This window comes from Nicotiana tabacum, chromosome 12, assembly GCF_000715075.1.
Source record: "Nicotiana tabacum cultivar K326 chromosome 12, ASM71507v2, whole genome shotgun sequence".
In the NCBI taxonomy this organism is placed as follows: Eukaryota; Viridiplantae; Streptophyta; class Magnoliopsida; order Solanales; family Solanaceae; genus Nicotiana; species Nicotiana tabacum.
Genome location: NC_134091.1, coordinates 50,196,433 through 50,484,790, shown reverse-complemented (window position 1 = coordinate 50,484,790; position 288,358 = coordinate 50,196,433). Strand labels below are relative to the sequence as shown.

Sequence of the window (288,358 nt, the reverse complement as noted above, 5' to 3'; positions counted from 1 at the left end):
GTGCTGAGATTCACCTGAGTCCCTAGACCTCTCTGAAATGACCTCCAAAAATGTGCTGTAAACTGAGCCCCACGGTCAGATATAATAGAAACTGGTACTCCGTGTAGCCGCACTATCTCCTTAATATATAACTTTGCATAATCTTCTGCTGTATATGTAGATCTAACCGGTAGGAAGTGAGCTGATTTCGTGAGCCTATCGACTATCACCCATATGGAATCGAACTTACGATTAGAACGAGGTAAACCCATGATAAAGTCCATGTTTATCGCCTCCCATTTCCATGTCGGGATCTCTATAGTCTGCATTAGCCCTCCGGGCTTCTGGTGTTCTACCTTCACTTGCTGGCAACTAGTACATTGGGCGACAAACTCAGCAATGTTCTTCTTCATATCATTCCACCAGTACATATCCTTAATGTCATGATACATCTTCGTCGATCCAGGGTGGATGGAATACCATGAATAATGTGCCTCTGACATAATCCTGTCTCGTAGCCCTGCTACATCTGGAACACACAAACGACCCTTGTATCTGAGAACCCCATCTCCTTTGAGCTCTAACAATGGCTTCTTCTGCTGCGGAACTCGCTCTCTCAACTCGACCAACTCTGGGTCCTCGTACTGCCTTTCCTTGACTTCAGCTATGAGGGATGATTTTGCAGTGTTTTGGATTACAACTCCACCATCCTCAGAATCTACTAACCGAACCCCCAACGAAGCCAATTGATGAATATCTCTAGCTAATTGTCTTTTCTCGGGCTCTACATGTGCTAAGCTACCCATAGATCGGCGACTTAAGGCATCTGCTACAACATTAGCTTTCCCTGGATGGTAGAGAATGTTAACATTGTAATCTTTCAATAACTCAAGCCATCGCCTCTGTCGCAAATTCAACTCTTTCTGCTTGAAAATATATTGTAGGCTTTTATGATCAGTAAATATATCAACATGAACACCATATAAATAATGCCGCCATATCTTAAGTGCATAGACAACCGCAGCTAACTCGAGGTCGTGGGTCGGATAATTCCTCTCGTGCTTCCTCAACTGCCTTGAAGCATATGCAATTACCTTCCCATGTTGCATCAGGACACATCCTAACCCGACACCCGATGCATCACAATACACGGCATAACCCTCTAGACCCTCTGGAAGTGTTAGAACTGGAGCTGAGGTCAACTTGTTCTTAAGCTCTTGGAAACTCCGCTCACAAGCCTCTGTCCATTGAAACTTAGTTTCTTTCTGTGTCAACTTCGTCAATGGTGCCGAAAGGGAAGAAAAACCCTCTACGAACCTCCGATAGTATCCTGCTAAGCCTAGAAAGCTACGAACCTCTGTCGGAGTGGTAGGTCTAGGCCAAGATTTCACGGCCTCAATCTTCTGAGTGTCCACCTTTATCCCTTCATCTGATACAATATGCCCCAAGAATGCTACAGACTTCAACCAGAACTCACATTTAGAAAACTTAGCATACAACTTACGATCACGGAGGGTTTGGAGTACCGCTCGCAGGTGGTCCGCATGCTCATCCTCTGAACGGGAATAAACCAGAATATCATCAATAAATACTATCACGAACAGATCTAAAAATGGCCGGAATAGGCTATTCATCAAGTCCATAAATACAGCGGGTGCATTAGTCAACCCGAAGGACATGACAAGGAACTCGAAGTGGCCATATCGGGTCCTGAAGGCTGTCTTCGGAATATCTTTTTCCCGAACTCTGACCTGGTGGTACCCCAAGGTGAGGTACTGGGCCTAATGTAACCTTTCTCCAGCAAATCTTTTAACTGCTCCTTCAACTCCTTCAATTCGGCAGGTGCCATTCTATACGGAGGGACGGATATTGGTTGAGTTCCTGGAAGCAAATCGATGCTAAAATCAATCTCTCGCTCTGGAGGAATACCTGGAAGCTCATCTGGAAACACATCTGCATACTCTTTGACTATGGGAATAGACTGAAGTGTAGGTATCTCAGCATCTGCATTTCTAACTCGCACAATATGATAAATGCACCCTTTTGCGATCATTTTCCTCGCCTTCAGATAGGAAATAAACCTACCTCTGGGTGTTGGTGTATTACCTACCCATTCAAGGACTGGCTCACCCGGAAAATGAAATTTGGCTACCTTTGCTCGGCAATCAACTGTGGCATAGCAAGCTGCCAACCAGTCCATGCCCATGATAGCATCAAAGTCCATCATCTCTAGCTCAACTAGGTCAGCTGAGGTCTGACGACTACAAATTGTCACCGTACAACCTCGGTAAACCCGTCTAGCAATAATCAATTCTCCGACCGGTGTAGATACCGCAAAAGGATCACTTAGTATTTCAGGCACTATACCAAACTTCCTCGCGACAAATGGGGTAATATACGATAAAGTAGATCCTGGGTCTATCAAAGCATAAGCATCGTGAGAGCAAATGGTTAATATACCTGTCACAACGTCTGGTGAAGACTCCTGGTCCTGTCGACCCGCTAAAGCATAGATACGGTTCTGATTACCACTTGAACTGGAACCTCTACCTCTGCCTCGACCTCTACCAGCCAAAGACTGAGACTCACGCCTTGAAGGATGCACGGACATAGACGATCCTGTTGCTGAACTCGCTGGTTGTGCCATTCCCCCAGAATCTCTATTTGGGCAATCTCGCATCATATGCCCCGGACGCCCACATGTATAACAAGCATCAGAACCTGCTCGGCATTGACCCAAGTGTCCTCTACCACAGATATCACACCGCGGAGGAAATGACCATGTCTGCGCAGAACCTCGTTGTCGCTGCAAACCCGATGCCCGTGAGCTCTCACCTGGTCCTGACTGAGTATAGCGGTCATACCCGTAACCCTGTAACTGAGGTGGCGGAGGCCTAGGTGGCCGTCCGAAGTACTGGGTCCTATAACTACCCTGAGATTGCTCCTGAGACCTGGGAAATCTCATCCTCTTACGTTGCCCTTGCTCAGCCCTCTCTGTACCCTGCTGCCGACGCCTACCCCTTTCTATATTCTGGGCGAATGCCTGAATCCGGGAGATATCCATACTATCCTGCAATGCAGCGGTGGCACATGCCTCGGTTAACTCTGGGGCTAACCCTGCTATAAACCTGTGAATCCTGTCCCGCATAGTAGAAACTATGGATGGTGCATATCTGGCCAATGAGTCAAAACGGAGACTATACTCTCGAACACTCATATTACCCTGCTTGAGGGCTAGAAACTGATCGACTCGAGCCTGTCGGATCTCCCGCGGTAAGTACTGGTCAAGGAAAGCATCTGAAAAATTCTCCCAAATAGCTGGAGGTGTATCACGTCCCCTGGACCTCTCCCATCCCTCATACCAAAGGATGGCTATATCTCGGAGTCGAAAAGCTGCTAGCTCAACTGCCTCTTTCTCCGTGGCATGCATAACACGAAAGATCCTGTGAAGCTGATCTATGAAATCCTGCGGGTCCTCCCTCTGATCTGTCCCCGTGAACTCTGGGGGACTCAAAGCAATAAACTCTCGGACCCTTGAACTCCCAGACCCCTCAGAAGTTCCTGCACTAGCTGATGCCCTAGCATGTTGCTGGGTAGCTACCAACTGTGTCAACAAATGCACCGCACTCCTTAAGTCCTGATCTGATGGAAGTGGAGGGGGAACTGGATGTGCGGTTTCCCTAGGAATCTCCGTAGTTGGTGGAGGAGCCGGTAATGGCTGAGTAGGGGTCTCCCCTTGAGCCTCAGACTGGGCCCCATCTACTGGGGGTACCCTGTTGGTCCCCTCACCTACTACTGTATCTCTCCTCTGGCTAGCCGTAGTCTTCCTAGTCACCGTCATCTGTGCATGCAAACACCAACACATAAGTTTAATTCAAATTTCCTATAACTCAGTTCTATAGCACGATTTAGATTTCAAAGAAGTGTAACCAACTCCTAAATGCCCTGTAGTTCCTTGCTTATATAATGTGGTGCACAACACATCTATAAACAAGACCCTACTAGACACGGCTTGTAGACTCCCTAGGACAGAACTGCTCTGATACCAAGTTTGTCACGCCCCGAACCTAGGAGCGAGACAAGCACCCCGTGCCTCACCTAACCTGGCGTACCAAATTGCGACTAAGGGACTCTGAACACATAATGTCATACTTTGGCCATGGGGCCACCTTGCAAGACAATTTGTGAAGCAAAATATAAAATTGAATGGAAACTAGCACTAACTAAATATCAATATAAAGCTAGGCCGACAAGGCCGTCATAGCTACTACAGCTGACAAACCACCAATTTATACAAACCCAACATACTGCACTAACCAACAGGATATGCCTACAAGCCTCTACTGATAGATGTACTGTGATCGGAACAGGGCCCCGACCTACCCATAACATATATACAGATATACATAAGATGTACACAAAACTCTAGTTCTGGCAACTCCGAAAGACGTGGAGCTTACCGATCCGGCGAAACTCGGGAAACACCTACTGAGGAGGTCTACCCGTCTGTCTGTCTGAACCTGCACGCATGAAATGCAGCGCCCCCAAAAAAGGGACGTCAGTACGAAATAATGTACCGAGTATGTAAGGCAATAAAATAACTGAAATCTGAAACTGAACTGATAATATGATAACTGAAATTAACTGGGAGTCAAAGATGATCTGGAGATACACTTACCTGCTGATACTGACTCAACTCCTTCAATATAGTAAGTAAAATAATTGTACGGCCTTATAAGGCTCGGTATATATAACTGCTGTGCCATAGTAGGCTCGCTCATAGGCGCTCGGCCATACTAGGCTATGTATCTCGACCATGCTGGGCTCGCTCATAGGCGCTCGGCCACAGTAGGCTCGGTATATAACTTTCCATCTGATCAGAGGTTGCCCAATAGGGGCCTGCCCATCGATTATAGCTCGATGGTAATGAAAATACTGTAATACTGTATATATAGGCTTGCTGCTCTCTTGACTGAAAGAAGACAATACTAAAATTGAATATAGAGTCTCGATAAGGAATAATATTGTAACTTATGAGACTAGAATAGTGTGAATAAATTCATGAATATGAACTTCTCTTTTTGTCTCATTACTAACACATGTAGCTACGAGATCATGCCAAAATGAAGGAAGGCTTAGCCTTAACATACCTTATCACAATCTTTTCAATCACCAAGTTGAACTCACCTCTTCGCACCTTAATCTACAAGAATGATAATAATACTATCGTTAAGTTACGAAAGGTACAACTATCGCACAACGAACGACAAACCTATTTTGTATTAAAACGGGCAGCATCTCCCCTATAATATGCCCTTCCTCCAACTTCAAGATAACACCAATAATACAAGGACAGAACAATAACAACATATATACATCATTTTCCAGCCCTATATACACCATCAAATACTACAAAACAGCCCAACACACCCCAATCTCTTCATACACAAAACGACCACCGTAGTAGTGTCAAACGACCCGAAAATGTTATGACGAACGACCAGCCAACCACCCTACATTTATATGGTGTTTATAAACCCCCTTCCTCCTCCAAAACTCCACAAAATAGTAATAAAACACGCAGCCCAACAGCAACACAAAACAGTCCACAAAACAGTCCGCTACAAGTGAATAACTCGAACTCACGGCTTCCGATCACCATCCCGTGAGTTCTTACAAGTATAGAACGACTTACCATGAATTTACAGCAGAAAAAATGGATGAAAGAGAGCAGTAAACTCACCTTATTTGTTTGATAACTCAGCTCCTATCTTGGTTCTTCAAACTCTAAGTTTTACCTCCAATTGGAACTTGAAAGGGAGAGAAAATCAATTAGGGTTTGTGGGAAATTTTTGGGAGGATTCTTTGCAGAGCTTATGTCTGGTTATTATGCTCTATTTTAAGTCTAATATATGAAGAAAATAGGCCCTTAAAAGGCCTCTTTGGACGACCCGAAATGGCCCATTTTTGGGCTTTCATTTAAGCAAGTAGGTGACACACCTACTTGTCACCTAGCAGCTTGCGCAGTATCGCAAAAATGCACATATCTCTCTACTCCGATGTCGTATTGACAAATGGTTTAATGCGTTGGAAAATAGACTCATAGATCTTTAATTTGATGGGTGGAACACACCATAAATCTAAGTACATTGGGAGAAAATCGCAGTTACATTTGACCCAAAGTTTCAGTAAAACTTATGAATGTAATTTGTGATGACTTTCATCGACTTTTGTTCCACAACTCGCTTGACTTAAAAACATAACACACGGATGTAATACGACTAATATAAATCATAACATAATCTCTTTATCATGTTAATCACCCTAGTCTCACCCCAAAGGTACATGTTATAACATTCCCAACTTGTCGACTTTCGATGAAACATTGTTTTATTTAATTGCTTTAGCTTCTGAACTGTCCAACCCTCTTTGTACTTGTTGTTCATGATCTTCAATATTTGTAACCTCAGAGGTAACATGATTAACTTACTTTATATACTTTTAAATATTATCTCATTTTTTTGTCCTACATTAGTTTGCTTACGACGCATTTTTACATACGAAAATATAGGGTGTAACAATGAATGATGATAGCCAACTCCAAGTCATCAACAAGGTCGTTCTTCTCATGGGGCTTCAATTGACGTGAAGCATAAGCAATCACTCTACCCTCCTGCATCAAGACACACCCAATACCAATCCGAGAAGCATCCCAATTCACTGTATAAGAGCCTGAAGTTGAAGGCAAAACTAGAATTGGAGCTGTGGTCAAGGCATTCTTGAGCTTCTGAAAGCTCTTCTCACACTCATCCGACCACCTGAAAGTAGCACCCTTTTGGGTTAATTTGGTCAAGGGCGATGCTATAGACGAGATACCCTCCACGAAGCGACGATAATAACCAGCCAAGCCGAAAATGTTTCGAATCTCCGTAGCTGAGGATGGTCTGGGCCAACTCTGAACTGACTCAATCCTCTTCGGATCCACCTGAATCCCCTTACTGGACACCACGTGCCCCAAGAACGCCACCAAACTAAGCCAAAACTCACACTTAGAGAACTTGGAATAAAGATTCTCCTCCCTCAACCGCTGCAACACAACTCTCAAATGCTGGGTATGCTCCTCCTGGCTACGAGAGTACACCAGGATATCATCAATGAACACTATGACAAACGAGTCGAGATAAGGCTGAAATACACTGTTCATCAGATGCATGAATGTTGTTGGGGCGTTGGTCAGCCCAAAAGACATCACAAGGAACTCATAATGACCATAACGGGTCGTGAATGCTGTCTTTAGAATATCCAAGTCCCGAATCTTCAACTTGTGATACTCAGACCTCAAGTCAATCTTAGAGAACACCCTCGCTCCCTAAAGCTGGTCAAATAGATCATCAATGCGCGGTAAAGGATACTTGTTCTTGATTGTAACTTTGTTCAACTACATAATCGATGCACATCCGCATAGTACCATTCTTCTTCTTCACAAACAGGATCGGTGCACCCCAAGGTGACACACTTGGTCTAATAAATCCCTTATCAAGAAGTTCCTGAAGCTGCTCCTTTAATTTCGTCAACTCAGCTGGTTCCATATGATACAGTGGAAAAAAATGGGCTGAGTGCCCGACACCAAGTCAATACCAAAGTCAATATCGATGTCGGATGGCATGCCCGGAAGGTCTATAGGAAACACATCCAGAAAGTCTCGCACCTCCGGAACATAGTCAATAGTATGAGTATCAGCACCAACATCCCTCACAAAGACAAAATATGACAGACATCCCTTCCCAACCATCCGTTGGGCCTTTAAATATGAAATCACTCTGCTAGGGAAAGAACATAATCTAAAGAACCTCTCCACTCGATCCTTGGCAAACCCTGCATCGCCAACGTCACGGTCTTAGCGTGACACGGAGACAACCAATCCATACCCAAGATCACGTCGAAATCAACCATACTAAGTAGCAAAAGATCAACTCTAGTCTCCAATCCCCCAATAGTCACTACACATGACCGATATACACGGTATACAATAATAGTATCGCCCACTGGCATAGATACATGAACATATGAAACTAAGGACTCACGGGGCATATCTAGATAATGAGCAAATTACGATAATACATACGAATAAGTGGAACCAGGGTCAAATAATACAGAAGCGTCCCTGTGGCATACTGAGACAATACTTATGATCACTGTGTTTGAAGCAACTGCATCTGACCTGGCAGAAATAACATAGAATCGGGCCTAACCTCCACCTGATTGGCCTCCCCCTCTAGGGCGACCCCTAACTGCCTAAGCCCCACCCCGAGCTGGTTGGGCGGGTGGTGATATAACTGGTGCTGAAGTCATAGTCTGGCTCCTCTGCTGAACTGGGCCTCCCAAGAGGTGGGGACACTGCCTCCTGATATGACCAAGATACCCACACTGTAGCAACTCTGACCTGGCAATGGTGGCGAGGACTCGATCGGGCTCCAATAACTAGAATACCCGCTAAAAGAACCCGATGTATATGAACCCTGAACCGAAGGAGCATGGGACGAACTTTGAGCTAGTAGAGCACTGAGAGATGACTGGCCCGGATGTGCACTGTATGAACCATGGCTAGATGATGCACTACGGTGAACTGGACGAGCCATTTGAGCAGTCCTATAAGGACGACCCCTGTTGTGGTAAGATTGTCCCCAGAATGAACACCACTGGGACCACCCGAACATTGAGGCCTATTGTCCTCCCTCTGCTCACGCTCCTGACTACGAACCATCTCTATCTGCCGAGCAATATCAACCACCTCATCAAAAGCAGCACTAGATACCCTTTCCCGAGTCATAAGCAACCACAACTGATATGTGAGGCCATCAATGAACCTCCAAATCCTTTCCCTATCCGTGGGAACCAACCAAACTGCGTGATGGGCAAACTCGGAAAACTTTATCTCATACTGGGTCTCAGACATACCATCCTGACGTAGCTGCTCAAACTGTCTGCACAGCTCCTCCCAGCGAGACTATGACACAAACTTCTCCAATAAGAGAACGGAGAACTCACGCCATGAAAGTGGTGCTGCACCGACTGGCCTGCGCCTCTCAGAAGACTCCCACCATCTGAAGTCAGCCCCAGTAAACTGAAAAGTAGTGAATGAGACCCCACTGGTGTCTCGAATATCTGCCGTGCGAAAAATCTGTTGACACTTGTCCAAAAAGTATTAGGCATCCTCAGACTCAGCCCACTAAATGTTGGTGACTAGAGTCTCCCAAACCTCTCTAGTCTCCTCTGCTCGTCATCAATCATAACGGGACCCACCTGGGCCTGAGCAAATGAAACTGTCTGGGCTGGTAGTACCCCCGGTGTTTGAAGTCCCTGCATCACCTGCTCTGGAGTACCTCTCCCGGCCTAAGAGGTGGCTGTCGTGGCCAGAACAAAAACCACCTGAGCAAGGTTGGTGCACACCATCAAAATATGAGCCAAAGCCTCCTGAATGTCTATAATCAGAATCCGACCCCGATATCAAAAATTCCACTACCGGTCAAACTTTCCAAAAATCATCCAATTTTCCAACTTTTGCCAATTAACGCCGAAATGACCTACGGACCTCCCAATCAACATCCGGACACACTCCCCAGACCAAAATCACCCTATAGAGCTATTGGAAACGTCGAAACTCCATTCCAGAGTCGTCTCCATAAAATTTAAATTACGGTCAATTCCTAGAACTTAAACCTCCAATTTAGGGACTATGGGTCCCATTCCACTGCAAAACTCTCCCGAATCCAACACCACGCACCCTGGAAAGTCACAAAACCACAAAATGAAATAGAGGGTGCAATAAATAGTGGTTTGGGGCTAATACTCTCAAAACAACTGGCCGGGTTGTTACATCCTCCCCCTCATAAAACAATTATTCGTCCTCGAACGAGTATAGAGACATACCTGAAATGGTGAAAGGATGAGGATAACGGCTGCGCATATCATGCTCGGTCTCCCAAGTCGCCTCCTCGATGGGATAACCCCTCCACTGAACCTTCACGGAAGGAATGTTCTTCGACCTCAACCTTCAAACCTGCCTATCCAGAATGGACACCGACTCCTCGATATAAGATAGATCCTTGTCCTACTGGACTGATCTGAAGTATAGCATATGAGACAGATCTCCTTGATACTTCCGGAGCATGAAAACATGGAACACTAGATGAACTTTAGAGAGACTAGGTGGTAGTGCAAGTTAGTAAGCCACCTTTCCAACCATCTCAAGAATCTCAAAAGGCCCGATATTCCTAGGGCTCATCTTGCCCTTCCTCCCGAACCTCATAACACCCTTCATGGGCGAAAACCCAGAGCAAGACCCACTCCCCAACCATGAATGCAACATCGTTAAAATTCTGATCTGCATAACTCTTCTGCCTGGATTGGGTTGTACCCAGTCGATCTTAATCAATTTAACCTTTTCCAAAGCATCCTGAACCAAGTTTGTACTGCATAGCTTCGCCTAACTCGAACCAACCCACTAGAGACCGACATCGCCTACCATACAAAGCCTCATACATGGCCATCTGAATGCTTGACTGATAACTGTTGTTGTAGGGAAACTCCGCAAGTGGCAAGAACTGATGCCAAGTACCCCCAAAATCTATCACACACGCACGAAGCATATCCTCCAATATCTGAATAGTGATCTTGGACTATCTGACCGTCTGAGGGTGAAATGTTGTACTCAACTCCACCTGAGTACCCAACTCATGCTATATGCCTCTCCAGAACCGTGATGTAAACTGCATGCCCCGGTCATAGATGATAGATACCGGCATGCCATGAAGCCTAATAATCTCGTGAATGTAAACCTGAGCCAGCTACTCTGAAGAGTAAGTAGTAACCATAGGAATGAAATGAGCTAACTTGGTCACCCAAACTGCATCGAACTTCCTCTGAGTCCGTGGGATCCTAACAACAAAATCCATAGTTATCCGCTTCCATTTCCACTCCGGAATCTCTAGCTTTTGTACTAATCCACCTGGCCGCTGAAGCTCATACTTCACCTGCTAACAATTTAGGCACCAAGCTACATACTCCACTATGTCCTTCTTTATTCTCCTCCACCAATAATGCTACCTCAGGTCCTGAGACATCTTCGCAGAACCTGGGTGAATGTAGTACCGCAAACTGTGAGCCTCCTAGAGAATCAACTCACGCAAGCCATCTACATTAGGCATGCATAGCCTGCCCTGCATCCGTAATACACCGTCATCTCCAATAGTGACTTCTTTGGCATCATCGTGCTGAAACATATCCTTAAGGACAAGCATATGGGGTCATCATACTGACGCTCTCTGATATGATCATAAAGAGAAGACTGAGAAACCACACAAGACAAAACCCTGCTCGGCTTGGAAACATCCAATCTCACAAACTGGTTAGCCAAGGCCTGAACATCCAAGGCTAAAATCCTCTCTGCTACTGGTAGATATGCTAAACTGCCCAAACTCTCCGCCTTGTGACTCAAGGCATTGGCCACCACATTAGCCTTCCTAGGACGATAGAGAATGGTGATGTCATAATCCTTATACAGCTCCAACTATCTTCGTTGTGGCAAGTTAAGATCCTTCTGTTTAAATATATGTTATAGACTCTGGTGATCGGTGTAGAACTCACAAGGGACACCATACAAATAGTGTCGCCAGATCTTCAAGGCATGAATAATAGATGCTAACTCGAGGTCGTGGACAAGATAGTTCTTCTCATGCACCTTCAGCTGTCTAGATGCGTAGGCAATCACCCTACTATCCTGCATCAACACCGTGCCGAGACCAATGCGCGACAAATCATAATACACCATATAGGACCCCGAACCAGTATGCAACACTAACACTAGGATGTAGTCAAAGCAATCTTGAGCTTTTGAAAGAACTCATCACACTCCTCGGTCCACCTAAACGGAGCACCCTTCTGGGTCAATCTAGTCATAGTTGCTGCAATAGACAAGAAACCCTCTACAAATCGGCGATAATACCTCGCCAAGCCAAGAAAACTCCGGATCTCCATAGCCGAGGAGGGTCTGGGCCAACTCTGCACTACTTCAAACTTCTTTGGGTCTGCCTTGATCCCTTCATTTGATACTACATGACCCAGAAATGCCACTGAATCTAGCTAGAATTCACACTTGTGAAAATTTTGCGTATAACTTCTTCTCTCAAGGTCTGAAGCACAGTCCTCAGGTGCTGCTCATGATCCTCCCGACTCCCGGAGTATACCAGAATGTCATCAATAAACACAATGACGAACGAGCCAAGATAGGACTGAAATACACTATTCATCAAGTACATGAATGCTGTTGGGGTATTGGTCAGCCCAAAAGACATCACAAGGGACTCGTAATGACCATACCGAGTCCTAAAAGCAGTCTTTGGGATATCTGGCTCCCGAATCTTCAAGTGATGATAGCTTGAACGCAAGTCAATCTTAGAGAACACTTTGGCACCCTGAAGCTGATCAATTAGGTCATCAATACGTGGTAATGGATACATGTTCTTCGCTATAACCTTGTTCAACTGGTGATAATCAATACACATTCGCATAGAACCATCCTTCTTCTTTACAAACAAGAGAGAAGCACCCTAAGGTGACACACTGGGCCGAATGAATCCCTTATCAAGCTACTATTGCAACTGTTCATTTAACTCTTTCAACTCTGCTATGGCCATAAGATAGGGTGGAATAGAAATGGGCTGAGTGCCTGGTAACAAATAAATGCCAAAGTTGATATCTCTATCGGGCGGCATGCCCGGAAGATCCACCCAAAATACGTCTGGATAATCTCTCACTACCGAAACTGACTCGACGGTAGGAGTATCAACACTAACATCCCTCACATATGCCAGATACGTATCACACCCCTTATCAACCATCCACCGAGCCTTTATAAATGAGACAACCATGCTATGAACATAATCCAAGGTAGTCTCCACTCTAGCCACGGTAGACCTAGCATAACCAACGTCACTGTCTTGGCATGACAATCAAGGATAGAGTGATAGGGCGATAACCAGTCCATGCCCAAAATAACATCAAAATCCACCATACTGAGCAATAATAAATTAGCTCTGGTCTTAAAACCACTAAGAACAACCAAACACGACTAGTACACAGAATCACCCACGGATGTAGACACATAGACAATAGAACTCAAAGAATCATGAGATACCCCTAAAAACGAAGCAAAAGAAGATGACATGTAGGAATACGTGGAGACAGGATCAAATAAGACTGATGCATCTCTATGACAAACTGGAACAATACCTTAGATGACAGAATCGGATGCAACTGCCTTCGTCATAGCAGGAAGGGCATAATATCTGGTCTGTCTTACCCCTCTTTGGCGACCTCTACCTGTCCGACCTCTACCTCAAGTTGGCTGTGCAGGTGGTATGGTAGCTGGTGCTGCAAACCATAGCCTGAGTAGCACACGGTGCGTAAGTGGTCTGTGAAGGTTCGCCCCTCCTGAGTCTTGGGAAATTCCTCACCACATGATGCGTGTCACCATACTCAAAACAAGCTCTCGAAGGACATGGCTGTTGTGACTGGCTCGGGCCTGATCAGTTGGATTGACCACTAAAAGCACCCCGTGCAGGAGGTACACTAGATAATGGGGCCTAGGAGTGGCCGGAGTACCGCTGGCAGCTGGAAGTGTTGAATGAATAGGGCGACCCACATTGCCCCTACCCTGACGAGCTGCAGCTGGGGCATGAGTACCTCTATATATGCCAGACTCTCAAGACCTCTTGGCCTGCCTCTCCTCTCTCTCCCGAGTCAACATACCCTCCAATCTCCTAGCGATCCCTACCACTTACTGGTATGTGATATCCATCTCTAACTCTTCGGCTATGCTAAATCTGATACGGGGGTTGAGCCCCTCCATAAATCGAAAAAACCGCTCTCAAATAGTAGCAACCAAGGCTGGTGCATGCCTAGCCAAATCACTAAACCAGACCGCATACTCTGACACGGTCATAGAACCCTGGCGCAACTGCTCAAACTCTGCGCGCCATGCATCTATAAGACTCTAGGGAGCATACTCTCTCAAGAACATATTTGAGAACTATGTCTAAGTTAGTGAAGCTGCCTTGGCAGGACTACCCAACTCGTATGCTCACCACCACTGATAGACCGCTCCTCTAAGCTAGAACGTAGTGATAAAAACCCCACTAGACTCCGCAACATCCATAGTACGGATGTAACGACCCGATCGGTCATTTTAGGCTGTAGCGTGTTGTACGGCAGTTTGAGGCCTTGAGTTGCTTTACTTCAGGTATTATGACTTGTACAAGTGGTTGGAATTGTATTTTGAGAAGTTCGGAATTGATTTGGAAAGAAACTTCTAATTTCGGAAGCTTTAAGTTTGAAGAATTGATTAAGGTTTGACTTTTGAGTAAACGGCCTCAGAATCTGGAATTGAAGGCCACAATAGGTTCGTATGGTAATTTCAGACTTGGGTGTATGTTTGGGTTGACTATCGGGTAGTCCGAAAGTATTTCGGCGCTTATTGTAGAAAGTTGGCATTTATGGAATTTTAGAATTTCAAAAGTGTGGTTTGAAGTGGATTTTGATGTTATCGATGTCTGTTTGGGGTTCCGAGCCTGAAAATAGGTTCGTATCATGATTTGGGACTTGCGTGCAAAATTTTGCATCATTCTGAAATGTTTTGATACGGTTCGGATGCGTTCGTCGCTGTTTAAAGGTTTGAAAGTTTAAAGAAGGGTTTTGATCATCGATTCATAGTTTTGATGTTGTTTGGTGTGGTTTGAGACTTTGACTAAGTCCGTGTCATGTCTTGGGATGTGTTAGTGTGTTTGGATGGGGTCCTGGGGGCCTCGGGATTGCTTCGGATTGAATCAGAGTGAGAATTTGGCCTTATGCAATTTTTTGGTGGCAGCACATCTGGTGTAACCGCACCTGCGAGGTTTTGGCCACAGGCGCAAAGCCTCAAAAGCGGCCAAGAGGGTCACAGAAGCGGTTCTGGGTGAGTTGGGCAGTGGCCGCAGGTGCGAGACAATTTTCGTATTTGCGATGGCACAGATGCGGCGTCCTTAAGCGCAGAAGCAGATTTCCTAAGGAAGGCTGGGACCGCATATGTGGTGGAGTTTCACAGAAGCGCAACCGCATCTGTGCATGAGGTGTCATAGATGTGGTAGGCGACCTGGACTGGGTTCTCACAGGTGTGATATTGAAGCCACAGAAGCGGCTGTTGCAGAAGCGACCTGGGGACCGCATGTGCGAAAGTTCGCTCGGCAGCGTTGTTTTAAGAACGGGATTTGTCCCATTTTCTTTAATTCTCTCTTGGTTTTGGGTAATTTTTGGAGAGCTTCAAATGAAGGTTTTCGTCATCTATGCCGACGTAAGTAATTCCCACGTAATGTGAGTTAAATACATGATTTATATGTGGATTAGGACATGGAAATTAGTAGGAATTGTGGGGGTTTTTGGTAGAAAACCTAGAATTTGATACTTTTGGAATTTCACCACGAAATTGGACATGAAATTTGGAAAAAATTATATATTTGAGTTCGTGGTGTTATGGGTAAAGTTTATCTTTGAAACTTTTTGAAATCCGGGTGCATGGGCCTGAGTGTTGACTTTGTTGGCTTTTGAGCGAAGCTAGGAAACATTATTAATTGTTAAATTATACGTATTGGAGTATATTTTGATTGGTTTTCACGTTGTTTGACTATTTTTTAAGATACGTGCATCGGGTTTAGGTGTTTGAGTAGCGTTGGAGCCGGTTATGGAACTTCAGAGCAAGGTAAGTCTCCTGTCTAACTTTGTGAGGGGGAAACTACCCCTAGGTGATTTATTTGATATATGCTACTTGTTGCGGGGGCTACGTACGCACGAGGTGACGAGAGTCCGTACGTAGCTAAATTCATGTTACTGTCCGGGTAGACCTACGTTCACACCATGCTATAACTGTACTATTTGAGTTGTCCCTTGCCTATTAAATTCCTTTGTTTTACATTACGACTTGAGACTATACTTGCGTAGAGTGATAGACTTGCTATGGTAGAGATTCGACGGGCTTCATGATTAGCCGCGAAATAGTATTCTTCTTACGAATTTCTTCTGCGTTATACGTATTCATCGAAAGGTTTTCCTTAAAATATATAACTCACACGTCTATTCGTGAGTAGAGTAAAGGACCCGTTAAAACTTCTTACTCTAATGGGATCGGGCCGTTCGCCTCGGCAGTATAATAGATACATCTATGGTTCGTGTCGTTCGACCCTCAGCAGTGCGCATATTATGATGGGATCGGGCCGTTCACCTCAGCAAGATTATATATCTCACTCTCATGGGAGCGGGCCGTTCGCCTCAGCAATATAGTAAATGTATTTATGATTCGTGTCGTTCGAGCCACGACAGTGCACATATTTTGATGGGATCGGGCAGTACGCCTCAACATTTTTATAAAATACTATTATGAAATCGTGCGTAATAATTGACTAGAAGCTAGTATATCTGCGAGTTTTCCTGATTTGAACTGTAACGACCTATCTGTGAGGTCCATTATATACACTATGACTGAGGAGGTAACTACTAGCTGAGAGCTTGAGTTATTACTGAGAGGAGAATTGTACCACGTATTTATACTTGTTATTTTATTTATATACTCTGACTCACATCTGTTTACCTACTGTATCTGTCTTGTTGGACCACTAGTAAGTGTCGATGTTGACCCCTCATCACTACTTCTCTAGGGTTAGGCTAGATACTTACTGGGTACACGTTGATTTACGTACTCATGCTACACTTATTGTGCAGGTACATATATGTCTGGTGGTCTTTTGGCGCAGAGGCGCGGCTATTGCAGGGACCTTACCATGAGCTGCATTTCATGTTATGATCCGCAGTCTGCAGAGTCTCCATCAGAGTTATTTATATTCTCCTGTCTAATTTGTAATCTAGACAGATATTGTATTTTATTATATATCCTAGTTGATGTTCATGCACTTGTGACACTGGGTTTTGAGGGGCTCCTACAGGTTGTTTATCATTGTAATTCGTGTAAATAATATCATTCACCCTGTAAATTCTATTTAATTAATAAACATTATAATTTCAAATTACTAAAATAAGTAAGTAAGTTGATAGATTACCGTTGGCTTGCCTGACGGTGGTGTTAGGCGTCATCACGACCTTTAGCAAATTTTGGGTCGTGACGACGGAGGATACGGTGGCACTCCTCAAGAAAACCATGGGCATCCTCTGAAGCCAAGCCATTGAAAGTAGGAGGGTGGTACTTCTTGTATCTCTCGAGCCTGAGTTGCTCCTCCTCAGAAACTGTTGCCCTAATCTCGGGCTGAACTGGGGCTACCGACTGCATTGGTATGTCCTCCAGAACCTGATCGACCTGGACCCGCTGCTCTAGGGTACGGGCTATGGGAGTCTATGCTCCTCCAACGGCCTGAGATGTGGCAAGAGCAAGTGGTATCAATCCTGCCTGAGCCAAGGTGTTGAACATGCTCAAATATTGGGCGAGAGTCTCCTGGAGGGCTGGTGCAGTAAGAGGCGTCTCAGGTGTCTGCCTTCCAACTGGAGCTACTGGTGGCTCCTCAGTAGCAGCTCGTGCGGGTGCTTTGGCTACACCACGTGGACGTCCTCAGCCTCTACCCCGGCCCCAGCCTCTCGCGGCTCTAGTAGGGGGCGCGGGTGTCTAGTCATCTGATCCAGCTGTATGTGTCCTCACCATCTGTGAGAGAATAGAAAGACAGAAATTTAGAATCAGTAGTCAAAAATTTTGCACGATAAGGAATCAAAGAAGCGAAGCTTTTCCTAACAGTTCCATAGCCTCTTAAAGATAAGCACATGCGTCTCCGCACCGATCCGCAAGAATCTACTAAACCTATTTGTGACTTATAACATCTATGAACCTAGTGCTCTGATATCAACTTGTCACGACCCCAATTTTCCTCCATAGGATGTCGTGACGTCACCTAGTCTCTAAGACTAGGTAAGCCTGACAATTTACAAAATAATTGAATATAAGCTGAAACTCAACCTCATCATCAGTAATGAATAAAAACTGCAATTCAAAATAGTTACAACTTCCAAAACCCGATAGAAATAAGTCACAACCTCTAAAGAGAAAATGCTAAGTATCTCTATACATCAAATTCTAATGAAAATAAACAAAACAACATAATAAAGGTAGAGGGGGACTTCGAGGTCTGCGGACGCTGGCAGATATACCTTGAAGTCTCCACGCACGGGCTAGCTCACTGATACCTGATCTGGTAGGAAGAACCTAGATCTGGACAAAATGATGTACAGAAGATTAGTATAAGTATACCACAACGGTACCCAGTAAGTGCCAAGCCTAACCTTAGTAGAATAGTGACGAGGTCAGGTTAAGGCCCTACTTGCAATAATAGGAAAAACAAGGAAGGAGATATAGTATTGTAATTAGAATGACAGAGAGGTGTAACAATAGAATTTCACAGAAGATAACAACTCGGAATTCAAGAAGACAACTACAACCCGTAAGGAAACAAGAATCTTACAAGTTAAAAAAAAATAACAACAACAACATTACAACAATTTGAGGTAAACAACAGGGGCGCTCCCGAGGTACCGCCTCATAGTACAAAAAGTAAATATGCAACAGGGGTGCTCCAGAGGTACCACATACCGCCTCGTAGTACCAAAATTAAATATGCAACAGGGGCGCTCCCGAGGTACTACATCGTAGTGCCAAAAGTAAATATGCAATAGGGGCGCTCCCGAGGTACCAATTTGTAGTCCCAAAAATAAATATGCAACAGGGGTACTCTCGAGGTACCACCTCGTAATCCCAAAAGTAAATTTACAACACATAACAAATGGGACAATGAAATTACAGCAAGGAATCCTACAGTTAATAACTGAACACAAAATTAAGGAAACAGGTAATTCAACAAAGCATGTTGCATATATTGCAAATAAGCGATAAGACACATAGACATGTGACACTAGGCTAAACATGATGACTACACGTGCTAGAGTAACTGAATTAAGGAAATAAAAGGAACTTTTTAGCAAAAAACTAGATTTTCAACATTTAGCCTTAGTACGCACTCATCACCTCACGTACACGGCCTTCACGTATTGCAAATACCATAACAGTACCAAATCCTAAGGGGCGTTTCCCCCACAGAAGGTTAGACAAGTCACTTACCTCAAATCTCGCTCAATCAATCAATAAGAATGCCTTTCCCTCAACTTTACGACTCCGAACGGCCATAATCTAGATAAAAGCAATTACATACAATAAATATAACTATAACAAACTAATCTAAATACTGAAATTATGACTTTAGCAAAGAATTGAAAAATTGCTCCAAAAAGTCAACCAGTGCCCACATCTCAGAACCCGACCAAAATTACAAAATTCGAACACCCATTCGATAACAAGTCCAACCATAAAAGAATTACTCAAATCCGACCTCATTTGGCCTTTCAAAACACAAAAATTCGGTCTAAGAACTTTCACCATTTTCTCCCAAATTTCTCAACCCAAATCCTTAAAAAAATAAAGAAATTAATGATAGTTTAGTGGAGATTAATAAAAAATGAGTGTAGAACCCTTACCCAAATATTTTCTCTGAAAATCTCTCGAAACATCACCACAAACCAAGCTCTCTAGGTCCAAAAATCAAACTGAGATCAAACCCTCGAAATTAGGCCTTTGCTGCCCAGGACTTCCGCATCTGCGATAAAGTTGGCTGCATCTGCGGTCTTGCAGATGCGAGGCCTGCTCATGCTTCTGTGGCTCGTCATGCTTCTGCGAGAATCTGTCCGCTTCTGCGAAGCAGCTCCCCTTCTCCTATTTTCACATCTGCGGTTGGCCTGCCGCTGATGCGACTCCGCTTCTGTATCATTCATGCGCACATGCGGCCACTGCCACACTCAGCCCCTTTCTGCTTCTACGCTGCCATGCTCGCTTCTGCGAGCTCGCACCTGAATCCGACACCAAGCACCCTGACAAGTCACAAAACTATAAAATGAAATAGAGGGATCAATAAATAGGGGTTTGGGGCTAATACTCTCAAAATTGGTCGAGTCATTACAGTTTGTTGAATTTCAATTGCTCTGTATGGAGTAACATCTGTAACATTGTAAAAACCCATCCACCTATATTTTAATTTTTCTGTAAATAGCCTGAGTCTACTATTGTACAGAAGTACCTAATCTCCAATTTTGAAACTTTTTTGTCGGATTAAATAGTCATGCCATTTTTTTGTTTTTTCTTTAAATATTTTGGCATTTTCATAAGCTTCTATTCTAAATTCTTCCAACTCATTCACTGGAGAAAATCTATTTTTACCAGCAGAGGTTAATTCAAAGTTAAATGCTTTCAACTCCCAAAAAGCTTTGTGCTCTAATTCAACTAGAAGATGACAAGTTTTTCCAAAGACTAATCATTCTAATTAAACGCCATTCGATATGCCCATAGTGTGTCATCTAATTTTGAAGCCCAGTAATTTCTGGAGATTCCAACTATTGTTTCAAGTATTTTTTTTAATTTGCGGTTAGAAACCTCAAATTGCCCTTGCGTTTGAACATGGTATGGTGTTCCTGTTTTGTGAGTCACGTCATATTTTGACAATAATGCTGAAAATTATCTATTCATGAAATGAGACCCTTGGTCGCTAATGATGACTCATGGTGTACCAAACCTAGTAAAATATTTTTTAAAGAAAATTGCACATAGTTTGAGCATCATTTTTCCTTATTGGGATGGCTTCAACCCATTCTGAAACATAATCCACAGCCACGAGGATATATTCAAAAGAATGAAATGAAGTAAAAGGACCCATAAAATCTATTCCCCATACATCAAATATTTCACACACCTGTATTGATTGCAATGACATCTCATCTTTCTTAGTGATATTACTTGTTCTTTGACACCTGTCACACTGTGCAACATAGGCACGAGCATCCTTAAAACATGTAGGCTACAAATATCCAATCCCCAGAACATTAAAGGCAATTTAATTTGCTGCAAAATATCCTCCAACTGCTCCATCGTGGCAATGATACAATATTTTGGTCATTTCTTCTTCTGGTACACACCTTCTGATAATATTATCTAGACTAATTTTAAACAAGTAAGAGTCATTCACAAATAATATTTAGCATCAAATATCAACTTTTTCCTCTGTTGGTAAGTGAGATTTTGGGGTGTCCATTTTCCCAACCAAGTAATTTGCAATGTCTGCAAATCAGGGTGGTTGAGTCACAACTGAGTTGATAGAAAAAATATGTTCATCGGGACACTCTTCTTTTATATCATACAATTCAAGTGGAGGGTTCTCTAATCTAGATAAATGGTCAGCTACCTAATTCTCTTTTCCTTTTTTATCTTTTAACTCGAGCTCAAATTCTTGGAGAAGTAAAATCCATCTAAACAATCTAGGACGGGCATTATTTTTTGCTAAGAGGTATTTTAGAGCCGCATCATCAGTAAAAATAGTGACTTTTGTTCCTATCATATAAGAGCAAAACTTATCAAATGCAAATACCACTGCCAATAATTCTTTTTCAGTGGTGGCATAATTTAGTTGAGCCTCATTCATTGTCCTGCTGGCATAGTAAATTGAACGAAAAATCTTATATTTTCTCTGTCCTAAAATAGCTCCAACTGCTGTATCACTAGCATCACACATGACCTCAAAAAGTTGGTTCCAATCAGGGGACAGAACTATAGGAATAGTTGATAATTTTTCCTTAAGTGTGTCAAAGGCTTTCATACAATCACGTGAAAATTCAAACGTAACATATTTCATCAAAAGGTTAGTCAGAGGTATTGAAATCTTTGAAAAATCCTTTATGAACCGTCTGTAAAAACCTGCATGACCTAGAAAGCTTCTAATGCCTTTAATAGTTGTGGGAGGGGGTAATCCTGCTATAAGATCAATTTTAGCCTTATCAACTTCTATCCCTTTAGCAATGATTTTAATGTCCTAAAATAATTCCCTCAGTAACCATAAAATAATATTTTTTCCAATTAAGAATTAAGTTTGTCTCTTCACATCTCTTAAGAACTAAGGTTAAGTGGTGAAGTCAATCCTCAAAACCTTTGCAGAAGAGTGTAAAATCATCCATAAAAATTTCAAGAAAATTTTCAGTCCTGTCAGATAAAATTGCTGACATGCAACGCTGAAATGTAGCAGGGGCGTTGCACAAACCGAATGGCATTCTCCTATAGGCATATATTCCATGAGGACATGTGAAAGTTTTCTTATCTTGATCTTCTGGTGCGATTTATATTTGGTTATACCCTGAATAGCCATCAAGAAAACAATAAAAACTATATCCTACAATTCTTTCCAACATTTGATCAATAAATGGCAAAGGAAAGTGATCTTTTCTAGTGGCATCATTGAGACGTCTATAATCTATACAGACTCTCTATCATGTGACGGTCCTGGTAGGTATTAGTTCATTGTTTTTATTTTTTATCACGGTCATACCTCCCTTTTTTTGGTACTAACTGAACAGGATTTACCTAAGGGCTGTCGGAAATAGGGTAAATAATACCTGCCTCCAAAAGCTTTACAATCTTGTTTTTTACCACTTACTGCATTGCTGGATTCAATCTCCTTTGGGGTTGAACTATCGATTTGTAGCTATCCTCCATGAGGATTCTGTGCGGACAAATTGCTTGATTAATCCCTTTGATATCTTCTACAGTCTATCCCAAGGCTCCTTTGTGTGCTTTCATTACATCAATCAATCTTTCTTTCTGTTCTGTAGTTAGAGAATATGAAATAATTACTGGAAATAACTCATGCTCAAGATAGATGTATTTCAAATGAGAAGGGAGAGTTTTGAGTTCAATTTTTTTGTTGAACTTCTTCTAATTACATGCCTCCTTCCCTATAATCATTTTCTAATAATTTTGCTTCACTTTCGATAGTCAGATCTTCATCTTGTGTGATGCCAGATTTCGCCAAACATCTTTCCATTGAGTCATAAATTAATTAATCATCTTTGAATTCATCTACAACATTATTAATCATGTTAATTGAAAAGAATGAATATGGTGTATCATCTTCTGAGAATCTTAGTATCTTTTGCATATTAAGAATAACTCTTTCTTCGTCAACTCTTAAAATTAGTTGTCCTTGTGTCACGACCCCAAATTCACTAGTCGTGGTGACACCTAACCCAACCCGCTAGGTAAGCCAACTAATAACTATCCAATTCCAATAATATAAATAGGACAATTAAGCAAAAGGAATTATCTGAATCTTATACATTTCTCAATGACTGGTAGTACAAATCATGAGCTTCTAAGAATAGAGTTTACAAAGCTGAAATGAAGTAAATACATCATCTGTTTCAATAGTACATAAACAGAGTTTTATAGATCTAAGGCTACCATGAACAAGAGGCATCTACAACCGGAACGCAGGTACATCTTCAATATTGGCTCCCATCGATCACAACAACGTCAGCAGTCAATATCAGCACACAAGGTGCAGAAGTGTAGTATGAGTACAACCGACCCCAATTACTCAATCAGTAACAAACCTAACCTTAGGTTGAAAGTAGTGACGAGCTAGAACAAAGGTCGGGTCCAATACCAATATCTCACAACAATTCATAACAACATAGTACAAGTAATAAAAGGAGTATCTCAAAAATAAAATGCTCAGCTCGTTCACAGTTCCAAAAAAATAGGCATGCTTTTCAAGTATCTCAGTGAAAATCCAATTCTTTTACCAAAATTGCCAAAAATATGAGTAAGTTTGAAAACTATGATTTTTCCCAAAAATCCTTTCAACAATCAATAAGATGTTTCATTTTCCTTTCAGATAGCAAGTGTAATATGTCTCTCTATGCCCATATGTCAAAATGTATGAGAAGCCATAAATGACATAATACTATACAGCATGAGAAAAAATGCATCTCTATGCCTGTCTGTCAAATGTGCATGCCAAATGCGATGCAAATCAGTGATAAAGACCATATGCATACTCTTAGAGTATCAATTCACTCAGTCTTCCCGGTCACTCAGTCCTCCCAATTACTCAGTCCTCACAGTCATTCAATCCTCCCAATCACTCGGCACTCACACTCAGTAGGTACCTGCGCTCATTGGGGGAGTGTACAGACTCCGGAGGGGCTCCTACAGCCCAAGCGCTATAATCTACATGGACAACTCATGTTTTGCATGGACAACTCGCTGCTATAGTATCAATATCTGGATCTGCACTGACAACTCATGTGCTATAGTATAATATATAGACCCGCACAGACAACTCACGTGCTATAATATAATATCTCATAATTAGGCCCTCGGCCTCACTCAGTCATCAATCTCTCCAGTCTCTCGGGCTCTCAATGTATGAAATATCAGCCCAAAATAATGATGTGATATATCAATATGTAGCAACAAAGACCGAGGTATGATATGAAATAAATGAACATGACTGAGTATGAAATTACAATATAAGCAAATAACTCAACATTAGTAACAACCTAAATATATCCCAACAGAGTAAGCACGTAGCCTAGACATGGTTTCTAACATGAATCACAGCTAAATAGCTCTAGTACTTAGATTTCATGGTTTCAGATATGATGAGGTAGCTACACAGTGCCACAAAAATAATAAAATTACAACTTACACGGCGCAAGCCCACACGCCCGTCACCTAGTATGTGTGTTACCTCAACACCAATCACATAACAGGTAATTCAGTGTTTCATACCCTCAGCACAAAGTTTAGAACTGTTACTTACCTCGAACAAGACGAATCCAAATACCGAGCAAGCCAAGCGATGCTCCAAAAATGCCATCTCGTGTGTTACGACCTCTGAACGGCTCAAAACTAACCACTAATAACTCAAGTACATCAAAACAATACTAAAGGAACCAATCTCGATCGAAAAAGATCAAATCTTGAATCAAAAGCCCAAAATCGGCCAAAATCCCAACCCATGCCAGCACTTCGGAACCCAACCAAATTTACAAAATCCAACAACCCATTCAATTACGAGTCCAACCATACTAGTTTCACTCAAATTTGACTCCAAATCGATGTTCAAAACTCAAAAATTCATATTATGAAACTTTAGGCCAAAACCCCCAATTTCCTTTTTGAAAATCATCAACCAAAAGCTAGAATCGAAGATAGAAAATGAAATACGATCAAAACCAAGTGTAGAACACTTACCCCAATCCTTGTGATTAAGATTGCTCCAAAAATCGCCTCAATCTGAGTCCCACATCTCAAAATATGATAAAAGAACCAAAGCCTCGATTTATAGCATTCTGCCCAGCATTCTCGCATCTGCGGCACGTTAGCCGTTTCTACGGCGTCGCTTTTGTGACCAAAAGCACGCTTCTGCAGAGAAGAACTGGAGGTCTGCCTTTACACCTGCGGTAGAAACTCCGCTGCTGCGCACACACAGGTGCGAGTCCAAATTGCGCTCCTGCGCTGACGTTCGCTTCTGCTCCCTTTCACACTGCATATGTGCCTTTGCGGATGCGAATGAACATCCACTTCTGCGGACTCTTACTCCCAGCAAAACCTCCACTCCTGTGACTTTTTTGTCGCTTCTAAGACCATTGCACTTGCGTAAACCAACCGCAGGTGCGGTCACACCAGACCTAGCAGCAACCAACAATGAAAACATGAAGAAAATGATCTGAAATCAATCCTAAACACGTCCGAGCCCCTCGGGACCCCGACCAAGTATATCAACAAGTCCCATAACATAACACGGACCTACTCGAGGACTCTAAACACACATAACAACATCGAAATGATGAATCGTACCTAAATTCAAACTTGATGAACTTTGAACTTTTCAACTTCAATAACTCGTGCCGAAACATAACAAATCAACCCGGAATGAACCCAAATTTTGCACACAAGTCCCAAATGAAAAAGTGAAGCTATTCTAATTCTCGAAATCACAATCCAAATTTGATATAAAAAAGTTCACTCCCGGTCAAACTTTTCAAAAAATCCAACTTCCGCTATTTCAAGCCAAATTCCATTACGGACCTCCAAATCACAAAATCGACGTGTTCCTACGTCCAAAATTACACAACGGACCTACCAGAACCATCAAAACTCCGCTCCAGGTTCAAATTCACAAAAAGTCAAACTTGGTCTACTCTCCCAATTTAAAGCTTCAACAATGAAATCCATTCTTCCAATTCGATTCCGAATAACCTAAACACCAAAAATAATGATTCACATAAGTCATAATACATTATACGGAGTTACTCATGCCTGTAAACTACCGAGTGAAGTGCAAATGATCAAAATGACCGGTTGGGTCGTTACACCTTGATGGACATCTATGATCGCCCTGCCTGTTGCAAGAAATGGTCTACCCAAAATAATTGGTTCATCAGGACACTCCTTCATTTCAATTACTATAAAATCTACAGGAAAAACAAATTTATCTATTCTTACAAGCACATTTTCAATTATTCCTTTTGGTCTCTTAGTGTAACGACCCGACCGGCCGTTTTGAGCTCTAACATATCGTTCGTCAGTTTGAGGCCATGATCAACTTCACTTCGGATATTATGAATTATACGCATTATTGGAAGTGAATTTCGGGAAGTTCGAAGTTGATTTGGAAAGAGAATTCTAATTTCGGAAGCCTTAAGTTGGAGGAATTGACTAAAGTGTTATTTTGAGTAAACAACCTCAGAACCGGGATTTGAAGGTTTCACAGGTTCATATGATTAAATTGGACTTGGATGCATGTTCAGATCGGGTTTTGGATGACCCGGGAGCGTTTCAGCGCCTATTGTAGAAGTTGGCATTTTGGAAAAATTTAATAAATTTGGGTTGACGTGTATTTCAATGTTATCGATTTCCGTTTGGGATTACGAGTCTGGGAATAACTTTGTATGGTGATTCTGGTATTGGAAGCGTGTCCGGAAGTGGATTCATAGGTCAGTAGGTCATTTTGGGGTCATTTGGCGGAAGTTAGAAATTTGAAAGTTTATGAGAAGTTTGACCATGAGTGGACTTTTTGATATCGGGGTCGGAATCCGATTCTGGGAGTTGGAGCAGGTCCGTAATGTTGAATGTGACTTGTGTGTAAAATTTGAGGTTAATCGGACGTGATCTGTTGGGTTTCGACATCGAATGTAGAAATTTGAAGTTCTAAAGTTCATTAAGTTTGAATTGGGTGCGATTCATGATTTTGATATTGTTTGATGTGATTTGAGACCGCAAGCAGGTCCATGTTATGTTATGGGACTTATTTGTGCGTTTTGGATTGGGTCCCGGGGGCCTCGGGTGTATTTCAGGATGGTTTCGGGCTGTTTTGGACTGCTACTGCTGGTGTCCTTCTTTGTGAACGCGAAGGAAGTCCCGTGTTTGCGTAGAGGAAATTGTGAGGCTGCTGGGTTGGGCTTCGTGAACGCGAGCAAGTGGACGCGAACATGAGGCAAGAGCAGGGCAAGCCTTCGCGAACGTGGCCAAGGCGACGCGAATGCGAAGAAGAAAGGAGAAGATGGGCCTAAGGCCATTTGGCCTATGCGAAGGCGTAGAAGGGAACGCGAACGCGAGGGGTCTGGGCAGTTGGCCTTCGCGAACGCGATCAGAGTGCCACGAACGCGAAGAGAGATTTTTGGGCATGAGGTTGTTGAGCCTCACGAATGCGAGGGATGTGCCGCGTTTGAGAAGAAGGGCCGCCTGGGCAGTGAGCTTTTTAAAAGACGGGATTTGGCCATTTTCCTCTATTTTTTCATTTTTTTGGGCGATTTTTGGAGCTCTTGGAAGGGAGATTTTCGTCATCTATGTCAAGATAAGTGATTCCCACCTAATGCAAGTTAAATACTTGGATTATATATGGATTTAAACTTGAAAATTTGTGAGAATGTGGGATTTTGAAGAAAAACCTAGAAATTGATATTTTTAGATTTTGACCACGGAATTGGACATGGAATTTGGAATAAATTATATATTTGAGTTTGTGGTGTTATGGGTAAAGTTTATCTTCAAAAATTTTTGGAATCCGGGCACGTGGGCCCGAGTATTGCTTTATCAATTTTTTGAGCGGAATTGGAAATTGTTATAAATTGATTAGTTATGAGTATTAGAGTATATTTTGATTGGGTTGCATCTTATTCGACTAGTTTTGGATTGGCGGACACTGGTTTGAGGTGTTAGGGCGATGTTGGAGCCGGTTTTGGAATGTCAGAGTGAGGTAAGTCTACTGTCTAACTCTGCGAGGGGTAAATTACCCCTAGGTGTTGTATATTGATGTGTGCTACTTGTTGTAGGGGCTATGTACGCGCGAGGTAACGAGAGCCCGTGCGTAGCTACATTCATGTTATTGTCCAGGTAGGCTTAGGTTTACATCATGTTGTAGCTGCACTATTTGAGCATTTTTTCGCCTATTAAATTCCTCTATTTTACATTCCTACTTGAGACTAGACATGTTATTGTAGAGACTTCACGAGTTCACAATTAGTCACCGAATAAATTTACTCCTCCTACGGTATGTTTCCGTGATACATATATATATATATATATATATATATACACACACACACACACACACTTCATTGAAAGGTTTTTACTAAAGAAATTGCAACTCACACGTTTATTCGTGAGTGGGGTCAAGGACCCGTCCAAGCTTCTTATTCTAATGGGATCGGGTCATTCGCCCCGGCAGGATTATGTATTTCACTCTTACGGGATCGGGCCGATCGCCTCGGCAGGATTTATGTACAACACTCTCATGGGAGTAGGCCGTTTACCGCGGCAGTTTAATGGATGTATCTATGGTTCATGCCGTTCGACCCTCGGTAGAGAATAATTTAAATCTTTATGTTGGATCGGTTTGTACGCCTCGGCATTTCCTATATCATATCCTCATGGAATCGTGCATAATATTTGGCAAGAAGTCAGTGTATCTGCGAGCGATTTGAGTTATGACAATCCATCTGATGAGATCCACTATATCTATATATATGCTCCGGTTAAGGAGAGAATTTATAATGGAGAGCTTGAGCTCCTTGTAAAGAGGGGGGGATCTGTACCACGTGATTTACACTTGTTCATCTCATTTATTTACTCTGTCTCATATTTATTTACCTCTTTACTGTGCTTGATATTATTGGGCCACTAGTGAGTGTCGATGTCGACCCCTCGTCGCTGCTCTTCCGGGGTTAGGCTAGATACTTATTGGGTATACGTTGATGACATACTCATACTACACTTGCTGCACATTTTTGTGCAGGTACATATGTGACTAGTGGCCTTGTGAGATCAGAGGTGTGTATGCATGCGGGGACTTATGTGAGCTGCATTCCATATTACGACCCGCAGCCGGCAGAGTCTCCTTCAGAGTATTTATATTTCTCTTGTCCAAATTTGTATTCCGGACAAATACTGTATTTTATTTTACATTCCTAGTTGATGCTCATGCACTTGTGACACCGAGTTTTGGGGTGATTATGGGTTGTTCTATATTGAAATTGTTAAGAATATTATTATTTACACTGTGAATTCCATCTTTTACTATTTAATTGAAGGAAAATATGACTTCAAAAATATTAAAATGAGAACCAAATGAAGTATTTATTTTTGGCTTGCCTGACAGCGGTGTCTGTCGCCATCATAAACTTTAATTGATTTTGGGTCATGACAACATGGTATCAGAGCGCTAGGTTCACTTATGTCTCACGAGTCATGAGCGAGTCTAGTAGAGTCTTGCGGATCGTTACGGAGATGTCTGTACTTATCTTTGAGAGGCTATAAGGCTGTTAGGAGCATTTCCCTTCTTGATTCCTCATCGTGCGAATTGATTCTTTTGAGGCTTGTACGTTTATTTCTTTCCTATTCAATCTTATGCGACGTGAAGCGCTTGTTATAGATTAGGAATCGAGGAATTGTCATGGTACTACATAGGTGGTACAGGATGTCCATGCCTGCGTATTTGATTGGGCTATTACCGTCACCTTGCAAAAGTTTGTCCCGTCATTTTAGCTCAGCATCAGTATTTCCTATGTTTTTGAGATTTGGCATTGATTGTTATGATGATTCGTGTATTGTTATCGCACCGTGTTTGTGTAATTGTATGATGCTTGTCTATGCGTCGAGGCAGTGAATGACTTGAAGGAAGGTTTTACTCAGTGCATAATTTAGAGGCTCAGTGTTTTATTTCCAGCAGATGAAAGGCAATCAGACTATAAGTGTTTGGGTTGATGGAGTAACGAGACTTGGTATTTTGAGCATGGTGGAGTTCTTAATTATGATGTGGTGTCATCGCCCTTGTTAAACGCGTTAAGGTTCGTCGGTGTTATGGTCTTCTTCAATTCGCCTTTGGGGTAGGGTATTGTGGAATAGTGCCGGGGAAATGGCTGTTAGAGATCACAGTGTGCAGTGGTTTAGGATTGAATCATTGTTCCCAGTGTTGATGGTTCGAGAAGGATGATCTTTAAAGAGGCTTTAAAGTTGGTAGCGATCTATTGGTTCAAGTGCTACAGAGACGGATTTTGATTTAAGGCAATAACTGGGCAGCGTAAGATGGGGAAGGACATGTGGAAGGTGTCTTGTGGTGGTTAAATTTCTGGGAGGCCAAGTGTGAGAAGAGGAGTCGAGTAGTTGCTTAAAGGAGAGGGGTTTACCAAATTAAAGAGTGGCAGAGTATCAAATGGGTTCTGTGGTAGGATAGCTACACATCGTGGGGAAAGTTTATAGTGATTTGGGATTTATGGTGGATAGTGACTGGGTCTACGGACTAATTTGGAATATTGGTTGCTATACTGAGGAAGGTTGGATACGACAGAAAGGAATTGCTTGATATGAAGAGGGATGCAACATGACTTCGGATTTGAAATGTGTTATCGCACCTTTAGTTGATGTCAATGGGGAGTGAGCAGACTTGTACAGCTGGTGAATAAGCACGGGATCAGGATGGTTTACTGATTTCGTGGTGTTGACGAAGCTTCTACGAAGAATTCTACTTTCTATCAAGTAAGAGGTCAAATATGTGAATGTGGCTAGTGATTCAGAATGTTCACGAAATGTTTAACAAGAGGATATCGTGAAATTTGGCTGGTCGATTGTGCATGCTCGTGTCTATGAGGAAGGAGGAATATTGGTGGGTCCCAGGGTTATGTAATTGTAGCTTCAAGCTAAGTGGGAGAGCCCCATCTATGATTGGATTGCGTGGTTGTCTACTTGTTCGATTTCTGGTTATCGGTGTATTGGTGGGTTATTACGACTAAGGAAAGAAAACATCAGTGCTAATTTGAGCAAAGGATTTGGGGGAATGTGTGCTATATCTGGCCTTGTCGATTAGTGTTCAGGCTTTGGGAAGACTCAGAATTTATGCTTCGTATAGATGTGATGTACAAGGAAAGCAATTTAACCAGTTGCTTCTTTGAGAAACTGTTCATATGCTAGCAGGTCCTTGGAGTTTGATCATAATTGGGAACAAGTCAGAGTGGGTGACTCTCAACAATGGTCCTAGTGGGTTCAAAAATGTAAAGTGTGGTGCCTAAGGATTTTGAGTCCGTAGTATGGTTAAGTATCGAGCTTTTGCAATGGTTTATGAAAGGGCCTTGGAGTGTTCTACGTTATCTTCGGTCTGCTGTGTGGCATTGGAGGAATGGGAGAAAATAACTTCGGATTCATAGAGTGATTTTCAGAATGGGTGTACCAGTTGAAGATGCGAATATGCGCATAAGAAGGGTATGAGATGGTTCGTGGGTTTTGGAGACAATGTGGTCTCGTGGATTGGGTCACTCGGGAAAAGTGTTGTTGGGTTTCGTTACATTAATGAATGGAACTATTGTTATTTCTAAGGAAAGTTGAGAATAAATTAGAAGTTGAGGATCAAGGTTGCAGTTGATGTCGACAAGAATGTCAAGATCTCGGAGGAGCAGAGAAGAATTCAAATGTTTAGAGTAAGCTGGCATTGTCTTTAGCATCACCTCAGATCGGTGTCATGTGGAAGAGGCTTGGTGTATTGACTTACAAATTTTTGACTCACTCTACAAAATTAGAATGACTGGTGGTATAGATGTGCGGACCTTGCTACCTGAGCAGAATGGCCGTGGGAGCATGCCTCACAGGGAGATTTGTATAAGTGTGACATGTCACTCACTTGATTGTTAAAGATTGAGACCGAATGTAGAGGTCATGGTAATATCGCAAGTGCGAGAGTTTATGCCTGAGAGGCATTCTATTCCTTGGGTTGTGGACCATGTGAGGTCGTTTCGGATTTGACGGTTGTTCTTATGAGTCATGAATAGGTCATTGTGGGTCCTTGAAGGGTTATTAGCCCAGTGCGGTACGATCAGAATTGGCTTGAGGTCCGTGGATGGATCTAAATGTGAATGTGAGCTTTATATCAGGCCTGATGTGTTATTTTCAGCATATCATTGTTTTCGGAGGGGTCTTCGGGCCTTGGATGATATTTCTGTTATTGGCCCTTTCGTGTATTCTATATTATGCTAGGTGGGTTGTGAGGTGCTTTAATTATTCTCACTTGTATTGAGATCCCGTGTAATTGGTGGTGGTGTGAGATCAAGATGGCTCTCGAAATACATGTCATTTATTGCATCGTAGTGGTCCTTGAGTTTCGTAGCCTATGGCACTATCCGTCCCCCCAGGATTTGTATTATGCACTTCGCGTGTTTGTGGTCGATATTCGAGTATTTTGTAGTTATGGGCATTTTGTCTGGGTAAGTATTTTCTTATAGATTATTATGTGTGGATCGGGTGGCACGCCGCCACGGGTATCATGGTTGGATCGAGTTGCACACTACAACGATATCATGGTTGGATCGGGTTGCATGCCACAATGGTATCATGGTTGGATCGGGTTGCACGCCGCAACAGTGTGATTTTAAGTACAGTATCCCATATTTTCTATTGTGTGTTTTGCTTCTCATTTTTCTGAGGAAGGTCCATAATATCTTTTTGGTTTTTTAAATTCGTTATGTGGGTTGAGAAATTCTTTTCCAGAGTTCGTTTCCTTATGTATCACATTCGAGTTTGTAGCTTGTTGGCACATTGTGGCATCATATGAGACTTTTGGAAACGTCTGAGGTGGCTTATTGCCTGAGTAGCTTGTACTGGGTGAGACGAGATCGGGTTTATATGAGGCACATTAAAGAGTAAATATCGATATTCAGTCCAGAATGAGGTAAGGGTTCTTGTCGGGAGGAGAGACTCCATGAGTTGTGATTCGGAATGTAGTTATCAGTTTCTACACATAATTTCTATCATGGCAGTGTTGCAAGAGCTGGAACGAGACTTATATCCTTCACGAGGTGCATTGCAGGCATCAGATTTGTGGGATTTTGGGTATTGTTGTCAGGGGATTTCATTATGGACATGTGAATAATGTGGTGCATGTGTGAATTCGGTAAGGGTATACAATCATGTATGGGTACATCGTGTAGTGATAGGTACGGTGTTCGTATGTTGGAAGTAGACCTGGTAAAGAATTTCAGATGTTGGAATTTGGCTCTAAGGCTTATTTGACTAGATAAAAGAGTGGATTTCCAGGTTTGCTCTAGCGGATGAGCTCAACAGGGTCGTGGAGGCACGGGTAGGTGCACGAGGTGTTAAACAGTGATTTTAGACAACTCCAGAGCAGTTCTTAGCACATTCGAGGACGAACGTATGTTTAAGTGGGAGAGAATGTAACGACCCGACCAGTCATTTTAAGCTCTAACGCATTGTTCAACGGTTTAAGGTAATAAACAGCTTCACTTCGGGTATTATGACTTGTACGAGTGGTCGGAATTGAATTTTGGGAAGTTCGGAGTTGATTTGGAAAGAGAATTCTAATTTCGGAAGCCTTAAGTTGGAGAAATTGACTAGTGTGATTTTGAGTAAATGACCTCGGAACTGGGGTTTGAAGGTCCCAACAGGTTCGTATGATGATACTGGACTTGGGCGTATGTCCGGATCGGGTTTTGGATGACCCAGGAGCGTTTCGGTGCCTATTGTAGAAGTTGGCATTTTGGAAGAATTTCATAATTTGGGTTGAAGTGTATTTTAATGGTATCGATGTTCGTTTGGGATTCCGAGTCTGGGAATAGCTCTATATGGTGATTCTAGTATTGAGCGCGTCCGGAAGTGGATTCGGAGGTCCGTAGGTCATTTTAGGGTCATTTGGCGGAAGATAGAAATCTGAAGATTTATGAGAAATTTGACAAGGAGTGGACTTTTTGCTGTGTGTCCTTCTTCGTGAACGCGAAAGGAAGTCCCATGTTCGGGTAGAGGAAATTATGAGGCTTCTGGGTTGGCCTTCACGAACACGAGCAAGTGGACGCGAATGCGAGGCAAGAGCTGGGCAAGCCTTAGCGAATGCGGCCAAGGCGACGCGAACGCGAAGAAGAAAGGGGGAGATGGGCCTAAGGCCATTTGGCCTACGTAAACGCACAGAAGGGAACGCGAACGCTGGGGGTCTGGGCAGCTGGCCTACGCGAACACGATCAGAGTGCCGCGAACGCAAAGAGAGGTTTCTTGGCATGAGGTTATTGAGCCTCGCGAACACGAGGGATGTGCCGCGTTCGCGAAGAAGTGTCGCCTGGGCAGTGAGGTTTTTTAAATATGAGATTTGGCCATTTTCCTCCATTTTTCATTTGGTTGGGCGATTTTTGGAGCTCTTGGAAGGGAGATTTTCGTCATCTATGTCAAGGTAAGTGATTCCCACCTATTGCAAGTAAAATACTTAGATTATATATTGATTTAGACTTGAAATTATGAAAATTTGGGATTTTGAAGAGAAACCTAAAAATTGGTATTTTTGGATTTTGACCACGAAATTGGACATGGAATTTGGAATAAATTATATATTTGAGTTCGTGGTGTTATGGGTAAAGTTTAACTTCGAACATTTTTGGAATCCGGGCACGTGGATCCAAGGATTGCTTTATCGATGTTTCGAGTGGAGTTGGAAATTGTTATAAATTGACTAATTATGAGTATTAGAGTATATTTTGATTGGGTTGCATCTTATTTGACTAATTTTGGATCGACAGACACCGGTTTGAGGTGTTAGGGCGGTGTTGGAGCCGGTTTTGGAACATCGGAGTGAGGTAAGTCTCTTGTCTAACTCTGTGAGGGGGAAATTACCCCTAGGTGTTGTATATTGGTGTGTGCTACTTGTTGTGGGAGCTACGTACGCGCGAGTTGACGAGAGCCCGTGCGTAGCTACATTCATGTTATTGTCCAGGTAGGCTTAGGTTCACATCATGTTGTAGCTGCACTATTTGAGCATTTTCTCGCCTATTAAATTCCTCTGTTTTACATTCCTACTTGAGACTGGACTTGCTATTGTAGAGACTTCATGAGTTCAATATTAATCACCAAATAACTTTACTCCTCCTACGGCATGTTTTCGTGATATATATATATATATATATATATATATATATATATATACTTCATTGAAAGGTTTTTGTTAAAGAAATTACAACTCACACGTATATTTGTGATTGGGGTCAAGGACTCGTCCAGGCTTCTTATTCTAATGGGATCGGGCCATTCGCCTCGGCAGGATTATGTATTTCACTCTTATGGGATCGGTCCGATCGCCTCGGCATGATTTATGTACCACACTCTCATGGGAGCGGGCCGTTCGCCGCGGCAGTTTAATGGATGTATCTATGGTTCGTGTCGTTCGACCCTCGGTAGTGCACAGTTTAAATATTTATGTTGGGTCGGGTTGTACGCCTAGGCATTTCCTATATCATATCCATATGGAATCGTGCGTAATATTTGGCAAGAAGTCAGTGTATCTACGAGCGATTTGAGTTATGACAATCCATCTGATGAGATCCACTATATCTATATATATGCTCCGGTTAAGAAGGGAATTTCTAATGGACAGCTTGAGTTCCTCGTAAAGAGGGGGATCTTTACCACGTAATTTGTACTTGTTCATCTCATTTATTTTCCCTGCCTCATATTTACTTACCTCTTTACTGTAGTTGATGTTATTGGACAACTAGTGAGTCTCGATGTCGACCCCTCATCACTACTCCTCCGGGATTAGGCTAGATACTTATTGGATACACATTGATTACATACTCATACTACACTTGCTGCACATTCTTGTGCAAGTACATATGTGACTAGCGGCCTTGTGAGAGCAGAGGTGTGTATGCATGCGGGGACTTACGTGAGCTGCATTCCATATTACGATCCGCAGCCGGCAAATTCTCCTTCAGATACTGTATTTTATTTTACATTCCTAGTCAATGCTCATACACTTGTGATACCGGATTTTGGGTTGATTATGGGTTGTTCTATATTGAAATTGTTAAGAATATTATTATTTACACTGTGAATTCCATCTTTTATTATTTAATTGAAGGAAAATATGACTTCAAAAATATTAAAATAAAAAATAAATTAAGTATTTATTTTTGGCTTGCCTGACAGCGATGTCTGATGCCATCACGACCTATTATGTATTTTGGGTCGTGACAAGTACTTTGATTGTCAAATTGAAGTGCAACGCATGTGTCTTTCATTTCACCAAGATCTAATTTTTTAAAAATAAAAAATGACATCAATTTTATTGAAGCTCCAGAATCACAAAGTGCTTTTTCAATGTATACTCCTCCCAGAGTACATGGAATGGTGAAACTACCTGGGTCACCAACTTTTTGTGGTAGCTTATTTTGAAGTATAATACTGCAATTTTCAGTAAGCATTACCACACAAAATTCTTCCAATTTCCTTTTGCTTGATAAAATTTCTTTTAGAAATTTGGCATATGAAGGCATTTGCAATAAAGTATCAGTAAAAGGAATGTTAATGTGAATTTATTTTAAAATCTCCAAAAAATTTGCAAATTGATTCTCAAGCTTTTCTCTTTGTATCTTTTGTGGAAAAGGAATTGTAACAGGGAAAGGAGTCAAATTTTTAGTATTTTCTTCTTCTTTTTTATTGGCTTCTTTCTTTTCAGATGGTTGAGAAGGTGTCTCAACATTCTCACCCTTGTCTACCTGTTGTTCTAATTGATTCTTTTCTTGTTTGTTTGCATAGGGTTCATCAAGAGTCGTACCTGACTGTAAGGCAATGGACTTAAGGTGTTCATTTGGATTTTTCTCTATATTGCTTGGTAAAGGACCTTGAATCTTTTCAGACACAAGATTTGCCAATTGGCTTAACTGAATTTCAAGATTTTTTTGGGCTGAATTTTGAATTTTCATTTTTTCATGAGTAACCTTAATGTACTTTTACAAAAGGTCATCAAGACTTGGATGGCCTTGTTGAGGCCTTTGCTGATATGGAGTTGCTTGCTGATAAGGCCTGAAATTTTGTTGTCCACAATTTTGATTTTGATATTCGGGTGGACTTTGTGCCTGTTGCTTTTGGTAGTTTTGAGAGTTTTTAGTACTATTTGTATTGCTCCATTGAAACCCTGGATGTGTTTGTGCTAATGGAATTCCAAAAGGATATGGCTTGTATCCGATGCCATTGACATATTCATCATTTTGATTGGTTGCTTGATATTCGTGGTTTAGATATTTTCTCCACACATGTCACAAGCGTCGGACTGACTTGGTTGTTGTGTATTTACCTGAAAAGATTCAAACTTTTGTGCCAAAGAAATAATCTGTTGTGTTAGTGTGTTTAAAGCATCCACCTGATTTACTGTAGCAGCCTTCTTGATGATTACACGCTCAGATGGCCCACCGGATGGCATTTTCAGAAATTTCATTAAGCAATTGCAATGCTTCTTCTATGGTCTTTCCCATTATGGAACCTCCTGCAGTTGCATCTATTACATTTTTAGAAGAAGGTTTTAACTCATGATAGAAAATGTACAACTGCATATGCTCAGGAATGTCATGGTGTGGATATTTCCTTAATATTGCTTTTAATCTTTCCCAATCTTGATAAACTGACTCAGTATCAGTCTACAAGAAGTTAGATATATCTTGTCTTAACTTTGTTGTTTTAGTAGGGAAAATATATTTATTTAAGAATTTCTGAGTCATTTGGTCTCATGTGGTAATAGACCCTTGCGGCAAACTTCGTAACCAAGTCTTGGCCTCTCCTTTTAAAGAAAAAGGAAATAGCCCTAACTTAATTGTTTCAGGAGGTAATCCATTATACTTAGCAGTTTCAACCAATTCTAAAAAGTCAATTAAATGACTATGTGGATCTTTACTTAGATCACCAGCGAAGATGCAAGATTTTTGAATTGTTTGAATCAGGCCTGTCCTGATTTTAATGTTGTTGGCTGCCACTGGGGATTTCCTGAAACTAGATTCACAGTTTAAGTGATCAGGTCTAGCATAATCCCTTAAGATTCTGTTTGCTGGTCTTGGCGCCTCTTCAAAAAATTGCTCCTCTGCATGAGCTGGTGGTAGAATTTCTAGTGGATTGTTTTTATCTTCTAATTGGTGCTCCATTTTGTCGTAAGTTATGCTTTGAGACAATATTTGTCCTTTCCTGCACAATCGCAAAGTTTTTTCAATTTCAGGATCGAGGCCAACTTTTTTGTAGAAGAGCGGGTCATAAACTATCTGAAATTAAAGTAAAATAAAAATAGTTCCTAAAGTAGAAATAGATAATTTTTAAAAAAATAGTACGATAATATTATAATTAACTAAGACAAGTAAGTTGTAACTAACCGTCAAAAGATATAATATAATCTAATTATATTATATGGAAAAAAGAACTAATAAATAATAGTGATTAGAAAAAAAGTACAATGATTCATAAGTAAAAGTATAATAGTAATTTAACAAATTTATAAAATATAAAAAAGGCTTCAATAATAAATCAAGCACGCTGAAGGATTGAAGTACTGTCAATTAAAAAGATTGAAACAATAAAATATTATTCTATAAAAATATAGTACAAGTAATAGTAATATGAATAGTACAAAGGATACTTTTAGCACTAGAATAGTAAAAACAAGTACTTACAATTATAATACTAACAAAAATAATAAAATATACTAAAGAAAAATGACGACACAAAAATAGTGAGATGTGAATCACAAAACTATTATATTATACTATTACGTAGATGTTAGTACTAACAACGATAATATAATAATAAAATATAAAATAAAGGAGGTTGAAGTACTAATTATGAGGGATTGTTTTTTTAACAATATTATATAAAAATGCTTCTAATAATAGTAACAATTATGATATTAGTATTTAGGAGATAAAATTTTGAAAGAAAATTAACAATAATAAAAATAAAGTCTCAAATTAGTAATAAAATATTTAATCAGAATAAATGTGTGCCAATCCCCGGTAACGGCGCCCAAAATTTGGCGAAGCTAATGTGTATAGGTTTTTCTGCTCGTACTCTGTCAAATTCTAGTATAGTTTATAATATCGTCCCACAGAGATTGGAGAATCTAAGCTACAAACTTGTAATATTTTGACTACTATTTGAGAGAATCAAATTGATGAAAGGTGTGTTTGGAATTATAAATCAAGACAAATTTCTTCCGAAAGGTTTATATATTTAAAAAGAGTTGGGAATCACTGAATTCACTTGATATATCATTACAATAAAATCTCAGTTTTATACGTATATCTCTAAAGAATAATTTTTTTAGCAAATATACTACTAGGTTATTACCCTAGTAGCTATTATATATAAAAAATCCCCAACTGGGTAAAAATTACAAAATGTTTAAATAACCTATCAACAAAGCAAAGCAGAAGTAACGTAATAACGATGGAAACTACAAGGCTAGTAATTTGAAACATCCAAGTATTGCTGACGATTGTGAATATACACATCAGTTGCCAACAATTTGTTGTAGCACCTACAAAACTCTCACCAGGCGCCATTTGTTGCAATCCAAGGAGTAGGTATGTTTAAATCCAGTAGTTGTCTAGCAAAGCATTTTGGACATTGTGTTCTTGGGGCTGAAAATTCCAACATCATTGTTGATACATTGAGCATGAATTTGAGATGAATACTTACTAGAGACAGAGCTGCCCGTTTGATACATGAAGACAATATAGTGTCTTTTTATCTCCAGATTGAGCATGCATGCACACTAATACCACTGGATAATGATATGATACTATACTGTCAATACCAAAAAACAGATGGAAGCAGCAGTTTTCCTTGTATTTCATGTGAGTAGGTATCCTTAGTTTGATATACCAGTACTAATAAATAATACACAAAGAGGCTGTTCATGTACAGCCATATAGTGTGTATAAATGATATCACATTTAGTATAATCTGTATCTATGAGATGGCTGCTTGACTCCATGGTTCTGTATGGTGTTACACCACCCCCAGACTGAGCATGATAACATGCTAATACCACTGAGAGACGGTCTAACATCACATAAGTAATACACAGTAGTCAAGCTTAGGCCATGTGATAACTGTCTGTGTATATGCATCTGATTGATGTCCAAGACAAATTGCTTATGATGTATAGCAGGATAACTTTCATTTTTCTGATCCTGACTTTTACTGATATCTGTGTTATTTTTGTGTATGTACAGCAAATTGTTGACCACTTCAGTCGGATTGAAATGATCTGTGTAGCATGATTGGGAGTTGATGCTAGCACCAACAGGTATTAAAAGTTTTCAGAGGAGAAGCAAACATATGTTGTGTTGAACCAGTATTCTACTGATTATTTGTACTATCAACACCCCTCTGTATACTTGCCAAAGCAGTCTTATCCTGTCTATGAACTCTGCAAGATAAAGCAAACAAGTTAGGATGTAGTGTTGTGCTCCCAGGTTCCTGTGTGTTGAAAACTTTGAAGATGACTGGGTGGTGAATGGTGAAGAAAGGTAGTTATTGGTGATTGTTTGTGATTCTCTTGTTGGTTATATTTAAATCATTCCCACATAGCAAATTGTAACAGCAGTACTGATTCTGCTGAAGAGCAACCAATTTTGTGATAGACTTCTGTCCACAAGTAGTGCAGGTTGAGCCTCTATTTTTTGCCTCAGTTTTCTAATCCTGTTATTGATACTTGCAACATGAAACAATCAAGTTAGGATGCAAAATTATGTTCCCCGAATCTGTGTATGTTGATAGCTTTGATTGATGAGGGATGTTGTTAGTGTTGGATTGTGATTCTCTTGTTGGTTATCTTCAAGTCATTCCCACATAGCGCTAAGTATTGGCAACTCCAACTGGCATAGTAATTGGTTGAGCATTCTGCTGTAGCCAGGCATGTTATAGTCACCATTACTCAGGTATCTACACCCTTCAAGCATTGTGTATGTAAGCCCAGTAGACTGAGAGAAGACATCTATAACTAAACAAATATGGCACAGTTTTCTGATCTTGTCATCCTTTGGGAAGCAACAAATATTTTAAATCATTCCCACATAGCACAAGGCAGTGGCAACTTCAACTAGCAGCTAGACATTGAAGACCAATCAATTTTGTGATTGTTCTCTGTGCAAAAGCAGTGCAAGCTGAGCCTCTATTCTTTGCCTCAGTTTTCTGATCCTGTTATTGATACCTGCAACATGAAACAACCAAGTTAGGGTGTAACATTTTGCTCCCAGATTTGTGTGTGTGATAACTTTGATGATACTGAGGGATGTTATTGGTGCTGAATTGTGACTCTCTTGTTGGTTATCTTCAAGTCATTCTCACATAGCACTAAGTATTGGCAACTCCAACTGGCATAGTAATACTGGTTCTGCTGAAGGCTAATCAGTTCTTGATTGTCTTCTGTGCGGAAGCAGTGCTGGTTGAGCATTATGGTGTAGCCAGGCATATTACAGTCACCACTACTCAGGTACCTACACCCTTCAAGCATTGTGTATGTAATCCTAGTAGAGTGAGATAAAATAGTTATAACCAAGAAAATATGGCATCCTTTGGTATCTGTATGAGACTTGTCTTTGCCTCAGTTTTCTAATCTCGTTATCCTGCAAAACGTAGCAAACAGGTTTATGAAAAGTGTCTATGCTCCCAGATTATTGCATCTACACCCTTCAGTTGTCATGTATTCGACTTGCAGGTTCAACATTTGTTATAACCTCATGCCAACATATTATTGAGAGCAAAATGGTCACAACAGAAACATGTTTAAAACCCTGGAAAGTACAGAAACAATTTGACCATGCTATTGCCTCAGTTAGCTTACATAATTCAAGAATCTACACTCTTCAACTGGTGTATAGCCCAGTAGAGTAAGAGAGACAAAATAATAATCAAACCACTATGATTTTGTAGAGGCAGTGTAGGTCTTTGGTATCTGCAGCCAAGCATTTACAGGAGATTGCAACAGATCCCCTATAGTCTGGTGTTGTGCAATGCTAGCTAAAATTATAACCAACCAAGTATGTACATCATACAAGTGAGAACAACTGCATGATTAGGAATGCTAGTTGGTGGAGTTTTACTAGCCTACTTTTCTTTGAGATCTTGCATGTATTGTTGAGACACCATAATTTCTAAGAAACAAGGCAAGGTTTTATATGTTGATCTCATTAATCAGGTTCTCTTCTCTTCACAATCCTAATCCGAAGGTTAGGAATTTGTTATTTGTCCATGTTGATCAGTTTTTTTCCTGCACTTGGCAATTCATTAAATGACTGAAATATGTGTGTACCTGTAAAAGTGAAAGCTAGGTTAGCAAAAAAGTCAACAACAATGTTCCCTTCCTTTAGTACATGTTGAAAGACAACATTGTAGTTGTTCTTTATATGCTTGATCTTCCTTACTTCAGCACCTATACACCAAGGAGTTGCCCATTTGCCATCAATTATCTTCATCATTACTAAGGAATCAGTCTCCATAATCAGTGGGTGTAGCTGCCTTTCCACATAGTATGCCAACCCCTCCATAATTGCCTTTGCTTCTGTCACTAAGTTAGTTGTCTCTCCTATCTCCTGTGATTTTGCAAACACCAAATCACCAGCATGATCTCGAACACAAAACCTATATGATCTTGGTCCAGGACTGCCTCTTGATGCACTATCAGTATTGCATTTGAACCACCCTTCATAAGGAAGCTGCCATGTAACTGTCTTAGTCCCCACATATGGCTTGTAGCCTTCAAAGAAGCTGATCATATCTGACCATAGAGGAACAATTCTGGACAGCCATGGGTACCTCATCCTTGCTAGATAATGTAAAGTCTTTATACACTTCATGAATCACCCTATTGCAAGAAATTGCACCACCATACTTCATCGTATTTCTCCTCTTCCAAAGTTCCCATGTGATTACAGCTGGAGCTGCCTCATATAATGGCATTAGTTTAGGACAACACTTTGCATTCCACCATTTTCTTATTACTTGATGTACCTGTACCAGATTGACCACTAAACCTGCTGCTTGAAGGAAGTTTCTCCATACTCTAGTTGCAGTTTCACTAGTTAGGAACAAGTGTTGAAAAGTCTCTTCTTGCGGTTGCGAACAACACCAACACTTAGATACTACCAAATACCCACTTCTTCTCCACAAATCATCAGTAGGAATCTTCCCCTTCCACAATCTCCATAAGAAGTATGAGATTTTAAAAGGTAGACCTTTAGTCCATATCTTATTATAGTCAGGATTTACGTGATCTCTATGCCTCAAAATATTCCAAGCACTACTAATAGAGAAGCTTCCTGAGGGTGAAGGTATCCATATAGGAACATTTCAGGAATCGTCAGTAGTGCCAAATATGACTTCTTGCCTGATATGTTGAGCAATGTCCGCAGGGAAAGATTGCGCTAGAAGTTGCTCATCCCAGGTATCATCCACTCTCAATTCAGCTACTTCCTTCATATCTTCATTGATTGTATAGTCATTTGGAACAATATAGTACAGAGCTCCTAGACCAGTCCAATTCTCATGCCAAACATTAGTAGAACCCCTATTCATTTCCCATAGTATTTCGTGCTCCACCTCTTCCCTAGCCTCTAACATTTTCCTCCAAACATGAGATCCTTGTCTAAATTGGACAGTTGTCGGGATTTCCTTTTTACAATACTTGTTCCACATAAAGTTAGACCATAAGGATGTGTATGTCCTAAACTTTCACCACAATTTGGCAAATGAAGCTTTTGATACATCATGCAGTGATCTAAAACCTACACCCCCTTCTTCCTTTGGTAGGCATAGATTTTTCCATTTTGTCCAATGTCTACTCCTACCTTCTTCCTTGATACTCCAGAAGATTCTCGCAAAGTTTTTATGAAGGTGTTCAATTACATTTTTAGGAGGGTCAATGACAGAAAGGATGTGCGTTGGCATGCTCTGTAGGACACTAGAGATTAATGTAGATTTTCCCCTATAGGATAGTAGCTTCCCTTTCCAAGAGCGCAGTTTTGCCTTTACATTTTTTATCAAGACATTGTAATAATCCTTACTTTTTCTTGTGTAGAATATTGGGCAACTAAGATAGGTGAATGGAAATTCACTCTTTGAAAATCCAGTGATAGTACCTATCGAACTGGACACTGTTGAGGACACACTATAATGCATATAAAAGGAACTCTTTGTCTTATTGATCATTTGACATGAGGTGTGCTCATACTTGAACAAAACTTCTACAATTTTCCTTAAAGAGTATGGGTCAGTAGAGAAAAAGATTATAGTATCGTCTGCATAGGCTAAATGATGTAATGGATTAGTCCATTTAGGCATCCCAAAGCCCTTGAATCTCGTGTCTTCAAATAATTTATTTAACGATCTAGATAGAACCTCTGAAGAGAGAATGAACAGGGCTGGAGAGAGAGGATCTCCTTGCTTCACCGCTCTTGTTGAGTGAAAGAAACTTGATGCTTGACTATTAATCAAAACAGAATACCAGTTGTTGGAAATTAAATTCCATATCATGTTGATGAAGCATTCTACAAATCCCATTTTCCTCAAGACATGCATTAGATACTTCTATGAGACCCTATCATAAGCCTTTACCATGTCAAGTTTGATAACTACATTTGCGGATTTTCCTCTTAATCTTATGTCAGTAACAATCTCCTGTGTTAACAGAATGTTTTCAAATATACTTCTCCATTTGACAAATCCTGACTGATTGGAAGAGATCAAAGAAGGCAGTATTTTTTCCAGCCTATCATGAACAACTCTGGAGATAAATTTATTTACAAAATTTCTTAAGCTAATATGCCTTAGGTCGTTAAATGTTTGAACCTGTTATTTTTTTGGTAGCAAGACAAGGTTTGTGTGGGTTATAGACTTAGGTAAAGAACTTCCTCCATAAAATAGTTTTAGCATCGCATGTATGTCTTCCCTTTTATATCCCAACATTTTTGAAAACAAATGCCTGTGAAACCATCTGGCCCACTTGCACTTTCACCTCTCAGTGCAAAAACTGCTTCCTTTACCTCCTCTATTGTAGGAATTCTACAAAGTTCTATGTTTTGATCACAAGACACCATTGAGGGTACATTGTTGAGGAGCTCAGACCTTGTATGATCAGCTTCTTGTGTGAACTATTTTTGAAAAAATTCGACTGCTGCGTCAGCCATCCGTTCTTGCGACTCAATCCAGTTACCATCATGGTTCTGGTTCTCTTCAGTTAGAGTTTATGCCTTTTACCATTGACATGGTTATGAAAGAATCTAGTGTTTCTGTCTCCTTCTGCAAACCAGGACATACCTGCTTTTTGTTTCCAATATTGTTCCTCTATGCTCGGGTATCTATTTAATTCAGATTGTGCCTTCTGAAGTACAATTCTATTCTCAACTGTGGGTTCTTGTTCAAACAACATTTCCTTTATTCTGACCACATCTTCCCTTAAATCTAGTTGCTTGAAGATGTCCCCATAAGTGAGCCTACTCCATTTTGAAAGAGCAATCTTAACTCTTTTTAGTTTCTGTTTGAACATCCAGAAGGGTCACCTGCGATGTCAGCCTGCCAATTCTGTCGAACCACCTCCTTAAAAGAGGTATGTTTTGTCCAGAAATTTAGAAATTTGAATGGTTTAGTAAATGTGGTAGTCGCATCACCACAGGTCATAAATAGAGGTGCATGATCTGAGCCTGTTCTAATAAGATGTTCGACCTCTGTAGTTGGGAATAGAGATTGGAATGGGGAATTGACAAAGATTCTGTCCAGTCTTTTCAATATGTATTCTGCATTTGGCCTCCCATTCCACCATGTGAGGGGACTTCCTTTGTACCCAGTGTCAAAGAGTTCACATGAGTTTACACAAAAGGCAAATTCTTCATATTCTGGAGGGCAGACTGGAAGCCCTCCAATTTTCTCTTCTTCACTCAAAAGCACATTAAAATCTCCTCCAACTAGCCATGGTAGTTTCATATCACATTCAAGGTAGTATAAACTGTCCCATAATTCTAGTCTGTCCAGAGCTTAGCACTTTGCATATACGAAAGTCATCATGATATATTTATCAATATCTTGATGATACACTCTGGTAGTAAGTTGTTGTTCTGTGTCAATTAACAATTCCCACTGCACGACTGAATCCAGAAAAAGCATTGACATTTGAAATGGCACCATCCATGCCAAGTCTCCTCCTATAGTTTTGAATAAATCTTTGATTTTGAAAAGGTTCCATAAGTGCTATAATAAAAAAACCATGTTCCCTTTGCATGTTGATCACTCTCTGAAAGGCATGTTGTGTCTTAGCAGACCTAATATTCCATACGAGTATTTTAATCATCATCTAGTCGTGGAGGCTGCCCTTTTGGGCAGTATTCTTGTAGGTGGTGTCACGCCCCGAACCTAGGAGCGAGACAAGCACCCCGTGCCTCACCTAACCTGGCGTACCAAATTGCGACTAAGGGACTCTGAACACATAATGTCATACTTTGGCCATGGGGCCACCTTGCAAGACAATTTGAGAAGCAAAATATAAAACTGAATGGAAACTAGCACTAACTAAATATCAATATAAAGCTAGGCCGACAAGGCCGTCATAGCTACTACAGCTGACAAACCACCAATTTATACAAACCCAACATACTGCACTAACCAACAGGATATGCCTACAAGCCTCTACTGATAGATGTACTGTGATCGGAACAGGGCCCCGACCTACCCATAACATATATACAGATATACATAAGATGTACACAAAACTCTAGTCCTGGCAACTCCGAAAGACGTGGAGCTTACCGATCAGGCGGAACTCGGAAAACACCTACTGAGGAGGTCTACCCGTCTGTCTGTCTGAACCTGCACGCATGAAATGCAGCGCCCCCAAAAAAGGGACGTCAGTACGAAATAATGTACCGAGTATGTAAGGCAATAAAATAACTGAAATCTGAAACTGAACTGATAATATGATAACTGAAATTAACTGGGAGTCAAAGATGATCTGGAGATATACTTACCTGCTGATACTGACTCAACTCCTTCAATATAGTAAGTAAAATAATTGTACGGCCTTATAAGGCTCGGTATATATAACTGCTCTGCCATAGTAGGCTCGCTTATAGGCGCTCGGCCATACTAGGCTATGTATCTCGACCATGCTGGGCTCGCTCATAGGCGCTCGGCCACAGTAGGCTCGGTATATAACTTTCCATCTGATCAGAGGTTGCCCAATAGGGGCCTGCCCATCGATTATAGCTCGATGGTAATGAAAATACTGTAATACTGTATATATAGGCTTGCTGCTCTCTTGACTGAAAGAAGACAATACTAAAATTGAATATAGAGTCTCGATAAGGAATAATATTGTAACTTATGAGACTAGAATAGTGTGAATAAATTCATGAATATGAACTTCTCTTTTGTCTCATTACTAACACATGTAGCTACGAGATCATGCCAAAATGAAGGAAGGCTTAGCCTTAACATACCTTATCACAATCTTTTCAATCACCAAGTTGAACTCACCTCTTCGCACCTTAATCTACAAGAATGATAATAATACTATCGTTAAGTTACGAAAGGTACAACTATCGCACAACGAACGACAAACCTATTTTGTATTAAAACGGGCAGCATCTCCCCTATAATATGCCCTTCCTCCAACTTCAAGATAACACCAACAATACAAGGACAGAACAATAACAACATATATACATCATTTTCCAGCCCTATATACACCATCAAATACTACAAAACAGCCCAACACACCCCAATCTCTTCGTACACAAAACGACCACCGTAGTAGTGTCAAACGACCCGAAAATGTTATGACGAACGACCAGCCAACCACCCTACATTTATATGGTGTTTATAAACCCCCTTCCTCCTCCAAAACTCCACAAAATAGTAATAAAACACGCAGCCTAACAGCAACACAAAACAGTCCACAAAACAGTCCGCTACAAGTGAATAACTCGAACTCACGGCTTCCGATCACCATCCCGTGAGTTCTTACAAGTATAGAACGACTTACCATGAATTTACAGAAGAAAAAATGGATGAAAGAGAGCAGTAAACTCACCTTATTTGTTGGATAACTCAGCTCCTATCTTGGTTCTTCAAACTCTAAGTTTTACCTCTAATTGGAACTTGAAAGGGAGAGAAAATCAATTAGGGTTTGTGGGAAATTTTTGGGAGGATTCTTTGCAGAGCTTATGTCTGGTTATTATGCTCTATTTTAAGTCTAATATATGAAGAAAATAGGCCCTTAAAAGGCCTCTTTGGACGACCCGAAATGGCCCATTTTTGGGCTTTCATTTAAGCAAGTAGGTGACACACCTACTTGTCACCTAGCAGCTTGCGCAGTATCGCAAAAATGCACATATCTCTCTACTCCGATATCGTATTGACAAATGGTTTAATGCGTTGGAAAATAGACTCATAGATCTTTAATTTGATGGGTGGAACACCCCATAACTCTATGTATATTGGGAGAAAATTGCAGTTACATTTGACCCAAAGTTTCAGTAAAACTTATGAATGTAACTTGTGATGACTTTCATCGACTTTTGTTCCACAACTCTCTTGACTTCAAAACATAACACACGGATGTCATACGACTAATATAAATCATAACATAATCTCCTTATCATGTTAAGCACCCTAGTCTCACCCCAAAGGTATATGTTATAACATTCCCAACTTGTCGACTTTCGACGAAACATTATTTTCTTCAATTGCTTTAGCTTCTGAACTATCCAACCCTCTTTGTACTTGTTGTTCATGATCTTCAATATTTGTAACCTCAGAGGTAACATGATTAACTTACTTTATATACTTTTAAATATTATCTCATTTTTTTGTCCTACATTAGTTTGCTTACGACGCATTTTTACATACGAAAATATAGGGTGTAACATCACTCCCCCTTGGGAACATTCGTCCTCGAATGTTTACTCTTGGAGACTTTGGAAACTTTTTCCAGAGTATCCTTCGTACACTAGGTTAAAACCAACCTGCACGTAGCCAGAAACATACTATGCATGCCACACATGGCCAATCTTTATAAATAGCAGCAATTTGCCTCACCGACCGTAAATCATAAATATTGAAAGTGAAAAATAAAAGCTTACCTGATGACCTGCTAGCCTACATAGAGCTATGTTGTAGCGTCCCATCTCGAACCATATCTTCATTTTGAAATAGGTGGGGGTATTTAGACTTCATTTCTTCCTCCGATTCCCACGTCATCTCTTCTACATTCTTGCTCCTCCATAAAACCTTTACGGAAGCTACCTCCTTATTTCGTAGATTGCGGATTTGTCGGTCTAGGATGGCAACTGGAATTTCCTCGTATGACAAGTCCTCTGTAATCTGTACATCATCCGTGGGCACCACTCGGGTAGGATCGCCAATGCACTTCCGTAGCATAGATACGTGAAAAACCGGATGGACAGACTCCAATTCTGAGGGCAACTCTAACTCATAAGCTAGTTGGCCCACTCTCCGAATGATCCTATAAGGCCCAATATACCGTGGGCTAAGCTTTCCTTTCATGCCAAACCTCATCACGCCCTTCATAGGTGATACCTTTAAGAATACCCAGTCATTAATCCTGAACTCTAAGTCTCGTCGCCGCACGTCAAAATATGACTTCAACCAGAACTCACATTTAGAAAACTTAGCATACAACTTACGATCACGGAGGGTTTGGAGTACCGCTCGCAGGTGGTCCGCATGCTCATCCTCTGAACGGGAATAAACCAGAATATCATCAATAAATACTATCACGAACAGATCTAAAAATGGCCGGAATAGGCTATTCATCAAGTCCATAAATACAGCGGGTGCATTAGTCAACCCGAAGGACATGACAAGGAACTCGAAGTGGCCATATCGGGTCCTGAAGGCTGTCTTCGGAATATCTTTTTCCCGAACTCTGACCTGGTGGTACCCCGACCTCAAATCAATCTTTGAAAAGCATCTAGCTCCCTGCAACTGATCAAACAAGTCATCGATCCTTGGAAGTGGATACTTATTCTTAATAGTTACCTTGTTCAACTGCCTATAATCGATACACATCCTCAGCGAGCCGTCTTTCTTCCGCACAAATAGTACCGGTGCACCCCAAGGTGAGGTACTGGGCCTAATGTAACCTTTCTCCAGCAAATCTTTTAACTGCTCCTTCAACTCCTTCAATTCGGCAGGTGCCATTCTATACGGAGGGACGGATATTGGTTGAGTTCCTGGAAGCAAATCGATGCTAAAATCAATCTCTCGCTCTGGAGGAATACCTGGAAGCTCATCTGGAAACACATCTGCATACTCTTTGACTATGGGAATAGACTGAAGTGTAGGTATCTCAGCATCTGCATCTCTAACTCGCACAATATGATAAATGCACCCTTTTGCGATCATTTTCCTCGCCTTCAGATAGGAAATAAACCTACCTCTGGGTGTTGGTGTATTACCTACCCATTCAAGGACTGGCTCACCCGGAAAATGAAATTTGGCTACCTTTGCTCGGCAATCAACTGTGGCATAGCAAGCTGCCAACCAGTCCATGCCCATGATAGCATCAAAGTCCATCATCTCTAGCTCAACTAGGTCAGCTGAGGTCTGACGACAACAAATTGTCACCGTACAACCTCGGTAAACCCGTCTAGCAATAATCGATTCTCCGACCGGTGTAGATACCGCAAAAGGATCACTTAGTATTTCAGGCACTATACCAAACTTCCTCGCGACAAATGGGGTAATATACGATAAAGTAGATCCTGGGTCTATCAAAGCATAAGCATCGTGAGAGAAAATGGTTAATATACCTGTCACAACGTCTGGTGAAGACTCCTGGTCCTGTCGACCCGCTAAAGCATAGATACGGTTCTGATTACCACTTGAACTGGAACCTCTACCTCTGCCTCGACCTCTACCAGCCGAAGACTGAGACTCACGCCTTGAAGGATGCACGGACATAGACGATCCTGTTGCTGAACTCGCTGGTTGTGCCATTCCCCCAGAATCTCTATTTGGGCAATCTCGCATCATATGCCCCGGACGCCCACATGTATAACAAGCATCAGAACCTGCTCGGCATTGACCCAAGTGTCCTCTACCACAGATGTCACACCGCGGAGGAAATGACCATGTCTGCGCAGAACCTCGTTGTCGCTGCAAACCCGACGCCCGTGAGCTCTCACCTGGTCCTGACTGAGTATAGCGGTCATACCCGTAACCCTGTAACTGAGGTGGCGGAGGCCTAGGTGGCCGTCCGAAGTACTGGGTTCTATAACTACCCTGAGATTGCTCCTGAGACCTGGGAAATCTCATCCTCTTACGTTGCCCTTGCTCAGCCCTCTCTGTACCCTGCTACCGATGCCTACCCCTTTCTATATTCTGGGCGAATGCCTGAATCCGGGAGATATCCATACTATCCTGCAATGCAGCGGTGGCACATGCCTCGGTTAACTCTGGGGCTAACCCTGCTATAAACCTGTGAATCCTGTCCCGCATAGTAGAAACTATAGATGGTGCATATCTGGCCAATGAGTCAAAACGGAGACTATACTCTCGAACACTCATATTACCCTGCTTGAGGGCTAGAAACTGATCGACTCGAGCCTGTCGGATCTCCCGCGGTAAGTACTGGTCAAGGAAAGCATCTGAAAAATTCTCCCAAATAGCTGGAGGTGTATCACGTCCCCTGGACCTCTCCCATCCCTCATACCAAAGGATGGCTATATCTCGGAGTCGAAAAGCTGCTAGCTCAACTGCCTCTTTCTCCGTGGCATGCATAACACGAAAGATCCTGTGAAGCTGATCTATGAAATCCTGCGGGTCCTCCCTCTGATCTGTCCCCGTGAACTCTGGGGGACTCAAAGCAATAAACTCTCGGACCCTTGAACTCCCAGACCCCTCAGAAGTTCCTGCACTAGCTGATGCCCTAGCATGTTGCTGGGTAGCTACCAACTGTGTCAACAAATGCACCGCACTCCTTAAGTCCTGATCTGATGGAAGTGGAGGGGGAACTGGATGTGCGGTTTCCCTAGGAATCTCCGTAGTTGGTGGAGGAGCCGGTAATGGCTGAGTAGGGGTCTCCCCTTGAGCCTCAGACTGGGCCCCATCTACTGGGGGTACCCTGTTGGTCCCCTCACCTACTACTGTATCTCTCCTCTGGCTAGCCGTAGTCTTCCTAGTCACCGTCATCTGTGCATGCAAACACCAACACATAAGTTTAATTCAAATTTCCTATAACTCAGTTCTATAGCACGATTTAGATTTCAAAGAAGTGTAACCAACTCCTAAATGCCCTGTAGTTCCTTGCTTATATAATGTGGTGCACAACACATCTATAAACAAGACCCTACTAGACACGGCTTGTAGACTCCCTAGGACAGAACTGCTCTGATACCAAGTTTGTCACGCCCCGAACCTAGGAGCGAGACAAGCACCCCGTGCCTCACCTAACCTGGCGTACCAAATTGCGACTAAGGGACTCTGAACACATAATGTCATACTTTGGCCATGGGTCCACCTTGCAAGACAATTTGAGAAGCAAAATATAAAACTGAATGGAAACTAGCACTAACTAAATATCAATATAAAGCTAGGCCGACAAGGCCGTCATAGCTACTACAGCTGACAAACCACCAATTTATACAAACCCAACATACTGCACTAACCAACAGGATATGCCTACAAGCCTCTACTGATAGATGTACTGTGATCGGAACAGGGCCCCGACCTACCCATAACATATATACAGATATACATAAGATGTACACAAAACTCTAGTCCTGGCAACTCCGAAAGACGTGGAGCTTACCAATCAGGCGGAACTCGGAAAACACCTACTGAGGAGGTCTACCCGTCTGTCTGTCTGAACCTGCACGCATGAAATGCAGCGCCCCAAAAAAGGGACGTCAGTACGAAATAATGTACCGAGTATGTAAGGCAATAAAATAACTGAAATCTGAAACTGAACTGATAATATGATAACTGAAATTAACTGGGAGTCAAAGATGATCTGGAGATATACTTACCTGCTGATACTGACTCAACTCCTTCAATATAGTAAGTAAAATAATTGTACGGCCTTATAAGGCTCGGTATATATAACTGCTCTGCCATAGTAGGCTCGCTTATAGGCGCTCGGCCATACTAGGCTATGTATCTCGACCATGCTGGGCTCGCTCATAGGCGCTCGGCCACAGTAGGCTCGGTATATAACTTTCCATCTGATCAGAGGTTGCCCAATAGGGGCCTGCCCATCGATTATAGCTCGATGGTAATGAAAATACTGTAATACTGTATATATAGGCTTGCTGCTCTCTTGACTGAAAGAAGACAATACTAAAATTGAATATAGAGTCTCGATAAGGAATAATATTGTAACTTATGAGACTAGAATAGTGTGAATAAATTCATGAATATGAACTTCTCTTTTTGTCTCATTACTAACACATGTAGCTACGAGATCATGCCAAAATGAAGGAAGGCTTAGCCTTAACATACCTTATCACAATCTTTTCAATCACCAAGTTGAACTCACCTCTTCGCACCTTAATCTACAAGAATGATAATAATACTATCGTTAAGTTACGAAAGGTACAACTATCGCACAACGAACGACAAACCTATTTTGTATTAAAACGGGCAGCATCTCCCCTATAATATGCCCTTCCTCCAACTTCAAGATAACACCAACAATACAAGGACAGAACAATAACAACATATATACATCATTTTCCAGCCCTATATACACCATCAAATACTACAAAACAGCCCAACACACCCCAATCTCTTCGTACACAAAACGACCACCGTAGTAGTGTCAAACGACCCGAAAATGTTATGACGAACGACCAGCCAACCACCCTACATTTATATGGTGTTTATAAACCCCCTTCCTCCTCCAAAACTCCACAAAATAGTAATAAAACACGCAGCCCAACAGCAACACAAAACAGTCCACAAAACAGTCCGCTACAAGTGAATAACTCGAACTCACGGCTTCCGATCACCATCTCGTGAGTTCTTACAAGTATAGAACGACTTACCATGAATTTACAGAAGAAAAAATGGATGAAAGAGAGCAGTAAACTCACCTTATTTGTTGGATAACTCAGCTCCTATCTTGGTTCTTCAAACTCTAAGTTTTACCTCCAATTGGAACTTGAAAGGGAGAGAAAATCAATTAGGGTTTGTGGGAAATTTTTGGGAGGATTCTTTGCAGAGCTTATGTCTGGTTATTATGCTCTATTTTAAGTCTAATATATGAAGAAAATAGGCCCTTAAAAGGCCTCTTTGGACGACCCGATATGGCCCATTTTTGGGCTTTCATTTAAGCAAGTAGGTGACACACCTACTTGTCACCTAGCAGCTTGCGCAGTATCGCAAAAATGCACATATCTCTCTACTCCAATGTCGTATTGACAAATGGTTTAATGCGTTGGAAAATAGACTCATAGATCTTTAATTTGATGGGTGGAACACCCCATAACTCTAAGTATATTGGGAGAAAATTGCAGTTACATTTGACCCAAAGTTTCAGTAAAACTTATGAATGTAACTTGTGATGACTTTCATCGACTTTTGTTCCACAACTCTCTTGACTTCAAAACATAACACACGGATGTCATACGACTAATATAAATCATAACATAATCTCCTTATCATGTTAAGCACCCTAGTCTCACCCTAAAGGTATATGTTATAACATTCCCAACTTGTCGACTTTCGACGAAACATTATTTTCTTCAATTGCTTTAGCTTCTGAACTATCCAACCCTCTTTGTACTTGTTGTTCATGATCTTCAATATTTGTAACCTCAGAGGTAACATGATTAACTTACTTTATATACTTTTAAATATTATCTCATTTTTTTGTCCTACATTAGTTTGCTTACGACGCATTTTTACATACGAAAATATAGGGTGTAACAGGTGGTAACTCTTCCTTTAATTGGTTTTGTCTCTTTCCTTTCTTCCCCTGTTTAGTAGACAACCTAGGTGACAAATCTCCTTCTCTTGCAATAGCCTTGAAGTTCCCAGCAATAGATTCATTGTTACCTTCATCTTCTAGTTGCTCTCTATCAACCAAGGCAGTATGAGATTCCATTGGTTGTTGGTTATGTGTAATAATGTTATGCATTACATGATTTGGAGATTTCAATGGTACACTTACTTGGATCTGTGTTGGAGATCTTGTATCTGATGCACAAGCCATAGACAGTGTATTAATTGCAGTTGACTCCTTTGGAACAATAATTGTACCATTCTGTTCATATACAACGATAGCATCCTTCCCAACCACATCTTGGGGTTCTGGAGCATCATCACTAACTCTGTCATGTAGTGTGGTTGCCACTATTGGTCCTTGAACATTGGCTAGTAGTTTTCCAGTTGTGTTGCTGCTCAATGCATTGTTGGGTAACGTATTGTGAAACTATTCTGGAATTGGCTTTTCCTTATGCTCATCAACTCTAGCTATTGTTTGTTTCCCTGATCCATAATTCTTCAGTTCAGTCCCTAGTTGTACATATCCTGTTGTATTGCTATTAGGCACAGGGGATTCCATATATGTTTGTGCGGGTATATCCTGGCATGAGTGGTTGAGTGTAACATTAAGGATTTCCTTATGCATTCCAAAACTCCTTTGAACCCATTCAAAAGTATTTTCCTTTGTTACATCTGGTGCTGCCCCAGCAATTGTAGCAGTATTGTTTGTGCTGATTCCTGGGTCTTTTGGATTGTCACTGGATTTGTCAGCAGTCCTAATATGTTGGATCTCTTGAATTATATTTTTTTCCATTGTTTGATGCTTGTGTTGTTTGTCGTTTATCTGGTCCTTTCCATTGTTATCTCCATCAGTTGCAGTATCAATACCAGTATACCTGGCACTTTGTTCTGCCATATTCTCCAGAGCACTTGCTGTTACAATTTGAGAATTGGTCTCTGAGCCATGGTTCTGAACTTTTATGGTTATCTGTTTTGCATTTATTTGTTCATAAGACTGTTTGTGTTTCTCTTTCTTGTTTTTTTGGTTGATACCCTTGAAATTCTTCTTCTTCTGAGATTGCCATTGATCCTTGGAGTGGTTTGTATTTATTGGTTGATGTGCTGTAGGTTTGATTTTGCCCAGTTGCTCTTCATTTTGATATTGTACCACTACTCTTTGGTTGTAGTTTTGTTCTTTGTGTTTCCCTGGTATGTTCTGCTCCTTTTGATGTTGTATTCTATTTGCTCCTTCAGTATTGTTTGATATCTGTTTGGTTTTATTTTGTGGGGTTTCAGTAGCTACTTTTTCTTGTCTTCTTCTTCTCTTTCTCGAATAGGGCATGAGTAGTCTTCATGTCCTAAGTGCTTGCAGTGTGAGCAATATGTTGGGAGATCCTCATATACCACTTCTAGCCACTGTCCATCCCTACTGACATCCTGATCTTTATCAAAACCTAGCCAAACATGATGAGTCCTGAGTTGAGTCAAGTCAACCTGCATTTTGACTTTAGCTACACTTCCTCTTATTTTCTGCATAGAGGTTAGGTCGAGATGCAAGACCTTCCCAATAGGAGACAACAGTACAGATAGGACCTCCATGTAGTAAAAATGCCATGGTAATTCAGGAATGACTATCTAAACAGGAACAATTGGGTTATCCTCATTCGGGTTAAAGTTTGGAGTCCAAGCTTGTAGTTCCATTCTTTGACCTTGTATGTACATGAAGGTTTTTGTCCAGATAGTTGTGTGATTGTACTCATTGTCTAGATCAATGTAAACTGTACGCGCATTGAAATGGGCTATTTTAACTCCTCCTCTTAGTTCTGTTTGTGCTATGAAACTTCTCCTGATCACACCTCCATTCGAGGCATTGTGTTAAGGAATTTCCTTATAATTTTAAATTGGCATCTGGATGCAAGTGTGATCATGTAGTCCTTCCTAGTAAATATGACAGCCGGTTGGCCCTGTTTGGTAATTATTTTTGGGGGTGTGAAGTCTATTGGGGTTATTTCTGCTACTTACCTTGCTCTTAATTTTGTAGCAAGTGAATGAGTTATGGTAGGAGGTGATGGGGCATGTTAATTAGTTGGTTTAGGTGGCTGGGCAGTTGCTTCTGTTTGATTTATTTTGATTGCTGATTTTGTTGAGTAACACTGGATACTTTGGTGGACATTTGCAGGTGGTTGTACGGAGTGTGTGTGTTTTGGTATATAAAAACTGGTTAATATGTTTGGATGTGTATTTGCAGCAGATGTACTGATTGTTTGATTATGGTGTTTGGTATGCTGTGTAATTTCTTTTGGTGTTAGCATCTGAGTGTTAGTATTATGGTGCTTAGTCTTAGTATTATTTTTATTCGGGAAAATAGCTGGTTTGTCAAAGTTGGTGGAGATCTTAGGGAAATTTGTTGGCATTAATATTTGATTGAATTGGGGATTAGTTTGGGTATTGATATTCCTAGTGAAGTCAGTATTTGTTGTATTAGACACATGTGCTGCCGAGACATTACCTGAAGATGCCAACTTTGTTGTTGTAGTGATTGGCTGCCCTTGAGAAGTAGGAGTGGTTGCGATTTCCCTTTCCTTATCAATAGAGATTATCTCGACAGGTGAAGCACAGGGAATTCCATGGGCAGTCAGTGGATCACTCAACTTTTCCGCCAGTGGTCGAGTATCAATGATACCAACTGGAGTTTGATCCTGGACCTTCTGGCGACCTTCAGCAGCATGTGGATAATTTGTTTTCCAGTTTTTCCACTAGGGCTAGGACATTAGAAGAACCAGGGACTCCATGGGTATCATGTGGCGTTGTGGGTGACTGCCTTTTATCGCCCTCATTTGTTGTGTTTTCTTTCAAATTCTCTTGACGACTAATCTCAACATGACCTTGTGAAGCATAATCATTCATATGTTCATCAACATTAACATTAAAGCTGGCCCTGGCATTTCGTCGAGCAGATAGCGTATGTGATTCTGTGTGTTCTGTATTCTGCCATGTTGATTCAGGTTGTTCATCGTGGTTGCTATTTGAAGAGATGGGATTAGTATCCAGATCAATTGGAGTATAGTGGCATTGGTTTTGAACATTTTGGGTATCTGTCACCCTATGCGCAATCAACATCTGAGTGTTGTCATTGTACATCTGTGTAGTGTCATTGGTTCATTTGTTGATGTTGTCTGAAGCTATGTATATCGATTGTAATTGAGGTGTTGAGTAATCTCCATGGTTTTGAATCGGCTGATTTGGTTCAGAAACAGTACCGTACGTTATAGCTATCTCCAGTTGTTTTTTGGCATATTTATCGATCCGTCATTGTTGACAATTGCAGCAGATGGGGAAGAAGCAATAAGAGCGACCACATGGAGTTTGTGCGCAGAGTTGTAATGCGACTGTTGGAGCTGGTCCGATGGCTTTTCACCACCGGACGATGGCGCAGCGACCATTTTGTGCGAAGTATTATTGTTGCTGTTTGTTGCCTCTCTAGAGAGAACTAGGGTTTACTTGTTTTTCCGGGTGAATTTGTTAAAAAAAAGGGTTCCTCAAATTAAATGATGAAATTAATTAACACTCTCTGAGATTATGTTAATCAATTAATTTAAAATTAGTGACAGTTAAACTGAAATATCTTGCCTGAATTGTGCTCAAGAGTAGTAAAAACTTCGTGAGAATATTTTTACTAGAAAATCAATAGTCTTGCCTTCAACAATTCCTCTGTAAGAATTAAAACTTAGGAAAGCAAGATTACAGACTTGAAATAAAAATCTTACTAAAAATTACTCTCACTCTAATATTCTATTCATCAGTTATTATATATTAATTTTTCTCCGTGAGAATTATAAAAATTAATATAAGAATAACTTAGATACAAAATATATAGATGTGATTATAATGATTAAAAAATCATCATTCTAGCACAGTATGAAATATAAATAGAAAGTTTCAAGCCAAGAATGTATTGAAACTGAGATAGTATTATAATTATATCAAGCTTCATCAACTATCCCAACACAAAGAAATTACACTATTATGAAGTAAGAAAAGCTAAAAACTACTTAAATATTAAGAATATTTTTACTACAAAGAAAAAGACTAGAGAAAGAGACCAAGATTACTCTTCTCTTTAGAAACTTTAGAAAACTAGATAGGAAATTGGATACAAAATGGGATGCCTTTCTTGTACAAACATATGCCTATTTATAGGAGAATTCCTACGAGACCTTGGTGAGAACTTGCAAGATAATGTCAATAAATATTATATCATATGGCCTTGATGAGAATTTGACATGGCAATTTGTCATGAAAATTTGGTGAGAATTCGCCATAACTTTGTATCTCTTGACTTTGTGTAGCCTTAGATGAAATTGTCACGAATGCATTCTTCTTCCTTGAACTTTACGTTCTTTCTTTTTCTCTTCTTCCATGTATTCTTTTTCCGACAAGAATTGTTAGAAAAGTGCGAGAATAGGATATAAATTGGTCGTATTTTATATCTGAAATATTATATTTTTATATTAAAGTATATGAATAATTTTTATCCATCAAATGCGGACCTCTTGCCGCGAACGCGAAGGCCACTGCTCCTAAACCTTCGCGAACGTGATCCATTGATTGCGAATGTGAAGAACAAAACACCCCCTGCCCCAAATCCTTCATAGCGAACGCGAGTCTCCCTCTGCGTTCGCGAAGAAGGAAACCAGTAGCAGATGATCTACTATTTCACACTTAACTACGGATTGTCTTAAACACACCCAAGCCACTGAAACCCTATCCAAATGCACCAACAAGTTCATAAACATGATATGGACCTGCTCGAAGACTCGGAACACATAAAATAATATCAAAACTAAGAATCCCACCTTAAAACCAAATTATTTAACTTATGAACTTCAAACTTATTCAACTATCTTCGAACGCGATAAATCATACTTAGATAATTTAGAATGATGCTAAATTTTTCTCACAAGTCACAAATTATAATACGAACCTATTCCAAGGCTCGAAATCCTAAACAGACATCGATAAGACTATAGTCTACTTCAAACCAAATTTAAGAAACTCTAAAACCTTGAAGGCACCAACTTCGCCGAAACGCTCCCGAATCACCAGAAACGCGATCCGAACACATGACCAAGTCCAAAATCAGCATACGAACCTATTAGAACTATCAATTCTCGGTTCTGAGGTCGTTTACTCAAAATGTTGACTCAAGTCAAATTTGGTCACCTTAGGCCACTATTAAGGAACTAAATATTCCTAATATAACTCGAACCCTTCCAAAACAAAACCAACCATCCTCGCAAGTCATAAAATAGTAAAGCACATACAGGGAGTCTTAAATAGGGGAATGGAGATGTTAAAGCAAAATGACCAGTCGGATCGTTACAACTTCTTAAGTAATGTTGATACTACTAATGGTTTTTTTAAGAAAAAAAAAGAAAAACCAGAATATAAAACTTGGAAGAATTTAATAAAGCAGAAAAGAGCTTTGTCACTCCCGGATAATCCCAATGGAAATTGTTTTGTTCTTAATAACAAATATGACAGACATTAAATCTTGAAAAATCTATAATGAAATGAAGTAGTGGAGGGTTTTTAATTTAGAAAGCGTATTTTAGGGATAAAAAAAGTAAAATGATTGGTCAAATTAAAAGTGCTTATAAGTTCGGGATGACCAATTTATGATGACTAACTTATTTTGGTTTATCCAGAACTACAACAACTATAGGGGTGTCAAGCTGCTGAGTCACACTATGAAAGTTTGGGAGAGGGTGGTGGAGAAGAGGGTGCGGAGAAGTGTAGCTATTGCCGAGAACCAATTCAGATTTATGCTGGACGGTTAACTACAGAAGCCATTCACATTGCGAGGGGATTGGTGGAGCAGTATAGAGAAAGGAAGAAGGACTTGCATATGGTGTTCATTGACTTAGGGAAAGCCTATGATAAAGTCCCGAGAGAGATCCTATAGAGATATATGGAGGCTAGTGGTGTACCTATAACGTACATTAGGGTGATTAAAGACATGTACGGGGGAGCAAAGACTCGGTTGAGGACTGCGGCAGGAGACTCATATCATTTCCTAGTGGAGATAGGGTTGCATCAGGGATCAACTCTTAACCCATTTTTGGTTGACCTAGCGTTGGATGTGCTGACGCTAGAAGGAGAGGTTCCATGATGTATGCTATTTGTTGATGACATAGTTCTGATCTCCGAGACACGTGGAAGAGTCAACACTAGGTTGGAAGTTTGGAGACAGATGCTGGAGTCTAAAGGTTTCAAGTTAAATAGGTCGAAAACAGAGTACTTGGAGTGCAAGTTCAGTGATATGATGTACGAAGCTGAAGTAAAGATTGATACTCAAGTCATCCCCAAAAGAGATAGTGTCAAGTATCTTGGGTCTATTATCTAAGACAACAGGGATATTGACGAGGATGTTACTCATCGTATTGGAGCGGGGTAAATGTAATGAAGGTTCTCTTTGGGTGTTTTATGTGATAAAAATATGCCACCTAGACTTAAGGGAAAGTTCTACAGAGTAGTGGTTAGACCGATTATGTTGTATGGGGCTGAGTGTTGGCTCATCAAGAAGTCCCATGTCCAGAAGATGAAAGTAGATAAAATGAGTATGTTGAGATAGATGTGTGTACATACCAAGAAAGACAAGATTATGAATGAAGTTATGAGGGACAATGTGGGAGTGACCTCTGTGGAAGACAAGTTGTGGGAATCGAGGCTGAGATGGTTCGGACATGTGACGAGGAGAGTCATTGATGCTCCGATCAGAAGGTATAAGAGGTTGACCATGGCGGGTTCGAGGAAAGGTGTCACGACCGAAAATCCCTCCTCAGGAATCTTGATGGCACCTAGTCCCTAGGACTAGGTAAGCCTAATACATAGAGAGTTATTTAACAAATTTATACAACCATTTAACATGAACCAGAAATTTCTATACAAAGCCAACAACCATCAATAGATATACAATATCTCAAAACCAGTAGTACAAGTCATAAGCTCTACTGCGTTATCTAGAAAATCTCTAGGTACAACTATTGTGGAATAAAAATAAACAGTACAAAGTAAAATTTTAGAAGGTGACTCCGAAGACTGCGAACGCGACGGCAGGTTTACCTTGAAGTCTCCGCCGCAACTCACAATCAGCTAACTAATGACTAGCACGCTTTAAAGTACCTGGATCTGCACAAAAATGTGTAGAAAGCATAGCATGAGTACACCACAACGGTACCCAGTAAGTATCAAGACTAACCTAGGTAAAGTAGTGATGAGGAACAGTCAAGATACCTACTAGACATAATAACCTGTACAAGTACGAATATGAAACTAACAAGGAACAATATCAATATAAAGCTAAGAATGGTAAGAATAACAAAACAATACTTGCAATAGAAAACTAGAAGAAACAATTAACAACCAGGAACAACAGGTAATAACGCCGTAAAGTAAGCAGAATATACTTACAGTCCGGTGAAACCAAGTAAGGGAAAAAAATGTAACAAGCCAATAGAACAACCGCTCTCACACAAGGTTTATACAAGAATTTTTCCGAGGTACCACACCTCATAATCACAATCACCAGTCCCGAATCACGAACCCTAATCACTTGGCATATTGTGCCTACATTACAAATCACATCCGCACGGACAACTCACGTGCTGCATGGACAACTCATGTGCCAATTACATTAATACTTCATATTTGCACGGACAACTCACGTGCTAAGAGAGTAAAAATATCTCATATCCACACGGACAACTCATGTGCTAGCAGTAACAATACCTCATAACCGTACGGACAACTCACATGCCAATAGCAGCAATATTTCATATCCGCACAGACAACTCACTTGTAAATAGTACAACTCACGCATAGAAGGCATGTATACAAGAATGCATGTAAATGATCAATAAACATCAGGGTTCATCATCTTAGACTGATATGAGTGACTTATTACAGTGTATGCTTGTGCAAATGTTCTATCACAGCTCGAGTCAACAAGTAAGATCAGATACAACGAATGGCACATTAGGAAACAAGACAACAAAATCGTAATATGCATGATTCCACAAGGTAGGCACACCACTACACAAATATCATCAATAATAATGCCCCCAGGCCATCACAAATCATCCCCGACATGGCCTCTATTGTCTCGCCACGTGCGCAACAATAAAGTAAATGCCTGCCTTGTCTCGCCACATGCGCATAATAATATTCTCACCTTGTCTCGCCACATGCGCAACCCACATATATAGCCCGCCTTGTCATGCCACATGTGCAATTATAAATAATAACAATAGAATGGACAACTCAGGTACGAACACCCCGACAATCCTCTCAACAGTACCACGTGTGCGAACAACATAAAACAATATAACAACTCGTACTACATGTGCTCATATTCCACCACATTTCCCTAACAATAATTTCAATACCACAACCACACATAGCCCTCGGCTCAATAACACTAAGTACAACAACAACAATAACTCGAGAGTATGTCAAGTAAATCAACAAAAGAATTACAAAAGCATAATGAAACGGAAGAACCAGTTAATAATTAAGACATAACAAGTAATAATGGCTTCAAATAAGAATAACTCAACAATAGGAGAGATAATGTGTATCAATGATATCAAATAAGAATAACTCAACAATAGGAGAGATAATATGTAACAATAATTTCAAATAAGAATAACTCAACAATAAGAGAGATAATATATAACAACGATATAAAATAAGAATAACTCAACAACAAGATAGATAACATGTAACAATGATTTCAAATAAGAATAACTCAACAATAAGAGAGGCAACATGTAACAATGATTTCAAGTAAAGATAAATCACAATGGAAGAGATAACATGTAATAAAAGAGGCAACAACTCCATTTAAAATATATAAGAGTATATTTGGCAACAAAGGGTAGAACATGAACCAATCAACTTCAAATAATGCATGTAAGGGAAAATTAGGCAATGGAGCATATAACATGATAAGACAAATTCATTTTAATGTGCATAAGAATCCTAAGAGTTTAAAACGGTCAAATTTCAACATATAAGCCATGTACACGCTCGTCACCTCGTGTACACGTCTTTCACGTAGTTCAAATAGTGCAAACAATCCAATTCCTACGGGGCAGTTCCCCACACAACGTTAGGCAAAATACTTACCTCAAAAGCCCTAAATCAATACTCTAAAATAGCTTTTCCTTTACAATTCACTTCCGCTCGACTCAAATCTAACCAAATCGACTTAATAACATCAAATAATGCAAGAAAAATTAATTCCAATAAATAAAGTTATGATCTTTACACAATTTCTCAAAAGTCAATCCTGGGCCCACTCGGTCAAACTCAGGATCCAAGGGTAGATTCCGACAACCCATAACCCCATGAGTCTATGTATGTGTTTTGTTTCAAAATCCGAGTCAAATTCGACTCTCAATCCCAAATTTCAATTTTTAAAAAACATAGACAAAGTTTCTCAAAATTCCCCTTTGATTCTCATAATTTTGATGTTAAATCTCATATATAATCATATAAAATAGTTGGAAATTGATCAAAATTACTTACCCAATGATTGTAGATGAAACGACCCTCTCCAAATCACCTCCTACCGAGTCTAGGATTCAAAATATGAAAGAATGAGTCCCGTAATTCCTACTCTTAACCCAACTACAGATGTCGCATTTGCGACCAAAGTTTCGCAATTGTAGATGTTCGCATTTGCGACCAAAAGTTCGCAAATGCAGTAGTTCGCAATTGCAACAAAAAATTCACAATTGCGAAGTACCAGCACAAACATTCCCAAACTTCACCGAAATGATCTGAAACCACCCCGAAACTCATCTGGAACCTCCCGTGCACAAACCATATATGAATTTCAATCATAAAACACGTTGCAGACCGCTCACGCACTCAAAACACAGAAAATATATCGTCTTAACCCGATATTAACCATGGTCAAACTCTAAATTTTTTAACTTTACTAGTCTCTCAACCAATGATCCAAAGCACACCCAAGCCCCTCGGGACCCCGTCAAATCATACCAACAAGTCCCAATACATAACATGAACCTAGTCGAGGCCTCAAATCCTGAAACATAACATCAAAACCATAAATAGCACCTCAATTCAAGATTAATGAACTATGAACTTTCAACTTCTACAACTCGCGCCGAATCATATCAAATCAATCCGGAATGACGTCAAATTTTGCATGCATGTCTCAAATGACACAACGGAGCTATTCCAACTCCCGAAATCGCAATCCGAACTCGATATCAACAAAGTCAACTCCCGGTCAAACCTCTCAACCTTCCAAACCTTCAACTTTCCAACTTTCGCCAAAATGCAACAAATCAACCTACGGACCTCCAAATCCAAATCCAACATATGCATAAGTCCAAAATCACCATACGAAGCTATTGGAATCATCAACACACTATTCGGGAGTCGTCTACACAAAAGTCAAACTCTGGTCAACTCTTGCCACTTAAACTTCTAAAACAGTAATCATTCTTCCAAATCAACCCCGAATCATCCAAACACTGAATCCGGCCACACATGCAAGTCATAATACACAATACAAAGCTACTCTAGACCTTAAGCCACCGAACGGCAAATTATCAAAATGACCGGTCAGGTCGTTATATTCTCCCCCTCTTAAACAAATGTTTGTCCTCAAACGTGCCAAAGGTCTTTCCTAAGCCATCAAATCATGGTACAAACTCACCATACACGTAACCACGGGTGATCCTACGTCACCCAAATCTACATAGACCAGACAACATCATCTCAATCGAAGATTATTCCTGCTATCAACTAGCTGCGACAGATCATGCATACATCCAAAAGATACAACCACGCGACATAACACATCTCCCATATGCATATAGCAACAATTGTAAACATAATAGCTTCCCATTACCAAGCCCGATACCGGCAAATAGTCTCATATTGACTAGAACCTTGTTCCAAACCGTTACAACACCGATAATGATGCAAGAAACATGTGTAACTCATAACTACTCACCTAATCAACAAGCCACATCGAACGCCATCCTGACACATACATCACAATCCAAACCCAACAAGCACAACTCAAATATGACTGAATATGAAAAGTGGAACACATGAGAGGACCGTCAAACAAGACAAACAGGCACAACTCTCCACCAATACCATACTGCGGATCTAATTCACAAGGAAGAAGCAAGACACATGCAACAACCACAACAAAGCTTATCTTAATATGACCTCACCGCGGCGTATAGCCCGGCACTCACACACTCATTCACAAGGAACACTAGGTCCCCATCCTCCACTCGGAATCATGAGTAAGGTAACTATCGCAGCAACTAAACCATTCTACTAACTCAACCTCGTAGAACCAAAATCCTGACACATAATAACTTCCCATACCTGTAGAGCATGCAAACCACAAGTCTGGCCTAACCATCCAGAGATCACATCAAATCCTACCGTATTTAACTGACAGAAAGTCCCACCCAAGCCTCATGACCCTCAATAGCAACCAAACAAAGATGATAGATACGGGCTATCACAATAGAATTCCCCAACTGGCGTGAACACATGAACATAGTATAAGGATCACAAGACACAATCATATCTGAAGCAAGGTAGGATGAATCTTACCAATCAATGGGATCGGATCGAAATAACACAAATGTATCTCTGTAGTCAATCAAAATTATACCTGTAATGACATCATCTGGTGCATCAACCTCCGCTCAACCAGAAAAAGCATAACAACGGGCCTGTCCTCCACCTCTAGGATGACCTCTACCCGCCTAACCTCCACCCCTAGCTGGCGGTGTAGGTATAACAGCATATGAGTAGAACTCATAACCTGAATACCCCGTTGCGACACATCTATCCGGAGTCTGGGACAATCTCTCACCATATGGCTGGTATTTCTACACTCAAAGCAACCTCTCCGATGATGTGGTTGTGGAAGATGTCCGGTACGGGTACTCTGGGACCTATGGATATCCGAAACACCATGTGAAGCCTAAAGTACAAACTAAATTGGCTGACCCACAAAACCTCTACCATGACGTATTCTGCCTTCAAAATAGGGATCGGTAGATCCTCCCGGGCACAAACCATATATGCATTTCAATCATAAAACATGCTAAGGATATGCTCGCGCACTCAAAACTTTGTAAAGAGGTCGTCTTGACACGATATTGACCATAGTCGAACTCCAAATTTCTTAACTTAACTAGTCTCTCAACCAATGATTCAAAACACACCCATGTCCCCCGGGACCCCGTCAAATCATACCAATAAATCTTAAAACATAACATGAACCTACTCGAGGTGTCAAATCCCGAAACATAACATCAAAACCATAAAATCGCACCTCAATTCAAGATTAATGAACTATGAACTTTCAACTTCTATAACTCGTGCCAAATCATATCAACTCAACCCAGAATGACGTCAAATTTTCCATGCAAGTCCCCAATGACACAACGTAGCTGTTCCAACTCTCAGAATCACAATCCGAACCCGATATCAACAAATTCAACTCCCGGTGAAACCTCTCAACCTTCCAAACCTTCAACTTTCTAACTTTCGCCAAAATGCAACAAATCAACCTACAGACCTTCAAATACAAATCCGGCAAACGCCTAAGTCCAAAATCATCATACGAAACTATTGGAATTATCAAGACACCATTCCGGAGTCATCTACACAAAAGTCAAAATCCGGTGAACTCTTACCATTTAAGCTTCTAAAACAAGAATCATTCTTCCAAATCAATCCTGAATCATCCGTAAACCGAATTTGGCCACACACGAAAGTCATAATACAAAATACAAAGCCCCTCAAGACCTTAAGCCACCGAATGGCTAATTCTCTAAATGACCGGTTGGGTCACTACAAAGGGCATGGTTAGGCCTAAGAAGTGATAGGGAGAGGTAGTTAGGCATTACATATCATTGCTTTAGCTTAACAAGGATATGGCCCGTGATAGAAAGGTGTAGAGGTCGATGATTAGGGTTGAAAGTTGACAAGTAGCAGTGTGTTTCTCTCATGCTTTCCAGTAGTACCAGAAATATTCTTGTATTTTGTTAGTCATGGTTCTTTATTATTACATGATGTATCATTCGCACCCGTTACCATATTACATTGTTGTTACTATTACTTATTGCTTGACTACTTTATTTTCACTGTTCCTTCAGCCGAGGGTCTATCAGAAACAGTCTCTTTATCTTTATAAGGTAGGGGTAAGGTATGCGTACACACTACCCTCCCAGACCCCACTTATGGAATTACACTAGATTTGTTGTTGTTATTGTTGACTTATTTTGGCTTATTAAGAACTTAACTTATAAACATGTTTGATGCTTTCCAAACACGTAGAAAAGCAAACAATACTTATATGTTAGTAGTAGTTTGGCCAACTTATAAGTTTAGCCAAACAACCTCTACTACAATTAGTTATTTTATTTGTCTTGCTTTGATTTGGCTTCTTGTACACTGACTGAGGTAATTAAGTTAAAAGGGCACTATTGTCATCTATTGAGAAGGCTGAGTTGGTCTAAGGCACCAGATTAAGGTTCTAGTCCGAAAGGACGTGGGTTCAAATCCCACTCTCAATATCCAATTTACTTTTATTTCAGCATCGACATGTTTATGCAGCGGTATTACAAATTTACTATTTAATGTTCTGTTGATTCAAATAGTTTCTGAAATTTATATGTGGCGATAGAAAACATTACATTACAGTCAATTTCTTCTTGAACTATTAGACACGTGATAGTTGAAAAGATAGGTCCCAAACCTCTATTTTACTTCCATGATTGTATGGGAGCAGATCAATGTCCAATCCATAAGAACTTGCATACAAATTGGAGGATTACCTTAAAGAGGGATATATCTATAACGAAAAGAGAGAGGCAAATGTGTACGGGTAAAATTGGGGTAATGTCTACCCCGATTCCTCGGTGAGAAAATGGAAGAAGGGAACGGATGCACGAGATTATAATCGAAGTTAGAGACCCCTCGTATCGAGATCTGGGAAGAGTGAACGATGTGCTCGTCATCGGGTATGGTAAAACGATACGCCCTGGGCCAAGAATGAGTTCTAAGACCTCGGGAAACACGGTAAACGGTTACACATAACAGATAAAGGGCCGTGATATTCGCATCCAGCCGGATATCACGGCGCGGATCTCGCTCGATGTCGGTTATGGATTAGGAATTTACTAGAAAGGAATATTTTTACCTTTTTTAAAGTTATACAAGGGATGAAACTCTCCTACTATATAAAGGGAAAGTTTTTATTTTGTAACACACACTGTAGCATGCGAACCAAAGCAATTCAAGTTTATTTTTTGCCTTTTAGATACTGATAAAGTTCTTGTTTACTTGCCTTGTTCTTCATTCACGACTAGGCTCGAACCGAGGGTCCGATCGATCACTGTTCAATCTAAGTTCAGGCCTGGCCATAACATTACAATTGGTTTGATCGCTTATTTTGTCTTTAACACATTTATCTAATATTCTTAATTATTTGTGTTGAATCAAATCTCATCCCTTAAAACCGCGCACAAATTTAATTATTATACAATTTTAGGGTAAACAGTTTAGCGCCCACCGTGGGGCTAAGGATAATAGTGGCGATTTGATACGAATCTCGATATCACACCCTATTTTATGCTTGTTATTTGAAGTCCTAATTCAAGTCAATCCAAATATGTCAAACTCTCATTCTTCTCACTTGAACGTTGACGCTGAGTCTGGACATCATGGCGAAAATAATAATTTAGTGCCCAGCAACGAGGTGCCTCCTGCCGATCCCAATAGTGTCCCAGTTGCAGATCCGGTCAATGCTAACTCGCAGGTGGCCATCCACGTATATTTTACAATTAATCCCGAAAATAGTGTTCACGAGGGACCCCAACCAATAGCTCGGGAAACGTTCAAAGGCGAGGGCGATGGGGTAAGCCTACAGCTAATCTTCAAAATGTTTCAGGCTCAACAGACGGCGATAGCACAGATACAGAATCAAAGCCGCGCCCCCAGCAGGGTTGAGCCGGAAAGATCCCGGGAAAGCATTCGAAGAAATGAGCAAATCATCGAGGGACCGGGTCGATCAGATCTCGAGAGCACCCCCGATATTGATAGGGCCGGACTCCAAGAAGTTTATCTAGAAGCCTTTTTCTTCGAGCGTGGCACCAAAACCGATCCCAAAGAGGTTTCGTATGCCCGACATCCCCAAATATAATGGAACCATAGATCCAAACGAGCATGTCACCTCCTACACGTGCACAATCAAGGGGAACGACTTGGAAGACGATGAGATTGAGTCGGTGTTACTGAAAAGGTTTGGGGATGCTTTGTCCAAAGGAGCAATGATATGGTATCACAACTTGCCCCCGAATTCCATTGACACATTTGATATGCTTGCAGATGCTTTCGTAAAAGCCCATGTCGAGGCCATCAAAGTCGAGACCAGAAAGTCAGACCTTTTTTAGGTCAATCAAAGGGACAACGAGATGATTAGGGTGTTCGTGTCAAGGTTCCAGATTGAACGGATGGACCTGCCTCCAGTTGCAGATGATTGGTTCCTTCAAGTATTCACCAAGGGGCTTAATCCCAGAAGTTCCTTGGCCTCTCAACAGCCAAAACAAAATTTGGTGGAGTACCCAACGATGACCTGGGACGACGTCTAGAACAAGTACCGGTCAAAGATCAGGGTCAAGGACGACCAACTCTGAGCCCCTTATGGGTCTAATTACCCCATCGGGTCTGATGATAGTTCTAAGAGAGTCGTTGATCATGAGCCAAGACCGGTCCCGGATCGGTACCAACCATACAGCACGGACCAAAGAGAAATTAGGTCTGGGCATCACCCCAGGAACAAGAAAGGATGAGATCAAGGGCTTTGTGGCGGAGGTATGATGAGCAAAAATGTTTTTGATAGGCCACTCAGGAGTAGGGAAGCGCCGAGATTATCGAAGTATAACTTCAATGTAGATGCCGCCAGCATCGTGTCAGCCATCAAGCGCATCAAAGAGACCAAATGGCCCCGACCATTGCAGTCTAATCCTACCCAAAGGAATCCTAACTTGATGTGTAAACACTCATGGTCACAAGACCGAGGATTACCTACAGTTAAGAGAAGAAGTTTCCTGGTTATTCAACAACGGGCACCTCTGAGAATTCCTGAGTGATCGAGCCGAAAACCACTTCAGAAATAGGAATGCCAACAAACAGGTTGAACAAGAGGAGCCTCAACACATGATCAACATGATCATCGAAGGATTCGATGTCGCCCAAAGACCAATGATTAAACGCACTAAACTATCCATCACGAGGGAAAAACACGCCCAGGATTATGTTCCGGAGGGAGCTATTTTATTCAACGACGAAGATGCTGAGGACATCGTACAACCTTATAATGATGCACTGGTAATATCCGTACTTAACAATAAATTATGAGTTAAGCGTATGTTGATTGATCCAGGTAGCTCGGCCAACATCATCAGATCAAGGGTCATAGAGCAATTGGGATTACAAGGCCAAATCTAGCCAGCAGTCTGGGTTTTGAACGGATTTAACATGGCATGTGAAACCACCAAAGGGGTGATAACCTTGCAAGTAAACACTACCAGGACGATCCAAGAAATGAAGTTCTACGTGATCGAGGGGGACATGATGTATAACGCTCTATTTTGGAAAGTCGTGGGTTCACAATATAAGGGTTGTACCCTCGACCTTGCACCATGCGTTAAACTTCCCCACACCGGGAGGGGGAGTCAAGACGGTCTATGGAGAATAGCTGCCCGCAAAGGAGATGTTCGCTATCGATGACGTAATCCCCGTGCTCGCGGTTTCGACATCAAGGAAGCGGAGCCGACCAGAAAGGAAAAAATCAAATAGCAATCACTGATGTCGGCCCTGGCCGAACCAGAGGAACGAGGAGCATATGAGGAGGATGATTACGTTGTACCTAGATCATTCATAGCTCCTGATGACACCGACGCCACCAAATCGATGGTTGAAGAGTTGGAGCAAGTCATAGGAATCAAACACCTACCGAACCGAAGGATATGACCCGTGATAGAAAGGTGTAGAGGTCGATGATTAGGGTTGAAAGTTGACAAGTAGCAGTGTGTTTCTCTTATGCTTTCCAGTAGTACCAGAAATATTCTTGTATTTTGTTATTCATGGTTCTTTATTATTACATGATGTATCATTCGCACCCGTTACCATATTGCATTGTTGTTACTATTACTTATTGCTTGACTACTTTTTTTTCACTGTTCCTTCAGCCGAGGGTCTATCAGAAACAGTCTCTCTATCTTTATAAGGTAGGGGTAAGGTATGCGTACACACTACCCTCCCAGACCCCACTTATGGAATTACACTCGATTTGTTGTTGTTGTTGTTGACTTATTTTGGCTTATTAAGCACTTAACTTATAAACATGTTTGATGCTTTCCAAACACGTCGAAAATCAAACAATACTTATATGTTAGTAGTAGTTTGACCAACTTATAAGTTTAGCCAAACAACCTCTACTACAATTAGTTATTTTATTTGTCTTGCTTTGATTTGGCTTCTTGTACACTGACTGAGGTAATTAAGTTAAAAGGGCACTATTGTCATCTATTGAGAAGGCTGAGTTGGTCTAAGGCACCAGATTAAGGTTCTAGTCCGAAAGGGCGTGGGTTCAAATCCCACTCTCAATATCCATTTTACTTTTATTTCAGCATTGACATGTTTATGCAGCGGTATTACAAATTTACTATTTAATGTTCTGTTGATTCAAATAGTTTCTGAATATTAGCTGTGGCGATAGAAAACATTACATTACAGTCAATTTCTTCATGAACTATTAGACACGTGATAATTGAAAAGATAGGTCCCAAACCTCTATTTTACTTCCATGATTGTATGGGTGCAGATCAATGTCCAATCCATAAGAACTTACATGCAAATTGGAGGATTACCTTAAAGAGGGATCTATCTATAAAGAAAAGAGAGAGGCAAATGTGTACGGGTAAAACTGGGGTAATGTCTACCCCGATTCCCCGGTGAGAAAACGGAAGAAGGGAACGGATGCACGAGATTATAATCGAAGTTAGAGACCCCTCGTATCGAGATCTAGGAAGAGTGAACGATGTGCTCATCATCGGGTATGGTAAAAAGATATGCCCTAGGCCAAGAATGAGTTCTAAGACCTCGGGAAACAGGGTAAACGGTTACACATGACGGATAGAGGGACGTGATATTCGCATCCAGCCGGATATCACAGCGCGGATCTCGATCGATGTCGGTTATGGATTAGGAATTTACTAGAAAGGAAGATTTTTACCCTTTTTAAAGTTATACAAGGGATGAAACTCTCCTACTATATAAAGGGGAAGTTTTTATTTTGTAACACACAATGTAGCATGCGAACCAAAGCAATTCAAGCTTATTTTCTGCCTTTTAGATACTGATAAAGTTCTTGTTTACTTGCCTTGTTCTTCATTCACGACTAGGCTCGAACCGAGGGTTCGATCGATCACTGTTCAATCTAAGTTCAGGCCTGGCCATAACATTACAATTGGTTTGATCGCTTATTTTTTCTTTAACACATTTATCTAATATTCTTAATTATTTGTGTTGAATCAAATCTCATCCCTTAAAACCGCGCACAAATTTAATTATTATACAATTTTAGGGTAAACAGTTTGGCGCCCACCGTGGGGCTAAGGATAATAGTGACGATTTGATACGAATCTCCATAATATACCCTATTTTATGCTTTTTCTTTGAAGTCCTAATTCATGTCAATCCAAATATGTCAAACTCTCATTCTGCTCACTTGAACATTGACGCTGAGTCTGGCCATCACGGCAAAAATAATAATTTAGTGCCCAGCAATGAGGTGCCTCATGCCGATCCCAATAGTGTTCCAGTTGCAGATCCGGTCAATGCTAACTCGCAGGTGGCCATCCACGTTAATTTGACAATTAATCCCGAAAATAGTGTTCACGAGGGACCCCAACCAATAGCGCGGGAAACGTTCGAAGGCGAGGGCGATGGGGTAAGCCTACAGCTAATCTTCAAAATGTTTCAGGCTCAACAGACGACGATAGCACAGATGCAGGATCAAAGCCGCGCCCCCAGCAGGGTTGAGCCGGAAAGATCCCGGGAAAGCATTCGAAGAAATGAGCAAATCATCGAGGGACCGGGTCGATCAGATCTCAAGAGCACCCCCGATATTGATAGGGCCGGACTCCAAGAAGTTTATCCAGAAGCTTTTTTCTTCGAGCGTGGCACTAAAGCTGATCCCAAAGAGGTTTCATATGCCCGACATCCCCAAATATAATGGGACCACGGATCCAAACGAGAATGTCACCTCCTACACGTGCACAATCAAGGGGAACGACTTGGAAGACGATGAGATTGAGTCGTTGTTACTGAAAAGGTTTGGAGATGTTTTGTCCAAAGGAGCAATGATATGGTATCACAATTTGCCCCCGAATTCCATTGACACATTTGCTATGCTTGCAGATGCTTTCGTAAAGCCCATGTCGAGGCCATCAAAGTCGAGACCAGAAAGTCAGACCTTTTTAAGGTCAAACGAAGGGACAACGAGATGCAGAGGGAGTTCGTGTCAAGGTTCCAGATTGAACGGATGGACCTACCTCCAGTTGCAGATGATTGGTTCCTTCAAGCATTCACCAAGTGGCTTAATCACAAAAGTTCCTTGGCCTCTCAACAGCCAAAACAAAATTTGGTGGAGTACCCAACGATGACCTGGGCCAACGTCTAGAACAAGTACCGGTCAAAGATCAGGGTCAAGGACGACCAACTCTGAGCCTCTTCTGGGTCTAATTACCCCCATCGGGTCTGATGATAGTTCTAAGAGAGTCATTGTTCATGAGCCAAGACCGGTCCGGAATCGGTACCAACCATACAGCACGGACCAAAGAGAAATTAGGTCCGGGCATCACCCCAGGAACAAGAAAGGATGAGATCGAGGGCTTTGTGGCGGAGGTCTGATGAGCAAAAATGTTTTCGATAGGCCACTCAGGAGTAGGGAAGCACCGAGATTATCGGAGTATAACTTCAATGTAGATGCTGCTAGCATCGTGTCAGCCATCGAGCGCATCAAAGAGACCAAATGGCCCTGACCATTGCAGTCTAATCCTACCCAAAGGGATCCTAACTTGATGTGTAAACACTCATGGTCACAAGACCGAGGATTGCCTATAGTTGAGAGAAGAAGTTTCCCGGTTATTCAACAACGGGCACCTCTGAGAATTCCTGAGTGATCGAGCCGAAAACCACTTCAGAAATAGGAATGCCAACAAACAGGTCGAACAAGAGGAGCCTCAGCACATGATCAACATGATCATCGAAGGATTCGATGTCACCCAAAGACCAATGATTAAACGCACTAAACTATCCATCACGAGGGAAAAACACGCCCAGGATTATGTTCAGGAGGGAGCTATTTTATTCAACGACGAAGATGCTGAGGACATCGTACAACCTCATAATGATGCACTGGTAATATCCGTACTTAACAATAAATTCTGAGTTAAGCGTGTGTTGATTGATCCAGGTAGCTCGGCCAACATCATCAAATCAAGGGTCATAGAGCAATTGAGATTACAAGGCCAAATCTAGCCAGCAGTTTGGGTGTTGAACGGATTTAACATGGCATGTGAAACCACCAAAGGGGTGATAACCTTGCAAGTAAACACTACCAGGACGATCCAAGAAACGAAGTTCTACGTGATCGAGGGGGACATGATGTATAACGCTCTATTTTGGAAAGTCGTGGGTTCACAATATAAGGGTTGTACCCTCGACCTTGCACCATGCGTTAAACTTCCCCACACCGGGAGGGGGAGTCAAGACGGTCTATGGAGAATAGCTGCCCGCAAAGGAGATGTTCGCTATCGATGACGTAATCCCCGTGCTCGCGGTTTCGACATCAAGGAAGCGGAGCCGACCAGAAAGGAAGAAATCAAATAGCAATCACCGATGTCGGCCTTGGCCGAACCAGAGGAACGAGCAGCATATGAGGAGGATGATTACAGTGTACCTAGATCATTCATAGCTCCTGATGACACCGACGCCACCAAATCGACGGTTGAAGAGTTGGAGCAAGTCATAGTAATCAAACACCTACCGAACCGAAAGGTATACCTGGGCAGGGGTTTAACCACCGAGCTCAGGAAAAAACTTATTGATTTTCTTAAAGCTAACATAGACTGTGTCGCTTGGTCCCATCTTGACATGACAGGAATCCCAATAGAGGTAACTACTCATAAGCTGAGTTTGGACCCGAAGTTCCATCTGGTCAAGTAGAAGCGAGGCCACAGTCCGAGGTCAAACATGCATTCATCAAGGATGAGGTATCCAATCTTCTTAAATACCCGGACTGGTTAGCTAACTTAGTGGTAGTGCCTAGAAAAGGGGAATAAGCTATGAATGTGTGTAGATTACAAGGACCTAAACAAAGCATGCCCTACAGATTCTTTCCCTTTGCCTAACATCGATCGAATGATCAATACGACGGCCGGGCACGAGATACTCAGTTTTCTTGATGCCTACTCTAGGTACAACAAAATTCAGATGGGCTCAAATGATCAAGAAAAGACTTCTTTCATCACTATATTGGGCACCTACTGTTATAACGTAATACCGTTTGGATTAAAGAATGTCGGTGCCACCTACCAACGCCTAGTGAACCGGATGTTCTAAGAAAAATAGGGAAATCAGTGGAAGTTTATATTGACGATATGCTGGTCAAGTCCTTACGAGCAGAGGACCATTTGAAACATTTGCAGGAGACCTTCCACATAATAATGAAATACAATATGAAGTTGAACCCGGAGAAGTGCGCATTCAGGGTCGAATCTAGAAAATTCCTCAGGTTCATGGTATACAATCGAGGGATTGAGATCAACCCAGATAAAATAAAGGCCATAGAGGACATCACCGTGGTTGACAACATTAAGGTCGTCCAAGGACTGATCGGGCATATAGCCACCTTAGGCGGGTTCATCTCGGCATCCTCAGACAAGTTCCATGATTCTTCTCACTACTAAAGAAGAAGAATAACTTTTCCTGGACCCCGGAATGCTAGCAAGCTTTGGAAGAACTCAAACGGTACCTATTGAGTCCACCGCTGTTGCACACTCCGAAGGCTGACGAATAATTATACCTCTACTTGGCGGTTTTTGAGGTGGCAGTAAGTGGTGTCTTAGTTCAGGAGGAAGAAGGTATGCAATTTTCTATTTACTATGTTAGCAGAACTCTAGGCGAGGCCGAATCAAGGAATCCTCACCTGGAAAAATTAGCACTCGCTTTGCTAAGCGCTTCTAGGAAACTAAAGTCGTACTTTCAATACCACCCTATATGTGTCGTAACCTCTTACCTGCTGAGGAATATCATGCATAAGCCCGAGCTCTCGGTCCAGTTGGCCAAATGGGTCATGGAAATTAGCGGGTACGATATCGAGTATCGACCCTGAACCGCCATAAAATCTCAAATTTTGGCAGACTTCGTGGCCGACTTTACGCCGGCCTTAATACCCAAAGTCGAAAGGGAACTACAGCTAACCTCGGGGACTACTTCGAGAATTTGGACCCTCTTCACGGATGATGCCTCCAATGTGAAGGGGTCCGGGCTCGGTATCGTATTACAACCACGTACAGGAAATATAATTAGACAGTCTATTATAACTATGAAATTGACTAACAATGAGGACGGGTATGAGGCCATGATTGGAGGTCTGGAATTGGCTAAGAGCCTTGGGGCCGAAGTAATTGAAGCCAAGTGCGACTTTCTCCTGGTGGTGAATCAAGTTAATGGAACGTTTGAAGTAAATGAAGAACGAATGCAGGGATACTTGGGCCTGTTATAGGTAACCCTACACCAATTTAGGGATTGGACCCTGCAGCATGTATCAAATAGTGAGGCCGATGCACTAGCTAACTTGGGTATGTCGGTCGATTCCGATGAATTCAGCTCGGGAGCAGTAGTGCAACTAATGAATTCGGTGATAGAATAAGGCCATGCCGAGGTGAACTCAATGTGTTTAACTTGGGATTGGAGAAACAAATATATAGACTACTTGAAGACAGGAAGATTTCCTTCGGATCCCAAAGAATCGAGAACCATACGCACCAAAGCCGTCATATTTAGCTTGGTCGAAGGGGCATTGTTCAGGAGGTCTTTCTTTGGCCCACAAGCCAAATGCTTGGGACCGGGGGAGACCGAATATGCCATGAGAGAAGATCATGAGGGCACTTGCGGGAACCATTCAGAGTCAGAATCTTTGGTTCGAAAGCTAATCAAAGCCGGCTACTACTGGACCAAAATGGAAAAAGATGCAAAAGACTTTGTATGAATGTGTGACGAGTGCCAAAGACATGCCCCGATGATCCATCAACCGGGAGAAATGATCCACTCGGTCCTATCTCCATGGCCATTTATGAAGTGGGGAAAGGACATCATCGGTCCCCTGCCATGGGCACCCGGTAAAGCTCCGTTCATACTATTCATGATCGATTTTTTTTTTCAAATGGGTCGAGGCTCAAGCGTTCGGAAAGGTTCAAGAGAAAGAAGTCATTGAATTTATCTGGGATCACATAATATGTCAATTTTGGATATTGTCTGAGATTGTTTGCGACAACGGGAAACAATTTGTTGGCAGCAAGGTGAGTAAGTTTTTCGAAGATCACAAGATCATGAAGATACTATAAACGCCTTATCACCCTAGTGGTAACGGGCAGGCAGAATCAACAAATAAGACTATACTCCAAAACATGAAAAAAGATTGACCTGTTCAAAAATAAAATGGAAAGGGATTTTGCCTGAAGTCTTGTAGGCATACCGTACGACTTCGAAATCAAGCACCGGGGCCACACCATTTTCTCTGGTCTGCGAAGATGAAGCCTTAATACCAGTCAAGGTGGGGGAACGAGCCTCAGATTCCAATATGCTAGTGAAGAGTCAAACGACAAGGCCATGATCACGAGCCTAGAACTGTTAGATGAAAGGTGGGAGTCCGCCAAGATCTGGTTGGCCACACAGAAGCAGCGAGTAAAAAGATACTACAATCGAAGAGCCAACCTCCGAAATTTTCGAATCGGGGACTTGGTATTGAGAAGGGTAATGCTACACACCAAGAACCCGAACGAAGGGAAACTGGGCCCAAATTGGGAAGGTCCATATCGAGTTGTCGGAATAACTGACAAAGGCTCATATAAACTCGAAGCGAGAAATGACATACAACTACCAAACAACTGGAACTTGATAAACTTAAAGTTGCACTATTGCTAAGGTATGAACTCAATTCCTTTTTAATGATTAATCGGACTAACGTATGAAGGTAATCGGCCAAGGAAGGATGTGGCTATTAGGCCTGAAAGCATGTGTTGCACTCTTTTTCCCTTGAACAGGTTTTGTCCCGAAGTGGGGTTTTTGGCAAGGTTTATAATGAGGCAACAGTAAAACGTGCTAACTTATATTTGGAGATCGGTCTTAAACCATAATCAATGATTGTTTGCATCAGATCAACAGTATCCAAGACCTCACGAGTTCGGCGTCGAATATTGGGGGCCATTACCCCCAGGTTAAGATCTTTAGCAAGGGAAAAGAAAATTTGTGTGCTAAAAGCTAAGGATTTGTGGTTAGGATTCTTTGTAAGGGCCAAAAGTCATATGAGCCGTGCCCACATAGTCCACTCTAGCCACGATACAAGTTTTATGCACCCTCGATCATGTACCTTGCATTTTAAGCAACAAAAGAAATTTCTACTACACTTTGTTTCTGCATATTCTGCTTCTTCAATCCTAGATCTTAAAATGTAATAACCCGATCGGTCGTTTTGAGATCTAGCGTGTCGTTCTGAAGTTTGAGGCTTTGAGTAGCTTCACTTCAGGTATATTTACTTGTACGTGTTGGAGTTGAATTACGGGAAGTTCGGGATGGGTTTGGAAAGAAAATTCTAATTTTGGAAGCTTTAAGTTGGAGGAATTGGCTAAGATTTGACTTTTGAGTAAACAATCTCGGAATCAGGATTTGAAAGTTCCAATAGGTTTGTATGATGACTTCAGACTTGGGCGTATGTTCGGGTTGAGTATCGGATCACTCCGGGGGCATTTCGACACTTATTATAGAAGGTTGGAATTTTGAAGGTGTAAGAATTTCATAAGTTTGGTTTGAAGTAGATTTTAATGTTATCGATGTCCGTTTAGGGTTCCGAGCCTTGAAATAGCTTTGTTATGTTATTTGTGACTCGTGTGCAAAATTTGAAGTCATTCCGGATTGATTTGGTACATTTTGGCACATGATATAGAATTTGGAAATTTAAAAATTTATAAGTTTGATTCGAGGCGTGATTAATGATTTTGATGTTGTTTGACGTGGTTTAAGGCTTCGACTAAGTTCATATTGCATTTTGGGACGTGTTGGTATATTTGGTTAAGGTCCCGAGGGCCTCAGGTAGATTTCGGACGGTTAACAGATTTATTTTTGGACTTAAGAAATGCTAAAGCTGGACATCAGCTGGTATGATCGCTTGTGCAATCTCTTGGTTGCAAAAGCGACGTCGCAGAAGCGAGGACGAGCTCGCAGAAGTGAAATGGGAAGGGACTGGCAGTGTATGTAGATGCAAAGATTTTCCTGTAATTGCGTGACCGCAAAAGCGGCCTAGTAGTCGTAGAACCGGGAAGGAGTGAGGCAGGCTGGAGGCACAGGTGCGAGTTTTGTGATGCACTTGTGGGACCGCAGAAGCGTATCCTTGGTCGTAGGTGTGACTCTGCAGAAGCGGAGTCTTGTCCGCATATGCAAATACGGGGGGCCGAAGGGTGACCATAGAGGTAGTATTTTGGCCGCACCTGCGAAACCGCAGAAGCGGTCAAGTGGCCGCAGGTACGAGAGATCGCGGGGCAGTGTGTTCTTTTAAGAACGGGATCTGGCCTATTTTCTTTCATTTTTCACTTGGTTGGGGCGATTTTGGAGAGATTCAAGGGGCGATTTTCATCAAGCAACACAAGGTAAGTGAGTCCCGCCTATTACAAGTTAAATACATGGTTTGTATATGAAAATTAGTAGAAATTTGGGATTTTGGTAGAAATCGTAGAATTTGGTAATTTTAGGATTTTGACTACGAAATATGACATCGAATTTGGAATGAGTTATATATTTTAGTCGATGGTGTTATGGGTAAAGTTTATCTTCAAAAATTTTTGAAATTCGGGCACGTGAGCCTGAGGGTTGATTTTATCGACTTTTCGATCGGAGTTGGGAATTGTTTAAATTGATTAATTATGGGTATTAGAATATATTTTGATTGGTTTGCACATTGTTTGAATAGTTTTGGATCGACGGGCATTGGTTTGAGGTGTTAGAGAGGCTTTGGAGCCGATTATGGAACTTCGGAGCGATGTAAGTCTCATGCTTAACTCTGTGAGGGGAAAACTACCCCTAGGTGATGTGTTTGTTATGTGCTACTTCTTGCGGGGGTTACGTACGCATGAGGTGACGAGAATTCATATGTAACTAGATTCATGTTATGTACGTGTAGACTTATGTTCCTGCCATTCTATGATCGTACTATTTGAGTTGTCTCTAGCCTATTAAATTCCTTTATTTTACATTACGGCTTGAGACTAGGCTTGCATAGAGTGATAGACTTTCTATTATAGAGATTTGATGGCTTTATGATAAGCCACAGATTAATTGTTCTCTCCTTACGAAATTCTTTTGCGTTATGCGTTCTCATCGAAAAGTTCCCTTAAAAATCTATAACTCACACGACTATTCGTGAGTGGGGTCGAGGACCCGTCAATGCTTCTTATTCTAATAGGATCGTGTCGTTCGCCTCGTCATGATAGATACATCTATGGTTCGTTTCGTTCGACCCTCGACAGTGCACACATTATGATGGATCAGGTCGTATGCCTCGGTAGAATTATGTACCACACTCTCATGGGAGCAGGACATTTGCCTCGGCAATATAATAGATGTATCTATGGTTCATAAATATCATGATGGATCAGGTCATACACCTCGGCATTTCTATAAAGTACCCTTATGAAATCATGCGTAAACATTGATAAGAAGGTTGTATATCTGCGAGTTTTCCTGATTCGAACTGTGGCGTCCTATATGGTGTGGTCTATTATATTTACTCCGATTGAGGAGGTAATTACTAGCTGAGAGTTTGAGTTATTGCTGAGAGGATAATTTTACCACGTATTTATACTTTTTATTTTGTTTATTTTCTCTGACTCACATTTGTGTACTTCTACTGTATCTGTCTTATTGGACCACTAGTAAGTATTGATGTCGACCCCTCGTCACTTCTTCTCCTAGATACTTACTAGGTACGCGTTTACTTACGTACTCATGCTACACTTGCTGCACTTTTTCTGCAGGTACACATATCTCTGGTGGTCCTTTAGGCGCAGAGGCGCTGCTATTGTTGGGACTTTACCGTGAGTTGCATTTCATGTCACGATCCGCTACATACGTACGAGGTGACGAGAGTCCGTACGTAGCTAGATTCATGTTATGTCCGGGTAGACTTAGATTCCCGCCATGCTATAACTGTACTATTTGAGTTGTCTCTAGCCTATTAAATTCCTTTATTTTACAGTTCGACTTGAGACTAGGCTTGTGTAGAGTGATAGACTTGCTATTGTATAGATTTGACGGCTTCATGATAAGCCGTGGATTAATTGTACTCTCCTTACGAAATTATCTCGCGTTATGCATTTTCATCGAAAAGCTCCCTTAAAAATCTATAACCCACACGACTATTCGTGAGTGGGATCGAGGACCCGTCAAAGCTTCTTATTCTAATGGGATTGGGCCGTTTGCCTCGGAAGGATAGATACATATATGATTCGTGTCGTTCGACCCTCGACAGTGCACATATTATGATGGATCGGGCCGAACGCCTCGGCGGGATTAAGTAGCACACTCTCATGGGAGCGGTCCATTCGCCTCGGCAATATTATAGATGTATCTATGGTTAGGAAATATCATGATGGATCGGGTCGTATGCCTCGACATTTCTATAAAGTACTCTTATGAAATCAAGCGTAACAATTGATAAAAAGGGAGTATATCTACGGGTTTTCCTGATTTGAACTGTGGCGACCTATCTGGTCAGGTCCATTATATATACTCCGATTGAGGAGGTAATTACTAGCTGAGAGTTTGAATTATTTTCTCTGACTCACATTTGTCTACTTCTATTGTATCTGTATTATTGGACTACTAGTAAGTGTTGATATTGACCCATCGTCACTATTTCTCTAGGGATAGGCTATATACTTACTTAGTACGCGTTGACTTACGTACTCATGCTATACTTGCTGCCATTTTTGTGCAGGTACACATATGTCTGGTGGTTTTTTGGGCGCAGAGGCCAGGCTATTGCGGGGACTTTACCGTGAGCTGCATTTCATGTCACGATCCATAGCCTGCAGAGTCTCCATCAGAGTTATTTATATTCCCCTATTTAATTTGTATTCAGGCAGATGTTGTATTTTATTATATTTCCTAGTTGATGCTCATGCACTTGTGACACCGGGTTTTGGAGGTTCTTACGGGTTGTTCGTTATTGAAATTCATGTAATTCTATCTCATACTATTTAATTAATAAAAATTATGAATTTAAAGTACTAGAATGAGTAATTAAATTGATTAATCATTGTTGGCTTGCCTGACGACGGTGTTAGGCGCCGTCACGACCTACAGTGGATTTTGGGTCGTGATAGCTTGGTATCAGAGCCTTAGGTTCACTTAGGTCTCATGAGTCATGAGCAAGTGTAGTAGAGTCTTGCGGATCGGTACAAAGATGTCTATACTTATCTTCGAGAGGCTACAAGGCTGTTAGGGGCACTTCCTTTCTTGATTCCTCATCGTGCAATTTGATTCTATTGAGGCTTGTGCCTTTATTTCCTTCCTACTCAATCTTATGCGAAGTGAAGTGCTTTTTGTCAATTGGACACCGAGTATTGGTATTGAAACTGCAGACGTAGTGCAGGATGTTTTTCCCTACGAGTTTGTGCAGGCTATTATCGTCGCCTTGTAGAAGGGTGTTCTGTCATTTCAGTTCAGTATCGATACTTCCTATGGTTTTGAGGCTATGCACAGATTGCTATGATGTTCATGCGTTTTTATCGCATAATGTTGGTGTAATGGTAGGGTGTTTGTTCATGTGTCGAGGTAGTGAATGATTTGAAATGAGGATTTCTCAATGCATGATTTAGAGGTTCAGCGTTTAATTCCAGCAGAAGAAAAGGCAATCGGACTATTGATGTTCAAGCTTTGGTTGATGGAGTAACGAGAATTGAGATTTTCGAGCGTGGTAGAATTTTCGTTGTGATGCGGTGTCGTCGTCCTTGTTTGAACACATTATGATATGCCAGTGTTATGGTCTTCTTTGATTTTGCCTTCGGGGCAAGGTGTTATGAAATGGTACCTGAGAAGCGGTTGTTAGAGATAGCGTGGTGTAGCGGTTTCAGAATCGAAAGAGTGTTTCTAGTGTTGATGGCTCGAGAAAGATGATCTTCTAGGAGGTTTAGAGTTGGTAGCAATTCATTAGATCTGATGCTAAAGGTATGGATTTGATTTGAGGCAACATTTGGGAAGCAAAGTATGAGGAAGGACATGGCGGGAGGTATCTAGCGGCAGAAAAGTTACTAGCAGGTCAAGTATGAGAAGCGAAGGTTGAGAAGTTGCTTAAAGGAGATGGTTTGATCGAAGTGGGAGTGGAAGAGTTGCATATGGATTCTGTGGTAGGATAACCATGTACCTTGAGGAAGATCTGAGCGATTCGGAAGGCATGGTGGGAGTGACTAGGTCCACGGATTATAATTGGAATGGTAGTTACTGTACGGAGAAAGATTGAATATGGCAGAGAGGAGTTTGCTTGAAATAAAGAGGGGTGTGAAGATTTGATTATCGTTACAGATGCAACATAGCTTTGAGTTTGGGAGGTATTGTTGAACTTTCAGATGATGTCAGCGGGGAAGGAACATGGTTGTACAGCTGGTGGACGAGCATGGGCTCAGGAGAATTTACTAATTATGTGGTAGTTGTACCAAGTGCAGCATCATTGGAAGATGTCGGTAAGCAATCCCACAGGTGGGTTATCTCCTATGAGCAGGTTAGCGGTTGCGTGATGTTGATGAAGCTTCTGCGAAGAATACTACTTGCTACCTGGTAAGAGGTCGAAAATGTGATTATGATTGATAATTTGGAATTTTGAGAAATTTGGCGGGTTAGAGGTGTGAGATTATGGTAAATGAGAAGGAGGAATCCTCGTGAGTTCCAGGTTTATGTAATGGTAGCTTAAAGCTAAGTGGGGGAGCCCCACCGTCTACAATTAGATTACGTGGTTGTCTTCTTGTGCGGTTTCTGGTTAATGGATTATTTACGACTAAGAAAAGAAAATATCAGGGGTAATTCGAGCAAGGAACATGACAAATTTGTGTTATACTTTGCCTTATCAATTGATCTGTAGGATTTGGGAAGACTCAGAGTTTATGATTCTTATAGATGTAGTGTACAAAGAAAAGAATTCAGTCAGTTTCTTCTTTGATCGGGTGTTCATGTTCTAGCAGAGCGTTGAAGTTCGGTTATGTTCGGGATCGGGTAAGAGTGGGTGACTCTCAACAATGGTCATAGTGGGTTCAGGAATTAAAGTGCAGCGCCTAAGGATTTCGGGCCCGTTGTGTAGTTAAGGACCGAGTTTTCGTAGTGGATTGCGAATGGAACATGGAATGTTCTATGTCATCGTCGGGTATGCGGTGCAATATTGGAGTATGGGAAGAAATAGCTTCGGATTTACAGAAGGTCTTGCAAACTGGGGGTACCAGTTGGAGACGCTATTGTGCGCTTGAGAAGGGTATGAGGTGGTTCATGGGTATTGAGACAATATGGTCTCGCGATTCGGGTCACTCGGGATAAGTGCGGATTGAGTTCGTTATGTTGTGAATGGGGCTATTATATTTCTAAGTATGGTCAAGAGTAAATTGAAAGAAGTTGGGTCGGATTGTATAAGTATGTCGTATTAGTCACTTGATTGTTAAAGATTGAAACCAAGTAAGGAGATTCTGATATTGTCGCTAATGTGAGAGCTTTTGCCGGCGCCCTAATCCTTTGGTTGTGAACTGTGGGAGTTTGTCCCGGATTGAGACGACTAGATTATTCGCACACGTGTTATGGTCCCGTGTAGCTTGTGGTATTAGATGAGCAACATGGCTCTCGTGATGAAGATCATTTATTACGCCTTAGTCGTGCTTAGGTTTTGTGGCGTATTACGCTATCCGTCTCTCTAGAGTTGTATTTTTGCATTTAGCGTGCTTATGGCCTATATTCGGTATTCCGTAGATAGAAGCATTATGGCTTGATGAGTATGTCATTATTTATTGTTATGAGTGGATCGGGTGGCACGCTGCCACGAGTACATTATTTGGATCGGGTTGCACGCCGCAACTGTATCATGTTTGGATCGGGTTGCACGCCGCAACAGTGTTATGTTGAGAATGGTTCCCTATATCTATTCCTCCATATTTTGTTTCTCATCCTCTGAGAAGGGTTCATAACATCTGTTCGACCATTTTATTCATTACGCGGGTTGGGTAATTCTTTTCCAGAGTTCGCTCCTCCTTATGAGTCATATTCGAGTTGTAGCTTATCGGCACATTAATGGCGTCATATGAGATCTGAATTAGTGTTTGAAGTAGCTTATTGCCTGAGCAGCTTGTGCTGTGTGAGATGAGATTATTGGACCTGAAATTTGTGCAATCAGATTTATACAAGGTACATTAAAGGGAAAATATCGTTATTTAGTTCAGAATGAGGTAATGGTTCTTGTCAGGAGGAGAGACTCCATAAATTATTGATTCTACAAGTGGTTATGAGTTTCTACACGTCTCTTTCGTCATGGCAGTATTGCAAGAGTTGGAACAGGATTTATATACATCGTGAGATGTATTGCGGGCATCATATTTGTGAAGTTTCAGCTATTATGGCCGGAGGATATTATTATGGGCATGTGAATTATGCGGGGCATGGTGTGAATTCAGAAAAAGGTGAATGATCGTGTTTTGATATGGCGTGTGGTGATTGGTACAGTGTCCGTATGTTAGAATCAGGTCTTGTAGAGAAACTCGGAGGTTAGAATTTGGTTCTAAGGCTTATTGACTAAATAAAAGGGAGGACCATCAGTCCGGCTCTAGCTAATGTGCCCAACTGGGATATGATGGCACGGGTAGGTGCGAAAGGTCGCTGGACAGTGTGTTCTTTTAAGAACGGGATTTGGCCCATTTTCTTTCATTTTTTACTTGTTGGGCAATTTTGGGGAGTTTCAAGGGGAGATTTTCATCAAGGAACACAAGGTAAGTAATTCCCACTTATTATAAGTTAAATACATGGTTTGTATATGGATTTATAACATGGAAATTAGTAGAAATTTAGAATTTTGGTAGAAAACCTAGAATTTAGTATTTTTGGATTTTGACCAAGATATTGGACATGGAATTTGGAATAAGTTACATATTTTAGTTGGTGGCATTATGGGTAAAGTTTATCTTCGAAAATTTTAGGAATCCGGGCACATGGGCCCGTGGGTTGATTTTTTTGACTTTTCAAGCAGAGTTGGAAATTATTTAAATTGATTAATTATGGGTATTAGAATATATTTTGATTGGTTTGCACATTGTTTGAATAGTTTTGGATCGACGGGCATTGATTTGAGTTGTTAGAGAGGCTTTGGAGCTGGTTATGGAACTTCAGAGCGAGGTATAACTCTGTGAGGGGGAAACTACCCCTAGGTGATGTGTTTGTTATGTGCTACTTGTTGCGGGGGCTACATACGTACGGGGTGACGAGAGTCCATACGTAGCTAGATTCATGTTATGTCCGAGGAGACTTAGGTTCCGGCCATGCTATAACTATACTATTTGAGTTGTCTCTAGCCTATTAAATTCCTTTATTTTGCAGTACGACTTGAGACTAGGCTTGCGTAGAGTGATAGACTTGCTATTGTATAGATTTGACGGCTTCATGATAAGCCACGAATTAATTGTACTCTCCTTACGAAATTCTCTCGCGTTATGCGTTTTCATCGAAAAGCTCCCTTAAAAATCTATAACCCATATGACTATTCGTAAGTGGAGTCGAGGACCCGTCAAAGCTTCTTATTCTAATGGGATCGGGCCATTCGCCTTGGAAGGATAGATACATCTATGGTTTGTATCGTTCGACCCTCGGCAGTGTGCATAATATGATGGATCGGGCCAAACGCCTCGGCGGGATTATGTAGAACACTCTCATGGGAGCGGGCCATTCATCTCGGCAATATGATAGATGTATCTATGTTTCGAAAATATCATGAAGGATCAGGTCGTATTCCTCGACATTTCTATAAAGTACTCTTATGAAATCATGCGTAACAATTGATAAAAAGGGAGTATATCTACAGGTTTTCCTAATTTGAACTGTGGCGACCTATCTGGTGAGGTCCATTATATATACTCCTATTGAGGAGGTAATTACTAGTTGAGAGTTTGAATTATTCCCGAGAGGAGAATTTTACCACGTAGTTATACTTTTTATTTTGTTTATTTTCTCTGACTCACATTTGTCTACTTCTATTGTATATGTATTATTGGACTACTAGTAAGTGTTGATGTCGACCCCTCATCACTACATCTCTGGGGTTAGGCTAGATACTTACTTGGTACGCGTTGACTTGCGTACTCATGTTATACTAGCTGCACTTTTTGTGCAGGTACACATATGTCTGGTGGTTTTATGGGCGCAGAGGCAAGGCTATTGAGGGGACTTTACCGTGAGCTGCATTTCATGTCACGATACGCAGCCTGCAGAGTCTCCATCAGAGTTATTTATATTCCCTTGTCGTATTTGTATTCCATACAGATGTTGTATTTTATTATATTTCCTAGTTGATACTCATGCACTTGTGACACCGGGTTTTGTGGTCTCCTACGGGTTGTTCGTTATTAAAATTAGTGTAATTCTATCTCATACTATTTAATTAATAAAAATTATGATTTTAAAGTACTAGAATGAGTAATTAAATTGATCAATCACTGTTGGCTTACCTGACGGCGGTGTTAGGCGCCGTCACGACCTACAGTGGATTTTGGGTCGTGACAGCTTGGTATCAGAGCCTTAGGTTCACTTAGGTCTCATGAGTCATGAGCAAGTCTAGTAGAGTCTTGCGGGTCAGTACGAAGACGTCTATACTTATCTTCGAGAGGCTACAGGGCTGTTAGGGGCACTTCCTTTCTTGATTCCTCATCGTCCGATGAAACTTCGGACGACCCGGGCTTCCGAATCCCGCAGGCACCAAACCCATTAGGCGGTGCCAGAATATGAAAGGCTATGGCCACCCTAAAAATGGCTCGGAGACGTCTGAAGTACGTAACCAAAAAGTAAGGCCCTTACGAAAAATCAAAACCTACTAAAGGTTACCATTGGCAAGAACATCGTCTAAAAACACTTAAGCATATTAAAAACCTTTGGTTTTACCGAGGATTCTAAGCCACAAGTACACCAAAGTTGCATCGACGTCGTGCTCCGTTCGGACCTCCAAAAAATGGATGCTCTAGAACTACATCTGATTTTATGCTAAGGCATTCAAAACAACACGCGAATAGAAAATTGCAAGTATATGCTGGAAAAGTAAAGACACGGTATTGCCAGAAAGGGGAAAAGTTTATATACTCCAAAATATATTTACAAAAATATGATAGAATGGCCTCAAAATAAACAAAACAAATACATAAGGAAAAACTGGAAATAAATTTAAGGCGTCTACACCTAGTCTTCACGGGGGCTCGACTCGTCGCTAGAACCGTCAGAGCCCAAAGGTCTCCTTGGATCCTTCGGGACCCTTAGGCTCGTAGAGCTCCTTTGCCTCAGCCTCGAGTCTCCTAGCTTCCTTAATATCGGCCGATAGTTCAAAAACCTCGGGCATGGATCTCTTCGAGGGTCTCTCTCTAGGATAGCTGCTTTACGTACTCAGTCTTCGTCTTTAAGTGGATCTCGTCTACCACCACATCAACCTTATACTGGGACAGTATTTCCTCAGCATCATAAGAGGTTGCATCTAACTTGGACCTTAGTGCGGAATATTCTTGTCCGGGAGAATCCCGTTCTGTGACGGCCGAGCTCAACTGTGCCTGGAGATCATCATTTAGCCGAGACCACTTATCGGCTTTGTCCTTCGCCACCGGGAGATAGTTCTCGACCAATGCCAGCTCCACTTTTGCAGCTTCTTTCTCTGAAGCCAGCAGGTCCATCCTTCCCTTCCACATTTCGGTCGTGGCCTTGACCTTATCCATCTCAGCTTGAAAGTTGGTCGATGAGGTCTATCTTCTCTTGGACCTGCGAAGTTGTGTTGTTAGTCACCATGACTAGCTGCTCGTTTTTAGCCTCAACAATCTTTACCTTCTCAACCAGGTCGGCGTGCTCCCGCTTCAGGGTCAAGGCCTCCTTCTGGGCTATTTCCAGCTCGTCCTGGAGAATCGGGAGGTCTTTGAGGGCCTTGTCCTGCTGCTCACTAAGAGCCATGTACATGTCCTTCTTCTAGACCTACTCTTTGAGCTCAAACTTGAGCTGGCTAATCTCCAAGCGGTATCGGAGGAAGCTTTCGTGATGAAGCTGTGAAGCCTAAAAAATAATGAAGTTAGTAGAGCATATAAGAAACCAAAGTGAGATTCACAAAAGGGTGCAAAGGGCTTACGCCTCACCCGATTCAGCGCCTATTGCGCCTCGTTGAATAGGCTCGATGTACCCACTTCATTCATCTTTACCTGGTCCTCCTCGGTCACCAGGCATCGAAGGTAGTTGGCTATGCCCACCGGAGCAGACAAGACCCAGGCGTCCTCCGGGATTGTAAGAACGATAGTTCTCTTGTGCTCGGGGTCCACACTCGAAGCAGGAAATTGCTTCACTAGTTTTGGGCTCAAACTCGACCCGCCTCGCTCCGATGGCACAAACTTCTTTGGGACCTCCAGGTGACCGAGCCCGAAAAAATCCTCCAGTGCGGCCATATCCATACCGTCGAAGAACGTATTGAGGGTGTCGTCTAGGCCCCGCACCATCTCTCTTGACTTCTCTTTGCCCGCTTGGGCCTCTTCGACCATGGACTCGGTATAGGAGGGTGTCTCTACGATGTCAATGACATCAGCTCCCTCCTTCGGGATAGGAGCAGATTCCTGGGGGGGCGCATCCTCCGTCTCTTCCTTTGGTTCCCGACTTAGAGGGGGATCGTCCTCATGGTCCTCTTTCCCGGTCGTTGCCTTCTCCCCATCGTTAAGGTTCGGCCCATGAGCAATAAAAATGTCATCGTCTTCGGGCTCGTCCCTGAACCGGTAGAGGGAATCGGAATCTGGTGCCCTGGACTTGGTGCTCTTTTGGGCTTCTGGACCCGGATGATCACTCTTTTCTTCTTCGCCTCGGTGTCTGGAGAACCTGAGGACTTTCTTTTCTTCTTATTCTTCTCCTCCTTCGCGGCAACCCCGGTGCTGCCCTGAAATGGAGGGTTCGGCAAGCAAGGATGGATCCTCATCCTCATCCAGAGTTCGGTAGTCTTAGGCAAACCTGTAAGAAAGGAGAAAGGGTTAACATTGTGTAAGCTAAAGCGTGGAGGTAATTATTCAGGAAAGAACCTCACCATGGGAACGGGACTCCCATTTTCCCTTCAAGAGCTTGTGCCATTGCGCTCGGAGTACGACATCTATTTGCAGATCCCCTCGATCCACTCCTTGAAACGGGGAATTGCATTAGGAACTTGGGCAACAGCTGCACGGCACAAACATAGGCAATGAAAGACAGAACAAAAGGGAATGACAAATACTCAAGAAGGGAAGTACTTAGGGGATACATTCCACTTCTCGCGGAACGGAAGAAACTCGAAAGGGATGAGGTCTTCGGTTTTCACCCTAACAAACCTCCTGTGTCATCCTCGATCTCGGTCCTCATCGATGCTCGAGAATAGAGCCTTGCTTGCCCGACAGACGAGCTTGATCAGCCCCCCTCAGAAGATTCAGGGACTGTATAGGCGAAGTAGGTGGTCGAGGGTTAACCGACGGGCTTCAGTATTGTTCACAAAATGACATAATAGGATCACGATCTTCCAAAACGACGGGTGGATTTGCCATAGGCACACCTCGTACCACTTGCAAAAAGAAAGGACTATGGGGTCCACCGAGGCGAGCGTAAAGGGGTAAGTGTAAACACTTAAATACCCTTCCACGTGAGTAGTGATGTCGTCATCGGGCCCGGGGACAACCACATTTTTGCCCTCCCAGTTACAGTCTGCTCGGACTATGGGTAGAGTTTCCTCTATAACGGAGCATATGTATCTCCATGCTCGCTTGCCTCGGTCCTGTTGACTAGAGGCCTTCTCGATGTTGAAGTCGTTCCCGATAGAGCAGCCCCCGGGTACGAAGCCCTTCATGGGGGGCTCTTGAGCCACCTCGAGAACGGCTACCTCGGCATCTGTGGCCGTGTGGGAAGATGAAGGAGCAGCCTACTAGGCACTGACTTGGATATTTTTGCCATTGCAATCTGGGAAATATTAAGGTTTGAAGATGGTATGAAGGTATGAAGGCCTAGGTTAAAGATCCAAAGAAAATATATGAGATTGAAAATGAAGATATGAAGGTTCAAGGAGCAATGTATGAAGATTTGGAGGTGTTAAAAGCAATTAGAAAGTTCGAGGATAAATTCTAGAATCGAAAAGTGGAAGAAGTGAAAGAGGGGCGAAGCTTATATAGAGGAAAAATAGTCAATGCGCGACGCTTCGCATTCGAGGACGGTCAACCGGTGACTGACACGTATCCGAAGTCAGAACGACGTGACTGATAGGACATTTCAAATTACCCGTCATTTCGGTTGTAACGTATGAAGGAAGGAATCGGGATTCATCTATCGCTTCCCGTCGTTTCGGTAAATCTACTCTCCAGAAAATGAGGGGACTATCTGTGTACGAATAAAATCGGGGGTAATGTCTACCCCGATTTTCCAGTGAGAAAACGGAAGAAGAGCACGAATGCACGAGATTATAATCGAGGTTAGAGGCCTCTCGTATCGAGATCTAAGAAAAGTGAATGATGTGCTTGTCATCGGGTATGGTAAAGCGACACGCCCCGGGCCAAGAATGAGTTCTAAGACCTAGAGAAATGAGATAAATAGTTATACACGACGGATAGAGGGCCGTGATATTCGCATCCAACCGGATATCACGATGCGGATCTCGCTCGATGTCGGTTATGGATTAGTAATTTACTAAAAAGCAAGATTTTTACCCTTTTTAGACTTATACTAGGGATGAAACTCTCCTACTATATAAATGGAAATTTTTTCTTTTGTAACACACACCGTAACACGCGAACCAAAGCAATTCAAGTTTATTTTCTGCCTTTTAGATATTGATAAAGTTATTGTTTACTTGCCCTGTTCTTCATTCACGACTAGTCTCGAACCGAGGGTCCGATCGAAGACGAGGTGACTGTTCAATATAAGTTCAGGCCTGGCCATAACATTATAATTGGTTTGATCACATATTTCGTCTTTAATACATTTATCTAATATTCTTAATTATTTGTGTTGAATCAAACCACGTATCTTTAAAATCGCGTACAAATTTAATTGTTATCCAATTTTATGATAAACAGCAAGCAAAGAAGAAAGAGAAAGATATACAAGAAAGGGTGGTTAAGGGTGACACAAGGCTTACTATTAATTAACGCTAGTCGTATCAACAGAAACTATATAAGTTTCTAACAGGACTTATGTCTCACATATTAGGATTCTCATAGTTAGATAAAGAAGGAAAGAGACTATGAAGAAACCAAAACACCATATCGAAAAGAAACAAAAAAAAAAAAAAAAGAGCAAAACACGCTACCAACATGAGTCGTGCATTGTGCGAATTGAATCATATTATTTTTTTAGTTATTCTATTAACCAAATTAGACTTAAAACCATTCCAATCATATCAATTTCTATTTTGCTCGATATGGTTCTATCCTAATCCCAATGTTATTAGAATATCTCATTATTATGTAAAATATAACAAACTTTAATATAACACGTAAAATATAAATTGAGAGAGTATTTGAACCACATTATGTATCATGATGTCATGGTCTATTTAACTAATTATTTTAAAGAAATTTATACCATATTAATTTTTTAATTAATTTATTATTTATGATCAAAATTAGACTTTTTAAAACTGTCTCAAGCAACTCGATTCTCTTCATAATGTACATTTTGTTTAATTTTTGATGCTTTTTTTTATTAAACCTTAGATGAAAAGAGACACATTGTTGTTATGATACCTATTTACTATGTAAAATAATAATAAGCTTTAATATAACATATAAAGCATAAATTTAAGACAGTATTCAAATCACACTATCTATGATGTATCTCATAAAATATGTATTAATCTCCTTCCGCTCTAAATAGCTGTTAGTATCACTTATTTAATCCTAAAATTATAAAACTTTTTGCTCGTATATATAGTTCTTTTCGTGAATTCTGTTTGCAAGTTTCACTCCCCCAAACCAGCACTACTAAACATGACTTAGTAAATTGCGACGTATTGTCCAATGGAACAAAGCTACCATCACTAACATGTATCTGTCTTGATGTGGTTTTTCGCAGACTTACAAAAAGCAGTATATAAACTAAAATAAATTGCTCACCACAATCACAAAGAGTTTTCCTTTTTTTTTTTTTTTTTTTTGCTAAAACGGACAAAGAGTTTTATATCTTTGTGGAGTACATATTTTACTAAAAGAGCTTGTTTAAATTAAATGTTACCCAAGTAAGATTTGGATTTACTGGGCAGAGGTTGCAATAACACAAGCTGTGCATTCTCAATACACTTTCTACTAAAAACACATATTGTTCTATCTTAAAACGAATACTGAGTTGCTAACAAAAAATTAAAGTTCACGAGATATAAAATTAAAAAAAATAACGTGTAGTATAGCTACAGTTTTTTGAATAATATATAGACTGATATTTGACTCAATTATCACAAGGATATATATAAACGAAAAACTATATAAAAAAAAGACCGAAGTGTTATAAATAGTATTTTATTTATGGTGAATCTCTATATTTTAGAGAGATTTTAGGGTTTATTACTTGGTGGTTAAGCCACTTTTTCTCTATAAATAGATATGTTCTATTCCATTGTAATTCATCCCAAATCAATAAAAATCCTCTCTCTCTACTTTTCTCTACGATATTCTTCTTCTCCTTTTATTGTTTCATAACACGTTATCAGCACGAGACTTCAACCAATTGAGTAGAGGCTTTAGGATACGTGCATGGTGCTCAGCTTAAACATAATGACTGTCAATTGTTCCATGAACTTCCCTCGGGAATAGATTCTGCATTTAAGGTAAGTATTTTTCCTTATTTTTCTCTTTTAAACTTTTGAAATTTTATAATTTGATTTTAAATACAAGTAAAGACAATAAATTTTGAATATAACTCTAATAGAGTTTGTAAGAAATTATAACCACCCAAAGTGGTAAAAAATTTATGTCTTGTCATAATCAAATTCATGTATGATTATGAGCACAAGAAGTGAAAACTCATCCCATTGAATTTGCTTCATTCTCGTTCCCTTAAGAGAATGTGGTAGCAATATGTAATAAGTCTGAAAGAAGATAAAATTATTACCATGAAGGTATCAATGAATGTGGATATTGCAAAAGACGAAATTATAATCATCATCATTGTGATAATGAGAATAATAAGGATTCTCAAAATAATCCTTCACTCAGTGAAAGGAATATTTGTCATCAATTTGATATGAGATTTTGTAAAGAACATATACATGATTATGGTCCATTCATTATGTGAATGTGACAACATGTTGTCATGACCCTAAATCCACTAGTCGCGATGGCACCTAACCAACCTGCTAGGTAAGCCAATTAACCACTAACCAGTTCTAATAATAATTAATAAAGAGATTAAGTAAAGAAATATCTGAATCTTATGTATTCCCCAAGAACTGGTAGTACAAATCATGAGCTTCTAAGAATAGAGTTTACAAAGCCGAAATGAAATAAATACATAGTCTGTTTGAAAAGTACATAAATAGAGTTTTATAGATCTAAAGCTACCACGAACAAGAGGCAGCTACAACCGGGACGCAGGTACATCTTCAATCCAGCTCCCATCGAACACAGCAACATCAGCAACCAACATCTGCACGCAAGGTGCAGAAGTGTAGTATGAGTACAACCGACCCCATGTACTCAATAAGTAACAAACCTAACCTTAGGTTGAAAGTAGTGACGAGCTAACAAAAAGGGATCGGGTCCAACACCAATATTCCACAACCGTTCATAAAAGCATAGTACAAGTAACAAACGAGTATCTCAGAAATAAAAGGCTCAGTTTGTTCTCAGTTCCAGAAAAATGGATATTTCTTTTCAAGTATCTCAGTGAAAATCCAAATCTTTTATCGAAAAAGCCAAAAATGCGAGTAAGTTTGAAAACTGTGATTTTTTCCAAAGTCCTTTCAACAATAAGTAAGATGTTTCATTTTCTGATAGCATGAGGAAAGTACTTCTCTATGCCTACATGTCAAGATACAGGTAAAATCATAAATGTTCCCACAACTGGGTAGCATAAGGAAATGCACCTCTATGCATTTATAACAAGTACGCATGTCAAATGCAATGCATCTCAATGATGAGCTCATGTACTCACACTCTCAGAGTACTCAATCTCACGGTCTCGTATTCTCTCTCACTATACTCAGCACACTCAATTACTCAGTGTTGTATAAAACCCGTTGTGGCGTGCAGCCCGATCCATATTTATAAGTCGACTGCGCTCACTGGGGGTGTGCAGACTTCGGAGGGGCTCCTTTCAGCCCAAGCGCTATATCGTTGCGGCGTACAGCCCGATACCATGAAACATAGTCAATATAACATGTTGCGGCATGCAGCCCGATCCCAAAATATCACTCTCACTCTGGCCCTCGGCCTCACTCAGTAATCACACACACACACACAAAACCCTAAGGCTCGTTGCGGCGTGCAACCCGATCCATATACATACAGCCCTCAGGCTCGTTGCGGCGTGCAACCCGATCCATATACATACAGCCCTCAGGCTCGTTGCGGCGTGCAACCCGATCCATATACATACAGCCCTCAGGCTCGTTGCAGCGTGAAATCCGATCCATATAAAATATAATTAATATAATATGCTTCGGCGCACAGCCCGATCCCAAAATGTCACACTCACTTAGGCCCTCGGCCTCACTCAGTCATCAATCTCTCCAGTCTCACTCACGGGCTCACAATGTCATGAAACTAGCCCGACAACAATGATATGATGTATCAATAAATAATATCTGAGACTGAGATATGGTATGAATGCATGGATATGATTGAGTAAGAAATATCAATGAAATCAGTGAGATGACAGTAAGAAACGACCACTATGGGTCCAAACAGTATAGGCATAATACCTAAACATGATATCTAGCATGATTGGCAGCTTAACTACTTTATCACATGGTGAAAACACGGATATCAACAAAGTAGGACCACTATACAGTGCCATGGAAAAAATAGAGTTTCAATTCACATGGTGCACGCCTACACGCCTGTCACCTAGCATGTGCGTCACCTCAACACTAATCACATAACACGTATTTCGGGGTTTCATACCCTCAGCTCCAAGATTAGAAGAGTTACTTACCTCGAACAAGCCAATACCAATGTCGAGCAAGCAAAACGATGCTCCAAAGATGCCATTTCACGCGTTCTGACCTCCGAACGGCCCGAAGCTAACCAAAAACAACTCAAGTACATCAAACAATACTAAAGGAACCAATCCCGATCGAAAAAGACCAAATCTTGAATCAAAAGCCCAAAAATCGGCCAAAGTCCCAACCCGGGCCCTCACCTCGGAACCCGATAAAATTTATAAAATCCAATAACCCATTCAATTACGAGTCCAACCATACTAGTTTCGCTCAAATCCGACCCCAATTTGATGTTCAAATCTCAAATTTCATATTATGAAACTTTAGGCCAAAACCCCCAATTTCCTCTATAAAATTCACAATCCAATTACCAAAAACAAAAGTAGATTCATGAAGTATAACCAAAACCGAGTAGAGAACACTTACCCTAATTTATATGGTGAACATTGCCTCAAGAATCGCCTCAATCCGAGCTCCATAGCTCCCAAAATGAAGAAAGAACAAAAACCCTCGTTAATATAGCTTCTGTCCTAGCGATTCCGCTTTTGCAAAAATAGCCTTGCCCAGCAACCCCCGCACCTACGGATATCAAATTCTGCTTCTGCGAAGATTTTCGCACCTGCTGTTCCAATCTCGCATCTGCGCGCACACAGGTGCGCTACAAAAATCCGCTTATGCAGTCTTCCTCACCCAGCCTCTTCTCGCTTCTGCGACTCCACTAACGCTTCTGTGACCATAGCACCTGCGCAATACCAGTCTCATGTGCGAGCACACCAGAACCAGCAGCCTTCAGAAATGCACTATGCAACGAAAGTAATCCGAACCTCGTCCGAAACTCATCTGAGCCGCTCGGGACCCCGTCCGAATATATCAACAAGTCCAATAACATAACACGGACCTACTTGAGGCCTCAAATCACACATAACAACATCAAAACGACAAATCACACCTCAACTCAAAATCAATGAACTTTGAAACTTCAAACTTCCACAACCGATGTCGAAACCTATCAAATCACGTTCGATTGACCTCAAATTTTGCACACAAGTCACATTCGACATTACGGACCTGCTCCAACTTCCGGAATCAGAATCCGACCTCGATATCAAAAAGTCCACTTCCGATCAAACTTTCCAAAATTTTAACTTTCACCATTTCAAGCCAAATTTAACCACGGACCTCCAAATCACAATTCGGACGCGTTCCTAAGTCTAAAATCCCCCAACGGACCTATCAGAACTATCAAAATTCCAATACGAGGACAAATGCTAAGAAGTCAAACTTGGTTAACCCTTTCAAATTTAAAGCTCTTTAGTTGAGAATCATTCTTCCAAATCAGTCCCAAATAACCTGAAAGCCAAAATCGACGATTCACACAAGTCAAAATACATCATACGGATCTACCCACGCCCGTAAACTACCGAGCAAAGTACAAAAGCTCAAAATGACCGGTCGGGTCGTTACATTCTCCCCCACTTAAACATATGTTCGTTCTCAAACGTGCCAAGAGTTGTTCCCAAAACCATCAAACTGCCGTATAACCTTACCATGCACGTACCCAGGGGTGATCCCACGTCACCCTATCCCATATAGGTCTGATAACATAACATAACTTAAATTTCTCAATTCAACCTTGTCCATAAGCCTTAGAATCCAATTTTTCAAGCATCCGAAATTCCTTATAAGATCTTAATCTCGCAACCTACATGTTGCATAAGTCTGAACAAGTTGTACCAAAAGCCGTAACCATAACTCAATTACTGAAAACTCAAATACCACATAGCTCAAATGCTCGAAGCAATGATTTCTAATCACAGTAGATGCTCAAAACAACCCAATGTCGGTAATAAACCTTATATCAAACAAGACTTCATTCTAAAACCTTCGTACACTACCGATGATGAAAGGAACACACAGAAACTCATAACCATTCATCAGATCAACCAGTCATGGAACTCCCTCTCCTTCGACAAGAACTATAGCAAATTTCTAAGCCGACTTTCGATATTATCCTTCCAAATATACAACAATCAAATTCGATAGCACCCCTCCTAGTTCCGACAACTTCATCTCATCGAATACCAACTACTCTATTGACATGCAACACCAATACTACCCAGAGCCACAAACCATGCAATCCATGCACCAATAAGCAACAATCCAAATCTACTCAATCACGAAAATGACTTAAACAAGAGCACTGGCCCACAAGCTCAAAGGGTACCACCACCACGCAATGCTAAGAACCTATCACATACCATAGAACCAAAACACACAAATCTAACACAAGGGATCATATCTCAACATAACTTCGTTGCAATGCGTGACCCCATCCAAACACTGATACTTATGAAATACCTCAGCTATCATGCTCATAATCAATAACCACGCGCAATCCGACATCAAGTACTCAAGGTGCATTACCATAACCACGGAGAAGCAGATGACACAATGCCATGTAAACCCGAAAGAACATAACTCATACGCCATCAACCATGCAATACCCAATTACTCATCTCGCTCAAATTCCGCTATAAGGCCCAAATAGAACCGCACCAGGTATGCTTATAACCAACGAATCATAACTCCTCGTAGCATAGAAGAGTAACGCATAGATCATTTCAGGACACGAATAAGCCCAACAACAACCGAATGACACATCCCTCAACAATAGCATTATGGAGCCAACCAATCCAACTCGGTGTAGAATACACATCCTAATTGGGACTACCAATGGACCCCCAAATCAACTTCGGGCACCCACAAATAGATAAATAAACCTCTGGAAGCTTACAATTGACTGAATCATAACACACACTATCATCTGGCTAGCTTCGGCCACGACTTCACAGTCTACAACCATGAAACGGTCTTCTCCTGAGAACTCCCAGTCTCCAACTCCATAGAACACACGAATCACCATATCTAATCCCAACTCCAATGCCAGAATGTCTAACACATATCTCATACACGATCATCCCACGAGGAATACTTCTAAAATTCTTCCGTGCCACATAGCAAAATTTGAATATCAGCAGTCGATCAACCCGAAGAGTGTCGCAGTACTAGTGAAGTATCCATACATCAAAACATATTGCCCCTCCTGAAATGTATAATCTCATCAAGCCATACCAAATAGTAATATCATTTACCTAGTCATCTGAAACCGTCCATGCTTCCTACGAATTTTATGACCTTCCCTTCCAAACAGAACCGTGATCCCGCTCACGTAAATCTCAATCCCACACAACACACTGCATATACCATGCCATCATAAGAAAAGTACGAGAACTTCATAGTCCACTCCGAGTCACAATCAACTACATACTCAATTAGCCAAGGACCTTCCATTTGATTTCATCCAGGAGAAATTCACTATACATCACATACTCCTCACGCCAGTAGGAAAAATACCCCTCGAACCTTGGTAAAAACCATTGAGAACTCTTCGAACCCATTTTCACAAACCAAGCTATCATAACCGAATCTCTCTAACTCAACCCAGCCACGCAGGTCGTAAAAACCCAAAAGCATTGCCACGAAACAGCTGTAGAGACTAGCCACGTTATATGTACCTAAAGAACCGATCATACCCATTACTATGCTAACCCATCCTACTACCAAGCTGTCCTATTTCTCCAAGTCCTTTCCAAATTGACTTCAAATTGATACTTCTCCTTGCTGGAACACCACGATCCTTAACCAAAATTCACCACACAGGAGACCCTAGTATAAAACCACAACGCCCTAAGGCCCATTAGCCGCTGACTTCCCTCTTAAGCACCCCAAAGCACTACAACCGCGGCACCCACTCTAAAGAGACCTTATGTGAACCTAAAACTGTTTCCTTCACCTTCTTGATACTGAAATGTACGATCCACAATGATATAAAATGCCACAAGTCTCGACACCATCCAATGCAACTCCTAATTTCTAATCATATACAAATCTTGAAAATTCCAAATCACTACATATAAACCTTGAATCCATTAGAACCATTCTCGAGAGTCATCCACTCTACTCAAATCTCAATTAAACCGACCAAATAGACTGAACGACCTGTGCCCCATCAGCACACCAACACCCAAGGGAGTAAAGAGTAACCCACACTCTTAAGCAACCGAGCAAATTCCTATTCCATGTACACTACATCCTCCACGAATAACCACTCAATTATTTTACGATTCTCATATAACCATAGAGTGTAATACAGCCCGTATCCAGAAATGTTTTTACCCAAGTCATCCTCAATCTCGACATCTACAAGTCATAACTGATTCACCTGTAAACCCCGAACCAAAACCAATACAACATATAACCGTGCAATCAACTCGTCGATAGCAAACTCCCCCACTTGGCTCAAAGCCATAGATCAAAACACACAATAACTCGCTATGTCCATACTCTATTACTGCCATAATACCGTAGTGAGATTCAACTAAATCCTTCTTGAGCTCCTGAATGCAAACCATCTAATACTTCAAATTATTTTCAAATCTCGCGTTCATCCTCGTGAGGGTTAAGCTAACTTCCACAGGCGATCCAAACTCAAATTGCAACATATATCATTCACTGGTAAAAGGGAACTCTATACAAAACATCTTAGGGATCACACAACCTCAGGACACCTCGCATGGGCTAACCCACCTGCTTTGCCTCAAACTGACATCTCTCTACATCCTTCCATAGTCACGACTACTACGCAGTCACGTAATCTTCTCGATTCTGAACTCATCAACAAGACATGAGAATCTACTTCACTCCACAACTAAACAACATGAGAGATCCCTCAATACACCCCATAACTCGAGACCATACGCCAAATCAAGACAGAAATTAGACACCCCATAGTCCTTTCTACATCTCAAGTAAACTTTTATAGTCACATTCAAACAATCTGAACACATCTCGCAGTCACATCATACTCACCCCATAGTCATCCAATCACAAATTCCTTTAACAGTGACACCACCGGACATATAAGTCCCAAAAATATGTACTCACACAACTGAAATCTCTGTGCTCAAGCTATCATCAAAACCCGGCTTCCAGCCCTCCGGACTGGCCCATCATCAGCATGCCAAAATCACATCTTGCACCTCAACCATAAAATCACAAACCGTCGTTGCACAGCTGATACCGAGCGCTCATGTGCGCATACGAATGCGTGGAAGGAATTCAAAGGGTTAAGCTTCAAGCTGATTTAATGCCGCACAATAAGGAAAGAAAGATGGAAAGTATATCCTAAATGTCATGTAGCCTCTCGAAGATATGTATGGACGTCATCATACCGATCTGCAAGACTCTACTAGACACTTGCTCATGACTTGTACAACCTATGAACCTAGAGCTCTGATACCAACTGTCACGACCCTAAATCCACTAGTCGTGATGGCACCTAACCCAACCCGCTAGGTAAGCCAATTAACCACTAACCAGTTCCAATAACAATTAATAAAGTGATTAAGTAAAGAAATATTTGAATCTTATTCATTCCCCAAGAACTGGTAATACAAATCATGAGCTTCTAAGAATAGAGTTTACAAAGCCGAAATAAAATAAATACATAGTATGTTTGAAAAGTACATAAATAGAGTTTAATAGATATAAAGCTACCACGAACAAGAGGCAGCTACAACTGGGACACAGGTATATTTTCAATCCAGCTCCCATCGAACACAGCAACATCAGCAACCAACACCTGCACCCAAGGTGCACAAGTGTAGTATGAGTACAACCGACTCCATGTAGTCAATAATTAACAAACCTAACCTTAGGTTGAAAGTAGTGACGAGCTAACAAAAAGGGGTCGGGTCTAACACTAATATTCCACAACCATTCATAATAGCATAGTACAAGTAACAAATGAGAACTTAGAAATAAAAGGCTCAGTTCATTCTCAATTCCAGAAAAAAGGCATTTCTTTTCAAGTATCTCAATGAAAATCCAAATCTTTTACCGAAAAAGCCAAAAATGCGAGTAAGTTTGAAAACTGTGATTTTTCCCAAAGTTCTTTCAACAATAAGTAAGATGTTTCGTTTTTTGATAGCATGAGGAAAGTACTTCTCTATGCCTACATTTCAAGATATAGGTAAAATCATAAATGTCCCCACAACTGGGTAGCAGAAGGAAAAGCACCTCAATGCATGTATCACAAGTACGCATGTCAAATGCAATGCATCTCGATGATGAGCTCATGTACTCACACTCTCAGAGTACTCAATATCACTGCCTCGCATTCTCTCTCACTATGCTCAGCACACTTAATCACTCAGTGATGTACTTAATCACTCGGCTCTCAGCCCTCAGTACTCACACTCAATAGGTACATGTGCTCACTTGGGGTGTACAGACTCCGGAGGGGCTCTTTCACCCCAAGTGTTATATTGTTGCAGCGTGCAGTCCGATCCAAATATATAAATAGCCATAAGGCTCATTGCGGCATGCAACCCGATCCATAAATATATATATATAGCCCTAAGGCTCGTTATAGTGTGCAACCCGATCCATATACCTTTAGCTCTTAGGCTCGTTGCGGCGTGCAACCCGATCCATATACATACAGCCCTCAGGCTCGTTGCGTCGTGAAACCCGGTCTATATAAAATATAATCAATATAATAAACTACGGCATGCATCCCGATCCCAATATGTCACACTCACTCAGGCCCTCGGCCTCACTCAGTCATCAATCTCTCCAGTCTCACTCACGGGCTCACAATGTCATGAAACCAGCCCAATAACAATGATATGATGTATCAATAAATAATATCTGAGACTGAGATATGGTATGAATGCATGGATATGACTGAGTAAGAAATATCAATGAAATCAGTGAGATGATAGTAGGAAACGACCACTATAGGTCCAAACAGTATTGTCGTATTGCCTAAACAAGATATCTAGCATGATTGACAGCTTAACTACTTTATCACATGGGGAAAACACGGATATCAACAAAGTAGGACCACTATACAGTGCCATGGGAAAAACAGAGTCTCAATTCACATGGTGCACGCCCACACGCCCATCACTAGCATGTGAGTCACCTCAACACTAATTACATAATACGTATTTTGGGGTTTCATAGCCTCAGCTCCAAGATTAGAAGAGTTACTTACCTCGAACAAGCCAATACCAATGCCAAGCAAGCCAAACGATGCTCCAAAGATGCCATTCCGCACATTCCGACCTCCGAAAGGCCCGAAGCTAACCAAAAAACAACTCAAGTACATCAAACAATGTTAAAGGAACCAATCACGATCGAAAAAGATCAAATCTTGAATCAAAAGCACAAAATATCGGCCAAAATCCCAACCCGGGCCCACACCTCGGAACCCGACAAAATTTACAAAATCCAATAACCCATTCAATTACGAGTCCAACCATACTAGTTTCACTCAAATCCGACCCCAATTCGATTTTCAAAACTCAAAAATTTATATTATGAAACTTTAGGCCAAAACCCCCAATTTTCTCTTTAAAATTCACAATCCAATTACCAAAAACGAAGGTAGATTCATGAAATATAACCAAAACCGAGTAGAGAACACTTACTCCAATTCATATGGTGAATATTGCCTCAAGAATAGCCTCAATCCGAGCTCCATAGCTCCCAAAATGAAGAAAGAACCAAAACCCTCGATAATATAGCTTCTGCCTCAGCGATTCCTCTTTTGCGAACAATTCATCGCATCTGCGACCATTGCTTCTATGGTAAAAACTTCGCTTCTGCAAAAATAGCCTTGCCCAGCAAACCCCGCACCTGCGGATATCAAATTCCGCTTCTGCGAATATTTTCGCACCTGCGCTTCTAATCTCGTATCTGCGCGCGCACAGGTGCGCTACAAAAATCTGCTTCTGCGGTCTTCCTCACCCAGCCTCTTCTCGCTTCTGCGACTCTAATAATGCTTCTGCGACCATCGCACCTACGCAATACCAGTCGCAGGTGCGATCACACCAGAACCAACAGCCTTCAAAAATGCACTATGCAACGAAAGTGATCTGAACCTCGTCTGAAACTCATCCGAGCCGCTCGGGACCCCGTCCGAATATATAAACAAGTCCAATAACATAACACGGACATACTGGATGCCTTAAATCACACATAACAATATCAAAATGATAAATCACACCTCAACTCGAAATCAATAAACTTTGAAACTTCAAACTTCCACAACCGATGCTGAAAACTATCAAAAAGTTACATTAAAGCACACAAGTCCGATTGATCTCAAATTTTGCACACAAGTCACATTCGACATTACAGACCTGCTCCAACTTTCGGAATCAGAATCCGACCTCAATATCAAAAAGTCCACTCCGGGTCATACTTTCCAAAATTTTAACTTTCGCCATTTCGAGCCAAATTCAACCACGGACCTCCAAATTACAATCCGGACGCGCTCCTAAGTCCAAAATACCCCAACGGATCTACCGGAACCATCACAATTCCAATCCGAGGTCAAATGCTAAGAAGTCAAACTTGGTCAACTCTTTCAAATTTAAAGCTCCATAGTTGAGAATCATTCTTTCAAATTAGTCCCGAATAACCTGAAAGCCAAAACCGACGATTCACACAAGTCAAAATACATCATACGGAGCTATTCACACCCGTAAACTACCGAGCGAAGTGCAAAAGCTCAAAATGACCGGTCGGGTCGTTACACATGTGATTTATGAATAAATATTCATTCTTAAAAGAATATAAACGTGCTAGTAGTAGTGAATATACCACATTCACCTCTAGAAGGAGGTTTGAGAGGAAATAAGAAAATAATATCATTATTATGGAATGAATGATCATTGGTCACGTACCTATTGTACGCCAAAATATTTTGGTAATGTGATTATTAAAGCACAACAGTAATGCAATAAACAGATCTTGCATATAATTTTGACCATGGCCATAATGGTATAACTTTCTCTTTGAACGAGATATTCACCATGTAGGTGTTGATGAATATGTGAGGACAAAATTAATTGAGAGCTCTAGAAGAGCCAATTATACTATTTTAGAGAAATAAAATCGATTATCAATAAGGTATTGTATCGTAGTAAGTCTCAAAGAAACTTATTGAGTTTCTAAAGTATTCGCGAAAGCAGTTGGTTATATTGAGACTAAAAATAAAGGAAAGATATTTTATCTTCTTTTACTATAACTTTTAGCGGGTCAATATGTATGTGAACAACTACCTGCTTTATTCTCTAGTTTGCACTACATAAATAAATGAATGCCACGATAAAATAGAAGTTTATTGATATAAAAACTCATATCATAATAAACTTGGAGTTTATTTATAATTGCACACATCATGGTGTAAACCTGAAGTTTATCAATATTGATAATTTATCCAGTTGGCATAATCAGTTTAGCCATATTAATTTAAGTATGATGTACAAAAATAAAAGAGAATTCACATGAGTAAATATTAAAGAACTATAAAGTTTTGCATGAATTCTCTTATATTGTTTGTTCTCGTTATGTAATAGACCAACTAAAATTGGGATTGAATTCCATGAATGCTGGAAATATCAAAGGTGAATATGGCCGAATCCACCTGCCATGTATACCACATAAGTTGCATCTATGAGATGGTTACATGTGCGATTATTATTAATCTGTAACCTGGTATTTGTAAGATAGCTGCTCAATAATTTAATTTAGAGCATAATATTTAGATGTTGTATTCAAGACAGTTCATCTTGATATGTTGGTTTACATCGAAACCAAAATAATTTATTGATTGCCTCCACTTAATATACGTTATATACGAAAGTATATTACATTCTCCCCTCATGAGTGGTTCAGGGTCAGGAACCAAATAATTTTATCTTATTATTATTGATGTACGATGTAAATTTTGATTAACACTATAACACACAAAGGCGAGTTTCCAAAGTTGAGGAAGTAAGTTAATTTTTCTAACATGAGAAAAAGTTACGTGGAATGAATTATCATTTGTATATCTAAATCCTCGAATAAAATAATATGAACTTGATGTTCATAAAAAAGATAATTCATCTGCAATATATCGCAAAGCATACCAGACGCATTTCCTGGCCCAAAGAAAGTAACTATATTTTCAATGCAAATTCTCATATTAGAATAAGTCCAAGAAGGACAAAGTCTATGGTACACTTAAAGCGTATAGACAAATTGGTTTCAAATACAATTCTTGATAAAAAAAGATGAGCAAATGATCGAAATGATATTCATAAGGAGATAAGTGATCTAGAAGATCACATGACATAACACTTCATAAAATCTCAGGAGAGGTTCAGGTACCTGAAATGAATGAAGAGATCTCTATGTTATGTCTTTATAAAAAAAAACAAAGGAGGTTGGAACTGATATTAAATATCCGCCGACTATATTTATGATAAAATATGAGGATTTTAAGTCTGGAGAAACAATTCAAGTAGAATTGGTTTCATATGAAATACATATAGTTTTGGACATATAGTTCAAACACTTGAACGTATACAGTCAATGGTGTGTGCAATCACTTTTATCTATCTTATGTCTAGCATTGCCTGAGAACATGATATGCATCTAAAGTCGATTTGTATGTCTTATATGACTTAGCCTATATGACAATCTCTAAAGGATTTAAATCGCTTAAAACATATATAATTCTTGGTCCCAAAGTACCACATCCTAAGTGTAATTTGTGCTGTCTTTCTATAACTATAAACATGATAATACGATAGCGAGAATTTTTACCTCTATATATGGAGATATTGAAAAGGCCATTCCACAGCATTTTATGAAGACATTACATATATACACGAATGATGATTTCAAGGTGCAACATATTATGATGACCCAAAGTGTCATATTTAAATTTAATAATTAATTCTATGATCTAAAACCTCGAAAAGCACTATTTATCATTCCTTGACTTGCATGCGCAGTCCGTATAATATTTCGGAAAGTTTTTGTGTGAAAAATAGATTAAAATGTGAATAGAGCTTTAAAACTCAACTGAGTTGACTTTGGTCAACCTTTTGAGAAAACAGACTCGGATCAGTGTTTTGATAGTTTCGGTAGGTCCGTATCGTGATTTGGGACTTAGGCATATACCCGGAATCGAATTCCGAGGTCCCTAGCCTGAGATATGAAATTTTGATGAAAAATTAAAAGTTTGAAAGCTTAATGATTTTTAAGAATTTACTGATGTTGGATTTATTGACACCGGGACCGTATTTTAGTTCCAGAGCCCTATATAGGTCCACTATAATATTTATGACTTGTCTGCCAAATTTGGTGAGAAACAGAGTTGATTTGACGTGATTCGGACGTCCGATTGTGAATATATAAGTTTTGAAGTTTTCTTGAAAATCTCCTTTGATTTGGTGTCCGATTCGTAGTTCTAGGTGTTATTTTGGCGATTTGATCATGCAAGCAAGTTCGTATGATGTTTTAGGACTTGGGTGCATGTTTGGTTTGGAGCCCCGAGGGCTCGGGTTGATTTCGGGTGGTTAACGGATCATTTTGGACTAGGGAAAACTGCAGAAAATCTACTTCTGGTTTCCTTCTTCACGTTCGCGAGAGGGGTCTCGCATTCACGAAGAAGAAACTAGAGACAGGCGGAATTGTTCTTCGCGTTCGCGAGAGGGGTCTCGCGTTCGCGAAGGGAAAGAGGGTGACCAGGAAATTTGCCTTCGCGTTCGTGAAGGTCATGCCAGGCAAGCTTCGCGTTCGGGAGATAGCCCTCGCGTTCGCGAAGGGTAAAATTAGACAGCCCAAATTTGTGCTTCGCGAACGCGAGGCACTGACCACGTTCACGAAGGGTAAAATTCCGAGAAACAGAACTTATGTTCTGGAAAATGGGATTCGTCCCATTTTCAACCATTTTTCATTTTTGAGCTCGGGTAAGGCAATTTTTGGGCAATTTTCACGGTAAAACATTGGGGTAATTGTTCTTTATCTTATATTGATTATATTTCATGATTCCATACTCATTAATATCATGAATCCGTAAAATTTTGGGAGAAAAATCAGATTTTTATAAAATCTTCCGAAAACGAAAATTTATGATTTGGAGGTCCATTTGACATCGGAATTTGATAATTTTTGTATGGTTAGACTCGTCTCAGAATGAGTGTTCGGATTTAGTAAGTTTTTTCGAGATTTATGACGTGGTCCCCACTGTCAATTTTTAAAGTGAATTTCGGATTTTATCTGGAAAATTAGTAAATTCATATGGAATTAATTTCTATGATTTGTATTGAGTATATCGAATTGTTTGTGAATAGATTTGACGCTTTTGGAGACAAATTTAAAAGGAAAAGCTGTGGTCGAGTAATTGATTGAAATTTGCAAAGCGAGGTAAGTGTCGTGGTTAATCTTGACTTGAGAGTATAGAACCCTTAAATTATTTGTTATGTGAAATGCATATGAACGACGTATAGGCAAGGTGACGAGTGTCTATACGTCATCAAATTAATTATTTGCATAATTATTTGAAAATTATAAATTATTGTAAGGCACAAATTAATTGTTATAATAATTATTTCTCTCCTATTCTTTGTCAAATATTAATTCTTGAAATTCTGCAATAATTGGTACATACTTATTTGATTTATGTGTCTTAATTGTTACTTGACATTTAGCATATTAAATATTAAACTATTTATTTTCTTCCTGATTTCCAAAGTAAATTGCTACTTGTCATTATCTTTTTCATAAATAAATCATAATTATTGTATGCTTGTTGTCTTATTATTTTATATTAATTATTGCATTTATTAGGGAAATTTCTTTAATAAGAATTGGTAAGTGAATATAAATATTGGGGGATCGGGTTGTATGCCGCAACAGACTTTGTTAAAAGTCAATATTGGGGGATCGGGTTGCACAGCGCAATAGACTTTACTAAAAGTCCATATTGGGGGATCGGGTTGCACGCCGCAACAGACTTTATTTTAAAGTCTATATTAGGGAATCCCGTTGTACGCCGCAACAGACTTATTTAAAAGTCTATATATACTTGATTAAAATAAATATATTTTTGGATTGAAAATGAATATATTGTGGGAGCGGGTTGCATACTGCGACGGAAATTGATTGAAATAATAATTGGTTATGACTGCTGAATTGGCTTCAACTATTAAAAATGAGTTACATCATTTAATTATATTATTGTGGTTATTACTATTATTGCGTACATGTTAATGTAAGTGACATACCTTAACCTCGTCACTACTTCGTCGAGGTTAGGCTCGGCACTTATCAGTACATGGGGTCAGTTGTACTGATACTACACTCTGCACTTTTTGTGCAGATTTCGGAGTTGGTCCCAGCAACGTACCATAGAATTGCTCGGATTTCAGCAATTCATAGGAAACTTGAGGTATAACTGCACAGCGTCCGCAGTTCTGAAGTCCCTGTCTACCTTATTTTAGCTATGTGTTTGCTTTCAGACAGCTTTATTTTATTCAGACCTTTATTTGTATTATTCTAGAAGCTCGTGCACTTGTGACACCAATTCTGGGATGGTATTTAGGCAACGCTATTTTTATGGATTAGTCACTATATTTTAGATTTTACTTCCGCATTGGTTTCTTTGTTATTAATTAATTTAAAATTGTTTAAAAATGGCTAATGTTATTCTAAAATTGGCTTGCCTAGCAAGTGAAATGTTATGCACCATCACGGTCCGGAAGGTGGGAATTTCGGGTCGTGACAGTTGGTATCAGAGCACTAGGTTACATAGGTCTCACGAGTCACGAGCAAGCTTAGTAGAGTCTGAAGGATCGGTACGGAAACGTCTGTACTTATCTCTCAGAGGCTATGAAGTTTAGGAATAATATCACTTCTTTCTTATTCTGTTGTGCGATTTTATTATATCATCGATGATTGAACCATTCTACTCTTATTCTCTCGCAAATGCTGAGAACACGTAATACTTCTACCGATGGACAGGGAACAGAATTCCCGATGGCAACTATGGCCAGGGGTAGAGGTCGAGGCTGAGGTAGTGCTAGAGGCCGAGGTAGATCTTAGTCCAAAGCTCGAGCAACTGCACCTGTTGAAGAACCTCAGGTGGACCTTCAGGAGGATGTTCCAGTTCAGAATGTACCAGTTGGACCAGTTCAGGTCCCGGAAGGATTCATAGCCACTCCAGTACTTCAGAATGCTCTAGTCTGTTTGGTAAGTCTTATGGAGGGGGTGGCTCAGAATGGTACATTTCCAGTGGCACCAGCCGTCTCACAGGCTGGGGGAGGAGCACAAACTCCCACTACTCCCACTCCGGAGCAGATGGCTCCCCAGAATCAGGCTCCAACAGCCCCGCCAGTTGGGGTAGTTCAGCCAGTTGTTGCGGCACAGACTGAGGATAGGCCCGCCATGTCTTTTGAGGCCTTATTGAGACTGGATAAGTTTACCAAGCTCTTTCCAGTTCACTTCAGTGGTACACCTTCTGAGGACCCACAGGAGTATCTTGACCGCTGCCATGAGGTGCTGCAGAACATGGGTATAGTTGAGACAAATGGGGTTGATTTTGCTGTATTTTAGATGACGGGTTCCGCCAAGAGGTGGTGGAGAGATTATACATTGACCAGACCAGTTGGAGCGCCTGCACTTACCTGGGAGTAGTTCTCTCAGCTATTTCCGGAGAAGTTCCTTCCTATCACACTGAGAGAGGATTACCACAAGCAATTTGAGCGTTTATAGCAGGGCAGTATGACTGTTACTCAGTATGAGTCCCGTTTTGTGGATTTAGCCTGTCATGCTCTCCTTTTACTACCTACTGAGGGAGAGAGAGTGAGGAGGTTTATTGAGGGAGTCGCTCACCCTATCAGGCTTCAGATGGCCAAGGAGACCGAAAGTGAGATTTCTTTTTAGGGGGCTGCTAATGTCGCAGGGAGGATCGAGATGGTTCTTGCATAGGAGAGGGGGCATAGGTCTGATAAGAGGCCTTGTCAGTTCGGTGGTTTCAGTGGTGCCTCGCCTGGAGGCCGGGGTAATTTTGGTAGGGGTCATCCTCCCAGATCGTTTCATTCAGCACTTCATGCATCTCTCGATGCTTCAGGGAGTCACGGTCCTAGTATTCCTTACTCTGGACAGCCAGCATTTAGTGCACATTCAGCTCCTATCAGTGCACCACCAATCTAAAGTCACTATAGCGGTTATCAGGCCCATTCAGGTCAGCTTCAGCTTCAACAGCCACGGCATCAGGATGGGTGTTATATGTGTGGGAACATTGGTCACATCAAGAGGTATTACCCTAGGTTGGCGAGTAACAGATCTCGGTAGGACTCTCATGCCATCATACCGACACCGGTTGCTTTACCGCCTGCTCAGCCAGCTAGAGGTAGGGGTCAGGCAGCTAGAGGTGGAGGTCAGGCCATTAGAGGTGAAGGTCAGGTCATTAGATGTAACGACCCGGTCGGTCGTTTCGGGAGTTATAGCCCCATTTCCCCCATTTCTATTTCCTTTATGCTCTTAAGCTATATTATGATATACCAGGTTAGTTGGTTCGGGCCCGGAGTAGTTTCGAAGTCGAATGAGACAATTAGTCTCTTATTTAGAACCTTAAGTCGGAAAAGTCAACTGGATGTTGACTTATGTGTAAACGATCTTGGATTTGAATTATGATAGCTCTGTTAACTCTGTTAGGTGATTTTGAACTTAGGAGTGCATCTAGAATGTGATTTAGAGGTCCGTGGTAGAATTAGGCTTGAATTGGCGAAATTTGGAAATTTGGCGATTTCGGTCGGCAGTGGAAAATTTGATATCGGGGTCGGAATGGAATTCCGAAAGTTGGAGTAGGTTCGTAGTGTCATTTTTGATGTGTGTGCAAAATTTGAGGTCATTCGGACGTGGTTTGGTTGGTTTCAGCATCTGTTGCCGAATTTGAAAATTTAGAAGTTCTTAGGATTGAATCCGAGGGTAATTTGATGATTTGATGTTGTTTTGAGTGATTCGAAGGTTCGACTAAGTTGGTATATTGATATATGACTTGTAAGTATTTTTGGTTGAGATCCCGAGGGCCTCGGGGTGATTCTGAGTGGTTAACGGATTTATCGGAGTTGGAAAATTCAGCTGAAGCTGCTGCTACTGTTATTTTCGCACTTACAGTAGAAAGAGTCGTAGGTGCGAGGCCACTAGTGCGCGTGCGGGCAATGGTGGGCTAGGCAGGTGGCGCAGGTGCGAGTTGGAGGTCGCATCTGCAAGCCCGCAGGTGCAAAACCTAGGGTGCAGATACGGAAAGGGAGATGCTGGGCAGGCTTCGCAGAAGCGGAGGAACGTGCAAGTGTGCATTCGCAGGCGCGAGAATTTGCTGCGCGGATGAGGAAAAAATGTGAGGCCAAGGCTGGAGCGCAGGCGCGAAGGATTTGGCCGCACCTGCGAGCCCGCATGTGCGAGGCCTGGAGCGCAGGTGCAAAATCTGGGGAATTAAGTGGAGTTCGCGGATGCGGCACCTTGACCGCAGGTGCGGTCCTGCAGGCGCGGAAAAAGAGCCTGCAGGTGCAAAAACCTGGGCAGAAACCATAAATAGAACACTTCGCGAATTTGGTTCATTTCCACCCTTTTTAAGTCGGTTTGTTGAGCTTTTGGAGTGATTTTTGAAGGGTGATTCAAGGTCTATCAGTGAGGTAAGTTGTTTGAGCCCTAATACTTGTATATATGGTGATTTTCCATTGTTTAGTCATTGTAATTAGTGAAAATGAGGGATTAGGGCTTGGGATATTTGGAGAAGTAATTTAAGGATTTGAATGACCAAACGATGTCGGATTTTGATGAATTTGATATGGTTAGACTCGTGAGTGAATGGGCTATCTAGTTTTGTAAATTTTGTTGGATTTTGAGACGTGGGCCCGGGGGCCGGGTTTGAGCCAATTTCGGGTTTGGTCTAATTATGTAGCTTTTCCATTGGAATTCATTCCATTAGCGTATATTGATGGTATTGTACTGATTGTGAATAGATTTGGAGCATTTGGAGGCTGAGTGAAGAGGCAAGAGCATTGCGGGTTAGAGATTTGACCGGTTTGAGGTAAGTAACGATCGTAAATCTAGTCCTGAGGATACGAAACCCCGGATTTTGCATCATTCTACTATTTTTAGTGACGCACATGCTAGGTGACGGGCGTGTGAGCGTGCACTGTTGGGGATTGTGAGTTGGTCCGTCCCATAGCAACTGTAAATTTGCATACTTTGTTGAAACTATATGATACTTATATGTTTTAGAAAGAGTTTCTATAAAATTAGGCTGAATGCCATGTTTGGGCGTTGTGCCAGTGTTGTTTGGACCCTTAGGGGCCTTTTCTTACTATCCTCTCATTGTTTTTGATTGAAAATCTATACTCAGTCATGGTTACACTTGCATAACTCAGTTTTATGACTCTATTTTGATGCATATAAATATTGTTTTGGGCTGAGCACCCTGTTTTACTGAAATGCCCGAGTGGCTTGAGAGGTTTATGACTGAGTGAGGTGGAGGGCCTGATTTGTGAGGATATTTATGGGATCGGGCTGCACGCTGCAGCATGTTTGATAGCGGCCGAGGGCCTGATTGCGAGGATGAGTGTGGATAGAGGTTGCCCGCCTGCAGCATACTTTATTATTATATCACGTGAGTTGTTTGTGCAGATTATAGCACTTGGGCTGAAGGAGCCCCTCCGGAGTCTTTACACACCCCTAGTGAGCGCAGGCACCTACTGAGTGCGAGTGCTGAGTGACTAGGAGGCATGAGTGATTGTGAGGCGTTCCCGAGTGGCAAGAGTGATGTGAGGTATGCCCGAGTGGCACGAGTGACTGTGAGGTTTGCCTGAGGGGCTGTATATGAGTGATGTTTTGCCTGAGGGTTTGTTTATGATTTCATCATTTTTACTCACTTTTGCATTTTTCCTCTGTTTAAAAACTGTTGAAATATATCTTTAAATGATTTTTACTAGAACTGGGTTTAAATGAGATATCTTGATTCAAATCCTGATTTTAAAAGCATGTGGTATTTTACTGAGATTTCCTGATATAAACGTTATATGCTTTATTGCTCGTCACTACTGCTCAGTCTTTATTTATTGTTGTTACTTACTGAGTTGGCGTACTCACGTTACTCCCTGCACCTTGTGTGCAGATCCAGGTGTAGCTGGACACGGTAGCGGTTGTTGATTATTTTGGTTGCAGATTTTCTCAGGGATAGCAAGGTAGTTGCTTGGCGACCGCAACCCCTGCTCTTCTCCCTCTTATCTTCCTCTAGTTGTATTTAGCTATTTTCCAAGCTGAGTTAGCCTTGATATTGTTAGACAACTTATAGTAGATGCTCATGACTAGTGACACCCCGATGTCAGGCTTTTCCTTTCACACTTTTGTTTTGATTTGAACCCCTTTGCGAAGGTTTTTATGTTAAATAGCACTGAAATTATCTTTGAAATGAATATATCGGTTTGTTTTGAAAATGAGTCGGCTTGCCTAGTTCCACGATAGGCATCATCATGACAGGGGTTTGTTTGGGTCGTGACATTAGAAGTGGAGGTCAGACCGTTAGAGGTGAAGGCCAGCCAGTTAGAGACCGTCCCAGGGATGCAGTTCATAGTGGTGGGGCTCAACCCTAATTTTATGCTTTTTCAGCTAGGCCTGAGGCCGAGTAATCTGATGCTGTGATCACAGGTTTTATTCCAGTTTTCCATAGAGATGCTTTAGTTCTATTTGATCTAGGATCTACTTATTCCTATGTGTCCTCCTATTTTGCTTCATATTTGGTTGTGCCTTGTGATTCTCTGAGTGCTTCTGTGTATGTATCTACACCAGTGGGAGACTCTGTTGTAGTAGATTATATCTATCGTTCATGTGTGGTTACTATCGGTAGTCTTGAGACTAGGGTGGATCTTCTACTTCTTGATATGGTAGATTTTGATATCATCTTTGGTATGGATTGGATGTCACCATATCATACTATATTGGACTTTCATGCCAAGACAGTAATCCTAGCCATGCTGGGGTTACCTCGGTTAGAGTGGAAAGGAACTCCTGGTCATTCTGCCAGCAGGGTTATTTCTTATATGAAAGCTCGGCGTATGGTAGAGAAAGGGTGTCTAGCGCATTTGGCTTATATTTGCGATCCCAGTACAGATGTTCCTTCTATGGACTCAGTACTAGTTGTTCGTGAATTTCCAGAAGTATTTCCTGTAGATTTGCCGGGGATGCCACCCGACAGAGATATTGACTTCTGTATTGATTTGGCTCCGGGAACTCAGCCCATTTCTATCCCACCATACCGTATGGCCCCACCGGAGTTGAAATAATTAAAGGAGCAGTTACAAGACTTGCTTGATCAAGGATTCATTAGGCCCAGCGTATCGCCCTGGGGTGCACCAATACTATTTTTAAAGAAGAAAGATGGCTCTGTGCGGATGCGTATAGATTATCGGCAGTTGAACAAGGCCACTATCAAAAAACAAATATCCGCTGCCAAGAATTGATGACTTATTTGATCAGCTTCAGGGTGCCAAGGTATTTTTGAAGATCGATTTGAGATCTGGTTACCATCAGTTGAAGATTAGGGCATCTGATGTCCCTAAGACAGCTTTTCGGACTCGGTATAGGCATTACAAATTCCTAGTGATGTCATTTGGGTTGATAAATGCCCCAGCAGCATTTATGGATTTGATGAATCGGGTGTTCAAGCCCTATTTGGATTCTTTTTTGTTTATATTCATTGATGATATCTTGATTTACTCCAACAATTGAGAGGAGCATGAGCAGTATCTTCGGAGTATGCTTCGGACTTTGAAGAATAATCAGTTATATGCCAAATTTTTAAAATGTGAGTTTTGGTTAGACTCGGTTGCCTTTTTGGGGCATGTTGTATCGGCAGAAGGCGTAAAGGTGGATTCTAAGAAGATTGAGGTTGTTTAGAATTGTCCTAGACCTACTTCAGTTAAAGAGTTTCTGAGTTTCCTGGGTTTAGCAGGTTCTTATCTCCAGTTCGTAGAAGGGTTTTCATCTATAGCAAGCCCATTGACCAGACTGACCCAAAAAGGTGTCCCATTCAGATGGTCGGACGAGTGTAAGTTAAGCTTTCATAAGCTTAAGACTGCTTTGACTACGGTGCCAGTGTTGGTATTACCCGCAGGTTCGGGATCATATACGGTATATTGTGACGCATCTCACATTGGGCTTGGTGCAGTATTAATACAAGATGGTAGGGTGATTGCATATGCGTCTCGGCAGTTAAAAGTTCACGAAAAGAATTATCCTGTTCATGACTTAGAATTGGCAGCCATTGATCATGCGTTGAAGATTTGTAGGCATTAACTCTACGGTGTCTCGTATGAGGTATTTACTGATCATCGTAGCCTTCAGTATCTGTTCAAATAAAAAGATCTTGATTTGAGGCATAGAAGATGGCTGGAGTTTTGAAAGACTATGATATCACCATTTTGTATCACCCCGGAAAGGCCAATATGGTGGCCGATGCTTTGAGTAGAAAGGCCAATATATTTCGGTTAGTGAGAGGCCGTTAGCTGTAGATGTTCATACTTTAGCTAATCGGTTTGTGAGGTTAGATTTTTCATAACCTAGTTGGGTTCTAGCTTGCACAGTCACTCGATCTTCTTTATATGAGTGCATCAGAGAGAGCAATATGATGACCCTCATTTACTTGTCCTTAAGGACACGGTGCGGCACGGTGATGCCAAACAGGTTGTTGTGGGGAAAGATGGAGTTCTGCGAATGCAGGGTCGTATTTGTGTGCCTAATGTTGACATGCTTCGTGAATTAATTCTTGAAGAGGCACATAGTTTCAGGTATTTTATTCATCCAGGTACCGCCAAAATGTATCAAGATTTGCAACAACATTATTGGTGGAGGAGAATGGAAAAGGATATAGTTGCATATGTAGCTCGGAGTCTTAATTGTCAGCAATTTAAGTACGAGCATCAGACACCTGGTGGTTTGTTTCAGAAGTTAGAAATTCCTGAGTGGAAATGGGAGTGTATCACTATGGATTTCGTTATTGGACTCACACGGACTCAGAGAAAATTTGACGCAGTTTAGGTCATTATCGATAGGTTGACCAAGTTAGCACATTTCATTCCAGTGGCAGTTACCTATTCTTCAGAGAGGTTAGCTGAAATTTACATTCGTGAGATTGTCCTCCTTCACGGTGTGCCCGTGTCTATTATTTTGGATTGAGGTACGCAGTTTACCTCACACTTTTGAAGGCTGTACAGCATGAGTTAGGCACATAGGTAGAGTTGAGTACAACATTTCATCCACAGACAGACGGACAGTCAGAGCACACCATTCAGATATTAGAAGATATGCTTCGCGCTTGTGTTATAGACTTTGGAGGTTCTTGGGATCAATTCCTTCCACTTGCGGAGTTTGCTTATAATAATAGCTACCAGTCAAGTATTCAGATGGCTCCATATGAGGCATTATATGGAAGGCGATGTCGTTCGCTAGTTGGATGGTTTGAATTGGGAGAGTCTCGATTGTAGGGTACCGATTTGGTACAGGATGCCTTGGATAAGGTCAAAGTAATCCAAGATTGACTTCGCACAGCTCAGTCTAGGCAAAAGAGTTACGCCGACTATAAAGTTCGTGATATTGCATTCATGGTTGGAGAAAGAATATTACTTCGGGTTTCACCTATGAAAGGTGTAATGAGGTTCGGAAAGAAGGGCAAGTTGAGCCCAAGGTATATCGGACCCTTTAAAATTCTTGAAAGGGTGGGTAAGGTAGCCTACAGGCTTGCATTAACACCTAGTTTATCAGTAGTTCATCCAGTGTTCCATGTGTCTATGCTCCAGAAATATCATGGTGATCCGTCCCATGTGTTAGATTTTAGCTCAGTCCAATTGGACAAAGCTTTGACTTACGAGGAGGAGCCGGTGGCTATTCTAGCCCGGCAGGCCCGACAATTGAGGTTTAAGAGTTATCCTTCAGTTCAGGTGCAATGGAGAGGTCAATCAATTGAGACAGCTACCTGCGAGTCCGAGTCGGACATACGAAGTAAATATCCACACTTATTCACCAGCTTAGGTACTTTTTTTCTAACTTTGTTCCACGACAAACTTTTATTTTAGAGGTGGAGAATGTGATGACCCAAAGTGTCATCTTTAAATTTAATAATTATTTTTGTTATCTAAGACCTCGGAAGCACTGTTTATCATTCCTCGACTTGCGTGCACAGTCCGTATAATTTTTCGAAAAGTTTTTGTGTGAAAAATGGATTAAAATGTGAAATAAAGCTTTAAAACTCAATTGAGTTGACTTTGGTCAATATTTTGAGCAAACGGACTTGGATCAGTGTTTTGACAGTTCTGGTAGGTTCGTATCGTGATTTGGGACTTAGGCGTATGCCCGAAATCAAATTCCGAGGTCCCTAGCCCGAGATATAGAATTTTGATGAAAAATTAAAAGTTTGAAAGCTTAATGATTTTTAAAAATTTACTAATGTTGGATTTATTGACACCGGGTCCGTATTTTGGTTCTGGAGCCCCGTATAGGTCCACTGTAATATGTAACGACCCGGCCGGTCGTTTTGAGAACTTAAGTCTCGTTCGGCGGCATAAGGCCCTGAGCAACTTCATATTATATGTATTGACTTGCGTGCGTGGTTGAATTCAGTTACCGGATTATTCAGAATGATTTGGGACACTTAGTCCCTAAAACGGAAGCTTAAGTCTTAGGATTTTGACCATAGTCGGAACTATGTGAAGATGACTTCGGAATGGAGTTCTGTCGGTTCCATTAGCTCCGTTGGGTGATTTTGGACTTCGAAGCGTGTCCGGACTGTAAATTCGAGGTCTATAGCTGATTTAGGCTTGAAATGGCGAAAGTCGAATTTTTGGAGATTTGGACCGGAAGTGGACTTTTTGATATCGGGGTACGAATGCAATTCCGAGAGTTGGAACAGCTCTGTTATGTTATTTGGGACTTGCCTGCAAAATTTGACGTCATTCCGGGTTGGTTAGATTGGTTTCGGCACGACTTTCCAAAGTTGGAAGTTTTGGAAGTTCATAAGTTCATTTCGTGGTGCGATTTGTATTTTTGGTGTTGTTTGATGTGATTTGATACCTCGAGCGAGTCCGTGTTAGGTTATGGGACTTGTTGGTATGTTTAGACGGGGTCCCGGGGGCCTCGGGTGAGTTTCGGATGGGCTACGGGTCTTTTCCCCCTATTTTTGAACTGTTGTTATTTGTCATCTGGTTTCTTTCATCGCGTTCGCGTCCTAGCCTTCGCGTTCGCAGTCACCCTATCACGTTCGCGAAGTTCTGCCACACCCTACTTCGCGTTCGGGTTCCCTATCTCGCGTTCGCGAAGTGCAATCCAGGCCCTGGGAAATGGTGATCATTTTCCTCTTCGCGTTCGCGTGTCACTTACGTGTACACTTAGCTATTCCATTACACACTTCACGTTCGCATACTACTTCACGCGTTTGCGAAGAGCAGTCATTGGGCCATCATATTTTTCCTCTTCGCGTTCGCGAACGTGTTATCGCGTTCGCGAAGAACAACTGGGCAGCTTTGTTTCTCTTCTTCGTGAATGCGTCCCTTTCTCTGCATTCGCGATACACAAAACCCCTGTGCAGAATATAAAGTCCTCTATTCCGAGGGTTTGCCATTTTCACCATTTTTGGAGTTTTAGAGCTCGGTTTTAAGCGATTCCTTGTGGGTTTTTCATGCAAATCGATTGGGTAAGTGTTCTTCACCTAGAATTTATTTATTTCCATGATTATATATTTATTTTTATCATTTAATTTGTGTTTTGAGTTGTGGAAAATGGTGGTTTTTGAAAGAAAAATTCAAAATAAAAAATCACGATTTGAGGGACGAAATGATATCGGAATTTGATGATTTTTGTATGGTTAGACTCGTGAGTGAGTGAGTGTTCGTATTTTGTGACTTTTATCCGATTCCGAGACGTGGGCCTGGGTCGACCTTTAGGGCAGATTTTGGGATTTTTTGTTAAAATATTAATTTTATTAATTAGACGAGTCTATTATGGTTGTATTCATATTATGCATATGTGTTTGGCTAGATTTGGGTCATTCTGAGTCAGATAATTGGAAAAAAAGGGCATTCTCACGGTCTGGTTGAGCTTGGTTTGAGGTAAATATCTTGCCTAACCTTGTGTGGCGGATTTTCCCCTTAGGATTAGGTCTTCTATGTTGATTGTAGTCCATACACGCAAGGTGACGAGTGCGTGCTCGGACTTATTTGTAAAAAGTTGGCCTTTTAGGATTCTTAGGTCCTTATATTCATTGAGTATGAAGTTGTTCTTGGTATGATTAAGTTCTTATTTACTAGTTTCACCTCTACATGCTTTAATAAGAATTAATTGCTTTCAGGATTCACTCTTATTGCCTATTTGACTCTTATTTGACTTAACTGAAGATTTTACCTCCTCTATTGTCATGCTATCTTTTCATAACTGCTTATCTTTATTTGAAATTATTATTACATCATCTTATAATTTGTTCAGTCTTAATTGAGGTTATGATTATCTTTTCGCTGCTAATCCTTAATTAAATTGTTGAAAATACTTAGTAATTCCTCAACCTTAAAAGAAGTTTTAGATATCCTATATCTTAGTCGACTCATTTTATTTGGAATTATTTGACTCATGTTAGTTTCCCTATTGTTGAAATGTATATTATGGGATCGTTGATACACATTAGTTTCCCTTTGTTGAGCTGTTCCATTTACGCCTAGCATTCTTCATTGTGGTTATTCCTTGTGAATTGGTTCTACTGTTTCTTTGTGAATTAAAGTTCTTGAGTTGATTTACTTGTCATACTTTGTATTATTGTCATTGTTGCTATGGTACTTGTTGTGGTGATGCACGAGATTTTTGCCGTGCGGTTGTTATTATTGTGATGCACGAGGTTTCTGCCGTGCGGTTGTTATTATGGGGTTGCACGAGGTTTCTGCCGTGCTATTGTTACCATTGATATTTGCACATGCGGCGTGACAAGGCGGGATATGTATATATAGTTATGGGTTGCGCATGTGGCGAGACAAGGAGGGAATATTATTATGCATGTGTAACGAGACAAGGCGGGCATTTATGTTATTATTGCACACGTGGCGAGACAAGGTGGGCTGTGTCAGGGATTGATTTGTGATGATTTATGGCCTAGGGGCATTCTTGTTATTGATATTTGTGTAGTGATATACGTACTTGTGTGAGCTTTATCTTGTGAAAGATGTGAAAAAATATTTTACGTGTTGTCCGTTCTTCTTCTTCCTTATGCTTACTTGCTGGTATAGACTATGTTAGGACACTTACACAAGCATACACGTTGTTAAGCACTCTTATCGGATAAGAGGTGTTCTTGATATTGGTGAGCATAGATGCTCACCCTTTTTTACTTGCCTTCTATGTGAGAATGGCTATATTTGGCACGTGAGTCGTCAGTGCGGTTATGAGATGTTATGAGGGCACAAGATGCTAAGTGTTAGAGTTCAGGTATTGAGACCCGTGAGTTGTGATTTGTCTGAGATTCGGTACCTCGTGCAGTTGTTCACTAAAACTTGATGTAAAAGCGGTTGGAGTTGCTGAGTTATTAGTTGTCCTTGCTGTATTTATGATTTCGGATTTAGGTTGTGTTCCATCCACCTTTCTGTGTCATTTTCATGATATTTCGCTGATACTTGTTGTTTCCTTCCTTATTTCCATAACTGTACTGTGAGCCATATTGCATAGTCTTTAAGTGACATCATACTTCCGTTGTTCATGTACTTATATCTGTTCAGTTTATTAGACCAGTGAGTGCCTTAACTGTTCCTCGTCACTACTCCAGCGAGGTTAGTCTTGATACTTACTGGGCACCGCTGTGGTGTGCTCATGCTACTATTCTGCACATTTTTGTGCAGATCCAGGTACTTATTCGTTAGCTAGCTGTGTGGACTGTTGCTGTGGAGATTTAAGGTAAACCTGCTACTGCATTCGTGGGCTTCGGAGTCACCTTCAACCTTTTCGTTTTGCACTGTTTATTCTTATTTCTGGACAGTTGTATTTAGAAGATTTCTAGCAAACACTGTGTAGAGCTTATGACTTGTACTACCGGTTTTGGGAATTTTAAGAGATTCTATTTAAATAATGTTGTTTTAATTATTGTTAGGCTTACCTAGTCCCTAAGACTAGGTGCCATCACGATACCCAAACAGAGGGAAAATTGGGTCATGATAGTTGGTATCAGAGCTCTAGGTTCATTGGTGCTACGAGTCATAAGAGAGTTTGGTAGAGTCTTGCGGATCGGTACGGAAACATATGTACTTATCTTCAAGAGGCTACATAACTATTAGGACAATCTCACTTCTTTCATTCCTATCATGCGATCTTATTGATCTCTGAGTTTGAACTTTTATCATTCCATTCTCTCACAGATGGTGAGGACACGAGCTGCAGTTATCGATGATGATGCTCCTGAAGCAGTTATCGCTAGAGGCAGAGGCAGGGGCCGAGGCCAATGAGGAGTAAGTGCCACAGCCAGAGCATCTACCAGGGCAGCAGTTGAGGAGCCGCCAGTAGTTCCAGTTTGGGAGCAGGTACCGGAGGCGCCTGATGTTACCCCCGGACTTCAGGAGACCTTAGCACAGTTCCTGAGCATGTTTGGTACATTGGCTCAGGCGGGGTTGATTCCGGTTGCACCAGCTATTTCACACACCGGGGGAGGAGCCCAGACTCCCGCCGCCCGCACCCCAGAGTAGCAAGTTCAAGTTGGTCAGGTTCCAAGTGTCATGGCGACACAGCATGTGGTCCCAGTTCAGTCCGTGGTCAGAGTAGCAGCATCTGAGGAAGAGCAGCTTAGACTTGCAAGGTTCAAGAAATATGACCCTCCCTCATTTAGTGGTTGGGTTTCAGAGAGTGCACAGGGTTTTCTGGAAGAGTGTCACCGCATTCTCCGTACTATGGGTATTGTGGAGACGAGCGGGGTTGCTTTTACTACATTCCAGCTCAGGGGAGCGGCTTACCAGTGGTGGTGGGCATATGAGTTGGTAGCCCAGCTGAGTTAGCTCCACTTACATGTGTTCAGTTTTCAAAGATGTTCCTGAGAGAGTTTGTACCTCAATCCCTTCGAGATGCATGGCGCGTGGAGTTTGAGCAGCTGTGCCAGGGCACTATGTCAGTGTTAGAGTATGCCGTGAGATTCAGTGATTTGGCCAGGCATGCACTAGCTTTGGTCGCCACAGTTAGAGAGTGTGTCCGTAGATTTATTGAGGGACTGAGGCATGATATTCGGTTCAGCATGGCTCGGGATTTAGAGTCAAATGTTTCATTTCAGCAGGTGGTAGGGATCGATCGCCGTGTAGAGGGCGTGTGGGATCAGGAGAAAGAGGACATGCAGGGCCGTGAGAGAAAGTATAGGTGAGATCAAGAGAGAGAGGACAGGGAGGTGAGGAGGCCTCGTAGACCAGAGAGATCTACTGGTCCTTATTTTAGAGGCAGGGTATGACATGGTAGAGGTTTTGTGGGTTAGCCAGTTCAGTTTGCACTTCAGGCGTCACACAATGTTTCGGGTGCTCATGGGTCTCAGAGTACCCGTACCGCATAGTTCCCATAACCACGTCAGTAGAGAGGTTGCTTCGAGTGTGGAGATACTGGCCACAGGGTGAGAGATTGTCCTAGACTCCGGACAGGTGTGTCACAGCGGAGTATTCAGACGAGTAGAGGGCGCTCAAGAGGGGCAGGCCCGACCCATTGATGTGTTTCATATAGTAGGCTCGACGTAACTGTGCCAGATGATGTCATACAGGTATGCTTTTGATTTGTTACAGAGGGGCACCATTCGTATTTTGATTCAGTCCTGCTTATCGGGGCGAGTTCCCCTACTTGTTGTCCCACCTATGGGTGAGTTCATGACTTAGTATTATGTTTAGATATTTACACCGTTGGGAGTTTCTATGAGTGATAGCCATGTCTATCATTTATTTCTATTAATTATTGAAAGTTACAAGACTATAAGTGTATTCATGTTGTCCATTATGGAAGGTTTGATGTGATTCCTGAGTAAATTTGGTTATAATTTGTGATTTGATACTCTATCGGGGTGAGAATTTAGCAAGTGTTGAGCTTTTATTGGCAGAACTGAGTTAGTGGAAGATTTCCATTGGTATGATGTGTATTCGACTTGTGATTCAGAGTTGAGGGCGAGACCCTCGCGACTCCATGTGATTTGTTATGTTTGAGTCGGGCTGCGTGCCGCGGTGAAGGGTGATACCAGGATGAGATCCTTATGATTTGTTCATGTACTTTGATTTTTCCTTTTGAATTGATTCGTAGTAGGGTATTGTTAGAAAGTTGTGCCTGTCGGGCTTGTTTGATATTTATCTTATGTGTTTCCCTTTACATACTAAGTCAATTTCGTTATGTGCTTCTTGAGTTTTGGCTTGCGGGGTGTGTGCCCGATGGTGTTAGTTGTGATTTGTTGAATTGGGTGTATAGTTATGAGGTCTTCATCTTTCTTGCATCATTATCAGCGTTGTGGAGGTTTGAAACGGGTTGTTAACGGATATGGGTCTAATTGTCGGTGCTGGTTTTGATTTCGGGCAGCTATTGTGATCAGAAATGTTATTATGATCCTATGTGTGGTGTTTTGTTATGTTGTCGTACCCTGTGGGTGTAGGCATGAGTTTTTACAGCTGGTTGAGACTGTTATCGGTTATGGATTTAGAATCGGGTCTTCTGAAGACAAATGGAAGGTGAGAATTTTGACTCTAAGGCTTATCGGTGTTGGCAGAAAGGATGAATTACGGTTGGGATGGTGTCGTCAAGCTTATGTAGATTAGGGTGACATGGAGTCGCCCGCGGGTGTGTGTTGGATATTACTTTTAGTGATTTGAAAACTTCGAGGCAATTCTTAGCATGTTCGAGGACGAACGTTTGTTTAAGAGGGGAAGGATGTAACGACCCGACCGGTCGTTTTGAGAACTTAAGTCTCATTCAGCGGTATAAGGCCCTGAACAGCTTCATATAATGTGTATTGACTTGCGTGCGTGGTTGAATTCAGTTACCGGATGATTCAGAGTGATTTGGGACACTTAGTCCCTAAAACGGAAGCTTACGTCTTAGGATTTTGACTGTAATAGGAACTATGTGAAGACGACTCCGGAATGGAGTTCTGTTGGTTCCATTATCTCCGTTGGGAGATTTTGGACTTAGGAGAGTGTCCGGACTGTAAATCCGAGGTCTATAGCTGATTTAGGCTTGAAATGGCGAAAGTCGAATTTTTGGAGATTTGGACCGGAAGTGGACTTTTTGATATCGGGGTCGGAATGCGATTCCGAGAGTTGGAACAGATCCATTATGTTATTTGGGACTTGCCTGCAAAATTTGACGTCATTCCGGGTTGGTTAGATTGGTTTTGGCACGAGTTTTCAAAGTTGGAAGTTTTGGAAGTTCATAAGTTCGATTTGTGGTGCGATTTTTATTTTTGGTGTTGTCTGATGTGATTTGAGACCTCGAGCAAGTCCGTGTTAGGTTATGGGACTTGTTGGTATGTTTAGACATGGTCCCGGGGGCCTCGGGTGAGTTTCGGATGGGCTACGGGTCTTTTCTCCCTATTTTTGAATTGTTGTTATCTGTCATCTGGTTTCCTTCATCACGTTCGCATCCTTGACTTTGCGTTCGCGTAGTGTTATTTTGGAGGGTGAAATATTTCCTCTTCGCGTTTGAAGTCATCCTCTCGCGTTCGCGAAGTTCTGCCACCCCCTTCTTCGCGTTCGCATTCCATATCTCGTGTTCGCGAAGTGCAAACCAGGCCCTGGGCACTAGTGATCATTTTCGTCTTCGCGTTCGCGTGTCACTTACGCGTTCGCGTAACTATTCCATTACACTCTTCGCGTTCTCTTACTACTTCACGCGTTCGCGAAGAGCAGTCGTTGGGCCATCATATTTTTCCTCTTCGCGTTCGTGAACGTGTTGTCGCATTCGCGAAGAACAATTGGGCAGCTTTGTTTCTCTTCTTCGCGAACGCATCCCTTTTTCCGCGTTCGCGATACACAAAACACCTGGGCAGAATGTAAAATCCTCTATTCTGAGGGTTTTCCATTTTCACCATTTTTGGAGTTCTAGAGCTCGGTTTTGAGTGATTCCTTGTGGGTTTTTCATGCAAATCGATTGGGTAAGTGTTCTTCACCTAGAATTTATTTATTTTCATGATTCTATCTTTATTTTTATCATTTATTTTGTGTTTTGAGTTGAGGAAAATTGTGGTTTTTGAAAGAAAAATTCAAAATGAAAAATCACGATTTGAGGGATGAAATGGTATCGGAATTTGATAATATTTGTATGGTTAGACTCGTGAGTGAATGACTGTTCGTATTTTGTGACTTTTATCCGATTTCGAGACGTGGGCCCGGGTCGACCTTTAGGGCGGATTTCGTGATTTTTTGTTAAAGTATTGATTTTATTAATTAGATTAGTCTATTATGGTTGTATTCATGTTATGCAATTGTGTTTGGCTAGATTTGGGCCATTCGGAGTCGGATAATTGAAAAAAAAAAGGGCATTCTTACGGACTGGTTGAGCTTGGTTTGAGGTAAATATCTTGCCTAACCTTGTGTGGGGGATTTTCCCCTTAGGATTGAGTCTTCTATGTTGATTGTAGTCCATGAACGCGAGGTAACGAGAGCGTGCTCGGACATATTTGTGAAAAGTTGGCCTTTTAGGATTCTTGGGTCCTTATATTCACTGAGTATGAAGTTGTTCTTGATATGATTAAGTTCCTATTTACTAGTTTCACCTCTACATGCTTTAATTAGAATTAATTGCTTTCAGGATTCACTCTTTTTGCCTATTTGACTCTTATTTGACTTAACTGAAAATTTTACCTCCTCTATTGTCATGCTATCTTTTCATAACTGCTTATCTTTATTTGAAATTATTATTATATCATCTTATAATTTGTTCAGTCTTAATTGAGGTTATGATTATCTTTCTGCTGCTTATCCTTAATTAAATTGTTGAAAATCCTTAGTAATTCCTCAACCTTAAAAGAAGTTTTAGATATCCTATATCTTAGTCGACTCGTTTTATTTGGAATTATTTGACTCATGTTAGTTTCCCTATTGTTGAGATGTATATTGTGGGATCGTTGATACACATTAGTTTTCCCTTGTTGAGTTGTTCCCTTTACACCCAGCATTCTTCATTGTGGTTATTCCTTGTGAATTGGTTCTACCATTTTTTTATGAATTAAAGTTCTTGAGTTGATTTACTTGTCATACTTTGTATTATTGTCATTGTTGTTGTGGTACTTGTTGTGGTGATGCACGAGGTTTATGCCGTGCGATTGTTATTATTGTGATGCACAAGGTTTCTGCCGTGCGGTTGTTATTATGGGGTTGCACAAGGTTTGTGCCGTGCTATTGTTACCATTGATATTTGCACATGCGGCGTGACAAGGCGAGATATATATATATATATGGGTTGCACATGTGGCGAGACAAGGTGGGAATATTATTATGCACGTGTGACGAGACAAGGCGAGCATTTATGTTATTATTGCACACGTGGCGAGACAAGATGGGTTGTGTCAAGGATTGATTTGTGATGATTTATGGCCTAGGGGCGTTCTTGTTGTTGATATTTGTGTAGTGGTATACGTATATGTGTGAGCTTTATCTTGTGAAAGCTGTGAGAAAATATTCTACGTGTTGTCCGTTCTTCTTCTTCCTTATGCTTAATTGCTGGTATAGATTATGTTAGGACACTTACACAAGCATACATGTAGTTAAGCACTCTTATCGGATAAGAGGTGTTCTTGATATTGGTGAGCATAGATGCTCACCCTTGTTTAATTGCCTTCTATGTGAGAATGGCTCTATTTGGCACGTGAGTCGTCAGTGCGGTTATGAGATGTTATGAGGGCACATGATGCTAAGTGTTATGGTTCAGGTATTGAGACCCGTGAGTTGTGATTTGTCCGAGGTTCGGTACCTCGTGGAGTTGTTGACTAAAACTTGATGTAAAAGCGGTTGGAGTTGCTGAGTTATTACTTATCCTTGCTGTATTTGTGATTTCGGATTTAGGTTGTGTTCCATTTACCTTTCTGTGTCATATTCATGATATTCCACTAATACTTGTTTTTTCCTTCCTTATTGCCATCACTGTACTGTGAGCCATATTGCATAGTCTTTATGTGACATCATACTTCTGTTGTTCGTGTACTTATATATGTTCAGTTTATTAGACCAGTAAGTGTCTTGACTGTTTCTCGTCACTACTCCACCGAGTTTAGTCTTGATACTTACTGGGCACCGCTGTGATGTAATCATGCTACTCTTCTGTACATTTTTGTGCAGATCGAGGTACTTGTTAGCTAGCTGTGTGGACTGTTACTGTGAAGACTTGAGGTAAACCTGTTGCTGCGTTCGCAGGCTTCAGAGTCACCTTCAACCTTTTTGTTTTGCACTGTTTATTCTTATTTCTGGACAGTTATATTTAGAAGTTTTCTAGCAAACACTCTGTAGAGCTTATGACTTGTACTACTGGTTTTGGGAATTTTAAGAAATTCTATTTAAATAATGTTGTTTTAATTATTGTTAGGCTTACCTAGTCTCTAAGACTAGGTGCCATCACGATACCCAAACTGAGGGAAAATTGGGTCGTGACATAATATTTATGACTTGTCTACCGAATTCGGTGAGAAACGGAGTTGATTTGACGTGATTCAGACGCCCGGTTGTGAAAATATAAGTTTTGAAGTTTTCTAGAAAATTTCCTTTGATTTGGTGTCTAATTCGTAGTTCTATGTGTTATTTTGGCGATTTGATCGCGCGAGCAAGTTCGTATGATATTTTAGGACTTGGGTGCATGTTTGGTTTGGAGCCCCGAGGGCTCAAGTTGATTTTTAGGTGGTTAACGAATCATTTTGGACATGGGAAAACTGCAGAAAATCTGCTTCTGGTTTCCTTCTTCGCGTTCGCGAAGGCAAAGAGGTTGGCCAGGAAATTTGCCTTCGCGTTCGCGAAAGGTAAAATTAGACAGCCCAAATTTGTTCTTCACGAACGTGAGGCACTGACCGCATTCGCGAAGGGTAAAATTCCGAGAAACAAAACTTAAGTTCTGGAAAATGGGATTCGTCCCAGTTTTAACCATTTTTTATTTTTGAGCTCGGGTAAGGCGAATTTTGGCGATTTTTACGGTAAAACATTGGGGTAAGTGTTCCTTATCCTATATTGATTATATTTCATGATTCCATAGATATTTATATCATGAATCCGTGAAATTTAGGGAGAAAAATCAGATTTTTATAAAATCTTCCGAAAATAAAAATTTAAGATTTGAAGGTCCAATTGACATCAGAACTTGATAATTTTTGTATGGTTAGACTCGTCTCGGAATGGGTGTTCGGATTTCGTAAGTTTTTCCGAGATTTGAGACGTGAGCCCCACTGTCAATTTTTAAAGTGAATTTCGGATTTTATCTGGAAAATTAGTAAATTCATATGGAATTCATACCTATGATTTGTATTGAGTTCATCGAATTGTTTGTGAATAGATTTGACACTTTTGGGGACAAATGTAAAAGGAAAAGTTGTGATCGAGTAATTGATTGAAATTTGCAAAGCGAGGTAAGTGTCGTGGTTAACCTTGACTTGAGAGTATAGAACCCTTAAATTATTTGTTATGTGAAATGCATGTGAACGACGTATAGGCGAGGTGACGAGTGTTTATACATCGTCAAATTAATTGTTTGCATAATTATTTAAAAATTATAAATTGTTCTAAGGCACGAATTAATTATTATAATAATTATTTCTCTCCTATTCTTTGTCAAATATTAATTCTTGAATTTCTGCAATAATTGTTGCATACTTATTTAATTTATGTGTCTTAATTGTTACTTGACATTTAGCATATTAAATATTAAACTACCTATTTTCTCCCTGATTTCCAAAATAAATTGCTACTTGTCATTGTCTCTTTCATAAATAAATCATAATTATTGTATGCTTGTTGTCTTATTATTTCATATTAATTATTGCATTTATTGGGGCAATTACTTTTATAAGAATTGGTAAGTGAATATAAATATTGTGGGATCGGATTGTACGCAACAGACTTTATTAAAAGTCAATATTGAGGGATCGGGTTGCACGCCGCAATAGACTTTATTAAAACTTCATATTGGGGGATCGGGTTAAACGCCGCAACAGACTTTATTAAAAGTCCATATAGGAGGATCGGGTTGCACGCCGCAACAGACTTTATTAAAAGTCCATATTGGGGGATCGGGTTGCATGCCGCCACAGACTTTATTAAAAGTTCATATTGGGGGATCGGGTTATACGCCGCAACAGACTTATTTAAAAGTTTATATATACTTGATTAAAATAAATATATTGGAGGATTGAAAATGAATATATTGTGGGAGCGGGTTGCACACTGCTACGAAAATTGATTGAAATAATAATTGGTTATGACTGTTGAGTTGACTTCAACTATTTAAAATGAATTACCTGATTTAATTCTATTATTGTGGTTATTACTATTATTGCGTACATGTTAATGTAAGTGATCTGCCTTAGCCTCGTCACTACTTTGTCGAGGTTAGGCTCGACACTTACCAGTACATGGGGTCGGTTGTACTGATACTACACTCTGCACTCCTTGTGCAGATTTCGGAGTTGGTCTCATCGGCGTACCATAGACTTGCTCGGATTTCAGCTATTCAGAGGAGACTTGAGGTATAACTGCACAACGTCCGCAGTTCTGAAGTCCCCGTCTACCTTATTTTAGTTGTGTGTTTGCTTTCAGACAACTTTATTTTATTCAAACCTTTATTTGTATTATTCTAGAAGCTCGTGCACTTGTGACACCAATTCTGGGATGGTATTTAGACAACGCTATTTTTATGGATTAATTACTACATTTCAGACTTTACTTCCACATTGGTTTCTTTGTTATTAATTAATTTAAAATTATTTTAAAATGGCTAATTATTCTAACGTTGGCTTGCCTAGCAAGTGAAATGTTAGGTGCCATCACAGTCGCGAGGGTGGGAATTTCGGGTCGTGACACATATTCATTCAAGTGATAATATGGCTGATTTGGTCACCAAATCTCTACCGATGTCAACCTTCAAGAAGTTAGTATACAAGATTGGGATGCAGAGACTCAAGCATGTGAATTGATGCTCTCATCAGGGAGAGTTAATACGCATTGTACTCTTTTTTTCTTACAAGGTTTTGTCCCACTGGGTTTTCCTTGCAAGATTCTAAACGAGGCAACCAAAAGGCGTATTTATAAATATTTGTACTCTTTTTCCTTCAATATAATTTTTTTCCACTTGATTTTATTTTAGTTAAGGTTTTAATGAGGCACATTATCTGTTTTATAGACATTCAAGGGGGAATGTTATAAATAGTATTTTATTTATGGCGAATGCCTATATTTTAGAGAGATCTTAGGGTTTGTTACTTGGTGGCTAAGCCACTTTTTCCTTATAAATAGAGATGTTCTATTCCATTGTAATTCATCCCAAATCAATAAGAATCACTTTTTTCTACTTTTCTCTGCAATATTCTTCTTCTCCTTTTATTATTTCATAACACGAAGATATATCTTGGTGATTTATTATTGAAAATTGTTCGAACCAATTTAGTTTTAATAGTAGTAGAGTATATTTGGAGTTACTTGTCACCGTTTCCATCTGAATCCACCCAAAGTTCAAGGTAAAAAATTTTAATGCTTTATTATTTTTAAATTTAATATATATATATATATATATATATATATATATATATATATATATATATATTTTAACAAATATAAATATATTCGATTTGGTTCAATATTTTTCCACTGTTGAAAATACAATGTATTTAAAGATACATTCTCTTCTCCTTTTCTTGTCTAAAATGACAAATTATGACAAATTATGACGACATGGAGAGAGATTTGGGGCAACAACCCTGCTACTTGTAATCACAAATATTAATGAACCAGAAGAGAGGAAACAGAAACGAATAAATTTATAGACCTTTTTCTCCTGAAACAAAACCCTAGCTCTTGAATCCAATCTCAATTAGCATATAAGTATGTGGCAAGAATGAAGAAATTGGGAGATATCAATCGTTCTTCTTCTTGTTCAACGGCCAAGTATTCAAGAATGGCTTACTACAACAAAAATTGGAGCATCAGGTAAAATCAAATTTTCTTAAGTACTTTAGGCATGTGGCTCTTCGCATTTTCTGTTCGTGTTCCACATAAATATGATATACTACAACAGTAGTCTTTTCATTTGCTTTCAGCTTTAGATTATGTGAAACGTGATCAGTAATAGTTCAAGTATATTAATTTTAAGAGGAGTGTAATGATGGCTTTAATGACTTAAAAAGACTCAAACTGTTATAGTGATTACTACTTTTTTTTTGTTTCACATTGAGTATCCGAAATCTAGGCCCCCGACTAATTTAAAAGTGCTTTGAATAGAGGAACTCCCGAGCATTTGGCGATCTCAGACGTGTCGATATTAATGGTGACTCATTATTTCGATGAATCATTTCTTTAGACAGAAGAAGATTATGTAAACACTTACTCGAGATCTCACATATCAAATTCTATTGTGAAAGACATAATTTTTTCTAAAGAATTCGGCATGATATACCTGATCCATGCATAATATTATAAAAAATGAATACAAATTTTTGACTACTTAGTATTGGTATGAATAAAGGATCCATGAATGAAGATAGAAAGTTGATTCTAATCGTAACTAAATCTTTAATTTTTTATTTGTAAAGAAGAAATTGAAGCAAAATAGCTATTAAACGATGACTTTAGTTTACTAGAGATATCAATTGTTCAGTCTATTTGATCGAATTGATAGATACGAAACCCTCTCCGTTCTTTGAATTTTATCAATCAGATGAAAAAAATAATAAGAAGAACTAAAATCTTACCTTATATTAATCTTTTTTTATCCATCTCATAAAGAAAAAATTGAATTTGTTGTTTGGTGTATTTATCTATTTTAGATCATTGAAATCATTGATGATTCAATTAAAAAAGAAAGACTTATTTTTTTTCCTAAGATGATCAAAAGTGATCTTTAACTATCAAATTTTCTTCAAATAATAATGTCGAAAAGGGAACTTTCTAAATTTAGAAATATAAATAGTTTTAATCATTCCTTATAAACTGAATCATTGCTATTTGAAGAAGTATGAAATAGGTCAATCTCTCCTATTGAGTCACGTGAAGATGCAGAACAAACAGAACTCATTTATTCGTCTTATTTATTATTATTATTTATATAAATATATATAAATAAATCATTTATATATTAAATATTAATTTATCTAAAATATTAATTAATATTTAATATGTTAGATAAATTAATATTAGCGATGGGGTCTTACTAAAGAAAAATATTTATCCACCTATCTCTATAGTATATATATACAAGGAATTATACTCAAGGCTCGAATATGAAATCTTTGGTTAAACATTAACAAAAATCATATACATCATATTACCATTCTTGATGATATATTGATCAATATTAATTAGAAGCATATTCACATTTTTGTCCAAAAATATTGTAAAAGTAGTGTTTAAATGTCACGACCCAAAATCTCACCCGTCGTGATGGCGCCTATCTCAATACTAGGCAAGCCGGCAATCTCAATAAACCACCATATCTTTTAAGTTTGAAAACATAATATCTAAATTTAGCGGAAGAAAAACTCACAAATATATATATATATATATATATATATATATATATATATATATATAAACCCTTCCAAACCCTTGTGTCACTGAGTACATGAGCATCTATTATGAATACAAGTCGGAAAAATACTGTCTATAATAGTTTAAGACCAAATACAGTAAACAAGGAGATAGGGAAGGAGAGACAAGATCTGCGAAACACGGCAGCTACCTCAGAATCTCCGAAAAATTAACTATGCGAAAGGATCAACACCCGCTATGCTCGGGAATACCTAGATCTGCACACGAAATGCAGGGTGTAGTATGAGTACAACCAACTCCGCAAGTAACAATAATAAATAAGGAACTGAAGATATTGACGAGCTACATAGTTATAGTTTACTTTCAGTAATTCCAGCAAGAATAGACATGCTTTCAAATCCAGCAGTTTAAGTCAAATCAATTCTATACAGTTCAAGTTCATGTATTCCGGGTATAAAATCTTTCAGAAAATTTCACAACAATGACAGATAGCAACAAAGTGCAACAACAAATAAAAAGCAAGTACAGCCTCTCAGGACAACAATCACTCACTGGGCTCCCAGCCCTCAACACTCACGCTCAATAGGTACCCGCGCTCATTGGGGGTGTACAAACTCCGGAGGAGCTCCTACAGCCCAAGCACTCACGTGCTGCACGGACAACTCACGTGCTATAGTATCAATATCTGGATTCGCACGGACAACTCACGTGCTATAGTATAATATCTGGATCCGCACGGACAACTCACGTGCTATAATAATATCTCACATTCAGGCCCTCGGCCTCACTCAGTCATAAATCTCTCCAGTCTCTCGGGCTCTCAGAAATCATGAAATCAGCCCAACAACAATGATATGATGCATCAATAATGAACAATAGAGATAGAGATAAAATAATCAAGTAAATTGTGACTGAGTACAAAACAACAATTAAGCAGATAGTTCAACATGTACATGAGCTCTGTGGGTCTCAACAGTACCAACATATAGCCTAAACATGGTTTTTAACATGACTTACAGTCAAATTTCCACAACACATAGACAGCACATAGCTAACAACAAGTTATTCAACTTTACAGTTTCCACGGGACGGATCAAGTCACGATCTTCTCGATGCACGCCCACACGCCCGTCACCAAGCATGTGAGTCACCTCCAAAATAATCACATGATACAAAGTCTGGGGTTTCATACGTTCAGGATCAGATTTATAACTGTTACTTACCTCAAGTCGTGGAATTCTTATTCTGCAATGTCCTTTCCTCGTGAATTGGCATCTAAACGCCTCGAATCTAGCCATAAATAATTCGATTCAATCAATAAAATTTATTGGAATTAATTCCATAAGAAAATGCATGTTTTCCATACAAAATTAAAATTTAGCTCAAAAATCGCCGTGGGACCCACGTATCGAAACTCGACAAAAGTTATAAAATCTCGAAGCCCATCCAACTACGAGTCTAACCATATAAATTTTACCAAAATCCGACCCCAACTCAACCCTCAAATATTCAATTTAAACCAAGAGGGTTTTCTAGATTTTTTAACTTAATTCACCCATTAAACGATAAAAACAACCATGGATTCGGGTAATTTAACCAATATTGAGTTAAGAACACTTACCCTATTATTTTCTCTGAAAATTTCCCAAAAACCGCCTCTTCCCGAGCTCCAATCCGTCAAAAATGGAAAATGAGACGAAGTCCCATTTTCAGAACTTAAACTCTCTGCCCAGCCATTTGCTCTACGCGATCGCGAAGAATAGTTTTTCACAGCCCAGATTTTACCCTACGCGATCGCGGACTTTCCCAAGTGATCGCAATGCACAACATCACAGACCTACGCGATCGCGGACTCGTCCACGCGATCACGAAGCACAAAATGCGTGACTTCTATTTCCGCTCTACTTACTCTACGCGAACGCGATCTTCTTCACGCGTTCGCGAGTCACAAAATCTCAAAGCTAAGCGATCGCATCCCGCTTCACGCGATCGCGAAGCACAATACTCAGCAGCCCTTAATTAACCTTACGCGATCGCGGATATCCCCATGCGATCGCGAGGCACAAAACCTCTACTGACCAACTAAGCCTACGCGATCGCAGACGCATTCACGCGATCGCGTATAAGGAAATCAGATACAGATATCAGAAAATTTCAGCAGTTGTTTAAGTCTAAATTTTGATCCGTTAACCATCTAAAACTCACCCGAGCCCCTCGGGACCTTAACTAAATATACCAACAAGTCCTAAAACATCATACGAACCTAGTCGAACCCTCAAATCACCTCAAACAACACTAAAACTATAAATCATACCCCAATTCAAGCCTAATGAACTTTGAAACTTTCAATTTCTACAAACAACGCCGAAACCTATCAAATCACGTCCGATTGACCTCAACTTTTCATAATCGTATTTCGACCCCAATATCAAAAAGTCAACCCCCGGTCAAACTTCCCAAAATTCAACTTTCGACATTTCAAGCCTAATTCCACTACGGACCTCCAAATAATTTTACGGACACGCTCCTAAGTCTAAAATCACCATACAGAGCTATTGGAATCATCAGAATTAAATTCCGAGGTCGTTTACACATAAGTCAACATCCGGTCAACTATTTCAACTTAAGCTTCCAACATGAAAATTCATTCTTCCAAGCTAACTCCGAAATACCTTAAAACCAAAACCAACAATTCGCACAAGTCATAGTATCTCGTAGGAAGTTATTCAAGACTTCAAATAGTTGAAAGGAGCGTAAATACTCAAAACGATCGATCGGGTCGTTACATTAAAGGTCAAAAATGCTTTCAATTTTAGCTGAGCATTTTGATTTTTCAACTTTTTACTATGAGCGTTCCCACTTTTACAATACTAGTAATGTGAGATATAACAGATTAGGAACCAAAATCTTTTGGATAAAAATTTATCTGTCTTTCGTGGGCGGAAACAAAAACTCTTACTTTATAATGTATATGTATTTTGTTTTTCAAAACCAACATTTGACAGTATTAGGATACTTTTAGATTTAAAGAATATCACAAAATCATTGTCTCATATCATGTTCTGCACCTTGTACAATTACAATAGGTCAAACAATTTTATACCTAACCAAACACGAAAAATAATCTAGATATAATTTGGCAAAGAAAGCATTTTGTTATAATACACTTTTATCGATTTTTTTTTTGTCCACTTGATCACCCATTATCAAAGAAGACAGAAGAGGCTAAAATAGTTGCTGCATTCAATGCATGATTATTTCGTCTTAGTTCTATTTCGTTTATAAAATCTACCCCTATTTTATTCACCAAAAATTTACTTAAACACAATGTTTAAATTAATTAATGAACACAAAATATATACTGTATGTAATAAGTTCTTATAGTCAATCATAATAGATTAAAAGTAATACGTATGCACTACTGGAGTATAGTTAAATAAAGAAGATAGTGTTATAAAATAAAAATTATAAAGTAAATAAACTGAAGACAAGTATAGAGAGAGATTTATATATTATTCAAACTTCAAACTTATGTACATAATAAACTGAAAACTCCTCTATTTATAGAAGAAAGGAAGCAGCTGCGAGGCTTTTCAGGAAGCAGCTGCAAGGCTTTTCTTTAGCTGCTTGTAAGCTGTCTGCATGAGCTGCTTGCAACCTGCCTATTTAATAAGAAGCTGCTGCAAATTATTTCATTGAGCTACTTGCAACCTGCCTGCATCATCTGCTTGTGGATAAACTTCAACAGAGTATTAAATGGATAATCTTCTTCAGGAAAAGTATCTATAGCGGAGTAATAAATGGGTATCCACAATATAATTATTTTCATAACACTCCCCCTTGGATATTCATTAAAAGGTATTGTGCCTCGTTAAAACCTTACTAGGAAAAAACTCTGTGGAAAACAATCATAGTGAAGGAAAAAGAGCACATATTTAGTAATACGCAATGCTAGCTGCCTCATTAAAAACCTTATAAGGAAAACCCTGTGGGAAAAAACCTTAGTAAGAAAAAAAGAGTACATCGCGTTTTTACTCCCCCTGATGAAAATCTTATTTCAAATATTTGAGTCTCCGCATTCCAATCTTGTATACCATCTTATCAAAAGTTGAAGTTGGTAAAGATTTAGTGAATAAATCTGTCGGATTGTCACTTGAACGGATTTGTTGCACATCAATGTTACCATTTTTCTGAAAATTCTGTGTGTAGAATAATTTTGGTGAAATGTGCTTCGTTCTATCTCCTTTTATAAATCCTCCCTTCAATTGGGCTATGCATGCAGCATTGTTTTCGTATAAAATTGTGGGTCTTTTCTCACATTTCAAACCACATTTTTCTCGAATAAAATGAATTATTGATCTCAATCATACGCATTCCCTACTTGCTTCATGAATAGCTATTATTTTAGCATGATTTGAAGAAGTAGCAACAATATATTTCTTTGTGGAGCGCCATGATATGATAGTACCTCCACATGTAAACACGTACCTGGTTTGAGATCTAGCTTTATGGGGATCAGATAAATAACTTGCATCTGCATAACCAACAAGATCTGCACTACCTTTGTTAGAATAAAATAAACCCATATCAAGAGTTCCCTTTAAATATCGCAATATATGCTTAATCCCGTTCCAATGTCTCCGTGTAGGAGAAGAACTATATCGTGCAAGTAAATTAACAGAAAATGCTATGTCAGGCCTTGTAGCATTAGCAAGATACATTAGTGCACCAATTGCACTGAGATAGGGTACTTCGGGACCAAAGAGTTTCTCATCCTCTTTTGTAGGACGTAACAAATTTTTATTCACTTCAAGTGATCGAACAACCATTGGTGTACTTAATGGGTGCGCTTTATCCATGTAAAAGCGTTTTAATACCCTTTCTGTATAGGCAGATTGATGGATAAAGATCATGTCTGCTAAATGTTTAATTTGCAGACCAAGACAAAGTTTTATCTTTCTAAGATCTTTCATCTCAAATTCTTTCTTAAGATATTCAATTGCCTTTTGGAGCTCTTTTGGAGTTCCAACAAGATTTATGTCATCAACATAAACAACAAGTATAACAAATTCTGAAGCTATTTTCTATATAAAAATATATGGACAATTAACATCATTTATGTAACCCTCTTTCAGCAAATTTTCACTGAGGCGGTTATACCACATGCGCCCAGATTGTTTTAAACCGTATAAAAATCTTTGTAATCTGATTGAGTACATTTCCCGAGATTTTAAATATGCTTCAGACATTTTAAATCATTTAGGAATTTTCATGTAAATTTCATTATCAAGTGACCCGTACAAATAAGCTGTAACCACATCCATTAGATGTATTTCAAGCCTTTCACGTAAGGCTAAACTGATGAGATATCGAAATGTTGTGGCATCCATAACGGGTGAATAAGTTTCTTCATAATCGACTCCAGGTCATTGTGAGAATCCTTGTGCAACAAGGCGAGCCTTGTATCTTTCAACTTCATTTTTATCATTCCTTTTTTGCACAAAAATCCATTTATGACCAACTGGCTTTATACCAGCAGGTGTTTGGACTACTGGTCCAAAGACCTCTCTTTTAGCAAGTGACCTCAATTCTGATTGAATTGACTCTTGCCATTTTGGCCAATCAGTTCTTTGTCGAGATTCTTCGACAAATCGGGGTTCAAGATTCTCACTATCTTGCATAATATTAAGTGCAATATTATATGCAAAAATATCATCCACCACTATTTCAGATCGATTTAAATTAATCTCATCACCAGTAGAACTTATTAAAAGTTCCTCACTCACTGGAGTCTCGGGTTCATTGATTTCTTGAGGAATCTCAGAACTAATTAGATCTTGGGTCTCTTTAGGAGATCCCTTCATAATATCATTTTGATTATTTGTCGATTTTCTTTTTCTAGGATTTCGATCCTTAGAACCCAAAGGCCTACCACGCTTCAGGCGTGCTTTAGGTTCACTAGCTCTCATGCTAGTAGATGGTCCTGTTGGGACATCAAATTCGAATAGGAACATTCTCTGTAGGGATATGTGACTTAGTTATCCTGTTCAAATCAGTAAATGTGTATGGCATTTGATTTGCTATATTTTATAAATGGATGATCTTCTGGACCTCCTGATTACATATAGGGATACGTGGATCAAAGTGAGATAATAATGAAACGTTTCACACAATTTCTCTTTTGATTTCCTTTTTCTCTCCCCATAATTGTGAAAAATTTCTTTTATCAAATCGACAATCTGCAAATCGAGTATAAATAAATCTCCCGTCAATGGTTCAAGATAGCGAATAATAGAGGGTGATTCAAACCCAATATATATACCTAACCTTCTTTGGGGGCCCATCTTATTGCGCTGTGGTGGTGCTACTGGCACATATACAGCACATCCAAAAATTTATAGATGGGCAATATTTGGTTCATGACCAAAAACTAATTGTGACGGAGAATATTTATTATAATGTATCGGTTTGAGACGGATAAGTGATGCTGCGTGCAAGATAGCATGGCCCCAAACAGTAATGTGCAATTTTATTTTCATAAGTAGTGGTCTTGCTATCAATTGCAGTCGTTTAATAAATGACTCTACAAGGCCATTTTGAGTATGAACATAAGCTACAGGATGTTCAACTTTTATCCCAGCTGATAGATAGTAATTATCAAAAGCTTGAGATGAGAATTCTCCAGCATTATCAAGGCGAATAGCCTTTTTATGATAATCTGGGAATTGTGCCCTTAATCGAATTATTTGGGCTAATAACTTTGCAAACGCCAAGTTGCGAGATGATAGTAGGCACACATGAGACCATCTTGAAGATGCATCTATTAGGACCATAAAATATCTAAACATCCCACTTGGTGGGTGAATAGATCCACATATATCCCCATGTATACATTCTAAAAAGGCAGGAGATTCAATGCCAACCTTCATTGGTGATGGTCTAGTGATCATTTTGCCTTGATAACAAGTATCACAAGAAAATTCATTATTTGTAAGAATCTTCAGGTTCTTTAATGGATTCCCACTCGAATTTTCAGTAATTCGTCTCATCATTATTGATCCAGGATGGCCCAAACGTCCATGCCAAAGCACAAAATTATTTGAATCAGTAAACGTCCGGTTTACGATAGAGTGTGCTTCAACTATACTAATCTTTGAATAGTATAAGCCAGAAGATAAAGTTGGTAACTTTTCTACAATGCATTTCTCGCCATAAATATTCTTTGTAATACAAAGATATTCCACGTTCATTTCATCTATTATCTCAACATGATATCCATTTCGGCGGATATCTATAAAACTCAACAAGTTTCTTCGGGACTTGGAGGAGAACAATGCATTGTCGATAATAAGTTTTGTTCCCTTAGGTAGAAATACAGTAGCTCTTCCGGAGCCTTCAATCAAACTTATTATAGAAACATTTACTTTTTCCTTATGCAAATAAGAAAAGTATTTCTGATCTTTGAATATGGCATGAGTTGTTCCACTATCAATTACACAAATATCTTCATGATTGGTCTTTGATCCAAACATAATTTGAGAATTATCTATATTCTTCAAAATGACATAAACAAAATAAATATGATAGTAAACATCATTTTCAAAGCATAACTTTTATTTATGTACAACAATTACATAACCATACTATCTACTACAAATAACAAACATTAAAATATTTACATTTCTACAGATTCACTACCGATCACATGACTTATTTCTCCTTCTGGGAGTGCAAAATAATCAGCTACATCCAAATGCATGAAATCTAAATTATCTTCAGAAATAAAATTTGCTTCAGCATTTTTCTCTGTCTTCTTCAGGGAGGCTTGATACATCTCTACCGGGTGCTTTGGCGTACGACATGTACGTGACTAGTGCCCTTTTCCTCCACATCTATAGCATGCATTTTCTGTCGTTGCTGCTTGCACCGCTTCATGCTTTTGTTCCTTCCTTTCCCACTGCTGGTGGTGAGGAGGGTTCTTTGGTGCATTGTTATTACCACGATTAGAGTTTCCTCCCCGACCACGGCCATGACCACGACTGGGGCCACGTCCTCTTCCACGCTTAGCTTGGTGAAAATTCATCTCATTCACTTCAGGGAATGGATAAGAACCAGTAGGTCGGCTTTCATGGTTTTTCATTAATAGCCCATTATGTTGCTCGGCTACAAGAAGATGTGAGATGAGTTCAGAATACTTTTTGAATCCCATCTCTCGATAATGCTGTTGCGGGAGCATATTCGAGGTATGAAAAGTGGTGAACGTTTTCTCCAACATATCATGATCAGTAATATTATCACCACATAGTTTCAATTAGGAAATAATTCTGAACATAGCAGAATTATACTCACTGATAGATTTAAAATCTTGTAGCCTTAGATGAGTCCAATCATAACGTGCCTATGGAAGAACGACCATCTTCAGGTGGTCATATCTATCTTTCAAATTATTCCACAGTATGACTGGATCTTTAATAGTAAGATATTCCATTTTCAGGCTCTCATCAAGGTGATGGCGTAGGAATATCATTGCTTTGGACCGGTCTTGTTTGATGCCTGATTTTTATCTTTGATGGTGTCTGCCAGGCCCATTGCATCAAGATGAATTTCGGCATCAAGCACCCAAGATATGTAGCTTTTGCCCGATATATCTAGGGCTACAAACTCAAGTTTAGAAAGATTTGACATTATTTAGAAAAAGAAAGTTCGTACCTGTGATACTTTCAAAGTATTTACTCAGGATGGCAGAGTCTCGTGCTGATAACGTGTTATAAAATAAAAACTGTAAAGTAAATAAACTGAAGACAAGTATAGAGAGTGATTGATATATTATTCAAACTTCAAACTTATGTACATAATGAACTGAAAAATTCTCTATTTATAAAAGAAAGGAAACAGTTGCGAGACTTTTCAGGAAGCAGCTGCAAGGCTTTTCTTTAGCTGCTTGTAAGGTGTCTGCATGAGCTGCTTGCAACCTGTCTGTTTAATAAGAAGGTGCTGCAAATCATTTCATTGAGCTGCTGCAACCTGCCTGAATCAGCTGTTTGTAGATAAATTTCAATAGAGTACTAAATGCATAATCTTTTTCAGAAAAATTATCTATAGCGAAATAATAAATGGACATCCACGGTATAATTATTTTCACAAGAGATAACAGTATTTGATTAAAGTGTTAACGTGAGATAAATATTCTGTATGGGCACTTGTCACGTTACAAGCGAAAAAGCAAGTAGTAATCCTATTAGTGAACATGTGGAAGAAGAGGACACGTGGTGTTGACAAGGTCCAAAATCCAGAAAGTGACCATTGAATTTAGAGAGAAAGAAGGACGCGTGTGCGCCATTTTCCCGTGCAAAACGTACGTATTCAATTGAAGTGAGCGGCTTTCTCGTCCATTGTCACCTCAAAACACTATTCTGACGGTGTGCAGTTATCAACTTTCCCACTCTCTTCTTCACTCTCTCTGCTCTCTCTCTCTATATATATTCACATAGAAGAAGAATATAGTCAGTTCATTAAAATTACTAGAAAAAAGTATAAGCTACTGTATTAGACAGATAAAAAGATACCAACAACAATGTCAAGCAATACTGCTGGGCAGGTCATTCGTTGCAAAGGTACTTTCTTTGATCTCAGTTTTTTTTGCTTGTCCAATTAGGGGAGGATTTTTTGATCAGGTCATTTTGTTGCAAATTAATGAGGTTTTCTGTTAGTATCTTTTGTCAAACAAATTGATCTGGTTTAATTTTGCCTCTATTTTTTTCTGAACTTTATTTTTGTGCCTAATTAATTATGGGTAGTATTTTTGTATAATGGTTGTTTCTGATGTATCACGGATTTTGATTAGATGTGTAATTTAGGCGAAGTTTGCTTAGTTATTTGTTAGTACCATTATATTCCACACTATTCTATACATTCTTATAAATGAGTGGTTTAGTATAACAAGTATTTTTAGGTAGTGAGTAGTCAGTGAATATAGATATTTTTGTTCATGAAAAATAAATGTATTTTCTTGAGTCATCTAATTAATGCTTTTGAGGTCGGAAACCAAATAGTGATAACTCATGCTATATATTGTATTTGCATGGTCTGTTTGGTGTGTGTATTTTGACAAGTAGTTTTGTTTTGGAAAAATTTCTATTACTTTCCTATTTTGATAAACTATTTTGTGAATGTATAATGCATGCAGCTGCGGTTGCATGGGAAGCCGGGAAGCCATTGGAGATAGAAGAAGTGGAGGTTGCACCACCACAGAAAAGTGAAGTTCGCCTCAAGATTCTTTTCACCTCCTTGTGCCATACTGATGTTTACTTCTGGGAAGCTAAGGTACGTTATTACTGCTTGCCGCGCTACATTTTCTAACTTAATTAATTGTTGACTTTCTAGAGCATATATATATCTCAACCTGTTTTTTGCTTTACATATATAGTAATACCATGTATTTCTGTTGGAAAATGGTAATCAAAATGATTTAATTCCAGTTTGGCACAATTTTGTCTAGTTGGCGAATTAAGTATCTTAACTGCCAATCTTCAGTTGGGTTGGTATGAGCCATCTCTTCTGGCCTTCCATTGATTCTTCCCCCGCGGGCCGTCAGAATATTTTTCAAATAAATGGTAGTTCTATAACTGATTCCCTATTCTCATTATGAGTTTTTAGAACAGCCTATGGACCTTTTCACAGTGGCAATGCTAGTTTTGGAATTTTAAGAAGAATACGGCAGTCGGAAGTCAGAAGTGTCATTCGCATTTGATTGTTCATGCTCTGGTGTTATAAAAGAATCATTATATAGAGGGAGAACCTAACTACCATGTTGAGTTACATAACTATGTGGGAACTTTGGGTTCTTTAGTTTCTTATTTTCTTTAATACCCTGATCGTTGGGTGCTAGAAGCACAAAGAAATCTATACAATACATAGGAAGTTGGTAGAATGATTACATTAAGAATGTACTAAACTTATGGTTAACTTTTGATACCGAAGGAATTGTCTGAGGTTTTTTCTACATACCTTTAGTTCTCTTCTCTTTTTGATTTTTGTTTCATGTGTGCTTTAAATTCTCTATGCTGCTGAAACTTGTATTTTCAATCATAGCGGTTTCCTTAAAGGAATAAACTAATGTTCCTTTTGAGACGTTTTACTTTATTCCTTTATATATTGGTCCATTTGGTGATCTTATTGATTTGAGATCCTTCCTTTTGTTCCAGGGGCAAACACCTCTGTTTCCTCGAATTTTCGGACATGAAGCTGGAGGGTATGACCTTTTATATTAGTTGATTTTCTTAAACTACTTTCAAACATAATCAGTATATTCTAAAATAAAGTTCCATTTGTGTGGCTATAGAATTGTGGAGAGTGTAGGTGAAGGTGTTACAGATCTCAAACCAGGAGACCATGTTCTTCCTGTGTTCACTGGTGAATGCCAGCAGTGTCGACACTGTAAATCAGAGGAAAGCAACATGTGCGACCTCCTTAGAATAAACACAGACAGGGGAGTTATGATCCATGATGGTCAGACAAGATTCTCCAAGGATGGAAAACCGATATATCACTTTGTTGGAACTTCCACCTTTAGTGAATACACCGTTGTCCATTCTGGATGCGTCGCCAAGATTGATCCACAGGCACCACTTGACAAAGTTTGCGTTCTAAGTTGTGGAATATCGACAGGTTGGATTGAAATGTAGCCAGTTACTCATTTGTTAAATGAAAGAGTAGTTAAAATTGGATATCTGATGGAGTTCATCTATTCTGAAGGACTTGGTGCAACTCTCAATGTTGCCAAACCTACCAAAGGTTCTACTGTAGCTATTTTTGGCTTGGGAGCTGTTGGCCTTGCTGTGAGTACATATTCCACCTTCTATTTTTCTTATGTAGTTTTCGTTGTCAAAGCGGTGTGAAGTTTGAGAATGTTTTCCTTGTCATTTTGACAAAATTATTAGGCTGCTGAAGGAGCTAGGATTGCTGGGGCTTCTAGGGTCATTGGCATTGATTTGAATCCCAGCAGGTTCAATGATGGTGAGTGCATTGATTTTCTATGAACAAGAATGTCCATTGTAATTAATTCTGATAAATGTTGGCATTGATTCTATGCTTTTCATTAAAATTTTCACAGCCAAGAAGTTTGGTGTCACAGAGTTTGTGAATCCAAAAGATTATGATAAGCCTGTCCAGCAGGTTTGTCCTTCACATCTTCACTACTACACATAGCATATCTTTGGGAGTCTGTTAACTCCTTACAACATTACTTTTGTTAATGGAGGAATGATTTTCAGGTCATTGCTGAGATGACAGATGGAGGTGTTGACCGAAGTGTCGAGTGTACTGGAAATGTCAACGCCATGATCTCTGCTTTTGAATGTGTTCATGATGTAAATTTATTATCTGAAAATCTTCTCGATCTCTTTTACGTTCTAACAAACAAATGTAAGTTCAACTTTATGTTACTTGATTACAGGGATGGGGTGTGGCCGTGCTTGTTGGTGTGCCAAACAAAGACGATGCGTTCAAAACTCATCCAATGAATCTGTTGAATGAGAGGACTCTCAAGGGCACCTTCTTTGGCAACTACAAGCCCAAAACTGACCTTCCATCTGTGGTGGGCAAGTACATGAATAAGGTGATTCTAACACAATAGCAATTTAACTTGTATACAGACATTGTAAAGTTGTGTTTACAATATCAATGAAGTTTTACTTGTGTCTTTTCGGCATATATAGAAGTTAAACTTTATCCCATAGCCTTCTTCATACTTATCTTTCTTCTAGATTTATCAGTCTGTTTTTAGCTAATTGGTGAGCTGGAAAAAATTTCAGGAGCTAGAGCTGGAGAAATTCATTACCCACCAAGTTCCATTTTCAGAGATCAACAAAGCATTTGAGTATATGCTGAAAGGGGAAGGTCTACGTTGCATGATCACTATGGAGCATTGAAACGTTAAATAGGAAGTAAAGGCTTGTGGGTTGCTCCTATGCCCCCTATTACCTAATCTTTATAGTCTGATACTAATAAAACAATATTTTATTAGGGTAATGATGTGAGTAGCGTTTGAAGCCAAAACATATCTGTTGTCCAAGGCTTTAGTTTAATTTCCATATTATGTAATAATATTACTATATGTTTCGAAAGGCTTAAGTTGATTTCCATGTTATATTATGCTATTCCGCTGTTACCTTTCTTGTCTTGCACATTCAGTTTAATTTCAAGGGGAAAAAGAAAATTCTGTTCTCTAGTTTCTAAATCACCAAAAAGGAGGGAACTAAATATAATTAGGGATTTGAGGGTGAGCCCGCATCCCCTGAGTCAACGGTCTAGATCTCAAAATAAGTTTCATAATATATAGGGTTACCCAGTTTACCAATCTATTGCCCAATTTCCTGTTTAGAGCTTAACTTGAATGTGAAATCTCAAGATTGAATCGTTAACCCATTTCCCCTCCCCGTTTTATAATGTAATAGTATAACATTTGTAAGAAGAGAGATACTAAAATGTAATTAGTAAATTCTCTTTCATTCGCTCCTTTATAAATCCAAAAATCTTCTTTTATCACCATGTAGTAACTTTAATGGTATTAAACAACCGGCTATCAAAGTAAGATTTAGTATTGGTACGAGTCAACCAAATTAGGACATTTGCACATTCAAACCATTACAAAATTTCAACTTTTATACTAGGCATAGCTTTAATACTTGCCATCTTTGTGGCTACTTTGCTCATTTTCACAAATGAACTCTGTTATACACTCACTTCCTTGTTGAAAAGCCAGCCGAATTTCACATCACGCATCTCCTACTTCTTGGATCTCTCATCTGCTCTCTTTTAACCTTTTTATCTTAGGTGGTAATCCACACACAAAGTCTTGTGCACGTTTCGCCTCGCCCTTAATTCCTTTAAGTTTTTCCAATGCCCATCGATCGATCAAAAACTCCAATATATCCGCATAATCATGTCTTGTATACACTTCTAACCTTTGAGCCACAACAGCAAAGTGCTCGAATAGATGTGGATCGCACCCATCGTACATTAGGTGGGCAGGCATTATAATCCTCTTTTTCATCATGTTAGCAATGGCTAGCATGGAGTCATTTGGGTCCAATTCCAGTAATTTCTCAACCATCTTGACATAGGCATTTTCGTGACGCTTTTCGTTTGGTGCTATTGTTCCACATATGCGCGCTAAAATTGGGTCCCCGCCCTCTTTGGCTAGCCGAGCAGTATTGCCATGTGACACGAATGTGGCTCCACTACAACAAATTTAGCCTAAGACCACACTAAATATAGACCAAAAGAATTTGTGGGCACAGTTTGCAGGCGTACTAGCCTTTGATAAAAGCTTTTGGCTAGGGAGATTTTCGCAACATTTGAAAAGTGTGGTCTTTAATTCCAAAGCCCACGCCATTTAGGCGTTGCCAATCACAACAGGTTTAGCCAAACTTGCTGCAACGCTTTGCAAAGTATGCTACTTTTTAATCTCTTTTTAATCTTTAAAGCCACACTTTATGGGTGTGCTCTAAAATTTCTAAAAAAATAAAATTTTCCCTAATCAGATTTATTTTGCTATAAGAGAAAATATCCCCCCCATAACTTCTTTTTGTTTCGTCACTTCCCACCAGATCTGAAAGGTCGAAAGAGAGGGGTTCGAGAGCCGCTAAAGAAAATTGCTTCCAACATTAATGTTTCTAAGAAACAAATGGTTCGAGGATTTTGAAACGGCAAACCAGCATTGACTTCAGAGTGCTTTGCGCTGTAAGTTTCCTTTGCTCTGCATGTTTTCTTTCGGCTTCTAGGGTTTAGTTTGTTATCTTTGTTGTTGACATGATTCGGTTTTTAATGATGGATTTGGGGTATTCCTTCTTGTTTTCCCTGTCATTTTGATAAATTATATTATGCCGCTGAACGAGCTAGGATTGCGGGGGCTTCTAGGATCATTGACATTGATTTGAATCCCAACAGATCCAATGATGGTGAGTGCATCTATTTTATATAAACGAGGATAAATATCAAAATATGTGGTTATAAAATTCTAAGACTTATAGTATTATATTGTAGTAATTATTTTATAATAGTTGTGAGAATAGAATAGCTTTTCAATAGGAGTAAACTAAAAAGTTCTAAGCTTTTAACTGTAGCGTAAGTCTTACTAATGAATCAAACAATCGGTATCTAAGGTAAAATTTATTATTGATATCAGTTTAAGTAATACGTCAAACCAAATTAGGACACTTACACATTCTTACCATTACCATTTTCAACTTCCATTAATTTCTAGGCATAGCTTTAATGCTTGGTTGTGTGGCTAATCTTGTACATTTTTCACAAATGAACTCTTTTATATACTCACTTCCTTGTTGAAAATCCAGCTAATTAAACTTCACTTGACGCAGCTCCAACTTCTTAGCTCTCTCATCGGCTCTCTCTTGCAACCTTTTTATCTTAGGTGAGTTGCTCTAATGGTAAGCACCATCCACTTCCAACCAAGAGGTTGTGAGTTCGAGTCACCCCATGAGCAAGGTGGAGAGTTCTTGGAGGGAGGGAGCCGAGGGTCTATAGGAAACCACCTCTCTACCCCAGGGTAAGGGTAAGGCCTACGTACACATTACCCTCCCCAGACCCCACTAGTGAGATTATACTGAGTTGTTGTTGTTGTTGTGGTAATCCACACACAAAGTCTTGCGCACGCTTCGCCTCATCCTTAATTCCTTCAAGCTTTTCCAATGCCCATCGATCGATCAAAAACTCCAATATATCTGCATAATCATGACTTGTATACACTCCTAACCTTTGAGCCACAACAACAAAGTGATCGAATAGATCTGGATCACACCCATCGTTCATTAGGTAGGCAGGCATCGTTATGCACTTTTTCATCATATTAGCAATGGCTAGCATGGAGTCATTTGGGTCCAATTCCAACAATTTCTCAATCATCGACGTAGGCGTTTTCATGTCGCTTTTCGTCTGCTGCTATTGTTCCACATATGTGTGCTAATATTGGGTCGGCACCCTTGGCTAGACGAGATGTAACAACCCGATCGGACGTTTTGAGAGCATTAGCCCCAATTCCCTATTTACTACATTTTTCGTATGTGTTTTTGCTTATGTGATTTGCCGGGAAGGGCTTATTTTGGTTTCGGAGTGTTTTGGGACACGTAGTCCCTAAAATGGAAACTTAAGTCCTAGGATTTTGACCGTAGTCGGAATGGTGTGAAGACGACTCCGGAATGGAGTTCTGTCGGTTTCGTTAGCTCCGTTAGGTGATTTTGGATTTAGGAGCGTGTCCGGACTGTGAATTTGAGGTCTGTAGCTGATTTAGGCTTGAAATGACGAAAGTCGAATTTTTGGGAAGTTTGACCGGGGGTGATTTTTTGATATCGGGGTCGGATTCCAATTCCGGAAGTTGGAGTAGGTCCGTAATATCGAATATGACTTGTGCGCAAAATTTGAGGTCAATCAGACGTGGTTTGGTAGGTTTCGGCATCGTTTGTGAAATTCGAAAGTTTAGAAGTTCTTAGGCTTGAATGCGGGAGTAATTTGATATTTTGATGTTGATGTGAGTGATCCGAAGGTTCGACTAAGTTTGTTTGTGGTTATATGACTTGTTGGCATGTTTGGGCGAGGTCTCGAGGGCCTCGGGTGTGTTTCGAGTGGTTAACGGATCAAGTTTGAAGTTTGGAGAATTTGCTGAAGTTGGCCTGTTGCTGGTGTAATCGCACCTGCGTGGGTATTGTCGCAGGTGCGACGACGCAGGTGCGGTGGGCTAGGCGCAGATGCGGAAGTGAGTTAGATTGGGGAAACCACAGGTGTAAATAAGTGTGCGCATCTGCGAGCCCGCAAAAGCGGGTAGTTGCCCGCAGAAGAGGAAAAGAGGAGGACTGGCAGTGGGCGTAGGTGCGAGGTCTTTTCCGCACCTGCGAAGTCACAGAAGCGGATAGGGAGCGCAGGTGCGGAGATGGGCACTTAACTGATTTTCCGCAGATGCGGAGATTTATGCGCAAAAGCAGCTCCGCAGGTGCGCATTTTGAGCCACATGTGCAAAAAGCCTGGGCAGGACCTATAATAGAAGACTTCGCGAATTTTTGTTCATTTCCACCATTTTCAAGTTGGACCTTGGACCTTTTGGGGTGATTTTTGAAAGGGATTCAAGGGTTTTCATAGAGGTAAGTTGCTTGAGCTCTAATACTCCTAGCTATGGTGTTTTCCCGTTGTTTTCCCACCTAATTAGTAGGATTTTTGAAGTGAAATAAGGGGTTAGAGCTTGGGATTTTAGAGAGTGTAATTTGGGGATTTGAGGGTCCAAATGATGTAGGATTTTGATGAATTTTGTATGGTTAGACTCGTGAGTGAATGGGCTTTCCGGTTTTGTGACTTTTTTGGATTTCGAGACGTGGGCCGGGGGGGGGGGGGGGTTTGAGTCGATTTCAGATTTTAGCTATAATTTGGTATTTTTCTTGTGAAATTGATTGCTTTAGCCTATATCGATCGTATTGTATTACTTGTGGCTAGATTCGGGACATTCGAAGGCCGAATTGAGAGGCAAGGGCATTCTGGAGTAAGACTTTGCTTGATTTGAGGTAAGTAACATTTTCAAATTTGGTTTTGAGGGTTCGAGACCCCAAATTATATGCTATGTGATTGGTACTGAGGTGATGCACATGCCAAGTGACGGATGTGCGGGCGTGCACCGTGAGAATTGTGACCTGGGTGATTCCATGGAACCGTTTAGTGACTCTATCCTATTGATATCCATGTTTTCATCAGGTGAAAAAGTAGTTGAGCTGTAGATCGTGCTAGATATCATGTTTAGACTTTGTGCCGGTATTGGTTGGACCCTTAGCGGTCGTTTCTTGCTGTCATCTCACTAGTTTCATTTACTATTCCATACTCAGTCATGATCATACATTTTTATATCATATCTCGGTCTTAGTTATTTATTGATCCATCATATTATTGTTCCGGTTGTTTTTATGGCATTGTGGGCCCGTGGTGAGACTGGAGAGGTTGATGACTGAGTGAGGCCAAGTGCCTGGTTATGAGTGACAATTATGGGATTGGCTGCACGCCGCAGTGGTTATATTGATGATTATGATAACGCTTGGGCTGTATGAGCCCCCTCCCCCCCGGAGTCTGTAACACACCCCCAGTGAGCGCGGTTGATATTGTTAAGGGATTGATCTTCCCTGGACATGGATCTTGTTCGAAATATTTGATACCTGGAGATGGATCTTCTCCACAGGGATGGATTGGCCTTCCTCGGTACTGGGTGACTTATAGTCAGTGATGTATATGTTCTGGGATGGATCTTCCCTGGGCCGTATGGACCATATACAGTATCGAGTGGTTGAGCATTTGAGAGTGTGAGCACATGAGGCTGACAGCATGGTGCATCACATACAACATGTGCGTTGGCATATAGAGATAGCAGAGTTATATTCTTTACACTGTTCGGATCTGCTTCACTTTACTGTTTGAGTTGCCTATTTAATTTGAAAGCATGCCTACATTTCTGTTCAGTCTGTACCGGTTGAGTCTGTCACTACCTTTCAGTCCAAAGTTTGGACTTGTTACTTACTGAGTTGGTCTACTCACGTTACTCCCTGTACCTCGTGTGCAGATCCAGGCGATACCGGTCGTAGCGGCGGTTGCTGATTTAGGATCCTAGAGTTTCAGAGACTATCAAGGTAGCTGCACGGCGTTCGCGTGCCTTGACTCTCCTTCTTTATCTTTGTCGTACTTTCAGTTTATATCTCTAGACACTGTAGTAGACTATATTTCTGATCTAGACGCTCATGTACTCAGTGACACCCTGGTTTTGGGCTGGACTGTATCACTTTGGGATTTTCATATGTTTTAAACAGTTTTTTCTTAAATGTTAAATGCTTCCATTAACGTTTTCAAACTGATTGTTGTTGGTGTTGGGTTGTTGTGTTGAGGCTGTCCTAGTTCCACGATAGGCGCTATCACGACAGTTAATTTTGGGTCGTGACAAGTTGGTATCAAAGCTTAGGTTACATAGGTCTCACGAGTCATGAGCGGGTTTAGTAGAGTCTTGTGGATCGGTACGGAGACGTCTGTACTTATCTTCGAGAGGCTGCAGAACCCTTAGGAAACTCCATATTCTTGAATTCTTGTCGTGCGAATCTGTTGATTCTAGTAACTAAACATCTGTTGTTTCATTCTCTCACAAATAGTGAGGACTCATACTACCGGGCAGGATGGACAACCACCAGTACCACCAGCCAGGGCCGTGAGAGGCCGAGGGCGCGGTAGGGGCAGTGGTGCATCCCGCACAACAGCTGGGGCAGTACCTGCAGATCCACCAGTTGCCCCAGATCAGGACCAGATTCCAGTTGTTGATGCACCAGCTCAGGCACCACCTGTGCCTATTGTGATTCTAGGCCTTCAGTAGGCCTTAGCTCAGATTCTGACCGCGTGTACCAGCCTTGCTCAGGTGGTCTCTATTCCGACTGCAGCCGCCACTTCTTAGGCCGAGGGAGGTGCTCAGACTGCCGCTGCCCGCACACCAGAGCTGGTGGTACAGAGATTCCAGACACTGGGGGCACCACCAGCTCAACTGGTTGCAGCTGCTCAGGATTATGTGGTTCCTACTATGCCTGAGGATGATCAACGTAGGTTGGAGAGGTTTGGGAGACTCCAGCCTCCACCTTTCAGTGGCACAGAGAGAGAGGATGCCCAGGACTTCTTGGACAGGTATCAGAGGATACTCCATACAACTGGCATTCTGGAAATTTGTGGTGTCTCATTCAATACTTTTCAGTTTTTTGGGGTTGCACTCAGATGGTGGGAGACTTACGAGAGGTGTAGGCCTGTTGGCGCAACACCCCTTACTTGGCAGCAGTTCTCTGTGGTCTTTTTGGAGAAGTTCGTGCCTCTGTCCCATAGAGAGGAGCTGCACAGACAGTTTGAGCAGCTTCGTCAGGGTGATATGTCTGTGACGCAGTATAAGATGCGACTCTCGGAGTTGGCCCGTCATGCTATCTGGTTGGTTCCCAAAGACAGCGAGAGGATCAGGAGGTTTATAGAAGCCTCACTTATTAGCTGCAATTGCTTATGACCAGAGAGAGTGTTTGGTGCTACTTTTGATGAGGTTGACAACATTGCTTGGCAGATTGAGATGGTTCGCAGTCAGGAGCGGGTCGAGAGGGAGGCCAAAAGGCCTCGTGGACAGGGGGGATTTAGTGGTGCTCCTTCTGGGGGTCAGTTACAGCACGATAAAGGTCGTCCTTTCAGGCATGGTCAGACGGCTCACCCAGTGCACCGAGGTGCTTCATCCGGTCATGGGCCCCATGGTTATCAGCAGGGCCAGACATCATTCGGTGCGCTACCAGCTCAGAGTTTGTCTCATGCACCATCAGCTCAGGGTTCATCTGTATCAGGACCTTCTAGCGATTATTCCGGTGCTCAGGGTTCCCTTCAGTCCCCACCACCATTTGCAGAGAGAGGTTGATTTGAGTGCAGAGATTTGGGTTATATCAAGAGGTATTATCCCCGCCTTTCGGGAGGTTCATCTCAGCAGAGGAGTCAGCCTTCGACTTCGGAACCAGTTACTTCACCACTCGCCCAGCCAGATCGGGGTGGAGCTCAGTCAGCTAGGGGTCGCCCTAGAGGGGGAGGCCGATCAGGTGGTAGTCAGGCCCATTTCTACTCCCTGCCAGACCAGAAGCCATTGCGTAGGATGCTGTGATTACAGGTATTGTCTTAGTTTTCCATAGAGATGCCTCTGTATTATTTGACCCTGGTCCCACTTATTTATATTTGTCCTCGTATTTCGCTCATTATCTGAATATGCCCCGTGAGTCTCTAGTTTCACCTGTTCATGTGTCTATTCCGGTGGGTGATAGTAGATCGGTTATACTGTTTGGGTGATAGTAGATCAGTTGACCAAATCTGCGCATTTTATTCCAGTCGGTACTAATTATTCTTCGGAGCAGTTGGCTGGGATTTATATTCGCGAGATTGTTCGCCTACACTGTGTGCCGGTGTCCATCATTTCAGATCGGGGTACACAGTTTACCTCATAGTTTTGGAGGGCAATGCAGCGAGAGTTGGGCACACAGGTTCAGTTGAGTACGTCATTTCACCCTCAGACAGACGGACAGTCCGAGCGTACTATTCAGATATTGGAGGATATGCTACGCGCTTGTGTCATTGATTTTGGGGGTTCTTGGGATCAATTTCTGCCACTCGTGGAGTTTGCTTACAATAATAGCTAGATGGCTCCGTATGAAGTCTTGTATGGGAGACGGTTCCGATCTCTGGTGGGTTGGTTTGAGCCGGGTGAGGTTATGCTATTGGGTACTGACTTGGTTCAGGATGCTTTAGCGAAGGTCAAAGTGATTCAGGAACGGCTTCGCACGGCACAGTCTAGACAGAAGGGTTATGCCGACTGGAAGGTTCGTGATGTTGTTCACATGGTGGGGGAGAAGTTTCTGCTCAAACTTTCTCCCATGAAGGGTGTGTTGAGGTTTGGGAAGAAGGGCAAGTTGAGCCCTCGGTATATTGGGTCTTTTGAGATACTTAAGAAAATTGGAGACTTGGCTTATGAACTTGCTTTGCCACCTAGTCTATCAAGTGTTCATCCAGTGTTCCATATATCCATGCTCCGAAAGTATGTCGGGGATCCGTCTCATATTCTGGATTTTAGTACAATACAGGTGGACGCTAATTTGACTTATGACGTGGAGTCGGTGGCTATTTTAGATTGGCAGGTTCGAAAGCTGAGGTCAAAGAACATAAAATCAGTGAAGGTGCAATGGAGAGGTTAGCTAGCCGGAGAAGCTACTTGGGAGATTGAGCAGTAAATGCGGAGCAAATATCCACACTTATTTAGACTCTAGGTATTGTTCTAAATCCATTCGAGGACGAACGTTTGTTTAAGATGGGGAGAATGTAATGACCCGGCAGGTCATTTTGAGTATTATAACCCTGTTCTCCCATTTACTGCTCAATGTGTGCTTTATAGTTGTTTTATGACTTACCGGGTTAGTGGGTTCGGGTCCGGTAGGAATTCGGAGTAAAATGAGACACTTAGTCTCATAATTTAAAATTTAAGTTAGAAAAGTGGACCTGATATGATCCTATGTGTAAATAACCTCGGATTTGAATTTTGATGATTTTAAATAGCTCAGTATAGTGATTTTGGGCTTATGAGCATGTCCGAAATATTATTTGGAGGTCCGTAGTTGAATTAAGCTTGGAATGCCGAAAGTTGAATTTTTGGGAAGTTAGATCGGGGGGTTGACTTTTTGATATCGGGGTTGAAATCTGATTCTGAAAATTTGAGTACCACCATTATGTCATTTATGACTTGTGAGCAAAATTTGAGGTAAATCGGACGTGATTTGATAGGTTCCAGAGTCGTTTGTAGAAATTAAAAATTTCAAAGTTCATTAGGCTTGAATTTGGATATAATTCATGGTTTTAGTGTTGTTTGAGGTGATTTAAGGGTTCGACTAAGTCCGTATGATATTTTAGGACTTTTTGGTATACTTGGTTGAGGTTCCGAGGGGCTCGGGTGAGTTTTTAATGGTTAACGGATCAAAAATTTGGACTTGAACAGCTGCTGGAATTTTCTTATATCTGATGATGTTTTCCTTCTACGCGATCGCGTGAATGCGTCTGCGATCGCGTAGGCTTGGTTGGTCAGCGGGGGTTTTTATTCTATGCGATCGCGTGGGGATATCTGCGATCGTGTAGGGTTAATGTGAGGCAGTGGCATTTTGTGCTTCGCGATCGCGTGAAGCGGGATGCGATCGCGTAGCTCTGGGATTTTTGTGACTCGGGAACGCGTGAAGAAGGTCGCGACTGCGTAGAGTAAGTGGAGCAGAAATAAAAGTCACACGTTTTGTGCTTCGCGATTGCGTGGACGAGACTGTGATCGCGTAAGCCTGTGATGTTGTGCTTCGCGATCGTATGGGAAAGTCCGCGATCGCGTAGAGTAAAATCTGGGCGAGGGAAAATTGTTCTTCGCGATCGCGTGGGAATGTTCGCGATCGCGTAGAGCAAATGTCTGGGCAGAGAGTTTAAGTTCTGAAAATGGAACTTCGTCTCATTTTCAGTTTTTGACGGATTTGAGCTCGGGAAAAGGCAATTTTCGGGAGTTCTTAACTTAATATTGGTTAAATTACCCGAATCCATGGTTGTTTTTATCATTTAATTCGTGAATTAAGTTGGAAAAGTTTGAGAACCCTCTTGGTTTAAATTGAAGATTTGAGGGTCGAGTTAGGGTCGGATTTTGGTAAAATTGGTATGGTTAGACTCGTGGTTGCATAGGCTTCCGAATTTTTGTATCTTTTGTCGAGTTCCGAGATGTGGGCCCCACGAGCGATTTTTGAGCTAATTTTTGGTTTTTTATGGAAAAATTATTATTTTCTTATGGAATTAATTCCAATGAATTTTATTGATTGAAATTTTATGGTTAGATTCGAGGCGTTTGGAGACCAATTCACGAGGCAAGGGCATAGCAGAGTAAAGAATTTCACGGCCTGAGGTAAGTAAAAGTTTTAAATCTGGTCCTGAGGGTATGAAACCCCAGATTTTGGTATAATGTGATTATTTTGGAGGTGACGCACATGCTAGGTGACGGGCGTGTGGGCGTGTACCGAGGGGATTGTGACTTGGTCCGTCCCGGGAAAGCTGTAAAGTTGAATAATTTTTTGTTAGCTATATTCTCTCTATATGTTGATAAAATTTGATTGAAAATCATGTTACAAATCATGCTTAGGCTATGTGATAGTACTGTTGGGACCCACAGAGGCTGTGTAGTTTCCGAATTGCCTGCTAAATGTTATATGTACTCAGTCGCAGTTTTTACTTACACATTTTATATCAGTCTCTGTTATTATTATTGATACATCATATCATTGTTGGTTGGGCTGATTTCATGATTATTGAAAGCCCGAGAGACTGCAGACATTAAACTGCCAGATTTGAAAGTATGTCTATTCTTTGCTGGAACTACTGAATATGAATTGTAGTTGTGTAGCTCGTTATGGAGACGTCTGTACTTATCTTCGAGAGGCTGCGGAACCCTTAGGAAAATTTCACTTTCTTGTATTCTATCGTGCGAATTTGTTGATTCTGGAAACTAAATTTCTGCTATTCTATTCTCTCACATATGGTGAGGACACGTTCTACCGGATCGGACAGTCAGCCACCAGTGCCACCAGTTCGGGCCGCGAGAGGCCGGGCCATGGTAGAGGCCGGGGCAGAGGTAGAGGTCGAGGTGTAGCTCGTACCACAGTTAGACCAGCACCTGTAGTACCACCAGTTGCTCCAGCTCAGGAGCAAATTCCGGATATAGCTGAGCCGACATAATCAGCTCAGGCACCAGCTGTGCCCATTGAGATTCCAGGCCTTCAGGAGACTTTGGCCCAGATATTGGCAGCTTGCACTGGTCTTGCTCAGGTGGTTTCGGCTTAGGCCGCACCTGTCGCTTCTCAGGCCGGGGGAGGTACTCATACCCCCATTGCTCGTACTCCAGACCAGGTAGTACAGGGACTTCAGATACCGGGGGCACAACCGGCCCAGCCGGTTGCAGCTGCTCAGGCCCCGGTAATTCCTGTTATGACAGATGATGAGCAGAAGAGACTTGAGAGATTTGAGAGGCTTTGACCTCCACCATTTAGCGGTACTGAGTCAGAGGATGCTCAGGGTTTTCTGGATAGGTGCCAACGGATGCTTCGGACAGCAGGTATTCTTGAGACCAGTGGGGTCTCATTCACTAATTTTCAGTTTTCTGGGGCAGCACTAAGATGGTGGGAGACTTACGAGAGGCGTAGGCCTGTTGGCGCAACACTCATTACTTGGCAGTAGTTCTCAGTGGTCTTTTTGGAGAAGTTCATGCCTCAGTCACGCAAAGAGGAGCTGCACAGGCAGTTTGAGCAGCTTCGCCAGTGTGATATGTCAATGACGAAGTACGACATGAGATTTTCTGAGTTGGCTCGTCATGCAGTTTGGTTGGTTTCCACTGATAGGGAAAGGATTAGGAGGTTCATTGATGGCCTCACATATCAGCTGCGATTACTTTTGACTAGGGAGAGAGTATCTGGTGCTACTTTTAATGAGGCAGTGGACATTGCCCGGCAGATAGAGATGGTTCGTAGCCAGGAACATAGAGAAAACGAGTCTAAGAGGCCTTGTGGTCTGGTTGATTACAGCGGTGTTCTTTCAGGGGGTCAGTTTCACCGAGGTAGGGGTCGTTCTTACAAACACGCTCAGACGGGTCGTCCAGCTCATCATGGTGCATCAGCTAGCCACGGTTCTTACAGTGCTCACTCAGGCCAGTCTTTATTTAGTGCACTACCAGCGTAGAGTTCTCATCATGCCTCCTCCGCACAGGTTTCTACAGGTAATTCTTCAAGTTATCAGGAGTAGTAGTTCCGTCAGAGGAGGGGTTGTTTCAAGTGCGGAGAATTTGGTCATTTCAAGAGAGAGTGTCCTAGGCTATTGAGTGGGGCTCCACAGCAGAGTTCTCGACCGACGGCACCAGCGCCAGCAGTTACACCACCTGCCCTTCTATCTCGGGGTGGGGGTCAGGTAGCTAGGGGTCGCCCAAGAGGTGGAGGCCGATCAGGAGGCGGGCAGGCTCGATTCTATGCTTTTCCTGCCAGGCCAGATGCTGCTGCCTCAGATGCAGTGATCATAGGTATTGTTTCAGTGTGCCACAGGGAGGCTTCTATATTATTTGACCCTGGTTCCCCTTATTCATATGTATCATCGTATTTTGCTCATTATCTGGATATGCCCTGTAAGTCCTTAGTTTCACCTGTTTGTGTATCTACACCGGTGGGCGATATTATTACTGTAGATCGTGTGTATCGGTCGTGTGTGGTAACTATTGGGGAACTGGAGACTAGAGTTGATCTCTTATTACTTGGTATGATTGATTTCGATGTAATCCTAGGTATGGATTGGTTATCTCCATGTCATGCTAGTCTGGACTGTCACACAAAAATTGTGACGTTGACGATGCCGGGGTTGCCAAAGGTTGAATGGAGGGGTTCTCTAGATCTTGTTCCTAGCAGGGTAATTTTTTATTTGAAGGCCCAACGTATGATTGGAAAGAGATGCTTTTCATATTTGGCCTTTGTGAGAGATGTTGATGTAGATGCTCCTATTATTGATTCAGTACTGGTCGTGCGAGACTTTCCGCATGTATTTCCTACAGACCTGCCGGGCATGCCACCCGACAGAGATATTGATTTCGGTATTAACTTGGTGCAGGGCACTCATCCCATTTCTATTCCTCCGTATCATATGGCACCGGCTGAGTTAAAAGAATTGAAAGAGCAACTTCAGGAACTCCTTGAAAAAGGGATTTATTAGGCCTAGTGTGTCACCTTAGGGTGCACCAGTTCTGTTTGTGAAAAGGAAAGATGGTACTATGCAGATGTGCATTGATTATAGGCAGTTTGAATAAAGTTACAATCAAGAATAAATATCCATTGCCACATATTGATGATTTATTTGACCAGCTTCAGGGAGCGAGGGTGTTCTCCAAAATTGATTTGAGGTCTGGGTATCACCAGTTGAAAATTCGGGATTCAGATATTCTAAAGACGGCATTCAAGACTCGTTATGGACACTATGAATTTCTTGTGATGTCTTTTGGGCTAACAAATGCCCCAGCACCATTTATGCATTTGATGAATTGTGTATTTCAGCCATATCTTGATTTATTTGTCGTAGTATTTATTGATGATACTCAGGTGTACTCACGTAGCTAGGAGGAGCATGCAGAACACTTAGGTATTGTATTACAGAGGCTGAGAGATGAGAAACTTTATGCCAAATTCTCTAAGTAATGAGTTCTGGCTTAGTTCGGTGGCATTCTTGGAACATATAGTGTCTAATGAAGGAATTAAGGTGGATCCAAAGAAAATAGAGGCAGATCAGAGTTGGCCCAGGCATCCTCAGTTACTGAGATTCGGAGTTTTCTCGGCTTGGCCGGTTATTATCGTCATTTCATGGAGGGTTTCTCATCTATTGCATCACCTATGACTAAATTGACCCAGAAAGGTGCTCCGTTCAGGTGGTCGGATGAATGTGAAGAGAGCTTTCAGAAGCTCAAGACAGCTTTGACTACAGCTCCAGTATTGATGTTGCCTACAGGTTCAGAGTCATATACTGTGTATTGTGACGCGTCGCGTATTGGTCTCGGCGCAGTGCTGATGCAAGATGGTAGGGTGATTACCTATGCATCAAGACAGTTAAAGGTACATGAGAAGAATTATCCAGTCCACAATCTTGAGTTAGCAGTTATTGTTCATGCCTTGAAAATTTGGCGGCATTACTTGTATGGTGTCCAGTGTGAGGTATATACCGATCATCGGAGTCTACAACATTTGTTTCAATAGAAGGATCTTAACCTGCGGCATCGAAGGTGGTTGGAGTTGCTTAAGGATTATGATATCACCATTCTCTATCATCTTGGGAAGGCCAATGTAGTGGCCGATGCCTTGAGTCGTAAGGCGGAGAGTTTGTGCAGCTTAGCATACTTACCGGTAGCAGAGAGGCCTTTAGCATTGGATGTTCAAGTCTTAGCTTATCGGTTTGTTAGATTGGATGTTTCAGAGCCGAATCGAGTTTTGGCTTGTGTGATTTCTCGATCTTCTTTATATGATCGCATCAGAGAGCGCTAGTATGATGATCCACATCTGCTGGTTCTTAAGGACACAGTTCAGCACAGTGATGCCATGGAAGTCACTATTGGAGATGGCGGTGTATTACAGATGCATGGAAGGCTTTGTGTTCCTAATGTAGATGGTTGGCGTGAGCTGATTCTCCAGGAAGCTCATAGTTCATGGTAATCTATTCATCCAGGCGCTGCGAAGATGTATCAGGATTTGAGGCAGCACTATTGGTGGAGGCGGATAAAGAAAGATATAGTTGGGTTTGTATCTCGGTGTTTAGATTGTCAACATGTAAAGTACGAGCATCAGAGACCGGGCATATTGCTACAGAGACTTGAAATTCTGGAGTGGAAGTGGGAGCGTATTACCATGGACTTCGTAGTTGGACTCCCACGGACTTTGAGAAAGTTTGATGCTGTTTGGGTGATAGTAGATCGGTTGACCAAATCTGCGCATTTTATTCTAGTCGGTACTAATTATTCTTCGGAGCGGTTGGCTGGGATTTATATTCGCGATATTGTTCGCCTACACGGTGTGCCGGTGTCCATCATTTCAGATCGGGGTACGCAGTTTACCTCACAGTTTTGGAGGGCAATGCAGTGAGAGTTGGGCACACAGGTTCATTTGAGTACATCATTTCACCCTCAGACGGATGGACAGTCCGAGCGTACTATTCAAATATTGGAGGATATGCTACACACTTGTGTCATTGATTTTGGGGGTTCTTGGGATAAATTTCTGCCACTCGCGGAGTTTGCTTACAATAATAGCTACCAGTCAAGCATTCAGATGGCTCCGTATGAAGCCTTGTATGGGAGACGGTGCCGATCTCTGGTGGGTTGGTTTGAGCCGGGTGAGGTTAGGCTATTAGGTACTGACTTGGTTCAAGATGCTTTAGAGAAGGTCAAAGTGATTCAGGAATGGCTTGGCACGACACAGTCTAGACAGAAGAGTTATGCCGACAGAAAGGTTCGTGATGTTGTTCACATGGTTTGGGAGAAGGTTCTGCTCAAAATTTCACCCATGAAGGGTGTGTTGAGGTTCGGGAAGAAGGGCAAGTTGAGCCCTCAGTATATTGGGCCTTTTGAGATATTTAAGAAAATTGGAGAGGTGGCTTATGAACTTGCTTTGCCACCTAGTCTATCAGGTGTTTATCCAGTATTCCATGTATCTATGTTCCTAAAGTATGTCGAGGATTCGTCTCATATTCTGGATTTCAGTACAGTACAGCTGGACGGTAATTTGACTTATGACGTGGAGCCGGTGGCTATTTTAGATCGGCAGTTTTGAAAGCTGAGGTCAAAGGACATAGCATCAGTGAAGGTGCAGTGGAGATGTCAGCCAACCGGAGAAGCTGCTTGGGAGATTGAGCGGGAAATGTGGAGCAACTATCCACACTTATTTGAGACTCCAGGTATTGTTCTAAACCCGTTCGAGGACGAACGTTTATTTAAGAAGGGGAGAATGTAACGACCCGGCCGGTCGTTTTGAGTATTATAACCCCGTTTCCCTATTTACTGCTCAGTTTATGCTTTATAGTTGTTTTATGACTTACTGGGTTAGTGGGTTCGGGTCCGGAATTAATTCGGAGTGAAATGAGACACTTAGTCTTATAATTGAAAAATTAAGTTAGAAAAGTGGATCGGATATGGACCTATGTGTAAACGACCTCGGATTTAAATTTTGATGATTTCAATAGCTCCGTATAGTGATTTTAGGCTTAGGAGCATGTCCGGAGCTTAATGTGAGGCAGTGGCATTTTGTGCTTCGCGATTGCGTAGCTCTGGGATTTTTGTGACTCGCGAACGCGTGAAAAAGGTCGCGATCGCGTAGAGTAAGTGGAGCGGAAATAGAAGTCACACGTTTTGTAATGGGACTTCGTCCCATTTTCAGTTTTTGACGGATTTGAGCACGGGAAGAGGCGAATTTCGGGAGTTTTTCAAGGAAATCAATGGGGTAAGTGTTCTTAACTCAATATTGGTTAAATTACCCGAATCCATGATTGTTTTTATCATTTAATTGGTAAATTAAATTGGAAAAGTTTGAGAACCCTCTTGGTTTAAATTGAAGATTTGAGGGTTGAGTTGGGGTCGTATTTTGGTAAAATTGGTATTGTTAGACTCGTGGTTGCATGGGCTTCCGAATTTTTGTAACTTTTGTCGAGTTCCGAGATGTGGGCCCCACGAGCAATTTTTGAGCTAATTTTCAGATTTTTATGGAAAAATTATTATTTTCTAATGGAATTAATTCCAATGAATATTATTGACTGAAATGAATTTTTTATGGCTAGATTCGAGGCGTTTGGAGACTAATTTATGAGGCAAGGGCATAGCAGAGTAAAGAATTTCACGGCTTGAGGTAAGTAACAGTTTTAAATTTTGTCCTGAGGGTATGAAACCCCGTATTTTGGTATCATGTGATTATTTTGGAGGTGACGCACATGCTAGGTGGCCGGCGTGTGGGCGTGTACTGAGGGGATTGTGACTTGGTCCGTACCGGGAAAGCTGTAAAGTTGAATAATTTGTTGTTAGCTATATTCTCTCTATGTGTTGATAAAATTTGATTGTAAATCATGTTACAAATCATGCTTAGGCTATGTGATAGTACTGTTGGGACCCACAGAGGTTGCGTACTTGTCGAATTGCCTGCTAAATGTTATATGTACTCAGTCTCAGTTTTTACTTTCACATTTTATCTCAGTCTCTGTTATTATTATTGATACATCATATCATTGTTGGTTGGGCTGAGTTCATGATTATTGAGAGCCCAAGAGACTGGAGAGATTTATGACTGAGTAAGGCCGAGGGCCTGCTTGTGAGATATTGATGCCATAGCACGTGAGTTATCCGTGCAGCACGTGAGTTGGCTGTGCAGATCCTTATATTATACTATAGCATGTGAGTTGGCCGTGCAACACGTGATTTGGCAGTGCAAATTATAGCACTTGGGCTGTAGGAGCCCCTACGGAGTCTGTACACCCCAGTGAGCGCGGATACCCATTGAGTGTGAGTGATGAGGGCTGGAAACCCAATGAGTGATGAGGGCTGGGAGCTCAGTGAGTGATTGTTGTCCTGAGAGGTTGTACTTAATTTCCGTTTGTTGTTGCACCTAGTTGCTAGCTATCATTGTTGTGAAATCTCTGAAAGATTTTATATACGGATTAAATGAACATGAACTATATAAAAAAATTGATTTGACATTAAACTGCCAGATTTGAAAGCATGTCTATTCTTTGCTGGAACTACTGAATATGAACTGTAGTTGTGTAGCTCGTCACTATCTTCAGTTCTTTATTTATTATTGTTACTTACTGAGTTGGTTGTACTCATACTACACCCTGCACTTCGTGTGCAGATCCAGGTGTTCCAGGACATAGCAGGTGTTGATTCTTCCGTACAGTCGATTTTCAGTAGATTTTAAGGTAGCTACCGTGTATCGCAGACCTTGTCTCTCCTTCTATATCTCCTTGTTTACTGTATTTGGTCTCAGACTATTATAAACCGTATTTTCTAGACTTGTATTCATATTAGATGCTCATGTACTCAGTGACACTAGATTTTAGGGAGTGTACATGTCAGTATTTATGGGATTTTGCATTGTATTAAATTTTTGTATTTTTAAACTTAAGAGAAATTGTGGTTTATCGAGATTTTCGGCTTGCCTAGTATCAAGATAGGCGCCATCACGACAGGTTGGGATTTTGGGTCGTGACATACATACTCACGGTTGATCCCCCATTACTGCATTTTAGATAAGCCCAGCAACACCATCTCATTTGACATTATTTCTATTATCCATATTTGTAAACTTTAAGACCAATTTCTTACACTCCAAACATTTACAAAAGGCATGATTTTCACAACAATGCACGGTATTAGTCTCAACTGGCTATAGCAGCTCGTGCCTATGCACACATCAACTTTCTTGATAGTGTTAAAGTACTTCAAAATTTTTCTGGGGTGTTACATTCTCCCCCGCTCAGGATCATTCGCCCTCAAACACATAACATAACTTATCTCTTCTTTTGCACGTCTCAATCCCCCAAATTTTTTTAACTCCCAAATTGTTTTCAGAAATTTTGGCAGAGTCTCCCCTGTAATTGGGCCTATCCACCTGCCAGAGTAACACCAAAACAACTCCAAACAACTCATCCACAACCCAACAAAGCACCAAAATGTATATATCAATAATACTAATCTCAGCATTACAAGCACTGCATTATCATAATGATATCCGGACATGAAGCACATCATATGTATGCTCATCACTACATCTCTGGTCTTAAAAGATGAAATCCCAAGACTGGTAGTACTGAGTCACGAACTCTAACTGAATACATGAAATGATCTCAAAGATCGAATACTCAATAATGTTTGAATAATAAATAACAGAACAATAAAATGGAAAGACTCCAAGGGAATGCGACGATCAAGCAGTTCTACCTTGAATCTTTGCGATCCCACTCTAACTCTATTCAAGTCCGATATCTCCAATACCTAGCTCTGTACAAAAATGTGCAAAAATCTAGTATGAGTACACCACGGTCGGTACCCAGTAAGTATCAAGACTAACCTCAGTGGAGTAGAGACGAGGTACAGTCAAGGCACTCACTAGTCTAATAACATGTGCAATATAATATACAAAATAATAGGAAACCAATAACAATAAGGGCAACATAAAACAATTAGTGATATGCACAGCAGACAACAAGAATACCATTAATATCGCTCAACAATTAATAAATACAATTACACCCAATTAAATCAAGTCCTTCAAATAAATGTCTTTCAGATATAATTCTTTCAAATAACTCTCTTTCAAATATAATTTTCTCAAATAATTACCTTTCAAATATAATTTTTTCAATAAATCTCTTCAAATATAATTTTTCTCAAATAAATATCTTTCAAATACAATTCTTTCATATAATACTTTCTAAATAAAAATCCTTCCAAATAAATATTTTGAATATAATTCTTTCAATTAAAAAGTCACCATGTTATACCTCGTTTCATAATCATAAAAATACGGGTCTCAGTCCATTTTCATATTTTTCGTAAACACGGGTCTCCACCCATTTTTCATATTTCCACGGCACCTCGTGCCAATAATTAAATCATTATATTTCCTGGGCACCTCGTGCCCTTGTTTCATATCACAACTGCACGGACAATTCACGTGCCAAATATCATTATCATTTAATCACAGCACCTCGTGCCCACTTTTCATATCACAACTGCACGGACAATTCACATGCCAATATCCTCATTATTTACTCACGGCACCTCGTGCCCACATTTTATTTTATAATCCACCTGGCTATAGTCACATGCTCTCAATTTCAACATAAATCAGATTGTTATCAATTTACCAACAACAAGACAAATTGCACAAGGTATAAAAATAAACACAAGAAAATCACAACATCACATGAAAATTACCAACACCACAACTCCACATCATCACATATCGTCACTAACAATAGCCACACTTATCTATCCTATAGCCACCCTTATCTCTCCTATAGCCACCCTTATCACTAACAATATATTACATACTAGGTGAAGAACACTTACCCAATAGAATTGCTTGAACAACCCACTAAGAATCGCTCAAAACCGAGCTCTACAAGTCAAAATATGGTGAACATGGCCTAACCCTCGATTTGGAAAACTTATATTCTGCCTAGATGACTATGCATCGCGATCGCGAAGATTGGGTCGCGATCGCGAAGAAGAAAGTTGAGGCCGCCAAGAAAGACCCTTCGCGATCGCGAGTCAAGGGACGCGATGAACGATGGGCAGGAGCTTACGCGAACGCAAGGCAAATGATGCGAACGCGAAGAAGAAATAGTCAACAGCCCACAACTCCTAATTTCTACTACGTGGATGTGAGGGAACAGATGCGAACGCGAAGTAGAAGAAAGCAAACCTTCGCGATCGCGTGAGGTACTATGCGAACGCGATGAAGAAAAATGGGGCAGATCAACAGAACACTATGCGATCGCGACTGAAGCTACACGATCGCGAAAGAGAGCACCGGATACGAGAAATCAACAATCCAAAAATAGAAGATATTGGCTCGAGGCTCATCCGAAACACACCCGAGGCCACCCGGGACCCCGTCTAAACGCACAAACAAGTTCCATAACATAACACAGACTCGCTCGAGGATTCAAATCACATCGAACAATACCAAAAATATGAATCGCACCATGAATCGAACTTAAGAGCTTTCAAATCTTCCAACTTCGAAAACTCATGCCGGAACCTATCAAACTAACCCGAAATGATGTCAAATTTTGTAGGTAAGTCCCAAATAACATAACAGAGTTGTTCCAACTCTCGGAATCACATTCCGACCTCGATATCAAAAAGTCCACTTTCGGTCCAAATTCCAAAAAATTCGACTTTTGTCATTTCAAGCCTAAATCAGCTATAGACCTCAAATTCACAGTCCGGACACGCTCCTAAGTCCCAAATCACCCAACGGAGCTAACGGAACCGACGAACTACATTCTGAAGTTGTCTTCACACAATTTCGACTACGGTCAAAATCCTAAGACTTAAGATTTCGTTTTAGAGACTAAGTGTCCCAAATCACTCCGAATCATCCGATAACTGAATTCAACCATGCACGCAAGTCAATACACATAATACTAAGCTGCTCAGGGCCTTATGCCGCCGAACGGGACTTAAAATCTCAAAAAGACCGACCGGGTCGTTACTTTCTCCACCTCTTAAACAAACGTTCGTCCTCGAAAATGCTAAGAATTATTCGGAGGTTACCAAATCGATGATCTTTCTTTTACACATATACTCACGGTTGATCCCCCGTTACCGCATTTGAGATAAGACCGACAACACCATCTCATTTGTGATTATTTCTTTTATCCATAGTTGTAAACTTTAAGACCAATTTCTTACACTCCAAACATTTACAAAAGGTCTGATTTTCACAACAACGCACGGTATTAGTCTCAATTGGCTATAGCAGCTCGTGCCTACGCACACATCAACTTTCTTGATAGTGTTGAAGTACTTCAAAATTTTTCTGGGATGTTACATTCTCCTCCGCTCAGGATCATTCGCCCTCAAACACATAACATAACTTATCTATTCTTTTGCACGTCTCAATCCCCCAAATTTTTCTAACTCCCAATTTTTTTTCCAGAAATTTAGGCAGAGTCTCCCCTGTAATTGGGCCTATCCACCTTCCAGAGTAACACCAAAACAACTCCTAACAACACATCCACAACCCAATAAAGCACCACAATGTATATATCAATAACACTAATCTCAGCATTACAAGTACTGCATTATCATAATGATATCCGGACATGAAGCACATCATATCTATACTCATCACCACATCTCTGGTCTTAAAAGATGTAATGGATAATAAAAATTACTTTTGGACTTATAGCCCTCAATGGTGTACAAAATTAAAATGACAGACACGGTCTCACATCTTCAAATCTCCCAACAGGGATAAACATATAAGTGGGTCACAAATTTATGAAGCTCACCCATAAGCGGAGCATAACAGGGGGGCTCACCTCAATATTTAGAACCGAATCAAATTAAAGGAAACTATCCTTTTATAACAAAATCAGGATCGTACATGTAACGACACCATCTGGTGTATCGGCCTCAGCCAGATCATAGCAATTATATCAACGAGTCGGGCCTCCACCTCTTAGGCGCCCACTACCTGACTATCCTCCACCTCTAGCTGACTGTGCACATGGAGTATTAACTGGAATAAAGCTTGTAGCTGAAGTGCTCTGATGAAATCCACCCCTCCCAAGTCTGGGACAATCTCTCATGATGTGCCTAGTATCACCACACTAATAACAACCCCTCTGAGGTCGCGGCTGCTCGTACTGAGTCTGTGCCGGATAACTGAATAACCACTGTAAGAATCTCGTGTCGGTAGTGCACTATAAACTGGAGCACCCCAAGTAATCTGATGTACGAACTGAACTGACCGACTGATCTAGCCTCCGCTATAATGGGTCCTAGCTAAAGAGTAAAATCCACTGTACCCTCCAGATCTTTGAGACCTTTTGGCCTCCTTAGACTCCCTTTCCTCGCCTAAAACACCCTCATTCTTCCTTGAAATCTCCACTACATGTTTAAATGGAGTATCAATTTGCGACTCTTGAGCCATGCATATTTTAATATCATAATCGAGCCCCTCAATGAATATGCGGACCCATTCTCTGATTGTAGGAACTAAGATAGGTGCATAATAGGCTAACTCACTAAACCTGATAGCATATTCTGACACTGTAATAGTGCCCTGACGCAACCGTTCAAACTCTGTGCGCCACGCATCTTGGAGGGACTGGGGAACAAACTCTTTCAAGAATATTTCCAAAAATTGACCCAAGTTGGTGGTGTTGCGTCGGCTGGTCTGCCTTCTTCATAGATTTGCCACTGACAGTAGGTGGACTATACCTCTTAAACCTTTCAAGTCTCTATTGTTCTTCTTTTAATGCCTCTAGCCTGACCTCAGACCGTACCGGAATAACAGGTTGTACCGGTCCAACACCCGGAACCTGACCAACGTGAACCTACTACTCTAGAGTTGTGGTAGGCGTCTGAGCTACTCCCCCAATTTGTGAAATATTTGGTGCAACAGAGATCAATCCCGCTTGAGTTAATGTACCAAACATACTCAGGAGTTGTAATAAAGTCTCCTGAAGTCCGAGGGTAACGACAAGTGTCTCTGGTGCCTGTCCCCTAATTAGAGCAACTAGCGGCTTCTCCACTGTTGCTCTGGCAGGTACTCCAGTCGCGGCACGTGCCCTTCCTCGACCTCTGCCTCGGTCTCTACCCTGGCCCCGGCCTCTTGAAGCCCTAGCAGCATGTGCGGATACCTGCTCAGCTAACCCGGTAGCACGTGTCCTCACCATCTGTGAGAGAATAGAGATACAAAATCTCAAATTCCACAATCAACAAATCCGCACGACATGAATGAAAAAAGTGGAAATTTCCTAACAGTTCTGTAGCCTCTCGAAGAATAGTACAGACGTCTCCGTACCGATCTGCAAGACTCTATTAACTCGTTCATGACTCGTAGAACCTATGAACCTAGCACTCTGATACCAACTTGTCACTACCCAAAATCCCACCACACGTGTCGTGATGGCACATAGTCTCTAAGACTAGGTAAGCCAATTTCAATTACATTTTGGGAGCCATTTTTTTAAATATGAATAAGTAATCAAATCTAACAGCGGAACAAATATGAATATACAACGTCCCAAGACTGGTAGTACTGAGTTAACTCTAACTGAATACATGAAATGATCTCAAGGATCGAATACTCAATAATGTTTGAATAATAAATAACAGTACAATAAAATAAAAATATTCCAAGGGACTGCGACGACCAAGCAGCTCTACCTTGAATTCTTGCGATCTCACTCTAACTCTGTCCGAGTCTGATATCTCCAACACCTGGTTCTGCACAAAAATGTGCAGAAGTGTAGTATGAGTACATCACGGTCGGTACCCAGTAAGTATCAAGACTAACCTCAGTGGAGTAGAGACGAGGTACAATCAAGACACTCACTAGTATAATAACATGTGCAATATAATATACAAAACAATAGGAAACAAATAACAATAAGGGCAACATAAAATAATCAGTGATATGCACAACACACAACAAAAATACCATTAATATCGCTCAACAATTAATAAATACAAATACACCCAATTAAATCAAGTCCTTCAAATAAATGTCTTTCGAATATAATTCTTTCAAATAACTCTCTTTCAAATATAATTTTCTCAAATAATTACCTTTCAAATATAATTCTTTCAATAAATCTCTTCAAATATAATTTTCCTCAAATAAATATCTTTCAAATACAATTCTTTCATATAATACTTTCTAAATAAAAATTCTTCCAAATAAATATTTTGAATATAATTCTTTCAATTAAAAAGTCACCATGTGACACCTCGTTTCATAATCATAAAAATACGGGTCTCAGTCCATTTTCATATTTTTCATAAACACGGGTCTCGGCCCATTTTTCATATTTCCACGGCACCTCGTGCCCATAATTAAATTATCATATTTTCCCGGCACCTCGTGCCCTCGTTTCATATCACAACTGCACGGACAATTCACGTGCCAAATATCATTATCATTTAATCACAGCACCTCGTGCCCATATTTCATATCACAACTGCACGGACAATTCATGTGTCAATATCCTCATTATTTACTCACGGCACCTCGTGCCCACATTTCATTTTATAATCCGCCTGGCAATAGCCACAAGCTCTCAATTTCAACATAAATCAGATTGTTATCAATTTACCAACAACAAGACAAATTGCATAAGGTATAAAAATAAACACAAGAAAATCACAGCATCACATGAAAATCAGCAACACCACAACTCCACATCATCACATATCGTCCCTGACAATAGCCACCCTTATCTCTCCTATAACCACCCTTATCCCTCCGCCCTGACAATATCAATAGCCACCCGAATTGCTCCTATAGCCAACTTTATCGCTCCTATAACCGCCCTTATCTCTCCGCCCAGACAATATTCCAACAAATACAATAACAGTGAAATGCCACCCTTATACCCACATAATATCAATGGTGAAATATCACCCTTATCTCCTCAAAATAATAACTCACACAACACAACAATTTACATGGGAAATAATCACGACAACATAACAAAATCAATTCATATCACAATTTGCCCAAGACTTTAACTCAATAAAATTTGCACATATAAGCCGAGTACGTACTCGTCACCTCGCATACACGACTTTTCATATTTCACAAAAGGCACATAAGACTTGATGCCTAAGGGGTAATTCCCCCACTCGAGGTTAAGCAAGACACTTACCTCGACTTGCTCCAATTTAATCAAGTAGTATGCCTTTTCCTCGATTTTTTCCAACTCCGATCGACTCGAATCTAGTCATAATTAATTCGATACAGTCAACAAAAATTATAGAATAAATTCCATAAGAAAATACTATATTTTTCAATAATAATATGAAATTAACTCAAAACACCGCGTCTCGGAATCCGGCGAAAGTTACGAAATATGAACACCCATTCACTCACGAGTTCAGTCCTACTAAAATCATCAAATTCCTATACCATTTTGTCCCTCAAATCGTGATTATTCATTTTGAAAATTTTCTTCACAAACCACCATTTTCCTCAACTAAAAACACAGATGAAATGATAAAAATGAAAATAAAATCCTGGAATATGTTAAATACTAGGTGAAGAACACTTTTCCAATCGAATTGCTTGAAAAACCTACCAAGAATCGCTCAAAACCGAGTTCTACAAGTCAAAATATGATGAAAATGGCCTAACCCTCGATTTGGAAAACTTATATTCTTCCTAGATGACTATGCATCGCGATCGCGGAGATTGGGTCGCGATCGCAGAGAAGAAAATTGAGGCTGCCAAGAAAGACACTTCACGGTCGCAAGTGAAGGAACGCGATGAACTATGGGCAGCAGCTTACGCGGACGTGGGGCAAATGATGGGAATACGGAGTAGAAGACACGAGCCCCCAGCTCCTAATTTCTACTACGTGGACGCGAGGGAACAGATGCGAACGCGAAGTAGAAGAAACAGACCTTTATGATCGTGCGAGGTACTATGCGAACGCGAAGAAGAAAAAATGGTGCAGATCAACCGACCACTACACGATCACAACTGGAGCTACACGATCGCGAAAGAGAGCACTAGACACCAGAAACCAGCAATCCAAAAATAGAAGAAATTGGCCCGAGGCCCATCCGAAATACACCCGAGGCCCCCGGGACCCCGTATAAACACACAAACAAGTTTCTAATACGGACTCACTCGAGGTCTCAAATCACATCGAACAACGTCGAACATACAAATAGCACCATGAATCGAACTTAAGAACTTTCAAATCTTCCAACTTCGAAAACTCGTGCCGGAACCTATCAAACCAACCCGGAATGATATTAAATTTTGCAGGCAAGTCCCAAATAACACAACGGAGTTGTTCCAACTCTCGAAATCGCATTCCGACCCCGATATCAAAAAGCCCACTTCCGGTCAAAATCTCCAAAAATTTAACTTTTGCCATTTCAAGCGTAAATCAGCTACAAACCTCAAATTCACAGTCCGGACATGCTCCTATGTCCAAAATCACCCAACGGAGCTAACGGAACTGACAAAACTCCATTCTGAAATCATTTTCACACAGTTCCGACTACGGTCAAAATCCTAAGACTTAAGCTTCCATTTTAGGGACTAAGTGTCACAAATCACTCCGAATCATCTGGTAACTGAATTCAACCACGTACGCAAGTCAATACACATAATACTAATCTTCTCAGGGCCTTATGTCGCCGAACATGACTTAAATTCTCAAAATGAGCGACCGGGTCGTTACAGTAGACGATGAAGAAACATCAGCAGATAAATTACTAGGAGCCATTGATTATGCAGAAGATGAATTTATGCAAAAACTCCATTATTTTACTACTCAAAAGTTTTTAATAAAAATAACTCTTTTAATAGACTATAATTTCAAAAAAGAATTTATTGCTTTATTTAATAGTGGAGCAGATTTAAGTTGTATAAAAGAAGGAGTAATACCTTCTAGATATTTTCATAAGACCACACATAGATTAAACAATTCTAGTGGTGGTCAAATGGGTATTTCTTATAAACTACCTAAAGCCTATATTTGCCAAAACAATGTTTGCATTCTTGAAAGTTTTATTTTGGTAAAAGATATCCATCAATATGTTATATTAGGGATAACTTTCTTTCATAAAATAATGCCTCTGATGGATTAGGATAATAAAACTTTCTTTATACATGGGATGATTCGTATTAATTCCTGAAGAACTTGCAATATCAACATTTATTAACTGCTAGTTTCTCATTTGGGCTATTACCCTTTCTCTTTCATAGGAAGGTTCTTCTCTTCCTCTTCCCCTTCCTCGGGAAGACTTAAACTGTGGCCTCATTATCTACACAATTTATAATAAACTTATTAGTTTAGGTATTCTCTAGTGAGAAAATCAGGAAGATTATTATCTGATCTTTTTTTATAAACTATATCGAATTCAAAAGGGGCTAGTAATGATTGCCATCTTGCAAACATTTATTTTGATACATCATGTTTAAAATCTTTATTAAAAATAACTTTAGCTTCTTGGCAATCAGTTCTTATTAAAAACTTTTAATTATATAAATCAATCTGGAATTTCATAACACATTTTACTATAGGAAGGATTTCCTTAGATACAGTAGCATAATTCTTTTGGAAATTATTCCATTTCCCCAAATAATATTGAACAAGATACTCCCGTTTATCTATCGGAGAGTATTGTTTCAGTTTTTCTCCATACCCAATATCCGAGGCACCAGTTTTAATTACCGTTGCCCAGCTTGGGTTGACAAGAGTTAAGCATGGAAGATTATTAACCTTCCTTTAATTCTTTTGACTGACTTTGTATGACTATAAGTCCATGGTTTTGGATTCTTTTTTAGTCTATCATAAAGAAGAGTTGTATCTTTAGCAATATCGCAAATAAATGAGGAAATATAATTTAAACTTCCTAAGAATCTTTGAAGTTGAGTTTTATCAGTAATAATATCAGGAAATTTAGAAGCAAATTCAATACTTCTAATAGTAGGAATAATTCTACGCTTTTCAATATTATGACCCAGAAATCTAATATTAGTTTGAAAAGGGGACATTTTTGGTTTAGATATTACTAAACCATTCTGAATAATGATTTTTCTGAATAGATCAAGATGTTTAAAATGTAATTCGATATTTTTTTAAAATACCAAAATATCATCTTTATAGACAATTATAAAGTCTGTATAAGGGATAGAAATATCATTCATAATTTTCTGATATTCAGAAGAGGCATTTTTTAAACCAAAAGGAATTATGTTCCATTCTTATTGAACCATTGGGATATTAAAAGCAGTTTTGTATTTATCAGTTTCAGGATCTGAATTTGCCAATAACCTAATTTTAAGTCAAATTTGAAAAATATAATAGCATTATGTAATCTATCTAATAAATTATTTTTATTAGGAATATGATACCTGATCCATTTCAAAACCTTATTAAGGGGTTTATAATTAATAACAAGTCTAGGAACTCCTCGTTCATGTTCAGCATGTTTATTAACATAAAAAGCAGTACAAGAGTATTTGGACTTTGACGGTTTTATTAAACCTCTTTGCTGTAAAGAATCTATTTCCTTTTTGCATAATTCTAAATATTCAGAGTTCATCTGACAAGGTCTAGCCTTGGTAGGAATATTATCCTCAGAGAAGTCTTCTTCATAAGGAAGACTTATAATATATTTTTTTCTATTCCAAAATTGGTTTGGATGATCACCACATATTTGTAAAGAAAATTGATATTTTAATAAATTAATTTTGTTAACTAGTTTAGGATTTTTTAAATCCTGTTCAATAGTAAGAGAACAAATTTTATTTTTCAAAAAATTAATTTGTTTGACTTTAGAAGAAATATTATTAGAAATAACTTCATTCAAAAATCTTTGAATCGGCTGAGTTATAAACTCAAAAGTAATTTTTTTACCATTAAAAGTTCCTGAAAAAACGTTTATTATCCCAATCCATCAGAGGCATTATTTTATGAAAGAAAGTTACCCCTAATATAACATCTTGATGGATATCTTTACCAAAACAAAACTTTCAGGAATGCAAACATTGTTTTGGCAAATATAGGCTTTAGGCAGTTTATAAGAAATACCCATTTGACTATCACTAGCATTTTTTTTTAATCTATGTGTGATTTTATGAAAATATCTAGAAGGTATTACTCCTTTTATACAACTTAAATCTGCTTCACTATCAAATAAAGCAATAAATTCTTTTTTGAAATTATAGTTAATTAAAAGAGTTATTTTTATTAAAAACTTTTGAGTAGTAAAATAATGGAGTTTTTGTAGAAATTCATCTTCTGCATAATCAATGGCTCCTAGTAATTTATCTGCTGACGTTTCTTCATCTTCTGCTTTTTCAGTAATATCAATACCGAATTCTTTTTCAAGATTAGAGTTTTCTAATTTAAAAACTCTTTTGTCTAAGGCTACATTAGAAGCCTTTAACTCTGAGATTTCTCTTTTGAGATTATTAATCTTCAATATTTAGATCCTGGACAGTAGTTAACCTATCAGGCAATGGTTTTTCTCTAATTATTTTCTTTATATCAGCCATGATAAAAGGTCCTTTTCGAGATGGAATCTTTGTAGAAGATATTTCTTCTATTTTCTTACCTACTTCTGAAGTCGTAGGTAATTTGTCTAATATCTGGGATTTTAATTCAAGGTATTTAATAACCCTTAGAAGTTCTATAATACTATTATTGGTCAAGACATTGATATTCATGCCTTTATATTGAGAATAAATATTATAAAGATCATCGTCAGTGTTACAACACTGTCTTGATCATTCTCCCTCATCACATGATCCTTTTAATACAAATCATCCCATGTATCAGTACTTAATAAGAACTGATTGCCAAGCAGCTAAATTTATTTTTAATAAAGATTTTAAACATGATGTATCAAAAAAAATGGTTGCAAGATGGCAAGCATTACTAGCCCTTTTTGATTTCGATATAGTTTATAAAAAGGGATCAAATAATAATCTTCCTAATTTTCTCACTAGAGAATACCTAAACTAATAAGTTTATTATAAATTGTGCAGATAATGAGGCCATAGTTTAAGTCTTCCCGAGGAAGGGGAAGAGGAAGAGGAAGATAAGAATAAGTATCAAATTACATGGTTATAATTATTTTCCTGGTACAGAATTTATATGTATCTTTTATAGGATTTATTATAAGCCTTTATATACTTTAAATCCTATGTGCAGAATTATAGATTTCAAAAATGAAACTATTTGTCACGACCCAAAATCCGACTAGTCGTGATGGCACCTAACCCAACCCGCTAGGTAAGCCAATTAACCACTAACTAATTCCAATAACAATTTATAAAGCAATTAAGTAATGAAATATCTTAATCATATACATTCCCCAAGAACTGATAGTACAAATTATGAGTTTCTAAGAATAGAGTTTATGTAACGACCCGATCGGTCGTTTTAAGTATCACAGCCTTGTTTTCCCCTTTACTTCTCAAATTGTACTTTACAATTGTTGTGTGAATTGCCGGGGTAAATGGTTCGGGTCCTGTGTGATTTTGGAATGAATTGGAACACTTAGTTCCAAGGTTTGAAGCTTAAGTTAAAATAGTGACCGGATATCGACTTATGTGTAAACGACCCCGGAATAGAGTTTTGATTATTCTAATATCTCTGTATGGTAATTTTGGACTTAGGAGTATGTCCGAAAAATTATTTGGAGGTCCGTACTGGAATTAGGCTTGAAATGTCGAAAGTTGAATTTCGGAAAGTTTGACCGAGGGGTTATCTTTTTGATATCGGGGTCGGAATCATCTGGAAATTTTGAATAGGTCCGTAATATAAAATGTGTCTTGTGTGTAAAATTTAAAGTCATTCCGGATTAATTTGATATGTTTCGGCACAAGATATAGAATTTGAAAGTTCAAAGTTCGTTGATTCTTGAATTAAGATGTAATTCGTCGTTTTGATGTTATAAGGTGTGATTTGAGGCCTCGAGTAGGTCCGTATTATGTTATGGGACTTGTTGGTATAATTGGTTGAGGTCCCGGGGGCCTCGGGTGAGTTTCAGATGGTTAACAGATCAAATTCGGACTTAAGGAAATGCTGGAACTGATGCCTACTGGTGTGATCGCACCTGCGAAGATTTTGATCACAGGTGCGAAGGTGCATGAGCACTAAATCAGCCGCAGAAGTGTCCAAGAGTGGGACTGGGCAGTGCTCGCAGGTGCGAGTAATTGCCCGCATCCGCGAGGCCGCATGTGCGAAAGGTAATGCGCATCTGCGAGCCCGCAGGTGCGAGAAGGCCTCCGCAGATGCGAGGTTTTGGAAGGTTGGCTTTGTCCGCAGGCGCGCAATTGTTTCCGCAAATGCGGATGCGCAGGTGTGAGCCCAGGCACCGCACGTGTGGAAATGCCTTGGTAGTGTTTAAAAATGAGGGTTCCGAGATTTTTCTCATTTTGGACATTTTAGAGCTCGGTTTGGGCACTTTTGGAGAGGAATTTTTCCACACAACTTGGGATAAGTGTTCTTGACTACCTTGTGGTTATATTTCATGAATTAATCTTCATTTTTGGTGTAAGATTATTGAATCTTCAAGAGAAATAGAAGGAAATTTCTATAATGTCACAAAACAAAATTTTCAAGTTTGAATACCGATTTGGAGTCAGATTTAAGTAAAATTAGTATGGTTGAACTTGTAATTGGATGGGTTGTCGTATTTTGTGAGTTTCATTGGATTTCGAGACATGGGCCCCACGGGTGATTTTTGGGGCGTAATTTCGGATTTTGGTGGAAAATATTCGTATTTTGATATGGTATAAATACCTATAACTTTCGTGGGCTGAATCAAATTAATTGTGACTACATTCGAGCCGTTTGGAAGTGGATACACGCATAATGGAATTTTTAGAGTATTGTTTAACTTGCTTGACATTGGATTTAGCTTGTTCGAGGTAAGTAACTCTTCTAATCTTTGAGATGAGGGTATGAACCCTGAATATATGTATTATGTGAATTGTTTGGAGATGATGCACATGCTAGGTAACGGGCATGTGGGCGTACACTATAGAAGTTGTGACATAATTATTTCTAGGAAATTTCGTAGTTAAATAATCGTGGCATTCTCTATGTGGTTTTATGTGTTAAAGAAATTGAGCTGAAAAACATATTAAAAATTACGTTGAGGCCATGTGCCAGTATTTTGGGACCCACAGAGGTCATATTATCATGATTTATATGTTTTAAATTGAAAATTCATAATCAGTCATATTCATTTCATTACATATCATATCTCAGTCTCTGTTGTTATTCATTGATACATCATATCATCATTTTTGGTCTATTCTCATGAAATTGTGAACCCATGAGAGAGAGACTGGAGACATTGATTACTGAGGGAGGCTGAGGGCCTGATTGTGAGGATATTTTTGGGATCGGGCTGCACGCTGCAGCAGGCCATGTTGGCTTTATATATACTATTTCTATTATATGGATCGGGACTGCCCGCCTGCAGCAGGCCTTATTGGCTTATTATGGCGCGTGAGTTGTCCGTGCGGATTCTGATATGATATTATAGCACGTGAGTTGTTAGTACAGATTATAGCGCTTGGGCTGTAGGAACCCTTCCAGAGTCTGTACACACCCCCAGTGAGCGCAAGTACCTACTGAGTGCGAGTGTCGAGTGCCGAGTGCTGAGTGACTGGGAGGCATGAGAGATGGTGAGGTATGCTCGAGGGGCTGTTTACGATGATTGTGAGGTGAGCCCGAGGGGCTATTTACGAGTGATTGTGAGGTAAGACCGATGGGCTGTATACGAGTGATTGTGAGGTCTGCCCGAGGGGCTGTTTACGATTTTATCACTGAGTTGCATCGCATTGGCATGCACACATGACATACACACATAGAGATGTATTTTTCCTCATGTTGTACAACATCACATCATTCATGATTTCTCACACATTTTTTTGACAGACAGGCATAGCGATGCATTTGTTTTTACGCGGGTTATCTGGAAAGAAAATGAAACATCTCGTTTATTATTGAAAGGATTTTGGGAAAACGTTATTGTCTTCAAACTTATTCATGTTTTTGGCAACTTCGGTAAACGATTTGGGTTTTTGAAATCATGATTTAGCTGGACATTTTATTTCTGAGTTACTTCTCGTATTATTTGCTTTACGTTGTTATGGACTATTGTGGACTATTGGTTTTGGACCCGACCTTGGTGGAAGCTCGTCATTACTTTCAACCTAAGGCTAGGTTTGTTACTTACTCAGTACATGGGGTCGATTGTACTGATACTACACTTCTGCACATTGCGTGCAGATATTGGCTGTTGTTGTTGCTGTGCTCGATGGTTGCCGGATTTGAAGATTTACCTGCGTTCCTGTTGTAGCTGCCTCTTGTTCATGGTAGCCTTAGATTTATAAAAGCTCTATTTATGTACTATTCAAACAGACTATGTATTTATTTCATTTCCGCTTTGTAAACTCTATTCTTAGAAGCTCATGATTTGTACTACAAGTTCTTGGAAAAAAGTATTGGTTTTAGATATTTTCTTTTAATTAATTGCCTTATTAATTTCATTGGAATCAGATAGTTGGTAATTGGCTTACCTAACGGGTTAGGTTAGGTGCCATCACAAATAGTTGGATTTTGGGTCATGACAGATTGGTATCAAAACTCTAGGTTCATAGGTTCTACAAGTCATGAGCAAGTGTCTAGTAGAGTCTTGCGGATCGGTATGATGACGTCCATACTTATCTTTGAGAGGCTACAGGGCATTTAGGATATATGTATTATGTGAATTGTTTGGAGATGACGCACATGCTAGGTAACGGGCATGTGGGCGTACACTATAGAAGTTGTGACATAATTATTTCTAGGAAATTTCGTAGTTAAATAATCGTGGCATTCTCCATGTGGCTTTATGTGTTAAAGAAATTGAGCTGAAAAGCATATTAAAAATTATGTTGAGGCCATGTGCCAGTATTTTGGGATCCACAGAGGTCATATTATCGTGAATTATTTGTTTTAAATTGAAAATTCATACTCAGTCATATTCATTTCATTACATATCATATCTCAGACTCTGTTGTTATTCATTGATACATCATATCATCATTTTTGGGCTATTCTCATGACATTGTGAGCCGATGAGAGAGAGACTAGAGATATTGATGACTGAGGGCCTGATTGTGAGGATATTTTTTGGGATCAGGTTGCACGCCGCAGCAGGCCATGTTGGCTTTATAATTACTATTACTGTTATATGGATCGGGGTTGCCTGCCTACAGCAGGCCTTATGTGCTTATTATGGCACGTGAGTTGTCCGTGCGGATTCTGATATGATATTATAGCACGTGAGTTGTCCGTGCAGATTATAGCGCTTGGGATGTAGGAGCCCCTCCGGAGTCTGTACACACCCCCAGTGAGCGCATGTACCTACAGAGTGCGAGTGCCGAGTGCCGAGTGCCGAGTGCTGAGTGACTGGGAGCCATGAGAGATGGTGAGGTATGCCAGAGGGGCTGTTAACGAGTGATTGTGAGGTAAGCCTGAAGGGTTATTTACGAGTGATTGTGAGGTAAGCCCGAGGGGCTGTATATGAGTGATTGTGAGGTCTGCCCGAGGGGCTGTTTATGATTTTATCACTGAGTTGCATCGCATTGGCATGCACACATGACATACAGGCATAGAGATATATTTTTCCTCATGTTGTACAGCATCACATCATTCATGATTTCTCACACATTTTTTTTGACAGACGGGAATAGCGATGCATTTGTTTTTACGCGGGTTATTTGGAAAGAAAATGAAACCTCTCATTTATTATTGAAAGGATTTTGGAAAAAAGTTATTGTCTTCAAACTTATTCATGTTTTTGGAAACTTCGGCAAATGATTTGGGTTTTTGAAATCATGATTTAGCTAAGCATTTTATTTTTGAGTTACTTCTCGTATTATTTGCTTTACGTTGTTGTGGACTATTGGTTTTGGACCCGAACTTGGTGGAAGCTCGTCACTACTTTCAATCTAAGGCTAGGTTTGTTACTTACTCAGTACATGTGGTCAGTTCTACTGATACTACATTTCTGCACATTGCATGCAGATATTGGCTGTTGTTGTTGCTGTGCTCGATGGTTGCCGGCTTTGAAGATGTACCTATGTTCCTGTTGTAGCTGCCTCTAGTTCCTGGTAGCCTTAGATTTATAAAAGCTCTGTTTATGTACTATTCAAACAGACTATGTATTTATTTTATTTCCGCTTTGTAAACCCTATTCTTAGAAGCTCATGATTTGTACTACTAGTTCTTGGGAAAAAGTATTGGTTTTAGATATTTTATTTTAATTAATTGCCTTATTAATTTCATTGGAATCTGATAGTTGGTAATTGGCTTACCTAACTGGCTGGGTTAGGTGCCATCACGACTAGTTGAATTTTGGGTCGTGACAGTTTACAAAGCGAAAATGAAATAAATACATAGTCTGTTTGAATAGTATATAAACAGAGTTTTTATAAATCTAAGGCTACCATGAACAAGAGGCAGCCACAACAGCAACACAGGTACATTTTCAAATCCAGCAACCATTGAGCACAGCAACAACAACAGCCAACATCTGCACGCAATGTGCAAAAGTGTATTATTAGTACAAATGACACTATGTATTGAGTAAGTAACAAACCTAACCTTAGGTTGAAAGTAATGACGAGCTAACACAAGGGCGGGTGCAATACCAATATCCCACAACAGCTCATAACAACATAATACAAGTAATAAAAGATGTATCTCAGAAGTAAAACGCTCAGCTCGTTCACAGTTTCAGAAAATAGTTATGCTTTTCTAGTATCTTAGTGAAAACCCAAATCTTTTACCAAATATGCCAAAAATACGAGTAAGTTTGAAAACTGTAATTTCTTTTTCCAAATATCCTTTCCACAATAAATAATATATTTCATTTTCTTTCCATATAGCAAGTGTAAAATACCTCCCTATGCCCACATATCAATGTGTATAAAAATCATGAATGACATGATACCGTACAACATGAGAAAATCTCAGAAATGAATCATGTACTCACACTCTCAGAGTACTCAATCTCACTGTCTCACACTTTTCACTCATCATGCTCAACCACTCGGTACTATATATGGCCAATACGGCCCAGGGAAATCCATCCCGGAACATTTACAACACTGACTATAAGTCAACCAGTACCGAGGAAAAAGGGCAATCCAACCCTGTGGAGAAATCCATCTCCAAGTATCAAATACTTCGGACAAATCCATGTCCAGGGAAATCCATCCCTCAATAATATCATCCGCGCTCACTGGGGGTGTGTTACAGACTCCGGAGGGGCTCCTTCAGCCCAAGCGCTATCATAAATCAGTATCAATATCAGAATCAATCAGGCCCTCGGCCTCACTCAGTCATCAATCTCTCCGGTCTCTCTCTCTCATAGGCTCACAATGTCATGAAAATAGCCCGAAAATGATGATATAATGTACAATAAATAACAACAGAGACTGAGATATGATATGCATATGAATGCGTATGACTGAGTGTGTAATGCAATGAAGGCAGATAACTTAACAGCAGAAGTGACCCCAGTGGGTCCCAACAGAATAAGCATGTAGCCTAGACATGGCTTCTAACATGAATCACAGCTTGATAACTCTAGTACGTAGATAGTTCATGATTTTAGATAAGTTCAAGTAACTACACAGTACCATAGAAATAACGGAATCACAGTTCACACGATGCACGCCCACACGCCCGTCACCTAGTATGTGCGTCACATCAACACCAAACACATAACACGTATATTCAGGGTTCATACCCTCAGCTCTAATATTAGAAGAGTTACTTACCTCAAACAAGCCAATCCCAACACCGAGCAAGCCAAGCGATGCTCCAAAATGCCATCCCGTGCATTTCGACCTCCGAACGGCTCAAAACTAGCCAAAAGCAACTAAAATACATCAAACAATGCTAAAGGAACCAATCTCGATCGAAAAAGATCAAATCTTCAATCAAAAGTCCAAAACAGGCCAAAAGCCCAACCCGGGCCCGCACCTCGAAACCCAACAAAATTTACAAACCATTCAATTACAAGTCCAACCATACTAGTTTCACTCAAATCTGACTCCAATTCGATGTTCAAAACTCAAAAGTTCATATTATGAAACGTTAGGACAAAACCTCCAATTTTCTCTATAAAATTCACAATCCTATTGCCAAAAATGAAGATAGATTCGTGATATAAGATAAAAATGAGTAGAGAACACTTACCCCAGTCCACAAGATGAAAATTGCTCCAAGAATCGCCTCACTCCGAGCTTGGAAATGTTAAAATGAATCCAAAATTGCGAACCCTTGTATTTATCATTCTGCCCAGCACTTCCGCTTCCGCGGACACTTAACCGTTTATGCGGTGTCGCAAAAGCGACCAAAATTTTTCTTTTGCGGTCTCCACTAGCCAAACAACCCCTCGCGCCTGCGAATCAACATCTGCCTCTGTGTAACCGCAGGTGTGCAACCAAACACGCTCCTGCACAAAATCTCGCTCTTGCGCCCAAGATCTCTGCTTCTGCGGGGCCGCAGATGCGCCCCTATTCTCGCTTTTTCGATCCAGACCAACCAGGCCCTCCTTCGCTTCTGTGATCAACTATCTACATCCGCGAACTCACATATGCGTGCATTCTTCCTCAGATGCGGAAACACCAGAATTAGCAGCCTTCAGCAAGAACAACATGAAGAAGAATGATCTGAAATCAAATCTGAAACACACCCGAGCCCCTCAGGACCCCGTCCAAATATACCAACAAGTTTCATATCATAATACGGACCAACTCGAGGCATCAAAACACATATAGCAATATCAAAATGATGAATCGCACCTCAAATCAAAATCTATGAACTTCGAAACTTCAACTTCCATAACCGATGCCGAAACTTATCAAATCACGTCCGATTGACCTTAAATTTTGCACACAAGTCACATTTGACATTATGGACCTGTTCCAACTTCCGGAATAGTAATCCAACCCAGATATCCAAAAGTCCACTCTCGATCAAACTTTTCCAAAATTTCAACTTTTGCCATTTCGAGCCAAATTCAGCCACGTACCTCCAAATCACAATCCGGATGCCCTCCTAAGTCCAAAATCTCCCAACAGAGCTAACAGAACAATCAAAATTCTAATCTGAGGTCAGATGCTAAAAAGTCAAATTTAGTCAACTCTACCAATTATAAAGCTTCAATAATGAAATTCTTTCTTCCAATTCTTTTTCGAAATACCTAAAAACCAAAACCGAGGATTCACATAAGTCAAAATACATCACACGGAGCTACTCACGCCCGTAGAATATCGAGCGAAGTGCAAATGGGATAAATTTTATTTTCCCACAGAATGGGATAATTAATAGAAACTGATTTTGGTAGATCTAAAGTTACTACCAGAAGACCTATTAAATGGGATAAATTTTATTTTCCCACAGAATGGGTCGTAGAGGAAGCAATATCTCCTTAGAACACTGGTAATACTGAGGTTACAGAAATTGAGCAAACCTCATATGGAACTTTTAAGATCAGGTTTAATGAACCAACTCAAATTGATAACATGGGTTCACCATCTAGACTAACTAGATCCAACTCATCTTATATTTCTCCAATTGATTATGTAGTAGATTTTCCTTCTAGAGAATCTACTTTACAAATTAGAGATAATAATAGAATAGATCATATTAAAATTAGTCAGGAAAATATGGTAAAGGTTGACTCAAATTACAAGGATTGCTTCCAATGGTATTACTATCCTAAGATATGTTCTACTATCCTAGATCGACCCATCAAGATGTTCTTAGCCTTTTTGTACTTTAAATCCTATGTGCAGAATTATGGATTTCAAAAATGAAACTATTTTAATAGAAACTTATTTTGGTAGATCTAAAGTTACTACCAGAAGACTTATTAAATGGGACGAAATTAATTTTCCCACATAATGGATCATAGAGGAAACAATAGCTACTCAGAACACTGGTAATACTGAGGTTACAGAAATTGAGCAAACCTTAGATGGAACTGTTAATATCGGGTTTAATGAACCAACTCAAATTGATAACATGAGTTCATCATCTAGACTAACTAGATCCAACTCATCTTATATTTCTCCAATTGATTATGCAGTAGATTTTTCTCTAGAGAATCTACTTTACAAATTACAGATAATAATAGAATAGATCATATTAAAATCAGTCAAGATAATATGGTAAAGGTTGACTCAAATTACAAGGATTGCTTCCAATGGTATTACTATCCTAGGATATGTTCTACTATCCTAGACCGACCCCTCAAGATGTTCTTAGCCTTTTTGTACTTTAAATCCTATGTGCAAAATTATGGATTTCAAAAATGAAACTATTTTAATAGAAACTAATTTTGGTAGATCTAAAGTTACTACCAGAAGACCTATTAAATGGGGCGAAATTAATTTTCCCACAGAATGGGTCATAGAGGAAGCAATAGCTCCTCAAAACACTGGTAATTCTGAGGTTACAGAAATCGAGCAAACTTCAGATGGAACTGTTAATATCGGGTTTAATGAACCAACTCAAATTGATAACATGAGTTCATCATCTAGACTAACTAGATCCAACTCATCTTATATTTCTCCAATTGATTATGTAGTAGATTTTACTTCTACATCATCTACTACACAAATTAGAGTTAATAATAGAATAGATCATATTAAAATCAGTCAAGATAATATGGTAAAAGTTGACTCAGACCTTGACCCAACTGCTTCCGAAATTGATTTTTCAAATGGTCTTAATGGATAGAAACCAAATAGATTTTAGTCCGGGATCACCGGCAAGAAAAATGATAGATAATAATTTAAATTAAACTCAAAATCATAAATTGGATCAAACCCGAAATTAGCTCACCTGGACGCGTAGGCAATCACCCTACCATCCTGCATCAACACTGCACTAAGTCCAATCCTCGATGCATCACAATATACAGTATAAGACCCCGAACCTGTAGGCAATACCAATACTGGGGCTGTAGTCAATGCTGTCTTGAGCTTCTGAAAGCTCTCCTCACATTCCTCTGTCCACCTGAAGGGAGCACCCTTCTGGGTCAGCCTAGTCATAGGTGCTGCAATAGATGAGAAACCCTCTATAAATCGACAGTAATACCCCGCCAAACCAAGAAAACTTCAGATCTCTGTAGCTGAGGACGGTTTGGGCCAACTCTGCACTGCTTCAATCTTCTTCGGATCCACCTGGATCCCATCACTCGATACTATATGACCAAAGAATGCAACTGAGTCTAGCCAAAACTCACATTTTGAAAATTTCGCATATAATTTCTTTTCTCTCAAAGTGTGGAGCACAGTCCTCAGGTGTTGCTCATGATCTTCCCGAGTCCGGGAGTATACCAAAATGTCGTCAATAAACACAATGACGAATGAGTCAAGGTAAGGCCGGAACACACTATGTATCAAGTGCATAAAAGTTGCTGGGGCATTGGTCAGCCCAAAAGACATAACATGAAACTCATAGTGACTATACCGAGTCCTGAAGGCAGTCTTCGGGATATTTGGCTCCCGAATCTTCATCTGATGATATCCTGAACGTAAGTCAATATTGGAGAACACTCTAGCACCCTGTAATTGATCAAATAAGTCATCAATACGAGGCAATGGATACCTGTTCTTCATTGTGACTTTGTTCAACTAGCGATAATCAATACACATTCGCATAGAACCATCCTTCTTCTTCACAAATAAGAGAGGAGCACCCCAAGGTGACACAATGGGCCTAATGAAGCCCTTGTCAAGCAATTCATGTAACTTCTCCTTCAACTCCTTTAAATTAGGAGGAGCCATACGATTTGGAGGAATAGAAATGGGTTGAGTTCCCGGTAATAAATCAATGCCAAAATCAATATCTCTGTCGGGCGGCATGCCCAGAAGATCAACTGGGAACACATCTGAAAAGTCCCTCACTACTGGAACTGACTCAACTGTAGGGGTATCAATACTTACATCTCTTACAAAAGCTAGATACACGTCACACCCCTTCTCAACCATTCGTTGATCTTTAAGAAATGAAATAACTCTGCAGGCAGTATACTCTAAGGTACCTCTCCACTCTAATCATGGTAAACCTGGCATAGCCAGCATCACGGTCTTAGCGTGACAATCAAGAATAGCATAATGGGGCGACAACCAGTCCATGCCCAAAATAATATCAAAGTCCACCATGCTGAGTAATAAAAATTCAGTTGTGGTCTCAAAACCACTAAGAGCAATCAAACACGACCGATACACGCGGTCCACAACAAGAGAATCTCCCATAGGAGTGGACACATAAACATGGGAACTCAAAGAATCCCGAGATATGCCCAAATACGGGGCAAAATAAGAGGACACATAAGAATATGTAGAGCCTGGGTCAAATAATACCGACGCATCTCTATGTCAGACCGGGACAATACCTATAATGACAGAATCAGAAGCGACTGCCTCTGTACGAGCAGGAAAGGCATAATATCTGGCGTGGCCTCCCCCTCTAGGGCGACCTCTACCTCCCCAAACTCTACTCGGGCTGGCTGAGCAGGTGGGGTGGCAGCTGGTGCTGTAATCATAGCCTAAGGACCCGATGGAGCACGCTGTGACTGAGAAGTCTATGGAGGTACACCCTTCCTAGATCTGGGGCAATCCCTCACCATATGGCGAGTGTCGCCATACTCAAAATAGGTTCTGGGAGGGCGTGGCTGCTATGGCAGGCTCGGGCCAAATCTGCTGGACTGGCCGCTAGGAACACCTCGTGCAGGAAGCACACTGGATACTAGCGGTGCATAATAAGGCTCCTGGGGTCTAGAAGGAGTTGGAACACCACTGGCGGCTGGAAGAGCTGAATGAACAAGGTGACTCACATAACCCCTACCATGGCGAGCTACTGGGACACGAGCTCCAGAATAATAACCAGTCTCTCGAGACCTCTTGGCCTCTCTCTCCTCTCTATCCCTGACAAGCATGCCCTCCAATCTCCTAGCAATACTCACAACCTGCTGATAAGAAATATCCATCTCTAACTCCCTGACCATACTAATCCGGATACTGGGGTGGAGTCCCTCAATGAACCGTCGAACCCTCTCTCGAACCGTGGTAACCAAGGCCGGTGCATGTCGGGCCAAATCACTGAAACAGATTGCATACTCTGACACAGTCATAGCACCCTGGCGCAGGTGCTCAAACTCCGCGCGCCATGAGTTCCTGAGGCTCTGAAGGACATACTCTCTCAAAAACAGGTCCGAGAACTGAGTCCATGTAAGTGAAGCTGCTTCAGCCGAACTACTCAACCCATAAGCATGCCACTACTGATAGGCTACTCTTCTAAGCTTGAATGTAGTAAAAGAAACCCCACACATCTCTGCTACGCCCATGGTGCGTATAATACGATGACACTTCTCCAGAAAACCATGAGCATCATATGTAGCCAATCCGCTGAAGGTAGGTGGGTGGTACTTCTTGTACCTCTCAAGTTTGAGTTGCTCCTCCTCAGAAGTTGCCGCCCTAACCTCAGGCTGAGCTAGAGCTACCGACTGCATTGGTACAATCACTGGAACTTGGTCGACCTGAACCCGATGCTCCGGAGTACCGGCGATGGGAGTCTGTGCTCCTCCCCGGCCTGGGATGTGGCAGGAGCAAGTGGAATTTATCCAGCCTGAGCTAAGGTGTTGAAGATGCTCAGACACTGGGCTAGAGTCTCCTGGAGGGCTGGTGCAGAAACAGGTACCTCAGGTGTCTGCCCTCCAGCTGGAGCTACTAGGGGCTCCTCTGTAGCAACTTGTATGGGTGCTCTGGCTGCACTACGTGGATGTCCTCGACCTCTACCCTGGCCCTGGCCTCTCGCAGCTCTAGCAGGGGGTGCAGGTGCCTGTTCATCAGATCCGCTTGTACGTGTCCTCACAATCTGTGAGAGAATAGAATATATGAGTTTAGAATTCTTGAAGTCAACAATTTTCGCATGATAAGGAATCAAAGTAGTTAAATTTTCTTAACAGTTCCATAGCCTCCCGAAGATAAGTACAGATGTCTCCGTACCCATCTGGGAGACTCTAATAAACTAGTTTGTGACTCACGACACCTATGAACCTAGAGCTCTGATACCAACTTGGCACAAAACAAATTCCCCTCCGTGTAACGTCGTGACGGCACCTAGTCTCTACAACTAGGTAAGCCTAACATTTGTGGAATAATGAAATGAAAACATAAATTTAACAACTAACTGGGAACCATGCCACTTGGCATGTACAATAACCAACTATTCAAAAATACACAACAATCCCAAAACCCGGAACATCGTAAATCATAAACTACAGAAGGAAAATCTAGAGTCTATATATTAGAGTCTAACAAAGGAAAAATACAAAAGATAATGGACATGAAAAAGAGTAGAAGGGGACTCCGAGATCTGTGGATGCGGCAGATATACCTTGAAGTCTCCAAAGCTGTCCTGGCTCACTGATAGTGCGGCTGATAAGGTGCACCTGGATCTGCACACAAAAAACATGTGCAGAGAGTAGCATGAGTACACCACAATCGGTACCCAGTAAGTGCCAAGCCTAACCTCGGTCGAGTAGTGACGAGGTCAGGTCAGGGCCCTACTGGTAAATATATAATAAAACAAGATAGAGTGTAATACCGCAATAAAATAAAGGCTGAAATCTAACAAAGGCTGAAATTTAACAACAATGAAATCATAGTAGGTAATAGCTCAGTACACAGAAACACAACAGGGGATCTCCCGAGATACCGTCTCGTAGTCCCAAATGTAAATGTGCAGTACAAGGGGATATCCCGGAATACCGTTCCGTAGTCCCAAAGTAAATATGTAGTACAAGAGGATCTCCCAAAATACCATTTCGTCGTCCCAAAGTAAATATACGGTATAGGGGGATCTCCCAGAATACCGTTCCGTAGTCCCAAAGTAAATATACAGTACAAGAGGATCTCCCGAAATACCATTCTATAGTGCCAAAGTAAATATGCAGTACAGGGGGATCTACCGAAATACCGTTCTGTAGTCCCAAAGTAAATATGCAGTACAGGAGGATCTCCCGGAATACCGTTCCGTAGTCCTAAAGTAAATATGCAGTACATGGGGATCTCTCGGAATACTGTTATGTAGTCCCAAAGTAAATATGCAGTACAGGAGGATCTCCCGAAATACCGTTCCGTAGTCCCAAAGTAAATATGCAGTACAAGGGGATCTCCCGGAATACCGTTCCGTAGTCCCAAAGTAAATATGCAGTGAAAACAATAGAATTCAATAGTTACGACACGAAATTCTACAATCCAACCTAAGTACCAGTTAAGGAAAGACTGGTAAATTCACTAAACATGTTGCACGTAGTTCAAGTAAACATAAGGCAAGTAGGCATTCTATTCTAATCTAGCAGGATACTACACATGCTGATGAAACTCAAATAAGAAGGAAAATCAAGTTATTACTTAGTAGAAAAATGGGTTTTTACACAATTACCCTATGTATGTATTCGTCACCTCACGTCCACGGCGCTCATATATCAAAAACAGTACAAATCCTACGGGGAGTTTCCCTCACATAAGGTTAGGCAAGCCACTTACCTCGAACCATGCTCAATGAATCGGTAAGAATGCCTTTCCCATGAATATCCAGATCCGAATGGCCCAAATCTAGCCAAAACAATTACATATCATAAATACAACCATAATAGACTCATCTAATTAATTAAATTAACACTTTAACAAAAACTCTGAAATTCGCCCTACAAAGTTGACCCGGGCCCACGTCTTGGAATTGGGTAAAAGTCACAAAATTTGAAAGCCCATTCACTCACGAGTCTAACCACATCAAATTTACTAAAATCCGACACCAAATGGTGCTTCAAATCGGCAATTCAAACTTTCCAATTCCCTAGTCTCAAACTCCCAAGTTCGACCTTAAATACACACTAACTAGGTAGAAGAGTAAATGGGGAAGCAAGATTATTGATCAAAATAAGCACAAGGGACTTACCTTAAGAAATCTCTCGAAAATGCTCAAAAATCGCCCTAAACCGAGTTAGCAAAGTCAAAAATGACAAAAATCGCGAAGACCTTCGGTTTTAAGCACTCCCAGGTATTTCCGCACCTGTGGAGCCTGGGCTCGCACCTGCGGGTGTGCTTGTGCAGAAAATGTGCGCATTTATGCAAATCACTTACCCCTCTCTGCCTCCGCACCTGCGGAAATCTTTTGCGCTTCTGCGGTCTAACTTCGCATCTACGATTCCTCTCTCGCAACCGCGTGCATCGCAGATGCGGAACTAACCTCGTACCTGCGATCCCATCTCAGGCTGACCAAATTTGCTTCTGCGGGCAGCCTTGCCCAAGTGCGATTACAGCAGAACCAGCACCAAAAAAATCTTCCAAGTCCAAAAATGATCTGATAACCATTCGAAACTCATCTGAAGCCCCCGGTACCTCAACCAAACATACCAACAAGTCCTAAAAGACCATACGAACTTAGTCGAGCCTTTAAACCACATCAAACAACGCTAAAATCACAAATCATCCTCCAATTCAAACCTGCTCGAGTGTGCGAGCGGCGGGAGTCTGAGCGCCTCCCCTGGCCTAAGAAGTGGCTGCGGTCGTCGAGATATAGACCGCCTGAGCAAGGCCGGTGCAGGCTATCAGAATCTGAGCTAGTGCCTCCTGAAGGCCTGGAATCACAATAGGCACAGGTGGTGCCTGAGCTGGTGCATTAACAACTAGAATCTGATCCTGATCTGGGGAAACTGGTGGGTCTATAAGTACCGCCCCGGCTGCTGTGCGGGCTGCACCTCTACCCCTACCACGACCTCGGCCTCTTGCGGCCCTGGTCGGTGGTACTGGTGGTTGGTCCTCCCGTCTGGTAGTGCGAGTCCTCACCATCTGTGAGAGAATGAAACAACAGAATTTTAGTTACCAGAATCAACATATTCGCACAACAAGAATTCAAGAATGTGAGATTTCCTAAAGGTTCTGCAGCCTCTCGAAGATAAGTACAGAGGTCTCCGCACCGATCCGCAAGACTTTACTAAACCCGCTTATGACTAAACTCAACCACTGTCGTGATGGCGCCTATCGATGGTACTAGGCCAGCCGACTCCAACAATACTACAACAATTCATTCACAGATATGCCAAAAGGCGTCTTGTATAGCAAAATTTCATAAAAGAAACAAGGGTTGAACTCAAAAATAGAAATGCGGAATGAAAAGCCCCAAATATCGGGGTGTCACTGAGTCATAAGCAACTACTAAAAGTTGATCCGACAACAATAAGACTAACATAGTCTGGGGGAAATCCAAAATACAACTAAGGGGGAGATAAAGAAGGAGAAAACAGGGCTGCGATCGCCGGGCAGCTACCTTGCTAACTCCAATGATCAACTACAGGAATATCAGCAGCCGCTATCGTGACCAAAAATGCCTGGATCTGCACACAAGGTGCAGGGAGTAACGTGAGTACACCAACTCAGTAAGTAACAGAAATATATAAAGGCTGAGAAGTCGTGACGAGCTAAATGCAAGTACCGTTCATATCACAAAAAATTAGTAAAGTGCGACATGCTTTGTAACCAGAGTTTAAGTCAAATCAGCTTATTTAAATCAAGTTCAAGTAAATCAATTAGAAATATCTTTCAACAGTTCTCAAACAAGGACTCAAAGCAATTATGAGCATGGATGATGAAAACATATACTGCCCCTCGGGCTAACATCACTCAGTCCTCCCAATCACTCCAACCTCACAATCACTCATGCCTCACAATTGCTCAGCACTCGCACTCAGTAGGTACTTGCGCTCACTGGGGGTGTTCAGACTCCGGAAGAGCTCCTACATCCCAGGCGCTATAATCTACACGGACAACTCACGTGCTATAATATCATATCGGAATCTGCACGGACAACTCAAGTGTTGAGGTACAATACCTCACAAACAGGCCCTCGGCCTCACTCAGTCATAAACCTCTCCAGTCTCTCGGGCTCTCAGAAATCAAAGAAATCAGCCCAAACAACATTAACATGATGCAACAAATAGAATAACATAGACTGAGCTATGATGTAAGAATACATGAACATGACTGAGTGCGGTATATCAACTAAAACAGTGAGAGGACAGCAAGAAACGACCTCTAAGGGTCCAAACAATACTGGCATAAGGCCTAGACATGGTATCTAGCATGATTTACAGTAAATCTTTCTAAAACACATAAGGAGCATATAGCTACAACAGGTTGTTCAACTTTACACTTACTACGTGACGGACCAAGTCACAATCCCGAACAGTGCACGCCCACACGCACGTCACCTAGCATGTGCTTCACCTCCAAATAGTTACATGACACACAAATCTGGGGTTTCATACCCTCGGGACTAGATTTACAACCATTACTTACCTCAATCCGAGCAAATCTCTACTCTGCAATGCCCTTGCCTCTCGAATCAGCCTCCGAGCGTCCCAAATCTAGCCACAACAAGTACAATATCATTAATATATGCTAAAGGAATCAATTCCACTAGATAACTACTAAATTAGACTCAAAACCCGAAATTGGCTCAAACCCGCCCCCTCGGGCCCACGTCTCAGAATCGTACAAAAGTCACAAAACCCGAAAGCACATTCACTCACGAGTCTAACCATACCAATTTTACTCAAATCCGACAACAAAATCCCCTTCAAAACCTCAAAATTCTATCTCAGGAACTCTTCCACTTTTCCCCCAATATTTCACCATAAATCACAATTTGGATGATAAAAATCAAGATATAATCATGGAATTTAATCAAAATCAAGTGAGAAACACTTATCCCAATCTACTCCATGAAAATCCCTTCAAATATCGCCTAAATCCGTGATCTCTAGCTCAAAATATGAAAAATGGGTTCAAAACCTCGACTTTGAAATTTAACATTGCTGCCTAAATTTCCTTCTTCGCGAACGCGGAAGTACCCTCGCGTTCGCGAAGAACAACTGCCTCTGACCGGCAATCCCTTCTATGCGAACGCGATCTACCACTCGGGAACGCGAACCTTTACTGAACCTTCTCTTCGCGAACGCGACCTCACCCTCGCGAATGCGTAGACCAAATGTCACGACCCAAAATCCGTTAAAGGTCTTGTTGGCGCCGGACACCACTATCAGGCAAGCCACCCCAATTAGTTAATAAAATTCTCATTTTTAAATATTTTAGAAATCATAAATTTACTTCAATATAACTAGTAAAAGATGTACTTTACAAAATAATAAGAATAATGTTTTCCAATTTCAATACTGAATATCCCAGAACTAGGTGTCACAAGTGCATGAGCATTTACTAGGAAATAAAATAAAATACAATAATTGTCTGGAATACAAATTTGGACAGAAAAGAAAATATAATACTCTGAAGGAGTAGTGACGAGAGGTTGGTTTCGACACTTACTAAAGTCAACAATATGATAATATGACCTTTCAATTATGCATGTTGCACAAAAATAAGACTCAGAATAAGAAATAACTGAACAGATCTTCACCATATTTAACAGCTTAAACCATTTCCTTCTTTTAAAACACATAATCACACAAACAATGAATTTATACCAATTATAAAAAAAGGGACTTCCAGTCCATTATCACACACAAATACCACCGAGGACGTTCGAACCGATCCAACATAAATGTAAATTGTGCACTGCCGAGGGTCGAACGGCGCGAACCATAGATGCATCTATAAATTTTCCCACTCGCAAATCATACATGCTACGCGGTCAAATATAAATTTAAAGAAATACCCCGCTCGCGAATCATACCTGCGACGCGGCCAAATATAAGTTTAACCTTTGAACCATATCTCTTTCTTGATTCTTTTTAAAATAATGGAAATTCAACTTGAAACTTTGTAAGGAAATTACCCCGCTCGCGAAACATACGTGCGACGCGGTTACACATAGATTTCCTAAGTTATTATAGCATTCTTCCATTCTTTTCAAAATACGAAATTCAAATGAAAACTTTTAAGATCACAATATTTCCTCAGTTTCAACTCCTTTCAAAACATTTAATAAGCAAACTCGATCTTTCTCCTTCTCAAGGCAGACAATAAACATAAATCAATAACTATATCGACAAGGCATGATGTAAGCCTAAAACAACCGAACATAGGCATAGCTAGTAGCTACCTACGGACCCTCGTCACCTCGTGCATACGTAGGCCCCACAAATAGAAGTACATAATAATTTAGTTCACCTATGGGGTTAATTCCCTCTTATAAGGTTAGAAAGGAGACTTACCTCGCTCCGAAATTCCATAACCGGCTCCAAATCTGCTCCAACAATTCAAACTGATGCCCGTCGCTCCAAAACTAGTCAAATATGTTGCAACCCAATCAAAATATACTCTAATATTCATAATTAATCAATTTACTACCATTTCCAATTCCGCTCGAAAAATCGGTAAAATCACTCTCGGGCCCACATGCTCGAATCTCGAAAATTGTTGAAGATAACCACTACCCCTAACCTCGCGCACTCAAATATATGAGTGGTCAAAATCCAAAAATCACAAATTCTTGGTTTTTCTTCAAAATCCCAAATTTTTACAAATTTTCATGTCTAAATCCGTATATAATCCTTGTATGTAACTCACAACTAGTAGAAATCACTTACCTCATGCTTGATGATGAAATACCCTCTTCAAAAGCACCAAATATTGCCCCAAGACGTGTGAAAAATGGGTGAAATGAACTCAACCCCCGTTTTAAAGCAATCTGCCCAGGTGCTACCCTATTTCTTCACGAACGCAGAATCTTCCTCGCGTTTGGGAAGCACACAAGCTACTTCCCCAAAATTTCTCTTACACGAACGCGAGGTTCCTCCCATGAACGCGAAGCACACCGAGCCAAACCATCGCGAACGCGATCCATTTTACTAAAACGCGAAGAACAACCACACTTGCATCACCAGTAACCCTTTGAGAATGCAGTACCTCCTTCGCGAATGCGAAGGGTACATTCCAGAAGCCCTCAACTTCCTCTACGCGAACACGGGAATACCTTCGCGAACGCGTAGAAAGAAACCAGACACCAGCAGACAACAGTTCCAAAATAGCCCGAAATTATCCGAAACCACCCCGAAACACACCCGAGGCCCCCGGGACCTTAACCAATTATACCAACACATTCCAAAACACATTACGAACTTAGTCGAGCCTTCAAATCACATCAAACAACTTCGAATTCATGAATTGCACCCCATTCCAAATCTTAATAACTTTAAAACTTCAAATGTCAACATTCAATGCCGAAACCTATCAAATAACGTCCGATTGACGTCAAATTTTGTACTCAAGTCATATTTGACATTACGGACCTACTCCAACTTCCGGAATCGGATTCCGACCCCGATATCCAAAAGTCCACTTCCTGTCAAACTTCTCAAAAACCTTCAAATTTCTAGCTTCAGCCAAATGACTCCAAAATCCAACCTTGGTCAATACTTCCAACTTGAAGTTTCCGAAATGAGAATCTTCTTACCAAATCAACGCTGAATTTCCAAAATTTCAATTTCGACAATGCGTAAAAGTCATAATACCTGAAGTGAAGCTGATCATGGCCTCAAATTGCTGAACGACGCACTAGGGCTCAAAAAGACCGGTCGGGTCGTTACATTCTCTCCCACTTAAACATACGTTTGTCCTCGAACGTGCTAAGAATTGTGCTAAAGTTGTCCGAAATCACTGTTTAACACCTTGTGCACCTACCCGTGCTACCACAGCTCAGTTGAGCACATTAGCACGATCAAATATGAAGATATTCTCTTTTATTTAGGCAAATAAGCCTTAGAGCCTAGTTCCAACATCCGAAATTCTCTGCTAGGCCTGCTTCCAACATATGAACATTGTATCAATCACCACACGATGTTCCAGAACATGATTGCATATCTATGCTGAATTCACACCATGCACTGCAACATTCACATGACTATAATAACATTCTCTGATCATAATAGCCGACATTCCCCGAATCTGATGCTCACCATGCACCTCATGACATATATAAGTCTGGTTCCAACTCTTGCAATACCGCCACGATGGAAGAGATGTGTAGAAATTCATAACCGACTGCCGAGTCAACAAATCATTGAGTCTCTCCTCCTGACTAAAATCATCACCCCATTACAACCAAATAATGGTATTTGCTCTTTACTATACTTTACATAATTCGATCGCACTGATCCTGGATCCAATAATCTCGTCCCACCCAGTATAAGTTGTTCGGGAAATAAGCCACCGCAGACGATGCCAAAAGTCCCATACGATGCCACAATGTGCCAATAAGCTACAAACCCGAACGTGATACCTAATGAAAATGAATTCTAGAAAGGATTACTCAACCCACGTAACTAATTAGACAACCGAAAAGCTGTCATGAACCTTCCTCAGAAAATGGGAAAAAAAACACACAAAATAGAATATAGGGGACTGTACTCAATATCACATTGTTGCGGCGTGCAACCCGATCCAAACAACATACCTGTGGGGCGTGCCACCCGATCCACATAAAAAGAATCTATAAGGAAATACTTACCGAGCTAGAATGCTCATTACTACAAAATATTCGATTATCGGACACAAGCACGCTAAGTGCATAATACCATCCCTAGGAAGACCGACAGCGTCATACGCTACAAAAATCAAGCACAACTAAGGTGCGTACACACAAGGCTAATAACCTCAAGCCATATTCATATTTAAATCAATCCACAGACCTCAAGCCAATTCTGATCGCACCGTACTAGGATAATAACAATTTTTCCATAACACACAAGAACAACCATCATAACCGGAACAAACTTCCACAGTCCACAACCAAATAAACTGAGTGCCCTCCAGGCATAAATTCTCGAATTAGCGATATCGCCACAATCTTCATACTTGGCTTCAATATTCACTCAGGCAAATGGCTATATGCCACTCTTATACAATCTTCCCATGGGACATGCTCCCACGACCTTTCGCACCAGACAACGAGTCTGCACATTCATTCCACCGATCGTACTAAAGCTGTAAAGCAAATCAAGAATCCACAATTCAATACACAAGGCCTCTTACACATGACATCGACCTTGGGCGATGCCGAAAACAATAACATCTTACTTTAAGCATCTAAATCCATTTCTAGCTCATTCGAGCTCATGACATCCTTGTCAGCACCGAACCGCAAATCCTGAATCCTTAACTTTTGAATCCCACGCTACTTGATGCACTTAATTACGCTAATGCGCATGAGTACAAGAATTTCATCATAACTCCCGAACCACTAATAGGGTAAACACTTCATCATATAGAAACCTTCTACTTAACTCATTTCAAGAGAACCATTGCAACACGTGACTGAATTCCCATATCCGCAGAAAATACCAACCTCAAGTAGTGGTCTAAACCACCATAACTCTTCCGGGATCCATCTACACATAACATGCCATAATACTTGAATTCCTCCAAATAAAATCAATAATGGCGGCCGTCAAGCCTCGCACGTACTACCACAAATCACATGCATAACTCAATGCGCTGAAGGAAATGATCATTGCCACAATCATGCCAATTCAACCGTTGTTAGCCGACCTGTCTTTTCCCCATTTATTCTCAACTTGCCTTAGAAATAATAATAATAATAATAACTCCATTTATTACATCACGAACCTAAATCCACACTCATCTCGAGTGACCTTACTTCACAGGACCACGATGTCCCAAATCCCATAAACCATCTCATACCTTGCTTGGGCACATGTTTGCATCTTTAACTGGTACCCCTATTCTGGAAATTCCCTCTATGAACCCGAAGTTATTTCCTTCCATTCCTCCAATGCTACACCGCAACCCGAAGCTATCGTAGAACACTCCAAGCCCCTTTCATAATCTGCTGCAAAAGCTCGATACTTAACCATGCTACAAGCTCGAAATCCTTAGGCACTGCACTTTAACTTTTGAATCCACTATGACTGTTGTTGAGAGTCACCCATTCCGACCTGGTCCCGAATATAATCAACTCCAAGGCTATGCTAGCACATGAACACTCTCTCAATAAGCACCCGGCTAAATCACTTTCCTTGTACATCATATCTACACAAAACATAAACTCTGAGTCTTCCCAAAGCCTGAACATGAATCGATAAGGTCAATTATAGCACACATTCCTCAAATTCTTTGCCCAGATCACCACTGATGACCCTCCTCCTTAGTCATAATATCCTACCAATATGCCGATAACCATAAATCTTATAAATAGACAACCATGCAATCCAACTGTAGGCGGTGGAACTCTCCCACTTAGCTTGAAGCTATCATTGCATAACTCTAGAACCTGCCAAGATTCTTTCTTCACCGTTGAACTGATCTTGCACAACCAACTCACCAAATTCCTCGAAATCCTTCCATTTTACCTTTTATGTACACTCTGAATCACAAACCAGATTCACCTATTCAACCACTTGCTGGATAAACAGTAGAATTCTTCACAGAGCTTCGTCAACCACACGACCGCTAACCTGCTCACAAGAGAAAACCCACCTGTGGAAATTACATGCCGACATCTCCCAACGTCGTTGTACTGGGTACAATTACTACAAAATCAGTAACCCATCCTAAGCTCGTGCTCATTCACCAGCTGAACAAGTCCGTTCACTCCTCATGGACATCAACTAAAGGTGCGATAATACATTCCAACCCAGAGTCATTTTGTATCTTTCTTCATATCAAGCAACTCATTTCTGTCGCATCAAATCTCCCGCTGCCTAATAGCCATATTCCAAATTCAGTACGTAGACTCCGTCACCGTCTACCCTGAATCCCAAACCACTCTAAATGTTTCTCAGGGTGTTTAGTCATCCTACCGCAAACCCATATCCTACTCTGCCACTCTCCCACTTTGGTCAAACCCTCGCTTCTTTAAGAAACTACTTGACTTCTGTTTCTCACACTTGGCCTTCTAGAATTTTAACCACTGCAAGACACCTCCCACATGTCCTTCCTCATTCTTCGCTGCCCAGTTGTTGCCTTAAATCAAAAATCTATCTCTGTAGCACTTGAGCCAACGGATCGCTACTACTTTAAACGTCTTAGAAGATCATCTCTCTCGAGCCATCAATACTAGAAGTACCAATTCGATTCAGAAACCGCTACACTCCATTATCTCTTACAGCCGTATCTCAAGCACCATTTCACAGTACCCTGCCCCAAAGGCAAATTGAAGAAGGCCATAACATCGACGAACCTTAACGCGTTCAACAAGGATGATGAAACCACATCACACTTTGAGAACTCTACTACGCTCGAAAATACCAAGCCTCGCTACTCCATCAACCCAAGTCTAAACATTCTTAGTCCGATTGCCTTTCCTCCATTGGAAGTAAAATACCGAATCTCTGAATCATGCACTGAGTAAACCTCCTTTCAAGTCATTCACTGCCTCGACAAATAGGCAAGCATCCTACCATCACATCAATACTGTGCCATAACAACTCATGAGCATCATAGCAACCTGTGCATAGCCCCAAAGCTCTCAGAAGTACAGCTACTGAGCTGAAATGATAGAATATCCTTCCACAACGCGACGACAATAGCCCAATCAACTACGTAGGGAGAAACATCCCGCACCACATCTGTAGTACCATTAAAATTCCTCAATTCCCGATTTATGACCATCGCTTCACGTCGCATAAGATTGAATGGGAAAGGAATGAAGGCATAAGCCTCAAAGGAATCAAACCGCACGATGAGGAATCAAGAAGGGAAGTGCTCCTAGTAGTCTTGTAGCCTCTCGAAGATAAGTACAGACGTCTCTGTACCGATCCACAAGACTCTACTAGACTCGCTCATGACTCATGAGACCTAAGTGAACCTAGTGCTCTGATACCAAGTTGTCACGACCCAAAATCCGTTAAAGGTCGTGATGGCGCCGGACACCACTGTCAGGCAAGCCACCCCAATTAGTTAATCAAATTCTCATTTTTAAATATTTTAGAAATCGTAAATTTACTTCAATTTAACTAGTAAAAGATGAACTTTATAGAATAATAAGAATAACATTTTCTAATTTCAATACTGAATATCCCATAATCATCCCACAACCCGGTATAAAAAGTGCATTAGCATTTACTAGGAAATAAAATAAAATACAATAACTGTCCGGAATACAAATTTGGACAGAAAAGAAAATACATTACTCTGCAGGAGACTCTGCTGGCTGCAGATCGTACATAAGATATATCTCACCTAAGTCCTCGCTCGCATACACGCCTCTACTCTTACAAGATCGCTAATAATACGTTCACATGCACACAAAAAAAATGTGCAGCAAATGTAGTATGATGTCACGCCCTAAAACTGAGGAGCGCGACCGGCGTTCAACCGAATGAACCCGATCGAGCAAGCCTGTTAGATTCCTTCTACCCAAACTCATTCATGAAAAAAGCGAATATATGTTTTCCTTAATTAAACAATAAAGTGGTCATGTCTGCAATTACCAATTCATTTCCAATAGTTTCATCATTTTTAAAGTCTCAAATGGACAAGTAATACAACCACAACATAGCATAGTTTGTCTTTCCCAACACCAATACACAAACCACACTATGTCTACGGAGCCTCTATAGATAAATAAGAGTACAATGATAATGCCGGCAACAAGGCCCCGGTTATACCTCAAACAAAATACACAAGGTACAAAAGATTCATGACCCCGGAATGATGTGGTGCTCACCAAGTCAACTGGGAAGAAGGTGCACTGCTATCACTGATCAATATCTCCTGTTGTGGAACCACCTGCATCCATTTAAAGATGCAGCGCCCCTGGCAAAAGGGACGTTAATACCGTCGAATAGCACTAGTATGTATAACTAAACACCGTCTCAATAAAACGACAAATAATACAAAGAAGATTATCATAATATTACCGAAAGCCTTAATCAACATCAAACCTCAATTTTAGGATCAAGAAAGTGTTCAAATTAATTTTCGTATCTCACATTGGGATATTTTTAGTATCGATATACCATTGTCCACAATACCATTATTTACAATACCATTATTTACAAAACCAGTACCATCGTACTCTTAGCACGGAGTCCGATCACGACCCGATCGGTTAGGCCATCTCATTAGAGATATCAACCACAATTCCTATCAATATCAATACCGCCGTCTTTAACACAGAGTCTGAACACGACCCGATCGTCTAGGCTATCAATTAGGGACATCGACCACAATCACAATTTCAATTATAATTTCCAGCACAATCACCACCATGTGTGCGGCATGGTGTCCGATCACGACCCGACTGGCTAGGCTGTCTTATTTGAGGCATCAACATTTTTATATCAATCATCGCGCTTCATATTACTTTCACATCTTTTCATTTCATTGGCACTAATGGCCATAATTATATGATCATTCTTGGCACGTTGGCCATATTTAGTATTTCATGCTCACCATATCAATTTCAAATATCATTATCATCATCAACAATAAATACAATTCAAATCAAGGTGTGTAGTACACATGTGAGCAATTTTAAGTCTAAGCCACATAGAGATATTTCACAAAATTTGGCATAATAGCTTTCATTTGAACTTGACTTAAAGTCGAAACATTATTAATGCACATCCCATATTTTAACACATCCTCAATTGGTAACATAACTTGAATAAAGAATTTGGGATGCTTGTTGAACATATATCTTTCAACCCAATCTTACTCGGAATAGCCAGTTTCATAATGAATCACTCAGAACTTACATAATTTACATGAATATCGTGGGATTCAATTCTAAGAGAAAAGTTTAGCCAACATACCTCACTTGAGCTTCCTTACACTCTAAATGTTCCGGAATTCTTAGCAACTTCAATCTATTGTAGAAATATAACAAATTGAATAAAAATTAGGAAGATGATCATGGTTCTAGCTCACTTGAGCATTTTATCAAACACTAGGTATGCATAAGGTTTCAATGTCCTTTTTATGAAGGATTCCATCATCCCACAACCCAATCTTTACCATTTTTAGCTCAACAATCTTCCTACACCCTTTGATAACATATGCATGTAAAATAAACAACTCCCATGCCCAAAAATTATCTTGCTAATTACCCATTTTCAGAAGATTTTGAAATTAGGGTTTAGGGTGTAGAATCTTACCTCTAGGATGAAGACCTAGTGAGCTTCCCTTCTTAATCTTCCAAAACTTGAGCAAGAATTGATGAAAAAATTATTGAAGAACACTTTCTCACTCTAGGGCACTCTATATCACTCTAAAATATCAATTTATGTTTCAAAAATGGCCCAAAGAGTGTATTTAACGAAATAGGATCGGGTTTTAAAAACACCAAAAATGGAGCGCCGAAACGGTTCTGCGGTCGCATATGCGACCGCAAAGTGGTTATGCGGACCGTATATCGGTCGCATAATTGCTGACAAAATGATCAAAAAATCTGTGTGTGTATGCGGTCGCATAGTCAACCGCATAATTGCTTCCAACTGACCCAATTAACTGCCTCACTCTGCGGCCATTATGCGGTCCGCAGAGTTATTCTACGGTCGCATAATGGACCGCAAAAATGCACTTTTCCGCCAAAAATGTTCTTTTACTTTCTGGTGCCTCGCGAATCATACATGCGACGCGGTCAAATATAAATTTAAGGAAATACCCCGCTCGCGAATTATACCTGCGCCAAATATAAGTTTAACCTTTGAACCATATCTCTTTCTTGATTCTTTTTAAAATAATGGAAATTCAACTTGAAACTTTGTAAGGAAATTACCCCGCTCGCGAAACATACGTGCGACGCGGTTACACATAGATTTCCTAAGTTATTATAGCATTCTTCCATTCTTTTTAAAATACAAAATTCAAATGAAAACTTTTAAGATCACAATATTTCCTCAATTTCAACTCCTTTCAAAACATTTAATAAGCAAACTCGATCTTGCTCCTTCTCAAGGCAGACAATAAACATAAATCAATAACTATATCGACAAGGCATGATGTAAGCCTAAAACTACCGGACATAGGCATAGTTAGCAGCTACGTACGGACTCTCATCACCTCGTGCATACGTAGGCCCCACAAATAGAAGCACATAATAATTTAGTTCACCTATGGGATTAATTCCCTCTTACAAGGTTAGAAAGGAGACTTACCTCGCTCCGAAGTTCCTTAACCGGCTCCAAAGCCGCTCCGGCAATTCAAACTGATGCCCGTCGCTCCAAAACTAGTCAAATATGTTGCAACCCAATCAAAATATACTCTAATATTCATAATTAATCAATTTACTACCATTTCCAATCCCGCTCGAAAAATCGGTAAAATCACCCTCGGGCCCACGTGCTCGAATCCCGAAAATTGTTGAAGATAACCCTTACCCATAACCTCGCGAACTCAAATATATGATTCATTCAAAATTCCATGTCCAATTTCGTGGTCAAAATCCAAAAATAACAAATTCTAGGTTTTTCTTCAAAATCCCAAATTTCTACAAATTTTCATGTCTAAATCCATATATAATCCTTGTATGTAACTCACAACTAGTATAAATCACTTACCTCATGCTTGATGATGAAATCCCCTCTTCAAAAGCTCCAAAAATTACACCAAGCCGGGTGATAAATGGTGAAATGAACTCAACCCCCCTTTTAAAACAATCTGCCCAGGTGCTGCCCTACTTCTTCGCTAGCGCGGAACCTTCCTCGTGTTCGCGAAGCACACAAGCCACTGCCCCAAAATTTCTCTTACGTGAACGCGAGGTTCCTCTAGCGAACGCGAAGCACACCAGGCCAAACCATCGCGAACGCGATCCATTTTACGCAAACGCGAAGAACAACCACACTTGCCTCACCAGTAACCCTTCGCGAATGCGGTGCCTCCTTCGCGAACGCGAAGGTTATATTCCAGCAGCCCTCAATTTTCTCTACGTGAACGCAGGAATACCTTCGCGAATGCGTAGAAGGAAACCAGACACCAGCAGACGGCAGTACAGAAATAGCCCGAAATGATTCGAAACCACCCCGAAACACACCCGAGGCCCCCGGGACCTTAACCAATTATACCAACATGTCCCAAAACACAGTACCCAGTAAGTGCCAAGCCTAACCTCGGTCGAGTAGTGACGAGGTTAGGTCAGGGACCTACTGGTAAATATATAATAAAACAAGATATAGTGTAATAACGGAATAAAATAAACACTGAAATTTAACAATAATGAAATCATAGGAGGTAACAGCTCAGTACACAAAAACACAACAGGGGATCTCCCGAGATACCGTCTCATATTCTCAAAGGTAAATGTGTAGTACAGGGGGATCTCCCGAAATACCGTTCCGTAGTCCCAAAGTAAATATGCAGTACAGGATGATCTTCCGGAATACCATTTCGTAGTCCCAAAGTAAATATGCAGTACAAGGGGATCTCCCGGAATACCGTTCCATATTCCCAAAGTAAATATGCAGTACAAGAGGATCTCCCGGAATACCGTTCTGTAGTCCCAAAGTAAATATGCGCGTAGTCTCAAAGTAAATATGCAATATAGGGGGATCTCCAGGAATACCGTTCCATAGTCCCAAAGTAAATATACAGCGAAAAAAATAGAATTCAATAGTTGCGGCATGAAATTCTACAGTTCAAACTAAGTACCAATTTAGAAAAGACAGGTAAATTCACTAAACATGATGCACGTAGTTCAAGTAAATAGTTAAGGCAAGTAGGCATGCTATTCTAATCTAGCAGGATACTACACATGCTGATGAAACTCAAATAAGAAGGAAAATCGGGTCATTACTTAGTAGAAAATCAGGTTTTTACACAATTAGCCCGTGTACGTATTCGTCTGGACAAGATAGTTTTTTTCATGTACCTTCAGCTGTCTGGACGCGTAGGCAATCACCCTACCATCCTGCATCAACACAGCACTGAGACCCATCCGCAATGCATCACAATATACAATATAAGACCCCAAACCTGTAGGCAATACCTATACCGGGGCTGTAGTCAAAGGTGTCTTGAGATATTGAAAGATCTCCTCACATTCCTCTGTCCACCTGAACAGAGCACCTTTCTGGGTCAGCCTGGTCATAGGTGCTGCAATAGATGAGAAACCCTCTACAAATCGGCGGTAATACCCCGTCAAACCAAGAAAACTTTGGATCTCTATAGTTGAGGACGGTCTGGGCCAACTCTGCACTGCTTCAATCTTCTTTGGATCCACCTGGATCCCATCACTCGATACTATATGACCAAAGAATTCCACTGAGTCTAGCCAAAACTTTTATTTTGAAAATTTTGCATATAATTTCTTTTCTCTCAAAGTGTGGAGCACAGTCCTCAGGTGTTCCTCATGATCTTCCCGAGTCCGGGAGTATAACAGAATGTCGTCAATAAACACAATGACGAATGAGTCAAGGTAAGGCCGGAACACACTGTGCATCAAGTGCATAAAAGTTGTTGGGGCATTGGTCAGCCCAAAAGACATAACAAGAAACTCATAGTGACCATACCAAGTCCTGAAGGCAGTCTTCGGGATATCTGGCTCCCGAATCTTCAACTGATGATATCCTGAACGTAAGTCAATCTTGGAGAACACTCTTGCACCCTGTAATTGATCAAAAAAGTCATCAATACGAGGCAATGGATATATGTTCTTCACTGTGACTTTGTCCAACTGGTGATAATCAATACACATCCGCATAGAACCATCCTTCTTATTCACAAATAAGACAGGAGCATCCTAAGGTGACACACTGGGCCGAATAAAGCCCTTATCAAGCAATTCTTGTAACTACACCTTCTCAACTATTCGTTGAGCTTTAAGAAATGAAATAACTCTGATGTGAGTATACTCTAAGGTACCTCTCCACTCTAATTGCAGTAAACTTGGCATAGCCAGCGTCACGGTCTTAGCATGACAATCAAGAATAGCATAATGGAGTGACACCCTGTCCATGCCCAAAATAATATCAAAGTCCCCCATGCTGAGCAATAATAAATTCGATCTGGTCTCAAAACCACTAAGAGTAATCAAACACGACTGATACACGTGGTCCACAACAAGAGAATCTCCTACAGGAGTAGACACATGAACAGGGGAACTCAAAGAATCTCGAGATACGCCCAAATACGTGGCAAAATAAGAGGACACATAAAAATATATAGAGCATGGGTCAAATAATACCGACGCATCTCTATGACAGACCGAGACAATACCTGTAATGACAGAATTAGAAGTGACTGCCTCTCTACGAGAAGGAAGGGCATAATATATGGCCTAGCCTCTCCCTCTAGGGCGACCTATACCTCTCCGACCTCCACCTCGGGCTAGCTGAGTAGGTAGGGTGGCAGCTGGTGCTCTAATCATAGCCTGAGGACCCGGTGGAGCACGTTGTGGCTGAAAGGTCTGTGGAGGTGCACCCCTCCTAGATCTGGGGCAATCCCTTACCATATAGCGAGTGTCGCCACACTCAAAACAAGATCTGGGAGGGCGTGGCTATTATGGCTGGCTCGGGCCAGATCTGCTGGACTGGATGCTAAGAACACCTCGTGCATGAGACACACTGGATACTGGCGGTGCATAATAAGGCTCCTGGGATCTAGAAGGATCTGGAACACCACTGGTTGCTGGAAGAGGTGAATGAATGGGGTGACTCACATAACCCCTACCATGGCGAGCTGCTGGGACACAAGCTCCAGAATAATAACCAGTCTCTCGAGACCTCTTGGCCTCTCTCTCCTCTCTATTCCGGGCAAGCATGCCCTCCAATCTCCTAGCAATACTCACAACCTGCTGATAAGAAATATCCATATCCAACTCCATGGCCATACTAATCCGGATGCTGGGGTGGAGTCCCTCAATGAACCGTCGAACCCTCTCTCGAACTATGGCAACCAAGGCCGGTGCATGTCGGGTCAAATCACTAAAACGGACTGCATACTCTATCACACTCATAACACCCTGGCGCGGCTACTCAAACTCCGCGCGCCATGAGTCCCTGAGGCTCTGAGGGATATACTTTCTCAAAAACAAGTCCGAGAACTGAGTCCATGTAAGTGAAGTTGCCTCAACCGGACTACTTAACTCATAAGCACGCCACCACTGATAGGCTGCTCCTCTAAGTTGGAATGTAGTAAAAGAAACCCACTCGTCTCCGCTACGCCCATGGTACGGAGAATACGATGACACTTCTACAGAAAACCCTGACCATCATCTGTAGCCAATCTGCTGAAGGTAGGTGGGTGGTATTTCTTGTACCTCTCAAGTTTGAGTTGCTCCACCTCAGAAGATGCCACCTTAACCTCGGGCTGAGCTGGAGCTACCAGCTGCATTGGTACAATCTCTGGAACCTGGTCGACCTGAACACGCTGCTCTGGAGTACCGGCGATGGGAGTCTGTGCTCCTCCCCCGGTCTGAGATGTGGCAGCAGCAAGTGGAATCAATCCAACCTGACCTAAGGTGCTGAACATGCTCAGAAACTGGGCTATAGTCTCATAGAGGGCTGGTGCAGAATTAGATACCTCAGGTGTCTGCCCTCCAGCTGGAGATACTGGGGGCACCTCTATAGCAGCTCGTGCGGGTGCTCTGGCTGCACCACATGGACATCCTCGGCCTCTACCCCAGCCTCGGGTGCCTGTTCATCATATCCGCTTGTACGTGTCCTCACCATCTATGAGAGAATAGAATACAGAAGTTTAGAATTCTTGAAGTCAACAATTTTCGCACGACAAGGAATCAAAGTAGTGAAATTTTCCCAACAGTTCCATAATCTCCTGAAGATAAGTACAGACGTCTCCGTACCGATCCGCGAGACTCTAATAAACCTATTTGTGACTCATGACACCTATGAACCTAGAGCTCTGATACCAACTTGGCACGAAACAAATTCCCCTTCATGTAACGTCGTGACGACACCTAGTCTCTATAACAAGGTAAGCCTAACATGTGTGGAATAATGAAATGAAAACATAATTTAACAACTAACTGGGAACCATGCCTTTTGGCATGTACAATAACTAACTATACAAAAATACACAACAATACCAAAACCCGAAACATCGTGAATCACAAACTACAGAAGGAAAATCTAGTGTCTCTATACATCAGAGTCTAACAAAGAAAAAATATAGAAGATAATGGACATGAGAAAGAGTAGACGGGCACTCTGAGGTCTGCGGACGCGGCAGATATACCTTGAAGTCTCCAAAGCTGTTTCGACTCACTGATAGTGCGGCTGATAAGGAGTACCTGAATCTGCACACAAAAAACATGTGCAGGGAGTAGCATGAGTACACCACAATCGGTGCCCAGTAAGTGCCAAGCCACCTCGGTCGAGTAGTGATGAGGTCAGGTCAGGGCTCTACTGGTAAATATATAATAAAACAAGATAGAGTGTAATACCGCAATAAAATAAAAGCTGAAATTTATCAACAATGAAATCATAGGAGGTAACAGCTCAATACACAGAAACACAAACAGGGGATCTCCCGAGATACCGTCTCGTAGTCCCAAACATAAATGTGCAGTACCGAGGGATCTCCCGGAATACCGGTCCGTAGTTCTAAAGTAAATATGTAGTACAGGAGGATCTCCCAGAATACCGTTTCATAGTCCCAAAGTAAATATGCAGTACAGGGAGATCTCATTGAATATAGTTCCTTAGTCCCAAAGTTAATATGCAGTACAGAAGGCTCTCCCGGAATACCGTTCCGTAATCCCAAAGTAAATATGCAGTACAGGGAGATCTCCCAGAATACTGTTCTGTAGTCCCAAAGTAAATATGCAGTATAGGAGGATCTCCCGGAATACTGTTCCGTAGTCCCAAGGTAAATATGCAATACAGGGGGATCTCCAGGAATACCGTTTTATAGTCTTAAAGTAAATATGCAGTACAGGAGGATCTCCTGGTATACCTTTTGGTAGTCCCAAAGTAAATATGCATACATGTAGATCTCCCGGAATACCGTTCCGTAGTCCCAAAGTAAATATGCAGCGAAAATAATAGAATTCAATAGTTACGGCACGAAATTCTACAATTCAACCTAAGTATCAGTTAAAGAAACATAGGTAAATTCACTAAATATATTGCACGTAATTCAAGTAAATAGTTAAGGCAAGTAGGGATGATATTCTAATCTAGCAGGATACTACACATGCTGATGAAACTCAAATAAGAAGGAAAATCGGGTTTTTACTTAGTAGAAAATCGTGTTTTTACACAATTATCTTGTGTACGTATTCGTCACCTCACGCACACAGCACTCATATATCAAAAACAGTACAAATCCTACGGGGGGTTTCCCCCACACAAGGTTAGGTAATCCACTTACCTCGAACCAAGCTTAATCAATCTGTAAGAATGCCTTTCCTACAAATATCCGGCTCCGAATGGCCCGAATCTAGCCAAAGAAATTACATATCATAAATACAACCATAATAGACTCATCTAATTAATTAAATCAATACTTTAACAAAAAAATCCGAAATTCTCCCTAAAAGATCGACACAGGCCCACGTCTCAGAATCAGGTAAAATTCACAAAATCCGAAAGCCCATTCACTCAGGAGTCTAACCATATCAAATTTACTAAAATCCGACACCAAATGGTCTTTCAAATCAGCAATTCAAACTTTCCAAATGCCTAGTCTCAAACTCCCAAATTCCACCTTAAATACACACTAACTAGGTGGAAAAGTAAATGAGGAAGCAAGATTATTGATCAAAATAAGCACAAGGGATTTACCTCAAGAAATCTCTTGAAAATGCTCTCAAAAATTGCCCTAAACCGAGTTTGCAAAGTCCAAAATGACAAAAATCGCGAAGCCCTTCGGTTTTAAGCACTGCCCAGGTATTTCCGCACTTGCGGAGCCTGGGATCGCACCAGCAGGTGCACTTGTGCTAAAAATGTGTGCATCTGCACAAATCACTTACCTCCCTCTACCTCCGCACCTGCGATAAAGGGCCGCACCTGTGCGTGCGCGCCTGCGGAAATCCTTTGCACTTCTGCGCTCTAACTTCGCATCTGTGATTCCTCTCTCGCATCTGCGGGCATCGCAGATGCGAAACTAACCTCGCACCTGCGATCCCATCTCAGGCTGACCAAATTCGCTTCTGCGCCAATTTGCTCGAACCTACGGGCAGCCTTGCGCAGGTGCGATTACAGCAGAATTAGCACCAAAACAATCTTCCAAGTCCAAAAATGATCTGATAATCATCCGAAACTCACCCAAGGCCCCCCGGGACCTCAACCAAACATACCCACAAGTCCTAAAAGACCATACAAACTTAGTCGAGCCTTTAAACCACATCAAAAAATTCTAAAATCACAAATCATCCTCCGATTCAAACTAAAAGAACTTGAAACTTCCAAATTCGACAACCTATGCCGAAACCAACCAAACCACGTCCGATTGCCCACATATTTTGCACACAAGTCATATTCAATATTACAGACCAACTCCTAACTTTCGTAATCGGAATACGACCCCGATATCAAAATTTCCACAACCGGTCCAAATATCCAAAATTCGACTTTCGCCATTTCAAGCCTAAATAAGCTACAGACCTCCAAAACACAATTCGGGAACGCTCCTAAGTCCAAAATCATCCAATGGAACTAACAGAACACGACCCGTTTAAGGGACTAAGTGTCCCAAAACACTCCAAAAAACAAAATGAAACCTCTCGGAAAGTCACAATAGCAGAAATAAATATGGAAGAAGCAGTTAAATAGGGGTCGATGCTATAACTCTCAAAACGACCGGCCGGTTCGTTACACTGATATATCATAATATAGCTGAAAAGCACAAAAGGAAGCATAAATGGGTAAAACGAGGCTATAACTCTCGAAATGACCGACCATGTCATTACATCCTCCCCCTGGAGTCTCAAATAAGTGTAGATATCTGCTCTGCATCTCCCACTCGGTCTCCCAGGTGGCCTCCTCCACAGGCTGACCTCTCCACTGCACCTTCACTGAAGTTATATCCTTTGACCTCAACTTCCGAATCTGCCGATCCAAAATGGCCACCGGCTCCACATTATAAGTCTTATCACCCTCCAACTGAACCGTGCTGAAGTCCAAAACATGGGACGGATCACCAACATACTTTCGGAGCATAGAAACATGAAACATTGGATGCACACTCGACAAGCTGGGTGGCAAGGCAAGCTTATAAGCCACCTCCCCTATCCTCTGCAGCACCTCAAAAGGCCCAATAAACCAGGGGCTCAACTTGCCCCTCTTCCCAAACCTCATTACACCCTTCATGGGTGATACCTTCAGCAAAACCTTCTCCCCAACCATAAAAGACACATCACGGCCCTTCCCGTCCTCGTAGTTCTTCTGCCTAGACTACGCCGTGTGAAGCCGCTCCTGAATAATCTTGGACAAAGTCTGTACCCAAGAGCCTAGCCTTACCCGGCACAAACCATCCTCCTCCCATATAAAGCCTCATACGGAGCCATCTGAATGCTTGACTGATAACTGTTATTATATGCAAACTCCGCGAGCGGCAGAAACTGATCCCACGAACCCCTAAAGTCAATGACACAAGTGCGTAATATGTCCTTCAATATCTGAATAGTGCGCTCGGACTGCCCATCCGTCTGAGGCTGAAAAGTTATGCTCAAATTAACCTAAGTACCCAACTCTCGCTGCACAGCCCTTCAAACTTATGATGTAAACTGAGTGCCCCTATCTGAAATGATGAAAACTGGGACACCATGCAGGCGAACAATCTCTCGGATGTAAATCTCAGTCAACCGCTCTGAAGAGTAAGTAGTGCCAACTGGAATGAAGTGCGCGGACTTGGTCAGCCAATCCACAATAACCCAAATAGCATCGAACTTCCTCGAAGTCCATGGGAGCCCAACTACAAAGTCCATGGTGATCCGATCCCACTTCCACTTTGGGATCTCTAACCTCTGAAGCAAGCCACCCGGTCTCTAATGTTCATACTTAACCTGTTGACATTTGAGACACTGAGCCACAAACCCAACTATATCCGCCTTCATCTGCCTCCACCAATAGTGCTGCCTCAAATCCTGGTACATCTTCGTGGCACCCGAATGGATGGAATACCGCAAGTTGTGGGCCTCCTCAAGAATCAATTCCCTGAGCCTATCTACATCGGGCACATATATTCGGTCCTGCATCCTCAACACGCCATCATCACTAATAGTCACATCTCTGGCATCACCTCGCTGGACTTTGTCCTGAAGAACGAGCAAGTGGGGTCATCATATTGACGTTCCCTGATACGGTCATAAAGAGAAGACCTGGAGACCACACAAGCCAATACCCGACCCGGCTCTGAAATATCCAATCTAACAAGCTGGCTAGTTAAGTCCTAAACATCCAATGCCAAGGGTCTCTCTACTGCTGGAAGATACGCTAAACTCCCCAAACTCTCCGCCCGGATGACTCAAAGCATCGGTCACCACATTGGCCTTCCCCGGATGGTACAAAATAGTGATATCGTAGTCCTTAAGAAGCTCTAATCATCTCTGCTAATGCAAGTTAAGATCCTTCTGCTTAAACAGATGCTGCAAACTCCGGTGGTCAGTATAGATCTCAAAATGAACCCCATACAAATAATGATGCCAAATCTTCAAAGCGTGAACAATGGCTGCTAACTCAAGATCATGGACAGGATAGTTCTTCTCATGGGTCTTTAACTGGCGCGAGGCATACGCAATCACCCTACCCTCCTGCATCAGAACACATCCAATACCTACCCTCGAGTCATCACAATACACGGTGTAAGAACTTGAAGCTGATGGCAGAACTAACACTGGAGCTGCGATCAAAGCAGTCTTGAGCTTCCAAAAGCTCTCCTCACACTCATCCGACCACCTAAATGGAGCACCCTTTTGGGGCCAATTTGGTCAAGGGAGATGCAATAGATGAAAATCCCTCCACAAAGCGACGGTAATAGCCCGCCAAACCAAGGAAGCTCCTAATCTCCGTGGCTGAGGACAGTCTAGGCCAACTCTGCACCACCTTTATCTTTTTCGGATCCACCTGAATACCCTCACTGGACACCACGTGCCCCAAGAATGCTACTGAATCGAGCCAAAACTCACACTTGGAGAACTTTGCATAAAGCTTGTCCTCCCTTAATCTTTGTAATACAATCCTCAGATACTGAGCATGCTCCTCCTGGCTACGAGAGTACACCAGGATGTCATCAATGAATACAATAACGAATTAGTCCAAATAGGGCTGGAATACATTGTTCATCAAATGCATGAACACTGCTGGGGCATTGGTCAGCCCAAATGACATCACTAAGAACTTATAATGGCCATATCGGGTCCTGAAAGCGGTCTTAAGAATATCCAAATCCTGAATCTTCAGCTGGTGATAACCGGACCTCAAATCAATCTTGAAGAACACCCTCGCTCCCCGAAGCTGGTCAAATAAATCATCAATACGAGATAAAGGATACTTGTTCTTGACCGGTGCAGCCCAAGGGGAGACACTAGGCCGAATAAACCCCTTATCAAGGAGTTCCTGAAGTTGTCCTTTCAACTCCTTCAACTCCTCCGGTGCCATACGATACGGTGGGATAGAAATGGGCTGAGTGTACGGCACCAAATCAATACCAAAGTCAATATCCCTATTAGACGGCATGCCCGGCAGGTCCGTAGGAAACACATCCAGAAAATCACGTACCACCGGAACAGAATCAATGGTAGGAGCCTCTGCACAAACATCCCTCACAAATGTCAAATAAGATAGGCAACCCTTCTCAACCATACGTTGAGCCTTCAAATATGAAATCACCCTACTAAGTACATAATCTAGAGAACCGCTCCACTCAACCCTCGGAAATCCCAGCATCGCCAATATCACGGTCTTTGCATGACAATCTAGAACAGCATGACATGGAGATAACCAATACATACCCAATATCACATCAAATTCAACCATACTGAGTAGCAAAAGGTCCACTTAGGTCTTTAGAACCCCCAATAGACACCATACATGACCGATACACGCGGTCCATAATAATAGTATCGCCTACCAGAGTAGATACATGAACAAACGAGACTAGAGACTCATGGGGCATATCCAGAAAATGAATGAAATTCGAGGAAACATATGAATAAGTGGAACCAGGGTCAAATAATACAGAGATATCTCTGTGACAAACTGAGACAATACCTGTAATCACAGCATGTGAAGCAATAGCATCTGGTCTTGCAGGGAGGGCATAGAAACGGGCCTGGCCACCCCCTGATCTGCCTCCCGCTCTAGGGAGACCCCTAGCTGACTGACCTCCACCCCGAGCTGACTGGGTGGGTGGTGAAGTAACTGGTGCTGAAGGCGAAGGCTGACTCCTCTGCTGAGATAGACCTCTATAACGACGAGGACACTGCCTCCACATATGCACAAACTCCCCACACTCAAAACAACTCCCTGGTGCTGGTGGAGGGGACTGAAGGGAGCCCCGAGCATCGGGATAACTGGTAGAAGCCTGGCATAGAGAAGCCCTGAACTGATGGAGCACGGGACGAACTCTGGGCTAGAATGGCACTGAGTGATGAGTGGCCCTGATGAGAACTGTGAGAACCATGGCCCGATAATGCACCACGGTGAACTGGGTGGGCTGGCTGAGCATGCCTGAATGGACGACCTCTGTCATGCTGGAACTAACCCCCATAAGGAGCACCACTAAATCCTCCATATCCTCAAGGCCTCTTGGCCTCCCTCTCAATCCTCTCCTGACCGTGAACTATCTCAATCTGCCGAGCAATGTCGACAACCTCATCAAAAATAGCACCAGACACCCTCTCTCTGGTCATAAGCAACTGTAGCTGAAAAGTGAGACCATCAATAAACCTCATGATCCTCTCCCTGTCTGTGGGAACCAACCAGATAGTATGATGGGCTAACTCCGAGAATCACATCTCATACTGCGTCACAGACATATCACCCTGGCAAAGCTGCTCAAACTGTCTGTGCAGCTCCTCTCTGTGGGACTGTGGCACAAACTTCTCCAAAAAGACCACGGAGAACTGCTGCCAAGTAAGGGGTGCTGCGCCAACTAGACTATGCCTCTTGTAAGTCTCCCACCATCTGAGTGCAACCCCAGAAAACTAAAAAGTAGTGAATGAGACCCCACAAGTCTCCAGAATACCAGTTGTATAGAGTATCCTCTGACACCTGTCCAAGAAGTCTCGAGCATCCTCTCTCTCTGTGCCACTGAAAGGTGAAGGCTGGAGTCTCCCAAACCTCTCCAACCTACGCTAATCATCCTCAAGCATAGCAGGAACCACATAGTCCTGAGCTTCTGCAACCAGCTGGGCTAGTGGTGCCCCCAGTGTTTGGAGTCCCTGAACAACTTGCTCGGGTGTGCGAGCGGTGGGAGTCTGAGAGTGTCCCCCGGCCTGAGAAGTGGTTGCGGCCGTCGAGATAGAGACCGCCTGAACAAAGCTGGTACACGCTGTCAGAATTTGAGTTAGGGCCTCATGAAGGCCTAGAATCACAATAGGCACAGGTGGTGCCTAAGCTGGTGCATTAACAACTGGAATTTGATGCTGATTTGGGGCAACTGGTGGGTCTGCATGTACTGCCCCAGCTTCTGCGCGGGTTGCACCTCTACCCCTACCACGGCCTCGGCCTCTTGCGGCCCTGGCTGGTGGTATCGGTGGCTGGTCCTCCTGTCCGGTAGTGTGAGTCCTCACCATCTGTGAGAGAATGAAACAACAGATGTTCAGTTACCAGAATCAATAGATTTGCACGACAAGAATTCAAGTATGTGAGATTACCTAAAGGTTCTGCAGCCTCTCAAAGATAAGTACAGACATCTCCGTATCGATCCGCAAGACTCTACTAAACCTGCTCATGACTCGTGAGACCTATGTAACCTAGGATCCGATACCAACTTATCACGACCCTAAACTCAACCCTATCTTGATGGCGCCTATTGATGGTACTAGGCCAACCGACTCCCACAATACTACAACAATTCATTCACAGATATGCCAAAAAGCGTCTTGTATAGCAAAATTTCGTAAAAGAAACAAGGGTTGAACTCAAAAATAGAAATGCGAAATGAAAAGCCCCAAACATCGGGATGTTACTGAGTCATGAACAACTACTAAAAACTGGTCTGACAACAATAAGACTAACATAGTCTGGGAAAAATCCAAAATACAACTAAAGGGGAGATAAAGAAGGACAAAATAGGGTTGCAATCGTCGGGCAGCCACCTTGCTAACTCCAATGATCAGCTACAGGAATATCAGCAGCTGCTACCGTGTCCAAAAATGCCTGGATCTGCACACAAGGTGCAGGGAATAACGTGAGTATACCAACTCAGTAAATAACAGAAATAAATAAAGGTTGAGAAGTAGTGATGAGCTAAATTCATGTATCGTTCATATCACAAAAATTTAGTAAAGTGTGGCATGCTTTGTAACTAGAATTTTAGTCAAATCAGCTTGTTTAAATCAAATTCAAGTAAATCAATTAGAAATATCTTTCAACAGTTCTCAAACAAGGACTCAAAGCAACTATGAGCATGGATGATGAAATCATATACTGCCCTTCGGGCTAAAATCACTCAGTCCTCCCAATCACTCCAACCTCACAATCACTCATGCCTCACAATCATTCATGCCTCACAATCGCTCAGCACTCGGCACTAGCACTCAGTAGGTACCTGCGCTCACTAGGGGTGTTCAGACTCCGGAGGGGCTCCTACAGCACAAGCGCTATAATCTGCACAGACAACACACGTGCTACACGGACAACTCACATGCTATAATATCATATCAGAATCCGCACGGACAATTCACGTGTTGATGTACAATACCTCACAAATAAGCCCTCGGCCTCACTCAGTCATAAACCTCTCCAGTCTTTCGGGCTCTCAGAAATCAAAGAAATCGGCCCAAACAACATTAACATGATGCAACAAATAGAATAACACAGACTGAGCTATGATGTAAGAATACATGAACATGACTAAGTGCGAGATATCAACTAAAGTAGTGAGAGGATAGCAAGAAACGACCTCTAAGGGTCCAAACAATACTGGCATAAGGCCTATACATGGTATCTAGCATGATTTATACTAAGTCTTTCTAAAACACATAAGGAGGATATAGCTACAATAGGTTGTTCAACTTTACAGCTGCTACAAGACGGACTAAGTCACAATCCTTAACGGTGCACGCCCACACGCCCGTCACCTAGCATGTGCGTCACCTCCAAATAGTCACATGACACATAAATCCGGGGTTTCATACCCTCGGAATCCGACGAAAGTCACAAAACCCGAAAGCCCATTCACTCACTAGTCTAACCATACCAAATTTACTCAAGTCCGACAACAAAATCTCCTTCAAAACCTCAAAATTCCATCTCAGGAACTCTTCCACTTTTCCCCCAACTTTTCACCACAAATCACAATTTGGATGATAAAAATCAAGATATAATCATGGAATTTGACCAAATTCATGTGAGAAACACTTACCCCAATCAACTCCCTAAATATCCTTTCAAATATTGCCTAAATCCGTGGTCTCTAGCTCAAAATATGAAAAATGGGTTCAAAAACTCGATTTTAAAATTTAACACTGCTGCCCAGATTTCCTTCTTCGCGAACGCGGAAGTACCCTCGCGTTTGCAAAGCACAACTGCCTCTGACTAGAAATCCCTTCTACACAAATGCGATCTACCACTCGCGAACGCGAACCTTTACTGAACCTTCTCTTCACGAACGCGACCTTACCCTCGCGAACGCGTAGACCAAATGAATAGTGTCCCTAGCTGCCTTTTCTCTTCTTCGCGAACGCGTTACTCATCTCGCGTCCGCGATGCACTCTACTCCTAAACATTCGCGAACGCGTCCCTTACTTCGCGAATGCGAAGAACAATTCATACTCATTCTCCAGATCCTCTTCGCGAATACGAGACCTACCTCGCGAACGCGTAAGAGGAAACCAGCAATAGCAAAAACCAGCAGATCAGCTATCTCTCAAAGGCCATAATTGGTCCGTTATATGCCCGAAACTCACCCGAGAACCTCGGGACCTCAACCAAATATACCAACATGTCCCATAACATCATACGAACTTAGTCGAACCTTCAAATCACTCAAAACAATATCAAAATATCAAATTACCCCCGGATTCAAGCCTAAGAACTTCTAAACTTCCGAATTCCACCAACGATGCCGAAACCTACCAAACCACATCCGAATGACCTCATATTTTTCACAAAAGTCAGAAATAACAACACGAACTTACTCCAACTTCCGAAAATCCAATCCGACCATGATATTAAAATTTCCACAGCCGGCCAAAATTGCCAAAATTCTAACTTTCGCCAATTCAAACTTAATTCTACCACGGGCCTCCAAATCACATTCCGAACGCGCTCCTAAGTACAAAATCACCTAACAGAGCTAACGGAACCATCAAAATTAAAATATGAGGTTGTTTACACATAAGTCAATGTCCGGTTGACTTTTCCAACTTAAGTTCTACTTTAGAGACTAAGTATCTCAATTTACTCTAAAACCACTCCGGACCCGAATCAAGTAACCCGATATATCATAATATAGCTGAAAAGCACAAAAGGAAGTAGAAATGGGGAAAATGGGGCTATAACTCTTAAAACGACCGGCCAGGTCATTACAGATCACTGTCTACAGTGATTGTTTCTTCAGTAGTTTTAACTACTTGTTTGAAACCTAATTTTTCAAAGGTTCCTAATTAGTATATAACCTTAGGTTGGATCCTGGGAATTGTCCATTTATTAAGCAAGTCTAATTATTGGGGCAATTCATATTCTTCTTTTCTACTATTTTTAACAGTAGCTTTTTTCCTAATGATATTCATTAAGAAGGGAAGTGTTACACTTAGCACCTATCTCTACAGTGTTAACTGGCTCTGATACCAATGTATTACAGGATCGCTTTCAATGGAACTTCAGGAACGGATTACAAGAACATCAGTCCTGGCTAGTTATAATCTCAACAGTAGATCCTAAACCACGATCCTCCTTACAACCCTTTCATGCCTCACCCATGGCTTAATAGGTCTACTAAGGACCATTCTTAACTAGGGTATACTGTTCAAATTAATAACTGCCTGGGCTATTTAGTTCTTAACCTAGAGCAACATTGGGGTGATATAATAAACCATTAATAAAAAATATGCTAACAAAATAAACTAGTATGACTAAGTTTAACACTTTAGTATTTAGCCTTTCATTTAGGCTAAATAATTACTTATATTATATTAACTATGAGAACAGAAAAAATACCTGAGACCGCCGGATTGTGGCCAAATGACCTTTTCTGTTTTTTATTACGAAATACAAAGAGATTTACAAGAGGACTTTTAGAGAGAGGGAGGGTTGTACGTAGGGAGAGGGAAAAACATTTGGCTAGAAGCCTGCCTTCCTAAATGACTAATGACTCTTTATATAATAGAGTTTCTTAACTAAAAAACAAAAACTAAAAAGCTAAAAGGCAGACAAATGGCCGACAAAGAAAAAGAAAAAGTAAAAAGTAATCAACTTTTCGAAAGTTAATTCCTCTGCTCCCATATACTTTATTAAAGTTTTGGGTACCATAACTTTATTAAAGTTTTTCTGTTTTTATTACCCCAATAATTCACTGGTGGGGTCTTCAGTCTTCTTCATGCTTTGTCTTTTCCTTTATTGTCTTTTCTGTTTTTATTACCCCAATGACTAACTCTTTTTCTTCTTGAAATTCCCCTGCTATGACTTCTTCGGTTTCCATGGTATGGCCAGTTGATGCCATTGAAATATCATCTAATATTTCTATTTCTAGATTCTTCATTAAATCTTTCTTTACTTCTTGCATATAAGAAGCCAACATTTCTGATTTTGTCATGGTTCCTTTCTTCATCTGCAGTTGTCTTGCTAACTGTTTGAAAGGACTTATATCTTCTATAAATTTTGTATTATTTTCCTTTTGGATGTTGTATTCTTCCAAAGTTTGTTGGATATTATCCATAATTTCTTGGCTAAACATTTTGCCTTAGGGATCTTTTTGGAGTAATTTAGTCCAGAATTTTGTAAAAAAAATTCTATTTAAGCAAGGGAATCCTTCTGTAGTATGATTGACTTCTACATCCCATTTTAGGATCCATGGGATATAAAATTCTATAAAGAAATACATTGTTGCCATACCTGGGAAGAATATATCTTTTTTTGCATATTAATTATTTTAGGAGATATTTCTACCCATTGAGTGTATAAACTCTTGAATTGTTCTGGTAGTATTTCTAAAGATGGACCGTATAAAATCCACCAATTATTAAACCAATTTGGGATTTGTTGTTCATACATATTTGAACAGAGTTTTATAAACCAAGAATGCTTTCTATTAGAATTTTCATATAAAAGGACTTTATGAAAACCTTCTATATAATCCCAGTAATTAAATTTCATTGGAACTTTTTATTCCGGGTGGATATAATCCCTTTCTTTAAATGTCTAATTCCCCATTCTTCTGGAACTATGATTCTTTTTATTATAATTTTTGAAAAATTATAAACCCTTTTTGTATTAGCCGGGTAAAAATGTTGAATTTTAACTGAACCCACTGAAGTCAGGGCAAGTTCATAATGCATTCTATACTTGTATGAAAGTGTAGCATATGATGTTGTATCAAAATACCTTGTCATAAGTTGCCAAGGATTTTCTTTCCATTTTAAATCAGAATATTCAAGGAGAGTTTTTAACTCTTTCTTTTTGTTTTGATTATAAACCTCAATTATTTCATGACTATCCTCTGTTTGAGCTGAGGAATAGGAAGGACTGCTGGTATTACCTTGCTTGGATTTTATAAAATCCAGGAATTCTTTATACATGGGATGATTCGTATTAATTCCTGAAGAACTTGCAATATCAGCATTTATTAGCTGCTAGTTTCCCATTTGGGCAATTACCCTTCCTCTTTCATAGGAGGTGCTTCTCTTCCTCTTCCCCTTCCTCGGGAAAACTTAAACTGTGGCCTCATTATTTGCACAATTTATAATAAACTTATTAGTTTAGGTATTCTCTAGTGAGAAAATCATGAAGATTATTATCTGATCCTTTTCTATAAACTATATCGAAATCAAAAGGGCCTAGTAATGCTTGCCATCTTGCAAATATTTATTTTGATACATCATGTTTAAAATCTTTATTAAAAATAAATTTAGCTTCTCGGCAATCAGTTCTTATTAAGAAATTTTGATTATATAAATCAGTCTGGAATTTCATAACACATTTTACTATAGCAAGGATTTTCTTAGCTACAGCAGCATAATTCTTTGGGGAATTTTTTTATTTTTCCTGTAACGACCCGGCCGGTCGTTTTAAGTATTACAACCTCGTTCCCCCATTTACTACTCAATTTATGCCTTACATTTGCTACATGACTTGCCGGGGGTAATTGGTTCGGGTCTAGTGAGGTTTTGGAACACTTAGTTCCAAGGTTTAGAATTTAAGTTGAAAGGTTAACCGGATGTTGACTTATGTGTAACGACCCCGAAACATTTTTGCTAAGGAAATTAAGGTTTTGTGGTGCCGAGGTAGGTCAATTTGTAGTGTCGGCTCGAACTTTTTGGGTTGAACAATGCACTGATGTATAAAGAAAAATATTTGCCAGAAAAGGGTCATTTCTGCGACCACTATGCGGTCGCAGAATCACTCTGCGGACCGCATAATGGCCGCAGAGTGGATCAGGAAAGGGGCAAGATTTGAGAAAAATATGTGGTGCATTATGCGACCGAAGGCCTGTTCTGCGGTGCATTATGCGACCGCAGAACAGGTATGCAGGCTGCATAATGATCGCAGATCAGGTCAGTCACGCCTAGTTTTGGCGGCCAAATTATGCGGCCGTTATGCAGACAGCATATGTCTTATGTGATCACATAACTGCGTTAGGGCTTCCATTCATTCTAATTTTTTACCCGACCCAACTTTGATTTATAGCCCTTTAAGCTCATTTTTTAGCGAAAATCTGACATTTTAGAGAGAGGTGAGAGCATTTTAGAGAGATAAAGTGAAGACTTAGTCATTTATCCATCAATTCTTGTTCAAGGTTTGAAGATTTCACAAGGATCTTGCTAGGGCTTCAAAGAGGTAAGAATTTCTTTCCCCCAATTCTTCAATTTCGGGTTTGGAGTAAAGATGAATAATTAAAAGTATGATTCTTGGGTGTTAGAGTATTATTTATACATACATATACCAGTAAGGTTTATGGAAGGATTATTGAGTTCAAATGGGTAAAGATTGGGTTGAAAATGGCAGAAATCTTCAAAGACTTTAATTGAAGAATTGAGGATCGAGTTGATGTTGGAATTTGGTGAACTTTGTATGGTTGGACTCGTGGTTGTATGGGCGTTCATAATTTGTAACTTTTGTCGGGTTCCGATATGTGCGCCCCATGGGAAATATCTGAGTTAATTTCGAATTTTATTAAAAAATTAGTATTTCCTTATGGAATTAATTACAATATTGGTATTGACTGAATCGAATTAATTGTGGTTAGATACGAGGCTTTACGAGACCAATTCCCGTGGCAAGGGCATAGCGAAATAAAGAGTTACATGGTTTGAGGTAAGTAGCAGTTTTAAATTTAGTCCTGAGGGTATGAAACCCCGGATTTTGTGTTATGTGATTGGTTTTGAGGTGACGCACATACTAGATGACGGCCGTGTGGGCGTGCACCGTAGGAATTGTGACTTGGTCAAATTCCATAGAATTGTGTAGTTGAATTATCTGTTAATATACGTACATTCCCTGCGCATTAGAGAAAATTGAGCTGAGACTCGTATTAAAAATCATGCTTAGACATATGTTGTTGTTATAGGTACCCAGTGGGGTCATTTCTATGGTTGAATTATATGCTTAAATTGCAATTTCACACTCAGTCATGTTCATTGATTTCATATCATATCTCAGTCTCTGTTGCTATTTATCGATACATCATATTATCATTTTTGGGCTGATTTTCATGACATTTTGAGCCCGAAAGACTGGAGAGGTTGATGACTGAGTGAGGCCGAGGGCCTAATTGTGAGGATTTTTTGGGATCAAGTTGCGCGCCATATCATGTTTGATTGTTATATTCCATGATTGGCTTGATATAGCGCTTGGGCTGAAGGAGCCCCTTCGGAGTCTGTACACACCCCCAATGAGCGCAGGCACCTACTGAGTACGAGTGCTGAGTGCGAGTGTGAGTGCCGAGAGCCTGTCACTACCCAAAATCCAACTAGTCGTGATGGCATCTAGCCCAACCCGCTAGGTAAGCCAACTTTCAATTATCCAATTCCAATAATAACTATTAAAGCAATTTAAGTGAATAAAGATCCTAATCTTATACAATCCCCAAGAACCGGTAGTACAAATCATGAGCTTCTAAGAATAGAGTATACAAAGCGTAAATAAAATAAATACATAGTCTGTTTGAATAATACATAAACAGAGCTTTTATAAATCTAAGGCTACCCTGAACAAGAGGTTGCTACAACAGGAACACAGGTACATCTTCAAGTCCCGCAACTATCGAGCACAGCAACAACAGCAGCTAACATCTGCACGCAATGTACAGAAGTGTAGTATCAGTACAACCGACCCCATGTACTAGGTAAGTAACAAACCTAGCCGTAGATTGAAAGTAGTGACTAGCTTCTACCAAGGTCGGGTCCACAACCAATAGTCCACAACAATCCATAACAACATAAAGCAAATAATACCAGAAATAAATCAGAGATACAATGCTAAGCCAAATCATGATTTCAAAAATAATAGTTCTTCCTTTCAGATACATCAGTGAAAACCCAAATTGTTTGGCGAAGTTGCCAAAAATATGAATAGTTTGAAAACAATAAATTTCTCCCAAAATCTTTTCAATAATAAATAATATGTTTCATTTTCCTTCTGGATAACCCATATAAAACAAATGCATCACTATGCCCATCTGTCAAAAATGTGTGAAAATCATGAATGATGTGATGCAGTACAACATGAGGAAATACATCTCTATGCCTGTATGTCATGTGTGCATGCCAATGCGATGCAACTCAGTGATAAAATCATAAACAGCCCCTCGGGCAGAACATCACTCATATACAGTCCCTCGGGAAAACCTCACAGTCACTCATGCCACTCGGGCATACCTCATAATCACTCTTGCCACTCGGGCATACCTCACAATCACTCATGCCTCACAGTCACTCAGCACTCGGCACTCGCACTCAGTAGGTACCTGCGCTCACTAGGGGTGTGTACAGAGTCCGGAGGGGCTCCTTCAGCCCAAGCGCTATAATCTGCACGGATAATTAACGTGCTATAATAATAAAGTATGCTGCAGGCGGGCAGTCCCGATCCACAGTCATCCTCACAATCAGGCCCTCGACCTCACTCAGTCATCAATCTCTCCAGTCTCTCGGGCTCACAATGTCATGAAAAATAGCCCCAAAAATAATTATATGATGTATCAATAAATAACAATAGAGACTGAGATATGATATGCAATGAAATGAATGTGACTGATTATGAATTTTCAATTTATAATAAATAATTCACAGCAATATGACCTTTAGGGGTCCCAATAATACTGGCACATAGCCTCAACATGATTTTTAATATGCTTTTCAGCTCAATAGCTTTAACTCATAAAACTGCATGAAAAATGGCAAGATTATTTAACTACAAATTCCACAGAAATAATTATGTCACAATTTCTATAGTGCACGCCCACACGCCTGTCACCTAGCATGTGCGTCGCCTCCCAACAATTTACGAAATACATATATTCATGAACCCTCAACTCCAAAATTAGAAGAGTTACTTACCTCGAACAAGCCAAATCCAATGTCGAGCAAGCTAAGCAATGCTCCAGAAATTCCATTCTGCGCGTATCAACTTCCAAACGGCTCGAATCTAGTAACAATTAATTTGATTCAGCCTACAAAAATTATAGGAATTAATTTCATATCAAAATACTAATAATTTCCAAAAATCCGAAATTGCGCCCCAAAAAGACCTGTGGGGCCCATGTCTCGAAATCCGATGAATCTCACAAAATACAAAAATCCATCTAATTACAAGTTCAACCATACTAATTTCACTCAAATCCGACTCCAAATCGGTATTCAAACTTGAAAAATTCGTTTTGTGACATTATAGAAATTTTCTTCTATTTCTCTTGAAGATTCAATAATTTTACACCAAAAATGAAGATTAATTTATAGAATATAATCACAAGGGAGTTAAGAACACTTACCCCAAGTTGTGTGGAAACTTTCCTCTCCACAATCGCCCAACCCGAGCTCCAAAATCCAAAAATGGGTGAAGATGTCGAACCCTCGAATTTAAGGTTCTGTCCCAACGATTTCCGCATCTGCGGACAAGGGGCTGCACCTGCGACCCTCGCTTCTGCGGACAAAATTACGCGCCTGCGGAACAGCCGGCCTTCTCAAATCTCGCATCTGCGGCGCCTTCTCGCATCTGCGGGCTCGCAGATGCGCATTCCCCTTCGCACCTGCGTTTGCCCTACGCCAGCCCCAGTCCGCATCTGCGCCAACACCTTCACACCTGCGGCCTCGCAGATACGGAAGATTCCTCGCACCTGCGAGCATTGCCCAGTTCCACACTTTGCCGATTCTACGACTGATTTCGCGCACATGCGATCACACCAGTAGGCAGCAGATCCAGCATTTCCTTAAGTTCAAATTTGATCTGTTAACCATATGAAGCTCACTTTAGCCCCTCGGGACCCCGTCCGAACATACAAACAAGTCTCATAACATAACACGGACCTACTCAAGGCCTCAAAACCTACATAACAACATTGAAACGACGAATCACACCTAAATTCGAATCATCAAAACTCCATTCTGGGGTCGTTTACACATAAGTCGACATCCGGTCACTATTTTAACTTAAGCTTTAAACATTAGAACTAAGTGTTCCAATTCATTCCAAAACCTCATTGGACCTGAACTAATTACACCGGCTAGTCACACAATAAATATAAAGTATAATTTGAGAAGAAAACGGAGAACTGAGGTTGTAATACTCAAAACGACCGGCTGGGTCGTTACATTCTCCCCCACTTAAACATACGTTCGTCCTCGAACGTGCCAAGAGTTGTTTCCAAGCCATCAAATCACTGTTTCATCTCACCACACACATACCAGGGGTGAACCCATGTCACCCTATTCCATATAAGCTTGACAACACAATACAATTGAAAATCATTAATTTAACCTTAGCCCAAAAATCTTGGAGTTTAATTTTCAACCTTTAGAATTTCTTTCAAGACACAAATCTCACATTTACACACCGTATAAGTCCGAACAAGTTGCATCGAGCTATAATCATAACCACGGACATAATCAACAAACGTATTACACAACTCGCATGCTCGTAGCACCATTCCTGATCGCAGTGACTACTCCAAAACCAACCACATATTAGTATTAAACCCATATCGAACCAAACCTCATCCCAAAACCTTCATACACTGTTGATAATAAAAGAAACACCCGAAATTTCATGACCACTCACCAGATCAACAAGTCACGGAGCTCTCTCGCCCCAACCAGAACCGTAATCACTTTCTGAGTCGACTTTCAAAGTAGCATGATCACTGTCTGCAGTGATTGTTTCTTCAGTAGTTTTAACTACTTGTTTGAAACCTAATTTTTCAAAGGTTCCTAATTGGTATATAACCTTAGGTTGGATCCTAATTAACACTGTAGAGATATGTGCTAAGTTTAACACTTCTCTTCTTAATGAATATCATTAGGAAAAAGGCTACTGTTAAAAATAGTAGAAAAGAAAGAATAAGAATTGCCCCAACAATTAGACTTGCTTAATTATAATAAGAAGAAGAATAACAACAACAACAACAACAACAACAACAATATAAACTTTCAGTTAAATTTTGTTGCGACTTGCAACCCGATCCCACATTATAAACTTCCAATTAATTCTGTTGCGGCGTGCAACCCGAACCCACAATATAAACTTTCAATTAATTCTGTTGTATCGTGCGACCCGCTCCTCAACAATATAAATTAACAACACTTATACATAAGACTACTTCAATAAATTTTATAATTAATATGAAACTATAAGGCAACAAGGTATACAACAATTATATTTTATGCATGAATCAAATAGGGACAAGTAACAAATAAGTGTAGAATCAGGGATGAGATAGGTAGTTTAATATATGAAATACTAAATGTCAAGTAGCAACTATGACACAAAAGTCAAATAAGTAGGTAGCAATTAAGGCATGAAATCAAGGCATAATAGTAAGCAATGAAAATAAGAGAATCAATTAATATAATAATTAATTCATGAAATAAGGTAATTAGTGAAATACGTAAAAACATGGAAACAAGCAATTTGACGACGTATAGACACTCGTTACCTCGTCTATATGCCGGTACACATGAAATTCACGTAACACATAGTTCAAGGGTTCTATTCCCTCAAGTCAAGGTTAACCACAACACTTACCTTGCTTCGCAATTCAAGTGATCACTCGACCACGGCCTTTTCTTTCGAATTAGTCTCCAAATCAATTAAACCTAGAAATTTATTGGCCAACAATTCAATTGGAGCTTTAGAAATTATTTACAAATCAAAAGAGACTTAATTTAAGTCATTTTCGGAAAAGTCAATCGAAAGTCAACGTGGGGCCCACTTTTCGAAACCCGACAAAAATTTACGGAATCCGAATACCCGTTCCGATACGAGTTCAACCATACAAAAATTATCGAATTCCGACATCGTATCGCCTTTCAAATCTTCATTTTTCTTTTTTGGAAAATTTTACAACCCCCCCCCCCCCATTTTCTTCCATTCAATTCACTAATTAATGATGTAAATAAGTATGAAATCATGAAATATAATCAATTTAGGATAAATAGCACTTACCCAGTTCAAACTCGTGAAAACTCCCTTTGAAATCGCCCAAATCCGAGACTTAAAACTCAAAATTGAGCAAAAACGTTAAACTCCCGAATTTTAAGCAATCTGCCCAGGCAAGTCATATCTCTCAAATGCGACTTGTCTCATTATTTCCGGGCAAAAATGGTAGTACCAGTATTCAGTAAATCGATCACAACTTTCTGTACAAATGTCCAAATGATAAATGGTTTACCTTTCTGAAAACTAGACTCAAAGGACTACAACTTTCATGTTTTGATCAACTCCAAATTCCTTATAAATTGCAAGATATAAGCTTCTAACTTCAGCCTTGTGCAGCAGAGATTTCTACGATGCACACTGCTTTAGCCAAAAACCAGCAGTTAAAAATGGCCTAGAATGGCCCGAAATCACTCTGAAACTCACCCGAGCCCCTCGGGACCCCGTCCAAACATACCAACAAGTCTCAAACATATTATGGACCTACTCAAGGTCTCAAATCACACATAACAACGGCGAAACTACAAATCGCGCGTCGATTCAGACTTATGAGTTTATGAAATTTTCAATTCTATAACTCGCGCAGAAACATGTCAAATCAATTCGGAATGAACTCAAATTTTGCGTACAAGTCCCAAATGACATAACAAAGCTACTGAAATTTACGAAACCATAATACGAACTTGATATCATCAAACTCAATTCTTGGTCAAACTTATAAATTCAAACTTTATAAAATCAAGCCTTTTATTATTTTTCAAAAACTAACAGAAAATGTGCATACGTACCCCAGAACAACTTTAAATTTTATACATAAGTCATAAATATTGTTACGAAGCTGATCGAACTCTCGGAATCCAAATCGGGACACGGTATCAACAAAATTCCAATTATGGCCAATTTAGAAATTCTTTAAACCTTTAAATTTCTAGTTTCCGTCAAATGGCAATAATTCGAGTTAGGGACTCCCGAATTTGATTTCGGGCATACGCCCAAATCCCAAATCACGATACGAATCCACCGGGATCGTCAGAACACTGATCTGGGTCTGTTTTCTCAAAATGTTGACTGAAGTCAACTTAAATGAGTTTTGAAGCACTATTTCACATTTTTATCAATGTTTCACACAAAAGTTTTCCAGAAAAATATAATGAGTGTGCATGCAAGTCGAGGAATGTTGAATGGTACTATTCAAGGTTTTAGAGCACATAATTGAATGTTAAATTTAAAGATGACCTATCGGATCATCCCAGTGGGCCAATTAAGTACTTAAAATGCAAATTTACCTTTTTAAATTTAATACTCCCTCACCTTCTTTACAATTTGTTTGGCATTGTTTGACTCGGTGCGAAGTTTAAAAAGTAAATACATTTAAAATTTGCGATATTCTTAAATATTACATAACATTGTGTGACTATAAGACTTTTAAAACTTATGATCTTAGACATGTCAAAATTTTTGTGTAGATATAAAAGTTTCTCATTAAAGATAACTTGAGAAATTTAAAGTGAATTATTTTTAAATATAATATTATATATCAATTTTTTTCAAACAGACTAATAAGAAAATAATGTCGAATAAATTGGAATGAAGCGAGTTATGTTTATCCACCGAAAGACTACCTAAACGGGTCAGGTAACAACTTTACTAGTAAAAATAAAGCAAAATGTTTTAAAATTTTTAAAAGACAGGGGTTAATCTATTTACCTCTTGGCAATCAAACTATGCAATGACGCAGTTCTGTTCCAAACGAAAATCGTCCAGCCAAAACAGGCCAAGCAAACTCTACAACTGTTACGAATCATATAAATCGCCACCCCTTTTATTAAAGTAACTAGTGAATATGCCGCTATTTGCGCGGTCAAATAGTTAATATCATTTCTTTTGCTAAGCAAAATCAAGCCTTGCTAATCAATTAAGTGTGTTACTAAATGAAATGGAGAAGAACAATTTTTCCTCTTGACATCGCTTGGTTAATGATTAAATATGAAGTCTAAAAATACAATTCATAAGGTCATGGCCTTGATATAGGTCTCATGCAATAAAATTGCAAAAGAAACATCTTGGAGATGCAATGTGAACTTGAAATCCATGCCACACCCCTTATACTAAATTTAAAATGTACAACTTCCATGACATTGAAAGCTACAAATAATTGAGCTTCTTTCTATGAAGATCATTGAAGTTACATTTAACATTTGTACTTCTCCTTTAAATAGAAAACTAAAGCACATTAGACGGATGTGCTCCCATTTGCAATTGAAATTGCAACAATATATACAATTTTATGTTATGTTGCTCCATTCAAGCACCAACTAAAACAGATCACAAAATGAAAGTCATTTTAGACGATCCAAAACTATTCATGATATGAATAAAAGGCCTAAAAATAAAGTTATGGCATTCTTGAACAACAAAAGAGATAAAAGATCTATCAAAAAATAAAAGGCGTACCACGCGTATATATAGTTCATGAGAAAGGAAAGAACAACATTTAGTGTTCAGCAACCAGAAAACTGCATCCCGTTCCTAGAAATGAAGCTTTGGCAGAAATTTTGTGAGCGGATAGCAATATTTGTCCAATATTTTAATAGTGCGTAGAGAATGAAAAATGAGCATACCCGGCTCTAATAGCTTAAACCTTGTTTCTTGACTTTGACTCGGTCTTGAAAATCCAGAAGAACTATCCATTTGCAATTGAAATTGCAACAATATATACAATTTTATGTTATGTTGCTCCATTCAAGCACCAACTAAAACAGATCACAAAATGAAAGTCATTTTAGACGATCCAAAACTATTCATGATATGAATAAAAGGCCTAAAAATAAAGTTATGGCATTCTTGAACAACAAAAGAGATAAAAGATCTATCAAAAAATAAAAGGCGTACCACGCGTATATATAGTTCATGAGAAAGGAAAGAACAACATTTAGTGTTCAGCAACCAGAAAACTGCATCCCGTTCCTAGAAATGAAGCTTTGGCAGAAATTTTGTGAGCGGATAGCAATATTTGTCCAATATTTTAATAGTGCGTAGAGAATGAAAAATGAGCATACCCGGCTCTAATAGCTTAAACCTTGTTTCTTGACTTTGACTCGGTCTTGAAAATCCAGAAGAACTATCCATTTGCAATTGAAATTGCAACAATATATACAATTTTATGTTATGTTGCTCCATTCAAGCACCAACTAAAACAGATCACAAAATGAAAGTCATTTTAGACGATCCAAAACTATTCATGATATGAATAAAAGGCCTAAAAATAAAGTTATGGCATTCTTGAACAACAAAAGAGATAAAAGATCTATCAAAAAATAGAAGGCGTACCATGCGTATATATAGTTCATGAGAAAGGAAAGAACAACATTTAGTGTTCAGCAACCAGAAAACTGCATCCCGTTCCTAGAAATGAAGCTTTGGCAGAAATTTTGTGAGCGGATAGCAATATTTGTCCAATATTTTAATAGTGCGTAGAGAATGAAAAATGAGCATACCCGGCTCTAATAGCTTAAACCTTGTTTCTTGACTTTGACTCGGTCTTGAAAATCCAGAAGAACTTGTAAATTGGAGCTAGCTTCACCGTACTATGCCATAGACCTTACATCCTTATGTGAATACACTAAAATTAGATCATGCAAAAGGTTAGGCCCTAATATAAAAAAGGTATTAAAATAAAAGTCAATGCAACTTTGGCCTAGCCCGGAGCAACAACACCAAAAACAACAAAGCCTAATTCTCGTCTTATGTATATTGTACCGTACTACTCTACTCTGAAAATAATATTATATATACGAAATCAAAGTTTTATTTATTCTTACAAAAATAGGGGAAAAGGAAATGAAAACTGCAATATAATCGACCAAATAACATTTTTCATGCATAGTTTTCTCAAAAACTATTTATTTATGCTGTGCAAATGGCTCATCTATCCCATCAGGACGAGCCTACATGTAGAAATGCATGATGAATAATTAAGATGAAAAATAAATAGAAAAGCATTATGAAATTTTATACAATCGAAAAGAAAAAAATCTTTGTACAAATCATACAACTCGTGGAGCATTAGGAGACACTATAATTCTTATTTTTCAAGGGGAATTTCAGCTTTGATGCTCCACAATATTGTCACCAAAATGTCTCGAGAGTGACAACGTTCCCTCTTCCTTTAACCATCTTATATGGTTATCAGTTGTTGATGCCAATTGAAAAACTATAGGCCCGCAACTTCACTTAAGAGAGGAAGCAAAATTGTAGAGACATTCTCTTTTCTTTTTTATTAAAGTCAAAATCATGAAGGTAGGAAATTGTACTGCCGATCAAACGAAGTATTTTTTTTCTTTTCAAAATACACATGCACCTACAAAGCAATGTATAGTTTTGAAAAGAACATTTCAAAGATATCCCACTATGGCATACAAAAGCTTATAAAATTTGTGCTTGAGAAACACCTAATAAAAACTGAAAATTAGTAGAAATGTGAAGTAGAAATTATAGAAAAAAATTATTTAATTATTAAATCTCCAGAATCACTCAATTAAGGAGTTCGTAATAAAGTACACAATAGAACAATCCAATTCTTATTTTATGTCTTTTTAAGATATGCTTTTTTAGCGGTAATGAATTATAAGGGAGAAGATGTAACGTCAAATTGACTGTTATCCTTCTCAGGGGAAAAAGTAACACCAAAATGAGTCACCGGTAAATCTTTTTTACCCATCAACTTGGGTAGGAAATAAACAAATTAACAAAAATCCAGCCAGTTCAAAAATACATGCACTTAAATTTACGTATGTGGATCACTCGACAACACAAAATGCATGGTGCAAACAAAAGCATTTTGAAATTTGCAAGACGTATCTTTTTATAATAGTTTTTCCTAATAGTTGAGTTGCAACATTTTTCCTCTGTGGAAGAAGTTTTAAGGGAAGTCGAGTTTCAAGAGAAGTGGGACTGTTAGTACATATAGCCATAATAATTAGATTGTTGTTATAAGAAAAATCAAATTATGGTGGATATCTGCTCTTCCTTCATGATCTTCTCAAATGCTTAATAATATATTCAATGACATATTTCTATGCTTAATGACATATTCGATGACATATTTTTCTTCACTTTTCATGCCTATATAAAGGCCTTGTAATAGATAGGAAAATACATACAATTGAAGAAGAAATAAGAATCTCTCTTCCTCTCTATATCTTTTAGCTTGTTTTTCCTTGTTCTATATTGTTACTTTGAGTAATATTTATAATACGTTATCAGCACGAATTAGCTTCTACTCAAGTCCGATCCGGCACACACTAGCTACCACCGCTCTGCTTTCTGGTATGTTTCTTTTAAAGTTATCATATCATTATTATTACGTCTGGAGAATTTTCTTTTTCCCAAGGCTGATTGCTAATCTGCACATATACCAGTTAATTTAGATTGTAAGATCATTATAAAATTATTATTAAGATATTATAAGAAATTATAGAATACGTATATTAAATTATTTCGTAACAAGACTTTGCCATAATTACACCTAAGCGTTTACCTCTATTTTTGTTTATTTTTCTCTTAATTCAATTAAGAATTTGGCACAAAAATTTTCGGTTAATTTTATTGATTAAAAAATTTGGTGAATTCTGTTTATATAAATATGAATACCATATTACATGACTTATTATTATTTTTTCTTGTTTCATAATTACCCAAATTGCTTCTAATTTATCTATTTTTTTATGATAGTTTTCATTATGTCAAATTTATCAAAGCTTGAATTTGTGGCACTTGATATCTCCAGAAAGAATTATTTATCATGGGTCCTTGATGCTGAAATTCACCTTGCTGCAAAAGCTCTTGAAAATACTATTATACAAGGAAATAAAATATCAGGCCAGGATAAAACAAAGGCTATGATTTTCCTTCGTCATCATCTCGATGAAGGGTTAAAAATCGAATACTTAACCCTAAAGGATCCATTTGAATTATGGAGCAGTTTGAAGGAACGATATGACCATCTTAAGGCAACTATATTTCCAAGAGCTCGATATGAATGGATTCACTTACGGTTACAAGATTTTAAAACTGTAAGTGAATATAATTCTGTTGTATTCAGGATAACTTCCCAACTTAAATTATGTGGGGAAATTGTGAATGATGAGGATTTACTAGAAAAGACTCTTTCTACTTTTCATGAATCAAATATGGTATTGCAGCAACAATACTGTGAAAAGAGTTTAAAGAAATATTCTGAATTAATCTCATGCCTCCTGGTGGCTGAGCAACATAATACCCTTTTAATGAAAAATCATGAAGCTCGTCCCACTGGATCTGCACCATTTTCCGAAGTAAATATGGTAGCAGCTACTCAAAAGTCTGAAAGAAGATAAAATCATTATCGTGGTCGTGGCCTGTCACGCCCCGAACCTAGGAGCGAGACAAGCACCCCGTGCCTCACCTAACCTGGCGTACCAAATTGCGACTAAGGGACTCTGAACACATAATGTCATACTTTGGCCATGGGGCCACCTTGCAAGACAATTTGCGAAGCAAAATATAAAACTGAATGGAAACTAGCACTAACTAAATATCAATATAAAGCTAGGCCGACAAGGCCGTCATAGCTACTACAGCTGACAAACCACCAATTTATACAAACCCAACATACTGCACTAACCAACAGGATATGCCTACAAGCCTCTACTGATAGATGTACTGTGATCGGAACAGGGCCCCGACCTACCCATAACATATATACAGATATACATAAGATGTACACAAAACTCTAGTCCTGGCAACTCCGAAAGACGTGGAGCTTACCGATCAGGCGGAACTCGGAAAACACCTACTGAGGAGGTCTACCCGTCTGTCTGTCTGAACCTGCACGCATGAAATGCAGCGCCCCCAAAAAAGGGACGTCAGTACGAAATAATGTACCGAGTATGTAAGGCAATAAAATAACTGAAATCTGAAACTGAACTGATAATATGATAACTGAAATTAACTGGGAGTCAAAGATGATCTGGAGATATACTTACCTGCTGATACTGACTCAACTCCTTCAATATAGTAAGTAAAATAATTGTACGGCCTTATAAGGCTCGGTATATATAACTGCTCTGCCATAGTAGGCTCGCTTATAGGCGCTCGGCCATACTAGGCTATGTATCTCGACCATGCTGGGCTCGCTCATAGGCGCTCGGCCACAGTAGGCTCGGTATATAACTTTCCATCTGATCAGAGGTTGCCCAATAGGGGCCTGCCCATCGATTATAGCTCGATGGTAATGAAAATACTGTAATACTGTATATATAGGCTTGCTGCTCTCTTGACTGAAAGAAGACAATACTAAAATTGAATATAGAGTCTCGATAAGGAATAATATTGTAACTTATGAGAACTAGAATAGTGTGAATAAATTCATGAATATGAACTTCTCTTTTTGTCTCATTACTAACACATGTAGCTACGAGATCATGCTAAAATGAAGGAAGGCTTAGCCTTAACATACCTTATCACAATCTTTTCAATCACCAAGTTGAACTCACCTCTTCGCACCTTAATCTACAAGAATGATAATAATACTATCGTTAAGTTACGAAAGGTACAACTATCGCACAACGAACGACAAACCTATTTTGTATTAAAACGGGCAGCATCTCCCCTATAATATGCCCTTCCTCCAACTTCAAGATAACACCAACAATACAAGGACAGAACAATAACAACATATATACATCATTTTCCAGCCCTATATACACCATCAAATACTACAAAACAGCCCAACACACCCCAATCTCTTCGTACACAAAACGACCACCGTAGTAGTGTCAAACGACCCGAAAATGTTATGACGAATGACCAGCCAACCACCCTACATTTATATGGTGTTTATAAACCCCCTTCCTCCTCCAAAACTCCACAAAATAGTAATAAAACACGCAGCCCAACAGCAACACAAAACAGTCCACAAAACAGTCCGCTACAAGTGAATAACTCGAACTCACGGCTTCCGATCACCATCCCGTGAGTTCTTACAAGTATAGAACGACTTACCATGAATTTACAGAAGAAAAAATGGATGAAAGAGAGCAGTAAACTCACCTTATTTGTTGGATAACTCAGCTCCTATCTTGGTTCTTCAAACTCTAAGTTTTACCTCCAATTGGAACTTGAAAGGGAGAGAAAATCAATTAGGGTTTGTGGGAAATTTTTGGGAGGATTCTTTGCAGAGCTTATGTCTGGTTATTATGCTCTATTTTAAGTCTAATATATGAAGAAAATAGGCCCTTAAAAGGCCTCTTTGGACGACCCGAAATGGCCCATTTTTGGGCTTTCATTTAAGCAAGTAGGTGACACACCTACTTGTCACCTAGCAGCTTGCGCAGTATCGCAAAAATGCACATATCTCTCTACTCCGATGTCGTATTGACAAATGGTTTAATGCGTTGGAAAATAGACTCATAGATCTTTAATTTGATGTGTGGAACACACCATAACTCTAAGTATATTGGGAGAAAATTGCAGTTACATTTGACCCAAAGTTTCAGTAAAACTTATGAATGTAACTTGTGATGACTTTCATCGACTTTTGTTCCACAACTCGCTTGACTTAAAAACATAACACACGGATGTAATACGACTAATATAAATCATAACATAATCTCTTTATAATGTTAATCACCCTAGTCTCACCCCAAAGGTACATGTTATAACATTCCCAACTTGTCGACTTTCGATGAAACATTGTTTTATTTAATTGCTTTAGCTTCTGAACTGTCCAACCCTCTTTGTACTTGTTGTTCATGATCTTCAATATTTGTAACCTCAGAGGTAACATGATTAACTTACTTTATATACTTTTAAATATTATCTCATTTTTTTGTCCTACATTAGTTTGCTTACGACGCATTTTTACATACGAAAATATAGGGTGTAACATGGCCATAGTCGTGGACGTGGACAAGGACATGGAAGAGGACGAAATAATTATCGTCATCATGGCGGAAATAAACAAGAGAACAATAAGGATCCTTAAAATAATCCTTTAAAAGGCAGAGTTAATATTTACCACTAGTATGGTATGAAAGGTCATTGGGCACGTATTTGTCGTACACCTGACCATTTTGTTAAACTTTATCAAGCATCCAATAAAAGAAAAGATAACAATGTGGAGGCACATATGAGGCACATTTGGAGGCCTTGCAAATATTACTCATTTAGAAGTTGGAGACTTCTTTGAGGATATTGACTGAGGAATTGATTATCTTACTGGGGAATAAAGCTTTAAGAAAAGTTATTATTTTCATATTATGTCTTTATGTAGTTTGTTCTTCTTACGTGTACTTTCTAAAGCATCATATATGCTAGTTTCTATATTCCTCGTGTAATTTCTAATGTTTCTTTTATTTATAGTCTTTCGTATTTCTTATGATGTACTTTTTGTTTATTTACGAAGAATATGAAAATTCCCCAGTCTTCAGTTAGATCCAAGATCAATAATGATGATATATGTCTTTTGGATAGTTCTACAACACATACTATTTTAAGAGATACAATATATTTCTCTTATTTGATGATAAAAGAAGTCAATATTAATACAATATCTGCCAGTACAATATTAATTGAAGGCTCGAGAAGAGCAAATTTATTACTATCCGGAGGAACAAATTTGGTTATTAATGAAGCATTATATTGTAATGTAATAACCCAAAATGTCATCTTTAAATTTAATAAGTAATTATGTGTTCTATGACCTCAAAAAGTATCATTTATTATTACTCGACTTGCGTGCACAGTCCATAAAATTTTTCGATAAGTTTTCATGTAAAAAATGGATTAAAATGGGAAATAGAGCTTTAAAACTCAACTAAGTTGACTTTGGTCAACATTTTGAGCAAACGGATCCGGATCAGTATTTTGAAAATTCATGCAGGTCTGTATCGTGATTTGGGACTTGGATGTATACCCGGAATCGAATTCCGAGGTCCCTATCCCGAGTTATGGAATTTTGATGAAAAATAAAAAGCTTAAAAGCTTAATGAATTCTAAGAATTTACTGATGTTGGATTTATTGACCTCGGGTCCGTATTTTAGTTTCGGAGCCCATTATAGGTCCATTGTGATATTTATGACTTGTCTGCCAAATTTGGTAAGAATCGTAGTTGATTTGATGTGATTCGGACGTCCGGTTGTAAAAATATAAGTTTTAAAGTTTTCTTGAAAACTTCCTTTGATTTGGTGTCAGATTCGTAGTTCTAGGTGTTATTTTGGCGATTCGATCACGCGAGCAAGTTCTTATAATATTTTAGAACTTGTGTGCATGTTTGGTTTGGAGCCCCAAGGGCTCGGGTGAGTTTCGGATAGGCTATGGGATGATTTCGGACTTAGAAAATTTGGTTTTCTGCAGACTTCAGGCTTCTGGTGTGTTCTTCTTCGCGTTCGCAAAGGTAATCTCGCGAACGCGAAGAGAAAATTGGGCTGGCACGTTTTGTGCTTCGCATTCGCGAAGGCTTAAGGTTCAAAGATTCGCCTTCGCGATAGAAGTCTCGCGTTCGCGAAGGGAAAGAGACTGTCCAGGAAAATTAGCCTTCACGTTCGCGAAGGGCATCTCGCGTTCGCGAAGGCCAAGCCAGGCATGCATCGCGTTCGTGAGGTAGCCCTCGCGTTCGCGAAGAGTAAAATTGGACAGCGCATAATTGTGCTTCGCGAACGCGAGGCACTGACCGCGTTCGTGAAGGGTAAAAATCCCAGAAACAGAACTTAAGTTCTGAAAATGGGGTTTCGACCCATTTTCAATTCTTTTCCATTTTTGAGCTCGGGTAAGGTGATTTTTGTGCGATTTTCACGGAAAAATATTGGGGTAAGTGTTCCTTATACTATATTGATTATATTTCATGATTTCATACTCATTTATATCATGAATCCATAAAATTATGGAAGAAAAATTAGATTTTTATAAAATCTTACAAAAACGAAAAATTAAGATTTGAAGGTCCATTTGATATCGGAATTGGACAAATTTTGTATGGTTGAACTTGTATCGGAACGGGTGTTCGAATTTCGCAAGTTTTTTTAGGATTTGAGATGTGGGTCCTACTGCCAAATATTTTAATGAATTTTGGATTTTTATCCGAAAAATTTGTAAATTCATATGGAATTAATTCCTATGATTAGTATTGAATATATTAAATTGTTTGTGAATAGATTTGAAGCTTTCGGAGGCAAATTTAAAAGGAAAAGTTGTGGTTGAATAATTGATTGGAATTTGCAAAGCGAGGTAAGTGTCGGGGTTAACCTTGACTTGAGGGAATAGAACCCTTAAATTGTTTGCTATGTGAATTGCATGTAAACGACGTATAGGCGAGGTGACGAGTGTCTATACGTCGTCAAATTAATTGTTTGCCTGCTTACTTGAAAAATCATAAATTATTTTTAATCATAAATTAATTATTATAATAATTATTTCTCTCGTATTCTTTGCAAATATAAATTCTTGAATTCCTGCATTAATTATTACATGCTATTTGAATTATGTGCCTTTATTGTTATTTGACATTTAGTATAATAAATATTAAACTGCCTATTTGCTCCCTGATTTTCATAATAATTTGCTATTTATCATTATTTGCTTCATAATTAAATCTTAATTATTGTATGCTTGTTGTCTTGTAATTTTATATTAATTGTTACATTTATTGGAAAAATTTCTTCTATAAGAATTGATAAATAAAAATGTTGGAAGAGGGGGTTGCACGCCGCAACATGATTGATTATAATGAATATATTGGAGGATCGGGTTGCATGCCGCAACAGACTTATTAAAAGTCTATATTGGAGGATCGGGTTGCACGCCACAATAGACTTAATTAAAGTCAATATTGGAGGATCGGGTTGCACGCCGCAATAGACTTGTTAAAAAGTTAATATTGGAGGATCGGGTTGCACGCCGCAATAGACTTGTTAAAAAATTAATATTGGAGGATCGGGTTGCACACCGCAACAGACTTATTAAAAGTTAATATTGGAGGATCGGGTTGCATGCCGCAGCAGACTTGTTAAAAAGTTAATATTGGAGGATCGGGTTGCACGCCGCAACAGACTTATTAAAATGAATATGTTGGAGGAGCGGGTTGCACACCGCAACAGAACTAAATGTGGATATATTGTGAGAGCGGGTTGCACGCTGCAACAGAAATAATGGAAATGATAATTGGTTATGACTGCTAAGTTGGCTTCAATTATTATAAATGAGTTACCTGATTTATTTATATTATTTGTTGTTATTATTAATATTGCGTACAGGTTAATGTAAGTGAACCACCTTAGCCTCGTCACTACTTCGTCGAGGTTAGGCTCAGCACTTACCAGTACATGGGGTCGGTTGTACTGATACTACACTCTGCACTTCTTGTGCAGATTTTGGAGTTGGTCCTAGCGGCGTACCATAAACTTGCTCGGATTTCTGCTACCAGAGGAGACTTGAGGTATAACTGCATGGCGTCCGCAGTTCTGAAGTCCCTGTCTATTGTACTTTAGTTGTGTTTATTTTCAGACAGCTTTATTTTATTCAGATCTTTATTTGTATTTATTCTAGAAGCTTGTACACATGTGACACTATTTTGGGATGGTAGTTAGACACTGTTGTTATTATGGATTATTTCAAAATTGCTTCCGTATTTGCTTTCTTGTTATTAATAAATTTAAAATTATTTTAAAAATAGATAATTTTATTCTAACATTGGCTTGCCTAGAAAGTGAAATATTAGGCACTATCACGGTCTAAAGGTGGGAATTTCGGGTCGTGGCATGTAGTAAGTCTCAAAGAAACTTACTAAGTTTCAAAGATATTCGCCAAAATGGATATCACATTGAGACTACAAATAATGAAAAGATTGAATATCTTTATATTACTACAATAAAGTCGGGTAAGAAATATATGCTTGAAATATTACATGCCCTTTCCTCCGGCTTATATTACACAAGTATTAGCAGGATTGAAACGCATGCCATAGTAAATAAAAAGTTTACTAATCAAGATAATTTTATTATTTGGCATGACCGCTTGGATCATCCTGGTTCCACTATGATGCGTAAAATAATTGAGAATTCACATGGACATTCAATGAAGAACCAAAAGATTCTTCAATTTAAGGAATTTTCTTGTGTTGCATGTTCTTAAGGCAAATTAATTATTAGACCATCAACTATTAAAGTTAGGATGAAATACCCTACATTTCTGGAACGTATATAGGATGATATGTGTAGGCCCATTCACCCTCCATGTGGACTATTTAGATATTATATGATTTTGGTAGATGCATCTACAAGATGGTCACATGTGTGCTTATTATCAACTCGCAATATGGTATTTGCGAGATTATTGGCTCAAATAATAAAGCTAAGAGCATAATTTCTAGATTATACAATTAAGACAATTCATCTTGATAATGCTGGTGAGTTTATATCTCAGGTGTGATGACCCAAAAGGTCATCTTATATTTTAGAAATCGAATATGCGCTCTTAAGCCTTAAAAATCTCATTTTTACCCTTCTCGATTTGCGTGCACAGTCCGAGCAGGTTTTCGGAAAGCTTTTATGTTGAAAACTAATGAAAATAAGAATTTTTACCTTAAAAGTTAATTTTAGTTGACTTCGATCAATATTTTTGGTAAACAGGACCGGATCCATGCTTTGACGATCCCGGTAGGTCCGTATCGAATTATGGGACCTAGGCGTATGCCCGAAATCGAATTTGGAGGTCCCTAGCTTGAGTTATAAATTTTTGATGAAAATTAAAAGTTTGGAAATTATTTGTTTTTAAGAATTGATTGATATTTGGCATTGTTAGTATCGGGTCCGTATTTTGGTTCCGGAGCCCGGTGCAGGTTCATTATAATATTTAAAACATGTCTGTGAAATTTGGTGAGAAATGGAGTTGATTTGACGTGATTCGGACGTCAAGTTGAGAAATTAGAAGTGTTAAAGTGTTCTTGAGAATTTCATTTGATTTGGTACTACATTTAGAGTTCTAGGTGTTATTTTGGCGATTTGATCGCGCGAGCAAGTTCGTATAATTTTTTTAGACTTGTGTGCATGTTTAAATTGGAGCCCCGAATGCTCGGGTGAGTTTCGGATAGGCCACGAGATGTTTTGGACTTTGAAAATCTGGTTTTTCTGCAGAATCTGTGTTTTGGCGTGTCTTTCTTCGCGTTCGCGAAGGTACTCTCGCGAACGCGAAGAGTAAACTAGGTAGCTAAGGATTTCTTATTCGCGGACGCAAAGGCTTGGTCGCGAACGCGAAGCGATGGGGCGTTACCCTTCGCGAACGCAACAAGCCTATCGTGAATGCGTAGCGTTAGGCACTGGGAGGGGGAGTCAGCCTTTTCTTCATCACGAACGCGAGCAATGTCCCACGAACGCGAAGACCAGGGAAGGGTAGCCTACGCGAGCACTGCCTCGTGAACGCGAAGGCTTAGCAGGCCATACACTTCGCGAACACGACAGTACTCTCGCGAACGCGATAAACACTGTCGCCCAGCACTTAACAGAACCCATAATGGGGTTTTTGCCAAAAAATTCATTTTTCTCAAAAACCAAATGGTGAGGGGCGATTTTTCAAGAGTCATTCGTTCCCCAAATTGTTGGTAAGTGATTCAAAACCATCTTCTTTCAATTACCCATTACATTTCTTGAATTTTCAACCTAAAATCTAGAGTTTTCATGGTACAATTAGGGGTTAGGGTAGAAAATAGGGATTTCGGGAATTTAGACCTCAATTTGAGGTCGTATTCCAAAACTAATTATATATTCGGGCTCGGGGGTGAATGAGTAAAAGGACTTTGGCCCGAACCTCAAGTTTTGACCAAGCAGGCCCGGGGTCGATTTTTTGACTTTTTGGAGGAAAATTTGAAAAATTTAATTTATGCAATATAATTGATTCCTTTAGCAATATTTGATATTATTGAGTCATTTTTGAATAGATACGAGTGTTTTAGAGGTGAATTCCAAAGGAAAAGTTGTGATTGAGAATAAAGTGGCATTTGGAGCGAGGTAAGTGTTGTGTCTAACCTTGATTTGAGGAAATTAGGAACCTTAGATTATTTGCTAAGTGAAATTCATGTGAGCGGCGTATATATGAGGTGACGAGTACTTATACACCACCAATTTACTTGTTTTCCATGTTTCTCTGTTTTTCTTATATTATCTTATTCTTATGCCAAATTGCTACATGTTATACTGGTGCTGTTCATATTATCGTTCTTATCATGTTTACGGATTTTCTGGTGATAATTGAGTTTTTATTTCAAAGTTGAGACTGATATTATGGAACCAAATGTTGAAGTAAGGTTTGTACTTGTTATTCTATCTCCCTGTTGTTATTTATGCATTGCATTATGGTAATTGAGAGTGTTAATGCACGAAGGGTGATGCCGTGCCATATTGTGAGTGTAAATGCACGAATGGTGATGTCGTGCCATATTGTGAGTATTAATGTACGAAGGGTGATGCCGTGCCATATTGTGAGTGTTAATGCACGAAGGGTGATGTTGTTCCATATTGTTAGTGTTAATGCACGAAGGGTGATGTCGTGCCATGATATGAGAGTAAAAGCACGAAGGGTGATGCCGTGCCGTTTCTATAAATTTTATGGTGAGATTGAGAGTAAAAGCACGAAGGGTGATGCCGTGCATTCTTCTTTACTTTATTCACTATTCCTATTGATTCATGGTATATTGACTGCTCCGATGATCATTCTGTTGTAGTTCTTTATCTTGTATTCCCCTCAGTATGTTCCCCTCCCGACATTTTCTGTTTAGTTCTTCATTTCTGTTATTTGCATATACACTGTTAAATTGTACAGGTTGATTGTAGGTGCCTTGCCTTAGCCTCGTCACTACTTCGTCGAGGTTAGGCTCGAAACTTACCAGTACATGGGGTCAGTTGTACTGATGCTGCACTCTGCACTTTCTGTGCAGATTTTGATACCGGCTCAGGTTGATCGAGATTTGCTATTGGTCCGCTGTTCGGAGACTCAAGGTAGATCTGTCGGCGTTCACAAGCCTTGAAGTCCCCGTCTATCTTTTTATGTCCTACTATTTTCTTTCATCCAGACAGTTATATTTCTTTCAGACTATTACTTGTAGTAAAATTCTAGAATGCTCGTGAATTGTGACTCCAGATCCGGGTGGTAGTAATTAATATAGTTTTATGATATTCCGCACTTATTATATTTCATCTTAGTTAATTATTGTTAATTACTGAATGAAAATAAGGAATTGGTTAATGATTCTCTAACGTTGGCTTGCCTAGCAAGTGAAATATTAGGCGCTATCACGATCCCGTCGGTGGGAAATTTCGGGTCGTGACATCAGGCCTTTACTAATTATTGTATATCAACTAGGATAACAATTGTGCATCCGGTTGCTCATGTTCATACACAAAATGGTCTAGCAGAATCATTGATCAAACGCCTCCAATTAATTGCTAGACTAATGCTTATGAGAACAAAACTCCCCATTTCAGTATGGGGTCATGCTATTTTGCACGCAACACCACTTGTGCGGATAAGGCCCACAAGTTATCATAATGTCTCCCCATTGCAATTGGCTTTTGGCCAGGAGCCAAATATTTTCCATCTTAGAATCTTTGGATGTGCGGTATATGTTCCAATTGCTCCACCATAATGCACAAAGATGGGTTCCCAAAGAAGGTTGGGGATATATGTTGGGTATGAATCTCCTTCTATTATAAAATATCTGGAGATTTATTTACTGCAAGATTTTCTGATTGTCATTTTGATAAATCAGTATACCCAATATTAGGGGGAAAAAATAAGCAGCTGAGAAAGGAGAAAGATTGGAATGTATTATCACTATCTCATTTAGATCCTCTAACAAATCAACGTGAACAAGAGGTTCAAAAGATAATTCATTTGCAAAATATTGCAAATCAACTGCCAGATGCATTCACTAACCTACCAAGGGTGACTAAGTCACATATTCCAGCTTCTAATACTCCAATTCGAGTTGATATCCCGGTAGGACAATCAATTAAAACAAATGAGTTTAAACCACGCTTGAAACGTGGTAGACCAATCGGTTCTAAGGATAAAAATTCTCGAAAAAGAAAAGGAGAAAATGATCAAAGTGATCATAATACGGAGGTAGTGGCTCAAGAAGAGCACGGAGACATAACAAATGATAAAACCTCAAGAGAGGTTCAGGTACTTGAAAATGATGATAATGGAGAGATCTCAATAAGTTATGTCTCAACGGGAAAAAGATGAAACCAAAATAATATTGTTATCGAAAACATTTTTGCTTGTAGTGTCACTGTTGAAATAATGCAAAAATATAAGGATCTTGGACCAAAATCTGTTGATGAATATAGACAGATAAATGATTGGCCAAAATGGAAAGAAACTATCCAGGCAGAATTAACTTCACTTGCGAAACGTGAAGTTTTTGGGCCTGTAGTCCAAACACCAAATAGTGTTAAGCCTGTTGGCTATAAATGGGTTTTTGTACGTAAAAAGAATGATAAAAATGAGGTACAAAGATATAAGGCACGCCTTGTTGAACAAGGATTTTCACAAAGGCCTGGTATCCATTATGAAGAGACGTATTCTCTTGTTATGGATGCTATAACATTTCGTTATCTCATTAGTTTTGTTGTGCATGAAAATCTTGACATGCATTTAATAGATGTGGTTACAGCCTACCTTTACGGCTCACTTGATAATGAGATATACATGAAAATTTCCGAGGGATTTAAAATGCCTGACACGCATAATTCGAAGTCCCGGGAAATATTTTCAATCAAATTGCAAAGATCTTTGTATGGTCTAAAGCAATCAGGAAGAATGTGGTATAACCGCCTTAATGAGTATTTATTAAAGCAAGGTTATATAAATGATACCATTTGTCCATTTGTTTTTATAAAGAAAACAACATCGGAGTTTATTGTACTTGCTGTATATGTTGATAACATAAACCTAATTGGAACTCCTACATAACTCCAAAAGGCAATTGATTATTTAAATAAGGAATTCAAGATGAAAGATCTCGGAAAGACAAAATTATGTCTTGGTTTGCAAATTGAACATTTGGCAAATAGGACTTTTGTTCATCAATCTGCCTACATAGAAAAGGTATTGAAACGATTTTACATGGATGGAGCACATCCATTAAGAACTCCGATGATTGTTCGATCACTTGATGTGAATAAGGACCCGTTCCGATCTAAAGAAAAGAATGAAGAGCTTCTTGGTCCTGAAGTGCCATATCTTAGTACAATTGGTGCACTAATGTATCTTGCTAACACTACAAGGCCTAACATAACTTTTTCAGTTAATGTCTTAGTAAGATATAGCTCTACTTCTACAAGGAGACATTGGAATGGAATCAAACACATATTACGGTATCTAAAAGGGACTACCAATATGGGATTATTTTATGGCAATGATTGCAGTCCCGATCTTATTGGTTATGCCGATGCTGGGTATTTATCTGACCCACACAAGGCTCGATCTCAAACAGGCTATGTGTTTACATATGGAGGCACTGCCATATCTTGGCGATCGCCGAAGCAATCAATCGTGGCTACTTTATCTAATTATGCTGAGATAATTGCTATTCATTAAGCAAGTCGAGAATGTGTATGGTTGAGGTCTATAATACATCTTATTCGAGACAAATATGATTTGAAGTGTGACAAACTACCCACAATTTTATATGAAGACAATGCAGCATACATAGCCCAATTGAAGGGAGGATTCATAAAAGGGGATAGGACAAAACACATTTCACCAAAGTTAATTTTCACACACGATCTTCAAAAGAATGGTGATATCAATGTGCAACAAATCCGTTCAAGTGATAATATGGCTGATTTGTTCACCAAATCTCTACCGACATCAACCTTCAAGAAACTAGTGTACAAGATTAGGATGTGAAGGCTCAAGGATGTGAATTGATGCTCTTATCAGGGGGAGTTAATACGCGTTGTACTCTTTTTCCCTTACAAGGTTTTGTCCCACTGGTTTTTCCTTGTAAGGTTTTTAACGAGGCAATCAAAAGGCGTATTTCGAAACATGTGTACTCTTTTTCCTTCACTAGAATTTTTTTCCCATAGGGTTTTTTCCTAATAAGGTTTTAACGAGGCACATTATCTATCGACATCCAAGGGGGAGTGTTATAAGAATAATCAAATTATGGTGGATGTCTACTCTTCCTCCATGATCTTCTCAAATGCTTAATGATATATTCAATAACATATTTCTATGCTTAATGACAAATTCAATGATATATTTTTCTTTACTTTTCATGCCTATATAAAGGCCTTGTAATAGATAGGAAAATACACACAATTGAAGAAGAAATAAGAATCTCTCTTCCTCTCTATATATTTTAGATTGTTTTATATTGTTACTTTGAGTAATATTTATAATAATTGTCTATTTTTCAAGTCTTTTTGCCTTTTTAACTATTTTGCAAATTCTTCTTGAAAGCTAAGTTTCAAGATTTACTTTCCAATGTAGCAAAATTCATTATTAAGAATTGGAAGATATGTCAAATTAGCAACACAATGGAAGCGGCAATCAGCATAGACAGCTTGTAACGACCCTGCCGGTTGTTTTGAGTATTATAACCTCATTCCTCCATCTACTACTCAATTTATGCTTTACAGTTATTTTATGACTTACCGGGTTAGTAGGTTCGGATCCGGAAGGATTTCTGAGTGAAATGAGATACTTAGTCTCATAATTGAAAACTTAAGTTGAAAAAGTTAATCGGATATTGACTTATGTGTAAACGACCTCAAATTTGAATTTTGATGATTCCAATAGCTCCGTATGATAATTTTGGACTTAGGAGCGTGTCCGAAAAATTATTTGGAGGTCTGTAGTTGAATTTTTCAGAAGTTTGACCGGGGGGTTGACTTTTTGATATCGAGGTCGGAATCCAATTCTGAAAATTTGAATAGATTCGTTATATCATTTATGACTTATGTGCAAAATTTGAGGTCAATCGGATGTGATTTGATAGGTTCCGGCGTCGTTTGTAGAAATTGAAAGTTTCAAGGTTCATTAGGCTTGAATTGGGGTATGACTCGTGGTTAAATGAGTTTTTGGATTTTGTAACTTTTATCGGGTTCCGAGGCGTGGGCCCACAAACGATTTTTGAGTTAAATTTTGGATTTTATTGGAAAATTAGTATTTTCTTATGGAATTAATTCCAATAAATTGTATAGACTGAATCAAATTAATTGTGGCTAGATATGAGGCTTTCGGAGACTAATTCACGTGGCAAGGGCATAGCAGAATAAGAAATTATACAGTTTGAGGTAAGTAACACTTTTAAACTTAGTTCTAAGGGTATGAATCCCCGAATTGGTGTTATATAAATTGTGTGAAGGTGACGCACACGATAGTTGACGAGCGTGTGGATGTGCACCATTGAAATTGTGACCTGAATAAATTCTATGAAGTTGTAAAAATTAAAGAATCATGTTATTATCTGAACATTTCCCACGTGTTAGAGAAATTGAGTTGAGGCTCTTATTAAAGATCATGTTCAGGCTACGTGCCGATATTTTGAGACCCATGGGGTTGTGTTGATGTTAAATTAATTATTTTAAAAATATACATTTCACACTCAGTCATATTTATCCATTGTGAGGATATTTATGGGATTGAGCTGCGCGTCGCAGCATCCCATATATATATATATATATATATATATATATATATATATATATATATATATATATATATATATATATATATATATATATATATATGGATCGGGGTTGCCCGCCTGCAGCAGGCCTTATAGGCTTTACTATTATATGGACCGGGGCTGCCCGCCTGCAGCAGGCCTTATAGGCTTTATTATTATAAGGATCGGGACTGCCCGCCTGCAGTAGGTCATATCGGCATTATATCACGCTTGGGCTGAAGGAGCCCCTCCGGAGTTTGTACACACCCCAATGAGCGTAGATGATTATATATTCGGGATGGACTTCCTAGGGCATGGACTTGCCTTACTTATTTATATTGTGATAAATTTCCCTGGTCATGGATCGTGTTTGTATCATTTACATTTGGGGATAAATTACTCGAGGGCTGGATTGGCCTTATACGGTACTGAGTGACTGACTGTTAGTCGATGTGTATATATATACGGGATGGAATATCCCTGGGCCGGATTGGCCATAAACGGTACCGAGTGACCGAATGATTTGTGATCAGTATTACATGAGATCTTTCAACTGAGATGTCATATTCCATATATCATGCAGTATTGATCTATTTCACCTGTACTGAGTTTAACTTTTGAACTTGAAAGCATGCCTATATTTCTATACCATTATTTATATTGGACTGTACCTTCGGAGCTCGCCACTACTTTCAGCCCAGAGGTTAGTCTTGTTACTTATTGAGTTGGTTGTACTCATACTACACTCTACACCTCGTGAGCAGATCCAGGTACTTTCGGACATGGCGACCATTAGATCTCAGAGTGCTATTAGTTGGAGACAATCAAGGTAGCTGCCTGGAGTCCGCTGACCTTGACTCTCTTTCTTTCAGTTATTGTATTGTTTACTTTCAGACAGTGTTTTATCAGTCAGACTTTGTATTCATATTAAATGCTCATTTACTCAATGACACCGAGTTTTGGGAGTGATATGAGTTAGACTTTGTATTCCAAGTACTTTCGGACACGGTGACCGTTAGATCTCAGAGTGCTATTAGTTGGAGACAATCAAGGTAGCTGCCTGGAGTCCGCCGACCTTGACTCTCTTTCTTTCAGTTATTATACTGTTCTATACTTTCAGACAGTGTTTTATCAGTCAGACATTGTATTCATATTAGATGTTCATGTACTTAGTGACACCGAGTTTTGGGAGTGTTTATATCTGTATTTGTGAGATTTCTTCCGCTGAATTTAAATATTATATTTTAAAACTTAAAAGATATGGTGGTTTATTGAGATTGTCGGCTTGCCTAGTATTGAGATGGTCTCCATCACGACAGGTGAGATTCTGGGTCGTGACAATAATATTTTTACGATGATGAGAAAACTAACCTCTTTTAATTTACATAGAAAGTGGAAGAATTCTCCGTTGAAAGATGGCTTCAACGTATTACCGATTTACTTGAGATATTTTGCCTTCTTCCACTTTCTATGTAAAAAGAGGTTAGTTTTCTCATCATCGTAAAAGTATTATAGGTTGTCTATGCCGATTGCCGCTTCCATTGTGTTGCTAATTTGACGTATCTTCCGATTCTTAATAATGAATTTTGCTACATTGGAAAGTAAATCCTGAAACTTAGCTTTCATGATGAGAAACAGTTTAGGCAGAAAAGTTGTTTGTTCAATGAAAGACCAAGCTTGAGTTTGAGTTTTTTCTTATTTAAGCAAAGACTTTTGAACTATGCAGCAGTTGGGCTCTGTTGAAACATTGCTTCTTCTTAAGTAAGATAATGATTCATAGAGGTAGGTTTAATAAAAAAAAGTTACGAAGGGGCATGCCTTTAGAGTGTTTAACCAAAGAGCCAAAAAAATTGAAACAAAGAGGAAAGAAGCAAAATAATAGTGAAAAGGTAAAAAAAATTGAGAAAAAAGATAAGTAAAAATCCTACTTAGAAGAGTGCCACGTTACTGGACTATGTCCTTCAATTATAGATATATATATAGATTACGTACCATATACACCAAAATGCATGTCTTTCTAAGAGTATAATTTAATTAATTATAAAAGATTACTTATCGTTTTTTAGTTATCTAAACACCTAAAGAGTTTAGCCAGGTAAAGGTTAATGCACGGAACTTATACTCTTTGTACACAGTGAAAACACTTACCACTCCGGATCCAATCAAATGTTGCACAGTCCTTTCAATCATCTTCATGTCAACACGACGGGAAAGGTATAAGTATGTTCGTAGCAGATCTCCGTGTCTATTTTCCTCAGCAGACCAACTCCTACTCCAAATAGCCCAAGGAAGTAGTGTCATCACGAACCCCATCAAGAATATTAATCCATGTTTGATAAGTTGGCAAAGCTTCTTCTGTTATCATATCTCCCACAAACACTACTAGGTAATCGTCAGGAAGTTCACAAGTCCGTTGCTTGAGAGCCCGAACTTCGTCGACGAATTCATCGAACGGTTGAGATGGGCTGGGAGGAGATCGTTGGGCTGCCAACAATTTTCAACGGGCTTGAGGAAAGGGAGAACGCTTTGGATCACCCAAGGTTCTAATGACTTGAACACTTCTAACTTTTCAGGTGGCATTGAGTGGGTAATCATTTGGTGGTGTAAGGCCGCGGCGGAGGATGGAGGTAAACGGCGGAAAAGGTGGTGGCGGGTGGGTGCTGAAGTGGGAGAGAGCAGTGAGTTGCATGGTGTATATATTTTAAATTTGGAATAGCCTTTTTTACTACTACTAGAGAATAATGGTTGAGAGCTTAGAGTTGGCCAATTTCTCCTATTTATAAAGTTTATACGTCGGGGAGTTATGAGTATAGTTTGTCCTGAATGTTGAGTACATAACATATTGCATAAATCCCGTTTTAAAGAGGGGGAAACAAAAAGGAAAACGAATACTGAACAACTTTGATAACACTGTAATCGTTTCTTTTTTCCTATTGAATAAGGCTAATTTTGATCCTTAGTTATCGGTAAATATATTTTAATTTTAGCTCTTGTAATATCTGAATAAATATTTATCCTTTACTTAATTGAAATGTGCACTTTTTTAGCCGTTTGATTTAAATATTCACAAATTTATCATAATTGTTAACCATTCCACCACTTAATTACGTACTTATGTGTTATGTTAACCTTGTATTCTTACTCCATATTACGGTAATATAATTCTAAAAATAGTACAAATATTATATGCTTCCTACATAAAATGACAAAAATTAAGCACACATTTTAATTAATTGAATGTGATGGCCCGATAGGTCAACTAGAGTTTTAGAACCTAATTCTGTATTTCGAAACCTCAAATACCTCATTTTATACTCCTCGAGTTCCATGCACAGTCCGGGTGTTATTCTAGAAAGATTTTATGTTAAAAAATTGATAAAATATGAAACTTTGCCTTAAAAATCTATTTGAGTTGACTTCGGTCAATGTTTTGAGCAAACGGATCCGGATCCATGTTTTGATGGTCGCGGTGGATCCATATCGTGATTTGAAACTTGGGCGTATGCCCGAAATCGAATTCGGAGGTCACTAACTTGAGTTTTCCTATTTTGTTAAAAAATATTGAAATTTGAAGGCTTAATGAATCTAAAAGTTTGACCAATGTTTGACTTTATTAATATCGGGCCAGTATTTTAGTTTCGAAATCTGGTATAGACCCGTTACTATATTTATGACTTTTTCTATCGAATTTGGTGAGAAACGGAGTTGGTTTGACGTGATTCGAACATCCGGTTGTTAAAATAGAAGTTCATGAGTTTTCATAAATTTTCATTTGGTTCGATGTCCGATTCATAGTTCTAGGTGTTATTTTGACGATTTGATCACGTGAGCAAGTTCGTATGATGTTTTTGCACTTATGTGCATGTTTGGTTTGGAGCTCCGACGGCTCGGGTGAGTTTCAGATAGGCTACGAAGTGAGTTTTGGACTTAGAAAACATAGCTAGTGTGCTTCAGTTCTGGTGCAGGCCTCTGATCTCCCAATTGTGAGGTCAGAGTTCGCAATTGCAAGGAACCCAAGTTCATGTCATGGTCGCAATTGCGAGGTCAGAGTTCGCAATTGCGAGGAACCCAAGTTCCTGTCATGGTCGCAATTGCGAAGAAAGTTTTCGCATTTGCGAAGATGGTCGGCTCAGCACTGGGTCGCATTTGCGATCAAAAGGTCGCATTTGCGGATTTTCATTGTTTGCAATGGCAAACAAATCATCGCAATTGCGAACAAATCATCGCAATTGCGATGATAGCTGAAAAAGCGGGGACTTCGCATTTGCGAAGAAAAGCTCGCATTTGCGGGGCTCGCAAATGCGAATCCCAGGTCACAATTAAGACATCTGCAATTGGGCTAAAGCATGCGGGTGTGACTTGTTTCTTGTAAATTATTGCTTTCTTTGATAACGATATCCATGCTTAGACTTGTTAATTACTAAATTGATCGTTCCTTCCTTTCGTGTTTATGGACTAATCTGTGATCATTACATGTGATGTGTGGCTATAATTCCATAATTTAGCACATTATTCGCCTTGCATTTTATATGCTTTAATAATAAATTACACTTTATTTGTACGTAATGGAGTCTATTTTATATATATGTGAAATGTAGTTTAAAATAGAGCAAAAGTAATAATTTAAGTCTAAAGCGTGCTCGAAAACAGTTGAAAAGAAGAAAGAAAGAAGTGAGCAGCCGACAAATGAAAAGCTGGCGAAGCCAGGCCTAGAGAAGGCATTAAGGCAGGCTGGGTGAGCCTTTAGCTCGCTTGGGAGCTGGTGACGCCAGGCCTGGGGCGAGCTCAAGCATGCGTTATACCTTGCGACACCAAGCCTGGAGCGAGCTTAAGCTGGCATTATGCCTCGCGAGGCCAGGTCTGAGGCACGCACATTCCGAGCTTTGAAGACTTATTTCGTCTCCTGGTTTGACTAGGACTTGGCCTACGCATTTAGGTCTTTTTTCACACATATAAATAGACCTAAAAATGCCACTTTTAGGGACTTTTGGCAACCGGAAGCAAGGATAGCTCGTGGAACAACCGTTGGGAGCTACACTCATTGATTTCTATATCCCTTTATCCTTACTTTATAATTTAATTATGCAAAATATTTTGGATATTGTTACTATGAGTATGAGTAGCTAAACTCCTAATCTAAGATTTTGATGGAACCTATTGAAGGATGATTTTCTTGTTACGTTAATATAGATTTGTCGTAGTATTTTCTCTATTTGTTCAACTATAATATTATTGTGGTTGATTGAAGGGCCCTAAATTGGTTGTGCCTATTTAGTATGTATTACTCGGGGGAGAGTGCATATTTAGGTAGTTGTGGAACAACATCACTCCTAACGTAGATGAGGGATCAATACGAAGGGTATAAAGGTGGGATTGGGGATAACGACACCTTGGTGCGATCCGAGTGAGCCGTATTTAATGCCAGCTTGCATAATTCAGGAGAATATGTCTAGTAAATTATTGTAATTACTCAGGAGAGAGTTACGACAGTCAGAGTGCTCATGATCGATAAAGAAGACTTAAGCAAATTTATAAAAAAAACGTAGGGGAAAAGACTCCGACAATAGGGGAAATCACAGCCTTAGATCATTCCAATTCTTGTCTACAAACCGTTAGTAGTTAGTTATTAATTGTTGCATTTTCATTACGTAATATTTAGTTAGTAAACATCCAAATTATTACTTAAATATTTCTGAAGATTGATTGCGTGAGTTTGTGTGAGTCTAGTAGCTGTGTTTGATAGGTTAATTCCCTGTGGGATTCGACTCCGGACTTATTAGCCGGAATATATTTGCAACGAGTGCTTAGTCCTTTTTATAAGGCATAGTTGGGCGTGATCAAAATTTAGCGTCGTTATCGGGGAATTAACGGTGTTATTAATTGCAACTAAAAGAAGTGCTAGAATTCTTAGTGTAGTCAATTTTCTTCATTTTAAACCAAATACATTAAAACTTTAACGTTTGTAGTCTTGGGTGTTACAGGTGCATGCCTAGGAACTCCTCGAGAACTGGTGAATTACTCGAAGCATTATCAGACCCTGAGAATGTTTTCAAAGCACTAAATCGTGCAAACAATAAAGGCAAACAATAACAAATCTCGACAGACCAAATTGAACCAGACATAGATGACGGAACAGAAAATCCAATCAACAACAGAAATAATGCGAATGAACCAAACAATCAGGGTGTGGTGCCTCTTGTACCAGAAGTAGCATTATATGATTGGGCACAACCCACCGCCAACAATCTAGAAACCGCAATTGCAGCCCCTCAGATATAAGTGGAATCATTTTAAATCACAAACAACATGCTACATTTGTTGCAGAACAAGGGACTGTTCTCAGAGTCATACATTGAAGATCCTCAGCAGCATCTGAAGAATTTTCTGTTGATATGTGTCACACAAAGGCAACCTAATGTGACACCGGAAGCAATAAATCTGTTGTTGTTTCCATTCTCGGTGACAAGAGAAGCTCAGACTTGGCTTAATTTACTCCCCATAAATTCCATCACTACTTGGGAGGAATTAGTCAAGCAATTTTTGAACAAGTTCTACCCATCCAATAAAACTTCCAAACAAATTGATGATATATTGAGCTTCGGGTAGAGACTGACAGAATCACTACAAGAAACGTGCGAGAGGTTCAAGGGTATGCTGGTTAAGTGTCCATATCATGGCATTCCAGATCAGATGTTGGGGCAGAGGTTCTATATAGGACTGGCAGACGGCTTAAAGGCCAATGTTGATGCTTCAGCAGGTGGAGCATTTTTGAGCAAAACATTCAGAGAATGCAAGATCCTACTTGATAAGATGGTCCAAAACTCGGGATGGATGACAAGAGACTCCTGTAGTTCACTCAGTGGCTTTGAACCCAAACAACTCCATAGCTGAAAATATGGCCACTCTAATGACGCAAATGAGTATCCTCACCAAAACGATCGATGAATCAGGCCAAAAGCAGCAGGTACACATAGTTGACGCAACTAATGGGGGCTTATGTACATCATGCATTAACCAACCTTATGTATGCTCGTGGAGTGCGGAAGGTGATAACCAACACTATCAGGAAGATATGAACTATGTAGCCAACTATAGGGGCAGAGGCAAGGTGGTCAGAATTTGGGACAAGAGAATCAACAATATAGACCAGCACAACAACAGTACAATAACAACAACAATCCTAGAGCTATGCGACCACGGGGTCAAGTGGTGCCTTACCAAAGGCAACAGGGTTCCAACCAACAAAATCAGCAGTTGGCTTATAAACAACCTCAACAACAACAGATTATGAGACAAGATGATGGGTTTGCTGAATTTAAGGGAATGTTGGACAGCAACAACAGAATGCTGCAACAACTGATTGCGTCTACTGGAAAAATGCAAGAGAGTGTGGACTCACATGAATCAGCGATAAAGGGTATTGAGATTCAATTAGGACAAATTTCTATGGCTCTAAACAATCATCCCCAAGGGACATTACCTGCAGACACACAAGTCAATCCAAAAGATCAAGGCCCGAAATAGCTTATGGCAGTGGGTCTACGAAATGGTAGAGACCTAGATCTGGAGCAAGAGATTACTCACGAAAGCCGACCTACTAAAACACGTATGCCAGTACCCATTGAGATAGATGATTCAACATGGTTAACTGAGGTGACGGTACAACATGCACAAGAGAGCACAAGCAAAGAAAAAGAGGTTGTGAAGGAGACTGAGGTAGCACAAAAAACGACAGTAGAAGCAGTTCCTAAGCAAGATAAAACTCAAATCACAAGAAAGAAGCGGCCTCCAACACCATTCCCGCAGAGATTGACCAAATATCAGAAGGACGAGCAATATAAGAAATTCATGGAGATATTGAAACAAATACATATGAACATTCCACTGATTGATGCATTACGGGAGATGCCTGGGTATGCCAAAATGATGAAAGATTTAATGTCTCGCAAATTCGACTTCCAAGTCCTGTCCACTGTTACATTGACACAGACCTGTAGTGCAGTCATGACGAGACCCATAGCTGAGAAGTTGTCTGGCCCAGGGAGTTTCACAATCCCATGCACGATAGGCAGCTATGCTTTTGCTAAAGCATTGTGTGATTTGGGGGCAAGTATAAAATTGATGCCCTTGGCTATCTACAAAAGGTTAGGCATTGGAAGAGCTAGACCCACGTCCATATTGCTACAGCTAGCTGACCAGACAGTGAAGAGGCCCTGTGGTATCCTTGATGATGTATTAGTACAGGTTGGGAAGTTTGTATTCCCAGCAGATTTTGTCATTCTAGACTGTCGGGTTGTCGAGGAGATTTTCATAATTTTGGGAAGACCTTTCTTGGCCACTGGGAGAGCTTTAATTGACTGTGAAACTGGAGAGCTCAAATTGAGACTAAATGATGAAGAAATAGCATTCAACGTGCAGAAATCTATGCGGAGACCAAGTGAATTTGCTAATTGCTCTCTAATAGAAGTCGTGGATGTAATTTCGTAGGAGGAAGATGAGACCTTGAACGCTAAAGACTCTCTAGCAGCTTGTTTCATGAACTTGGATGAAGTAAATGGAGAGGATTTGGCGGAGTGGGTGCTGGCTCTTGAAAGCCAAAGGCTTTGGAAAAGAGAGCTCGAATTTGAGCCTTTGCACTTAGAAAAAAGAAAAATTCCTCCAGCTAAGCCATCGATAGAAGAGCCACCAAAGTTGGAACTGAAGTCACTACCACCTCACCACAGGTATGCTTTCTTGGGACCTAACTCAACTTTACCTGTTATTATCTTATCTGGTTTGTTAGATGTGCAAAAAGAACATATTTTGCAGGTATTGAGTTAGTGCAAAACTGCAATTGGTTGGACCATTGCAGACATTAAGGGTATCAGCCCGCCCTTCTGTATTCATAAGATTCTACTAGAAGATGGCCACAAACCTTCCAGAGAAAATCAAATAAGCCTTAACCCCAACATGAAGGAAGTTGTGAAAAAGGAGGTGATTAAGTGGTTAGATGCGGGGATCATTTTCCCCATCTCCGACAGCAACTGGATCATCCCAGTCCAATATGTGCCTAAGAAAGGTGGGATGACTGTAGTGCAAAACGGGAACAATGATTTGATATCACCAAGAACAGTCACGGGATGGAGAATTTGTATGGACTACAGAAAATCGAACAAGGCCACCTGAAAAGACCACTTTCCTTTGCCGTTCATTGATCAAATGCTAGATAAATTTGATGGGAAGTCCCACTTTTGCTTTCTGGATGGATACTCGGGGTATAATCAAATCTCCATTGCCCCGGAAGATAGAGAGAAAATATTATTCACCTGCCCATGTGGCGTCTACGCCTTCCGGAGGATGCCGTTTGGCCTATGTAATGCACCCGCCATATTTCAAAGGTGCATGATGGCCATCTTCACTGATTTGGTAGAGGACATCATGGAGGTCTTTATGGATGATTTCTCGATAGTGGGAGACTCATTCGATGATTGCCTAAGGAATTTGAAAAGAGTGCTGAAAAGATGTGTCGAGACTAATCTGGTTCTCGATTGGGAAAAATGCCATTTCATGGTACATGAAGGTATAGTCTTAGGGAACCTAGTGTCGAGTAAGGTCATTGAGGTAGATCATGCAAAGGTTGATGTGATCGAAAGGCTTCCACCACCTACTTCCGTCAATGCAATAAGAAGTTTCCTTAGCCATGTCGGGTTCTATAGACGGTTTATAAAAGCTTTTTCCAAAATTGCTAACCCCTTGTGTAAATTGCTTGAAAACGATCACCCTTTTGTGTTTTCTCATGATTGCAGGGTAGCTTTTGAGGAATTGAAGAAGAGGCTGGTGAAAACACCTATCATAGTTGCACCTGACTGGGAGCATTTGAGCTAATGTGTGACACAAGCAACTATGATGTGGCAGCAGTGCTTGGGCAGCTCAAAGACAAAGTCATGCATCCAATATATCAAAGTCATGCAAGTAGAACTTTGAGTGGTGCCAAACTAAATTACACAGTGATGCTAGCAGTGGTGTTCGCATTTGACAAATTCAGGTCATACCTGGTGCTGATAGGCTCGAAGGTAACTGTTTATACTGACCATGCTGCTCTCAGGTACCTAATTGATAAGAAGGAGTCAAAGTCGTGCCTGATTCGATGGGTGCTACTGCTGTAAGAATTTGACTTGGAAATCCGTGACCGAAAAGGAATGGAGAACCAAGTGGCTAATCACTTGTCTAGGGTGGAAGGATCCGAAAAGAAGGTTGAGGTGGAAGATATTGTGGATACTTTCCTGGATAAACAACTACTAGCCACGTGCCTTGAGGTAGCCCCATAGTATGTAGACATTGCAAACTACATGCCAAGCGGTATTGTTCCCTATGTCCTTTCCTCTGTTCAAAAGAAAAAGTTCTTTCGTGATTGTCGCATGAATTATTGGGATGAGCCTTATCTATTCAGGATTTGTGTTGATAACATGATCCGGAGATGTATCCCTGATATAGACCAATCTTCTATTTTGCAGACTTGTCACGCGTCATCATATAGTGGCCATTTCGGGGGAGTAAGGGCAGCTGCGAAAGTGCTGGAGTTTGGCTTCTACTGGCAGACATTTTTCAAAGATGCACACTTATGGGTGAAGGGTTGTGACAAATGCCAACGAACCGGGAATATTTCCTGCCGACATGAGATGCCTATGAATCCAATTCAGGAGGTAGAAGTGTTTGATGTATGGGGAATCGATTTCATGGGGCCTTTCATCAGCTCTTATGGAAACAAGTACATACTCGTAGCTGTGGACTACGTGTCAAAATGGGTGGAGGCTGCAACGCTCCCTACAAATGATGCAAAGGGGGTAATTGGTTTTTGAGAAAGAATATATTCACCCGATTTGGCACTCCAAGGGCAATAATCAGTGACAGAGGCACTCACTTCTGTAATCGAGCCTTCGCAAAGTTGTAAGAAACGTATGATGTACGCCACAAGGTTGACACCCCATATCATCCACAAACAAGTGGGCAAGTGGAAGTTTTGAATAGAGAGATAAAGAGCGTTTTGACAAAAACTGTGAATGCTACAGGAACGCATTGGGTGAGAAAGTTAGATGATGCACTCTGGGCCTATCGTACCGCTTTCAAAACTCCAATTGGCATGTCGCTGTATAAATTTATGTTTGGGAAGGTGTGTCACTTACCAGTGGAGTTAGAGCATAGATCTTTATGGACATTGAGGCAGCTGAATCTCGATATAAATGCTGCGGGTAAAAGTAGAGTCATAGAGTTGCACGAGCTTGATGAGTTTTGCTACCATGCTTTTGAGAGCACAAGACTATACAAGGAGAGAATGAAGATGATGCATGATAAAAATATTCTTGAGCGTAGTTTTAAACCCGAAGATATGGTATTGCTATACAATTCAAGATTGAGGTTATTCCCGGGCAAATTAAAGTCAAGATGGTTAGGACCATTTCGTGTGATAGAGATTCACCCCACTGGTGCCGTAGAGATTGCTGCGGAAAATGACTCTCGCACGTTTAAAGTCAATGGGCATAGGTTAAAACATTATTTGGGCATGGATGATGCGAAAGTAGTGTCGGTGACTCATCTTCTCGAACCACCAAGGTTGAGCGAGCCTTAAGTACAATTACCTGCATCGTGCCGCGATGTTTAATCAAGCGCTTCATGGGAGGCAACCCATTCTAATGTTGTATTCGTCGTGCCGCAACGTTAAGTAAGGCACTCATTGGGAGGCAACCCAACTCGTAGTTGATTTTTAGTGTAGTTATAATTTTCTTTTCGTTTTTAGGTACTAACAAGTTGCAGGTGATTTTGGGCAAGTCGAGAGGGACATTAATCATCGCCTGAAGGAAACCTATTGGGGGAGCTCGCCTCGCGAGGGTTGAGGTGAGGTGTAGCTGGCGAAATAGTTTGCCTCGCATGGGTTTGGGTGAGCCGCAGCTCACGTTATATCTGGCATCACAAGGGATAAGGCATGATGGACCAAGCGACATACCTCGCGCCGCAAGCCCCCAGGATCGCATTTGAGCTCGCGTCGCGAGGGTTAGGGCGAGGTAAGTTCCACGCGTCGCCAGGTAAGGATTTTTCGGCTTATTTTAAGTTTTTCCCCCTTATTTATCTTAACACCTCCCTCACTTAAACGCCCAAAGCTAAAAAAACAAAACCTCACCACACACACACGCTCAAAACTTCACTGCCCAAAGATTCACTGCTCACACACTCATGCAAGAAGAACACTGCAAAGCCCCCTCCCTCACAAACCCATTGAAGACAAGCAATCTTCTTCTCTTTCCTTCACCTGCAACATCAATGCAAGGGCAATCCCTCCTCTTAAACATCTAAGGTATGATTTCTATCTCTATTCTTTGGAAATTTTGAGTTGGGTGAATGCATGACATTGGGCACAATGTTTGGGGATGTTCTTCATTGTAACAATGTGTTGGTGTGTCCCAACCCCATGAATCCCATAGGAATGGTGTTGTTTTTGTGTGAAAAAGTGGTAGCACAGAACTCCCAAGCCGATTTGGGAGGGTTAAGCAATCCCTTATCCCTACAAGCACTCCCATGGCACTAGTGCATTGTCAGAATGCCTCAAAGGCATTCTATGTCCCCATTGGAGCCAGAGTCTCCGGGATTGTAAGACTAGTGTTATGTAGTCATGCACCAATTTAAAATCTTAAGTGTAGGGTGGCTCACTGGTAGCTCAATGCTTCAAAATTGGAGGAAGTACCCATATGTCCTTGCTTGATTCTCATGCTAAGTAAATATGAGGTAAAGTCTGAGTAACCTCGGAAATTGTAGAAAACTCATGTGTTAAACTCTTAAGTGTGGGGTAGCAAGACCATGTGTTGAAATGTTGAAATACAGCTTAAACTGATTAATGCTTACTTGTGTAGGAACGAATATGCCCCCAAGAAAAGACACTGGTAAAGGCAAAGCCACATCCACTGCTTCATATAAAGCTAAGGCTACCTCTTTGCCTCCCCCGAAGAAGAGAAAAGGGAGGGGGAGCTACTTCTAGTCAAAGTGAAGGACCGCAAGCCGTGGCAACTATAGCAGCCACTCGTCCACAACCTCAAGGACATCGGGAGTTTGGACTCAAAAGCATACCCCCACATACTAAGGATTGGTACCGGCATTGCCGGCCAAAACATGTACATCCAGAAGCTGCTATTCACGAGCGTCGCCTACAAGCTAAGTACCAATCAATTTAGAGAGGCATCAATGTGTTGGGGTTGTGTTATGTGTTAAAAAACACTGGGAATATAAATCTCAATCGCGTTCGGGAATTCTATTCCGGGTTTGATCCAAAAGATACTGAACAGTCGGTGCCGATTCGTGGAAGGTTGATAGATTTTTCAGCCACGACAATATGTAATTTCTCAGGTGATCTGGATGTGCCTCAAGAGACATTGGACTACTTCATCGCCTGTCCTACATATTGAGAGCTGACACACACTCTTTGTGGTGTCAATTCGATGGAAAATTGGGTTCGGGATAAGAAAACAAATCGGCACAGGAAATTGCCCAAGAAAAAGATTAGGACAAAGGCTCAAGTATGGTTGAAACAGATTAATTCACGGCTCCTACCTTGCAATCATGACACGCTCATTAGCCGTGAGAGGACGTGTGTGCTATATTTTCTCATGACGGGTCAGAGGGTGAATGTGGGTCATTTGATCCGCTACCAGATGTCTCTAGTAAGAACGAGTAAGAGGATTGATCGAATGCCTTTTGAAAATATATTGACTCTGTTCTTAAGACATGAAGAGGTTGAGGAGGAGCCAGCGTTCGACCAAATCATTGATCAGCCCCTATGACAAACGAACATTACTAGCATCCGGGTAAAGGAAGAGACTACCATGCCATCATTGACAGGTGCCGAGTGCAATGTTCGTGATGATAGTTTTATGGACCATCTATATGGGATGATGGATTTGCAGCTGCGGATAGGGGGACGACTGGCCACTATAGCGGAGAGGGACATATTGGAGGAGCGGTTCCCGCTCAACACTTATGCTCAGCAACTGGTTGGGCTAGGTGATGGATACAGACTCCTAGATGATGAGGATTTCAACATACCTGAGCAGTCCGAGGCCGAGCAAGAGAAATCAGATAATGATGATGATGATGATGATGATGAGAAGAAGGAAGCACAAGACGAAGAGTAGGCAGCCTCAGAGGATGAGGGCGATGACGCAACTTGACCATGGAGGTTTTCTTACACCCTACTCATTTTTCTTGTTTTGTCGTTTTGTGCATGCACTAAGGACAATGTATGATCTAAGTGTAGGGTGGGGACTTGTAAATATTAATTTTGCTAAGTTATTTGTTTTTTAGTAAGTGTCGTCTTTGTTTTAGTTGATTATTTTAGTTATTAGTTTATTTAATTATTTTAGTTATTAGTTTAATTAATTATTTTAGTTATTTGTTTAATTAATTATTTTAGTTATTTGTTTTAGTTATTTGTTGTTAGTTAGAAGAAAGAAAAAAAAAAGAAAAAATAGAAAAATTGGACTCTTCCCGACGATGGATCTCCTAGACAGTTTTTTTGAGGGAAGTAAGTCTAAAGAAAAACAAACCAAAAAGATTCTTGTAAGTAGTGTAGTAATTCCCCCTTGATTTTTCTTTGGGTCGCGGTTCTTTTTCAAGGGCTTTTAGTTGAACCGGGTATAGTTAGTTTTAATTTTTAGTAGTAGGAACCACGGGGCTATGCATTTAATTGCAGCAATATCTCTTAGCTTTGTTATACCTTGAGAATAGTTAGTACTATGGTTGTGACGCTTAGGCTCGGTTTTTGACTCTAGTATAAGTACCTTAAATCATAGATTCTTAATTTTGCTAAACTGCTTGGACTGGAGTGTCGCGATGAAACCAATCCTGAGTGAGTTATGTGCCATGTCTGTGTGAGGTTTTGTATGTATTATGTGCATTGCATTTGATATCTAGAACTTGCCCCGTGTGTGTGCAAAGCAAAAAAGTAGTCTTGTTCAGTCTAGGAAGTGATATAGACATTTCTTTGTTAAGCCAGATATATATATATATATATATATATATATATATATTACCCACCTAAATATATGTATCGCAGTTAACCTCTTTGAGTCTATAATCCTGTTTCTTTGGTAACCACATTACAAGTCGTACCCCTTTATTTTAATAGACCATATAATTGAACCTTGTCACCTCTCATGAGCACTTGAATTGCGATGAATTATAAAAAAGTTAAAGTGTGGGGTGGTGGGTTGGCCTTTTAGTGGAACAATTGAAATAAAAAGAAAGGTGCACTGTTTTGAAAAAATGAAAGATGTCAGTAAAAGCCACTTGAAGAGAAAGAGAGAGAGAGAGAGAGAGAGAGAGAGAGAGAGATGATAATAGTGTATTGTATGAAAAATAATTCTTGATGATGGTGGCTAGTGATATACTTGTACTTAAAAAAGTATGGGGTAATATAATTTGAAGTGAAGGTAGAATGTTGGGTTTGACATAAGTATGAGTTGTTGTATTAAAGTATATGTATTAAAGTGCTTTAGGGAGGTGTAGTCACTTATATCCAAATGTATCCTACCCGACCCGCAATCTACATTACAACCAATGAAAGTCCTACTTGATCTTATACTGAATGAACTGGATTAGTAGAGTATTATACTACTGGCAAGCCTATGGTGCATCATTTGTGGCATATGAATGTTATTTCTGAGAGCGACTGAATTTTTCCTATTTTGAGTTCCTACGTTCTTAAAATTTATTGTGTGTGGAACTAAGCTCTTTGATTGGGTGAGGGCACGTCATTCATAAAGGAAAGGTAATGTCATTGACCTCCATGACAGAGTAAGTGAGTGAATTGTGAATAAGCCATGGTATTTGTGAGTCAAATCTTGAGGTGAGGATGTTACACCTTTGGGATTAGACTATTTTAAATATTCTTGGTGTAATGAGTTAAGGGAATTGTTTAGAAAGGTTGTGTCTCTAACTGTAGTTTGATTGCTTGAGGACGAGCAATGATTAGGTGTGGGGTATTGATGTGTGGCTATAATTCCATAGTTTAGCACATTATTTTCCTTGTATTTTATATGCTTTAATGATAAATTATACTTTATTTGCGCGTAATGGAGTCTATTTTATATGTAGGTGAATTGGAGATGAAAGTAGAGCAAAAGGAATAATTAAAGTCTAAAGTGTGCTCGAAAATAGTTGAAAAGAAGAAAGACAGAAGTGAGCAGGTGACAAATGACAAGCTGGCGAAGCCAGGCCTAGAGCAGGCTGGGTGAGCCTTTAGCTCGCGTAGGAGATGGCGACGCCAGGCCCGGGGCGAGATTAAGCTGGCGTTATGTCTCGCGAGGCCAGGTCTGAGGCACGCATATTCCGAGATTTGAAGACTTATTTCGTCTCCTGGTTTGACTAGTACTTGGCCTACGCGTTTAGGTATTTTCCTACACATATAAATAGACCTAAAAACGCCACTTTTGGGGACTTTTGGCAACCGAAGGCAAGTATAGCTCGTGGAACAACCGTTGTGAGCTAGACTCATCAATTTCTATATCCCTCTATCCTTACTTTGTAATTTAATTATGCAAAATATTTTGGATATTGTTACTATGAGTATGAGTATCTAAAATCCTAATCTAAGGTTTTGATGGAACCTATTGAAGGATGATTTTCTTGTTACGTTAATATAGATTTGCCATAGTATTTTCTCTATTTGTTCAACTATAATATTATTGTGGTTGATTGAAGGGACCTCAATTGGTTGTGCCTATTTAGTATGTATTAGTCGGGAGAGAGTACTTATTTAGGTAGTTATTGAACAACATCACTCCTATCGTATATGAGGGATCAATACGAAAGGTTTAAAGGTGGGATTAGGGATAACGAAATCTTGGTGCGATTCGAGTGAGCCGTATTTAATGCCAGCTAGCATAATTCGGGAGAATATGTCTAGTAAATTGTTGTAATTACTTGGGAGAGAGTTACGACAGTCAGAGTGCTCATGATCGATATAGAAGGCTTAGGCAAATTTATAGAAAATGTAGCGAAAAAGATTCCGACAACAGGGGAAATCACAACCTTATATCATTTTAATTTTTGTCTACAAACCGTTAGTAGTTAGTTATTAATTATTGCATTTTTATTACGTAATATTTAGTTAGTAATCATCCAAATTGTTACTTAAATATTTCTGAAGATTGATTGCGTGAGTTCGTGCGAGTCTAGTAGCTGTGTTTGATAGGTTAATTCCCTGTGGGATTCGACTCCGGACTTATTAGCTGGAATATATTTGCAACGACCGCTTAGTTCTTTTTATAAGGCATAGTTGGGCGTGATCAATTCCTGAAATTGAGGTTGGTATTATGGAACCATTTTGACATAAGGCTTGTTCTTGTTCATTCTATCTCCCTGTTATTATCTGTTCATTTTTATATGGTAAGGGAGAGTGTTAATGCACGAAGGGTGATGTCTTGCCGTATTATGAGTGTTAATGCACGAAGGGTGATGTCGTTCCATATTGTGAGAGTTAATGCATGAAGGGTAATGTCGTGCCATATTGTGAGAGTTAATGCACGAAGGGTGATGTCTTTCCGTATCTATTGATTTATGATGAATTTGAGAGTAAAAGCACGAAGGGTGATGTCGTGTCGTTATTTCTGTTTCATAGTGAGGTTGAGCGTAAAAGCACGAATGGTGATGCCGTACAGTTTTATTCATTATGTTTATTCATTTTTCCTGGTTAAAGGTATATTGACTGTTACTTGTTACCATTCTTGTTGTAATTATTGTATCTTGTATTGGCATGTCCCCTTCCAAGTAGTACATGATTAGCCTTTATTTTTTATTATGTTATACGTTTATTGTTATCTACAAAGGTTTATTACGTGGGTGTCTTGTCATAGCCTCATCACTATCTCGTCGAGGTTAGGCTTGACACTTACAGAGTACATGGGGTCAGTTGTACTCATACTACACTCTGCACTTTTTGTGCAGATTTTGGTACCGGTTCCAGTTGCCCGTGAAATGCATTATCTTGGATCAACTGACTTGGAGGCTCGAGGTAGATCTGCTGGCATCCGCAGACCTTGAAGTCCCCTTCCACTTTCTCCCTTATTTACTGTTCTTATCACTCGAGACAATTGAACTTATTTCAAAAATTGTATGTTGAAATTCTAGAAGCTTGTGAATTGTGATACCAGATCTGGGTTGTACTTAGATGTTATTGGTTTTTATGTTTTTCCGCACTCAGTTTTAGTTTCATTTCGGCTCAATTGATTGTACTTATTGAAGTTGATTAAAATTGGCTTAAAGATCCTCTAACGTTAGCTTACCTAACAAGTGGAATGTTAGGCGTCATCACGATCCCGAAGGTGGGAATTCCGGGTCGTGACATTGAAGATTGGATGTACTTAATTATAAATTACAAGCACCAAAATTAGAATTTACTAATAATTGAGGGACCACAAGTGAAATTATCCCTTTACTTTTTGTTTTTTGGTTTCATTACTGGTAATCAAATGTTTACATGGTGGGATTGGTTTTTATATTTTCTAATGTGAAATTTAAAGAATGGTAAAGTGACAGCTAGCGAGTGATGTGTCCTAACTCGGACTAGAGATTTGATATTTCAGTTATTTGTATTTTTTGACCAATTTAAAGACATAAAATTCAGCTACATTAGTGTGTTAAAAAATAATTGTATGATTTAACCGGCATAATGAGTAAAACTCAGTGATCATATGCATAACTGCAACGTACCCTTCTAAGAAGGTCTATTAAAAAGTGTCATCAAACCGTATTCTTTTTCCGATAAACTTTTACAAAAAGCTTTCCAGTGGAGAAATCAACAAAACAAATGCCATATTAAATTTTGTAAAGTCTGAAATTAAGTTTATTTTTTTTGAAAAAATCGTTCTTCTGTTGGTTAATAAGGAACTAACTCAACTCATTATGAGAGAAAATAGTAGTAATAGATTTAAGTTTTATATAGTGTTCGTATAAATGTTTTGTATATACTTCCAATGTAGTTTAACGCGCAATAATTAGTTAATTGTTATTTTTATCAGGTTAAGAATTAATATTGATCATAAAGATTACATGTACTGACTGTTTAACTACCTAATAAGTTATATAATTATAAAACTATTTTTTACCCGTCAGCGCATCTATTAGAGAGACCGCAAATTCGATCCATTTGAAGGGGAGGGAATGGAACTATTAAGAAGTTTATGTGAGACAACATTAGAATTCTTCGATTAGATATAATCAACAACATATAAAATTTAAAATTATATCTTATTGTCGAGGTAATGTTTTCGCATTTGCATAAATTTTGATGTTTGCCTCCAAATGCGATTTAGGTGTCGCCTTTTTTCGTTTCTTGTTTTTTTGCTTTTCATTAATAGTGTAAAAATAATTTTCCTCTACCAATGTTATTACTTAAATCCTTTTTATAAACATGGCATTTCGGTAGTTTATATGTGTAATGACCCGACCGTTCGTTTTGAGTATTTACACTCCTTTCAACTATTTGAAGTCTTGAATAACTTCCTACGAGGTATTATGGCTTGTGTGAATTGTCAGTTTTAGTTTTAAGGTATTTCGAAGTTAGCTTGGAAGAATAAATTTTCATGTTGGAAGCTTAAGTTGAAATAGTTGACGGGATATTGACTTATGTGTAAACGACCTCAGAATTTAATTCTGATGATTTCAATAGCTCTGTATGGTGATTTTGGACTTAGAGGCGTGTCCGGAAAAGTTTTTGGAGGTACGTAGTAGAATTAGGCTTGAAATGCCGAAAGTTGAATTTTGGGAAGTTTGACCGGGGGTTGACTTTTTGATATCGAGGTCGGAATCCGATTCTGAAAATTGGAATAGCTTCGTTATGTCATTTATGACTTGTATGCAAAATTTGAAGTCATTCCGAATTGATTTGATGTATTTCGGCACAAGATATAGAATTTAAAAGTTCAAAATTCATTAGGCTTGAATTGAGGTGCGATTCGTGGTTTTAGCGTTGTTTAATGTAATTCGAGGCTTCGACTAAGTTCGTATGATGTTTTAGGACTTGTTGGTATATTTGGTTGAGATTTCGAGGGGCTCGGATGAGTTTCGGGGTGGTTTCGAACCATTTCTAGGCTATTTTTAATTGTTGGTTTCTGCTTACAGAGGTGTGCATCGCGATCGCGAACATTTGGTCGCGTTCGCGAAGAGCAAACATCAGTTTGGGGCCTTGTGAATCGCGATCGCGTAGAACAAAATCTCTGCTACACTGACCCGACTTTGGAAGCTTATATATCACAATCTATAAAGTATTTGGAGATGATCTAAAAATAAAAGTTGTATCCCTTGATGTCTAGTTTTCAGAAAGGTAAACCATTTGTCATTTGGAGTTGTGTACTAAAAGTTATGGTGGATATACTATAGGTTGTCTGGAAAGAGTTTGAAAATCTCTGTTGAACAGGGCTGATTTTGAAAGCTTATATCTAGCAATATATAAAGAATTGGGAGATGAGCAACAAATGCAAGTTATAGCTCTTGGTGTCTAGTTTGCACAAAGTTAAACCATTTACAATTTGGATTTCTGTACAAAATGTTATGACCATTATACTAGAGGCTGTCTAGAAGAGTTGGGGAGTTTGTTCTTCGCGATCGCGATTGGTTTTTCGCGATCGCGAAGAGCAATTTTGGGGCTGAAGAATTTTGTGCTTCGCGATCGCGAAGCATTTTTCGCGATCGCAAAGAGTAAATACCTGGGCAGTAGTTATATTTCGATGTTTCAGCCATTTTTTTTTTACATATTTAGAGCTATGGAACTCAGATTGAAGCAATTTTTGAGGCGATTTTCACCATATGGATTGAGTTAAGTGTTTTATATCTGTCAGGATCCAAAATTCAAAAAGGTTGTGATGGCGCCGGACACCACTGTCAGGCAAGCCAACCATAATCCATTAACTTAACTACCCATTTTAGTATTTTTAAAATAAAAATTTCTTCAATGAAATTGTAAAGATAAAACTCATAGAGTAAATGATAAATGTTTTTAACAACTAAATTTCTAAACAATTCACAACCATTCCCAAAACCTGGTATCACAAGTGAATGAGCATTTACTAGAGAATTAAAAATAAAATACAGCATCTGTCCAGAATACAAATTAAACAAGAAAATATAATAACTCTGAAGGAGACTCTGTTAGCTGCGGATCGTAATATAGAATGCAGCTCACCTATCTCCCTATAATTATTAACCACACCTCTGCGCCCACAAGGCCTCTATACATATATGTACCTGCATAATAAAATGTGCAGCAAGTACAGTATGAGTACGAAAATAACGTGTACCCAATAAGTATCAAGCCTAATCTCGAAGTGGTAGAGACGAGATAGCCGACTTTGACACTCACTATGGGTCAATAATAATAATAATTGAAATAAAACTAGAATATCTAAATCAGCATGATTCACAGAATTTACAATAATTTATTTAACCAGCAGAAATAACCAAATTCCTTCAAATGCAACAATGCTCAATATATTAATTAAATCATTCAATTTCAATAAAACTTCCAATTTATCAAATAGCTTTACAAGATGCAATTCAATTTCAATAAATTTTTAATTTATTAATTAGTCTCATTTACAGGAATAACATTAATTTCTTAACAAGCATGAATAATAATTCATTAAATTCCAAAGATTTCCAATTTGTCAATTAGCTTCGCAATCTGAACTAAACTATTAAGGTATCATGTAATTATTATTATTAAGCACGATTTCTGTCGAGGACGTACGGCCCGATCCAGAGTGTCGTGTACAATGCCGAGGGACGTGCGGCACGATCCATAGATGCATCTATCCTGCCGAGACATTCGGCCCGCTCCACAAGAAAGGAGGTCATTTTCTTATGTACCTCGGGAAAGAGAATATATTCTTTATAGGATAAATTCGGGAGTAAGAACAATTTCTTTTAATAATTAATTAATTTAAACATAAAATCAAGCATATGAGATATCCATCCTTTAATATCTTTATCTAACAATTCACAATATATTCATATATATCAATTAATATTAATTAAACAACAAATATAATTTACACAAGTAATTCATGCTTTGAGTCCTAAACTACCCTGATTTTAGCATTAATAGTAGCTACGCACGGACTCCCGTCACCTCGTGCGTACGTAGCTCCCGCAATTAGCGACAGTTATTCAATTTAATCCCTATGGAGTAATTTTCCCTTCACAAGATTAGACAAGAGACATACCTCGTCTCAACGTCCACTTTCCAATTACCACGTCGCGTTGAATTCTCGATTCGACGCCGTAAAATCCGAAACTATCCAAATATTGTACAAAATAACTAATATATGCTAAATGATTCGAAATCTATCTATTAAATAAATTACCTTATCCAAAATGGTAAAATTTCTAAAATTTACCCCGGGCCCACGTGCTCGAATTCTGGAAATGTTCAGATGAAAATGTTACCCATAATCTCAAGAACTTAAATATATAATTTCTACGCAATTCCATGACTATTTTCGTGGTTAAAATCTCATCTTTATAAAAATCTAAGTTTTTCATCTAAATCTTTGATTTCTAAGATTTACTAGTTATAATCTACCTATAATATATGTATTTAACTCAAGGGGTGTAGAATTAACTTACCTCCAAGTTGATAGTTAAAAACTCCTCACAAAGAGCTCTGAAATCGCCCAACAATAGATGAAAAATAGAAAGAAATGGACTGAGTTTTCGTCCGTTTTAAGGTTCTGCCCATATAGGTTTTTCACACATGCGGAAGGAGTACCGCACATGCAGCTTTTGCACCTGTGGAAATTCCTCGCAGGTGCGCATTTTCCTTCTTTCCCTGGTTCCGCACCTGCGGAGGAAATGCTCGCTTCTGCGCAAGCGCAGGTGCGCCCATCCCTTCGCACCTGCGCATTTTTTCGCTTCTGCGCACAAGGCCATCGCACCTGCGAATGCCAAATGTTTCGCATCTGCGATAGCTGGCCAGACTTCTCTCATTCGCACCTGCGGCTGTCCAAGCGCAGGTGCGATTATGACAGTAGCTGGGAGCTTCGGTCCTTGCTCAATTTCCCAAAATTAGTCCGAGCCTCGTCCGGTTAACACTCGGGACCCCCGGGGCCCCTCCCGAACATACCAACAGGTTTGAAATTATAAAACGAACTCGCTCGAACTCTCGGAACGCGTAAAACAACATCAAATCTAAGAATCATACCCTAAACCAAATTGATTCAAACTTAAGAATTTCAAGTTCTTCAATTTACTTCCAATGCGCCGAAATATACTTAAACTACTCAGAATGACCAAACTCGGAATTCCAAACCGACTTCAATTACTCAAAATCCTACTCCAAACCAAATTTAAAGAACTTTAAACCTTCAAATAGTTGATTTTCACTATTAAGCGCCAAAATGCTCCCGGGTTATCCAAAACCCGATTCGAATATACGCCCAAGTCTGAAATCATCATACGAACCTATTGGAATCGTCAAATCCCGATTCCGAGGTCATTTTCTCAAAATATTGACCGAAGTCAAACTTGGCCTTTTAAGGTTAACTTAAGGAAGCAAGTGTTCCGATTTCAACCCAAACACATCCAAATCCAGAACCAACCATCCCCACAAGTCATAAATCATTAAAAACATATTCGGGGAGTTTTATTTAGGGGAACGGGGTTCTAAAAGTCGAAACGACCTGTTGGGTCGTTACATTCTCTCCCAGATAAATATGCGTTAGTCCTCAAACGTGCTAAGGAGTGTTCCAGAGTTATCCAAAATTATTGTTTAACACCTCGTGCACCTACCCGTGCTACCACACCCAGTTGAGCACATTAACTCAAGCAAATCTGAAAATTCTCCCCTTTATTTAGGCAAATAAGCATTAGAGCCCAATTCTAACATCTAGAATTCTGCACCATGCCTGTTTCCAACCTATGAATGTCGTATCAATCACTACACGATGCACCAATACAGGATTGCATACCTTTGTTGAATTTAGACCATGCACCGCATCATTCATATGACTATAATAACATCCTCCGATAACAATAGACAAAATTCCACGAATCTGATGTTGACAACACATCTCATGATACATATAAGTCTTGTTCCAACTCTTGAAAGGCTTCCACGATGGAAGAAATGTGTGGAAATTCATAACTAACTGTAGAGTCAACAAATTATTGAGTTTCTCCTTCTGACAAGAACCATTGCCTCATTATAACCAAATAATGGTATTTGCTCTTTATTACACTCTATATAATCTAATCGCACTGATACTGAATCCAATAATCTCGTCTCACCAAGTATAAGTTGCTCAGACAATAAACCACCTCAGACACGATCAAAAAGTCTCATATGACGCCACAATGAGCTAATAAGCTACGGACGCGATTGCGATACATAAGGAAAACAGACTATGGGGAGGATTACTCAACCCACGTGACTAATTAAACAACTGAAAAGGTGTCATGAACCTTCCTCAGAAAATGGGACACAAAACACACAAAATAGAATATAGGGAACTGTACTCAACATCACACTGTTGCGGCGTGCAACCCGATCCGCACAAAAAGAATCTATTTAAAAAAAATACTTATCGAGCTAGAATGCTCATTACTTACAAAATATCCGAACATCGGACACAAGCACGCTAAGTGCATAATACCATCCTTGGAAGGACCGACAACGCCATACGCTACAAAACTCAAGCACAACTAAGGTGCGATATATGATCTGAATCTCGAGAGCCATCCTGCTCACACAACACCATTGCTACATGGAACCTCAACACATAAGAATTTTATCAAGCCGTTTCATAACTCACACGACACAATATAGTATTACGTGAAATAACCGACGACGAAACGACATCCAACCTCCGAATACTCCTCCATAGGGAGCTTTTATGCTGAAATGAACACATACGGCATGATATAGAGCCCGTATTCATATTTAAATCCATCCACATACCTCAAGCCGATTCTGATCGCATCGTACTAGGCTAATAACCTTTCAAGTATCCATAATAACCCTTTTTCCCATAACATACAAGAATAGCCATCATAATCGGAACAAACTTCCACAGTCCACAGCTAAATGAATCGAGCGCCCTCCAGGCATAAATTCTCGAATCAGCGATATTACCACAATCTTCATACTTGGTTTCAATCTTTACTCAATCAAGTGACTACATGTCACTCTTACATAATCTTTCCGTGAGACACGCTCCCACGACCTTCCGCACCAGGTAACAAGTCTGTACATCCATGCTACCAGTTACACTAATGCTGTAAAGTATATCAAGAATCCACAAATCAATACACAAGATCTCTTACACCTGACATCGACCTTAGATGATGCCAAAAACAATACCATATTACTTTAAACATCTAAATCCTTTTCCTGCTCATCCGAGCTCACGACATCCTTGTCAACACCGAACCGAAATCTTGAATCCTCAACTTTCAAATTCCATGCTACTTAGTGCACTTAATCATGCAAATGCACCGGAGTACAAGAATTCCATCATAACTCCCGAACCACTAATAGGGTAAACACTTCATCATATAGAAACCTTCTACTTAACTTATTTCAAGAGAACCATTGCAACACCTGACTGAATTCCTATATCCGCAGAAAATACCGGCCTCAAGTAGTAGTCTACACCACCATAACTCTTTTGAGATCCATCTACACATAACATGTCATAATACTTGAATTCCTCCAAATAAAATCAATTACGGCGGCCGTCAAGCCTCGCACGTACAGCCACAAATCACATGCATAATTCAATGCGCTGAAGGAACTGATCATTGCCACCATCATTCCGATTCAACCATTGTTAGCCGACCCGTCTTTTCTCAATTTATTCTCAACTTGCGTTAGAAATAATAATAGCTCCATTCATTACATCATGAACTCAAATCCGTACTCATCCCGAGTGACCTTATTTCACGAGACCACGTTGTTTCAAAACCCACTACTCATCTCATATCCCTCCTTGTGCGCACTTTCACATCTTCAATTGGTACACCCATTCTGATACTTCTTTTATGAATCCGAAGTTATTTTCTTTCGTTTCTCTATTGCTACATCACAACCTGAAGATAACGCAGAGTACTCCAAGCCCCATTTCATAATCTGCTGCAAAAGCTCGATACTCAACCATACTACAGCCTCGAGATCCTTAGACACCACACTTTAAATTTTTTTGAATATACTAGGACCGTTATTGAGAGTCACTTGCTCTGACTTGTTCCCAAACATGATCAATTCCAAGGAAACATCCAACTATTTCACTTTCATGTGCATTACATCTATACGAAGCATAAACTCTGAGTCTTCCAAAAACCTGAATATGAATTGATAAGGCCAAATATGGCACACATTCCCCAAATACTTTGCTCAAGTTACCACTGATATTTTCTTTCCTTAGTTGCAATAACCCACCAATACACCGATAACCAGAAACTGCATAAGTTGACACTACGCAATCCAATCATAGACGGTGGGGCTCTCCCACTTAGCTTGAAGCTACAATTACAAAATTTTGGAATCCACCGAGATTCTTTCTTCATTATTGACATGATCCTGCATACGCAACTTGCCAAATTTTCTCGAAATCCTTCTATTAACCTTTACTAGATATTCCGAACCGCTAGCCACATTTACATATTAAATCTCTTATCGGGTAGCCAGTAGAATTCTTTGCAGAAGCTTCGTCAATATCATACAACCGCTAACCTGCTCACAGGAGATAACCCACATGTAGAAATTACATGCTGACATATTCCAAAGTTGTTGCACTGGGGGAAATTACTACAAAATCAGTAGATCATCCTGAGTTCGAGCTCATTCACCAGTTGCACCAGTCCATTCACTCCTCATAGACGTCAACTAGAGGTGCGACAATATATTCCAATCCAAAGTCATGTTGTATCCTTCTTCATATCAAGCAACTCTCTCCTGTCACACCAAATCTTCCTCAATATAGCAGCCAATATTCCAAATTAAGCCCGTAGACCTAGTCACTGTCCACCATGAATCCCAAATCACTCCAAACGTTCCTTCAGACGTGTAATCATCCTACCACGTAACCCATGTGCTACCTTGCCACTCTCCCACGTTGGTCAACCATTTTTTTAAGCAACTACTTTGCTTCTGTTTTCCTACACTTGGCCTTTTCGGAACCTAACCACCACAAGACACCTTCCACATGTCCTTTCTCATCCTTCGCTGCCCAGTTGTTGCCTTACTAAAAATCCGTCTCTGAAGCACTTGAACCAATAGCTCGTTACCAGCTTTAAACCTTTATGACAATCATCCTTCTCGAGACATTAATACTAGAAATGTTGCTTCAATCCTGAATCACTGCACACCGCGATCTCTAACGACTGCTTCCCCTATACCAATTCCTAACACCCCATCGTGAAGGCGAGTTGAAGAAAACCATAACACTGGCAAACCTTAACGCATTTTACAAGGAGACGACACCACATCAAAATTGAGAACTCTACCACACTCAAAAATATCAAGCTTCGTTACTCCATCAACCCCAAACCTGAACATTCATAGTCCGATTGACTTTTCTCCACTGGAATTAAAACATGGAACCTCTGAATAATGTACTGAGAAAAACCTTCTTTCAAGTCGTTTACTGCCCTGACACATAGACAGGCATTCTACCATTACATAAACACTGTGCGATAACAACGCACGAATCGTCGTAACAATCAATGCCAAATTTCAAAACCTTAGGTAGTATTGATACTTAACTTGAAACGACAGAGCATCCTTCCACAAGGTGATGACTATAGCCCAATTAATTACACAAGGAGAAGCATCTTGAACTACATCTGTAGTACCATTAAAAATTTCCTCGATCCTCAATGTATAACTAGCACTTCACGTCGCATAAGATTGAATATGAAGGAAATATAGGCATAAGCCTCAAAGGAATCGAATCACACGATAAGGAATCAAGAAGGGAAGTATTCCTAACAGCCTTGTAGCCTCTCGAAAATAAGCACAGACGTCTCTGTACCGATCCGCAAGACTCTACTAGACTTGCTCATGACTCGTGAGACCTAAGTGAACCTAGTACTCTGATACCATGTTATCACGATCCAATTTCACCTATAGGCCGTGATGGCGCCGGACACCGCTGTCAGACAAGCCAATAATAAATACTAAATAAATTCTCATTTTAATAATTTTGAAGTCATAGTTGTTTCCCTCAATGAAATTGTAAAGATAAAATTCATAGAGTAAATGATAAATTTTTTTAGCAACTAAATTTCTAAACAATTCACAACCATTCCCAAAATCCGGTGTTACAAGTGCATGGGCATTTACTAGGGAATTAAAAATAAAATACAACATCTGTCCAGAATACAAATTAGACAGAAAAATATAATAACTCTGAAGGAGACTCTGTTAGCTGCGGATCATAATATAGAATGCAGCTCACCTATGTCCCCACAATTATTAACCACACTTCTGCACCCACAAGGCCTCTATACATATATGTACCTGCACAATAAAATATGCAGCAAGTGCAGTATGAGTACGAAAACAACGTGCACCCTGTAAGTATCAAGCCTAATCTCGAAGTGGTAGAGACGAGATAGCCGACTTTGACACTCACTATGGGTCAATAATAATAATTGGAATAAATTATAATTATTCAAATCATCATGGTTCACAAAGTTAACAATAATTTTATTCAATTAGCAGAAATAATAAATCCTTCAAATGCAACAATTTTCTAATTTATTAATTAAATCATGCAATTTCAATAAAACTTCCAATTTATCAAATAGCTTTACAAGATGCAATTCAATTTCAATAAATTTTTAATTTATCAATTAGTCTCATTTACAGGAATAACATTAATTTCTTAACAAGCATGAATAATAATTCATTAAATTCTAAAGATTTTCAATTTGTCAATTAGCTTCGCAATCTGAAATAAACTATTAAGGTATCGTGTAATTATTATTATTAAGCACGATTTCTGTCGAGGACGTACGACCCGATCCAGAGTGTCGTGTACAATGCCGAGGGACGTGCGGCACGATCCATAGATGCATCTATCCTGCCGAGGCATTCGGCGCGCTCCACAAGAAAGGAGGTCATTTTCTTATGTACCTCCGAAAAGAGAATATATTCTTTATAGGATAAATTCGGGAGTAAGAATAATTTTTTTTAATAATTAATTAATTTAAATATAAAATCAAGCATATGAGATATCCATCCTTTAATATCTTTATCTAACAATTCACAATATATTCATATATATCAATTAATAAATAACGAATACAATTTACACAAGTAATTCATGCTTTGAGTCCTAAACTACCCGGATTTTAGCATTAATAGTAGCTACGCACGGACTCTCGCCACCTCGTGCATACGTAGCCCCCGTAATTAGCAACAGTTATTCAATTTAATCCCTATGGGGTAATTTCCCCCTCACAAGATTAGACAAGAGACTTACCTCGTCTCAACGTCCACTTTCCGATTACCACGTCACGTTGAATTCTCGATTCGACGCCGAAAAATCCGAAACTATCCAAATATTGTACAAAATAATTAATATATGCTAAATGATTCGAAATCTATCTGTTAAATAAATTACCTTATCCAAAATGATAAAATTTTTAAAATTTACCACGGGCCCACGTACTCGGATTCTGGAAATTTTTGGATGAAAACGTTACCCATAATCTCAAGAACTTAAATATATAATTTCTACGCAATTCCATGACTATTTTCGTGGTTAAAATCTCATTTTTATAAAAATCTAGGTTTTTCATCTAAATCTTTGATTTCTAAGATTTACTAGTTATAATCTACTTATAATCTATGTATTTAACTCAAGAGGTATAGAATTAACTTACCTCCAAGTTGATAGTTGAAAACTCCTCACAAAGAGCTCTGAAATAGCCCAACAATGGATGAAAAATAGAAAGAAATGGACTGAGTTTTCGTCTGTTTTAAGGTTCTGCCCATACAGGTTTTTCGCACATGCGGAAGGAGTACCGCACATGCAGCTTTCGCACCTGCGAAAATTCCTCGCAGGTGCGCATTTTCCTTCTTTTCCTGGTTCCGCACCTGCGAAGGAAATGCTCGCTTCTGCGCAAGCGCAGGTGCGTCCATCCCTTCGCACCTGCGCATTTTTCCGCTTCTGCGCACAAGGCCATCGCACATGCGAACGCCAAATGTTTCGCATCTGCGATGGCTGGGCAGGCTTCTCTTGTTTGCACCTGCGGCTGTCCAAGCGCAGGTGAGATTATGATAGTAGCTGGGAGCTTCAGTCCTTGCTCAATTTCCCAAAATTGGTCTGAGACTCGTCCGGTTAACACTCGGGACGCCCGGTGCCCCTCCCAAACATACCAGCAGGTTTAAAATCATAAAACGGACTCGCTCGAACACTCGGAATACGTAAAACAACATCAAATCTAAGAATCATATCCTAAACAAAATTGAGTCCAACTTAAGAATTTCAAGTTCTTCAATTTACTTCCAATGCGCCGAAATATACTTAAACTACTCGGAATGACACGAAAATTTGCGTGCAAGTCTTAAATCACTATACGGAAGTATTCCCAAACTCGGAATTCCAAACAGACTTTAATTACTCAAAATACTACTCCAAACCAAATTTAAAGAACTTTAAACCTTCAAATAGTTGATTTTCGCTATTAAGCGCCAAAATACTCCCGGGTTATCCAAAACCTGATTCGAACATACGCGCAAGTCCGAAATCATCATACGAACCTATTGGAACCGTCAAATCCTGATTCCGAGGTCGTTTTCTCAAAATGTTGACCGAAGTCAAACTTGGCCTTTTAAGGTTAACTTAAGGAACCAAGTGTTACAATTTCAACCCAAACACATCCAAATCCCGAACCAACCATCCCCCTAAGTCATAAATCATTAAAAACACATTCGGGGAGTTTTATTTAGGAAAACGGGGTTCTAAAAGTTGAAACGACCGGTTGGGTCATTACAATATTCGAAAATAATTATACTTCATGATTATATGGTTATATTCACCATTTATTTAGGATTTAAATGGAAGAAATCAAGATTTTTGAAAAATATTCCAAAAAATAAAAATTTAAGATTTGGAGGTCGAGTTGTTATCGGAATTTGATAAAATTAGTATGGTTGAACTCGTATTGGAATGGGTGTTCAGATTTTATAACTTTTATCGGGTTCCAACATGTGGGACCCACGGGGAATTTTTGAGCTATATTTTGGATTTTTATGGAAAAATAGCATTTTCTTATGGAATTAATTCCAATAAATTTTGATTGACTGAATCGAATTATTTGTGGCTAGATTTGAGGCGTTTGGAGTCCAATTCACGAGGAAAAGGCTTAGCGAAATAAAAAATTCACGGTTTGAGGTAAGCAACCGTTATAAATCTGGTCCTGAAGGTGTGAAACCTCGGATTTTTGTGTCATGAGATTATTTTGGAGGTGACGCACATACTAGGTGACGGACGTGTGGGCGTGCACCTAGGGGATTGTGATTTGGTCCGTCACGTGAAACTGTAAAGTTGAATAACTTGTTGTTAGCTATATGCTCTCTATTTAAATCATGTTAGAAATCATGCTTAGGCTATGTGATAGTATTGTTGGGACTCACAGAGGTCGCATACATGTTGATTTGTTTGCTAATTATTGTCTTGTACTCAGTCATGATATTACTTACGTATCATACCTCAGTTCTTCTTGATATTTGTTGATACGCTATGTTATCTTTGTTTGGGCTGATCTTTGTGATTTTCGAGAACTCGAGAGACTAGAGTGGTTGAGGACTAAGTAAGGCCGAGGGCCTGTCGGTGAGGTAAGGATACTATGGCACGTGAGTTGTCCGTGCAGGATACTATAGCACGTGAGTTGTCCGTGCAGCACTAGAGTTGTCTGTGTGGATTATAGCGCTTGGGCTGTAAGAGCCCCTCCAGAGTCTGTACATCCCTAGTGAGCGCGGTTACCTATTGAGTTTGAGTGTTGAGGGCTGAGAGCCGAGTGGTTGAGCTATTGTGACGAGTTGAGTAACTGTTGCCCTGAGAGGTTGTACTTGCTTTTCATTTATTGTTGCACTTAGTTTCTATCTGTCATTGTTGTGAAATTCTTTGAAAAATTTTATATCCGGATTACATGAACTTGAACTGTATAAAATTGATTTGACTTAAACTGCTGGATTTGAAAGCATGTCTATTCTTTGCTGGAATTACTGAAAGTGAACTATAACTGTGTAGCTTGTCACTATCTTCAGTTCTTTGTTTATTATTGTTACTTATTGAGTTGGTTGTACTCATACTACACCCTGCACTTCGTGTGCAGATTCAGGTGTTCCTGGCCATAGCGGGTGTTGATTTCTTTCGTACAGTTGATTTTTCGAAGATTCAGAGGTAGTTGTCGTGTTTCGAAGACCTTGCCTCTCCTTCCCTATCTCCTTATTTACTGCATTTGGTCTCAGACTACTATGGACCGTATTTTTCAGACTTGTATTCATATTAGATGCTCATGTATTCAGTGACATCGGGTTTTAGGAGTGTTTATATATGTATTTGTGAATTTTTCTTCCGCTAAAATTTAGATATTATGTTTTCAAACTTAAAAGATATGGTGGTTTATTGAGATTGTCGGCTTGCCTAGTATTGAGATAGGCGCCATCACGACGGGTGAGATTTTGGGTCGTGACAAGTTGGTATCAGAGCTCTAGGTAACATAGGTCTCACGAGTCATGAGCAGGTTTAGTAGAATATTGTGGAACGGTACGGAGACGTCTGTAAAACCGTCCAAAACGGACGGAAACTAATAAAAAAATATTTTACATTTTTTTAAAATTACATACCGACCGAAATTGGTCGGTGATCAGACTTGCTTATTCAAAGCAACTTTTTGATTATCGACCAACATCGGTCGGTAATGTGGACCCACATTTTTAAAATTTAATAATTATATTATTATTTTAAATATTTTATAAATTTATAGTTGAATTACCGACCAAAGTCGGTCGGTTATTACTGGGGAAGATTTTACCGACCAACTTTGGTCGGTAGATGTAAATTCTTGAAAATAACCGACAAATTTCAGTCGGTTCATAGATCAAACATGGTCAAACTTTTGAATCACATTAATATTAACTATCGAAATAAAACAAATATAATCCGTTAACACTTTATTTTGTAATAAAAATAATTTGGTGGACGGCGTAGTTTTACTGCCTGTAAATATAATTATATATTATAACTGAATATATTAGTAGGTAATTACTCTACTAAAAGGTCAAAATAAATACCAAGTCTCTAGTATGCTCCACTGTAGACCTAGAACCACCAGTATGCTTGCTAGGACCAGTACCCGGACCACCAGTCTCGCTACATCGGTTCTGAGTAGCAGTACGAGATTTGTCAAGCCATTTCTCAGAGGACAACGTGCATTCCAGCTATCCTATATATCCTGTAGAACCCAAGTAGGCTTGACTTTACCTTTTCGCCAAACATACAATTTCTTATTGTACAATGTGGATGTTACTTTATTTAATATGTGTTTAATTATGGCATTCTCAGCAGCAGTCCACTGATACAATTTCAAAAAAAAATATTTATCTCAATTAGTGACGTAAATATAAACATGAATACAAAATAGTTACTCATAGTTAACCTTTTAATAGCAACCAATAACTACCATAAATTCATGCCAATAGAAGTCCCGAGTGAATTGAGAAACATCCTTCCATGAGTAACCAATAGCATATTGTCTCTTCTTGAAGGTTTCAGTGATAGTCTTCGAGATAGCATGACCATTAGGAACGAACCTCGAGAAAAATTGAAAATAAATAGTTTAAGATTTTGTAATATTTGCACTTAAAGAGATAAATCATATATAGAGAAAGCATATTTTCTTACTTTTCTCCCTCAACTGAAATGATTGCCTGACCAGATGTGCATGAGCCAGTAGTAGATCCAATAGAAACATCTGGAGCACTAGGAGTACCCGGAGTATTAGGAACTGATGATGGTATCAGGAGTACTAGGAGTACCTTACACATAGTATCAGGAACACTTGTTTCTAATTGTCTCATGTCTTCCTCTTTTATTGTAGTAGATGTGAGATTTTTGAAGAAAAGACTCAATTCTGTCAATGATTGCCACACATTTGCTGGAAGTATTTCTCGAAATGCAATGGGTATTACCCGTTGCATAAATACATGACAATCATGACTTTCATACCAAATATTTTAAGGTTGCACACATCGACACATCTATTACCCATGTTAGACACATAGCCATCAGGAAATCTCAACTCTTGCAACCAGTTAAAAAGCACTTCTTTTGCATTATTCTCTAACATATAACAAGCTTTCAGATACTTTTTGGTACATTCATCTTGATGTAAATCTGGACGATGGCATAATTCTTTCACATCTGCTCTAGATTTGGCATTATCTTTTGTTTTTCCTTCACAATGTTAAAAATGTTATCAAACACATTCTTCTCTTTGTGCATTACATCAAGGTTATGCCTAATGAGATTTATTTTACAATAAGGCAAGTCCCAAAATATACTTTTTTTTCTTCCAACCACATAAAGGATTCTTTGAAATTCTAGCATTTATCACTTCAGAACCAAGTTCTGTGACTTTCTTGAGTCCAAAATCCTCAATCTCCCTAAGTATTTCTGAACCTGATTGTTCAGTACATACAACCTTATGTACTGTTTTACCCTTTTTGAACCACTTTTTGTTCCTACGAAAGGGATGTCTTGGTGTTAAAAACTTTCTATGATTGTCAAACCACGAGGTCTTTCTACCATTTGGTAGAGAAAAAGTATCTTAGTCCCCCGTACAATAAGGACAAGCTAACTTTCCTACTGTACTCTAACCCGACAACATTGAGTATGCTGAAAAATCACTTATTGTCCACATCAATGCAGCTCGCATTTGAAAATTATTCTTAATTGAAACATCATATGTTTGGACCTCTTTTTCCCACAAACAATTCAACTCATCAATGAGAGGCTGTAAGAAGATATCAATTTTTTGTTTAGGATTTTTTGGACCAGGTATAATCACTGATAAAAACATGTATTCATCTTTCATACACATTCCCGGTGGCAAATTATATGGTGTAATTATCACAGGCCAAGAAGAATATCGTTGTCCTGATTGACCAAACCGGTTAAACCCATCCGTGCACAAACCCAATCTGACATTTCTTACTTCAGATGCAAAATGTGGATATGTCGCATCAAAATGTTTCCAGGCGGGAGAGTCTGAGCAATGATGCATGACACCATCTTTTTCATGCTCAAAATGCCACCTCATGTGTTTAGTTGTAGAATTAGATGCATACATGATACAACCTTTGAAAGCGTGGAATTAAAGGAAAATAATACATATTCTTATAGGAAATATTAGTTTTTTGCTCGGTACGCGTAAGTTTTGATCTCTTAAACCGAGGGTGGCTACAAAACTTGCAACTATCAAGTTCACTATCTTCACGCCAATAAATCATACAACTATTGTTGCAACAATCAA

The 288,358-nt window shown here is 40.1% G+C and overlaps 1 protein-coding gene, 1 long non-coding RNA gene, 1 other non-coding gene and 1 pseudogene across 3 annotated transcripts; 3 read left to right on the top strand and 1 right to left on the bottom strand.

Moving 5' to 3' along the window:
* The first annotated feature begins 37,819 nt into the window (after window positions 1–37,819).
* Window positions 37,820–37,926, top strand: LOC142167702 (small nucleolar RNA R71). The gene has a single exon (XR_012697789.1). It is a non-coding gene; the product is annotated as a small nucleolar RNA R71 (small nucleolar RNA).
* A 107,132-nt stretch (window positions 37,927–145,058) lies between these two features.
* Window positions 145,059–148,898, top strand: LOC107820706 (alcohol dehydrogenase 1). The gene is made up of 10 exons (XM_016647041.2): window positions 145,059–145,344; window positions 145,917–146,053; window positions 146,935–146,981; window positions 147,072–147,397; window positions 147,485–147,567; window positions 147,670–147,745; window positions 147,843–147,904; window positions 148,003–148,098; window positions 148,185–148,346; window positions 148,543–148,898. Exons 1-10 carry the CDS (start codon window positions 145,305–145,307, stop codon window positions 148,657–148,659), a joined length of 1,146 nt encoding a protein of 381 aa, XP_016502527.2. The 5' UTR covers window positions 145,059–145,304; the 3' UTR covers window positions 148,660–148,898.
* Window positions 148,899–149,367: 469 nt separating this feature from the next.
* Window positions 149,368–255,429, bottom strand: LOC107820705 (stearoyl-[acyl-carrier-protein] 9-desaturase 6, chloroplastic-like; annotated as a pseudogene).
* On the top strand, window positions 149,951–159,233 carry LOC142166869 (uncharacterized). The gene is made up of 3 exons (XR_012697283.1): window positions 149,951–150,180; window positions 150,340–150,472; window positions 159,166–159,233. It is a non-coding gene; the product is annotated as an uncharacterized LOC142166869 (long non-coding RNA).
* Window positions 255,430–288,358: the final 32,929 nt, after the last annotated feature.

Bases quoted from the DNA above. Each gene is read 5' to 3' on its own strand.
- LOC107820706 (XM_016647041.2), top strand. From the start codon at position 145,305: ATGTCAAGCAATACTGCTGGGCAGGTCATTCGTTGCAAAG. The intron at 145,345-145,916 runs GTACTTTCTTTG...TAATGCATGCAG, and splicing joins GCAGGTCATTCGTTGCAAAG to CTGCGGTTGCATGGGAAGCC. The intron at 147,568-147,669 runs GTGAGTACATAT...CAAAATTATTAG, and splicing joins TGGGAGCTGTTGGCCTTGCT to GCTGCTGAAGGAGCTAGGAT.